Source organism: Papilio xuthus, unplaced genomic scaffold (assembly GCF_000836235.2).
Source record: "Papilio xuthus unplaced genomic scaffold, Pxut_1.1 DF827777.1, whole genome shotgun sequence".
Taxonomy (NCBI): domain Eukaryota; kingdom Metazoa; phylum Arthropoda; class Insecta; order Lepidoptera; family Papilionidae; genus Papilio; species Papilio xuthus.
In genome coordinates this window covers 6,161,009-6,392,138 of record NW_013530872.1, presented here as the reverse complement: position 1 = coordinate 6,392,138, position 231,130 = coordinate 6,161,009, and the positions used below count along the sequence as shown (strand labels likewise).

At 32.7% G+C, this 231,130-nt stretch overlaps 12 protein-coding genes across 22 annotated transcripts; 8 read left to right on the top strand and 4 right to left on the bottom strand.

The window, feature by feature from the left end:
- The first annotated feature begins 30,649 nt into the window (after positions 1-30,649).
- LOC106115643 (acyl-CoA Delta(11) desaturase) lies at positions 30,650-36,807 on the top strand. The gene is made up of 6 exons (XM_013309085.1): positions 30,650-30,875; positions 31,216-31,346; positions 33,634-33,839; positions 34,141-34,326; positions 35,740-35,896; positions 36,556-36,807. Exons 1-6 carry the CDS (start codon positions 30,650-30,652, stop codon positions 36,727-36,729), a joined length of 1,080 nt encoding a protein of 359 aa, XP_013164539.1. The 3' UTR covers positions 36,730-36,807.
- A 485-nt stretch (positions 36,808-37,292) lies between these two features.
- Blos1 (biogenesis of lysosome-related organelles complex 1 subunit 1) lies at positions 37,293-38,288 on the top strand. Its single transcript, XM_013309713.1, has 3 exons — positions 37,293-37,499; positions 37,575-37,647; positions 37,878-38,288. Exons 1-3 carry the CDS (start codon positions 37,439-37,441, stop codon positions 38,119-38,121), a joined length of 378 nt encoding a protein of 125 aa, XP_013165167.1. The 5' UTR covers positions 37,293-37,438; the 3' UTR covers positions 38,122-38,288.
- A 263-nt stretch (positions 38,289-38,551) lies between these two features.
- Pdxk (pyridoxal kinase) lies at positions 38,552-43,969 on the top strand. The gene is made up of 5 exons (XM_013309712.1): positions 38,552-38,977; positions 39,338-39,581; positions 41,980-42,246; positions 42,737-42,916; positions 43,472-43,969. The coding sequence occupies exons 1-5, from the start codon at positions 38,885-38,887 to the stop codon at positions 43,582-43,584; spliced, it is 897 nt and encodes a 298-aa protein (XP_013165166.1). The 5' UTR covers positions 38,552-38,884; the 3' UTR covers positions 43,585-43,969.
- A 1,208-nt stretch (positions 43,970-45,177) lies between these two features.
- LOC106115647 (lysophospholipid acyltransferase 7) lies at positions 45,178-48,528 on the bottom strand. Of its 2 annotated transcripts, none has more exons than XM_013309093.1 (7): positions 48,242-48,528; positions 47,754-48,013; positions 47,174-47,325; positions 46,731-46,945; positions 46,145-46,330; positions 45,781-45,913; positions 45,178-45,422 (listed from the first exon to the last, which is right to left on the bottom strand). In XM_013309093.1, the coding sequence occupies exons 1-7, from the start codon at positions 48,451-48,453 to the stop codon at positions 45,228-45,230; spliced, it is 1,353 nt and encodes a 450-aa protein (XP_013164547.1). In that variant the 5' UTR covers positions 48,454-48,528; the 3' UTR covers positions 45,178-45,227. The 2 variants fall into 2 exon arrangements, with proteins under 2 accessions (XP_013164547.1, XP_013164548.1); XM_013309094.1 differs by having other exon boundaries at positions 45,331-45,422; positions 46,150-46,330.
- Positions 48,529-52,991: 4,463 nt separating this feature from the next.
- On the bottom strand, positions 52,992-85,161 carry Gprk1 (G protein-coupled receptor kinase 1). Of its 2 annotated transcripts, none has more exons than XM_013309608.1 (16): positions 84,685-85,161; positions 79,116-79,192; positions 69,568-69,641; positions 69,279-69,380; positions 66,886-66,960; positions 66,529-66,590; positions 66,283-66,391; positions 65,922-66,056; positions 57,895-58,060; positions 56,250-56,391; positions 55,700-55,874; positions 54,995-55,113; positions 54,542-54,704; positions 54,074-54,242; positions 53,589-53,833; positions 52,992-53,360 (listed from the first exon to the last, which is right to left on the bottom strand). In XM_013309608.1, the coding sequence occupies exons 1-16, from the start codon at positions 84,795-84,797 to the stop codon at positions 53,202-53,204; spliced, it is 2,085 nt and encodes a 694-aa protein (XP_013165062.1). In that variant the 5' UTR covers positions 84,798-85,161; the 3' UTR covers positions 52,992-53,201. The 2 variants fall into 2 exon arrangements, with proteins under 2 accessions (XP_013165062.1, XP_013165064.1); XM_013309610.1 differs by having other exon boundaries at positions 54,995-55,095.
- Positions 85,162-85,646: 485 nt separating this feature from the next.
- Hmt-1 (ABC transporter ATP-binding protein/permease Hmt-1) lies at positions 85,647-97,596 on the top strand. The gene is made up of 17 exons (XM_013309685.1): positions 85,647-85,821; positions 85,990-86,148; positions 86,644-86,788; positions 86,919-87,118; positions 87,368-87,518; positions 88,368-88,539; positions 89,722-89,885; positions 92,265-92,502; positions 92,774-92,949; positions 93,139-93,208; positions 93,512-93,647; positions 94,601-94,808; positions 95,558-95,736; positions 96,002-96,116; positions 96,250-96,390; positions 96,816-96,937; positions 97,188-97,596. Exons 2-17 carry the CDS (start codon positions 86,003-86,005, stop codon positions 97,351-97,353), a joined length of 2,529 nt encoding a protein of 842 aa, XP_013165139.1. The 5' UTR covers positions 85,647-85,821; positions 85,990-86,002; the 3' UTR covers positions 97,354-97,596.
- A 1,316-nt stretch (positions 97,597-98,912) lies between these two features.
- LOC106115882 (uncharacterized) lies at positions 98,913-105,076 on the bottom strand. Of its 3 annotated transcripts, XM_013309507.1 has the most exons (17): positions 104,488-105,076; positions 104,061-104,287; positions 103,680-103,748; positions 103,316-103,530; positions 102,937-103,216; positions 102,661-102,770; positions 102,170-102,430; positions 101,927-102,063; positions 101,669-101,717; positions 101,473-101,565; positions 100,896-100,934; positions 100,658-100,699; positions 100,533-100,571; positions 100,302-100,457; positions 99,745-99,951; positions 99,223-99,547; positions 98,913-99,013 (listed from the first exon to the last, which is right to left on the bottom strand). In XM_013309507.1, exons 1-17 carry the CDS (start codon positions 104,753-104,755, stop codon positions 99,002-99,004), a joined length of 2,529 nt encoding a protein of 842 aa, XP_013164961.1. In that variant the 5' UTR covers positions 104,756-105,076; the 3' UTR covers positions 98,913-99,001. The 3 variants fall into 3 exon arrangements, with proteins under 3 accessions (XP_013164961.1, XP_013164960.1, XP_013164962.1); XM_013309506.1 differs by lacking the exon at positions 98,913-99,013 and having other exon boundaries at positions 99,040-99,547; XM_013309508.1 differs by lacking the exons at positions 98,913-99,013; positions 100,302-100,457 and having other exon boundaries at positions 99,040-99,547.
- Positions 105,077-105,240: 164 nt separating this feature from the next.
- LOC106115881 (HEAT repeat-containing protein 6) lies at positions 105,241-114,554 on the top strand. The gene is made up of 16 exons (XM_013309505.1): positions 105,241-105,582; positions 105,732-105,980; positions 106,066-106,323; positions 106,602-106,805; positions 107,116-107,385; positions 107,603-107,814; positions 108,270-108,499; positions 109,020-109,336; positions 109,814-110,021; positions 110,547-110,710; positions 111,073-111,195; positions 111,618-111,742; positions 112,122-112,209; positions 112,502-112,726; positions 112,811-113,026; positions 113,330-114,554. Exons 1-16 carry the CDS (start codon positions 105,424-105,426, stop codon positions 113,585-113,587), a joined length of 3,306 nt encoding a protein of 1,101 aa, XP_013164959.1. The 5' UTR covers positions 105,241-105,423; the 3' UTR covers positions 113,588-114,554.
- Positions 114,555-123,648: 9,094 nt separating this feature from the next.
- On the top strand, positions 123,649-133,559 carry LOC106115893 (uncharacterized). Of its 2 annotated transcripts, XM_013309529.1 has the most exons (8): positions 123,649-123,843; positions 126,328-126,495; positions 127,698-127,787; positions 129,464-129,664; positions 131,370-131,639; positions 131,733-132,075; positions 132,163-132,419; positions 132,659-133,559. In XM_013309529.1, exons 2-8 carry the CDS (start codon positions 126,349-126,351, stop codon positions 132,989-132,991), a joined length of 1,641 nt encoding a protein of 546 aa, XP_013164983.1. In that variant the 5' UTR covers positions 123,649-123,843; positions 126,328-126,348; the 3' UTR covers positions 132,992-133,559. The 2 variants fall into 2 exon arrangements, with proteins under 2 accessions (XP_013164983.1, XP_013164984.1); XM_013309530.1 differs by lacking the exons at positions 123,649-123,843; positions 126,328-126,495; positions 127,698-127,787 and adding an exon at positions 128,983-129,127.
- A 1,097-nt stretch (positions 133,560-134,656) lies between these two features.
- mew (multiple edematous wings) lies at positions 134,657-196,551 on the top strand. Of its 2 annotated transcripts, XM_013309531.1 has the most exons (17): positions 134,657-135,066; positions 187,614-187,738; positions 188,249-188,272; positions 189,927-190,044; positions 190,454-190,567; positions 190,692-190,903; positions 191,178-191,403; positions 191,832-192,228; positions 192,338-192,718; positions 192,975-193,170; positions 193,361-193,512; positions 193,659-193,909; positions 194,105-194,207; positions 194,504-194,639; positions 194,730-195,028; positions 195,246-195,470; positions 195,723-196,551. In XM_013309531.1, exons 1-17 carry the CDS (start codon positions 134,891-134,893, stop codon positions 195,957-195,959), a joined length of 3,372 nt encoding a protein of 1,123 aa, XP_013164985.1. In that variant the 5' UTR covers positions 134,657-134,890; the 3' UTR covers positions 195,960-196,551. The 2 variants fall into 2 exon arrangements, with proteins under 2 accessions (XP_013164985.1, XP_013164986.1); XM_013309532.1 differs by lacking the exon at positions 188,249-188,272.
- A 2,092-nt stretch (positions 196,552-198,643) lies between these two features.
- On the bottom strand, positions 198,644-202,054 carry LOC106115872 (basic helix-loop-helix transcription factor scleraxis). 4 transcript variants are annotated; one of them, XM_013309489.1, is made up of 5 exons: positions 202,013-202,054; positions 200,001-200,123; positions 199,611-199,744; positions 199,211-199,302; positions 198,644-198,829 (listed from the first exon to the last, which is right to left on the bottom strand). In XM_013309489.1, exons 3-5 carry the CDS (start codon positions 199,732-199,734, stop codon positions 198,791-198,793), a joined length of 255 nt encoding a protein of 84 aa, XP_013164943.1. In that variant the 5' UTR covers positions 199,735-199,744; positions 200,001-200,123; positions 202,013-202,054; the 3' UTR covers positions 198,644-198,790. The 4 variants fall into 4 exon arrangements, with proteins under 4 accessions (XP_013164943.1, XP_013164942.1, XP_013164939.1 ...); XM_013309488.1 differs by lacking the exon at positions 202,013-202,054 and adding an exon at positions 200,210-200,281; XM_013309485.1 differs by lacking the exon at positions 202,013-202,054 and having other exon boundaries at positions 200,001-200,223.
- Positions 202,055-202,393: 339 nt separating this feature from the next.
- Positions 202,394-229,137, top strand: Duox (dual oxidase). 2 transcript variants are annotated; one of them, XM_013309481.1, is made up of 29 exons: positions 202,394-202,582; positions 208,891-208,988; positions 214,761-214,832; positions 218,642-218,803; positions 218,952-219,139; positions 220,016-220,099; positions 220,568-220,682; positions 221,355-221,521; positions 221,971-222,207; positions 222,580-222,776; positions 222,880-223,013; positions 223,206-223,320; positions 223,393-223,594; positions 223,881-224,034; positions 224,195-224,364; positions 224,656-224,811; positions 224,934-225,080; positions 225,152-225,283; positions 225,416-225,619; positions 225,722-225,909; positions 226,069-226,336; positions 226,406-226,634; positions 226,788-227,005; positions 227,145-227,259; positions 227,381-227,564; positions 227,694-227,853; positions 228,187-228,342; positions 228,493-228,621; positions 228,801-229,137. In XM_013309481.1, exons 2-29 carry the CDS (start codon positions 208,907-208,909, stop codon positions 228,927-228,929), a joined length of 4,494 nt encoding a protein of 1,497 aa, XP_013164935.1. In that variant the 5' UTR covers positions 202,394-202,582; positions 208,891-208,906; the 3' UTR covers positions 228,930-229,137. The 2 variants fall into 2 exon arrangements, with proteins under 2 accessions (XP_013164935.1, XP_013164936.1); XM_013309482.1 differs by lacking the exons at positions 202,394-202,582; positions 208,891-208,988; positions 214,761-214,832; positions 218,642-218,803 and having other exon boundaries at positions 219,050-219,139; positions 220,016-220,089; positions 228,801-229,135.
- The last annotated feature ends 1,993 nt before the right edge of the window (positions 229,138-231,130 follow it).

Here is a 231,130-nt window from a genome sequence, read left to right as displayed (position 1 = left end):
TTCATTTGTTTCTTTGTTGTGTAAATTTTTCAACAACGAGATCTTAGCTTGAAGTTACACAATAGCGAAGACCTTGTGTGTAGTAACTAGGTCAGGGCTGCACGTAGCGGGCCCCTACTGTACTCGCATTCTTTTCTCGTTTACATTACCTTAACTAAAAGTACCTACAATGTATGAAAATTTCTATAAAGATACGAGATGCTTATTTCAAGTTTGCAAAGTATAAATACATCGTTAATGTTCGTATATTTTGCGAGAATGTTAAAAGTTCAGCCTTTAGAAAAACTTAATATGAAACCGGGCATGAGTTTTAAAACAACTTTGCCGTCAGGGAAAAATGATTGTGCATTTCTTAGCTAATTAGGTTTATTCATCTAACTTCATATTTTACTACATAGTTGCAGAATATACTACACTGTATAAATTGGTAATCTGCAACAGTGTGTTTAAATATTTTAAAGACATAAGGCCTGGCTTACAATGTCCTAGTAAAGAGCTAGATAATTAGTTAACAAATAAACTAACTGACACATAGTTTGCGTTTCTTTGAAGATTGTAAAACTGCCATCAACAACTCTATTAGACGAATAAATTCCAAGTAGCTTATTCAGGGCGATCAGACAAAGTGCATTCGCTGATAAGCGATTCGCTATTAAGCGATATATGGAACCGACGCGCGATACTCACGTGAATTTAAAGAGTGGTAGAACCCGCTTTAACATCTTCGCACGAATTGGCCAGGTTCACTCGGTGAAATACCACCACCACACAGAAAACAGGCGTGAAGTGGAAGCAATTCCGCGTTTCGTCTGATGAGTGTGCGTCCCGGAGGCCTAATTTAGTCCTCATTCCCACCCTTTTCTTATAAGGAAAGAATGGGAAGTGGAAGTGGACTTTCCGGATGAGAGGATACATGGAAAGGGAAAACATTTTTCCTTTCTGTGCATCCTCTCCTCCGTCGATTAAAAGTAGGAAACGCATATGCAATTGCGTATGTCTATGGGCAACGGTCACTTAGCGATTTTAGGTGGCCGCTCGTTCGTTTGCCACCTTATGATATAAAAAAAACTGCTAAAAGACACGTACAAAAATATTGTTGTCTCAATTTTCTAATGAGAACCAAAACTACGGCAATATGTTTTTCGTAATATAAATCTACGTTTACCGTATTTCACTTGTAGGACAAATTGGTACAACTTCCTACATACATACATATATTATATTATCTAGTTTACTAACATATAAACTGTTTTCATTAGGAAAGCAACGAAGATATATAGCTTAAATACACGTAACTCTTGCCTTTACAAATAAAACGATGTAGTTCAACTTTCACAAACTAATATACGACGACTGAATAACTTGCGTCACCATTTAGACGTAATAGGCACCAGGATGTTAATCGTTTAGTTTTATTATTATTAAATAGTAATAATAACGAACCGTATATATTTTCGAACACAAAAAATATGACAGATAGATACCTTAGTATCTACCAAAGTGAAACCTTATTTAGTTATAATATTAATATTATTCGTAAAAGAAAAGCCTAAAAAGAGGAAAACAACCTTATTGGGTTAAACGAGAAAAACATTGGGACATCTAATAAGTTCTGTGTTCTGACTAATTTAGTTCTAAAAGGTTGACGTTTTATAGCTCTCTCTATTCTTCAGTTGAGATTTACGAGGTTGTCAGAACAATAAGATTATAGCTAAGGACAACATAGTTGACTCATTAATATATTTGCATATGCAAGTATGTATGTAAACATATTTGCGTCCCCATTGAGGTGTGACGTTGTGATTATCTATTGACATTGTTAACGATGTCTGTTAGAGTTTAACCAACCGAGGGATCGATGTGTATTTACTTTACGTAACTAAATCTATTATACATTGTGATAATATTAGTAAAACATTGTTACGAAATTACTAGAACTATTGATGAATCATTGTTTTGTTTGATTTTATCATTGTTATCATTGTTATCATAATTCTCATCTAACAAATCCTTTTTCCTTTGCCGTCCTTTCCTTATAACATCATCATCATCATCATCAACCTGCCCTTATCCCTATCGAGGGTTGGCACAATTTCTGCTACTCCACCATACATCTCTATCAGCCGTCATATCCGAGTCTACCCCCTTCCTACGCATATCCTCTTTCATACAGTCATTCCATACTTTTTTTGGTCTTCCTCTACCTTTGTAGCCATCCACATTCAATCTCATATCATCAATGCTTATATCATCATCATCCCTCCGCATAACATGTCCAAACTACGCTAATCTTTTACTCCTCAATTTCTCGATCACTGGCGCTACTTTCAAACTTCCTCTAATATACACATTTTTCCTTTCCTTATAACATAATAGTAGGTAAGCAAAGGAACTAAAATTAGGCCTAACGATCGGAGAATTGCTTCTACTTCACGTCTGCCTTCAAGAGTAAGGTGAATGGGCACTTACTAAACTAGCGCAAAATACATATTATTTGGCCACATAACTTAATATCTATGGGCAAGTCTCAATTTATACAAAAAAAAAGTTAGCCCTGAAGTCAATTTTTTAACACAAGTTCTGCTGCAACATAAATCTAATTTAAGAAGCTTCAATTTAAGAAAAGTAAAGTAGTACATTACTTTGTTTTAGTGTAAAATCATTTGAAACCTATAAAGTGTACAAAACGTTATCTTCGTACAGGTAATTGGGTCTCTGGTTCTCATCTGTAGAGCACAATAGCGCTTTGCAACCATTCTGCGCGAACGTGGCCCATTCACAGCCGAGACAAGCCATTTGTACTCCTGTAGCCGTTTTTTACTCCGTAACGTGGAAACTCTTTTAAATTTTCGAAAGTTAATCTTATACTTATGACCTTTTATTTCAGTTTTATTTTATGTTTATTAAAGTCAATTATTTTTCTGCGCTCGCTTTCGCTTAGCTCTTTCACATATAATGCTAAGGTTATTTTTTATGTTAATAGTCATGTTTAATTTTTGTTTTGGTTCATTTCAAAGACGATCTTATATTTATATATTAAACTGTGATTTTATTTTTATCTTTTACCAAATGATTAGTTTCTAACTTAAAAAAGCGTCTTATTATCGGGACCCATTTCATCTTTAATAACAGATGGACGGACAACAAAGTGATCCGCTAAGGGTTCCGTTTTTTTCCTAAGAGGTACGGAACCCTAAAAATCATATTAATTATAAAAACATTAATGTAGTTATGTATGAAACCTTATGTCAGAAATATCAATTCGAATGCATACATTTTTAAAGACGAAAAGAAAATAACGGAATTGTATTTCAACCTTTCTATTATTCCTTTTCATTTGCACACTTTTCGCAATTGAGTATTACATCGTACATTACCGAATTCATTTAAATAACCGTTTAAGCCGGAATATAATAAAGTTGATGTTATTATTGCCGGGGGCCTGGCTTTAAGCGTTCTCATCTCGAGTGGCTTGTAGTTAGGGTGCGTAGTGTTATGATTCCCCGTTACCGAGTACTTTCAAACGTTCAACTTTTTAATTAAACTGTTATACTACTGACGAGCAACTGGATTTTCATGTAGTACAAAGAAGATTAATTCCGACTTTTCGATGACGTAAACAAGTAAGAGAATAAAAGATACATACTTCTACAATCTCTTATCCATTTTTATGAATTATTCAAGTTTTTTCATCAAGATTTTATTATGCGCAAAATAAATTACCAGTTAATGACTGTCATTTTTTTAAGGTGTTCTGAAATCTCGTAGAGATCGACACTATACATTCTCTACACTCATAAAAATTGCTTTCATCTCATAAACTTGAAAAAAAACTGAGATTCCAATATTTTATGGATTGGTATTTAATAAAAAAAATTGAAGGTTGTTCAATGATTAAAATGAACTTTTAATAAGATCGTTGTAATATTCTTATCCACAAATTATTGTCCAACTTAGATGGTATTACGTATTAATTTATGAAACAGTACCTATAGAAATGTTTCTCGTTAACAACATAGAACAAGTAAGTTAAGCCATTGATACTTTGTCGACACGTTCGGGATAATTCTCTTCATCTGCGTCCAATTTATCATGTACTTAGTTTGCACTAACTTTATACAGTTCCACAACTTCATTGCCTTCGTAACTTATTAGTTTAATGTGAAATATATGGTTTGTAAACCTAATAAACAATCTGAAGATTATTTGAATTACTTTGTATTAGATCAGTGGTTCCCAAACTTATTTTGTCTACTGCCCACTATGAGAATAAATATTTTTTTAGCGCCCCCATATTAGAGTTTAAGCATTTTTTTAATTCATGTTAGTTGATGTTCACAAGTTGTTGTTGGGAGTCGAGAGCTCATGCAGTCGTTGTCTAAGAGGCCTGCTAGCTAAATAAAATTACAAATCACCCCTCAGGCCTCTACACAACGCCTCCATTTTCTTTCTGGGTCTCTTACCCCTTGAGACCTGCAGCGCCCAGAAGGGGGCGTTATTACCCACTTTGGGAAAGACTGTACTAGAGAGAGTATCCATGTATCCTTGTAGGATTGATCGCAATCTAAATGATTGGTATTGGAATCGAATAGCTTTAAAAATACGTGTTAAAATATTATAGATAAGAAAATGATACGAGCACAATTCAGCCGATAGTAACCGTTTAGAAATTTTAATGTATTTCACCAATCTATTTAGAAGTTAAAAATGTTATTAAAAATCGACTTAAATTGATTTCACTCAGAATTAAAAGATGAACTGTCTTGTTAATAATTTACACATTGTCTCGTTCATTCATAAAAACTTTAGCTAAAAACGCCGACGGAATATCAGTAAGTCCATGATTATTTTATAATATGCACAAAACTTTTAAGTCAACTTTGCCATAGATATAAAAGTTTTAATACTCACGACAAGTTAGAAAGTTGCTTAACTTATAGTACTTTTAGCTTAAAATACGCTTATATATCACGTGTTCCAAAATGATACAAACAACTTAGTAAGTTGACTTACGTAACTTACTGAAAAGGCACAAAGGAAAAATTGTGTTTAAAAAATATTGACCTTAACTAAACTAATATTTTGTACTTCGTTATTTACAACATATTGTACGAAAAATATTTTTCAAAAATTATTTTTCTTTTTAATCTCCTTACAAATTGACTTCAATGAATCAAGATAAAAGGAAAACGATTTTCAATTTTCATCTCGCCTCGACTACCGTTTATTTTCGATGAAAAATCCACAGTAATATTATAATTAAAAATGTCCCTGCCATTATTCCTGCGAGATTCAAGTGAAAAGATAAGATGAAATTATAACGCTTTTATACATTTACGTTGATTTTTTCCAGAAATCTTTCGCTGGCATTGAAATTTACATAACAACTATATTCCATATTCAAAAAAACCTTTTATCTTCAGCCAATTTTTGAAAAAAAAATAGTTGGGATAATTTGCGCAGATAATAAAATGAACATTACGAAACCCGAATTAATATTGACATTAGACAATTCATTAAAAGCAAAACGATTATTCTTATACCAACATAGTAAATTAGAAACGTTTGAGTGCTCTCAAACTCTGTAATGGTTCACAGTGTTTGTTAGAGTAGGTAGTCGATGTAATTTCTACAGTACTTTGACGGGGAGCGGGAATATTTTGCTTTTAATATGCTATCCCTCCCCTGAATTTAATTAAACCTTCTTAACGTTTCACGTTGGATGAAGCTCAAAGTTATTTTAAAACTTGTAATTTTTTATTTAGAACATCGGTGGCTCAGGAATTTAAGCACTTGACTTGTGATTAGCATCTCTTGGGTTCGAATCCCGCCATGTAGCAAAGCGTTTTTCGATTTACATATGTACATTTATCCGACGTTCTGACGGCGAAGGAAAACATCGTGATGCCACCTGCACATATCTGAGAAGAAATTCAAAGATATGTGTGAAGTCAACCAACTCGCACAGGGCCAGCGTGGTTGACTATGGCCTAGTCACCCCTAATTTAAGGTAGGCTCCGAGCCCCTAAGTGGGGATATATAGTGAGCTGCTGATGAATGATTTTTTTAAGCCAAAATAGAAAGGAAAGATATTTTTACGTACTATAATATCGGTTTTCACCAATTATAATAATCAGTTGCTCATTTGGTAATGTTATGCTCATTAAGTTCCTCATTATGTGATAATTACTGAAATATCAAATAACTGCATGTATTCTTTGGTAATGTAAATTAATTACAGAATATTGTTAAATTATGTTACTAATATTATAAATACGAAAGTTTGGATGGATGGATGTTTTTTTGAAGCCCCGGAACGGCTGAACGGATATTGATGAAAATTGGCAGACATATTAAACATAGTCTGGAAGAATACATAGGCTTATTATTATATTATATTATGTTTTATTTTTTCAATTACATATTTTACACCAAAAGGATTTAACACTTTTACATGTAATTCCCACATTCTTTTGTTTTTTTTGTTTAATAAAAGATGTAGAATAAAAAATTTGACTATCCAATAAGGCAATGTACATACACAATAAAAACACATTAAAAAGCACTATACAGTTTTACTATTCGAGTAAAAGTTTTTCATGTTATTATTGTTTACATTTGGCATGTTTACTTGCAGTGAACATAGCGCTCATATTTTTCCCGTTGTGTCAATATTGACATGGGTGCGACTGGAATTCATTAAATAAATAACTGCTGATGCCATCATGGCTTGCATACAATGTACTAACATAAAGTTCAATACACTAATAACGAATATTCAATATTGATTTTATGTTAAATATTTAATAGAATCGAAGTTTTGATGAAAATAATTATTGGTCATCCTGTACATTAAACTAAATGGTAATATATAACTATAAAATAGTTTTAAGACGTATAATTTTAATTAGCATTTTTAGTGTTGTAAAATAATCTTGAACGATAGATTAATTTATTAATTTATTTTAAAAATGATAACAGCTTTAGCTACATAGTTAAACAAGGTTAACATATATAGTATGTATCAAAATTCTAAAACTTAATTCAAAAGACGACGCTTATTAAAAGAGTAACGCCCTGTTGCACTCATCAAGACGGAACACACCGGTTAGCTCGTTACAGAGTACTTATACCCTTCAACTTTACACTTTTATGGCTTGTCTTCTTACAAGTAATTATTTTATTTTTATTAATTAAAATATTCTTAAATATCACTCAGAGTCGTAAAACGCTCACTCAGTAAGTTTGTGCAGATTCAGTGTAAGAAACTTATATTAAAATACTGCTGAACTGACTATTATTTTATCATTAATTTGTTTACGAAAGACATATATGCAAAAAAAAATTAACCACCATTTCTAGAATAAATTTGAGTAATAAAAGCTTTTCTACAAGCCCTTAGCTTTACTAAATATAAAAGCCATCATAACATAATCTATAAAAAGCAATTTGAGAAAAAAAATAATCAACGGAAAAAACTCAGTAATTAAATGTAAAAGCGGCAAGTCCGCATCGCGTATTTCACGACGAACAATCTGCGCGGAATGGAAACAGCATTTAACTTTACAAGCACTGTCTCAGTAATTAAAAATGGATATTGTTTTAAACCTGGCTTCCACTTGCATTTAACAAATAAACGAAGCAGACGCGATGGGAGATCTATTTGTAAATCACGTTTAAAATATAATTGAAACAAACTATCGAAGACTGTATTTGTCGGATACTTAATAGAAATCGGTAAGAACTGTTTTAATACCCAGAATATCTGTATCGTTTATTCGAAATAGATTTTTCACCAAGATTTTTTGACGTCTTCACATCAAATGATCGAGTTAAGCAAAATCTGCAAATAAATGAAGAGAGGTCTACTGCATTGGGATTTTACAAGATGAATTAATTACCTCAATCTATTTTTGGGAGCAGTAAGTAAGTCATCAATCCTTTATCGAGCATTCCTATATTTGTGACACTGTTAATTTTATTTAAAATAAATAAATAAAAATAACTTTAAATAAAGTACGTTCTTATTTTCAAAATATGATGGCAATGATAAAGGCTCTCTTTTTTAATATAGAGCATTTAAGGTAGCGAAGGAAAAAATACAGTTGGTAAAAAGGTTATAAAATTAACAATATATTTTCGTTATAAAACCGGTATTATAATCTCTATGTTTTTAAAACAAATTTTAATAACACCGGCTTTAGACCCCGCGTCCTAATTCCAGGCGTTTCTTCCATGTTATTTTAATTTTGCTTCTATCTTTAGACTTTAAAATAACGTACGAGTTTAATACTAAATAAATATAATACGGCTTATTTGTAGATGAACAAAGATTTGTAGGCATTTTCCTTAGATTTACATTTTATTAATCTTTAAATTAAGAGCGAAGAAAGCATTTTTGTCTATAAGACTAACAAAACGCCTTAGAAAGTACTTTTTTTATAAAAGTTGCCTGAATTGAAAAACTTTTCCCTGGACATTTTCTTATTAAGTTTTAATAAGCAAACTTCTCTTTCAATGATGTTAAGAATTCCTAGTTTTAATTTGTAAAAACTAACTTAAATACTGGATCTTATTATATTCAAATACAATAAGATGTATATTACATTATATTATTACTTAAGACAACTTAATGACTAAAATTAAAATAAATTCTACGTAAAATCCAATCTCTTATTACTATTAAAATATCCCGCTTCAATGAATTTCAATAAACAATGTCTGACAAACAAAAGAAGATAGACATGGCAATTAAAAAGTTTCTTCCGAAGTAAAAGAACCGAGTTAGAACAAAAGTTTAAAGGATGTTTGTATTAAAGGTTCCAAACGAACTCCTTTGAGATATCGATTGTGTACACAAAAGAATTCGTACTGTATTTAAATACTGTTGTCATCTATTATTCTAGGTACAATTTGAATGTAAAAGATATGTTTCCACACATTACTATCTCAGTTTTTACAAGAAGCATGAGAGGTACAACAGCGTGTATCGGCAGTGGAAACCTGGGGGTAAACATTTTTTTTAACTGTCAAAACATAGTTCTCTCCTAAGCCTTAAATCTCAAATGGAGAATTTTCTCATTTCGAGAATTATTAAGCTTTATCTGTTTTGAAAATACAAAGGTGAAAAGCAATTAAATTGTGCAAAACTGTCGAATTGTGCAATAAACCTTTAGGATTAATTGAAGTCTGAGTTTACCCTAACTCTGACTTGCAAATCATGCAGGAGGATATCAGAAAATGTAGCATCGGAGTCAAAGCGTTGGATCAACGGCATCGCTCTTTGTTGCAAGGCCTTGTTCCTCTCCAAATTAATCTTGTTATCATATGTTTTGGAAACTTTCTAAAGTTGTGAGTTTCCAACAAGCTACCGGTGACAAATTTAATTGTATTAAAGCATAGCTCGGTACCATTGTTAAATATACGAACTAAAGTTAATTTCCTCAACTCGAGCACAGTTCGAATTCAATTTGCATGAAATGGAACAAAGGTGAATAGATATATTGAAGAAGTTTTGAAAAGGGTTATTCTATAGCAGCCGTATTCACTTCGTAGTTCCACCTATAAATTTCAATGCTTTAAAATTTTCCAAGGCGTGATACATGTCCTACAAATTAGAAATGCTAAAGTTTTGCATAACTTTAAATGTACATTTTTTTTCGAAAATTTTATATAACATCGCCATTGCCCGCGTCTCTGTCCGTGCGTTATTAAAAATAGATAGTAGCCGATTATCAAACCTACTGAATATGCATATAAAGTCCCATCAAAATCGGTCAAGCCATTTCGGAGGAGTATAGTAACTAACATTGTGACACGAGAAATTTTTATAAAAGATTTGAATTACGAACAATGAAATTATATAATTTAAATTTAGAATCAGTAGAAGTTTTGAACGAGTACAATTTTAATTAAATCTGGCCAGTGCCTGTGGGCAGTTAACGGAAATTTCATTCTAAAACCCTTATTACGTAACATGTGTTGTTCAGATATTCTAGTTAGTAAAGGTCCATATTACGTGTATAGTATGAATTCCGAGGTTAGAGCTGACCTAATTCAGTCAACACCAGGATTTTAGTAACACCCACTAAATAATAGTAGAACCGTCTCTAACATTATTCATATTAAGCAAAAGCATATATTTTATTTTTACTTCATATATCATTTAAACATGCCTTATCTGAAAAAAAACTACATTTTACACGCTACTACATAATATATTTTATTTTTTTACGGATTCGGAATTTTAAACTTTTTAGTAAAAGTATGCAATATTTTAATGAAAGAAAAAGAAAATTTTGCCTAACGCTAAAGCTCTTCAGAAGTCAAGGAAATTGTGTATCTTGGTAACCATAATTTTGGTTCATAAAAAGGTAAAATTTAAGTAAATTTCTATAAAAACCAAACACGCTTCAAAGAGCAAACACCCTTCCATTATACTCTTCCCTGTAATGAAAGGCGATTAAACATTCCCTAACAATGGACAGTATTCTGGTAAAATCTATATTACATTAAGGCTTTTGTTTACATTTTTACGTTAAAATTTCATACATAACTTGCGTTTACGTAAAAATTATGTTCAAATGTTACTCCAGGTATATTATCGGTTTAATATGTTCTTTTTTTATTATTAATAATAATTATTTAATAAGAAAAATGGGTAAAAATTAACAAATTAACCTCTAAATATCTATTACTAATTGTAGCCCGCAACTCCGTCCGCGCGGAATTAAAATTATTAGTAGCCCATGGCTTCTTCTTCCAGATACACGGTGCCTTTTTAGAGATACCGTATAACAATCATCCATCAATACAACCAAACATTCGCATTAATAAGATATGTTAGGTTGCCATTTACATTTGACGTCTTATTATCTTCATATTCTTTTTCATTTTTCTTTACTCAAATTTCCATTAATCAAACGGCCATTATAGCTTTCCCGTAACCGTTAACCTAAATTCAGTTGTCTGTCTTGTTTTCTTGTTCAATTACAATGTGACAAGGATATGATTTATGAATTGTTACCCCGCTGTGCAATATTTAATGGACGACATTTTAAGTGGTAATTTTTTAAAATTAATCGTCCTATTTATTACTCCGACATTATTCACTCTGGGAAAAAGGGTATTTTTTATAGTTACATTTTTCCATTACAATAATATATTTTGTGATACTTCGTTTATCACCAAATTGATGACATATAATATAAAGTTACTGTACTGGATTGATTGTTGGCGTATAAGTTTATGAGTTTACTAAAGGAAAATATTGATTTTTCATATACTTAAGACGTTTAGTTAATAATCATATCACTGAAAATCAGCGCTGAAGTATCCAAGGCAAATACTGATAATTGTTTTCCAAACTGTTTAACATTTCTTTCTTCATAAAAGACAAATAAATTGAAATAATTTTTAACCAATCTGTGCACTCTCGAAAACACAAGGCTCTTAATAGATTTATTATATTGAATTTTGTAGAGCTCCAGAGTTCCGAGCCGCATTCACGCCGCTATGGGTGCTCGTGAAAAACAAAAAGCTTATAAAACAAAAGCGTTATGCAGATAATTATAACCGTGAATTTTCATTGCTGAAGTACATATAAATAAATATAAATAAATAAAGGTATGTATTCACGCATGTTTTTGGACGGTGAAAAGTTACAGTAAAACAGGCTTGCTTTCTCATTGTAATACAAAAATTACAAATTCAAACAAGTCAAAATAATATTAGTGAAACCTAAAAATTTGATATAATCTTCATGAATATAAATATAGTATTCGTTGTGAAATACACAATCGGTATCAAAGCCTCTTTCGTGCTCCAGTTTTAAGGCCTCGCATTATAATAGCTACGCATTTAACTAAAGCAAACAAAAGTCTATTTCATGTTACTAAATGTTTTGTTCAAACTTGCTTTGATGTAAGAATAATAGCTTATGAACGTGATTGTTGTTTGAATGTTGAATGTTAAAGGTCAAGATATCATTAGAGTTAAATTCCACTGACTGTGTAGCTGTTGCTAGGGACTCCGTCCACGCGGAATTGAAAAAAAAAATCATTATAGTAGCCTACGTGTTCTTCCAAACTATATTCTATACGTACGTCGAAATTTCATCGAGATCCGTTCAGTGGTTCTGTAGATACCTTCAAACAAACATCCATCCATCTAAACATTCACATTTATAATGCTATTAAGATGTATCTCAACGATGGGAAATCAGAGTAAAACCATTGTCATAAACTAATATATAACCTAAACACTCACGTATAACCGTCCGGGGTCGGCACCGACTAGTTTCAAGCCCATCGGGGGCTTTTCATCATAACTTACTGAGCGACGAGCCGCGTCCGCAAAATATACCAGTCCCACTCACCCTCAAAACTAGTCGGTGCCGACACTAAACGACAATATGTGAGTGTTTAGCCGTTTATATATCAGATTTTGATAATGTCCCACGTAGTTTAAATAATTTAATAAAACCATTATATTGAACTGGTATAATTAATTTATCACTAGAGTTATTCTTTGGTTTGTTATCAAAATAATTGCATATATTTCACACAAACATTAGCAAGCTAAATGGAATTATGTTATTATGTATCACTTTAATGGCGTTAATTAATAATTATTGCCGGTAATAGAAGGTATTTAATACCATCGCGTAATACCCCAGAGTCTTAATACATTAAATTAATTATATGATTATAATCAGAATGCAGTGAATCAAGTTTAATAATAGAAATATCTTATTTAAGACACATAATAAGAAATACCTACAGATTTATTACATACTAGCGGTTGCTTGCGACCTAGTTCGTAGCCTATGTGTTCTTCCAGACTATGTTCTATCGGTATGCTAAATTTCATCGACATCCGTTCACCCGTTCAACATGCATACATCCATCTAAACATTCGCTTTTATAACATTAGTAAGATATAAAATACTCGATTCAAGGTGTTAGTAGCCACAGAACTCCGAAACGGCTTGACCGATTTTTAGGAAATTTATTCAGTAGATCTGAGAATCGGCTATTATCTATTTTTTAATCCCACACGAAAGGTGTCGCAGGCGACAGTTACTTATTTAAAATATAATTAAATGTAAAATATATTCTTTATTAATTTCAAGCCTTATTCATAAAATTAAAGTACATTTGTAAAACTTCATACTCTTTACAAAATATGCAGGAAAGTTAAAGTTGAAATGCTAATTAATGGCACGAGGAATAACTTATCAGAAACATTAGTAACTCAAGAACTTGCCATCTTTAACTTCAGACCAACTTTAAGTCGAGTACAGACTTTACAAGTGTTTAGCAAGATTTCAAACTATGTATAAAATAATTTATATAAAATTTATAATATCAAAAAGCTACACATATGTATATCCAGTATACATCAATCGTTATTTATGAATATTTTTAATTCCTTTTGTAACAATTTGTTGTTACCGTAAATTTCATTGCTTAACTTTAACAAAATATTAAAGCAGCCGCCAGCGACGCCTTTTCTAGGAATTGAAAAAACTCATTTAGTAGCCTATGTGTTCTTCCTGACTATGTTCTAAATATATGCCAAATTTTAACAATATCCATGTTGCCGTTCTGGTACCTTTGAACAAACATCAATCTATCCATTCATACATCCAAACATTCGCATTTTTCATATTTTTGAGATATGGCTTAATGTTAATGCAAGAGTCAGAGAATGTTTTATCTTTACCCTGTCCCGTTTAATTTCTCAACTTATCAATTTAAGTAACGACGACACTTCACTTTATTTGACACTTAGACCCTCGTCATTGTTATGAAGGACGATAATTTCGGATGTCGTGTACATACTTAAGTTATATTATTTTAATAATTATGGATACCAGAGGATATGTTTCACATGAGAAAATGTCTTTTCCCTACAAATAATGCTAGCTTCTCACGAGGGCAGTGTAGAAGAACTGTGTAGTACTATTTATTGTTTAAATGCACTCTGGACAGAACGGTATAGCAGAAACATTTTTGAAAGACATCGAAAGTTCAAATAATAGCAATACTGTATTATTCTAGTAAACTATCTTACTGCACTCGTGTGAAACTAAAAGAATATATACTCACATAATGATTGCCGAGTTCACTTGTTCGACAGAGTTGAAACAATAACAACAAACAACTTTCAACAGAATTGAAAACCGAGGGAAGTTTGTATACTCATTTGCTTTGTTTTCAATATACAGTTTTTGTTTCATGTAACTTAGTTGCAAATGTTTCGTTTCTTGTTATTTAATGACAGAGGAAACAAAATACAAACGGGTTAAGTCTACTGTTGTAAAGAAATATATGCTTTTTGAACAAGTGTAGACAGTGGAAACTACAGTTGCCTGAGTGACTACTACTATTTACAGTAAAAGTTGCTAGCTATAAAATACGTAACTGCGCTATAACGATGCATTTTGACGCATCGTAATGTGTGGTATTCGATTAATTTGCAATGAAAAACTACATAACAGTGTCACACTGCCCTTATGGCATTATCCTTAGATTTAATCGTATTTTGTTATTTCTATGGACTATAGCTACGTAAAGAGCATAAAAATATGAGGCAATAATTAATCTTTTGTGAAATGTCTTTACTTTGATTGAAATTGACCTTTTAAAGTATCGTTGGTTATAACACTGAGGCCCGGGCACCCTAACTATGAAGTCCTTCACAAGAGCCAACGCTTATAGGCTAGCCGGCGGCATTTTCGGAATAAGTTAAAGTAAAATTAACCTTATTTTAGTAACACTACAGTTTATATTGTAATACATTTGATAAATATATTTACTCAGTATTTGGGATAAAATTAAATTGTCGATAGCCAATAAACACCTTTGTTAATTAACGGTTACTTGAGCCCTTGATTTTGTAACAGCAACGTAGTTATACGAATATTTTGTTACAATCTACGAACAAAGAAAGACATACTTTTACTTTTATCCTATTACAAGGAAATATATTCATATTTTCATTAAAAAAAAGCCTTTTTATATTTTTTTGTGTACTAATTTAATTCTTTATCACATCAAACCTTACTTATTTACTTAGTACTTGCTACGTGTCATTTAAGAATTTTTAAATAAGAAACTATAATATATTTATATGATTAAATATCTTATATGTTACATACATACTTTACTAAAATTATTTCAATAACTAAACTACCTGCTACGGAAAGTCGTAGACCTAGTCTACGGCGTAGCACTTCACCATAAAGCTACAGAAATATCAAAATAAATAAGGTTAGTCATAAATCTTTCACAAAAAGCAAAGCAAAGGCTTAAGATTAAATACCTCTGAATTATTATTTCAAATCACGTTCGCAATCGGAACGTTTTCTATATTGATTTCGAGCGTTGAATGATGAATCGTGTATTTTACAACGAGATCAAATCAGTTTTTTTGAATATATCTCCATCTATTATAATCTTTCTAGACTGTAATTATTCAATTAACTATAAATATGTATGTATTTATATTGGCATAAGATAAACACTTCCTATGAAAACTATACATATTAAAGTAAAAAATCTTATTGGACTGTTCTGATAAATAGAATAAGTAATAATACCGTCATAATTCAGATTTAAGATTTGATTGCCAATAAATTAATACAATCATTTAAATGTCTTTAATTATTATAATAACGTACACACATATCTTATAATATTAAATGCGAATGTATAGAGGGATGGATGGATAGATATAGTTTGGAAGAACACATACACTACTAATTATGATTTTTGTAATTCCGCGCAGACACAGTCGCGAGCGACTGCTAGTTATTTGTAATAGAAGATTTAGATGGAGATTATTTCTTTACATTTGAAAATGAAATCAAAACCCCTGTCTTTAGTTTAACAGTTTCTTGTGGATTGGATGAAATAAATATCACATAGAAAATTAAGTAATAAAAGTAAAATAACGACAGACTAGTTATTTCATGTGCATCGTCATCGTAAACGACACCCTGTTGGTAAGGAGTCGTAAAATAACTTGTTGCCTTGTTGCTGCAGTGCTTGTTGCTAGTGAAATTCTTTTTTGAAAAAGCTAACACTTTTTTTGTGTGATTTAATTTTAATATAATCCAAAAGGATGCATCAATAGTAATGATGCGTATCTTCCAAGTTGTTGTATAAGATTATTCAATGGATTCTAATAGCCATATTTTACAATTTTACTTCAAACAGAATGGTCTAAATTATACCTTGAACATTAAGCTTATTAAAGAAATTAAAAAAACTATTAAATAGCTCATGTGTTCTTTTGTTAAATAACTCGTGTAACGGTATTCTACATCTATACCAAATTTCATTTAGTTCTATGCAGTCTTTTTGAAAATACCTGGTAACAAACATCCATCCATCTAAACATTCTCATTTATAATATTGAAATAAGAATATGTTATAAAATAAATATATATCGAACTACATTAAGATATATACCACGTTATATGTGTCAGGCATGGAAAGAGGCACTTTATCATTTGTCCTTCAAAGCAATACCACGCTGACGCGTTTCGATTCCGTACGTGATTTGGAATAGTGATTGCACTTTCAATCCTAAACCTCATGTGTCACGATTCTATTTATACGTCAAATACAATTTAAAAAAGAGTATGCTTATATATTTGCGAATTGTTTTTTTGGATTATAATTTAGTAGCTGTCGACTGCGACTTCGTCCGCGTGCAATAAAAACGTATAACCCTAAGTGTTCTTCCAGACTATGTTCTACATCTATGCTAAAATTCATCGATATTCATTGAACCGTTCCGGAAAACTGATAATATTAGTAAAACATCCTCAGAGATTTAATTATAATAAATATATATTAAAAGGAAATTGTTGAAATAAGTAAACAACATTTATTTTAATCATTCTAATGAAGCTTAAAACTTGTAGCAGGATGTGGTCAGGTCAATAGGCTATTGACCATTGATGAGTCCTGTACTATTTAAAATATATTTACAATTTCACGTTAAAAGCTCATTTACAGCAAAAACATTAAGGATGGTGATTTAGAAGAGACTTATTAGCCACTTCATCTAAATGATCGCTCGAACAACTGATTGAAATTCCCTGCCCGGGATCGAGACTTTCCCTTCCACTTGATTTTATTAAAACGTTTCATTTGGAAATACTCATTAAATTTGATTTATTGATATTAATTTAGAATTTGAATCAGAATAACTGAACCTGATGAACAATTATTTTAAGACACAAAATTAAAAAAAAATACTCTTTACTGTCACATACGCCAAAACGATTAGATAACACTGGCTTATATTAAGTACTAGCTGTCACCCGCGACTCCGTCCGCGTGGATATATAAAAAAAACTTAATTAGTGTAGCCCACCCATCCATCCATCCACATCACATCCATCTAAACATTAGCATTTATATTATAATATAATATTAGTAAGTTAAATAAAAAGCAGCTCAGCAGGCATAAATTCAAAAAAAATAATAAATAGTATCCTATGTCCGTCTCCTGGCTCTAAGCTATCTCCTCACCAATTTTCAGCCATATCGGTTAAGCAGTTCTTGAGTTATAAATAGTGTAACTAACACGACTTTCTTTTACATGTATAGATTATATGACAAAGACCACATATACACAATAACATATATGATGTTATTCTGAAATAGGAACACCATGTATTAGTAACACTAGTAACACGATGTATAAGATTAACCCACTTCATAGTCATATCCTTTTTCTCATTTTCCTTGGCTCTTAACCTCAGATTATCATTTAATAATTCTATGACAATAGTTATAAAAGGCGAGGACATTAAGAGGGTATAGAATTATGAAATTCCATAAGCCTCAGTGTCAGGCACAAAAGCTTTATGCAATTTCGCTAATTCTTTGACGAGGGCTGGAGGGCATTTAACAATAAAGGATCTCTCGCCATCCAGAATCTAATTAAAACTTTTAAATATTTCACACTGCGGATGACTTGCCGCTTTATGTTTTATAAATTCTTTATTATTTTAAGTAATAACCTTTCATTTAAAAAATACTTTCTTAATGTAAGATAATAGCATATTTAAAAGATATCAATTTCTTTTAACCATGGAGCTTAGCTTAGGATAATTAAGGATAATTTTAACGGCAACAATGCAATGGTGGATTCGAACTTATAACTACTACCAGATTTACATGTACGTACTCTTAACAAAGGTAATTGGCGCTAGGTCTTACATTTGATTAAGACAATGTCTTAACACTTTCCATGTTCTTTTAATCCTCGATTATCTTCGACGTATTCGGTAAGGAAGTAGAGATTAGAAAAGATATAAACATTTAAAAAAAAATTTAAAGTTGATTATAAAATTTTGAATGTTAGTGTAGGTAGCAGAGTTCATGAACTTTACAACACCGCCCACCGGTGTGATTCACTTGCATATTCAATTAGTATTCCAACAACATAGCACAGGTACAGAGCATATATATAATTTAATTAAAACTTTCAAACTAATATAACTTTATAAACGATTTTGCCACGTTTTGCTTCGACAATTGAAATTCGACCAGTATTTACTGAAACTAATAAGGTAACTGTAACTATGATTATTTCATATACGACTGCACTGTTATGTAATAATTAAATATTTAAATTTATTAAATATAATATATGCAAGTTATAGAATATTTTTATGAGCGTCAGTGACTCAGGGGTCAAGCACTTGACTTGCAATCTGCAGGTCCTGGGTTTCGAATCCCGCCATGTACCAATGTGTTTTTCGATTTCCGATTTACATATGTACATTTATCCGACGTTCTTACGATGAAGGGAAACATCATGATGCAACCTGCACATGTCTGAGAAGAAATTCAATGATATGTGTGAAGTCAACCAACCCAAACTTGACCAGCGTGGTTGACTAAGGCCTAATCACCCTTAACATAGGGTAGGCTCCGAGCCCCTCGGTGGTGACGTATAGCGAGCTGATGATGAATATTTATAAACTGTATTTTCCTCGTACTCTCAAAAGAACGCAATTTCCACAGAAACAAGTTATTTTTAAATTACATTCCACGTTTCAGTAATGAAAAATACCATACTTAAAACATGTTAATATATGAAAATATTTATCTGCTTGAAATTTTTAAATCACAATTTTAAGATCCGTCGTGGAACATTTTACAATCATAAGTGTTTCGTTACAAAGAACTATGAGAACAATATTACTGCGGTTTCTGTTCAAATCTCTATTGCAAAATACAAGAATATGAATCAAAGTGAATACAAAGCTGCATTTATTCGAATATTGCAGTCTTTTCATAGTTCACATCAAAGTATAGAATAAGTAAACAAATTTTAAAATCGTTTTCCAAACAGCAATAAAATGAATATTGAAAGAAAATTTTTATAGCGAGAATTATTGAAGATCTTACAACCGTACGCAGATTGATGTAACGGTACCTAAGAATATCATTTATTAAACTTTATATAGAAATTTTCACTAACTGACTCCCAATTGACTAAAACATACATTTTAACAGTGGTAAAGCCCGCTTTAACATCTTCGCACGAATTGGCCCGGCACGCCCGGCGAAATACCACGACCACACAGAAGACATGCGTGAAGTGGAAGCAATTCCGCGTTTCGTCTGATGAGTGTGTGTCCTGGAGGCCTAATTTAGTCCTCTTTTCCTTCCCACCCTTTTTCTTATAAGGAAAGGATGGGAAGTGGAAGTGGATGAGAGGATACATGGAAAAAGAAAATATTTTCTTTCTGTGCATCCTCTCCTCCGTCGATTAAAGGTAGGCAACGCATATACAATTGCGTATGTTCATGGGCAACGGTCACTTCGCTATTTCAGCGATTTCAGGTGCCCGCTTGCTCGTTTACCACCTTATAATATAAAAAAAAGAAATAGATTTAAGTTAGTATAATAAATTATGTCCATCATTTCAGCGCGCAAATTCTAGTATTAACAGACTTTAATATCATTTTTGTTTTTGCAGTATCAAATATCTACAAAGGCTTGTATCATTATTACGAGCCTTAAAATATAGCAACTTATCTTCAGAATATGATTAAAATTGGGTTTCTTCTAAAAAGGTGTAGCTAAAACATTATCCTAAAATAACTAAAATATTAAATACGCATTCAAAATGGACCTTTTATTTATTATAATCTCTTTCTAACCCTCATCAAGGATTTAACGAAGTTACGTGACGTTTTTTTTTCCTCTTCTTACTTAAGCTTTTGTATGTATGTTATTTACCTACTACATATTTAATTTAACATTCACTATCAGACCTAATTTTCTGATCTTTATTTCAAAGAATATAATAGAACGAGACTCGGTGGCGCAGTTGAGCGCTTGACCGGTGGGCACCGAAATCTATACGTCCAGGTTTGATCCCCACCATGTACCAATGTATTTTTCGATTTTCGAATTTCATATGTACATTTATCAGACGTTATTACGGTGAAGGAAAATATCGTGATGCAACCAGTACATATCTGAGAAGAGATTTGAATAATGTTTGAAGTCAACTAACGCACTATGACTTAGTCACCCTTAATTTGGGTAAACTCCAAGGCCCCGTAGGGTAGGTAGCCTACAAATATAAGCTAACGATGACAAATAGAATAAATTATTATCCTATTCTTTTGTATCTTAGAAATGGTAACAAATATTAAACCCTTGCTATATTTTTCAATGCGTACATAAAAATGAACATTCAATTTAATTATGTAAAAATGTTTGTTAATGTAATATTGAATGTATAAAGAAAATTCTGGAACACAGCATGAACGTTCCGTGAACAAACTGTATAGGTTAACTCAATAGAGGTGGAAGCGAGGCAGACCGCGCTTTGTGCAACATGTTTTGTTTGACCGTCTTTTGTCATATAAAGAATTCAACGAAACTTCGTTATTCATATACTTTTGATTTATTTTGTGTAACGCTTTCTTTTGTTTTATTAAAATTCCATAAAGGTCTAAAGGAGAAAATTCGAATGGATATTATACAATACTAGCTGTCGCCCGCGGTTCCATACGGGCGGAATTAAGTAGTAAGTAAGTAATTAAGTAGCCTATGTGTTTTTCCATCTATGTTCTATATCTATGCCAAATTTCAGCGAGATTCGTTAAACTGTCCTGAGACACTTTCACACAAACATCCATTCATCTAAGTAAGATTTAACGTAGGTAAAGAAATTCGTACACACCAATAAAACAATACTTTCCATTGGTAGTAGTTAAAATTTCTGACCAGACTAATAATAATTGTTAATGAAAATTGATGTAGCAGCTACGCTTATACAAAAGATTGATGAGGCTGTTGTTAACTTTAAATATTCTGTGAGCAATGATCATCGAATACTTTATTAAGTAACAAATAATAGTACATTTTCGGAATACTATGAAAATAAAAATTTTACTACTTGTTTTAAGAAAAGTTATTTTGGTGTAACTAAAAATATTTTCATCGTATCACATTTGGTGCATAAATTAAACGTAAAAAAGGTATAATCACTATTGATTTTACGTTTCAATATTAATATTAACTACATTAATTTATATTAATTTTGTCCGACCGCAGACTACACTGAACAATACATTCCACTATACGTTCAAAGCACTTTAATTAATTGCTCATTTAACCACTATTCGTTTAAACATGACGAAAGATTGTTGTAAAATTAAAACCACAAATTCATAAAATTTTAACAACATTCGACCCTAGATAAGCTAGAACTGGATAAGCAAGAATCATTGTCCGGTCCAGACAGACAGACATGCGACCTTCATTACCATGTACGTCTCCTCTTTCCTATTGAAGGTCAAGTACGTAATATGCATTTTCTTACTCTGTTATCGAATTTCTCCTGGCTCTAAGATGACAATACATTAATACAACTTTTCAAGTGCAACAGACAAGCAAACAGAGGTACTTTGGGATTAATAATATTAGTAAGTTTTTGTGCAATTTCCTATATATTCAATGACGCGGCGCATAGCAGTGACGTGATATAATGTGAAAAGCCATGACGTAAAATTATGCAAAACTATTCAAACGAACCATCTCGATAATGCATCTCTTCTATCTCACGTTCTCAAGATTTATAAGGAAATTTGATTTAAATGCCGTTGTATTTATCAAACAACAATAACTCGATTTCTTTTTTTTTACAAAAAACTATTAAATATGTATAATTTTAGTCATATCCATCCATCGAGTTCATACATCTCCTTAATCTATCCAACCATAAAGTTCTCATAAAGTTTAATATTTATACCATACTCTTAACATTTTAAACTCAATTAATCACGCCAAGCTGTTTTTTTTTTTATCGAAAGTATCGGATAACAAAATCGATAGCGGCCATGATGGAGCTCGGGCAAAATTAAATTTAATAAAGTAATCAATTAAGTGGCCGTACGAGAGGACACATTGACTTACCAACATCGCTCATTCGTTTTAACAAGAGTGGATATGTGTTTTTAAAATTAGATTGATTACGATATTATTTATAAAATATCCCGTTAATTTAGATTAGGTCCCTTTTCCTACTCATAATGGTACTTACATATCGTCATCCCATTACTTTTGACAAAACAGAGCTAACAATATGTTTTTAATTAGGATTTTGATCTCAGAAACCCACTGTATATCATTTTCATACAAAATACCAGTAATGTTTATGGTATAGAGTCAACAAATTGGGTATTGAGTACCGTGCCTTATCATATTTTGAGAAGTTTTACTTAATTTAAGTAACATATAAGACAAACAAGGACCACAAGTAAGCGTTGATGATTCAGGGGTTGCAATCACTTGACAATTAATTTGCAATCTGAAAGTTCTGGGTTCGAATCCCGCCAGGTACCAATGTGATTTTTGATTTACAAATTTACATTTATACGACGTTCTTAGAGTGAAGGAAAACATCGTGATGCAACCTTCACATATCAGCAAAGAAATTCAAAGATATGTGTGAAGTGAACCAATCCACACTAGGCCATCTTGGTTGACTGCCTAGCCTTGTTACCCCTAACTTAGGGTAGGCTCGGAGCTCTTTGAGACTGAGAAGACAAACGTTTTCACTAAACTAAGCTTAAACTTATTTACAACTTACTTACGCAAATTTTACACATTAAAAAGACAACTGAATTACAGATTAAGAAGGAAATTATTTACGGATGAAATTCATACTGTCTGATATAACAAGAATAAGCAGTAGGTCCTAAAATCCAATTAACAGTAGCCTCATCAATCCTGTGGCTTCGCTGGATAATAAATCAGCGTTAACTTCCGTTTGATTGAACACAGCGATTATTTAGCAGAGTAATAACACGCTGAGAAGAAATGGAACCCTTACTTGAAATAAAACAAATTACTGCAAATCACAGTTATATGAAAAAGTACCAGAATAAGTAGTTATTTAATAAAACGAAGCAACGTGACTGATTTCCATATGACATTCCGGAGAATGATACGAATCTAATGAATCCTTCTTCATCAAAATCTTTGTAGTAGCTTATATTACAGGTCACAATTATATGGACACTTTGTTGCGAAGAACTGATTTGATGGATTGATGAATAAAAACATTCATATGATCTTAACTCCAGCCCCAGCTTCATCCTCAGCACCACACCATGGAGATTTGACTCTTTACTACTACTAGGAATTTTTCATAGATGCATCTCGAACAATAACCTAGTAACAAAATGAATGAACACTTTATGGATGTAACTGGCCGGAAATAAAAGTAATATTTTTTTTTATTTGTATTTTTATTTTAATAGAGGTCGTACTAAACACGTTATGATTCAGTGCATTGCCGATAGAACCAAATGTAATAAAATATCAGAAAGGCTATAAATTGTACGTCAAAGCAATTTGTACGGAATCGTTTTATTGAAATAGTTCCGGAAGTAAAGGAAAGTTTGCTAATTATTATTGCTAAGTACTAAATAGAACAAGCCACTTACTCTGTGATATATTACCATTTTCCTATTTTTTTATTTTATAGTTTCCGACAACGTCATTTTATTTTTATTAACAATATGACACCCAAATATTTTAATCGTGAAAACTTTTGACAAAAAAAAATAGAGACCAATTGAGAACCACCTCCTTTTTGAAGTCGGTTAAAAAAATTAGATTAAAAAACTAATAAAAACAAAATTAATACTCTTATCGTAGTATATTACTGTAACAAATTAAAAAAAATTAAAACTACATATTATAAAAAAAATGAAATATGTGCCATAAAATTAAAATCCTAAGGTACTTATATAAAACAAAAATAACATAGTACATAAGTAAGTAAATACAGTAAAATATTATTTAATACAGTAACAGTTCAATGAACGGAAAAGTTCATTTAATTTAAATGAAAAACTTGTACCGTCTGTCGGTACGAGCCACGAGTTCGAGATACAAGCGAAGCAAAGTTATGAATTCCCCTCACAAAAACCTTCACTGTAATATTCATTTTCATGTGTAAAATTCGTTTATAGTACATATTTTTATTTAATTATGGATTATTTCAACAAAACTATTGCGTGGCAATACTTTTTAGGACTTCGAATAACGCACTGGCGATTTTCATTTAATTTTTTTCAATCCAAAAAAAAAATTAAAAGTTGAATATCTTGTCAAAAAAGGTTCTAAACTGAGAAAAATATTATAATGTCCTACAAAACAACTGTACTGTGTATTTAAATCAAAATACCTATGATTATAAGTAGAATTATAAAATAACACAAGTATTCGACATTCCATAAAATGGCCGGACATAAACTAAATTTTGAATTAACTAAAGGTGAACAGATATTAAACAAGTTTTCAACATGTTTGTCATAAGAGATATATACGCTTTGAATATAATTTTTGTTACAATTTAAAACTGAAATTAGTTCTAGAATAGAATCTGGAAGGTATAAAATCGTGCACCGCACAAACTTATAAATAATTAATTAATTGCTGTCAAAGAGGTTTCACGTATCGGCAAAAGCATTTCGCTCCGAGCAAACAAACTTCGTGCTTAGTCAAAGATTGCGATGCACAGCGTCTTCGAGACTCTACAAACTCTGAGTTAATTTGTTGTTATATCGCCAACACACAAACACTCAAGTCTCTTTCACAACCAATGCACAGGACTTCCTTTTAAAAACTTTAGCATTGCAAAATATACCATAATCATATAAGTATAAAGATCAAAATCCTTTTCCTATATTTATCCAACAAGCTACATTTTTATTTACTCTATATAAGTGCATATTAAAATGTTTATTTTATATTTAGCTTTTATAATGATTTAAAGAATGTTAAACGTTCGTCTATTGCTTGTAAAAAGTAGAGAAAAAAATATTTGATGCACTAGTCAATAGTACACCACGCCGCGTTTTACTTTGTATACTATTAAATAATATTGAAATATAATATTAAACTTGGTTTCCATATTTAAGAACTATGTCAGTGTAATGTTTTTCTAACAAATTTTGATCGCATTTCGTAATGGACGAACGGACTAATTCATCGATTACGAATTCAAATCCTCGACAGAGCTTGACCTATTTTAAATTAATCTGTTCAAATGCGTCGGACTTGACTCATTCCCTATTTACTTGGAATTCTTAATTTGCTCTTCGTGCAAATGACCGTTTTAATACTTAATTAGAAACTGAATTGACAATCACTAGGGTTCTGTTAGGGTATAAAGTAGTTTGAAAAATAAATGAAATCATTTAACTTTATGCTACAAGGTTGAAGATGTCTAGATGACCTATTGTTTTACGTTAATTTACAATATGACTACGTATGTTACAAGCTGGTATAAATTGTAAATGTATTTATTAATTTAAAAACTAAAGATGTATTCTTCCTGAATAATTTCAAAGAATTTGTTTTGTTAGTCATCGGTTTGTTTTATTTTCCATTCTTTAAGGGATGTGTTTTTGCGTTAATAAATTATGTTTAACATAAACAAATTATGTTTTTTTTGTTTATCAAAACTAAATAATAATAAAATCTGATTTGATTGATCACACATTTACAACCACCACAGTGTACGCGTCTGAGTTATACAATAAGGTTTTATACCTTAGGGCTTAAGCGGTAAGCGTGTTCTCTATAACTTTTCTCCCTACTTAATACCAATGATCGTTATTGACACGTTTTTTCAAATACCAATTGCTTTAGGCAATAATATTTAAGCCAAAATTTTTATATTACAAAATTTATTTTTATTAATCTGAATATTTTATGCCTATAGTCCATTAATACCTAATTGGTTACGTCTATTCTTTTTTTTTTGTTTCAAAGTCAAATTTTCAAGTAATAAGAAAGTGAGTAATAAATTCAGTTTAAAATAATATTATACAGTAGACATGATAAATTTCAGGTCTGGTTTATCTTTGTTTTATTTTATTCATTGTAATTTTTTATTTACTATTATATGTTATGTAAACTGTTTTAATAAACGTGTAGTGATCAAATTATATCGATTCTGTAACAATGCTATATTATGTTAATAAATATATATTTTTACATTGTATGAATATCTTCGAGCAATTTAATTTGCAGATAATTCTACGAGTTAAATAGTTTATAATAAAGTTTGAAATAGCAAGAACCGCCCGGTATTTGTTACAGTCTCCGAGCATAGTTGTGGTTTAACCTGAATCTGTTCAGGTATCGATCTAGTCGTGGTATGTGAGGTAAGTGCGCATACCTATCTTGAAATTAGGTCGACAGATTTCACAAGTTAATTATGTGTAATTAATAATTGATTACTTATAGTAATTAAGTACCTAATAGCCACTAAACATGCGTAAAACATCTTATCAAACCTAATCAGGACTAATTTGAATTGTGAGCTGTTTTTAAAAGTTATCACAATCTCTTGATTAACTTGTAGCGTTAAGTATTCTTATACTTAACGTTACACTAACTTAAATCACAGCTTTACTTTTAGTAACTTTAGATGAAACAGAGAATAGATAAAATAAAAACAAACAACTGGAAAGGATTCAAGTTGTGGCGACGACACTGTAATCCTAATCCCACGCCGCGTTGACGTTAGCTCGCTCCACTTTGATACTTTTACTTAACAATACAAATGTACAACTTTACAGTGGAACTAAGCATTGCTTTGTAACGTGCCATAAAATATTTTCTCTATCGAGTTTTTTTAAATAACCTTTATTGATAAAATAGCATCATCCACTACTAAATTCTTGTCATCATAAACTCTCATCAGCAATACACCAATGACGGTCAGTGAGCCTTTACACCTTTCCAATATACCTTCCTAAAGCTCAATCTCAATAGCTTTGATATAGCAAAATAAGAAAACTACTCAATGAAGTGCTACTTTGTCCTTTGAAACCAGGTACTTCTCTATACGCGAGGAATGTTAATGGTTCACAAACAAAAAAGATATTCCCAAAATCATACAGTGGAACAAGAGAGCTCAGGTATTACGGGAGTTATTAAAAAAATGATTGATTCTCTACATTTACACATATAGCGTGTAGCAAAATTCAACGATAATCCGGTACTGTTGTGTAGCCAGTTCGATAACTACATGGGGAAAGGTACAAAAAATCGAACTCATTTTGTTTAAAAGTTACATTAACTTTTGTTACTTTTCTTATTATTTGCTACCCTACACCATATGATTAGACACTGGCTTATCGTTGAATTTTGTAACACGCTGTATACGTTGTACGAAATTTATGTTTATCGTCAAATAATGTGACGCCGTGCTCCGGGGATCGGTCGCCACTCGGGAGCTTTGCCGAAATGGAATGTAAACAAATTTCCGGTCTGTGCCCCAGTTACTCAACGAATTTGCTTTTCCAATCCTAACGCTTTGTTTAGGTATTTGTCTTCGCTAGATGTTGTGTACGACGCCTACAGGGGCCTATTCATTGGAAAATATTATCAAGTACATTACGTAAATAGGAAAGTATGAAGCTATCATGCGAAGTTTGAAAATGAATAACATCACTATGCTTGTTACTTGACCGTCAAACCCTCTCCAAAAATCTGCTTACTGCAATGATATACATACAAGTTTCTTGTTGTAACTTTTTATGTCAAAATTAATTTATGTTTTGTTTTTATGTTCTATTTCGCTCAGTTTATATTCTAGAAACTAATTTCGTTCACGTTATTTATTATTGACAAACAAGTCCCATTAAAACTTTTCCCAAATCCCTTATGCATTAAGACGTCACGAAAATAACTAAACTTCTCATTGTGTCAACGCTCTTGAAACTTTCATAATACCCAAGTCCTCTTAGCTCGTAAGTTTTTTATCAATAGGTAACTGCTCCATAAAGGTAATTTATAGCAACTTGAAAATACTAATTTAATAATAGTTAAAACTATTAAATTTTAGCTAATCTACAAACATGAATTTTGAGGAAATTTGAGGTTCGTGGTCTCTGCTTACCTCGGGTTTAGGGCATGAGTCATGTTGTTATTGAATTTTGAGAAATAGAAATAATCTAAAATAGATTAGAAATAAATACTAGATATACTTTATTCCCGCCGGTAAAACAGGTCACGTTTTTTCATATTATTTTTATCAATTAATTTTGTACCCCAAAAATTAAATCAAAATTAAATAAAAAACAAGCTAAAAAAGGTGCACGTACGTAATAGCTGTCCTATATACGATACAAGAATGAAGGATTAAAGCAAATCCGACAGAACTGGAACACGAAGCGAACTTTTATCTATTTCATTGTAGGAATGATTCAGAACGACGACCACAGAAGGCACTGATTCTAAAAACATGTACTACGCTTCGAAAAATCAAATTAAGACGAATGTTTATTTAAAGGATACACAAATTATTTACAATTAGCTATCGCTCGCGGCTTCGTCCGCGTGGAATTAAAAAAAACTTAATTAGTTCCCGGCAACTATTTGATTTTTTTCACCTTTTAAACTTTCCCTACCCTTCACGAACATTTCAAGACCAAGATAAGACAAATCTGTTCAGCCGTTTTCGAGTTTTAGCGAGACTAACGAACGGCAATTGATTTTTATTTATATAGATTACATTTATTCACTGAATTATCAAGATGTATGTATTCATTTTTAAACTACATTGTATAATAGTAATAATTTAAGTATTTTTTACAAGGATTCTAATTTCATGAAGAACAATATTACTACTATAAAAATTCTCTCATATCGTGGAGATTGTAAAAAAAGATAGAGTAGCTAATAAAGAAAGACTTAGGTCTATTTTTCAGTGCCTGCAGCGACGCAGGCTCGACGTTGGAGCTTAATTGTGGTCGTTACGGAGACGTATCGTCGCTATAAATACAGCTTGTAATTTAACTTTGAAATTAGCTTGTTAATCGATAGCATTTCATTTTCTTTTCTATTAAATAGTATTTAAGTAACTTGTTATTTAAGACTTAACTAGTAAACATAATATGTTTTATATTATCCTAAGTATATGTACTTGGTTACTAATTAGTTTGTCTTTTTTAAAACGAAAAGAAAAACATGATTCCTATGATACACTATTAATCAGAGTTGAATTAATGAAGTTATACATACGAGTACTTCTCGTCCTTACTCTATCGCGATTAGAAATGTTTCAAAGGATTTTCTAATGCATTTTCGCTTCTCTAATACTGTCCTAAGAAACTGTTCCTTACTATCAACCCCTAAACATAAGCTTGCTATATAAACAAGTATAGGTATTATGTACAAACGTCTTTGGGTTTCTGCAACGGATATTACGAGACCCGAGCGTACGGGATTCCGGTTAGTAACTGACTCCGCGGTTACCACTACATATTCTTATGTAATTGTATATATATATACCACCATAATAAACTATCATATCCTCAACCATATTAACTAAAACGTGACATTATAACGTGGGTGTTAACCTTGATTAAAATAAACTTAAAATTGTTCATCTTCCTGGCCTTATCCCACGTATAGGGTTAGCCCACAAGGTTTTTATAAACCTTAAAGTTTTAATTTATTTTTTTTATGGCCGTCAGCCTGCCTGACGCCAACCCTACTTGCAAGGAATATCAAATGTATTATAAAATAACTTCTAAAAATACACCAACACACACGAATAATTAAACACTATAAATAGCATAAAATTTTAAGGTCTTGTCTCTACGTAGAGATCATTATTTATAATACTTCAGTGGTACTGTATTCCCTTATAACCTCTATATTCTTGATAATCATATACATAAACACAAAATTGATTATACGTATCATTATAAAGTTTTAGAGTTAATGTAATTAATTTATTATTCTAGTAAACTCATGAACTCATTTCGACATCTGGGTCACCCATATTAAAACAATTGAATGCTCTTACACAAGGATTCGATTGTTTAACGTATGTATAAATAGGAATGTTCAATCTGGAACAAATTAGTCTGTCTTTCTCATTTAGGTAAGTAACAATTTATCTTTTTATAAAACTATTTAAATTATTCAACGAATTATAGATATTAAAAAGTAATGCCCTTATTAAATTATATTTCTTTTAAAATAACTATATTTTATTGCCTTAAATTATTGTCCTGTATTTCTAAGAAGGATATTATAACAATATCTTTTGCCTAAACAGAAATATGCCGCCAAACGTGGATCCAATACCGAGCGGAGTTGTGTTCGAAACGGACACCCAGACTGCTGACCTCGGCCTTGATAAAGATGTCTCCCTATTAAAGAAGGCCACTCCTAAGAAGCATGAATACGTCTGGTTCAATATATTTTGGTTCCTCTTCCTACATATTAGCTCAGTATATGGATTGTATTTAGCTTTCACTTCTGCTAAATGGCAAACAAATGTTTTCGGTAAGTTGAAAAAGTTTAAATTTGCGACCAAACAAACCTATATTAAAAAAAATATTTTCAATTTCATATTCTAAATTATAAATAATTGTTTTTTTCGTCACTAAATGTAAAATCGATTTAATGACAACTGGAAGAGATTGGCACCTGAAACACAGCGCTTTGCTCTACTTCAGGAACCAAGGCTGGCGCATAGTTGTGTATATGAGTTTTAAAATAAAGTATTTATCAATCACATCAAATATGCGAAAATGATATTAACCTCTCTTGACTGAGAAAGCTTAAAGTCGTATTAGAGGAGCACAGTATTAACTGAATCATTACATCTTGTATTACATTTCAGCGTTTGCTATACATCAAATGTGTGCAATTGGCATCGGTGCCGGATCTCATCGTCTATGGACGCACAGATGCTTCAAAGCAAAAACTCCTTTGAGGACCGTCTTAATGATATGGCAAACAATGGGATTCCAGGTTAGTGCGTTTAATAATTTAAAATACATCAAAACATTTATTAACAAGATTTAAAATGCATTACAAAAATAATTCCAGACATTGCTAGACACAAAGAGAGTAGTACTGGTATTATTTAGAGGATGCGGCCCGTCGCTCTTTTTTTTTTAAATAATCGTAACCTCGAAAGCATTTCACTTCTTTGACACGCACAAATTTCGGTATAACGAGTACGGTACGAGGTATAACATAAAAAGAGTAGTTAGAAATGTAAAAAGTAATCAAAGACAATTGCAATTCTGTTTTATTTAATTAAATATTAAATGATAATAAATGTACATTTCGTTGGATTTTCATTCATCTGCTATTCACATTTTTTTCGAACCGCCATACTTCAGTTTAATGACGAATCTCGTATTTAGGTCACATCTTGGTCAATGTCAATTTCATGAAAAATTCGGAAACGCGCTGAGCGTAGTTTTAAAATCTCGCTGCATTTAAAACGGCAAATTAATTAAATGTGCCAAGCCCAAAAAGAATTCCGCACATTTTCACCGGTTTGGTGTAAATTCGCTTAGGATATTTAAATGTTACATAACTATTTTATTATTAAAACCAAAAGATTTCGTTTTAACTGAAAATTTAGTAGATGACAAATAATTTGTCCTATTTTATTTGTAAACAAAATATTATAACCACACTGTCAACTCAAATTTTTGTCACGGATTTTTTAATGGATATTATTGTATAATAAGTAAAGCAAACTCATAATATAAGAAAAACTTTTGATCATTTGCAAATCATATTAGGTGCAATATAGCTGTTGAGTCTTCTATTTTTTGAACACCCTGTAACTTTAGTTTACCTTTATTAAGTCACTTTAGTTAAAAAAATGTTTAACTGCAATCTCATGACACAAATAAAAAAAATCAAATTATAATAAATTTGTTTCATCAAAATTAGTTCATAAAAATTTACCTTGAAAAAGAAAGAAAGAAAACAAACATTTCAGTTTCTAACAACAATACACATGACTCATACTTTTAATTATTTGTATTACAATCGTAGGCAAGTAGCAGTACGTGGAACCGAGTCATTTTCTCAATTTAATGGAATTGACTTTACGACCGGGAGGAAAGCAATTACTGCCGCTATAAACCAAAAAGCCTGCCGAATAAATCCTTGCTAAAGTTTAATATACTTTTATTGACTTTTATAATTCAGAAAATTGTTTACCGTATCCAGTATGTCAATTCAAACGTATTATTAATTTTTTTGTTATATCATAAGGTGGCAAACGAGCGAGCGGCCACCTGTAATCATCGCGTACATTAAATAGCGAAGTGACCGTTGCCCATAGACATACGCAATTGCATATGTATTACCTACCTTTAATCGACGGAGGAGAGGATGCACAGAAAGAAAAAATATTTTCCCTTTCCATGCATCCTCTCATCCGGAAATATTCACTAATTTAAGAATATGAAATGTGTAAACAATGTTGGATAAAGAAACGCCCTAACTATACAAATGTGAGAAGTAAATATAATCCTATGTAAATCAGTAACCTTCTATCGGTAAGACTTTTATGCTTTTTATAGACTCTTTCCTAAAACACATTTACTATAAATACTTAAAATGAATCTGAAATTTTTGTCCGATAAACTTATAGACCGATATCTCGATCCAGATGACATCATACATAAAGTATAATAACTAATAACACGTAATTTACAGTACAGTTCAGCCCAAAATACGTTAAAAAACAAACATCAAACTAAGCATTGCAAGGAATGGCGTAATATTGTAAATATGTGAAATGACACTTACCAACTCGATGCCCCGTTTACCGCCTGCATGTACCTGGTCACTCTGTTGGTGTCAACCATGTCAAATAAGTCTAGTCTAGTAGGCACTAGCAATGCTGCCCTCCTTATGCACCCAATGCACCGCCGCGCGTTATAGACATGTCGTCGTCGTACGAACAAGGAATCGTAAACTTAAGCTACCATGTACGCTAGAAATCGATACGTCCGAGGTGTGACTATTTTCTTCCAACTTCCGTCAACTCCCGATACTGACTCTTAATTGTGCCAACTCACTGCCTTCCCCGCACAAGCCCCCGCAGGCCCCGCGTCCGATTGTGGCGGCGATGAACTTAAACTACCCACTTGTCCCGTGTGAAAAAAATGAGACGGCCTATCTTCACAAATCAGAGTATGTAGAACCGCGAAATTCAAAAAATATGTAATTAAATATTTTTTTAAATGTTCATCTATACCAAACGTTGGATTTTTTTTTACACCAGGACAGCATTTTCGAATGGGCACGCGACCACCGCACGCATCATAAATACGCGGACACAGACGGCGATCCTCACAACGCCGAGCGTGGTCTGTTCTTCTCGCATATGGGCTGGCTCTGCTGCAAGAAGAGTCCAGAAGTCATCGAGGGCGGCAAGCGTATTGACCTTAGCGATCTCTATGAAGACCCGGTAGTCATGTTCCAGAAAAAGTAAGTTCTTAGAAACAGTTTCAATAAAAAAATAGCTAACAACATATTGCTTTACCTCTTTGATAAATTTGGGGACGAACATGAGTCGAGTGATACCTCATTCGCTAATATTGATTCAGATTTAAGATACAGGAGGTTACAATGGAACAGACATACATAGCAAACCTCTGTGGAATTCTGTTTTCGAAATACTTGTATAATATAAGAACATAATGCTATCCTAATCTTTCTCTTTGTAAATACAGAAATAACATCACTTATTACACTTGAACAAAGTAACACTAATATAATATGTCCACAGACATTATTTGAAGATGATGCCAATCCTGTGCTTCGTGTTGCCGACTGTACTCCCCGTGTACCTGTGGGGCGAGACGTGGATCAACGCTTTCTTCATACCAACAATTCTCCGCTACACTTTCGGCATCAATGTAGTCTGGAGCGTTAATAGCTTCGCCCATAAATTCGGATACAGACCCTATGACAAGTAAGTATTTTTACGGATTGTTCTTGAGTTAATGAATAAATAAGTGCTTGACCAGAATGCCACTTATTAAGAGGTGACGTGGTTAAAAGATAATACATGCCAATTTGGCAAAAGCCTATTAACTCTTTTCTTGGAGGTGCCCACATCATATTTGGATGGATCCTGTGACTTATAACAATGCTAGTAACAAGTCTTTAAATATTGAGAATAAAATGTTTTCAGTGCTACAAAAATTAGTATTTTGCAAAATTTGACAAAAGAAATAAAAGGATTATTATTATTTTCATCCAACTATACTTAACCGAAATGGAAATAAAAAGCACATCTGCTTCTTTTCAGAGTAACGAATGAGAGCAAACCTTATGAATTATCACTGCTAGTACAATAAATTCACAAATGTGCCAGTAATTTAGTTTCAAATATTTTTTGGTATTAAATGAAATGCATTTCTATTTAACCTTCAGATAAAATATGTTCAGCTCGTGGTAGTGGTCAAGGGAGGGAAGGGAGCAGCCGTCCCCCTGCCCCCTTAGATTCGAAAATGTAAAAAAGATCTACAAACTACTTCGAAATAATGGGTTGCCCACAATCCCTATAGACTTACATATATACATAGACAACTCAAAATGACGTTTCAGTTTTTCCTTTAATAATTGTTTGGCTGTCAGTTTCAAATAAAAAAAACTGGATTTTATTACTATCTAATTGTACATCAGCTAGATAAACCCATCACTCCCTTTATCTTTGACTAGTCTCCCCCTTAATCATAGGCTGGCGTGCACTTGGTTCAGCTGTATATCATCGTAAAACATAAAAGGCACTAAATATTCATCAGATACGAGCAAACATATATATTTCTTTACGACGTACAAAAAATACATTTACCTCATCGTGATGGCATATTTCATACATCGCGTAATAAAATCCTTTATCCTCCGTCGTCTATTCTAACGACTTCTCGACAATTTTCATGTTGGCAGCGATCCAAAAAGGTTAGAGTACAAAGATAGTAATATTCAAATCATTTTATAAATCCCACACAATCATATATTAAAAAGAAATAGGTTACACAATAGTTGCAATTGTAAAATCTTTAATCGTTGGTTTCTGAGTCTCAAAAACCCTGCACAAGACATATCGTCTTCCCTGTCAATATCTTTGACAAATCACACATAACACAAAAGGAGATTTTGTAATCAGAAACCCATGGTAAGTGAACTATCATAGTTACTATCATCAGTAGTAACATTACCGATAAAAAATAGTCTAAACTCCTAGATAAAGTTTAGATAAAAAGGCTATAAAAATACAATTAAATTTCAACGTTTGAATTTTGAATAACAAAACAAATACGAATGTTATTAATGTAAGATTTTTTTTTATCAAAAGCGTATTGATTTTTTTTATCAAAAGGTCATTGAACCCTCGGGAGAACATTGCAGTGTGGATGTTCTGCGTGGAAGGTTTCCACAACTACCACCACACGTTCCCCTGGGACTACCGCGCGAGCGAGCACCCCCTCATCAACATGTTGACACCAACTATTGTGTTTATTGAGGCGATGGCTAAGGTAACCTACTACAGTTATTTTATGCACCAATTTGCTAAAAAAAATAATACTAAAACCTTGACCAAGTTTATGAATATCTTATTTGATACAGTAAAATGAAATTTGTCCGGCGTACTTAATATCTCATATTAATATGTATTAATATGGATGTAAGTTTTTTAATTCCGCCTGGAGTCGCGGGCGACAGCTAGTATTAGAATAAAACTAAACTATTCAAGTTGTTGGCGGCGTCTCGAAAATTGCAGAATGTAGAAAAATACGATAGTAATATGCATTTTAGATTTAGTTGTTTACAAGCGGGTTTATTAATGAACGATTGTTAGGTCCACGTTGAATCCATACAGCAAAGCTGTCAAAACGGTATAAATGGGACTGCTGTAGACTTCTGCGCATTTACATTGACGTACTGCTTTAGTCTTCCATTTTCAGGTCAACAAGCAATTTATGACTTCGGAATATTCCGGTTATGTTGACAAAGATTTGATCAATACATTAAAAAGCTATTTGAAAATTACAATAATATTGCTTAATAATGTCAGTTTCCTAAGGAACTGATACTAATATAATAATTTTATAAGAAATGTAATCGAACAGTAACCGTTTGCCAGATGAATCTAGTATAAAAAAGTAAAAATGGCTATTTCTTAAATATATTTCAGATCGGACAAGCATACGACTTGAAGGCTGTCTCTCCTGAAATTATCAAACAACGTACATTACGTACTGGTGACGGCACTCATCAATTGTGGGGATGGGACGACCCCGAATTTACTGAACGACTCAAAGCCAAGTATGGAGCTATACATTGTACGGAAGAAAAAAAAGATATGTAAATCAAGAAATATAAAGAGAAATTTATAAACTAAGACTATGTATTACTATGTTTAACTATGGGCATTAAACAAATGAATAATAAAATGTGTGAATTTATCAAACTGTTTTATTTTATCTGACTGTATTAAAATATAATTATTTTTTATATGTTTATCTCCTTGCATCATTTTTATTCCAGTCCATGTCAATGGTTTTGATTGGCAGAAGATATTATTATCGTATAAATAAGGATTTGGAGATAGTGCCTCATTCTCATTTCAAAGCCTATCAGACTATCACCATTATAGTATAGCATAAGTAGACTTATGTTAAATATGACGAAAATGTACAAAAGTGACAAAATCACGGCGGCCCTGAAACAATTAATCTTGCTTTTTTACAGTTGCATTGACCTCTATTGTATAGTTTTATAGTTATAAAGTTTATTATAGTGAGTCATGGACTTCATCAAAAAAAGGCGATGAGTAGGTCAGATGATTTGAAGTCAACACTTGCAAGAACCTTGCAACACATAGTGACGCCCAAATAATGTCAAAAATGATGCCTTGTTACTGTTAAACTGTTAATGTCAAATGTGACGTAAACTGTCACATGAAACAGGGAGGAAAGGAGTGACAAAACAAAATAAAATAAACAACAAATTGAAGATAAGATTGTCAACAATTCTGGATTAACAACAGAACACTCGTTTCGTGTACTTTATAGAAAATGTTATCATCACTCATAAAAGAACATCAATCTAAGCAAGCTGCAAAAAGAGTTGTACAAGGTAATTGAATACATAAGAATTATCATTGTTTATTTATTTTCACCCATTAATTATGTATATCAAATAATATTTCAGAACAAAAACGTAAAGAATGTATAGCTGCAGCAAATGAACTTACTCAAGCACTCGTAGACCACCTTAATGTTGGGTAAGGAACCATTGCTTTAGATTGATTTTTTTCCTTTTTTTTTCATCTAACAAAACGAGATTCCAGACAGATATACATGATTTATTATAACTTTTAAAGATAGTCATTTTGAATCGAATAAAGGAATTAAAAGCTTTCCAACTTACTCTTCTAAAGGCTTGATCTATTTTACAAAACATAAATCTTCATTTGTAAACTTAAATAATGCCAGTTTCTTTTTTCTATTTCAGTGTTGCACAAGCATATCTAAATCAAAAGAAACTGGATGCAGAAGCCAAATTGCTACATCAAGGCGCAATGAACTTTGCAAAGCAAACACAGCAGTGGCTTGCGTTAGTAGAAAATTTCAGTAGTGCTCTCAAAGAAATAGGTGATGTAGAAAATTGGGCACGCAGCATTGAAAATGATATGAAAATAATCACAGATACATTGGAAAGAGCTTATGTAACTACACAACAATCGGGGAGTCAGTAATGTAATTTTATTTATTTGTAAAGAGATATTAATATAAATTAATTAAACATAATACGAATACATTTATTCTATGTCCCAAACTAAAACAAGTTTAAATAAACATCTTTAAGATATCTGGCATGGTACAATAAAACATCTAACAGATTATAGCTTTAAATTATATAATATCACCCTATGAAAGCTTACATTAAATAGAATAAAGACCCTATTCGTGTGTTTTTGTAACCCAGTAATATTGAATTATTAACGCTATTATTTTAGAGTTACAGTGTAAAATTATACTTCAGTGCTAACTTTTCCATTAAAAAAGCGCCAGTTTTTAATATAAAAGGTAACATTAAAGTTCGTCTAGTTCACAATGACACTTAGGATAAGCTGGCAACATCAGCAGCTGTTAAAAATGTCTTTGAGGTAGTCAGTCAAAAGTCAAAACAGTTGTCAATATTGTTCGTACTGTGGAAGACGTGATCTCAGTGATTTGTTGTCTTAATTCTTTAGATTAATTATATTTTACTAAAGTTTAAGTTATTTTATTGTAAATAACTCTAGACATTCGTATAGTATGTTATAGCACTCAATGTAAAGCACTTGCATTGACCGCGATACTAAATATCATTTTCCTTGATATTTGAATACTGATTAGTAATTAAATTGTACAAAGAACTACTTTTATGAACCTCTTACTATCGGTGTTGTTAGGTTAACTGTAGCTAATTAAATTGATTCCTTGTTTTTGTTTAAATTAATCGTAATAAAACTCGCAATGCTTACCGACTCCACCCCAAGGGTGCTCTCAATCCAGAGCCATGTTGTACATGGTTATGTTGGAAACAAAAGTGCAGTGTTTCCATTGCAAGTAAGTACGATTAAATACAGTAGTAACATTTAAAAAAATCTGATTTCTTTACATGTTTATCAAAGAGAATTTAGCAAAACAGATGACAATTTATCTATGTTGAAGTAGCTTAATTCAGTAAACATTTTACTTTGAACATAATTAATACAGTCGAACCTGAATCAGCAACAAACTTTTGTCTTTTGGCCTCTTGCTTTACCAGGTTCAAATTCTTCTATTAAGAATTAAACAATCTACAAAACAACTTGTAATCAAAACTCAAAGCAATAAAAGGTTTAAACGTTTTATGTTTTGTTTTCTAAACACCAATTTGTTCAATTTATGCTTACTATTAATAACTAACAATAAGAATTGTTCTAGGTTTTGGGGTTTGAAGTTGACTCAATAAATACAGTTCAATTTTCAACCCATACTGCTTATAAACATATTAAAGGGAATGTGTTGAAGAATGAAGAGATGGAAGAACTAGTACAAGGATTAATGTTAAATGAAGTTGACTACTACACTCATTTCTTAACTGGATACTCAAGATCTCCGGACTCTTTAAAACAAATTGCTGGAATTATTAAAAAATTGAGAGAGAAAAATCCTGACCTAATTTATGGTAAGTTAATCTGTTCCGAAGTATTAATGTGTACTACAAACCTTCATCATTAGTTTTTTGATTGAAGTAGAATTTGAGACAAATTATACATTGTTAATCATAATTTATCTTAGTATCTGAAGGATAAGAAATATGCATAAATGTGGTGTGAACATGCTTAAGACTCCTAGTATAAAAAAATGAGTCTGTTTGCAAAACCTGAATAATATTGCTTACGCACAGTCAATTAGCTGTCACAAAGGTACTTTAGTGTATAATTAGTTTAAATAATCTTATTTTATATCTGAATTGCTAAAGAAGTAATAATATTTAATAAACATAATGTAACATTAAACAATAGAATGTTGGATGTGACATTGAAGCTTATCTGATACTGTTACTATTTACTAGCCAGTGTTGTTTAGGTTTATGAGTTTCTTAACAAACACTCTATTTATCAATGTATTACTTTTTTAATTGTGCTTCATATTAACTACATTGTAATGGAACTGATCTCATTATCAACTTATATTGGTTTGATTTCTTTTTCTGTCTGCTACTGACAAGGTGACATAATAGCATGTAAGCAAATGGTGTTGGCAGAAATTTTGGACTATTGTTCATAGTTTTGTTTGCATTCTTAGCAGATCTTCCTTATCTCTTCCGCATACTTACTTGTAGGTTTTGGTTGCTCTTAAAAAAAGTTCTTAGTTCCTTAAAGTTATGGTAATATTGCCTTATAATATTTCTAATTATAGGATTGATATAGAAAGATCCAATCGATCTTGAAATTTAAAAAACAAATGTACTATATGTTTTCAAGATATTTGTATATGTAAAACTTATTCTAACAAACAATAGATCCTAATTAATACTAGCTTTCGCCTGCTACTCTGTTCGCGCGGAATTAAAAAAACAATTGATTAGTAGACTATGTGTTCTTCCAGACTATGCTCTTTATCTGTGCCTAATTTTATCAATATCCGTTGAACCATTCCGGAGATAACTTCTAACGAACACATTTATAATATTAATAATATAATTGGCAAAGTGATTCACTGTTTGATAGTTATTGATAAGTAGATAATGTGAAGGGACTTTTTTTTATGCTTTATTCATTATTTTCTATTCATTGATGGAAAACAATATGTTATAAAAGCCATAGTTCTGAAGGCAAAGATAATATTGTCTTTTGTCTAACTGCCCTCGGCATATCTCTTTATCATTAGGTGTATCATTAAAATTAGTTGATGATGAAATATAATTATCTGAATAATCGGAACTACCGCGAGGTCATAGTTTTTTTGCCACAAAAGTAAAAAAATATGCAAATCTTAAACTTAAAAATAAATACAATTGGAACCAATGATTTTATTATTTACAGAATTTATTTATCTTGCCGTCTTTTTTGCCACAGATTGAGACAGAATCGTAAATAACTAAGTGACGCTTTGTTATTTTATGTAGATAGCTGTTATTAAGTTTGTAGTCAAGTCATGGTAATTAAATGTAATCTTATCATGTCTGTATTTGCATGTAATATATAAGTAAATGAAGCATTAGATAAATATATTCTGTAAATAAACCTCCTTCTTATATACTCTTACTCAAACACCCTTGAATATTATTAATATTATAAATGCGAATATTTAGATGGATGGATGAATGAATGTGTGAAGGTATCTCTAGAACGGCTCAATGATTCTCGATGAAATTTGTCATAAATGTAGAACATAGTCTGGAAGAACACATAGGCTACTTATTAAGTTTTTTTAAATACGCGCGGACGAAGTTGAAGGCGACAGCTAGTATAGAGATAAATATTTCGTTCTATGACCGACCAATACATATAGTGTGATGTTATGGTATCTTTGTCATTAGACTAAGTCAAAGTCTGCGAGACTGTTCTGAATGGAATTTTTTTTTCTATTTGTCCTATGATTATTTAGTTTGTGATATGCAACATGTCTTTAGTTGCTCAAGTCAATTGTAACTCGTTGTTTAAATAGTAACCTAATTAAAGCTATTAGTTTTAATATTAAGGGGCAATGAACATATAGTAAAATAAGGTCAATTGTGACTTAAGGAGTTAACTATAAACAAACGTCTTATGTAATAAAAGCGCGTATTAATATAATGTTTTATTATGTAACTTATCTGTCACTATTTATTACTGGTTAATTGCGAATATATGCACGTTTGACGCAATTTAATTTGTTGATGTTAGTTAATTTTAAGTGTGACTTCGGAATAAGGTCACATCGATGCGTAGCAATCAAAATGATAAATAATATAAATTAAATTATGGTCATATTTAGTTTCTAGATGTAAAAATGTTTTTTTCACGTTGTGAATGCAATAAAGTACAATCAACTTGATATAAAAAAAAAAACTTAACAAAAAACTCTTTTAATTCCAGTATGTGATCCAGTGATGGGTGATAATGGTAAGATGTACGTACCAGAAGACATTCTTCCAGTGTACAGAGACGTTGTTGTACCACTGGCTGATATCATAACGCCTAATCAATACGAGGCTGAACTGATAACTGGCATGAAGGTCAATGACCTGAATGACGCATTAAAAGTGATACGTGCCCTTCACGACAAGGGTATTAAGACGGTCGTGTTATCCAGTACGGAATTAGGTGATGAGAAGAATATGATCGGTATCGCTAGCACTCAAGGTAAACATCATGCTTGTATTTTGACGCAGATATTAAAATTTTAAAATAAGAGATATGATAATGTTTCAAGCAGCGTAATTTTTTTAAATTTATAACCTTATCGTTTTAATAGCGAACTAACTTGAATGGCTACAAAATGCCAACATTAAATTAACAAAAATAGTATAAATATTGGGTATTTCCTATTGGCTACCGACTAATCGGCTTAACGAAAATTACTTCACGTGAATATAAGTCTAAAATTTCGTGGTTTTTACAAAAATAACATTAGTAAGAAACGGCCAGTTGACTATTTTCTCATCAGCCTTAACTTAGGGTAGGCTCCGAGCCCTTCGGTGGGGACGTATAGTGAGCTGATGATGATGAAGAAACGGGATTCTTACCACGATTGAGCTGTTTGAGACTACCACGATTGACTTCATGTGAAGCCGATTGATCGTTAGTACATTGTCAGTGGAAACACAGTTAAATTATAATTGTGTGTACATAGGTTCGTGCTATAAGATTGAGATACCCCGCGTAGACGCTACATACACGGGCACGGGCGATCTGTTCGCGGCGCTCTTCCTAGCCTGGGCGCATCGGACACAAAATGACATCAAACTGACGCTGGAAAAGACCATCGCAACGCTGCAGACCATCGTAAAAGACACATACGATAAGGCGAGAGGTAAGTAAACATACATAAACTTTATGCCACTCTTCCCTAGGTCAAGTTATATTGGTCAAAGAAGGAAGCTAGTAAAGGTCACGATCACCTTGTAATACGACGGTAGGGATACTTTACGAATGTACTGAAAATTACTGATTTTTTCGTATTGCCAATAGAGAAGCAACCTAATATTGCGCTCTCTGGTTCCAAAAAATATGGTTAATCCTTATGGCTTTGTATTCGCTTAATTGAAGCTCAAAAGTAAAGAATAAAATTGAAACTCAAAGTTTATAAATATCTTACTAATATTATAAACACGAATGTTTGGATGCGTAGATGGATGTTTGTTAGAAGGTATTTTACTTCCAAAACGATTGAATGGATCTCGTTGAAATTTAACATATATGTAGAACATAGTCTGGAAGAACACATAGGCTATTAATTAAGTTTGTTTTTTCAATTCCGCGCGAACATAGTCACGTGCGATAGCAAGTTCAAGTTATAAAGATCTGGGAAAGTCAGTAGCTACGCATGTTCTGGTAAGATTTGACGTATAGTTCCTCGTTTTTGCAGAGAAACAACCGACAGGAAAAATTCCTCCAGCACTGATTGAATTGCGACTTATTCAAAACAAGGCCGTTATAGAAGACCCTGTTATTACTATGAAGGCTGTTAAGATTGCTTAAATATTTTTATTGTTGTAGTTATATTAAAATACAGTCAAACCAGGATAAGGGAGGGTCATAGTCGTGTTCTGGCGGACGACCTCCATAAGCGAGACGAATAATGCGGTTCCTTGGACTCTCCCTTATCAAGGTTTGACTGTAATTATTGATGGCAAATAATTTTGTTTTACTCTAGATTTTGACTGCAGTGACAGGTAATTGTCCAAGTTTTGTCAGATTAAAACAAATGTTACCGCAATGGAATACTACATTTACGTTGAACATAAGCATAATATGTTTTATTTAGTTTTGACGAATAATTTTAGGCAAGTTAAACGCTTTAAAATTTATTGAAATTGATTTATTTAAATTATTTTGACATGTGACTACTATTGGAATATAGTTATATTTTTATTTAATAGTTTTGTGTATTTTGAGTGGCCGTTGATGGCTTAACCCTTAAATGGACAATGTTGTTTTTAAACAACATACTAAACATCACAGATAAAATTATCTTTATTTTATTTTTTTGTTAATTTTGACAACTAGTTCTTATTTCTGAACGAATTTTGTACTTTTTTAATGTTGGCACTATCCAATATTTTTATGCATTAAAAATAAATGATTACACAAATATATTTTTTTAAAACGTAAAAAAAAATCGTCCATTTAAGGGTTAAATAGTATCTACATATCGAATAAAAATATATATAGATAAAAATTAATTAGTTGCATATGTCGTAGGTACATATAAATTTATATTCAAATATTATTACGTGTGATAATTTGTTTGTTTTTTTTTTTAATTTTTATTTAAACTTTAGTTCCAATTTTAATGCAATGTTGTTTTGTGACTAATTATTAATTTTATATAGTAGTAATAGATAAATTATATAAAAATACTTATAAAACTTATATTAGGTTTTTGAAATCAAAATCTCTGCAAACATATCATCATCCCTGTCATTGTCTTTGACAAAACAGAGATTGTTTTGAACTGGGATTTTGGTCTCAGAAACCTACTGTTATATACATTCTAGGCGCGAGTTTTTTTGGTGCTTCTATAAGACATATAAAAGACAATAACATAATAAATAGAGTTTTATCAGCGTTAGATATGTTGTATTATGTGGCTTGAAAATGTGTAAGAAATAATAAATTTAGGTGTTGTTAGTTATTGTTTGAAAATAGATATAATCGAAGAATTTATGTTTTTAAAAATTGAATCACGAATCATTATAATTGCTTGATAAATAGCGTTTAATATGCGCCATAGATATTTGTATGTGAATGTGAAGTTAGTAACAAATCGTTGCGCAATCGCAGACTGCGGGATTGCGGTATAGTCTATCTCTTTCACACATTTTGTAATTCACAGCTTTTCTGTCATGCTGTCTCACTTTCACATTAGTGCGCATATCATTGACTTGACCAATAAACAGTCTTCCATTTGGTGTTTAATTTATAATCTGTGATAAAACGAAAGAACGTTGTTTTGTTGTAGCATAAAATTTTTAACCAAATATTGTAAGTGTTATTTACATCAATACCAATGATTTTGTGTACAATTTAATGTGTTACATATTTATATTTAAAATAAATATTGCTACGATATGGTGTTTTATTCACTTTATTGACAACGTGCACTAAAACATTTTAACAATCTAATTTTCACCACGACTCTTGAATATAATAACAGCAATAAACATTAGGACGAATAAAATAATATGAAACATCCAATATATCGAGTTATAATATCTCAAAACAACTTTGGTATCGTCTACAACGAAACACGGGGTCAGGTACAGCAGGCAAAACATGCGCATTATCGAAAAACCAATATCCCAAGGCAATTTCATCTGTAAATGCATAAAATCTCATGTAGGTAGCGGTACAGACAACAATAACATCTTAAGTTAAAATCTACTTTAGTCATTCCATAATTGATTTTATTACAAAAAAAGTATTGTCATTTCAAATATCTTGGCGGCCAAGGTTAACGGCGCATTGCGCTGTGTCTTCCCCCCGTATCTCGCCTCACCTGACATAGAGTTTTGTCAGCGACTCGCGCGAAGTTAAGAGCCGCCAAAACATCTGAAACGACTTATACTAAGATGTATAGTGATAGTCAATACTATAAAAAAGTATAGCAATATATAAAGACAAATTCTACGCAACTTACGTTACGTTGATAATAAATTTAGTATGATTTTTTACCGATCCCTCTGTGTCATACAATTCGCTGTACTCAGACTCCAAATGTATGATGACCCAAAGCGTGGTCGATATTATGATCTGAGGTATTGACGGCCCACACCACAGCGTCCATAGCATAAACGAGAACGCACTCCTGATATGTTAAAAACATAAAAAATGCGATAAACTTAAGAATAATTTTACAAATATTATGTTTCTTTTTTCAAAACCAAACTTTTGCTATTCAATTTCAGCAGTTTATGTCTAATTTTCTCAGTTCATTAAAGTCAGAATTTGTAATTTACCTTCAGCCTGAATTTAAAGTTCATTCAAGATTTTTATAATAATAATATTCATTTCCTAAAAGAGAACCATATGAACTTGCCTTACTTGCTTATTGGCCTTTATAAACTTCCTATAAGCGTACGCCCAATACCAGTATCGTATTGACATATCCCAGCCTCGCATCGTGTCCTTCATCTTGGGCCCAAGAATCAACTTCTCAATTTCAAATGAGTTCAACATTTGCACGTTGTACTCTTGTTCTGACGCAGCATCCGGTGTTTTTGTACTAAAACGTGTGGCTAAATGAGTACTTTTCAAAACGAACTTACTCAATATTCATGCATGCGTATTTCAACTAACATAATTTAATTTATGTAGTTTCTACAATTATTCAAACTTTCGTGAGACATTATAATAAATATATATTTAAAAAAAACGGCTAAACACTCACGTATATTCGTCCGGTGGCGGCACCGACTAGTTTCGAGCCCATCGTGGGCCCTTCATCAGGGAAAATGGGACTGGTATTATTTGAGTGAGCGACGGGCCGCGTCCCCGAAATAATACCAGTCCCACTCATCCTGTTGAAAGGCCCCCGATGGGCTCGAAACTAGTCGGTGCCGACACCGGACGAATATACGTCAGAGTTTAGCCGTTCTTTATATCAGTTAGTTACTATAACTTACATTAAATTGATAACACTATAATGTGTGGACGGTCCACTGCCGGGGAGAGGCGCGCACTTGACAGGGTACAGGCCAAAGCCGGATTCCGTGCAGACTGCTGTACCGAGCAGTGCTATCATCTCCGTGTTCAAGTAAAACATCAGCAACAACGGGATGTTGAAAAGATAACGATAATCCGTGCCGAAGTGTGTATAGAAACGATTCTCTTCGTATATCTAAACATATTTAATTGAATAAAAAGCTAATAAATTTTCACACTCACTCATAAGCTAAGTGCGCTGTAAGAAGGCTTTCCCTTATCATTTAAGGCAAATATCGATATGTAAGATAAGTAATAAATTACTAACAAAATCTATAAATTGATCTCATTTTGGATGATCGCATTTCTCAAAGGGTTAAGAATAAATAGGCCAGAAGGTGGCGATAACGATAGGTCTAATTACGTGAGTATTAAATCTGGAGCGAAGCATCATGTATCCGACCGCGCACAGGATCGCTTTCTTAATTTTCTCCTCGGTGACTATTCTGCAATCACCAACTGAACTAAAAGGCGCATTTAGGTGATCTTGAAATATTCTCCATCTGTAATAAGTACCTAAAAACAGATAATAGAAAAATAGTAGTGACGCTGACAATACACAAGAAGCCGAATTTCACGCGACTATGACGTTGTTGTGCACGCGTAGTAAATGACCTAATGTTTTACGGTGAGTGTAATGTAATTTTCAAGAATAATAAGAGTTTGTTACTAGTGTGATACGCAGACCATATGAATGATTTAAAGCAATTTTTTTATAACAGAAGGGGGCAAACGGGCAGCGGGAACACAGAGGTGTTCAACGACGCCCATGGACATCAGCAATACCAGAGGAACCGCAGATGCGTTGCCGGCCTTTGATAAGCTTGCTTCTTTAAGGACCCTAAGTCGTAGCGGTTTGGAAATACCGCCGATTTAACAACTTTGTTTTTCGTGCATTGAAATTAGAAAAACTTATTATTGTAATACTTGTGTCATTTACGTACCTTTATGTATTCCAATGAAGTAATAAGCATAAGCTAGCATATCGACTGCCTCAGGTACAGGCATTACTTCAGCCTCGTTGGGAGTCGTTTCGCGGTAGTTTAGTCTTGGCTTCTCAGCTATACTCAACTCACACGCGAGCCCTACAAGTCTTAGCGCGATAATTTGAAATATTCCAATCATGTATGAATGAGACGGTACATTGTGATGTACGTACAAAAGATATGTCCATGAATACGCCAAACTTATTTGATGGACGTATCTGGAAAAAATAATATAAGTTTATTTTTTTAGTTCCCTATTATTTGTAAGTTTTATAAAAAACCTTCACAAATCTTAGTGTAACTACATATTACTCACCTCTTTGTAAATGCAAAAGTAATTTAAGAATTAGCAATTCATGTAAGTGAGTTTTGTATCAATAAAAGGACTATGAAATGCATAATATCAAACTCTATTATTGTAAAATAATATACGAATATACACTTACCGACGATCACAGGACTTTAGTATCAATACATTACCACAAACCATTATAAAAGTATGTAGTATGTAGTGACCACAAATTAGAAATGCAACAAGCAGTCCAAGACCTGCCCCGTAGTTCCGTTTCATGTCTGTTTTGGCGATTTCTTTGTAATGAGATCCTAGAGAGAGGCATATTAAGAGAGATGAAAAATAAATTACGTCGTTAACATTCATGATTCTTTGATTTACAAAATAAAATATCCAAAAGTTAGTTTTATTGGTTTCGATGTTTTGAAGTTGTCATTTTAATGTCAAGTTTATTTTTTATTCTGAATATATATATTCAATCACAGACAATAAATATTTGAATAATAAAATAAGACCACAGACCTTATTACTGCAGATTTCCTAACCTCACTTTTTTGACATTTAAATATTTTTTTGTATACATTTATCAATATAGATACGATTCTAAAAAATAGTACGACCGTAAACAGTCCTCGTTTAATGTATTTCAGCGGTTTAAACGTGATTTAGCGGATTAAAAATAAAACAACCAAATGATTAAATAAACAATTTACTACACATAATGTAGGTTGACAATAAAATATTACTAACAGAGGTATTAACATAATTTGACATCTGATGCAGATTCAGTTCAGTTTACTTAACATAAACAGTAGCGAAAAAAGAAACTTAAAGTTATTTATTTTATTTGCAGTGCGAGATATTTTGTGTGAATAGAAAATATTATATTAAATAAAATATCTTAAATGCATTACATTTACACGTCCAAACTATAAATAGCTAATTTGGTACATCGGAATGTTAAGAACAACTACAATGACAGTTTAAGCTCTCAGCAATAAACGGACCCTTTATAATATTTTAACACAATAACTACTGAAGCAAAGACGTTAGTAAATCGTAGGAACTAAAATTGATAACGTTTAATCAAATTATATTTAAAATATGTAGGAATATTTGCTTTTTTTATTTGTAACAATTTAAAATAAGGTTCTGATAAATTGCACAGTTATAATTCTATTTATAAAACTTCGCTTCAGTGCTTAATAGCGTCTTAATGTGTGTTTAAACAAGTCCGTTATTACTATGACTCGTTCCTGATAGAAAATTATAACATCAAGCGAAAGCAACTAAGCGACATTTATAAGAAAACTAAATAAGCCTCGAACTTGTTACTACGAAGTGATTATCACAATACATAATAAGATTCAAACTTTATGGAAGCTCGTTTTTGGCTATGAGCACATATATCTGCTCCCACGAATATCCTTCATTTCGATAGAAAGCCTTAATTCAATGAGACACGTCACGTCAAACTTCATATATGGCGACCATATTGATATTTGATTGTTTTAGTTATTTTGTAAATAATCTTAGATGAAAGTGAAGAGGTATGGTAAAATAAGATGACTAATATCATGTAGTTATGTGGGAAAAACTGTTTACCACAATTATTTCGAAATTAACGAGTTTTACTTTAAATTGTATCTTATCTATTGTTTTATATTGCTGTGTACCCTTTTATATTCATCTCGCCAACAGCTGAAATTGTGCATTGATATTCCGAGCCACCATAAAGTTTGGATCGCACTGTACAATGATCTCATTAAACTAACCTATAATACTGCTCAAACTGTTAATTTAAAAGCTATATAATATGTTACATTTATTTTTTTCACTTAAATTCAACGAATCATTGTCCAGTGTTGTAAATTCAATTGACTAGCATCTAAATCAATATCCTAATAGATAAATATTATCAATCACACAATATCAAATATCTAGCAAATGATAGGATACATTACATCTAACATAGTTGATCGATTAATTTTCAACATTATCGATTTAACTATCAACTACTTATCATTTTATTTAAATCTTATATCGATTCCGGTTCAAAATTTGGCAGTATACAAACTAGCATCTTGTGGGATTCATTTTACATTAATAGTTAACTACAGTTTTACATTAATATCGATTAAATAGTACATAAAATAATAAACTACAAATTTTGTTAATGCTGCCGTTGACAGTTAATAAATACATATTTACAATGAATAAAAATTAACATTCAAATATTATTTATTGTGTCAACGAAAAACACAGAGAAAGATTTAAGGCAATTGCTTAAGATTTATGGTTGTTAATGATTTTTAACATTGAACATTTTAATAAAAATCCGGTAAAAATGACAACTGTTTTAAATCGCGAAAAAAACTTGTATAAAGGAATGTTTAACAACACTTGAGGACTTAATAAATAAATCAGATAAAATATATGTTAAAATATACTAACTTCTATTTATCTAATATGTGTATATAGTATAATTCTTTTCAAATATATTGTAGGCTCAAGGTCATGTGCGCGCTGCAGTACCCTACTACCGCAACCCTCTATTATTGTGTTTTGTATAGCGACTCGCGCGAAGTTAAGAGCCGTCAACATATTTGAAAACTACAGTAGTTATTGCGATTTGTTTCATTACAAATATATTCATTTCTTTGTATATTTATGCGTTCACGTGTGCTTAGGTAAAGCTTTTAGTTTTGTTAACATCACATACAAGCGTAGTATTCAGTTATAATAACGAATGTATACTCTGTTCCAATGCCTGGATTTGGCAGAGGAAAGGACACATAAAGGATAAATATCCTTTTTCTGTCCCCTCCTCTGTCAATTAAAAGTAAGTAGTGCATCTGCAAATGCAAATGTCTGTAGCAACGGTCTCTTCACTATTTAAGCGAATTGAAGTGACCAAATGCTTATGTGCCTCGTTTTGGAAAAAATCCAACATTTAAAGTTTGTAAAAAATGCCACATTTTAATCTTTTAAATTCATAAAATCATTTCATATCTTGACAAATAACTTTTGATAAAAAATATAATGTAACGACCGTGTACTGACATTTATTTTTATTATAAATTTAAATCTTTTCTTATCCAGATTACACATAAAATACCATAACATTATTTTTATGGCGATATCTTAAAAGTATAATAAAAAAAACTAAATCTGCATCAGATATAAAGACATTCATAAATAAAATTGCATTGTTACAAAAAAAAAACATTCAAAAAGTTCAGACATAGAGATAGTATATTTCCTATGGAATATTTATTAAATTATAAAACCACGAGTAAAATTAATTTACATTACATTAGAATATTAAAAAGTTTATCTAAATATTGCATTTTGTTACTATTGTTATCGGTCGTCATATCTAAATGTTAGAAAATGTATTGCCTCTATTTACGAAAAGGAGATTTTATTCATTAGATCTACTTATTTTGTATCTAATAAAATAAATAACAAACTTAAACGAACAGTTGATATGAAACTCAACAAGTTATATGAAACAATTTAAGTACATTTTAATAAATATTTCCATCGAACGAACGAGTTACTAAGAAATACAACTAAATAGTCGCGGAGAGAGCCCAATGTTACGTACCAATTATTTCGTGTGCAATAGTCGGGGTAGAGATGTTCGATGCTTATCGATGTTGAGCCAAACATCGATATATCGATACTTTGCAACATCGAACATCCCTATTGGGAGGTACGACCGAAGTGCTATAACTTCTAATTACGTTACAAATCGATTAAGTCGAAGCATCTATAATTACGTGTTAATATTAATCCAATTCGCATTAAAATTCAAAAATCCAAAGATTTTTTTTTCTAATAATTTAAATTAAGTTACAATTTTTTTAACGCTTTTAGTACTTTACGCGTGACCTATTGCACAAAACACATACGCTAGAATTATCTACTCGATTTGTATATAATATTTAATTGTTTACATTACCTACCACATAGTTAAATACAACATCCAGAACAATATGTTAATAATTACAAAATCCAACCATGCAAATAAACTAAGAGAAAATTATTTTACATTACATTATAGATTTGATCGGTCCTATCACAATACATAGGATAAAATGCCATCTTCATTCTTGCTTTGATATCGATTCCTTCACTCATATTATTCCTATTTATAGGATAATCAACACATATTTCTTACTTTCAATCTATTAAATGATAAAAAAATGCATCGAAAAATAAAACCACATTCAAAATAAATCAATAAAAATAAATTTGATCGTTAGTTAACATGACAAGAGATCGAATTACTTTACTTTCTTATTTGTTCCTCTAACGTTCTTAATTAGATTTAATCAGATTATTATTTTTTTTAATATTAATTCCATGAGCATAACTAAAGTTACAATTGATGTTGCTAACATTACACTACAGTTACAAATGTGGCACTGTCATAAATATTTAAAAAAAAAAGTTTGATCTTAGATCGTTAACCTTTGAAATGTAGCAAACTTATCTAACGATTGTTTTTTTTCTCATTTACTCAGATTGCAAAGAAAACTTCACTTCACCATAGTTTATTAATTGTCCAAACCACTATTAACCACATTAGCACAACTCTACTTGTATAGAACGACCACTATAACTTGGTCTTCACCACCAACAGTAGAGCGCCGCGTAGCACTTATTTAAAGAGCCTAATTAAAATCCAGGGTTCACATGGCTTTACTTGACCTACGCACTCTACCACTAACTCCTAGCTCTACATGACTCGATTATCGTCGTTCGAATTCAAATCTCGATTGGATAATGGTACTTCGAAGTACAATCGATTCCTCTCTATATAGAAAGGCGTATATACAAATCGATAAATCATATCCCGAGAATATCAATGCTAGTATTTTCATACAAACACGACGCGGAATTACCGACACTACGTAGTAAACTACCATTACCCATGTAAATTATTCCAACCCGAGGTCTACGGCTACGCGGCGTAGCGGTACTGCTACGTGGCGGTAGGGCGGGGCGAGTTAGGGGTGGGGCGTGGTGACGCTCTACTTGATGAGCTGCGCGGCGCTCTTGGAGCGTCGGAACATCTTGGCCCGCGGGGGCGCGGGCGGCTCGTGCTAGTTGCCACCGTTGTGCGCACGCGCAAGTCCTGCCGCCTCCTTGGAGTCGGTGCCGTAGATCTTGCCCGCCTTACGCGCCATCGAGGCCAGCAGCTCCTGCGAGCACTTGTGCGCAGACCGCAGCGATAGCGCCCACTCTTTCAGACCGATCTCATCCTGTAAATTATAACATTCATATCAGCACTAATGTTCCTGTTGTATGAAAATTGTTATAAAATATACTGTTTCTATTTCTCATATATTGAAAAACACTAGTTCTTCGTTAAAAAAAACTTGCTAACCCCGTGGGGAAGAATACGAATCAAATGACACCTTACTTGTCAATTTTTTTTTCATAAGGTAAATTCATTCATAAACACACTAGGAGAGAATAAGGTTACTTACAGTGTTAGTAAGTACTATTTTGGTGTCGTTACGTGTTCGCAGCACAATGCACTGCTCGCCCTTGACAGACACGAGGTCTGCAGAGACATCCTCCACGGTGTCGAGCAAGATCATCTCTGGCTTGGCGCTGTTCTCCAGATGCAGCTCCAGCCGGTTGGGATACAGCTTCGCGTACCGCGTCTGCCACGCGCTCGCGAAGGGACCTCCCAATTTCTTTATGTAGCCGTGCAGAATGCAATCAGATTCTGCAAATTAACAAAAAAAAAATGTTTTATTAAGTATTCATTTCATATTTGCCGTTCATAAATCTTGAATGTCTTAAATAAATAAAATAAAAAATGTGTCCTTTATTATGCTTTTCGAGTTACCAGAGACAAAACGACGAATCGGAGTCAGAAATATGAATAGTTTGATAAATATGTTCCATGCTACTATATTTTTTTTCGCATGAAATAGACTTCGCCAGGCGTAATGTCAAATTGAACCTTTTTCATCAGCATCGAACTTCTGCTTCTGCTTGGCCTTCTTCTTGTGCTCGTTCTTGTCTGCCTCTTGGTTGATGGTCTCGAACACAGTCTCCGCCACCTCCGCCTGCCAGCGCTCGGAGATCACCAGCGGGAAGTCCTTGTACTGCATCTGATCAGTTTCCGTCAACTGCAACACAAAATACATCATTGAGTTTTTAATAATTGCGTAAATCGAAGTAATTTTTTGTACACATATTTTTTACAAACTTATTTTTTTATTCTCATTATTGATGATAATTAAAAACAATTTAAACAAAGCGCACATATTTTACACTTTATTCGAAATGAATAAAATGGGCAATGAGTAAACGGCCGCCTGAATTCGCCAAAAAGCCGAACCAACACTTCCAAAAAGTTAATGTATTTATATTACAAGCTTGATTTTGACGTGAATTTGTTCGCATTAAATCACAACTAGTACCTCACCTTGATACCCTTGGTGTCCTCCTCATCAAAGCTGCCGATGTCAAAGGCGTCTGCAGCATTGACCTCGCCGCGCGGCGGGATCAGCGGCGGCGTATACTTCTGGTGGTACACCTGTTGCCAGTCTATGCCCGCGAAGAACACGTGCTCCTTCAGCTCGTCCGCGCTACAACAACACATAAGTAACACGTGCACGCACACACGCACGCACGCACACACACGCAAGCACGCATGCATGAGCATATGCAATTTTACAGCCATGTGGATTATGTTAGATGTGGATAATGTACGTCTAAATTATTTTCTGCAAACCACCCATAATTTTTTCAAATTGTATTTCCGTCTTTTAGTAGAAATTAATTGTGTTTTATTGGCAACTTGAAATTAGACTTTAGTTGTATTTGTTATGTAAATTAGATGTTAGTTGGCTATATGAGATAGAGTTATTGTCCTCACCCCCTGCCCTTGCAGCCGAGGCGCTTGGCGACGTCGCGCTGCAGCAGGCCCTCCAGCAGACTGCGCAGGCTGGGGCTGAACGACTCCGGCAGCTCCACGTTCTGAAACATATTGTAATTCTATTGCAGAAATTATTCAATCCTCACAAATCACATTCTATTTTATACTAATTATATGAATCATGATTACGAATTGTCGGTAAATTGGACGCTTAATGCCTTTACATATTACTAATATTATAAATGCAAATGTTTGGACATATGGATGGATGTTTGTTAGATGTCATTTCCAGAAAGGCTGCATTAATCTCGCTGAAATCTGGCATAGATGTAGAACATAGTCTGAAAGGCCACATACTTGCTAAGTTTTTTTTTTAATTCCGTGCGAACGGTGTCTTGGGCAAAAGCTAGTGTAAAATAAAAACAAGACAAGTACTAATAAGCTTATGTTAAGTAGTATTATTAAAGCAATTAAATAATAGTAAAATCTACATTTATGCAAATTTTAACCTTAAGTTTTCTAGCAATAAGGTTACAATTTCTCAGTTCCTTAAGAATATTGTTACTTAATAGGCTTTATAATAGATGACTACAAGGTTCAAGTAGTCCTATACTGTATTAGTTGTATTATGAATGTTTAATTTGACAAAAGTGTTGTGCAAACGTTAGTGTTAAATGTATAAAAAGCAAGAATCTAGATATTTACCATTGTTAGGGTCATCCTGTCGATCTCGTGTTTGTCTTTAGTCTTGTGCTGGCGGAATGGAGAGTGGCCTTTGAGTAGCTTGTACAGCATGCAGCCGAAACTGAACCAGTCCGCTGAAGAGTCGTAACCCGTGCCCTTTGACAGGACCTCCGGTGCCATGTAACCGTGCGTGCCTCTGAAATTGATATAGTACGACTTAGGGTCCGTTCACATAGACCGGGATAGAGCACAGCAGATTTAATCGTAAATAAAATTGAATTTTATACAATTGAAGTTTAATTTTACTTTACAGGTCTTTTTACGCTTGCTCGTGATAAGGAAAATTTACAAAGATATACAAAACATATCCAAATATATAAAGATATACAAATAAAAATTTGCATTTCAAATCTTATTTATTTCATTAAAATATTTTTTAAATTTTATTAAAATATTTATTTTATTTTTTACTGGCAACACTTATTTCCAATTTCTATGACGTCACAATATAACGCAGGTTCGTACACGTTCATAGGAAAGTTAACGTATTTTTAGGCAAAAGTCAACTTACACACTAGCGTGTGGCTTCTTCTTGGAGAAGTCGCAGGCGAGGCCCAGGTCGGATATTCTCACGTGGCCGTGTTCATCCAACAGTATGTTAGCCGGTTTCAAATCCCTGTATACTATGTGTCGTTTGTGCATGTGTTCTAAGCCTGCGAAGATAAAAAAAAAACAAATCATTTGTATTATTAATTTAATCCTCAACCTTTTTACACAATTATTTCTTTTTCATACCAGTAATTGTGTGCAAGTTACATTTAAATTAAATACATTTTTTATTTACTTTTCTTTTACAAAAATGCATTAACATTTACTGCAAATCTATAAAAGCAAATGTAACGACAAGAAATATTTATAGGCGGACAGAGTTACGACTATCCATTATTTTTCGATACTGTTCCAGATCGTAATAACATGCCGATGTGAAATTGCAAATTGGAAATGGATATTGAATCTATTATAGTAAAGCAATAGCTTGACAAAGCTTTGTGCTTCAATTTGTAAACTAATCAAGTTGCTGTGACGTCATTATTTTATTGAATAAACTACTCCTTAGTTTTCTTTATTCGAGGAAACGCAAATTAAACCTTTTTAAATTCTCCTAATTCTGACCTAATTAAGATTATCTTAAACAAAACTATTATTTACATTAGTATATCATCTAAAGACAAAAGGAAATTAGATTATTTATTAAATAATAGCTGTAGGAATAATAAACAATGGAGAATACGTTTGGTAATAATTGAAGTGATAAAACAATGTTGCATTACTAATGCTCATAACAATTATGAGGAGCGTCGGTGGCACAGTGATCAAGCACTTGACTTGCAATCTGCAGGTCCTGGGTTCGAATATCGCCATGTACCAATGTATTTTTCGATTTTCGATTTACATATGTACATTTATCCGACGTTCTTACGGTGAAGGAAAACATCGTGATGCAACCTGCACATGTCTGAGAAGTAATTCAAAAGATATGTGTGAAGTCAACCAACCCGCATTGGCCAGCGTGGTTGACTATGGCCTAATCACCCTTGACTTAGGGTAGGCTCCGAGCCCCTCGGTGGGGACGTATAGTGAGCTGATGATGATGATAACAATTATCTATGAAAACACAACTAAACCCAAATCAAAACATTCCGATCGTCTCACTAGACGTATGTATATTGCATTTAGATGCACAATTACATTTAGGAAAACCATTTATAAATCAGATAAAAAATAAAAGAGTTCAGTTTAAATGTCATTGATCGTTTTGCTAATAAAAAAAAAGGTTTTTTTTTCGATGAATCACATCAAAAATAGACACAGAAGTAAGTCAGATATATACGTCACAGCAATACACGTGTTTAATCGTCTAATATCAAAGCAAAACGAACAGATTTTACGAACCTCGAAGCGATAAAAGGTGTGGCAATAGTCAAAAATAGCCTAACTTTTGGAGTTTTCACTTTTTGTATCGTTTAGGTTTTTATCTTACTTTATGCAATGTAATGTTTTGAATTTTGTATCTTTTCCTTGTTTAAATCAAAGAACCACTCCAATGACAATCTTTTCTTGTACGAATCTAAGAAGGTCTAAAAACCCAATGTTCCTTCTTTTATAAATAAATGTGCTTTTCGTTCGGCACCCAATACAAGGTAAAAAATGCTTACCTAAAATAACTTCAGCGGCGTAAAACTTCATCTCAGCTTCATTGAAGACGCCATGTTGGGAGAGGTGATAATGTAGATCGCCCCCGTTCATCAGGTCAAGGATGAAGCACAGCTTGTCTGGTGTATGGAAAGCGTACGTCATGCACACGATGAATGGGCAGTCCACCTGAACAATATTAAAAAAGCTATCGTTATTATAGTATACTAGTTGGCGCCCGCGACTCCGTCATCGCGCGCATATGTGTTCTTCCAGACTACCTTCTACATCTCTGCCAAATTTCAGCAAGATCACTGTAGAAGTTCTGGAGTTTTAGACATTATTAGTTAGAATCATTTAGAGGGAATGGCGCGCTGCTTGCTTAATTGCAGCAATTGCTGATACGTATGCATACCTGTAATAGTTTATTCATTATGGCTAGTGACGTCAATACTTAGGAATAAAAAGTACTATTATACCGATTAATGACTTTAATTGATAACGATCTATTGATGAGTAATATGAATTGTTAATTATTTTACTCGGAACAAAAGAAGCCATGACAAGTTCGATATGAATCTTTTAAGTACATTTCCTTTGTGTGAATATTTCTATTATTTTTTAATTAAACTAATTTGATTAATTGTATATGAAAACGTCATTGATTTCTCTAAAAGAATTTGCAGAGTCACTTAATAGCTTATTTATAAGGCATGGTAAGATTGTATGATATAGTGTTAGTAAGATTATGCAACACTTTGCCGGTGTACTGGCGCAATACTAGCCTTATTAAAATGTCAACATTTATGTCCTCTCACTACTCATTCTGACACTTGACTTTGTAACGAAAGGAAGTCATTCGCGTCAAATGATTTTAACTAATAATATCTGAAAATAGGTATGTAAGTAATCATATAAGTTGCCAACGTCACTGACACCTATATAATAGGAATATTTTACAATACGCAAAATATATTCAACTTGTACTTTGGAAAATCCACAGTCACTTCCGACCAACCTGGGCCTTTACGACGTAAAGAACCACGTATGGTACATACGACATACAATACTTGAGTTTCGATAAAACGTTTTTAATTATCACTCTTAATGTTTATTGGGCGTCGTATTTTACACATGTTTGGATGAACTTATTACACGCCAATTGTCGCGTTCAAATATTGTTTTGTCCACTATTGGTTTTCAAAATATAGCTTAAAATGGCCGCTTTACGACCATCGCTCTTGTGTACATACATAAAGTAAACAAAACACGAGCGAGCCCAACTTCCCCCCGCATCGCATCGCGTGCCACGTTAATTTGGAAATCAATCCAGCAAAGTGACGCAAATTGAAATGAAACGGGAATGCAAAGCTACGAATATAGTCCCGAGCGAACGTCCGTCCAGTAACGAATTGCAAAATAGCATTTAAAGCAATAAACCCGCGGTTATGGGCGGCACGGCACCGCCACCGGAAATATTAACCGTGCGTATGATGAACTAATCCTTTGTTTACAACCCCTTATACTGTGACAGTCCTACTACCTGTATATTATAGGGATCCGGGACACAGCATCAGACGACGAATTCATTATACAAAAAATCCTAAACGTTACAGCAGTCACATTTGTCAATCGGAAAGAATAAGACACAATGCCACATTTGGCGAATTAACACGAAAAACCAATACAAAAACTCCGCTGATCGGAAAGGAAGGATACAATATTATCAATATTTTAAATCATTCCGAAAAAAAAATTAAATAATTCCATCCATTTTTTACGATGCTAAAATTTAACGCTAGCATGTTATTTTCAAAGAATAATCTGTTAAAAATGAACTCAGTTATCAAAGTATAATCGATCTATGAGAAGGGAAGTGATTCACAGGGGAAAGGAAGGGACAATCGCCGTGTCGTACGGGAAGCGCGACGTCACGTGAGAGTGCGTCTGCATCTTTTATCAAGCAGGTTTTACACGGCTTGCGTTACAATTAAGTTAGTCACACTGTGACAGGCCGTCTGGATATCATATTGATATATTACAAATAGTATTAGATTATAAATAAATAATATAATATTGAATTAAAGAGATAAATAAAAAAGGAGTTTAAATATTTCAAATAAACTTTACATTATTTAATTACTAGATCAAATTAGTCCGTTAGACGCAATCCTGGATAGCTTACCATTGTCACTCTCTTAATTCAATATTGTATATAGTCAATACATACTTAGCTATACGCTATTAACTTAAAATGTTACTAATCTAATATTATAAACTTATTATTATAAATGCGAAAGTTTGGATTAACGAATTGATGGTTCGTTATCGGTAATTCTATAACGGTTGAACGTATCAAGAGGAAAATTAGAACAGAAATAGATTACAACATGGAACAGCACAAAGGCCAGGAATTTTATTTTTGATTCAACCCCAAACGGAGTCGGTTGAGAATGCTAGTAGTGATATAAATATAGATCCTGTGTAATATTTATAATACGAGTAAGAATACAGCATTGTTAAACATAGTATCGAAAAGGACGCAACTGTATCATCTCCCGAATAAACGGCGCTGCGTCAGTTATGAATCACGAATAAAAGTTATGACTCATAAAATTTCTCTCTAATGACATTACATTGTCTATACGACGCATCTGTCGTCATCCAGGAAAATAAAACTTTCACGATAGTAAACCTAAAGGGATAGTCAGAGGGTACGAAACATAAAACTGTTCAAATATAACTATATTGTAGTGTGGTCAAATTTATGCCTGCATTTACATTCGTATTAAAACGTAATTTTAATAAATGCAAATAATTTTAGCATAATATTCTGCTTTTACATGATGTTTTAAGTGGGATTATATTGCATAAAGACATTATACATTAAAATTTATGTTTGCAGTATATAAATATTGGCCATGTATTAAAAATGTTTTTGTGCATATGTTACCTCTTTCATAAACTGCGTTCACACTGCTTATATTAGCTCAATAAACATGACAAAGTTATAACATTCGCTAGTAAAGTTAAAAAATATCACTAGAACCTTTTTGCAATGCTATAAAATGAAAAAAGAAATAAATAAATACAAAATATCTATAAATTAATACACTATTAAAAGAAAATCAAGAAAAAATCTCCCTTAGAAAGTTAGAAGTCGAAATAATCTTCACATGTTACTAAGCCGTTCTACTTAACTTATCAAGTAAATAAGTACCAGTAAGTTAGTAGATAAAATAGTGAACAAATGAAACATGTGTGCTCCAAGCTGGGCTGAGCTCTGAGCGATATTGCGGTGTCTTGGTGCCCCGTCAGACTTGTCGGCGCCGAGCGGCCGCTCGTAAAACTGTGTCGTCCCACCAAACAGACAAATCTGTCTTATTTTTATGTAAGTAATCTCCGACCTAATAAATATTCGTCTTATATGCGAATTTATTTATCATTTGTGGATAACTGAATTGGGGTAAAGGTGTTAGATAACGCAGGATTTATGTTTCAACGAAGCGAATTTCGCAAATTTCCACTTTTCTTTTTAATACTAATATCTACAAAAACATAGATTTGTGTTGTGGGAAATAAAAGCGGTAACATCTTCGCTACATAATTAAAAAAGAATTTGCTATGAAATTGATTACTAAATTCGAGTCATCTCACAAGAAATTAGGAATACCTTAATCATAAGATTACCTATTGAAGTCATTAACGTAAAGCGTCATTGGGGTCAATGTATCTTATTCATGTCAGGCTTAACATCCACATTCAAAGGTAAGTATTAAAAGTAATAAAAGATATAAAAACGACATGAATAACGTGTGAAACCCTATTAGTCATTCTTGATCTCCAATCCGCTTATATGATTATTGGTTTTCCCTTAGATTTAGGTAATGGCGGACATTGCCGTGGTACGAAAGCTATTGGTACATGTGTAAAAGTAATCGATGGCTCCTACGCGCTCTCATTCCGTTTAAAAATAGTTAACACGTTTATTAAATCGACAGGACGCCGCGCTATTCAATCGAAATGAGGTTTTAAATCAAACACCGCATATACTACGAAAAAATAACTTTAAGAGTTACAAAAAGCGAATATTTTAAAATTTGCACCAATCGAAAATAGCATGAATGATGATGAATGAGGAAAAGAATCTACGAGTAGGTACAGCTTTTTTCTTAGTATCTGGAATAAATAGTTTTGAAATATTCTAATTGTTACGAATGATTGTTAAAGATGTTGGATTTATTCCAAGTTTCATTAAAGTAAAATAAGGTTCAACCCAAATATTAGGGTAGGTATCATTTGGCTGACAAGTTACGGTGTCGATACAAATGGCATAAAGTATTGAAACGATCGAGTTCCTAGCAACTAAACTTACGATGCAAAAATAAGGTCACGACAAAGAAAAATATTAATGTGAAAAGTCCACAATACATATTAAAGTGTGAGTGAGACTAGAGACAGTTTCGCGCAGTTAGAACTTCGGGGTGGCGGCCTTGCCAAACTTTAGGGAGACGTTTTATATCATCCAGAAATCGGGTTGTCAAATGTTATTCTCGCGATAAATTCCCACGTCGCTTCGTGAAATATTCCATATGTAAAAAGTTGTTTTTGTGCATTAAATTCGTGGATCGTGTTTACGGGGTAGATTGGACTAAATCGATGGATAAACATCTAAAGTTGGCTAGTTATTTTTTTTTGTATAACCGTTTGTCTTTTGTATTTTTGGAAAAATATTTCTATTAAATGTTTGTGCAAAGAAGTATTGTGCTGTGCACTAGATAAATAAAAGAAAGGCTTTGTTAGAATATTACAGATGGATTAAACGAAAAATGCACGAAAGGAATGAAATCAAAAAGATGGTAATTGATAGACATGGAATAGGGAAATAAAGAGAAGTAGGTGTCAATTCGGAAAACAATTAACAGGCTTTTAAGGACAATACAAATATGAAAAATGATTGAGGCAATCGTTCGATGGAAACAAAGTGCAGCGGAAGCGAGCTGAGCTGCGACGACAAATTGAGGGCGAACCAATTCGTTTCACTCCAATTGGCCGGCTATCATTTATGTGCTGATGCTGTATCGAGATGTATATGTAACTATATGTCGGTGCCGCGATACATTGTACCGAGAACCAATTAAAATTGTGTTTTTTTGCTACTGGCATTTACGTTTTACTATTGGCATTTCCACCATTACTCATTTTGAAAGCGTACATTTAATTGTAATTAAGTTGTTCTTTTAACTGGATTTTCCTACATTTAACGATTCTTTTTGTCGTATTTTTACCTCACTGTCTATCAGGAATAAACTAAATTTAAAATCATAAGGTTAAATAGTTTTTATTGAACGTACAATTAATGGAAACTCGCATCGAGAGTAAATTTAACAATACAGAATGTCTGCAAGAAACATATATTTGTAGCGTCAATTGAATAGTAAAGGAACGAAATCCAATAAAGGGTGATTACGAAAAGGGCCGCACAGTACAGATGCGTGATTCACTCTCAACCGTCGACTGGAGGGCAACAATAAACTGGCCATTGATTGAGAACAAAGCTTATTTAATTGAAATAACATATATCGGATAACTACACACTTGGATGAATAAATGCTTTCTTAATATAATGCAGAAAACACAATAGATGTTTTACATGTGAGGACAAACTTAAAGAATAAAATAATTAAGGAAATAACCTTGATGTTTAGTTGATTGAAACTGAAATGTCGATAATAACAAATATATAGGACTACAAGGACAGATGAATCGTAAAAATCGACAGATGAAATTTCTTTTACGTCCTTCATTTTGCAGATTTACCATTAACGAACGTAATGAAAATGTTATAGCAAATTTTTATACAATAAAATATATGATTTTCATTACATTAACACTCTTTTCTATGTCTGACATTATTTTGATATAGAAAATAACATGTACATAAATCCTATTGCTTTCTACAAAATGCTATTAATACAAAACAAAAAATTAAGATATATACGCTTTTCTATGTCTCTATACATTAAATTTATGTTATATATCTTTATTCAGCCCGACACATTTTAAATAACAAAAACGTGTGAATAAACATCAAAGCATGTAACGGTGTTTCATTCAAAATTTTCACGGGAACCGACGTCGTCGGGAGCACGGTTCACCCCTGTATAAATTCCTTTACGTGCCGAGCACAAATAATGTTACGCTACACAAAAGCGTGCCGAATATAAAGGAAAATACATTCAAGTAACTTATCAACGGCTATGGCCACCAATGACGTAACAAATACAAAACAGGGCAGTCAATTTCTCAGACTGTGTTTTGTTCATTAGAACAAATTATTAGATTTTCAAAAGCACATATATATTTTTATACTTTACTGGCGAGATTTCGATTTGTACCATATTGTTTTATAAACAAAAATTGTAATGCACATATCATTTTACTTATTTGCTTAACTTAAGAAAAATAATCTTTGGTATCTAAATATAAATCTTCTAATCATTCAATTATCACAGAAATCAGTCATAATTTAAGTGTGTGCCGATTTACCTTATTATGTGAAATTGTTAAATGTTAGTGGCAACCCTAAAAATATTTGAAAATATTTGCAAAGAGACTTCGCGCTGAGGACATCTGCGTAAGAGGCGACTTCTCTTCATTTCGTAGAGAAATAAAAGAGCAACTCAACTCATCGAGAGCACAATTTCATTTTGTATCGGCATATCATAAACAAATAGTACTCATGAGCAAGTAGGTTGTATACGGTGAAAACCTTCACTGTTGTTACGTACTGTTTCATTTTGTGGAAGAAATATTGTTCCTCCCAACCTTTTCTTAAAAGAAAAGGAGGGGAAAGAGGACTAAAATTAGGCCTCCGGCATGCGTTAAACGAAATGTCGAATGACCTTTACTTCAAGCATGTCTTTTATGTTATCTTAGTCTTTTATTGTTCGAGCTGGCTCATTTCTGCCATAGATATTGTTATTTCAAGTTTCACTCTATTTTTAAGTCGAACGTTGGCACTTAATTTACTGGTATAAATGTTTAAAGCATTGCGATAATACCTATTAATAAAACAATCAGATATCAACGAACGATAATCACAAGGAGCAATCAGAACAAATAAATAACCGCTATCAGGCGCCCAGCGCGGCCGCTGATTACTGAACTTGTTAGTAAAGTTAGCGAAAACAAAAACTAAACAGACAGCGCTCAATCCAATATATTCCTTAGCTGTAATAAGAACTAAAACATCTGAAGGAAAGCAAACTATTTTAGAGTACCAATTGGTTTATTGTGTTTTAACGGTATTAACCCACCAATTGGGAATTAGGTAAGTCACTCAAAAATATAGCTGATGATCTCGAGCGAATATAGGTGGATAACGAAATACCTCACAAGTCTTTCAAAAAGGTATATATCCAGCAATGCAGTGTGCATCTATACTTAAAACAGGCTTATTTTCAGGGTTCCGTACCTCGAAAGGAAAAAAACGGAACTCTTGTAGGATCACTTTTTCCGTCCGTCTGTCTGTCATGACCCTTTTCTTAATAGAATACATATTTAAGGTACAATTTAATCCCAAGAAATCAGAAATATAGCAAATTAACATAAAACTGGCACCAATTTTGGATAATGTTAGATGATGTCTGTGGATATAGGGATTCATTGTATACCCTTGATATGCAATTGTGTAAGTCGATAATGGCTCAGCTGGTGGGTGGATGATCCGCATGACGAGGCCATAGTCCCATTGCCGGACATTGCAATACGATAAATCATCGTTTAGTTTAATTTTAATGATAATACAGGCTTATAATTTGACGTCCATCAAATAAAAAGTCATAAAAGAATAGAAGAATGTTTACATATCTTTCACGCATTATTTTTAACCATTCAAACTTAAGTTCGTGATACGAGATATTTTGAACAGTAGCCGATTCAAATACGCATTAGTCACTATTCTGGCTACACACAATCTGGCCTCCTAAGAGCCAGATCTCTCAGTTCTAATAAAAACAAGTGTGTAGTTATCATCAATCTCACTCACCCCAGTACTGACTAGCGAGAGCATGATCCTCTCGTTGAGCGCAAGCGTCTCGCCCTGCTTCATTTTGATGCGTTTCTTGTCGAGGCACTTCATCGCGTACATTTTCCCCGTGTCCGCTTTCCGGCAACCGTACACCTGTTACACGGTAACGAGAAATAATGACTCACCGGTCACTGTTCTTTTACAATCTGTGTCAAGTGTGAATTGAGCCTTAGTTTTTTTGAAGAGGACAACCCGGTATTTGATTCAGCACCTCGGTAAAAAAATTACTCTTTGGCCCGACGTGCCTTAAAAGAGGTCCTTTGATAATATACATATAAATAAGGATCGTTTCACACAAAAATTTGACTTGTATACTGACCTCCCCGAAACCTCCTCGTCCGATGATCCTGTGTACACTGAAGTCGTTCATCGTGAGCTGAATATTCAACTCCAAGTTCTTCCATTGACAAAATCTCGTGTACTTATCGCTGCAACAATATTATTCATTCATGACAACTTCGTATTGTATAGACATCTTATGATAATCTCAACAGATAACAAAACGTGATTATCAAATAAAACTTTAGTGTGGGATGTAAGAGAACCAAATATAAAACAAAATTACCTTTCCAAAAAGTTTTTAAACGGCTCTCCTCTTAAATGTTGAAAAATTTCTTCGATATATGGCTGTAAAAGAATATGACCTTAGTCTTCTAGAAAAAATAACACAAACAAATTAAAAATCAAAAGCTCCTGGCAATACTCCAATTGTTTACTTTTTTCTTTTTAATGATCATAAGATCTGTAATTCTTCATCGAACGAATCGAAATAGTTATTTCAAAATTAGTTACATTACTTTATACATCAAAGGGATAGTATTCCAGATATTATCGCTTATTTTAAACTTTTATCACTTTAACAAAACTTAACAAAGATTGCCTTGTTCATCGGTCACTAACAAATATAAGTAAAATTTCATACCTCAAATAAATTAGGTGGCACTTCGTGTTTCATTAAATATTTTTGTACATGCGCAACACACTCTTTGGAATAATCCTAAAACAAACAAGACAATTAGTATCAAATCGATAATATAACTGGCTACTTGATGAACATAGCAATTATAAAAATAATGAATTTATTACTAAACTATTATTACTAATCTATCACTTATTGACAAACGTCAATAGCTAATGCTTCTCCAAATTTATAACCATTTAATTATTTCAGATAAATGGCATTTAAATACCATTATCGCTAACAAAAAAAGAAAACGTCGTGTTTTAAATTATTTTATTTAGTACTAGCGGACCCGACAGACGTTGTCCTGTCTACACGTCTTAAATTTGAAAATTTGACACTGCGATGGTAGCGCCGTCTGTCGGGTCCAATGTAAAACATTCCAAAATCAACAACTACTAATAAATTAAAAATTAATTAAAAAAACATTGTCCAGCGGACAAAATTGTGAATCTAAACCATTCCCAGATCCCCTTGAACACACACAAAAAATTTCATCAAAATCGGTCCAGTCGTTTGAGAGAAGTTCAGTGACATACACACTCACAGAAGAATTATATATATAAAAAGATATTCATACTAGATGTCATAATTTAAAAATCCATGGTTATTTAAAAGTTTTTTTCTACAATAAATTTATTTAGTTTACTGTATAATAAATACAACGTTATTTTCATCGTTTGTAAAAAAACAATTGCATTTTGTGGTTTTATATTGTGTTTCTTTGTAGCTTTAAATTTTTTATTTAGAGACATTATATGTCACATGAAATACAAATTTTTGCGCCACGATATAAAATTAATAGTTCGTTTATAAAACACAAAGAGAATGCATGTTAAATTATTATTAATAGGCCACAGTACGGCGCTCATGTAGGTTATCTAACTAAAAACTTCTAGTTTAATATTTTATAACGAATACGTTGTTTGCACAAGCTATGAGGGGAATTTGGTTACATAAATATCCAAAGTAAATTGAATTTCTTTTAAAAGCTGATGCCTGAAGCCGACAATAGAATATTAATAAAAATATACGTCATCTAAATTTAGAATGTAACCTTGAATAGAAAAAGGTAAACAGTAATTAATAAAAATATCTTTATTCAATCTAAATCCAACAAATTAGTTCTAAGACTCTGAAACGCGCACTGCAAATAACAATAACTTAAAAACCTATATTTACTTTTAAAATGATAATTCAAATTATCTTTAAACTAACTGGAGTAGACAGATAAAAAACGCAATCAAGTTACAACCAATTACTTAAATCTAAGTGTGTCATATCATCATTGTCATGTATCAGACAAAGATTCAATGGGTATACTAGCATTTAGTAAAATAAGTGACCTTAGTCGTACGAATCATAGTATCACATCATGTGTTAAGACGTTACTGTAATACGTATAGAAGATTAGATTGGAACAGACCAGATTCCTCAATGAATAAATGATACAAATAAAATAAAAATGGGTAAATAAGTTTCACATTTAAACGTTTTATTAATAGGTTAGTAACTGCTAAAAGACTGATGCATATGCCATTAAGATTCGATTGTGAACAGTACGTCGAAGTCCGGTACGGCGGGCAGCTTGCCAACACCGTCTCATTACAGACGAATTTCATAAGAAACTCTCATGAGAGACTGGAATGACATTTGTTTGATGACAGATCCACAGTTTAATTGCAACTTGAGTGCAGAAATATATCTGTTATCTGTTAATGCATCTGCGAAAGCTATTCATTCAGGGTTCATTGACCGAAAAGTAAGATTAATGTGCATAGGTTGACTGGCATTCGTTGCTATTTACAAATCAAATGTGCATACAAATTTTAAGTTTTCACTCTTAATATGTTTGGTATAAAAACTGCATAGAGGATAATAACCTTTATATTTCTTCTTTACAATACGCTGTAATTGTCTCTATTAGTTTACCACAAATACAAAACATATGTTAATCGGTGATTTAACACTTATCAGAATACAACTGATGGTGCAATAAGGTAACACACCATATTCACTCAATTTAAAATTCGCGTGTCGCAATGTTAGCATACTCCTCCGAAACGGCTTGACCGATTTTTATAAAATTATGAATATATGCATAGTAGATCTGAGAATCGGCTATCTATTTTTTCCGCACGAACGGAGTCGCGAGCGACAGCTAGTTTACTCTATAAATTTAAAAATTCTACGGATATGAAGTCATCAAATTGCTAGAAGAAAAGATCAAGGAATAATCCACGAGAGTTAACGCATAATCATGAATCAGATTCCGAAGGTAAAGGAAATACGATGTCGCCATCAAAAGCATTCATTCGCGAAAGTTTATAGAAGCAAAATCTATTGTTACTCACGTGAGAATGCGCCAATAATTCCTTCATAATAAAATTGTCGTAAATGTCCCTCGCAATCCGCCGCCTCTCCTCCACGCATTCTTGTTTCTCGTACAACTTTATCTGTTAATAAAAACACAATTTATAATATAAAATTATAGATGTATTAGGATATTTTCGGAAACAGATTATTCAAAATCAACCTACGTCTTGGAATTCGATTTATAAGCAAATTACAATAAATAATGCATGTGAATATGACGATGAGCAATTTTATAAGGACGTAGACTTGTAATAGATTTATAGTTACCTCTTCATAAAATTTTAATTGTGGCACCGGCTCCTCTGACGTTTGTTCGCAGAACTCCTTAAATAATAAATAACCTGAAACAATAAATGCTTCATTTGTTACGGATACCTGTAATTATATAGCTTAATTGTTATTTAAATCTAAAATTAATACAAAACATAATTTATTTAAATATTCGGGTTCATTACTAAAATTTTGATCTAATTGTAATCATATACAATCAACTGACAAGTGTAATTTGGATGCTCGCCTTAAAACGGACTTGACAGTCTTGACTACGTTTGAGGTTAAAAGCCTCAAATATCCTTAAGTTTTTAGATAAATTAAAGGCTCCATCTAGTCAGACGCCTAATTAAATCAAACAATTCTGTCTTGTTGTATAATCTGTTTATCATATTACATTTTTGCCAGATGTCAACTTCACACGATTTTAATTAAAAGCGTGTAAAAATGCGTGCGCACGCAGATCCCTTATTAACGCCTTTTTTTGCATCATTAAGTCGTAATTGGCCGGCGTAAATACAATAAGTGTGTATAAAATGACGATAAAAATGTAACAATTACACAGCACGTATGAGCTAATTGCTGGCTTGAAATAGTGTCAACAAATTTGTCACGCTTGTTCCAGTCGTTTTCATATCGATCAATTAATTACACGCAATAAAACATTTTTGATAACGCCTACATTAAGTCTTTAAATATATGAATGGATTGTTGAAATGGAATTACGAAATTTCTACATAATTCACTTGTAGAGAATTGTAAACCAATAATATGTAGATAACTAATATTATAAATGCGAATGGATGTGTATTGGAAGGTATCTCGAGAACGACTACATGGATCTCACTGAAATTTGGCATAAAGAACATAACCTGGAAGAGAACAGATGCTACTAATTAAGTTTTTTTTTAATTTCCGGGTGGACGGAGTCGCGTAGGACAGCCAGTGTAGATATATTTTCTGCACAATTATTGCAACTGCGTATATTACAATCATTAATTATTTTTTTTATAATTCAACTTCTCTTTATCCTATTCAGTAGTGTAAAAGCACTAATTGTATTTAAATCATTTTTTTTTATTTATTTAACAATACAATTTAAATTCATTCTTAAGAAAAATACCGCACACTAATTTAAATATTTATTAATACTCGAAAATCATATGTAAAAATATAATTTCAAAAGACTTTTTCCACGTAAAATAACAACGCACACATTCGCGGAGATACCAAGACATTTTATAACAAACGTTACCGAGTATTCTTAATCAGCCAAAAAACGAACGCATGATTACAATAAAATAACTGTAATTAAATGTGTTATGGAGATACAGAATCGTATGTAAAGTATTAATAAAAATATAAATAAAGCTTACAAGCTTACAAGACAATTTTCACAGCTACATTCCGTGACTAAACAGTACTTAAGTACTTTTAAATATTTCTATTTAAAAGGTAAACTAGGTAATCTTGATTACTTATCTTATTACTGTAAAAATGGCAGATTTTTTTCTATTAAAACAGACTAAATTCATTGTTTACACAAAGATAATGAATACCTAAAATGAAGCTGCAAAAAGTATTGTGATTATTAACTTTTACGATAGAGCTGGTACAAAGTTGTTGCTACAAACGGATCGTAAAAAATAATTAAAATAAGTTTTAATTAAGACTACAGATTGCAGTTTTAAAGCTCGCAGTACTATCAGCTTGCGGCCGTATAAAGAGATTTAGTCAGAACATCGCAGTCGCTACAACTTCCTACGGATTAATATGTAGCTATATAAAATTTACTATCTAAAGAAAAAAAAAATAATTCTTTTATGAATTAAGTAACGCTTTACCACGATAGCACATGGCACATTGCAACAGAAAGATGATACAAGTTAAGGATCAGACTGGTGGAAGAGACTAGGGGAGGCCTATGTCAAGGGACAACCTGACACGCAACGGGATGCTGGGAAATCGATTAAACATACATCTAACATAGGTTAATTACTAGAAAATAAGTTTGTCAATATTGTATAATAATTTTAAGTTTAATAATTGTCAGCGAATAAAGGCTTTATCTATCTATCTATCTATCTAAGGATCAGACTATCCGTCAATTTAGGCTCAAATCTTTAGTAAAGAGTTGTTCAAAAGATTATTGTGTTAACTATCTATAAGAAATAAGTATCTATTTATAGTTAAGGGTATTTAATGTTGCCAGCGTGAGCTCTTGATATCATTAGTGTTGCCAAGGGCAGCGAACAGGAACTTCGTAGAGTATTCACGGCTGTTTAGTGACGAGGCATAAAACTGTTTTCTTAGCAACACAATCGACACTGTTTGTGTCTCATACGCGACCTTGGATGTTTGCGATCAAAGAGGAAAGAAAGTTGACTGTTTGATGTATACATACAGTTAGTATTATATACAGTTAGTATAAACGTAATTTTATGTTCACATACATCCTCAAACAATACTTCGTGTTATTTTGGTAATAGACGAAACCCTACAATATTGTTTTGTCAAAAAGATATACCAATATCACACAAAAATAAACCTCTGGGTTGTCAGAGATTACATTCCTGATTTCTGTGGTCCTAGTACACTTCGCTTACCTCTTCCACATTCACACATGCATTCTTGTCGGTTTCAGGTACTCATAATTTTTTAGTACGTCACCTATTTGGTCGGTAAAAGTCTTTTCTAGAAATAGCAATTATTTTCGAGACAAAAAATTAGATAAAAAAGACACTAAATTCATTGCACTTCTTTAAAGAATTTTCATATTAAATAGAGACATTTTAAATAAGTCATTTCGCCGCAGTTAACAGAGTAGGTATTTCTCCGCGACGTTAAGAGGTAAAGCGAGGGGAATTATTCAGTGAGAGGGTACTCCGCCCCACCTACGTACAACGCACAGCTTTTAGTCGTTGCCCGTCTAAAATTTTCAGGAAAAAACACGTCTCTCAAGAACAGCGTGTTTAAATTTTGTCCCTCCATTTATTTTACTTAAAGTAAGGAATGTTGTTGCGTATAACAAAAGGAGCAAGATCATTAAATTTGTAACTGTATCAAGCATGTGTGAGACAAATTATTTTTTTAAGTAAATGGCTTTTCTTTTTTCATCATTCTTTGACTTCTTTTGTACTCTACTCTACAACTCTTACTTTGCTAAACATATGCTACGAATTCCTAAGGACAACAGGAATTACTGGCCACTATTTGAATAAAATATACGCTATCCACATTATAACTTTACTTAATTTACTTTATCGTATATTTGTATTAAATTTTCAAATACATTTGTCTGCTAATAGCATTTTGATAGTGTACTATAAAAGGCGTAATAACATAAATTCACTGATAATCGATATTATTGCGCACATTGCATTAGCAATAAAATATTGATGTTATTAAATCTGACTTTATTATTGTTTAATCCTATAATCGTTTTACTGACAAGTGATATGTTATAAATATTACAACCAAACTGCATATTTACGCACATTTGATACATACTACATTTACGTCTACCTAGGTAGTCAAAGTTCACTCTTCACTTACGTCTCAAGGAAATCAAATTTTAAGTATTATATATACTAGATATGAAAATTAAGTAATATATATTAAATATAATCTAAATAACGTAAGTAAATAGTAGACCCCTTATATATCAAAAGCCATATTCTTCATCAGTTACAAACAATATTGAATACATGCTATACGATTAGTTTGTATAAGCCATTGGACAATAAGTATGTTTCCTTTCAAAGCAACTGAATACCTGATTAATATTTCTATTACAAGAAGACTATACAATGTTCTATTTATTACGTTATTAATGAAATACGAATGCGACAAACTTATAACATTTGAGGTTATAGACCATTAATCAAATTCAGAAATAATGCCATCAAGTTATTAAAAAAATATATAGGAAAATTGCTTTGAAACTTGGATCTTATAATAGTATGTTTGTGAAAGTAATAGTCCGATGACCCAGGGAAATAGGGTTGTAAACTTTATTATATTTTAATACTAAAGTTACTATAAACAAAGGCACGTCAAATCTCATACATACATGGTGGTTATTCTGTTATTATCCTTTTTTAGTTATTTAGCTTGATATAGCAAAAGTTAGTTATTGTTTAATTGGGTGATCAAATGTCTTTCATAGGTAATCTTAAGGACTTAATGAGTTATGACGACAAATAGAGACCACCAGAAATACTACAAATGCGTTGGTGGTTTTTAGTTTTTCTATATCTTTGTAGAATGCTTCAATAAATCAAGATAACTATGAGTACAGGTAGAAACAAGTTTAGTCGTACAAAATACATTGTATCAGCCCTCGTAGTGAGTTACAAACGCAATTTACGACGGTCCCACTTCAACTTGCAGTAAATAGCTTTACGCCGGGAGTATTGGAAAACAAGCGTAACACGTACAACAAGATACTGGATGTTTTCTATTATCTTTAAAGATTGAGTGTGTATTTTAAAAAATATATATGAAAATAATCAAAGATTGCATGTAGCCTTTAATGGTGGTAAACTTCGGACATTTTACTTCCTAAAAATTATGTTATTACTAGATATTATTATACTACAAAACAAGGTTATTCTGAAAGGATATTTTGATTGTTTACAAAACACAATTATCTATGGATGGTGTTAACAGTAACAATGTTACTAATATTATGAATGCGAATGTTTGGATGGAAGGATATTTATTAGAAGGTATGTCCAGAATGGCTGCATGGATCTCGATTAAACGTGGAAAAACACATAGGCTACTAATTAAGAATTTTTATAAGCCGCGCGGACGGAGTCGCGGGCGAAAGCTAAGGGAATAAAAAGATGCAAAATGAAATGCAAATTTGCGTATTAATTATGAAGCTGTGGCTTGGATAAAGGCGTGGGAATATTTGCACGCTTACAAGTAGCTTTACACCGTACGAAAGCTCTTGACTTTTTATTTTCTCCTGCATAACAAAACGAAAATTGCTAATGTAAAATTGAATAAAACTTAATTACCTACAACGAGACTTGTATATTTAAACACACGTACTTTTTTCTTGTAGAGAATCTGGTGTTATGAAATTTAGTCCAGTTTGGTCTATATGACTTCCACCAAAGCACTCTGTTCACAACTTTGACGATGCAAACATTGTGTCGGAGTTTGAATATAACCACTACGGTAACTTTACTTGATTGCAAACCTATACACTATAACTTTATCGATGCCGCTAGCGAACTTGCTACACATGATATCAACCGCAATATTCAAGTTAAATGACCGTAAAGCGTTCATGCAAACAATTACTACATTTAAACATTACTAGTTAGAATCATTAGGGGCGAATGCTTTCGTTACCAAGACAAGTGGTAGATCGATTGGTGAGGGGACATAAGCATTGATAATAAGGCTAATGTTGCGCTGATACATCGGCACAGTGTTGGATTTTCTTCCTAACTCTACTAAGATGTACTAGAATTTGGTTGTTTCTTTGATTAACATCTACATCAACTGTCTCACAGTCATCAAAGAGTTAATTTAGCAATCCCTTAGTGCAGGTATTTCATTAAAATAAAATAAGCTTTTGCTTCAAATGAACTGTTTCATGTTTCATATTACATTATCGCGTATAGTAAGGCAGATGAGAAAATAAACGAGGAAAGGAAATTATTGTTGCGCCAACATGATTAAAACAAATTGTCTACGGGACGGTAATAATCTGTGTCTTGCGTGAACAATACGATGCGCTTCCATTGAGCTGAGATACCGCGCACTGATTAACTCTATGTACTAGACTAGATAATCAATTAACTGATATTATTCCAACAGTAAAGCAAACATACAATTTAAAAACCATAAAAAATATATTTTTAAAACGATTTTATTACGCAAGAGGTATATAACAATTACATATATTTCTTTTAAAGTTCGCTACCTATACATACTAAAGAAACTATAATTAGGTATACAAATGTAATACCAAAAAATAATAAGTCACCAAAATCTACATAAACGTGTTACCACCTTATTACCAATGTAAATCCTTTTAATATTTTGGTTTTTAATTTTCAAGAATCATCCTGTAATTGAGAAAGATTAAGTTACCGTCAACGTATAAGATAATTCATCTTTTAGAAATTTCTAAGTCAAAGACCTTTTCGAGTTTTCGCCTTGTGAAATAAAAAAGGCGACAGCTTATACTAAAGATACTAGACATTAGACAATGTAATTACGTATAACGTGCATCGCATAGGAATCTTGTCACGTTGAAATAATCTATGAAATAAAAAAAAGAACTATTTTTTTATGCAAGTCCTTTGCTCCTTTTATATACACCAACAGAAACTTAAATAGTTTAGTTAAGAATTTAAAAAAAGAAGCTACATTTTTTCATATTATTTTGACAGGACTATGATACGTAAAATTACATGTATTTGGAAACAAAGGAAAATGACTGTATGAATGATGCTTATGGGATAAATTATTCATACTTGTTTTCAACTAAAATCCGTGTCGGTTAGTGTGACATCGTGTTTAGTATAATCTTGTTTGTGACACAAATTTCGACAAGGAAGTGACCCTCCTCCGAGACTCAGGCTTGTAATTATCTTAAGCCTGTAATCCAGACGCTTGCAACACAAGCTGCATCGCTTCCAATACATTTAAATTACATTAGTGTACTCTTTGATAAAATAGATGGAATCATTAAGAGAATAGTTAGTAATTATTACAACAATTTTTTTATCTTTGTATCTTGATTTTTTTTAATTTGCATTTTTAGCCTAATATTTTAGATGGATGGCTGTTTGATAGAAGGTATCGCAAGAACAGCTCAAAGAAATTCGATGAATCTTACTTCTTACTAATATCTTACAATCTTAAATTAGTAATATTATAAAAGCGAATGTTTAGATGGATGGATGTTTGTTTGAAGGTATCTCCGGAACGGCTAAACGAATTTCGATGAAATTAAGATTATATGTAGAACATAGTCTGGAAGAACACGTAGCCTACTATTTAAATAATTTATTTAATTCTGCGCGAATGAAGTCGCGGGTTACAGCTAATATTTCGTAAATTATTTAATTCAAACACAAACCAATAATGAATGTTTATCATTCATATACTTCCTCTTTACATAAATTTTGAACATTCCATTCATTTAGGTGGTTTCATTCATTCGTCGCGTTCATTGAAGAGAAATACGGAAATAGAATATGAGAATCTAATAACATTTTCATAACGTGGAAAACAAACATTTTGATACGTGTTTATAAAATTATTCAATAGTAGTTTGCTTTGATGGACGCGTTTCCCCATTTTTCAAATGTTTAATGAAATAAATTTACTTCTTCAGCAAGAACTATTCTTAACCCGTCTAAATATATCATTGAAATTAAAAAAAAATCTTTGATAGTTTTTATATTTCAATGTTACAGATACATAGACATCTGAATGTAAAAAAGAACTATTCTCTTTTAAATTAATGCCATCTGTCTGCACAGACGAATTCATTAATCTCACAACTTGCAAAAGCTGTGTCGTTGCCTCTTCTGTTACTTCGTTCATTTTATTTCTGGACAAATTCAATGGACTTTACTAATGATAAGATCGCCAAATAATTTCGCCATATTTGAAATTTTTCTATCTTAGACAATGCTAATTGGTAACAGAGAAAAGGCAATAAATATAAAACTTTGGCGTGAATATAATTTCTAAACCAAAAACAAAGTAACAATTTAAAATTTATATTTTAAATTAAAAATTCAACTTGTCTTTTGCTTGTCGATATTAGTTTTTTTTTCTTTTTTGGTTGAAAAAATTACGATGATCCTAATTTATTTCTAAACATTTTGAAAATCAGAGCAATCTGAGATAAATGTAAAGTTCTTTTTAGGATTCCGTACCTCGGATAGAATAAAACGGCACCCTTATAGTTACTCGACTTTTTTAGTCAATGTAGTAGGTGTTTGTGCGTTTGAAGAAAAAGTTTTTAAGTAATAACTGTTAATCCATTTAAAACGTCTAAGGCTAATTTAACTACAAAGCTGCTTTGTTCTATATAAACATTTTAGCCCATTCATATAATAAGGGCATCAAATAACCGCCCACACGACATTTGAAAGTCACTAGCGACTCGGTCGAAATATTCCCCTTCTCTAAACAATGTACTTTGAGTGGGACGCCTTGCACAATCCTTTACTCTTAAAATGGGAGATTAGGATTAATTGTTTGACTAGTTGGCTTACAGTATTAAAACAGTTTTCATGGCTTCGGGAAACGTTTTGTAGCACGATATTGTTTAACATTTAACTTATTCATATTTTCTAAATATAACTAAATATATTAGTTGTTTCAGGATCCATTGAAAATAAAAAGTGTAATCTTTAACGCTATTTGACAAGTCACAACAACTTAACACGATTACCGTGATTTTCTGACACCAAAATCTTTATATAAAACATATCGACATCCCTGTCATTCCCTTTGACAAAACAGAGACGATAATATGTTTTAAACGGAGATTTTGGACTAAAAAACCTCCGTTAGTTAAGTTAGGATACGCAATATATTATAAAGATTTGATACAAAGAAAATAATATGTAATTTAACCTTTGTTATTAATGACGTCATTCTAAAATACTAGTAAGATGAATAGTAGAGGCACTTGTGAAATGTTATAAATACATTAATATAGCATACCAGACATAAATGTTATCGTGTAACACTATCTACCAAACACGTGACGTTAGAGCAACGATTAATAAAAACATATGACAGATAGTACTTTACTAGGAAGTAATGTTATGGATCCATTAGTGTTTATGTGCTCTTATATATCAACTGTACAATTTCCATTAAAACCAGGTTTTGTTAAATCGATTTTAACTTTTTGGATACGTAATAAAGTTGTATTTATTACATCATAGTTACGGTTAGGGATGTCCATAGACAATAAACCGCGACCCTTCAAACCAGTGACATCTCAAGTACTTCTCGGCCATCAACTTTTTGACGGACGATGAAAAAAAAACGAGAATCAATGACTTATTTCACATCATCTATTTTGACATTTATGTTAAACCCGTAACCGAAATAAGCGTTGGTTTCTGAGATCAAAATTTCTGTTTAAAACATATCGTCATCCCTGTCATTATCTTTGACAAAACAGATATAGCTTTAAAATTTTAAACTGGGATTATGGGAAACCCACCATAATCGTTATAACGATGCCACCCTAGTTACATTGTTATATTAAACATCGCTTAAGTACATATTTGTAAGGAAGCAACGTGATGTTGATCGTCGATTTGGGCACCAATGAAAACATTTAAGTCACGTTACGATTAACATACGTTAGGCGGGAAAATTACTTAAGAAAATATTTCTATTAAAATAACATAAATGTGTTAAAACTAACATAATTTTCAAATAATATCGTATTGCTTATTTAAGAAAAATACACGTCAAATATTATCCAAAATAAAGATAAATAATGATTCTTTAAATGGAATGAATTGTTAAAAATCACTTACCTAGGACTTGATTAAATATTTTGTCGAAATTTACTTCATTCTTTTTCTCCATGTATTTGTGCATGACACTCCTTACACTGTAACAAAAATTATCATGTTAACAATTTTATAAAAATAAAAAAGAAACTAAAATCTTTTACTATGCCAGAATAAATTCACAATCAATTCCATGCTTAGTACGCAATGTCAAATTCGTTGAATCCAAGTAAATAAAAAAGGCAAGTTAAAATGTTTTATCGTTTTGTTTACTATGTGACAAACATCGAGACTTTTTATATCGAATATTCTGCGACATTTTTTTTACGATGCCTAAAAATTGAAAGCTAGTATGATACTTGTTTGTGAATTTTTACATAACTATTGTGATATTCGTGACAAATGATAGCCAGTTTTTATGAGAAAAGACCAACTAAAATGAAAGAGAAATAGCAAAAAATATATATTTAATTTTGTTATATCAGATCTTACTGGTATTCTCAGTTGGCTCATAGTGTAGATCTTACAAATATTATAATATAAATGCGAATATTTAGATGAATGGATGGATGGATGTTTGTTAGAAGGTATGTCCAGAACAGCAACACGGATCTCGCTGAAATTTTTCATCGAAGTAGACTATAGCCTGGAAGAACACATAGGCTACTAATTATGTTTTTTTAATTCCGCGTAGACAGAGTCTCGGGCGACAGCTAGTTCATCATAAAATTCATAATAAATCTAGACAAAGACACCCTTAGTGGGCAAATAACTAGTACTAGTTGGTGAAAGAACAAAGAACAATATTTCTACATGATGTAAAACTGTAGCACTTTTCTATACAGGATAATTTTAAAGGTATTCAATTACTACCGTTGAAAAAAGGACTAAAGCGTAACTTTTAGTTAAGACGCCTCATTACTTGGAATGTAAGCTTCCTTTAGGAATAGTATCTGGAAGTATTTAATGGATGCTTGTCTGACACTATTACCATTTACGACAGACAATGCTTTGAAATACACTTTGGTTAATGAAGAATTTTTAATTTTTTTGTTTGTTTCACTGTTTCAAAAGTGTCTTTTAGAAAACTTCAATCTTTTTTTGCATATAAATTCGGGACTGACAATTTGATCAGCGCAAATTTTATTTACAATAGTCTGTTTATTTTTTTAATTTAGAATTTAAAAACAAACGAGATATCCTTACGCCACCGTGAGGACCAATATATCTTTAGTTTTTTATGTCCTAATTTTCTATAGTCACTTATAAAAACATTATAGGTTTGTTTTAAAGTAAACACACCGTTATTTATAATAAAAGGAAAGCAAAGAGTTAATTAATACTTAAGAAAAATTTCCTTTGGGGAAAAATCTTTAGAAATTCCCGTATTAATTAAAACGTTCATAAACCTTGCTATTTAAATATTGACGTACCGTCAATAAAAGCTTTTTTCATAATCTAAGAAACCTTATTTATGTTATATTTTCGTCGTAATTTTTCATCGATTGATTTATAAAAGGTGTTCAGATTCATTTTTTGCATATACTTCTAAAAATCGAGTTAACTCACATAGGTAAAATTTAAACAGAGTAACGGGTGATTTAAAATATATGAATTTCTTGACTAGGCAAATAAAAGTTTATTTTCATAAATGAGAACCAATTTTAAAAGCTTTAAAAACATATTTTGAAAATAAAGCCAATTATTTTTACGTAAGCATTGGACTATTCTGAAATAGCAAAAAAGCCAAGCCAGGCAAATAACATAAGCCACGCGGCCGCGGTAGCGACGCGACGAGGTAAAAGCGCCCAACAGAAACAAAGGCTTTAATTTGAATACAATGTCTATGAAACTCGGAAGCCAATTTAAATTCCATACATTGTTTTATCTTATTTTTATTCACTTCCTGCAGCAAAGTTTTATAAGGGTTATTTTCCCTAACGTTATGCTCGGCTTTACAAACAACTATGATTAACAACATTCACGCCCGTAACCAGAGGGGTAAGCAGAGACTACAGACTTACGCGGTCGCGGTTTGACCATGATCAAGTTAAATAATTATATAACATTTGGTATTTATCACAATTAACACTTAACATGGGTTAGTTTATATTTTAAATTAAAACTGTTCAAATATTTTTAATGTCCTTTAAAAGCAAATGGTTTTAGTAAACATCTGTGCGGGCTGAGTTTTGTGATGTCGCTAAATAAAATATTACACGAGTGTCACACTAACCACATGTTATATTCATAGCTTTTTGTATAATCAAGCAAAGTACAACAATGTAGGGCGCAACATTGTCGTATATACATTTCATTTTTTAAGTTGATGCCCTACAATGTTATTAAGTTTTACATTGTATTTTCATGTTTAAAATGTTTTAATATCCCCTAGTCATTCTTGAACATTAATGGTCAATCGCCTGGATCTCTTCTCTTTAACAAACAAAATTCTAACGTAAAAATATCGTCGCGCCAAAGCTACTAATAAATTACAGACTATTGGTCAAAATATGAAACTTTTTAGCACTTCGCAGTGCAAGTTTTCGAAGGACACGATACTTTACAAGTTCGTCTATAAAGTCTAAGCAAAAGTCGATGTTTGCGACAAAATAAGTTTAAAATGGCGCACATCCACAAGAGTATTTGGTTCGGATTGAATATTCTTCGCATCGGGGACTTGAAATTCAAGAGACGTACAACTTCTACGGAATGTTATTTTATAAAGTCAGCTCCACACTGAATGTAAATGACATATTGATACCCGCCTTTGAGAAAGCATCTCGATATTCGATGAGTTTTCCAGTCGCACAAGTTCCTAGTGCACGTCGCAAAACTTAATGGAAACAAAAATAGAATATATAAAAGTTATCACAAGTAAAGATATTCAATAGTCTGGATCTAGATCTTGGTATTTTGTCCAGTTTAATAGCATAGTACTTTATTGGTTTATGTCTAGATTTTTTTCCTTAGATACAATATGACGATGTAACATTTCTAACTACCGTATTTATCTCTTTTTCCTTTAATCTCTACAAATCGTGGGTGAAAAATTGTTGGTATAAAACATGAAGCATAATTTATCTGTGTGTAAATATTAAAAGAAATACGAAAGTCATACGGCGGTGGCGCCACGCCGACTGTATTATATCCTTCAACGAGTCGTGCATCAAATACATTTTCGTTGCTATTACTAAAATCCTACATACGCCCATGACATCAACCTCAATGGAATTTACATGTACACTAACGATGATTAATATTAAATTAATAAATATCTTTACCCGTATTATTTTAATACACGTGGGTAAAACTGCAAATTTTAAATAGCGTATTATATACGGGTGGTTAAGTAAATTAAATGACACCTCTTTCATAATCTCTCCAGTATTTAGGCTATAATTGAGCGAATATTATTTACGTACTCTGAAAAAAATCACCCTTGTCAAGCCAGCACATTTTCGTATCAGTGTTAATGTGAGTGTAAGCATGTGGTTAGTTCATAGAAGAGATTAATCCCTAACAGCGGGGAACCTTGAGGAATCTATCCCCCGCTGCGATCCCGATACGATAGCGACCGTCGGAACAGGATACTAAACATATAGTAAGTGTCACGTCTATTATATCTGCGCTATTCAACGCACCGATACCACTAGACAATTAGGTCGATTGTGTTGCGAATGTTTGTTTTTAATAACTGTAAGGGCTCTGGCAGCAAGTGAAAAATAAGTAATTAGATTTACGAATGTATCATTACAAAGCTACGATTTTTTTTTAAGAATTCAATCATTTTCATATACATATATGTATATCAAATGTTACCTGAAGTAAATAAATAAATATTATTATTATATAACAAACTGACAAATTTGTATTTTAATAAATTTCCATTGGACAGAATGTATCCATATGAGGCCTGAGATACAATACATAAAGGCCGCTGGACTGGTCGACCAACCAATTAAACAGCATGATGGGAATATTTTTTTGATTTAATGGAATGAAGCAACGAAATGTTAAACACCCATCAAAACTACTTAATTTTGAATTTTATTGTATAAGATGGTGATGTATTGTAAAAGATTTGCATAAATAGATAAATGTAATAATAAACAATGGATAGATTAGCTTATTTTTATGTGTAAAAAATGCTAAATCTTTAATTCATCATCTACTTCCTCTCATTTTGCCTATAAGTACTACTTTTCTATAAATCTCTATCAACATTCAAATCTGACTTCAATCTTTTTTATATATCATCATATATCCTCTATTATACAATGAACCCATTCATTTTTTGTTCTTCCACTTTTGTTGTAGCCATTGCCATTATCATTAATTATTTAGTAGTTTCCCTCATTAAATATCTTTCCTTATTAATTCATATTCATATTTAATTATTATAAATACCAGAAAACAAATACATAATAGCTTTTATCCTTATGTTTATAATTATTGAATAATTACCAAGCTATAATCTTTTCGGTAAAATTCCTATTAGATTTTAAGGAACAAACATAAGAAACTAGAAGTGATATGAGGGCTATTTGACACATTTAATGAAAAGAGTGTCTTATAAGTTCTCTCAAACTATTTTTGTCCAATAGGTAAATTTGTAGAGGCTTGCAGTGGCACAGGTCAATGTTTGTTCATTTTAAAATATGGCATTAAATAATACACCAAATGGAATACATCTTGACTACAATTGTTTTAAACAATCTCATTTCCTTGTTTATGCATTGTTCAGCAAAGCATCTTATAATTTTAGACAAAGTTTCTTAATGGAGTAATAACCATAAAAAATAATAGGTTTAGTAGGATTAGACAATGTATTAAAATAGTGAAAGCTGCCAATTGTTTCTTAGCAAATAAAACAATTAATTTTTTTACCCACCATGTAATTAAATCTGTGTCCACAAGATGTGGGCAACCGCCCATTGGTCAATATTCTACCATAATAAAGATTTTTTTATTTTAAATAAATATCATCATTATTAGCTCACTATATGTCCCCACCGAGGGGCTCGGAGCCTATCCTTATTTAGGGGTAATAAATAAATATAGGTTTACATATTTCTTCTTCGCATTAACTTTGTGTCAAATTTCATGTGCATCATTTTGCACAATTTTTTTAAAGTTTTCGCTTAAAATATTAAACTAATAAACAATTGCTTTGGTTATTGAATTCAATAATTTGTTAAAATATATTACTGTTTTTTTTTGTGTCTATGATAAAGGAAAAATTGTAGTAAAAGTACATTAAAGTTTTTATTTTTATTTTAAGTGCAGAATCTATAATTGTTTGTATTTTTATTAAAGAATACATTAATACAATTTAAAAAAAGGTATATTTTCCTATGATCTCATTTTTTGCTCACTATCTTTATTATCAGACATGTCAGTTTATTTTTCTTAGAAATTGCTGCATTCATAATTACTTCATAAGTTTTCGTCACTTTATACATAATAAGGGAAACGTTATAGAAGAAACAAACATCTAATAAGATGATGACTTTTGTAAACAAGTCGAGGTAGTGTTGAAGTGTAAACATTGACATTTAACAAGGGGTCGCATACAGAGGGGCGGTATTACCTTGGATCTGGTAATATGATCTTTTTGCTTGCTCTGGCAGCAGGGGTGCATTTTGACTTCTCCATTGCCATCAAGTAGCTGACGTCGGCCAGTACTGCTTCGAGGTCCGCCATTTTGATACTAATTTATCTTCTTTACCAGAGAAATACGCGCCACTCGTTCACAACAAAAACACGTTTTTAACACTGACTAAACTTCCAAATTAAAGTCATAACCTTCTTCACATGACGACTGCTCACAGCTTTATTACACCATTTGTTGATGAGGATTGGGTTAAATCCATTCTCATAATAATGTAAATTGTACATAAGGGCGCACGGAGTAACTCTTAAGGAAAATCATTTGAATTAATTACGAGATATAACTATTTCGCCTTATTCACGAATATAAACATATTAGAAAAACACGATAACTAAAACGACCGACTAAATCCGCCATCACCCGTCTACGATCCGTCACTTCACTTCATTGACTTTCATCACACAGAAAAACTCTTTTGGCTTTTGGGTAATAATATTTTAAACACACAACACTGAACTGGTACAGAATAAATCATACGAAGGTAATTTAGGAAAAGTAAATTCTTTTTAATTTTATTGTGAGGTTTAACGAAAAGATAGTTCAAAATGCAGCAAAACAAAATTTCTCACTGTCTTTTCTACAAATTCCTAAACGGAATAATTAAATTCTTTATCTATATCCACTTTTATGCATTCAACGTTGGTCGATCTTATATTTTTGATTATGTAAATTGTAATATTTCATGCCTTTACTCTGAACTTATCGAATTTATTATAAGAGGTATTATTTTTTTTTAGTTTTAGTAAAATCAGAAAGTAAATCTTTCACCAATGATAACAATAAATACATATCTACATATACAATCTGTAGACAAAATACAAGTGAGACAGTGACAGTTGACAGAAATAATGTCATTCTGCTTATCTGTCATCTGTCAGAGATTCTTGTTGATGTTAAAAAGCTGTCATATGTCAGATATTAATTAAACCGTGATTATGATATTTTGATAACATTATATCATTTTTACTTATCAAACGTGTCGGTTGTGGTGCTACATGTTATAATAATACGTATAGTTTAATATATACTTGATTGGCGCACGGCAACTCACTGCGTGTATGTATAAACGTTACAAGCGTTTTCGGTTCCTTCCGTATGCAAAACGTTTTTAAAATCGCGACAAATTGCAATTCAAATTACTCTCGTAGTAAAACAAAAATTTTTGTATTGGAATGGAGACAATGCAAATTGAGTAAGAATTGTGTAGTATTGTGAAACTTCCAGGTTTGTCGGCGCAATGGAGTACTGTCCACCAAACGTGACCTTGACTGAAATTTGGGTGGATCATGGAATATCGCAATGCTTTATGGAAACGGCTTCTGCCGTTTTCATTGGAGGATTTCTACTCGCGTTTGGCACGTTCCAAATAGTTATGTATAAACGGTTAGTCTTGAAAATTGTGTTTTTAAATTATACGATTTACAGAACCTTATACTGAACCATATAACGTTAAATTGTATTGCTAAAATACAGATACATAAGCATAGTCAATACTTTCATTCTCTTTATGTTATGATATATTATAACCCTTGATGGTATGTAATGATTTCAACTATATGTGTGTTAGAAATGAATCATTACACCAAAAGTAATATGAGACTGACATGACCAATTTTTTTTTACATAATACAAAATAAAGTGGGTATTATCTCTTCTTTATTATTCTCCAAGATAAGGGTATTTATAGATTTTCTTGACCCCCATAAAATAATCAATGGCCAATTGCTTAATGATTGATTATCGTTATGTTTTTTCTTAAAAGAGATACCAACATAGATAAACGCAATTAAATAAAATCACAGTAAATTTATTAGGCTTATATGCAAATTTAGTTTATCCTCTAATTTGACAATTTATAAAAGTATATTTTTCTTTCAGATATGCTATGGAAGTGGTTGATATCAGACCATCAAAGTGGTTTGCTGTACAGTTGTTTTTCACTTTATTTATACCTGTTTTAGCTGTGATAAGATTCCTTTTACAAGCATTTGTTTTTAAAGGAGGGCATATTTATGGTTATATGGTAAGCTGTAATAATGTTACTACTTTTTTTTAGTATGTCTTCTTACTATCTCTTAACTTTCCTTATATCTTTATCTCTCTCTCTCTCTTGCTGTTGTGAGTGAGATTTAAAACTTTTTTGTTGGTTTCAGATTTTAGCTTTAGTGGTTACCTTAGTTGTGTTTCCGTTATCAGCTTATTTAGCGGTATTAGAAAGAAGTTACCTGTTACCATCTCTACCTCCCAGAGCCCATGGATTTGTGCTACTTATTTTTTGGGCTATGATATTTGTGTCAGAAAACTTATCATTCTTGAATCTTAATAAGAAAGGATGGTGGTGGCATCTCAGAGAGTAAGAATCTGTTTGTATATATAATTATTGTAATTTATTCAAATTTAAATACATTTTTAAGTGAAGTAAAAGAAGATAAATTATTAATATTTTTGAAGGTAAATCTTGACTCTAAACAATTATTACTATTAAATTGCTAAACACATGACTCTTATTTCATTCTGTAGTCAGCAATGGCATTAGCGTTGTTTTACACGTAATTCCCCAAAAAAACAGTGCGGCAAAATTAGTCTTATGTATTTTTTTCAGTTTACAAGATCGTTTGGAGATGTCTCTATTTGTTGGAAGATATGTTTCATGTATGATCATGTTTATTCTTGGAATGAAAGCTCCAGGCATTCAGCATCCATTTGAATATCTAGATAATGATAATGGTATTCAGCGCAATATTCCGCCCAGGGTATGTACTATCTTTTAAATAAATTTTTTTAGAATAGTATTATACTTTGTATATAAAGGGACAAATTTTATTAATAGTGTTATAAAAACATATTGTAATATTTTGTTTACAAATTTCATTTACATCCATTTTTATTATAAACAAAAAAAATATCGCTTTCTCCCTCTTTTCTCGTCTTTTACGCATATCTTGTAATGTTCCTACAATCACGCATTCTATCTTAATTATGTAATTCATATGTTAAATACTACAGAAGCCTTATTAAGAACAGGCTATCAGTTGTGACTGTTAAATAAATAAATTATAAAATGTTTGTACGCCATAATCAAGATTGTATTCTCTACAATTGATACATTATAATCCCCAAGAAAAACGGGTAAACTTTTGAAAGATTACCATTTTTGTTTAAGCTAATTTACGGTTTTTAAAGTGTATTTTATTTTCGTCGGTATTTCACGTTTCCGGTGTCAATTCCTCTGCATATTTCATTAAATTTATTAATTATATAATGATAAAAAAAATAGGATTAATATAAAATTGGAAAAAATATTTGCCTTTATTTATTTAACATGAATAAAGTAAATTATAATTATTTTAATTGAATTTCGTCATCATTATAATATGCAATTTTATAACTGTAACATATTGAAACTCTTTGCTCAATAAAGACGAATCTTTAGAAGAAAAAAGAAACACAGATTATGTATCACAACTTATAGGTTAAGATGTCATGTCCTTATCAAAATTATATAATTGTAGTATCGAGTGAGAAAGATATTAAGAAGGTATTACTATGCTATCGAGATGTAGTGGATCGTACGATAAATGATTTACTATCCATACTCGCAGGACGACAACAGATCGACGTTCCGCAATGTATTCGGCAAGCTGCGTACGCTTCTGCCGTTTCTGTGGCCGCGCAAATCTCTGCAGCTGCAGTTCTACGTGATGATATGTATACTGGCCTTGGTCGCTGGACGAGCTATCAACCTTTATGTACCCATTTATAATAAGAAAATAGGTATGTACCGCTTTTTTAGCTATAATTATTTTTGCTTATTCCCATTAGGTCTCCTGTATTTAAAATTTGGTCAGATATTTACAGTTTTATAATTTAATTATGTACGTTCACGCTGTCATATTTCTTTCTTGCACTATAGTAAGATAGTAATATGAAATGAAATAATCCAGGGACCACAAACTTCCGAACTCTGTAATTTATGAGTCGCTAAGTTTCTTAGTGTAGGTTCAATCTGAGAAGCCTTAAGGCTAAGGCTCTTTGTACAAGGCAACGTAAATCTTTGAAAGTAAAGTATGGTTGTTTTGCGAGAATCGCGTAGCACGCGATTATAGATTTGCTTCGCCATCTTTAAAAAATTACAGTGAATTTTCTCACGATGATCTTGATAAATAGGTTGCGAGGGACTGGTTTTGTCGATGAGAGATGTCAATGATTTGCGCGAAGATTGCATTGCTTTGTATATGAAGGACCTAAGTACTAGTATAATAATAGACCAGCATAACGTTAGTCATGTTTCTATAGACTTGATTGTTAATGATCAATGCAAAGCATTCATTACTTATATCTTGAACTTAATTATTTAGACTGTTGCGATAAAACACGGAACTTCTCATGAAAATATTTAATACAAATAACGAATTCTTTGTTATTACTTCTGATAATATTATCTGTTGCAATAAAATGGATAAGAAATTTAAAAAATTACACACACACACTACACTAGATAGTTATGCGAATACAAATTAAGAAATACATTGATGAATTCAAGCCTATTCCCAGTTTCATTGTAATCTCTGGGAAATGGATAGAAGAGTATTGTTTTAAAACCGTAAACTAGACATATGTATTTAAAAAAGGGTCTTGATAGACGGACGGACAACAAAGTGATCCTATAAGGGTTCCGTGTTTTTCCTTTCGAGGTACGGAACCCTGGAAATGAGACATTGTTAATTTACCCAGCGTGGTATGTAAAGGAAAGATAGAGGAAGACCGAAGAAAGTATGGATTAATTGTGTGAAGTGTACATAAGGGCAGTAACTTTAGATTACTGCTGTTGGAGAAGTATGGAAGTGTATTTACAATGCCGAACCTCATGATGGAATAGAACAGGAAGATGATGATTGTTAACATGTCAGGAAGTCGATTTAAGGTCGATGTTAAGGTATACATTTTGTATTCCAGTGGATAGTTTGGCAGTGCCCCAGTCGTATCGATGGGATCTGGTCGTGATATATGTGTTCTTCAAGTTTCTGCAAGGCGGCGGCACTGGGGGTATGGGATTCTTGAATAATCTCCGATCATTTCTATGGATTAAAGTGCAACAGTACACCACAAGAGAGCTGCAGGTAAGACTGAAATTTACTCATAGGATAAGTAGCATGAACAGCTAAGTTAAACTGCCTGGCTAGAGTCGGATAGAGAATAGTAGTAGAATAAAATAGATATCAAAGAATCTCACGTGGGCAGCGAATTTAATTCTTTAACTGCATGATACGAGAAATAGGAAAGTGAATCCCGTATAGCAAACTATCATTGTACGATATAATGTAGCATCAATGGATATTGCGATATTTGCAATACATAGCACTCGCCCTCAACTGCGTCAGCTCTGAATTATAAAAATGTGCCAAATTACTCTTACACATATAAGCTATTTTCCAGTGAAAGTCCCACTGTTTCGGAGATTACCCGGAACAAACAGATTTTTTTAAAATATGATTTCCGTTAAAAGCCATGCAATTATGTTTACGATATATATAATTTTTTTTCGACATTACATGCGGTTACTCCAATTTCATTAGTTGTGTAAATTATGTCACGTATTTTTGTTAATCTTATCAGATTTTTTTACATCTTTTAAATCATGCATGGTTTGCTAATTGTGGCTTATCTTAATAGTACTACTGATTGACATCGACCTCGCTGTTACAAATATTAGATGCATTGGCAAAGAGTGGTGGTACAAGTACTATGTTTTTTGGAGACGTTTTAGTAAGGCGCGTTGCGCCAGTACACCGGCACAGTGTCGGATTTTCTTCCTAACAGTTTAAATGTTTAAAATATGAGCAAAATATGTGTTATCTTTGGAGGTACTCAATACAAGCGAGTTTCGAGATAAAAAAAATCTTTAGGTATTCAAATTTCTAGACAAAATTAGTAATAACATACCATATTATTTATCTTTTTTTCCGGACTTTAAACCGCCATTCCACTAACCTTTAACCTTATCACGTTGTTTTTAATCTGCATTAAAATGCGTGATTGCAGTTATGTTTTGATAATTACGGACTGGACCGAATTAATATAAAGATCGATTTAAATAACCAGCGTGTTACTGTGTTTTGATATATTTCATTTTAGGTCATAGAAATTTTAAAGATTTTAAATATACGATAATGATATTATGCATATAGCTGTCGCCTTCGATTCTGTCTGTGCGAAGTTAAAAAAAAACATAATTAGTAGCCAACGTGTTCTTCCAGACTATGTTCTACATCTATGTCGAATTAAGTAAGTAAGATATGATATATATATTAGTTTAAAAATGCAAAACCACGATAGTTCAACTTTGGCGGGTGCGCGATTACCTCGCATCCTTGATCTGTCTGTGTTGATATGTCGTCTTAAGGTTTATTTACTGGGTCACCTGATATCTCATGTATTTCCTTAAAACCACGAGCATGTAATAAGAGATAATTTACATATTTAAGTGTAGCTGTAACAAAATAACTTGTTAATTAAGGTTACATAATATTGAGTTCATTGATTAAAATGATACGGTGAATTATTTCGTAAACATTTAAGATAGAAAGTTGTTACAACACCCACGGATATCACTGAACGTGTGTAAATAAATGTTATCACAGTATAAACAATTTGTATATAGTCTTATCGTTCCTGACATCGTCACGTATGTCTCCTAAATATGGCAAAATTCCTTTGACATGTACGCGGTGATTGAAAATGTATTGAAGTCACGCATTTATGATATAACACTTTTCAAATATATTGGCGGCTCTAGGCCTTTGGCTATACCTAAAGTCGTGTTGCGTGAAGTTAAGAGCCGCCATGATAAATGAATTATAGTTATCTAGCTGTCGTCCGCGACTCCGTCCTTGTAACATGGAAAACACTAAATAAGTAGCCTTCCAGACTATGTTCAATATGTATGTGTCAAATTTCAGCTTTATTCATACAGCCGTTCTGGAGATACCTACAAACAAACATCCATCCATCCAAATATTCGCATTTATAATTGTAAGATAAATAATTGACATCGAGGATGACGTATTGTTATTGATATTCATTTATTACTACTTTAACGTATCCTGAACATATGCGATAAGATGAGTCTAAACAATAACCTCGTCATTCATTGTCTGTTAATTATTCAGCCATGTGTAATGCGATTTGTGTTAAATGCAGCTCATGATGATATGCCAGATAATTAACAGAACAATTGTATTAAATTAAAAAAGTTTCTTAATGATATCCTTTTTTTTTACAATTTGTAACAATTACTACAAAAATTATCTGTTTCATCGTCAGCACACTATAAATCCCTACTGAGGGACTCGTAGACTACGCTAGTTTAGGTGTGATAAGGCCATAATCAAACAAGTCAAGTGCTTATCCCTCGAGAATCCAACGCCTTTAGGGTTTATGTGATAGAAATTTAAATTTACCTACTTTATTAAATCTTAATGAAAATAATTTTATTTCAGCTAGAGCTTTTCAGGCATCTTCACGATTTGCCTCTGAAATGGCACTTATCTCGCAAGACCGGCGAAGTGCTGCGAGTGATGGACCGAGGCACGGATTCCATAGACAATCTCCTCTCATACATTTTGTTCTCTATAACACCAACTCTTGTTGATATTGTGGTCGCTGTTGTGTACTTCATCACACAATTCAATGTTTGGTTCGGACTTATTGTATTCTCCACTATGGTACTTTATATTGGTAGGTATTTTTTTTTCAAATTAATATATTGCTCATTCATTATTATGCGGCAATTTTTATAGCACAGAACAGGCAAAAGCTAATCATGATGATGCTTCAATTTCATTAAATTATTTAATCATATCGATTTTGATTGATACTAGAATTATTAGGTACAAATTTAAATTAAATCACTTAACGTCGGTTTCTGAGATCAAACAGAGATAACAATATGTTTTAAAAGGTGTTTTTAGTCTCAGAAATTCACAATATATTGCTATTTTTTTTTTAGTTGTGACAATAATGGTGACGGAATGGCGTACGAAGTTCCAGCGGCGAATGAACTTGGCCGATAACGAACAGAAAGCGCGCTCTGTTGATTCCCTCTTGAATTACGAAACTGTGAAATACTACGGCGCGGAAGGGTACGAGGTTGTGTCCTATAGAGAAGCGATTGTTAATTATCAAGTAAGTCATTTAATGGCTTTAAATGTAATATTCGGAATAGTTTTGATCCCGTATTCTTCGATCGATTAAAGTACCAAGATCTCGTAGAAAACAAAAGCTAACATAGAGATGAATGGAATATAGAAAAAAAATAGAGTTCTTGAATAATTTAGAATATCGTGTTTATAATAATTATGTTTTTTTTTTTAGAGAGAAGAATTCAAATCCCTAATAACTTTAAACATGTTAAATACGTTGCAAAATATTATAATTTGTGGAGGTTAGTGATAAATATTTTTTATTTCACTTAATTTAGATACTTTGACTGCACTTTTTTTTGTTCCTAACTAGCTGTCGCCCGCGACTCTGTCCGAGAGAAATCTTCTTCCAGACTATGTTCTACATCTGTGCCAAATTTCATCAAGACACGTTGGGCTGTTCTGAAGATACCTTCAAACAAACATCCATCCATTCATACATACATCCATCCATCTAAACATTCGTATTTATAATATTAGTAAGATTAAAAAAAAAATCTGTTGGTTTCAACTTAGTTCTAAGATAACGAAGATATATTTTCCAGGTCTATTGGCTGGGTCGCTTTTGGCTGTTTACATGGTGGTCAAAACTTATGAGTTGACAGTCGGTGATTACGTACTGTTCGCTTCTTATATCGTACAATTGTACGTACCGCTTAACTGGTTCGGCACTTATTATAGGTGAGTGGAAAAACTTCGTTCCCATATCGATATTTCTTATAGAATTAAAAAAAAAGTAGCCTATAACATACCTGCATGCGTCAGCTACCTCCCCGTCAAAAACCCGTCAAAATCGGTCCAACCGCTTCGGAGATTACCCGGAACAAACGCGAGACAGACAAAAAATTTGTTTCGTTATAAGCATCACACATATACCACGTGTATAAAATAAGTTTTTTTTCTCGATAATACACACAGACTACCTAATTTATTAATATGTATAGATATTGGCTAGTAAATCTCCAATAATCTTAAAAGTACCAAACTTAGATATATCTGTCTCTTTTCTTTTGAAGAATTTTCTTAAATAAAAAAGAGTAAGAAATACATATTATTGCACCGAAAATAGAAGAATATATATACTCTACAAAATTGTATATCACAAACGACTTGTGCTTTATCTCTGCCTCATTGTAAGGCATGACTCTTATTTTATTCAATTATACTAACATCTTGACACTATAATTACTTTACTTATGAACTAATTTGTACTACAACTGTAATTAATTTTTATCTTATTGTGTTATATATTTTTATTCACCTTTTTTAATTAATCAGGGAACTTGACATATTAAACTGGTTTTATGATTCACAATTACAGACTTTTAATCGGTTAATGAACGAATCGATAGTGTCTTGACCTCACAGTTGTAAAGATGTTAGTATTTCGTCGTAATATCGGGAGCTATGAGCGATAGCTAAACTCTATTATGCTTTTCGAGTTTCAGTACTCTTTTTATTCTTTTTTGAGTATGCTAGTAGTTATTACAATAGACAATCGGAACAGTTTTCACTAAAACTCTTTTAAAAACTCCCTTATTTTATACCCTTGTGACTTTTCTCTGTTTAAAATCTTACGTTGGATCAAAACGAATCATACTCATCGTGATCGGTTGACTGATGTTGGTCCGTAGAGCTATCCAAAAGAACTTCGTGGACATGGAGAACATGTTCGAGCTGATGCGCGTAGACTCGGACGTGTGTGACGCGCCGGGTGCGCCCGAGCTGGCGGTGCGGCGCGGCGGTGTCGAGTTCAAGCACGTCAGCTTCGGCTACGGACCCGAGCGGCTCGTCCTCAGCAACGTCAGCTTCCGCGTCGCACCAGGATCTACTGTCGCATTGGTCTATTTTTTTTACTAGTGTTGCCATTGTAAATAATTGTAAATTTGCTTCTAATGCTTTCTGGTCGACCTGCTTATAACATATTCGAGAATATTCTCTCGTTTTAATTCATTTTAGCCATCGTAGTCAGATTGTTTTTGTTTACTTTCTTTTGTTTTTTCATTCACAAGCTCTTGAGTTGCAATTATATATTTTTTAATATGCCATTATAGGACTCGCTTCGCTCGTTTGCTCATTTCTGGTTTTCTGACTAGATCTCATGTCGTTTCCATCGTATGCTCATCGTTGTTATTTGCTTGTTACGTATTACATCTATATAAACACTAATGACATTACTTATTGCACCAATTATGTATTATTGCATTGATCATTTATTATTTTATTTTTGTCTTAATTGCACTTCTACATCGTCAGCAAGATATCTCCTTGCCATAGTTTCTTAGTCTCAGCTCCCATCGGAAGTAAAGTGACCTTGACATTTCATTGCTGCTGTATTAAATCACTAGCTGTCGACCGCGACTCCAACCGCAAATAAAAAAGAACGAAATTAGTAGTCTATGTGTTCTTCCAGACTACGTTCTACGTCTATGCCAAATATCAGAGAGATACATGCGCCGGTTCCGGACATGCCTTCTAACAAACATCCATCCATCTAAATATTCATATTTATAATATTAGTAAGATTATATATCTGTCTTTTAAAGAGAATTAATCATATAAAGCCACAATAAGAGCGTATATGTCTTCAGGTAGGACCAAGTGGTGCAGGTAAATCGACAGTAATGCGACTGCTGTTCCGCTTCTACGATGTGAACGAGGGCGCGGTGCTGGTGGACGGACAGGACGTGCGCAGCGTCACGCAGGCCTCGCTGCGCAGGAACATCGGTGTCGTGCCCCAGGATACTGTGCTCTTTAATAACACTGTCAGGTATGATTTTTTTATTATAAGGAAGCAAACGAGCAAGTTTCTCGCAATATAATTTCGCCGAAATAGCGAATCGACTGCTGCCAATGGAAATCCGCAAATGCAGATGCCTTGCCTACCTTTAATCAATTTCTAAGATGGAGTAGCACTTTTTGTAGTTTAATAATAAATACATAATATAACAAATAAAGTAGAAATATTTGTTATGGATTCTATATTTTATTTTCAGTATATATTATGAGTTATTTAATAGTAAATATTGTTTTAGATACAACATCCAATATGGACGACTAAACGCGCCGACCTCTGACGTCATAGCTGCCGCCAAGAATGCTGACATTCACGACAGGATCCTAACATTCCCAGACGCTTACGATACTCAGGTAACCTCCGAAAAATAATTTTTTATGTTTTCGACGAGTCTAGTGTCATTGGATTCGTACTCTTGCTTTGCTTGTTTTTTTGGATGGTCTGATATTATTGTTATCTTCTTCATTGTTGTGTAACAATGAACAGGTGGGAGAGAGAGGGCTGCGCCTGAGCGGCGGCGAGAAGCAGAGGATAGCGATAGCGCGTACGCTGCTGAAGGACCCCGCCATAGTGCTGCTGGACGAGGCCACCTCTGCGCTCGACACCAACACGGAGAGGAACATACAGGTCTCTGAATATATAACTATTATTATTTCTCATTTAACAATTTTTATGTAACATCGGGGAATCTGGCGGTATTCCACTTTAAATTAAAGCGGGAGTCCTTTAAATGTTTCATTGGGATGACGACGTGAAAACGACAAACAATAAAGCGCCGCATGTCAATGTCATCGTTTGCGCAACTCACTGGTACCTAATGAGTTTCCAATTGGTTAATCTGTAAAAAATAGCGGAGTTTATTTTGTTGTAAGGAAGAAGCTTTTTTTCTGTAAGTGGAACACCGCGAAAGTCCCTGACTGTACGCGAATGTCCATTGCGGTCGCCTAAAGTCTTAACGGCAGAGTCGATTTTAACGAGTTAGGTAAAATTCGATTCTTTGCCTGAATAGGATAACGGAACTAGTAATTAAATATTTCTTTATCACGTCACAGGCTGCACTGGCCCGCGTTTGCGCAAACCGGACGACACTGATCATAGCACATCGGCTGTCCACTATCATACACGCTGATGAGATCCTCGTTCTCAAGGAGGGAGAGATCATTGAGAGGGGCAAGTGAGTACTGACCTTTATATACGATATTACATACGATATTTAGATTAGTGGAAATGTCTCTTAAGTTGATGTCGATCCTTGGATGTGTCAGCAATTTTTTTGCATTACGATAATTTTTTAAACTCCTCATAACCTTATATGTCATATGAGATGGACATATAAATTTGAACTATATTTAAGTTATAAATAAGACTCAATATTGCTAGGTAACCTGGAGATTTTACAATGGAATATATGAAATTGTTTTCAGTCACGAAGCGTTATTAGCACAAAGCGGTTTCTACGCGACGATGTGGCAACAACAGTTGGAGAATCGCAACTCTGAGGCCAACAATAATAACAACAACAACACAGAAGCCCCGCCCCCACAGAATGCTTTGCCCATGTTCGGTCACGGACACGGCCACGGACACTAGATAGGCAATAGGCAATATTTAGGGTCGCAACCCACTTGCACTTACTTACCATTTTTAATAAGATATTAAGATTCGATGAATCGTTAAATTAGTTTTATAAAACTTTATATACTTCTTGTAAATTATAAATTTAAGTCACAACTTTGCATCTGTGATCAAAAAGAATCGACATTATACATTTTATAGACGTTTAGCTTTGGATTTTTTTTGATACATGTAAATTAAAATTTGCATAAAATAATATAATATAGTTACGATTTTTTTAATATTTAAACGCAACAAAAACAATAGTTTCTGTAATAAAAAAATCTTTAGACATTTTAACAGCGAAATGAAATGACGTACATTTAATAAATAAAATAAAAAATAATTCACTTATGTCAAACTATTTGTATATTTAAAGTTATTTATATTTTAGTGTAAACTTCTTTCAATATATTTTTATTATTATTTGTATTTAAACAATCACAAATATCAACAAATATAATTCTCAGACGAAATGTTTAAATGCCAATATTGAACATTTTGTACATTTTTTGCAAGTGGGTTACAACTCTAATAGTTTAAGGTGCAATTTGTTAAGTAAATATTTCATAAAAGTAAATAAAAAAAAACGTAGGAAATGTAACCGTTTCGAATATGTTTTTGACAAAAGGAGCTCTTAGTATGTAAAAGGACATGACTGATTGGTTTTAAGCTGATATTTAAACACATAGATCGGTCGATATGAACAAATATTGTGCCATACTTATCATGCGATACAATAATGTATTTTATATCTATGATAAAACAATGACGTAACTCATAACTAGTTGTGTTAAAATGATCCAGCGCAGATACAAACCGAGCACAATAACATGATACTTATACGCGGCTTACATATCCTAGTTTCTGATCCCTTTCTACGGCGAAGATTTATTAACATGAGTCGTAGAATCTCGATTTTATCAGAAAGAGACAACAATATGAAATATAAAAACATATTGTCGGACCCTCTTATTTTTTTATGGCTTAACCAAAGAAACTACAATTTACGTTATAATTCGTAAATTTCTAAATTATTGAAATGGTTGCTATGACTACAATCCACAGAGTAATTTATACTTTGTATATAAAATAAAGTGATTCTTGTATGTTCAGTGATACTGTCTCTCTTGATCACGCTGAAATCAGTGAGTAAAAGGAATTTTTCTCCTAATTCTCGTGCCTCTGTTGACTTAATTCAATAATAAGGTTTGTGTTGACTATATCTATGTATTTAAATATTGTATAAAGCGTTTTGGGCACATTTGGTATATAACATGTAAATACACGGCGAAGCTCTAACAACCTATACATAAGTTGACATTGTGGTGATGTAACTATATTGTACCTATAGTAGTATTAATAATGTTGTGACGGCAAATTATATGTGCGATTCAGTGTTATTAAATAACGTTTATATTTATTTGCTGGTATTTTAATTATCACCCAAGTCTTTTTTTTTTAAATTTTATGTTACACGACTTTATGTAAGCAACATTTTAGGGCTCCTAAGGTTAAGAACAATAAAACAAAAGTAAAATTTCATGATATTTAATAAAAAGACAATTACAAACGTACAATTTTCAAAAATTAAAAGTTTTCGATTTCTCGTTGAAAGTTGTTTTTAGGAATCTTCCTGAAGTTAGAAAGAAATAATTTACATAAAATTTAACGCGGCCAGTAACTTTATTTACATATTACAGTTGATGTTTTTTTCGACTGGCAAGACATGTCTCATGCGAAGCTAACAAATATAAATCCGAGACGGATTCATGGATGTGCGTTTACTTATCTATGTCGCATTAAAACTTTCTTAATGAAAAAATGTCAAAAAATTATACCAACCTTAATTTCCTTCAAACTTTGTCGCATCAATTGATTTTTCTTCTGATACTGCGCCACAGATAAAGAAGGTCTCTTTTTAGCAAACTCGATGCTTCGAATGGAATTCTCCACAGTCTGTTCAATTTGGCCCAAAGTCTTCACATAATCTGAGGAGACTTTTCGCACCATTTTCTTACCGTGCTGTATATTCATTACTCGGTCGAAAGATGCCGTTTCGATTTTATATGTTGGGTGAATGTATCTTCCCCTTTCGTCTTCGTCCTTGTCATCGAAATTGTTCGATAACGTCAATAATATGTTCCCTTGTTTCGTTTCGGCCATCGGTCTTAAATAAAACACACAGAAATTATTGATATTATTAAATTCTTCAAAACTTAGTATCAGCAAGTGGAACTTCACTTTTAAAGCATTCACACCACACATAATGTCATCCCAGTCATTCTCTTGGACAATCTGATATAAAATTATGTTTTTGAAATTGCATTCTGCGTAACGACAATATGTGTATGACAATGCCTATACCTATAATCTTTAAGAGTAGGTCCGATCTGATCCATAGTGGTGACGTCATTCATGAGTCGCGTGAGCACGGAGCGGCGTCGCACTTCGGAGTCGGAGTCCGCGGTTTGCGCAGTGGTGACTGGCTGCTGGCGACTCGTCGATTTTACAGAGGACACCACCGTCGGAGCTATACGTACCTTTCTGAAGTCCAACGGTTGACCTGTTAAGCTGTTAGAGACAATGTGCGTTAATGTCCAGCAGGGTACAGAGTGGACTTTAACTAGTTTGGATATGAACCACATTGCTCTTTGATCATGTTTGAAACAGTATCAATTCCGAGTCAAATGTTTAATATGAAATCAAACTTGTAAGCTCACGAACGTTGGCTAGGACACCGTGCTTAAATCTGTTCTAATTGTAGTCTGATAAATGACCAGATTATGAATAGTTCACATCTTTTTAAAAATCGTCTTTTTAGGGTTCCGTACCTCATAAAAAAAAACGGAACGGATAGGATCACTTTGTTTAGTATTAAGCTGTGTATGTTATACATTAGCAAAGGCAATTATGACAAGCACCTAGACACAACTGACTCCTCCTCCTCCTCTGGTATTATTACACTATCTTTGCTTAAAATTGTTTTATCGATGAGCTCCCCTCTGGGGTAGCCTGTAGGACGCCTTTTAATCTTCATTTGAGCGTGAGGTAAGTCAGGCACAATTATAGACACTTTTCTAAAAAAAAACACAAAAAATTAAAAAAAAAAAACGAATAAAAAGATTTGTTTTCGAATAAAAGAAATCAAATACTTTTCCTGATTTTCCGATGGTCGATGATCCATTGCTGCTCTGAGAAAGAAAGAAAATATATTTTACCAAAAAGTTTTTATGAATTTTAATGTATAATAATTATGAAATTTCATTAATTGACTTACTTTGCTCGACCTTCTTTCAACCGACGTTCTATCGAACTTTCTCTGAAGAAAAATTGATAATTAAAAAAAAATTGTACTTAAATTGTTAAAAAATGTATTTTTTTAAAGCGAAATGTTTTTAACGTTAAAATCATGCCATATTTTAGGATCCTTTATGAATAATATGTATTTCAAACTAAATAATAATAGATATATTATATTATATATGTAAAGACAATCTCTGTATTGGGCTATTTACCTGAATCTTCTAACATTGTCCTCAGCGACAATTTCAGATCTATAAAGTTGAAAAAAAATATTGCAACATTTCATATTCAAATCATGATCATTAAAACAAAGTTTTTTTTTTATATCATAAGGTGGCAAACGAGCGAGCGGCTACCTGAAATCGCTGAAGTAGCGAAGTGACCGTTGCCCAAAGACATACGCAATTGCATATACCTTGCCTACCTTTAATCGACGGAGGAGAGGATGCACAGAAAGAAAATATTTTCCCTTTCCATGCATCCTCTCATCCGGAAAGTCCACTTCCACTTCCCATCCTCATCCTCATAAGAAAAGGGTGGGACGGGAAAGAGGACTAAATTAGGTCTCCGGGACGCACACTCATCAGACGAAACGCGGAATTGCTTCCACTTCACGCCTGTTTTCTGTGTGGTGGTGGTATTTCACCGGGCGAACCTGACCAATTCGTGCGAAGATGTTAAAGCGGGTTCTACCACTCTTGAAAGTAAGTAAGAAAGTATAAATAATCTATGGCTATTGGTACTACAATACCCCTAATTATTACACTATGATTAAAAAATAGTATTTACTTTCTGGCTCCTTCGAATAGGTTTAATTTCCCGCCACCTCTTGCGATAGCCCTAACAACATCGCCGGCGAAACTCACGCGGTCAACATTTAATCTAAATAATAATAATAATTACTACTTGAAATATATTTCATCTGTTGTAATAAAGACATTTTCAAATACAATTTGTCAAAAACATGAAAAATAATTTATTTTACTTGATATATCTACGGATTTCCTTTTCATCGTCGGACTCCAGCGAGCTCACTATAAATAAATATGTTATCATCACTTAATTGGGTATTTTTGGATTTATAGTTCCCGGCATTTGATTTGGAAGTTCGGAGCAAGACTAATGCAAGGTTAATGTTGAGAAGTGCTATTTAAAAAAAACTGATTATGAATTGTGGAATTTCGATCAATGGGTGAGCATTAGTATATAAGTAAATACGAAAACAAATTTTTAAACATTATACTTGACATGTCTTCCGATTCACTAGTCGGGACGAATTGAAAAATTTCTGAAGCATACGACACAACATGCTGCTTAGCCGCCTTCTTTGGCGTTTCTTTTAAAAGGTCCGATTCAAGACAATAATGGCCTTTAATAAACCTAGAATTATACATTATATTAAACGTACCCCCTGTACGTTCGCACTTATAAACGTAAAAAAGGAAACCAATTAACGAAGGAAAACAAAAAATTATTACAAACTAACTTCTTTAAATCGTGTGTAGAACTAATTTCTTCAGGATAAGGTACATCTGCTAAAGGAAAGTAAAATAGTTGCTTTGGCCTTTCAAACGATGAGCTTGGCTTTCCTGATTCCTCCTCCCCCACCTCCGTATTGTAGGGATTTGTCGATTCGTAGCCCTCTACAAAGAAATCCTCTAATTCATCGCTAACTGATTCAGTGTCATCTTTAGCTGATTGTCCTTTCTTTAGCTGTTTCTCTATGTCTTCTTTCTTACGTATAAATCTGAAATAAATATTTATTTACGGCCTTTGATTTGAATATTATTGTTACTAGCCGTTGCACGCGTCTCTGCCGCGCGGTATTAAAAAACTTAATAAGTAGCCATGTGTTATTCCAGACTATCTTCATCTATGCCGAATTTCAGCGGAATTCCGCCGTTCTGGAGGTACCTTCAAGCAAATTTCCATCCATCCAAACATTCGCATTTATAATATTAGTAAGATCGATGTAACCTTTTCGTTTCTCGAACATTCGTACGATCCTCAGTTTCTCCTTCCTGTTCTTCCATTTGTCGAGCGAGAGCTATGTCATCAAGTTCAACATACAGCGTGTTTATTATAAACTGTAATAAAACATTAATATTTGAATAACTTGAGTAAACGAGGAAAATTTCCATCGAACTTCCTTTTAATTATCTTTAGAATTCTAGAGGTGAAACTTGAACTTATTTCATTATGACACGTTATGGGTCTGTCATCGTTGTCCTTTAGTAAACTTGAGTAACTTACTTCGCGTAGATAATCAGCGATTTCATAATTATCTTCAATATGGTTTTGGATATATTCATAAATCCCTTTACAAACAACCAACTCTTGACAATGCAGGTTAAGGAGGCCGGCATGGGAAATAGTAATCTTTATGGTCGGACTCTCATACCAAGTGGGCACATTTTCAATCCTTTGTAATGTCTTTTCACCGTCAACAAGTTGTCCGAACGCGACATATCTCTGATCCATCCAAGGTGCAGGTTGTAATAAAACGAAGAATTGAGTTGAACACTCTTTATGCCTATAACATTTATTAGAACCCTAAATACTGTTTTATTGAGAATCTTTTACTTAGCTATATTCTGTTTGCTGTGGTGTTTTTTCGAAGTTTATTATTTACCTGCCATCATTAGCCATACATAGCACACCGCGTCTATCATGAGGTATTATAAAATTTTCGCAGTCTAAGTGGGTAGATTTCAAATTGAATCCACCACACTGTATCCAACCGTCCTTTATTATCCGATGAACAGGTGTACCGGCATAACCTCCTTTCTTTGTTTTACACAGGCGCATGAAATTCTCGCACGTTTTTGGTACAATATCTGAATACAACTGTAATAAAATATATCTAAGCCAAATTGAACTGACTTAAGAATAAAGTTATAAAAAATTGATTTTATTAATTCGTCTAAACAACAAAACAACATGTCACGCCTAAGGTTTTTGCAACTGCTTAGGTCAAAGTTATAAAAATTAAGTACCATAAAAATCATAGTGCCAGAGATGTCGTCATCGCCCTCGATGTAAAAATGCATGTAAACGAAAGGCCTCTGGAATTATTACACTTAAACAATAACAGATAGATATTAATGAACATAAGTAATATTATGAAGATGAAGGGAGGCACCTAGACATCCAGGCTACAAAGAGCTAAGTAAATAAAGGAATATTTTGTATATTCTCGATTTGTCTATAAGTCTTCCCTTTCCTCAACTATAACTCTCGTATGGTCAACGGTAGTCAACTAATGTCACGTGAGGCGTTACATTAGTTGTTTGAATTTCAATAATCATCTCGAATTTATTCTTATTATTGAAACTTATGTTTGTAAAAGGTTCTTAATTAATATTCAAAACGCATACTCCAGTATTGTCAACATATTTAGTAAATTCTCCGATTGCTTCTTTGTAGTAATCAGGGCATATATGATAGCTGTATTTTGATTCGATCAATTCTTTTAACTCTTTTTCGCCCCCAAGGAATGTTTTGTTTACAATAACTGCAACATCGCTCGTTATGCAATAAGCCAGGCCACCGTATTGTAGTTTTAAATCATTCCAAACTTGAGGCCATTCCACACTACTTACACCTGAAAATAAATAAATTTGCATACAAAAAAATTAATAAATATGATCAGAATAACTAATTGACCGACGAATTTTTGTCATTAAGTTAAATCGAGATTGATTTTTTCACATTTCCTTTTGCTTTTTGGATACTACAGTACGCCCTGAGCGCGCATTATAAATGTCTCTGAAATTCATTTCTTCAGTATACCAATTTCAATACCTCGTATTACAGGAGCTTCGAAATCATTTCTTCTGTACTTGTAAAGTCCACTTACTAATTTTACACAGTAAATAAACTCTTTCGCAATCCTGTTTCCGATTATTGTAAACTTTGTTGGTGCAGCATCTCGCTTCACTTTCATTTTATTGTGTGGATTGTATACTGAGTTATGTCCATATTTGATGAAAGAAACAAACTGATCTTTGATTGTTGTTTGCCAAGGATGCTTTATAAAACCATTATTAGTCTTCTGACTATCAAAGGGCATCCTTAAATATTCTTTATTTGTCTCCCAGTTACTATTTATCTGCTTTCAATTTAACACAACCGATTAAAATTTATCGTAACTATGGAAACCAAAAAATATTTAATAAATAACTAAAAAACATTAAACACATTTAATAAAATTGTCATTGGCATATTTAGATTCGTTGATAAAATAATTTGCTTTTTGATGATCTGAATTAAACCAGTCATCGGTTTATCATACGAATATGTTCAAGGAACCAATTTATTGATAAGAGCAAAGAGTATAGTAAATATACTATAGATAAGAGGGATTCAGATTTGCACCGTTTTCTGGATATCCTAATCCTAATAGATTTTAGCTATGAGGTTTAATATTGTTTGTATTTACTTTTTTTTTGTAATCAAACCGATTCGCACTTTTTTTGACCTATTCTTTTGCATTTGTCAATGTCAATTGTCACTTATGAGCTAAAGGTCTATGTTACCAGGTCATGAAATTAAAAAAAAAAAATTGTCACTGTCATTGTAGTTTTATACTTATCCACCCAAGATTACTAAGTTAATAGTGTAATCAATATTCTACACGGTATTTTCGAGATAGAGTAAATAATAGTGGTAAAAATTAGAATTCCATGATTTATTGTTATCTTGTGATATCACTTAAGATTGAGCAGTTTGGCTTCAATCATGGTGAATCCGCCTCGGGCAATTAACGAGATTGTTCAACAGCTGCATAAAGCCCTTTCTTCAGAAAAGAGAAATGTTGAAGAAGTTCAGACACTTATAGATGAATTCATCAACATAACATTTACAAGAAATGAAAATGAATATTTTGAAATACATCGGGTGAGTCATTGGACTACAGTTTTATTTGCATTTTATAGCAGATCCTAAATAAAAATATTGATGAAGAAAATCACATATGGACTTACTCTGCATGAAAATCATCTTTATGTTCGAAAACTATACAATCTTATCAATTTTATTTATTTCAGAATATTGAACAATTGACTAGACATATTTGTGACGGAATCATACCATGTAATGAAATCCTTACATCAAAAGCTTCAAGCTTACTACACAAGTTATTCACTAAGACAAATCATGAGTTTTCTGAAGAACTCTGGGAAATCTTAACAGTGTGGCGTATTGTAAGCATTCAATTCTGTTCAGGAAATGTCCTAACAGATGTTCTCTTTCATACACATGACAGTTTACCAAAAAGGACATATCTTTTAGCAAAGGTATTATTAAAAGATTGATAAGTGTCTAATCTAATGAATATTTTCATCAAAGAGATGCTATAATCATTTGGTTTTGTTTTTGTAGCATGCTGAATCATTACTAGGCTCTGAGGGTTTGTTTATAAAAATTCTTAAAGACCTTATAAGTAACCAAGAGAACTGGAATATTGATGTTGTGAAAACACCTGTACTACTAGTAAGAATAATATCACATCTAACAGTATATTTACATCAAAATCCTAAGCAATATACAGCAAATATAAATAAACAACTCATTGTTGAAACACTTATGGAATTTCTTATGAATGGTGTGCCAAAGGAATGTGATTTTTTCTATAATATGGTAAGTTAATAATTAATACTATAAATAATTGTTGGGAGTGTTTGTCAAGGTTTTTAATCATCTTATCTTGATGGCTAAATAAGTGCTAATTAAATGAAAGGAAGATCAACAAAGTTATATTATAAAAGAGCTTTAATCTGATAATTTATGTTGATTTTCAATGTGTATAACAAATAATTAATGTTTAGTTCATAATTTGGCGGTGTGTAAATTATAAACAGATTTTAAAATGACAATATCTACAGTTGGCCTTTCAACCTTGTATGATTTAATTTCAGGCACTGGAACCGGCTCTACGGACTTTATGTCATCTATTGTATCACAATCCAGATTTGCATTTTCCATTATCAGATGCCATTAGCATAGCCCGCCACTTTATTCTTTATGGCTTGAGTATTAGATACACTAAACCTGACAAATTGACACCAATAGAACATGCTAATGTTATAGAACCAGTGAAAATTACCCCAAATGCAGGAAAGGTAAATGGACTTTATTTACTAGTTTATAAATTATATATGTGTGTATAAGGAGAAAAACTAATGAAGAAAAGTTATACATCCTGCATTTTTTGTGCCTAATTATTGTTAACTAGCTGCTGTCCGCGACTCCGTCCGCGCAGAATAAAAAAAACATAATTAGCAGCCTATGTGTACTTACAGACTATGTTCTATATGTATGGCAAATTTCATCGTGATTCGTTCAGCCTTCCTTGAGATACCTTTAAACAAACATCTGTCCATCCATCTAAGCATTCGCATTTATAATAGTAAGATTTAAATCACTTTCTAGAAACAAAAACTACGAAAGCCAAGAAATAATGCTATTGAAAACTTAAAAAAAGAAGCATCGGACCCCAGTGTCATGAAGGATGTAGACCAGTTCAACACTGACTCTGCTTATGAGCCGATAAATAAAAAATTCTTAGACCCACCGCAATTTGTTGAATGTGCTGAAACCTGTACCAACTTTAGTTTCGATTTGAAATACAGACCTGAAGTGATTGATTTCAAGACTGTAATAAGACAATATGCTGCAAAATTATTTTTGGTTATTATCAAGGTGAGCAATAATCAATATTAATTATTTTATGAGGAAAAAAAACATTCCATTTGGTAACATGCTCCTGATGGAAAATGTTTTTTTTTTTATTTAGTGAATTAAACTAGACATTGTATGACACACTCACATAATAATCGCTTAACATATAAACATGGTTCTCACTTTAATTTTTTTTCAACAATATAAGGATTTTGTAAATTTTTTTTGCTTTAATCAGATTAAAGGTAAAAGAGAAATCTTTCCATATTGGTGGAAGTTTATGCCCAATAATTGTGAACCTGAATATTGGTTCAACACTGAAAATGGAAAGAAGTCACTCATCTTCTGCGCTATATCTGATCCATCACCTAAAGGTCGAACCGGTGCTTTAGGAGTTGTACTGACATTACTATCCGGCTCAAGGCCATACTTAGCACAAGCCGAAACAAGGTAACTATTTATATATGCTTGCTATTTAGTTTGTGCACATTTGTAGCCACCGACTGTCATTGCAAGTGCACTCAAGTAAACATAATAAATTAGGAAAATAACAATACATCATAATCTGCTCACTATACGTCCCTAATCAGGGCCTTGGAGCCTACCCAAGTGGAGTGACTAGGCTATAGTCAATCATGCTTACCCAGTGTGGGTGGGCTAACTTTACACATATTTTTGAATTTCTTCGCAGATATGTTCATGTGTCATCATGATGTTTTCCTTCACCGTGATACATGGTACGCATGAAATAGAGATTTATTTTAAATTTTTCATAACTCATACTTCATAAACTAATAAACTTACCCTGCCTGCTTTGTCTAGATCTAGATAGATGAACAAATAAGATAAAAGGCCGCTTGCACTTCAGAAAATTATAATTTTTAAATTAAAAATATTTCTTTCAGTACCAGAGTTAATGAATCAGTTGTACCATTCCCAGTCACCTTGGGATATATGTTAACCTGCATACACATTGGGCTTATTAATGTTCTGACAATAGAGAAATGCGAGAGTGTGACTATAATGGCCTTGAAATGCACCGCCGCATTGGCTCAGGCCACACCTTACCATAAACTACAGCCGGGACTGATTGAAGCTTTGATTAAATGCACAAAGACATTTCTTAAGCGAAAAGGTATGGTTTAAAATTACATACATGCTATACATCTGAGGAATCAGACTAATGTGGTAGACACCAGCAACAACATTTTGAAATAATACCACATAGAAGAAAAGCGTCAATTGGAAGCAATTGCACGTTGACAATATACTAGTTGTCGCTCGCGACATCGTCCGCACGGAATTAAAAAAAAACGTTGATAAGAAGCCAGGTTCTGTGAAATTGATTAAGATGTTCTGGAGATACCTTCAAACAAACATCCATCTATCCATCTAAACATTCGCATTTATAATATTAGTAATATTACTTTAGTATGAATACCAAATATGACAAATGACAAAACTATTTCATTGTGAATATTTGTTAGTGCAAGCAGAAGTCAATATGTTTCAAGATTTGTTTAAAAATTTTGATGTTTGTCTCCAATTTGTGAATGCATTTTTGTTATTTGAATGTTTAGGACTTGAATGTTATTATGCAAAATAGAAGTATGCATCTATCGGACACAATCTATTATATTTTAATTTCTTTTCAGATATAAATATTCAACTTGGTTCATTAGTGGCGATTGGATCCATGATATCAGTGGATCCTAAAGTCGATGAGATACTAAGAGTTTTGAGGGATGAAGAACCAGGTGGTAATCCGGAGGATGCAAAAGCTGTAGTGCCAAATGGACATAACTGCGCTGACTTTGAAGAATCCTATCCAGATGAGGATGTAGTGGTGACCATAGAGAGACAACCACATTTGCTTAAAGAGAAGTATGAAGAATCTTTGCGGGTCACTAGTTGGGTTATTGGTGTGTGTTTCAAAAATTTCGGCATCGTGTTTCATAAAGGTCAAATTATGGTGAGTTTAAGTTACTTTTAAATTATTCAATGTATAAAATGTTTTATCCTTTATTTTATGTAATAATTGTGAAACTCTGTCTGTCTGTCGCATTTTGACACCAAAACTACTTAACCGATTTAAATGAAATTAGATATACAGATAGTCTAGAACCTGAGAAAGGAAAAAGGAGATTAATTAATGCTAAAAAAGCGTTGAAAGGGGGAAGGGAAAGTTTTATGGAACTATTATCACTTTTACCTTAGCTTACCGAAGCCTGAATCCTATTTTTAGGCTGTTTATTTGATATTAGTAAATATGACATTCAAAGTTTCTAAAACTTTAGAATGAAAGTTTGGATGAGAATGTTTAAGGTTTAGTTAGGTTTTATTATATTGAATGGTTCGTTGTAATGTTATATAAATTGCTACCAAAAGACAACATTTCACGCGGACGAAGCCGCGGGCATAACCAGTTACATATTATAAATATTTTCAGAATTGCTCGCTGCCTCCAGTACCAGTAATACTGGAAACATTACAAGTACTGTCAGCTATCGCTTTCCATTATTTAGGAGAGTTATTGAGACCGCATTTAGTTATGATGACTGAATTGTTGAGTGATTTATTGCGGATCAACCACCCTGACTTGACTCTACAGTGTGCAAAAACTATCAGTGTTATTGCTGACGGCATGCAGAAGTTGGGTTAGTATGAATATATAAGTAAGAAATTAAGTAGGAACGACTTAACACACTGTTCGTCTGCTGACGGCACCGACTAGTTTAGGACCACCGATTGGTCCGAAAATAGTCGGTGCCGTCATACTATACGTAAGTTAAATCGTTCCTAATTTAATTTATTATAATGTCTCACAGATTCAATAATTTTATTATAAGCAAGAAGTTATGATATTTTTTATGATAATGTCAATTTACTGCCTTTTTTAAAATTTAATATTGTATATTAATATTTGATAAGTAAAATTTCGTAATTCAAGTTTCTTAGAGCGTTATCTCTTTCGCACAAAGCGCTTAAAGGAGTGAGTGAGAAGGATAGTATGAGCAGTTTGTCGCTTGTCTAAAAGTCGATGTAAATTACTGCCACTAATTATAAGTAAATGCGTTTTTAATAACAAATAATCGGTGTTCTATATACATTTTCACCGACTTCAATAAGAAGGAGGTTATCAATTAGTCCATATTTTTTTTAATATGTAATGTTTGTGATAGAGCGCACAGAGCTCGCTCTATCGATACAGGAGAATCTGTGCGTGTGGGAGAAACTACTCAATCCATTATGCCGCGTGCTTCAGTCGCAAGAGAACCCAAATGCGAAAGCTGTTGTCTGCGATTGCATCGCCAACATCGGAGAGAAATGTTTCAAAGAAATGATGGTAATTATTTATTGTGTATGTTATTAAAAAACTAAGCATAAATCCATTAAATAAATCTACAATATGAAAACTTTAGGGAGTTCTTAGTAAGCGAGGTATACGTCTTTTCAAATATCTCGGCGACTCATGCAATTCCAAAAAGCTAAGATATTTGAATACCTCTATAACAAAGGTGGAAACTATGAAAAGAGTATGTATCTCATCGGAAGAAATATTAGTAGCTATGTTAATCGATTGTTTTATATATTATTTAGTAAACTGAGAAATAAACGTACACAAAGAGTGTTTCTGTTCTTTTCTTCGTCAAGCTCTGTGGCATTTTTTTTGTTTGGATTCTATTACAATCTGTATGATTGTTACAGCGGCCGCAGCAGATGTTGTGCTGCGCGCTGCTGATGGGCTCGTGCTGCGACAGTCACCCCGCAGTGCGCGCCGCCGCAGTACGCGCGCTGGCCATGGCCGTCATGTACCGCACGCTTAGAGAGGTGACACATACGCTCTAACGATATCTTATTTCTTACTAATTCTTACTTATATTAAGAAAGCAAAAGTTTGGATGGATGTTAGGAGGTAGATTCCAGAATGGCTCAACGGATCTCGATGTAATTTGGAAGAACACATAGATTACTGATTAGGTTTCTTTTAATTTCATGCGGAAGGAGTCGGGGACGACAGTATACACATTCAGTTTTAACTGCACAGTCGGATTGTACAGTTCAAATTTATATATGTAGGTGATATTTTAACTGTAAGTAATATTGCACAGTTATAACTAAAAACTGTGCAGTTAAAACTACAGGTGTGCAGCGGGCTTTATGCATTTGAGTTTGTAAATTGCGGTTTTAATAATTAGAAGAAGTGTACAGAAAAATCAATGAGAGCGGTTACTTACAGCTTTTGTTTACAGGACATCTGTTTCGTGAGCGATTGCGCGGAGAACATCCTGCGTGCGCTGGAGGAGCCCACGCTGCAAGTCCGCACCAAGGCCGCCTGGGCACTCGCCAACCTCAGCGACGCGCTCGTCCTCAATATGTAAGTAAGAGAGAGAAGAGAGGGAGAAAGAGAAAGAACTAGAGTGAGAAAGAGATAGCAACATGATTTTGTATACCGCTTTCATTGTATTAACTTTTTAGTTTATATTTGAATAGTGTTATTTTAAGAAAGAAACTGGAATAATCTGGTATAAATTATAAACAGCCGATATGTAGTCTGATTACAACGTATTAATTGCCGTCCATGGAAAGAACCGCGTAGTAAATTTTACAAATAAATATTGTGCAATGCAATATAAGATAGTAAACATACATTGATAAAAACATCGACAATATTTTACGCAACTTATTCAACGTCCATGTGATGTTATTAGATGTTAAGTTATTGTGCACGGGTAGTGTATTAGGTTGTGTTACAGGGAGGTGCCGGAGCTGGACCGCATCAGCGATGACCTGCTGGTGCGTCTGATGGAGGCCAGTGTCTTCAGCGCTATAGACAATGACAAAGTAAATCCAAATTTCGCAATAATTCATAAGAACGTCTACAAACATATAAGTAAACTTCGTTCATTTATATTACATTTTTTAAATTATTTTGTGAAAATTTTAAAATGTATCCTTCTCTATCACTTCAGTGATGTTGTTAAATAAAGGTAGAAATATTTTGTAAAATACTAATTTTAGCGTCAAATGTAGTTTATCTATGGTTCAGAGGTCAGATTAGAATGAAGTTGCGATGGCCAGTAGTCAACCTAATAGCATTGTCTCAAATAAAATAACTGTCCTCGTATTATTTTAGGTGAAAATGAATGCGATGCGTGCTATAGGCAATTTATTGCGTATACTAACTCGTGAAAACTTGGAGCAAAACCTGACTCTGAAGCCGTTGTTCGAGACCGCCATCACCCGGCTGATGGGATGCGCGACTCATGTCGCCAGCATGAAGGTCCGCTGGAACGCATGCTATGCCCTCGGAAATGTTTTGAAGAATGAATACCTTTATACATGCTTTCAAGGATGGCAGGTGAGTAGTTTTGCTATGGCCATCTGATTTTGCTAAAATTACAAAGTAAAGCTGACCATAATACAAGCAATATTTATGACTTAGGCGGAAGTGCTCCAGACGCTGTGCAAGTTGGCGCAGATTTCAAAGAACATAAAGGTGCGTATAACGGCCGCGGTGGCGCTGCGGTCGTGTGCGCGGCGCTGGCAGGTGGGGGAGCAGCTCCCCGCTCTGTGGCGAGGACTTGCTGAGGCACTCGACAGTGCAGCGCATCTTGATGACTTCTCTGAGTACAAGCACAAGGACAATCTTGCTGAACAGGTATACCCACTAAGCAGAACAATATAGACAACTCCTAAGACGTTTATTAAATTTCTCATCCAGACCAAGACCTTGTACAAAAAAAGTCATATCTAGGCCTTTTCATGTACTAAAATTTATTGACTAATAGTTCGTTCTAAAATATTGCATCTGGCCTATTTACGTTTAGCAGTTCTCTGGGCACTGTCGGTTACAGTTGTTACAACTGCAAATCATGAAATTGCCTTCTGAAATTAAACGATTAATTTTGTGGTCCTTCGAGCCGGATTTACTTTTTAATTAACCATTTCCTTGTCGTTTCAGTTATGTGTGACTATATCTCATATATGCTGCCTCCTGCAACCATCAGATCTCGCCGACATACTAGACCCGCTCACGTATCACGGCGAGACAGCAAAGAGGATGTTTGCGGAAGTCTACCACAAACTACTGCCTGAAGATATATCCTGTTTTAAAATACTACAAGCCTCTAAATACGTGAACATGGATCTAGTTCCGCAAAACGAATTACAAGCGCGAGCTTTGAATTTGCTGAAAAATATGTTTTTATTAGAATTGTAAATGGCTACACTTGAAAAAAGTAGTTGCATGACTATATTGTTCGGAAGAAAATCCGGAAATGAGCCTGTGTATTGACTCAACACTAGCCTTACTAAAATGTCGACGTTTGTGTCCCCTCACATTCATTCTGACACTAGACTTTGTAACGAAAGCACGTCATTCGCGCCAAAGGATTGTAATTAATAATGTCTAAAAATATTAAATCCCTTAGTATTCAACATTTCAACAACTTTCATCATTTCAAGAACTTAGAATTTAATTATATAGGCTAATTCTATACGTCACACTTGCAGTTGTACATGTGACATATTGTTATCTCTGTTTTGTCAAAGGGAATGAAAGGGATGGTATTATGTAAAATGTCACTGTAGTGATGTTTTACAGTAAATATGAACTTTGTGTAGTTATTAGATTTGTATCTTTAAATGTTTAACCTTCAAATGTTCCGTCTTTATTAGATAATATAAAGATAAATATTTATTTTACATTTTTTCGTTCTGGTAATTTATTTATTTTTTTCCATATAAAAATAAATTATTAATAATAATGTCATCGTATTGTTTTAGCAGTGTATTATTTGTAAATAAATAAATTTGTAAGCATTGATGTACAAGAAGATTTAATGCACAACAATAATGAATACTTTCAGAAAAATAGAGCAAATCATTGAATTGTGTCTTATACCAAAACTTAACAAGAACTATGATGAATGCATAAATCATTCAGCATTTGGTATTCGCAATAAAAACTTGGATAAAAACTTTTACCTACTCCTAAAACAACTGGAGGCTATTAATTTCAGGAACTGTAATAATCCCGAATCAGTTATATAACAACTATTGATATTGTTTTTTGAGCTATCAAGTAAAAACACGTGGGACGAAGCAAACTGTTTGAGATACATGCAGGTTGCAGCCCAATGGATCTTAATCTCATAACTTATAACATTTTACTGTAATTATTTGTTATAGAATAATAAAATAAATAAAAAATGCTTGTTGTTTTAATTAAAAAAAATTCCGAATGCTGAACTTTGCCCCCGTTGTTACTAAGTGTTGATAACAACTGACAACATTTTTTATTAACAAAATAACACTTGTATTTGGAGCACAGCAAAAATTTCCTTTTAAGAGATAAATAGATCCGTCTGCCATAATGGTAGATCAACAAAATTTGGAGATGACCTTTTTAACCGCCTTATTTAAACGAGTAGATGAAACCGTTTCTAAGTGGCCTTATGTCGGTCGAATGTATGCTTTTAAACTGTCGCCCGTGACTCCGTCAATCAGAGACAAAAAAGCTTAGTGCTTATACTATGTTCTACATTTATGCCAAATTTCTTCTAGACCCGTTAGGCCGTTCTGCAGATACCTTGTAAGAAGCATCCATACATTTAAAAATTCGCATTTACATTATTAGATTTTTTTTGTTTTTAATTCCTTGAATTATTTTTCTACGTTCTATTTTATTTTATCGCAGGGAAAAGTTCAACAGAAGCCACTTATCAAAATGATTGAATTGAAAGGAACTGGTAATAACCGGTTTAGCTCAGTGTGGAACGTGATGATGTTGTGGTTTCGCTCATCGTATCTCACATTAAACTTAAACACGTATTACTTATTAATATAATAATAACATAATGTACAACTAACAGTGTTTAGCACAAGCCAAACATACGGCTCAATTGCCAAGATCTCGCCTGAATTGCTTCAAACGTAATTTATTTATTTACTTACATGGTAGACTTACAGCTAGAAAGTGAACATAATAGACACAAGATAGTTAACATATAGCTATTTACAAGTCTACACTTATAGCAATGGCTTAAATAATTTGTCAGTCAGGTAAGGCAATGTTAATTGATAAAATAATCATCAATCACCGTGTACAAAACATATTGTCTTCTCTTTCATTTGTATTGATAAAACAGAGATGTCATAACTACGTAAGCTTAAAGTTAACCACAATTTAGCAAAGAAGCATGATTACCAACTATCGTTGTCGCTTCAAGTACAAATTGTATGTATTTTGGTTTTTTTAATACCATAAGGTGGCAAACGAGCGAGCGGCCACCTGAAGTCGCTGAAACAGCGAAGCGACTGTTGCCCATAGACATACGCAATTGCATATGCGTCGCCCCACCTTCAATCGACGGAGGAGAGGATGCACACAAAGAAAATATTTTCCCTTTCCATGCATCCTCTCATCCGGAAAGTCCACTTTCACTTCCCATCCTTTCCTTACAATAACTCCGCACACTCATTAGACGAAACGCGGAATTGCTTCCACTTCACGCCTGTCTTCTGTGTGGTCGTGGTATTTCACGGGGCGAGCCGGGCCAATTCGTGCGAAGATGTTAAAGCGGGCTCTACCACTGTTATTATAGATCCTGATTAGTTTAGGTATTTATCATTATAGTCATAGTAAATTAATTAATTTTATCAAATCATTGAAGCGTGTCCAGATAGCGTCCAATTACTAGTGCTATAAAGGCTATTGACGTAAAGCCATAAAAGTTGACATGTAATAAGGTCTCCGTGATTGCTGAGAATGTTATGACTATCTATACATTCACTTTTCTTGAACTTTGCAATCCTCAACTTCTTTTGGGTAGATATGCAGATAAAAAATAGCCTAGCTTCCTTATGTAAGATCCAATAGACAAAGAATGTTTAAAGCGTTTCAGTAATTTTGAGCTTATCAGGTAACACCTATAACGATTTCTTATTTTAAATTTGGTTTCAGCTATAGTTAATTGTTACTAGATAATATTAAAACATTTTTTATAACAAACCTTTACCGCTTTATTAGATTCAATATTGATAACATGTTTCTAGACCTCGCGATTTATAAAGTAGGTCTGTTTTTCCAGATTGTGAGTAATATTTTAAGGTTTTGGCGGAAATTAGAATAATCTCGAGAACTATCCCATATATATAAAACATGAACTTTTTTGCACTATAACTTTGGATCGTAGATTTATTATATATGGAACGTGAGAATATAGCTAGAGTATTCTACAGACATAATTATTAATTAACAATACGACGAATAAGGACAAACAATGAATCATCTGTTGACTTAAATGCATATAAGTACTGTACCTATAATTACATTTTTTGAGAAACCTCGATGGGAGAGACCGTGACATTTTTGTTTTACATCCCAAGCTGTAAACAAAGCTGTGACTAATTGTTTATGCGGTTTTGTTCTAGAAAATACCATGGTTGGTGCAGCATTCTCAAGACGACCAACTATTATGCATATTATTTAATAATTTAGAAACGTAATGGTAAATACATTCGACCTTGGACTGTATTTAATGGTAAAAGTGGTAGTAATAATCTAACAAATATCACTAACAATGGTTTAACGACTTATAAATTGTTCTTTGAACAAGTAATTAATGTTTTTATTTTGCCAGTTAACTGATGTTTTTATTCGATAATATTTATCCGATTTAATTTATTGTACAACTTAATTAGATAATTTTTAAGCTAATGAGTACACAGGCCTATTATTTGCGTAAGTTTGAAAGACTAAGTTCTTTTATTACAAAACTGCGAAGATCAGCTTTTTGCATTTACTTTTGATATGTCATTTAAGAAACGTTATACTAAATGAATCACTAGTACTACCATCGTATAATATTACTATTAACTTATATTATACTAGCTGTCGCCCGCGTCTCCGTCCGCGCGGGATTATAAATAGATGTTGGCCGATTCTCAGACCTACTCAATATGCTCACAAAATTTCGTGAGAATCGGTCAAACCGTTTCGGAGGAGTATGGGAACGAAAATTGTGACACGAGAATTTTATATATAAGATTATTACTAAGTTCTTTTTGCATTATTTTAAATTTAACTGTAACTTGTATATAATAATATTGTTCATAGTTGTAAGTAAATACTAGCGAATATTTGTTTAACATTAAAGAAGATTCTATTATAAAGCTGTACAAAAACTGTTGATAATTATAATAACGTTTGTAATAAGAACGTCAGCAAAACAACTCATTTGTTTACAGTATATTTATAGTTAAATAATGTTGAAAAATAAATTTCTTATTAACAATTTTGCTATCGTGAACTTTGATACTTATTTTTAACTTTACGCAGTAAACTAAATAACGGCAATTGCACTAAAATTATAAAGTATAAACATCTGATTAGGTATAAATGAATTATGTATACAAGTAAGGCTTTTTGTACTATATTTTTATTACTTTAACTTTTTACCTGTGACTTGTCGCGCTATAAATTATTTTTGTAGGTACTTATTTTATCTCTTTTTATTGTATTTTCCTACATCGCTTTGACTTAAGATATCTCTGACTGATAACAAATTATTTAATTGATGATTTCCCCATTGTTGTACGAGAAAAAATTCTAAAGCTTTGAATATTATTCATCAATGTTTTTATTGAATTTAATGTTATAAAACCTATATCATTTGTCTACATCTGAAACGTTTTAATATGTATGTTTTTACTTAGTTATTTAAGTTATTTCATGTTTAGATTATGCAAGTTAATAGTTGGTAGCAACTCTTATCTGTTTGATTATGGCGAACTGTAATTACAATGAGTCAACATAAGTCATGTGGAACTGCACGCGCCGACTGTACCATTGCTATTGAACTGAAAAATAAACATAGAACTTAACAGGATATGTTTTATATTCCAAGAGAAGTATTATCAAACATAATTGCAAACTTCTTTATGAATTGTGCCAGTTATTTAGTCTAGGAATAAGTATTGAGTAGTTTTAACAAAGAAAATTTTATAAACACATATGATTTAAATATGTTATCAAAGACGTTTTCCTGTAAGTGCTAATATTATTATATTTCTCATCGATATTACTATCTTTTTATACCACTATTTCTTCCAGACGAATTGGATTCTTGAGGTGCTACAGATTACTTATAACTTCCTTTCCATATTTAGTAAGTAAGCAACAAAGTTGTTGCTAATACATTAATTACAGATCATAAGATTGCTACAGTCGATACTGTCTTGTAATAACGAAAGGTCTACGAAAGTAATTACAAAAAAATATCGGATAAATTCTTAATACTTACAAATTTTAATAACGATATACAACTTGAGCGACGGGGGCTCATCGGTCAAGCAATTGACTTGCAATCTGCAGGTCCAGTGTTCGAATCCCGCCATGTACCAATGTGTTTTTCGATTTCTGATTTACATATGTACATTTATCCGAGGTTCTTACTGTGAAGGACAATATCGTGATGCAACCTGCACATATCTGAGAAGAAATTCTATGATATGTGTGAAGTCAACCAACCTGCACTGGGCCAGCGTAGTTGACTATGGCCTAGTCGCTCGTGACTTAGGGTAGGCTCCGAGCCCCTAAGTGGTGACTCATATTGAGCTGATTTCTCTGTTTGCCAGCTGATATACAAAAGGGACATGCGATGTGTAACCGTTTAGTTGACATTCTTAATGTGGCGACTATAGACATCATTTCCTGTGCAAACAATAGCTTTACTCACTTATTATTGAAAAACGATTCAACATAAAGTTTTGACAGACTATGCTTTGTTATAAATTATAAAACATATTATAAGTAACATACGGTATGTGCGTGATTGGAAACACAAAAAAAATATATCAAGAATACCTCTATTGTAAATTAAACGTGACTATAAGAGAATCGATGTGATTTTACGTCGACTCGTGTTAATTAAATTACAGTGATATACCAACAGAATATTTATAAAAGGAATAAACAAAATATTCATGAGAAACATCTCGCAATCTTAGCTAATTCTTAGTGTAGATTTCTACACACCAAGCATCCATACAAATTCAGTCAGTCAGAAATAGCAATTTATTTTTATACTATATCTAGCGGTCCCCCGCGGCTTCGTCAACTTAAAATAAGATAAAAAATGATAGTAAGCTTTTACTACGCAAGCAATATATCAGCTACCTTCTAGTCAAAGTTCCGTCAAAGTCAATTCTGCCCGTTCCGTAGAATCCGGAAGAAACCCGGACTTGCGGACAGTAAGCCAGAATTTTTTTTTTAAATTGGACTTTCTACTGTTGTGTTAATTTATACTGTTTTTTTTTTAGAATAATTTAAACGAAATATCTCTAATATTATATCTGTAAGTGGTTTAATTCAATGCAATAGTGGTTCACTTTCGTGTTATGTGGCTTTAATTTGTAAAACAAACATTTCTATATAAGTGCAAATGGAAAAATGTGATCGAGGTGATTGATCTCTTTTTCCTTACATACGAATGTAAACAGGAATCTATGTATTCGCCTTGAACTAATACAATAGTTAAAGTGTGTTTTTTTATAAGAGAAGTTGGATCAACGACACCCATGGATATCTGCAACACCAGAGGAACTGCAGATGCTTTGCCGGCCTTTAAGGAAATGGTATGCTCGCTTCTTAAAGGTCTCTATGCCATATGATTTACTAACCTTTGATCAAGACTCCGTCTGCGCTGAGTTAAAAAATCTCATCAAGTAGCCTATGTGTTCTTCAGGCTATGTACATCTATGCCCAATTTCATTGCGATCCATTGTGCTGTTCTGGAGATACCTTCTAACAAACATCCATGCATCCATCCATGTTTTCACATCTATAATATTAGTAAGAAACAAAATTTACTGTATGTTGTAGTTTAGAATTTAGTTTTTAAGAACAATACGATAATAACTAACTACTACAAAACAAATGAATTAATTAATAATATATTAAATAAACTATATACTAAAACCAAACCAAACTAAAGATAAAACTAAATAATATAAAATTGTATACGATATTGTTATCATTTATTGAAACAGTAAATTCTCAGACGTAGTCTGGTTTTTGTAGTTATGTTGATTTAAAGACTTCCAAGAAACAACGGCTGTTGGTTCTATAAACTTGACATGCGATATCAAAGCAATTGCTAATCGTACCTATGCACACATGTGTGAACCAAAATATGCTGTATCAAATTATTTCTTACTAGCTGTCGCCCGCGACTCCGTCCTTGCGGATATACAAAAAAAATTAATTAGTGTTGCCTATGTGTTCTTTCAGTCGTTCTAGATATATCTTCAAACACCCATCCATCCATCCACATCTAATTCATCTGAACATTCGCATTTATAATAATAGTAAGTTAAATAAAAAGCAACTCTTCAAGGCATAAATTCGAAAAAAAATTAAAAAATGAATAAGTAGTATCCTATGTCCGTCTCCAGGCTCTAAGCTTCCTCCTCACCAATTTTCAGTCATATCGGTAAAACCGGTCTTGAGTTATAAATAGTGTAACTAACACGACTTTCTATTATATATATAGATAAACACAATCGGCTATTGTTTAGTAACGATTTCCTTGCAAAAATTATTTTACACCAGGATTTTAACAAATAATTAAACTTATTAAATAAATGACAGGTTCCTGAAGCGAATGTTTTAGGCTTAAATATATTATAATAAGGCTTGTGTTGTTGACTATGGCCTAATCACCCTTAACTTAGGGTAGGCTTCGAGCCCCTCGGTGGGGACGTATAGTGAGATGATGATGAAGGCTTGTGGGTGTAATCTTGTCTACATAGAACCTGGCCTACCAGTCTTCAGACGAGGCCAAAAGTTTTTTAAATTCGCTAATGTTTGCAGAAATAATTTGGATAATTAGTTATTAATAATGCGACAAAGATCATTTAATAAATTAAAATAAATAATCGACATAAACCTTTTGTTTATTAATTTTAAAAAATCAATTATAACGGCTTATTCAAACTACGTTAAAAGTTAAAAATAATGTTTTTAATTTGATTTTTTTTTATCATAATGTACTATTTATAATGATTGCAAAAACATACATACTTTATCAACACGTGCTACGAAAAGACAATGTTGAGATAAATTCGTTTAAATCTTTTGTACACTCATATTATCTTATCTACAATAGTTAGAAATCGGCACGCGCCGACTTCGAATTGTTATCTAAGATATTACTAAGAATACTCAAATATAATGAATAATTAATCCTTAATCACATAGTTTATGTGTAATTAGGTTAATAAAGGTTATAAATAGTCATCATTTCCTGGAATTCAAAATTATATGACGTCATATGTCCCTACAACATCACTCATGTCCGTAAACCAGTGGGGTATGAAAAGGCCACAGATCTTCACACTCTCTTCTGCGGTCCTTCAAAATACTTATAAGATGGGTTGGAATTAAATGATAATTTATGATGTAATTTTAATTATAAAAAATGGCATAGCCACTGCATTACTTGAGAATCCTGATTTTTTCATAAACAAGACAGTGGTAATCATATTTATGCTTTAAGTAAAATATTTACATATTTTTTTCACATATATGCGATGTGTTAAACAGAAATACAGGACTTGTTTCATATTATTGCGCTTGACGAAGTATTTTGGCAGTCTCTTAATTGTCTCTTAAAATTTAAAATTCTCTCATTAAAGCTACACTAAGGGTCACCTCATCACCGTCAAGCGACTTGAGTTGTATAGCTGTCGCCCTCGATTTCGACCGCGTGGAAGTAAAGAAACTTAATAAGTAGCTTATATGTTCTTCCAGACTATGTTCTAGATCTGTGCCAAATTTCAGTAAGATCCGTTAAGCCGTTCCGGAGATACCTTCAAATAAATCCATCCATCTATTCATTCGCATTTATAATATTAGTAAGAAGTAAGATTTATAATTTAGAATTTTTTAATTATAAATTATAGTTTGGAAACTTGATATTTAATTGCTTAAGGTGCATTGCCTTGTATATTTAACCGTGCATCAAACGATCGGTATTCGGTATGTTGGTTGCGGAAAATCTTATTTTATCCCGCGACACAGAGGCGCACATCGGAGGCGCTTGCATCACCGGTTTATTAATTTATTCCCGTTTCCAGAACTTTACTCTCGACTGTCTTGCAGCTTTCATTTTTCTTGCAAGATAAAACATACAGGTTTTAAAAAAGTACTTTAAACTTCTCGTATTAAATGATATAAAATTGAAAAGAAACATCTTTTGATAATATTTGCAGGCCTGTTTGTATCACGAATACTTAAAAATTATTTTGTAGTTGCTATATTGGTAAGTACTACAGTCAATAATGAACTGGTATCCGTTTTCAACTGTTATCAGCGTAAAAAGGAACAACTGATAAAAGTTACCAAACACTGAAACTAACGTTGACCTTATTCCGACGTAGGTTAGCGGAATTTTACGCAATGTCCTCGCAAAGGCGCAAGTTAAGTTACCTGACTAGACGATGGCCGGTGGACACCCTCTGAACTTCGGTCTGAAACGAGGCCAGTGACGTCGGCCTCGAGCCCCGACGTAGCCAACGTCTCGACGCATGCGTAACGCTGTGTCTATGTGTGGGTGCAGCACGCGGTCGCTGCATGCCACTACTGATACCATAAAGAAGTTGAAATATACAGGATTTTGGTTTCAGTTGAAATTGAAAGTTTGATGAAGAGTATACATGGCTCTGACATGATGGTTTGATGAGAACCATGCATGATATAGTCATTTAAGTCGGAATAAAAACATTATGCGCCTTTGGGTGAAGTTTGATACACGTCCTAGCATAAATTGCAAAACTACATACTCTACACTTATGTTGTTCAAATAAAAAATTCTGTCGTAGAAATTCGTGCTTTCTTTTTTATCTGGTACAAACATTAACATAGTGCGATGCAAAAACTAAATAGAATAAAATTTTGGGAACTGTTTACTCAGCGGCGTGATCTTTGCTAGGACAATTTCCGGAATCTTTTTATTTATTGTAAATTCATTCATTGTGTCAAAATTGTTTTTTTTTATATATCTGCTTCAGTTTATAAATAAAATTCCAAAATTAAAAAGTTGTTGAGACACGTCACTTTGTGCTCAATTTGATAGGTTATATTTTGATTAAATGGACCAGTCTCGTAAAAAAAGAAAATATGGTGACTGTGTGCGCCCTACAACTATCTCGCTCAGTTTCCATATCGTCATCCCCTTCGTATGGCAGCCAGCAGACGGGGAGAGCCGATTACTCAAGTTTAAAATACATTCAAAGTTGTGTGATCGTTCAGTTGTGTTCGAGTCGCCCTGCCGCACGTTACGTCTACGTTTTACTTCTACGAAGCCGTCGCCGCATTTGTGACAACTTTTTGTATTGCAGAAATACTACCGACCATCACAACAATACCCGCTGCCCAGTATCAAGCGAAAAATCTTTTTTAATCTCACCAAGGTAAGCATATAACTGGTAAAAAAAACGTTTTCCTCAAAATGCATGGTCAATCGATACTATAGGAATAAGGATTTGATAACATTTTAAATAAAATTGTTAACAATAAACTGGTTTCTATTGCAAAAGAATGTTCTGGTAAGTTAGATCGGGCGCAGCAAATGGCCGACCGACATAAGTAGAACTGCAACCACGAGCGCTTTCTCTCTCGCCGTCGCATAGTGCTCCAAGTGAGGAACACTTTCAACTAATTTGTCCTAACGAAAAATTATACGGGTTTATTGACGTTAAAAAATTGTCTGGATTTTGTATATTACGATAAAATGAACATAATTTTCCTGCAAGTATTTTTATTAATTTTCCTTATGTTCTTTTTATGGAAACATCGAATGCACAATTTATACGTTCATTTGAACTTACTAATATTATAAATGCGATGTTTAGATGTATGGATGGATTTTTGTTATTAGTTATATTAAACAGTTAAACAGATCTCGCTTAAATTTGGTATGGTTGTAGAACATATTCTGAAAGTTAACTTTGGCTACTAAGTAATATTTTTTTTTTTAATTCCGCTGGCCGAGTCGATGGCGATAGCTATAATTTAAAAGTTTTCTTAAACATCTGGGTTACACAAATATAACGTAACAGCTATTGATTCTTTCTTCAACGAATCAACTACCTGTTATAGGGTGATCTTTTTTTGTTTGGCTCTTCTCTGGAATTATACCTGTTTTATTCAATACCGTAGGGTGACACGTTGAAGACCCATATTCTGAATGTGGGATTGTCAAAGATTTTTTTTAAATTTATGTTAATCTTAAAATTTTTTGTACAATATCCTTAATTATGTTTTAACTACATCTGTCAAAAATCTAACAATGCGTTTAATGAAAACCAGCTGTATAAACTTTAGGTTTGCTATGACGTGGCAATGTAAATGAATTTACGAATAAACGCTTGCGGAATTTCTATTTCTGCCGTTATTTCAAGCGTTTGCAGTTCATTGAACAGTATAAAAGAATACAAATTTAATTTACATTTGCTATTTTCTTACCGTTTTAATTAAAATTAGACTAATTGAAACTTTTTAATACTTAATAAATTTTATTTAAGTAAATATATTTAGTGAATAATTTTATTTATAAGCCAAATAAAAATGTTTAAAAAGTTTGTTTTTTTACCAATCTGAGAATTCGCATAACAAAATTGAGGTCACCCTGTTTCTTTTATTTTTATTACATTGCACAAAAATTATTTTCCATGAAATAATGTTTATGAAATTAATTGTACAGATTAAACAGTTTTCTTGTTAATTTACTAATTAATTAAATGAATCATGGATTGTTTTTTAACGTAACTCGTCTCAGGTGAATTGTATTTTGTATTTATCAATGTGCCGCCTCATAGAGTTTGAATAGTTTCCGTGCGTTTTATTACAAATTGTTATACAATGAATGCATTTTGAAATTTATACAAATGTAATTTTGTGATAAGAAATTAAATAAATACAATACCAATATTTATTTGAAAAATAAAAAGTTTCCGATGCAATATTTAATTCAATTTAAAACTTATTGAAATTGCACAATAACATGAAAACGGAATCCTATGACGTCATATAAGGGATCTTTTATGGATTGCACAGTTAAGTCGTAACATAATAATCTAAAGAGAGTTAATAAGCCTTGTTTTTTCGCAAACAATGACGCATGCAGGGTAGTAAAAAGCGAGGTGACGGAAGCCTATGTTGCACGCGGGTCTGATGTTATTGTGCACGTGTAGTAATTGAATTAAACAAACGAATATACATTCACAAATGACGTTTTTCTTTTTATGTTAGCTAATAAGACTTTTTTTTTGGAAAAACCTTAATTATAACTACTAATCGTTGGTTTCTGAGATCAAAAACTCTGTGTATAAAAGATACCGTCATCCCTCACATTATCTTTGAAATACTAATATGTTTTAAACGGGGTTGTCAGCAAAGCTCTTTTAATAGCGTGCAACCTTGGACATTTTTTGTTTCTCGTCAGAATAAAAGCAAAATATTTTCTTTTTGTACAATATTTAAGCTAATAATAAAATAGAAAAGTAACTACTACTTATGCTCGTGACTAAAACGTTTAGATAGATTACAGACTGCCATTTATGAGGTCATGGCACACTTATCTCATCTCTTTAACATCAAAACATGACGGTTAAGCGTGTTCTTCGCCTTATCGCACGAAGTGTACCCAAGGGCCCAGTCTATTTACCGTCCACACATTACAAATATATCTTTCATCGTGTATTAAAATGACGCGTAGGATATCTTTTTAGCTTTCATAAAATAAGATAAATAAAAAATTTAATTAATCATCAGCCGGGTTATTCCACTACCGTAACTCTGTCAATAAGAAATTAAAAAATTCTTATGGCAACATGAAAGATTTTCCTTATTGTATATAAAGATCATGTGAATTTATATAAATATTTTGTTAACAGGAAACTTATATACATAATAAAATGCTCGCAAACTCCGCAATGGAAATGCAAGTAGAGGAGACACCTTTAGCTCTACGTCGCCTGTGGAATCTGACCCGCGCTCGCTTAGCCGGCACCACTACTACGATTGATGAACCAGAGTTAGTGGACAACCTACCTTATGCCCAGGTAAGTCCTATGCATAAATTATACAGTATATGTATGATAGCTTTATGTCTACACATTTATAAAAAAAAATTGAGTTAAAGAACATTCTATCAATACCGAAAAACTTTTCACTTAAGATATGGATGAGAATTTCTGTGTGTATCTTAAAAGTAGTTAATTTAAATGTTAAAGTTTTAACCCGTAGGTAGCCAAATTCTAAACCATTTTTAAGTTTTTGCCATAAATTTTATAGGTTAATAGTATTTTCAAAATTATAAATTGCTTAAACTTAATTGAGCACTTCCCTGTTTATATTAAACTAGCTGTCGCCCGCGACTCTGTCCGCGCGGGATGAAAAATAGATGTTGGCCGTTTATCAGACCTACTCAATATGCTCACAAATTTTCATGAGAATCGGTCAAGCCGTTTCGGAGGAGTATGGGAACGAAAATTGTAACACGAGAATTTTATATATAAGATAAAATTATTTCAATTTAAAACTGTGTCTACTTTTACTTTTGCATTCCGACGACATTTTTAAAAATGTTATTTACTCGTTCAGATTAATTTATGACGTAATGTAAAAGAATTTGTAAAATATAAGCAAGGCCATAATGGCCTCAGCTTCAGTGAATTTTGCCCTTGGAATATTTTCGGAACAAATACATGGCAATAAAAACATTTATTGCAAACAAAATATTTAAAGTTTTTTTTAACTTATCTGTGGTATTTACTTATTGTCCCATTACAATCGAGTCAAGGCTCAATCTTATTAAAAGATACAATAATAAATCTTTGGCCTCGATTCCCAGATGTCTTATAAATTTTTGTTATAAACAACCGTCTATTCGTAATAATTTAGTGATAAGAAAATTGTAAACTACGTTCCAACGATCGGGTTGTCACGAATTAATATTTAAAATAACAATAAAAATGTATAAAACATTATTTTCAAAATGATTAAATACATTTTGTCTTACTATGGATTTCCACTGCCGAAACATTGTAATAAAAATAAATCTACAGTGGTATTTCACACAAAATAGACTAGAAAATAGAGATTTGAAAGAGATAACCATGACATATAACGCACGAGAAAAATTGTCTTACGAACTAGAAAAAAGTGATCTATAAGGGTTCCGTTTTTTTTTCTTATGAGGTACGGAACCCTAAAAACGAATGGTGTTTTAGAATAACTAGTTTCAAATCACTATTTTACACAGGAGCCTGAAGAGAGACCAAAGGCTTTGACGTCAGCACCCAGTGACTACGAGAGTGACGGTGAAGAGGCTTTCTCGGAGTTAGATGTACCGGTAAGTGATAAGTATAATAACAATAATATTCAATGTTAGTCAACTATACAAAAAAAAATAACATAATTAAATTCAGATTTAAATTTGCTTTTAAATAAACCTAAAAACTTCTCTATATATCGTCGATTAAGAATAATCTAAAGTAAGATATAACCACGTACTATTACGACCAGTTGAGAATCAAGTTTAATTAATGAAATTGAATTGGTTATTTTTATTTCATTAATTTGTGACGTGGTGTGTCACACCCCTATTTGAACTCATCAAGTTAATGATAAACTTACGTCAGCTCGGCCCCCTGCGACCACAATAACATTATACGTACCGATAAAACATATCCCAGACGTTCTTATCAAACAACGTTTCATTGATTTCTATTTGTTGTACAGCTTCAATGCTAGTAATTGTTCAATGGCCAACAACATCGTGTGGCTTCAGACTAATGACATGAAAATGCGATTGGAAAATATTTTGCTCAATAGTATTCTTAATAACGGTATTCCTTAGTGAAGATATCTGAAAGTAAATCTACACTAAAATACTTTTCTTAATGTCCATTAAAAGATATTGACGCAGCGTCATATACTTTCCAAGGATAGACCACGCCTATTTCTATAAATCTTAATATTTACGACTGAATTTCAATAAGGAATCCTTGACAAATTTAGAAATTCATGTTACCAATGTAGCTGTGTGTGTGTGTGTGGGTGTGTATTTCTGTTCATTGGGTCCGTTTAACCGCGTTGTACGTAGCTAAAAATAGTCGACGATCGATCTCCTGAATGGACTTTGTACTTTCAGCGTCGCAGTCAAATCAATTTGCTTTGATTGTGAATGTACGTCATACTCGTTTCACTGATTTACTCTGATTGAAGTGATACAATTTATATCTGCGCTTCTTTTGATTGAATATCACATTTTATTGTTCCATAGTATGTAAAAATAATTCTTCGTCTTATTAAATGATAGATAGCGATAGCAACACTAAGTACTATCGGGTATTAACTAATAACAAGGAAATTGAAAGCAAATATAGTACAGGTGAAAAGATGGCAAGAAATTAAACAAAAAAGTATAATTACATTTTGTGTCGTCTTTGTCTTAAATTAGATATTAAAGAGATATAGATTAGAATAACATGAAGACGATAATACATCTCTCTTGGCATGAACTCTTAAAATGACACATGTCGCAATGCCAAGGCGAGCCACTGTATTCCACCCCGCAGCAGCCGCGAGTCCAGTTCATTTGTCTATTGTTTGATTTATTTTAAATTTATAAAAATGCTCGCGGCTGTCTTTTATGAAGAAATTGAATTACTTCCCTGTGATACTATAGAAGTAAGTTTAAGTTTTAAGAAACAAAATAAATGAGTTTTAGTAAAAATCAAGCTTGAGAATCAATCCAATTTGGAATAGATATTTTCTTTGTTCTCTTTGATGTCTTGATTTTGTCCGCGTATTTTTATCACCTACTGTAACTTATTTACTATAAATGTAAAATTGTTTTTTGTTTTCAAGTCAACACACAATAGTAAATAAAATAAAATTGGAAAATCCAAAACATTTTGATAATTGGTACGATTACTTATGTTGCATGAATTCATATTTCCAACGAGTGATGTGAACGAACTGTCTTTAGATTATTTTAAACAATAAAGTATTACTATATTGTAGGAGGTTCCGGAGGTTCAATGCAAAGGTTATTGGACATCTAGCGTGTATGATAAGGAGGTTATATTGGACGCAAGCACCCTCGGCGATGTACCCGCCGTGTATCGCGTGCCTCAACCCGCCCCCCACCAAATGCCCGTCATCGGAGTTTACATTGACCCTAGGGTCAGAACCGGATTCAGATATAAAATTAGACCAATGCAGGTGAGAAGAATATATATTTATAATTAAAATAAAAATTACACTGATCATTACGCATTACAATTTGAAGAATTGTCGCATTTTACAGTAGAAGTGTTGATGATTGCAAGTTGATATTTAACTTAGTATACGCAATCTTCCACATTTCGTTGACTTTGTTTTGAAATTCTTGAGTATTTGTTGGTTATATGACTGACAGCGACAATTCTTCAGGAATGTTAATTGTGGCTTTGTTCATCGATCAGTTGATATGCGATAAGTTGAAGCTTTTGTACCATGTTTGTTACTCGTTCCGAGAAATGAAAGAAAAACTACGAAGATCCATATCGATCGGGGGCAAAATTTACCAAACGGACTGCGAAAGAAACGACTACGCTCTCAATGAAATCAATTGATTTTGGACTTTAAGAATGTCGGCAATCTTTTAGCATACAATCGTGTCTCATTTTAATATATTTGAAACGATAAATTTTATTTTCATAGTAACGGTGGTATGTAATTTTTTGGTATAGAACATTTTTGTTTGATCCTTCTTTTCAGCTACCAAGAGGATGGTGAGTTTGTTTCCAAAATGATCATACAAAAATGTTCAAAATATTTATATTTCTATAGTTTTCATTTCATTAATAATAATATTAGTAGTACTTTTGCGGTAATCTTTTTTTACCACTGTTACAACTTTCCTATTTGGTTTACCTTTTTTTCAAAATTTTTATCAGTATTTGATATTTCAAGTAAGGTTGTCATGGTAAATATAATATAATTTATTGAATCGTGACTATTGTAAAATTACCTTATAATTTTACTGTTTTGTTTATAGACGCCATAATATGTACAAACGCTGTCGATAAGCTTTTGCAAATTCATATTGTAAATTGAAATTTGATATTGCAATTAAAAAAAAATGTAATGGCAACCTTACCAATAAGTGCTAAAAGATGCTGCTATATCTTTCCTTTGAATATTTTTATATTTCACTAAATTTTTTATGGTCCAAATTCAGTTTAGCTAGTTGGCTAGTCGATTTCAGCATGTCCAGTGCAATTCGGTCATTGTTAGGGAGTTAGTAAGTAGCAGTGTCCGTTGCTGACGTTTACAGAATGGAAAATATCATCAACGACCAACACTGTTGACTTGCGGCTCTTTCGCCACTGGTTGTTTGCACTTGCCGTTGTAGGCGATGGTATGTGGATCGTCCAGTTTTTCAGAACCACGCCCAGTGCGGCGTTCACATACACAATGATTGTCCTTCGAGAAACCTCGCGGAGGCCCGACAGGTCGAATGTGACATACTGGCCGCCAGCATGTTATGTCTATAATAGGTAAACCATAAGTATCATTCATAAGGGCACCATGCCATTTTTACATGTCAATTTTATCCATGTTAAAAAAAAAACTTCTTTGAGTCCTTGTGTGGTTATTTTTTCATACATTTACCATTTGTAATAAAGTTCCACTGACAAAAGCACAATTGTAAGCAACACACTGGTGTCATAACTCCCTAGAACATTTGCATGTGGAAAATGGAAAAATAACTAAAGTTTTTGACCTTTACTTAGTAATTGTTACAGTAAAATCTTTCTAAAATGGTGACCGAAAAATGAATTTTCTTTTTTATAAAGTCAATTTTAAATTTTAATTTGTATGAGATGAGTATTTTTGTCTTTTCTTCTGAATGGAATATGAATATTGTTGTGTAATATTTCAGGCTTTGGACGCACCACCTCTATCAGTGAAGCCGAGGTACTTGTTTGACGGCAAGGCTCTGACGCTGCAATCGATTGGTCGCGGCTTTGCACGCCGGCTGACATTTGAGCCGATTGATTCCACTCTTAATGAAAACAACAACTACTTCTGGTCGGACTCCAGACCCGAGGGATTCCTGTTTGAGATCGAAGCCGTTTCCGTCGGTGACAAGTTTACTATTTATGACGCTAACCATGAACCCCAAGGCATTCTCGAAGTTGTTCAACAGCAGGTAATGTAGGACCAAATAATTAGTGAATTACATACAAAATAACTTAATTTTATTAAATAAAGTGTAACTAATATACTGTTGTATAAATTACAGAAGAATCAAATAGAAATTAACCAGCTGATAGGTGCAGATGGTACGATTGAGAAGAAAGTGAAAATCAACACACTTTGCAAAGTGGAATGGTACGAAAACGATGGTGCTACTAAATTAGTACCTGTCACTGGAGTTGCTCTGCTCAAGAAAGGCCGCGGTAACGCCAGTGTTGTTAGAGTCATCAATGTCGCCATTGGCATCAAACAATTGAAGAAAGGTTACGAACTGAAGCCCGGCGTTCAATCTTCATCCAGAAGAGTTAAAGTCAATGGAGCTGACATCAAAGATATTCCCTGTCAATACAGTATGGTGGGATTGGAAAGATATGAACTTCCAGTTATTGGTACGTTGTTTAGAAATTAGATACTGTTCTATTTACTTAGCAGTCCATTTATAGGCTGCAATATCTAAATTTTTACATTTATTTTAGGTACATATGTTGATCCACGCATTATTCCTGGATTCTCGTACCGCGTGCGTCCCGCCAACAGCCGTCGCCATCTCTTTGAAGGCCGAAGCTTAATGTTGCAGTCCGTTGGCATGGGATATGGCAAGCGTATCACCTTCAAACCCGATACTCTTAACGCACCTGAGAATTACTTCTGGTCCGACTCTCATCCCGAGGGTATCGGCATGGAGCCTCGTGCAGTCCATCCTGACATGAAGTTCTCCATCACAGGAAACGGGGTAAGCGTGTATAATTTACATAATTTTCAACAAACAAAATTATCTTCACCATTACATAAAGTTGGAAGACTGCCAATTCTATAATAGATCTTTTAGCAGACTGGTGCATAGTCTAAATCTTTAGTTGTTTACTAACGATCGATGCTACATCGTCGTATAAATAATGAATTTGGTACGCGGCCAAATAAAAGTAAACGAATCGCAGTTTCATTAGCTATACTTTTTAAATTTTCTTCCAGGGTCTTCTTGGCGAAGCGATTGTATTCCGGGCTGATCTGCCACAAATTGAAAAGATGACTGAATATGTGGACGTGCCGGGTAAGCGCGGGAAGGCGGTTGAAAAATATATTCAAGTGGACGTGACATGCCACGTGAAACTGGCCACCACTGGAGGAGGATCGGTGGACTCCGAGGTGCATCTAATGAAGGTGTCGGGAACGGCTCTCGTACGTAAAGACCCGGGACAGCAGACAGCCAAGTTGATCAAGGTGTTCAACGTTGGTTTGGATTCCCAACTGAACTTGCTGTTCGCACACTCACAGACAGAGCTCACTTTCCACCCCATCCCTTAAGCAGCCAACAGAACCGAATGGTATTGCAATACATGAGAAAGTGCAACTTGCGCTACTCTAACTGTATTGTTATATCAACACAACCCACCTGGCGCGACTTAGGTTTCGTCAATTCAAACTGGTTTGGTCACGAGTTTGCAACCGAAAAGAGGGCATTCATTGCCTTTTGCTGTTGGCAATTCGGTTGTAGATTCGTTGTCGCAGCGAAAGCGAAGCTAAATGAGCTAAATATCAAGACGCTCTTGTCATGTTCGGTATTAGGCTTTCGCTGGCAATGATTGCCGTTTAACATCTCTGGTTACTACAAATTAATTCATTCTTTATATCTTTTGTTAACAATATTTTAACATGTGTCTCAACATACTTAAAAAGGATGGGATAAATTATTTTCATTTATTATTTTTAATTACAATTTTGTTATTACGGAGAGAGTAGAAAAGACTAGTGACTATAAGCAATAGACACGTCAACATTCAATCAATTTCACACTTCATGTATACTTGCATATAACACTGGTTATATTTACTATCAAATATGTTTTCTTTTCAATAAAATGGATTTAAATATATATGCATTTACTTTTATTTATGTGTTATAAATCCTTATATTGAAATGGGTAAAATCACAATAGACATTATGTCTACCAATTTTTCTAGAAACTAAATTTGAAAAAAAGTTTTCTAGTAGTATGTAGCGATGTTTCTTAGTGCTCTGTTTACGCAAAGAAACGTAAACTGTCTTATTACTAATAACAACGAGACATAACAATGTTATCATATTCAAAACAAACACCATGAGCATATACCTTAAGTTGGTGGTGATTAAGTCTTTACCAGACTCTATTCTTATATACTAAGAATTATAGAAAATTTAGAAACCAATTTATTATAATTTACATAGCTGTAAAATACATTATATGAATGTTCAAACTTGTTCAAAATCAATGATATTGTTTACCAGCATCAATACATAAAAACCTACAAAATGACAGAATGAGGGTTAATATAGTCAATGCATATATCGCTGAAACACAAAAGTTTGCTAGTCTAGATTTCTATGTATTAGAAAAATCTAGAAAAATGTATTTGCGCAAGATTATATTTAGGATATTAATAGCAATTATTTGAAAGGAAGCCAAAAATATTGAAATTCGAGAGCAGGCGTATTATAGACAAGTGCATGGGGAAATAATTATCATCTTGCAATTTTTACTGTAGGAGTTTTAAAATTGTAGTTAAGATATCTTGTAGTGCAATTATGTAGGCAATTGTTCGTTGGAAAAAATGTTATTTGGTCTAGAAAAGCCTTGTGTTTGAACATATTAACGAATATCAAATTGAATCCATCTATCGGGCTTTATTCAAAGTCTACAAACGTTTTCTTTCGATTGGATGACGAAGTATATTGTAATTATTGTAGAGGGTGCTCTATGCGTTCGAAATATTACCGTATCTATCTAATCGGAAATCATTGTGAAACGCAATTTTGGCTCTATGATGTAATATACGATTTACATGTTTTCATTCATTTTTAAATTCATAAAATAATTACACAAATCTTCAGTGTCAATAAAAAAAAATACTTGGGAGTAACGCTTTTCGTCACTAGATGGCGTTGATTTTCCTAGTATCGCATGTTTTATGAGTTCACTCGCCTCTACCGAGAGCGCGCGCTCGGATGTGCGTAGAGCAAACACGTATCTGAATGTAGAGTCAACAGAAACGCGACGAAACTTTAGCGCCAATACTCAGCCGGCGAGCGGCAACCGCGCTGGGGGTCTCATCACTTTGCGTTCCACATTATTTTATACTTTACGAAAATCGCGATGTACAAAAATATAACTGGTGGACAGTGATTTAATTTAACCACGCGATTTATAACACGATAACGAACATTACGATGGCTTCGAAGGAATGTTGGTGTGTTTTATATTTGTGTATTTTACATAGTGCCTTCAGTTTCAACCTGGAGCCGAGGATTCCAGTGATAAAGTACGGCGAGAAAGGTTCTTATTTTGGATTTTCCGTCGCCGAACATCTTACAATCAACAGTACGAGTGGAGATAAAACAAGCTGGTAAGTTATAAGTTTGTCTACAAATATTCATTCTTAAAAACATAAGTTGCCTGACATCATTCGTGTGAAGGTCACCGGTACTGCCATGTGTTTGATATCGTGCGCTGATACGTTTCTTTGAATTTATAATGAAAATACTTTTATCAATAATTAAGTAGACTATTACTATCGAAAGATACGAAGCTATCTGTTAAGTATTTTTTATTACATAAATAACTAAAGGACAAATTGAAATACAGTATTAGTGACAATACATTGTAACTTATTGTTAACCGGCGTGTACTGATGAGTGTCGGTATTGTTCACATTAACACATGACCTCTTGCGAGTGTTTACGCTGCGCCTGCGCCGGCAACCGCGCTTCTATTAGCTTAGTTTGAATGTAACTGTTTAGCTTGTGTTGAGGTTAGCAACATTTCGAGTTTCTTATCTGTCAAGAACTGGTGCGATTAATATAAGCCGTCTACCGGCCAGTTAGAGTTTAGCGTCTCAAACAGGATGTAGACAACAATCTTATCAGAGTTAGGTACAAAGTAATCACTCCTTAAATTTATGATTTTTATATACAAAAATGTAATATCTATACTCAGATACTAATGGAGTATTTAGTGTAAAAGTAGACGTAAGTATATTGATTTTTATTTGGAAATCAGGTCGGTTTATGAAACCTTTTGAAATGTGCCAAGTGCATTTAGTTTATTTGGGTTGTGCATTGCTGACTGCGGCTGTGCTGTTACAACGTTTGACCTATATCGAATATCTTGAGCAAGCAAAGATAAACTTCTTATTATTTTTTATTAGAGGTAGAATTACCATAAAATTAACTTATAAAATGTAAAGTTTCATCTATAAATACCTGCCTATATTAAAAAGTTTCGGAATTACAATTTAAGCCATCTAAAGATAAGTCCGACAGTAAATACAAGGGAGCCTAACAAAGTTACCCTTAAAGAGGTTCAAGTTAAGCGCACTTGACTTCCAGCTACCTTAAAAGTGGATACTTCAGTGATGCAAACAATTGCCGACTGCTACAAAAAAACAAAGACGCTCTACCTCTTTTGTTTACAATAGCTTTTACAATTTTTAAGTATTACTACTAATTATTTTAGTTGCATTCAAAAAAATCCAAACAGGAACCTGAAAGGCAGTGTCTAGGATAAAGGTTACAAACCGATGTTTGTCATCTACAAAATTATGGTAAAAGACTGATTAAAGTAGAATAAAAATTACATTTATTTAAAGAATGCGTTATTATTTACAATCACTGTTATATTTTTATTGCAACTTGAAACGTTATCAAACAGTTCTGAGCAATATTTCCTAGAGATTTACAATGAGTCATACGTGACATTTACAATCGTAATTTTGCAAAGGAAAATACTAGTATTAAACTTGGACTATGTCCAACGTAAAGTATTATATTCCATACTCTATAATGTGTAAAAATAGACATCTTAATAGAGACGAAATATATCACGAAATGATTTTTTTAATAGTAATTACCATGTTCTTATGTATTTCGTGAAACAATAATTGCCTTATTTATTGTCTCCAACAACCATTTTAAACTCATAAATATGTATAGTTATTTGGATTGTTACTTAAATAGAGTCAAATAGAAAATAGCTCGTACGATGAAACTGTCAGACTTTCAGACAAATAATTCACGAGTAGATAACAGCAAAGAGAGGATCTAAGAAAATTCTGAAAGGTAGAAGTCGAAATGTTGAGAAAATTCTAGATTTTTTGAATATTTACATTCTATATTTACATGACTTTGATGTCCAAGTATACTGTTGTAAATGTTTGAGTAAATAATCTCATATGAAGTGTCAGATAAGCAGGGCGTGGTATATCGTGATATGAAATTGATAACATTGATAAATGAAATCGAATATTGATTTTTGCTAACAGTTATTCAGCAGATTCTATCTGGTATACGAATACAATTATTTATTAGTGGATAACAAAAAAAAGGATTGAACTTGTCGATAGATCTAACTTTCCTTCTAAAGGTTCAATATAGAGTCAATTTTTCTTAGTTCCAAGTTCATACGAGTATTTCATTTGTATAGTCAGTTTTAAGGTCAAAAAAGTTATTATTAGAATTTTTGTATGTAAGAGGTGTATAGTGCCAACGAAATGGTCATCATCTTTTGTGTCAAAATTAAACGCCATTTTAAAATTCATGTTATTGCATAATCTGTGCGTCTATATATGAACGTGTGTTGACTTTTCTATTTCACACAATGTTTACCAACACGTACGAATGCCACGTGGGCGTAGCGTTGTGGACATTTGCCCACAAATAAAGACATTTCTCATACACTGACACGCACTCGTAAAAAATCTGTTTATACGTAACATTTTTATACCGTTTTAGATGTTATAAAAAGTTATAGCTGTAAAAAATAGCACCCATATACTAGATACACTTGCGACCATTGACAGCGTGTGATAAATTTAAAACACAAACTATGACACCTTATTGTGTTATTCGATTTTTTTTTTAATTTATACGAAATATTTGAACTTTCAAATGTATTACATTCATTAAATTAAATTTCCTTCACACTCGTGGTGCATTTATTTGTATATGAATCACTTGGAAGTTGTTGAAATTAAAATTCTGTTAGCTTTAAGAAAAATCGCTTGAAACATCCTTTTATAAGCTTTAAAGCTGCTTTTACATTTACTTAATATCATGGTATTTTATAATAATAATTTCGTAAGTTTTACATTAACATACCATATATTGTATTCAATAGATAACTTAAGTAATTAAGTAACAAAACTTAATAGCTTAATTGCACAAAAGTAACATTCAAAGCGAATTCGTTACCGCAAAAAATTGAGACGCGTCTCGTCTCTGTTATTATTTCTGGTTTAATTGAACGCGTGCCATTAGCTCATACGAAGCGTAGTTATTTCCAATAATCCTATTTCGGTTTACCGTAGGGTTGTTCCCCTAGCGACCGATTCTCTCCAATTAATATGTTCACACGTCACGCGCCGCGGGACTCTGGTGACTGGGGACTCTTCTAGGCAATGACTCTAACACATCATTATGAAGAATAAGATTCATTGAACGTAAACAAGTCGGAGTAAACTATTGTGTTCAATAAATATAATACTATCGACGCTACAATACGGAATTGATTTTTAAATGATATAATAAGGTATTTTATAAAAATAAAACAGGGAATAATAGATATTTTCTATATATATATTATGCATTATTTAAATCTACAATTGAATAAAGATTTGACGTCATTTTTAACTAAGACCGTAATTAAAAAAAACAAACTATAAGTAGTCTTCTGGATTATGTTCTATCTCTATGATAAAATTAATCGAGATTTAATTTTATTTTCTAATTTTTTCTTTCATAAGAACGTTCTCCCTACAATTACAAACATAACAAAAAAAGAATTAGTGAAATCGGTCCACCCGGTCACCTTTGATGCCAATTGTAACTAAGGATATTAGAATTCATAATTATATATGTAATATATTGATAAAGTATAATAAAATGTGTATGTGTACAAGTTTGTCTGTTTATGAGATAGTAATTAAATTAAATGTATATATATAAAATGACGTCATGTTTTCTGTTGCTCTCTTTAGTTGTTTACCATGAAGTTAAATTTTTTTACGTAAATAATTAATTTAGTTTTTTATTAATTACTTCATTCAGTTGCATAACATCGTCCACGAGTAGTATTTAACGAATTAATTCTATTTATGTACATTGTACATAATATAATTTATACATTATGAATCAACACACATGATTGCATATTAATTTATCGAACAAGCAATAAAGTTCTTGAAATAATTGCTTATAATTTGCATTTATCAGTAACTTAACCCTTAATTCGACGGAATTATTTGTAGCAAAAAACTGTTTTTTTTTTAGTAAAGTCATACGTAATTTTCTCTTAACTACTTCAGTACATTATTTTTTTTTAATTAGTTCTTCGTCGCACTGGACACCATCGAATAAAGGGTTAAAATGGTTTATCCACCTACGTTCTCTTAGGTGCTATGAACCCTGCATGCTACTTAGTAACCAGTGCTAAAGTACAATACAGATCAACTGGTAATTCAACACCAGAGCTATTTATTCAAATTAAACGAGGACAGTAGCAGGTCGCAATCACAGCCAATGATTACAAGCTAAACGAGCAAAGTTAACTTAGAGATTGTTTATCTTACTTAAGAATTTCTAATGCTAACTAATATTGTTGTATAATATCAAATAGTTAATCCAATTATTGTACTGAAATCGAAACACTATGAAATATAGTTACAAAATTGTTTATGTGGTTCCTGGTTGAAATATTTTCGTTTCTAAATTCAAGTATAATATTCAAAGTTCACTTACATAGTTTAATCATGTCATAATAATATCTAGCTACAGTTGTATATTTTTTTTATTTTTTATATGAAATGTACTATATTAAGAATAATAAATAAATGAATACCGAATATCTAGCTACTAGAAAATTATGTTTTAATCAAGCTGATTAGTTCCGAAAGGCATATTCATAAGCTCAACTATTATCAATACGATTATAATACGATACGATAGTATAATGCGATTCTACGTATTAACTTTTAAGTTATGGTTAAATTGAACTGAACGAAGAAGACAATGTCTGTTCGCCTAAGCCGCTTACCTACGCTTTTCAGCGGCGATCAATGACAATTGCTATTATTAAGTACAGATAAAATACCGTTGTTTTTTCCGAATACAATGAAACATAGTTCGTGGAGTGTGGAATTCTGTGATCGTTAAAGTTAATAATGTATGATGAGGCAGCACGGAGAGGCCTCGCGCTTCACTGTTTTGTACAATTAAATATAATTGGCATAATCAAACTCGCACGTTTCGGAAATTCCCTCGTGGAGATAGGAAATACGCTTACGTGGTTAATTATGAACCAAGTAAGCAAATAAAAGTCTACTTAAGAGGTAAAAACTATCGGAATTTTCTACATGCATTAATGTAATAGAACATTGAAATAGTCGCGCTGTTTATTTTATATATTTTTCTCTATTATTTATTATATAGGAGTAATATATATTTCTAATTGGAATATATGTATATGTCTGAATAAAATTATCATATCTATGTAACCCAATTCGCACCACATCTGCTCCGTTTACACAACGATAGTGAATTGCCAGAGTTTAATCTCCTATATAATATTTTGTTACGATATGATTATTTTATTGAAGTGGGGCTTGGTTGGACGTACATAAAACGACATGCGTTCGATAAAGTCTAAATATTGCAAAATTTAACTTTTGAAACGTTTTGGAAATGCTTTTTTAGTTTCATAGAGATCATTTTGGCGCTGTGCTAATACATCTATTTTATAATATTTGTACTTATTGATACTTATAAAATCAAACTAGTATACGTTTATTTAGAGATCGCTTTTTTGTGACATCAATTCTGTAATCGATACAACTTCGTTTACGAGATTGAGTTGTCATATTACCAAGATATGTTAGTCTATAATTTTTAAAATATAAATATATTCAATCCAATAAAAAGGATTCGATAAATCCAATTCCGGCATTCATGGAACTATTTAAGTAAACATATTCCCACAGGGTTCGACAAAGTTTGTAAATTAAAATTAAAACGTGAAATAAAAAAATAAACGGTTCGTCGCACTCGCGTTCCGAACATCATTCCTTCTTTATTTTTTTGTGTGGTCTTTATGCTTTGGAGCGTTTCTTTTTGTTGTGGCCACGCCTTTTATGGAGCGCAGCCTTCGTTAGCGAGCACAAGGTCATCGTGGTTTTACTGACGACCAGTATTTTTATAGACGAGTCTGACAAAAAGATCACATACTTGAAGAAATGACAACAGAAATCTTTTTTATCTGTTGTCAGTTGCCAGTTTTATTAACGGAGAACAATTAACGAACCTGTTATAAGATACTGTTATTTTTTTTGCATTAAAAGCCCAATGACGTGTTCGATTTCACATAGTAAACATATCTTATTTCTACGATTGCGATAGTATTTTATGTTAATACGTGCTATAAAAGATCATTTAACATAATGTAAGTTATCTTTGTACAATTATTGTTTTTGTTACCTAGGTTAAAAATGGTATAAAATGCTTAAATTATTTATAGACTAGCACTTGCCCGTGACTCTGTCAACGTGGAATTAAAAAAAAAACCTTATAAATAGCCTATGTGTTCTTCCAGACTACATTTGTGCAAAAATTCATCAAGATCCATTGAGCCTTATCAAAGATCCCTTCTAACAAACAGCCATCTAAACTTTCGCATTTATAATATTTTATTATTAAGAAGATTACATGAGCGTATTGCAAGAATAATTTTAAAATGTATTATATAATTTCATTTATTAAGCGAAGGTAAAGCGTAGCAGTCTCGGCGCCCACGTTTAATACGGTCCGTTATCATGTCCAGATAAATAGTGATAATCCCGGTGATATCACATTTGACGCTCGTCCTCTGTTTGCGCTGAGCTCGAGTGTGTCATGACGCACTTGCCTATCTCCGGTGACACTTTAAATGTGGGAGCACAAGTTATTCTACATTCACAGTGATTGTTGGACCTAATATTGTACAAATAATACCTCAAAAGTTCTTTCCCATTCAACATAAAATTATACGCACAATAACGGACTTTTTTTTTTCTGGACAGAGAAATAAATTGCTATATTTTTGGGTATCCTAATACGAAAGTTGGCTGTTTTTGTCTATCGAAAATATTAGTTTACTCGCTGTCGCTCGCGTCTCCGTCCGCGTGGAATTAAAAAAAAACATAATTATTAGCCTATGTGTTCTTCCACACTATGTTCTACAGATATGCCAAATTTCATCAAAATTCGTTGAGTTGTTCTGGAGGTACCTAACAAACATCAATCTATCTAAACTTTCGCATTTGCAATATTAGTAAGATTTGTTCACAATACAGGCTTAGAAATCTATCACCAAACAATTTAAGTAGGTAAGTAGTATCGTAGAGGTGTAAACATTTTAAGTACATGAAAGGTTTAAGATCCAAGCTTTCGCTCTGTGTATTCGTGTAGACAACGTAAATAACAGGGTCTACTTTATCATTTGATGGCAGAGAATCCAGACATTTAGATAGTCAGAGATTGTATGATTGTAGCCATTTATGTAGGAGGATGCATTGTTACCGCTCGCTCACTTGTATCATGAAATGTCTGTAAAGTTCCATTTAAAAGCGATTTAGCGAGCCGAGTCGGACGCGTTGTGATGTTTTCTCTTCAAATGAGTCGAGTTCCCAAGGCATTGTGGTTGCCGCCTTTTATGGCGGACCTTGATGTACAGGCGGATCGCAAACATGATCGTTTATTTAATCACCAAATGTCCTAAGTATGCAGTGATACTTACGGCCGAATTTATTAGGGTTGCACCCAAATTTATTCTTGGATTTTGAATTGAATTTGCATTTTATATTTGACTTTAAATTTGGATATCTCTTAACGATTGCAACGTTTATAAGGTTTGGAATAAAAATACACGAAAATATACAAAATAAAAAAAAATGTAATGTGTGTTGATATCGATAGCGCTAACTATAAATTAAAAGTGGATTTTAAGGTAACTAACTATCTTTTTATTTTCCACCACAATCCTTAAATGCGACTACAATCTATTGACTACAATGCTGTCACGTCGTTAAAGCGATAATAAATGATAAATAAATCGCATTTATGGTTATAAAATGCAACTACCTGTGAAGATTGTCGTTCCCCGGGGCGCGCATTCCCTCTAATTGGATGTCTGCGCGCTCACCACATATGGCAGTGAACCACTGTCCACTCACCACTTTCGCTTCTCGATACGTTGCGAAAAAATATCAGAATGTATTTTGATTCATTACATTTATTTTCCCATAAAAGGCAATCCGTACTTTCCATACGCTTTGTAATTAACGGCGATCTGTTCATTAATTAGGTATATGTTTTTATTGGATAATTTAATAATTTACGTAATGGTGATTATTTATCGGAATTGCTTATTTGTTGGTTGTCTCAGTTTTATTGGTGAGGGGTGGACACGGATTAACATTTTATAGTGCACATATAAATAATTTTATAGAATCGTAATAATGAAAAGAAATTGGTCAAGAGTCTACTTTTTTAATTTTAGTAAAAATTTAATATCATGCCAGTGGTCGTCCGCGACTTCGCCTACGCGAATAAAAACCCTTGTTAGTGGCCTTTATGTTCTCCTAGATTATATTTTATATCTATGCCACATTCCATCGTAATTCATTAAACTTTTTTGGAGATGTCTTAACAAACATACATCTCAACTTTCGCATTTATAATAATAGTAATATTTACTATAAAGGCATTTCGAGTAATAAATGCCAATGTAAAATGGTCGTCAATAAAATAATATGTAACAAAAGAGAGGGGAACGTATATTATTAGGTTATTTGGAATACATACATATTTTATGACGTACTTGTGAAAGGATATTAGCCAAGAAATGCTCTATATGTGGTCGCATTCGTGTACATAGATGCATAAAACTGGCTTTTGTAGTGAACAATAACTCCGTTACTATTTTAAAGTGTTCGGTCACGTAGGTGCTCGTATTGATTGACCATTGTTCGAGAATCAAGCGAACGGTGGATTTGAAAAACTATGGGAAAGTCTTTTTATTGTGTTACTTGTTTGTGCGGCTTTACAAATTGACACATTGTGTTGCAACCTTAACTTCTTACTTTCTATTGTTGTCTTTTTGGATGGATCTGGTATTTATTAATATGATCGTAGTATTAGGAGAGAAGCAGAGTCACGTAAAACGAAACGACGATTATCAGCATTAATAATCAAAGATTGACTATGTATTTTTATTTCTCTACTAAAATGAAGGCATAGGTCTCGTGAAGAACTTACTATAGAAATGATCCTATGAAGTAAGGTCTCCTCTAAGGCATAGGTCATCCAGGATTTGAATTTAGATGAACTGATCTTTATCTTCAATATTTCTATCATAGTAATATTATAAATGCGAATGGTTAGATGGATGGATGGATGTTTTTTTGAAGGTATCTCCAGAACGACTGAACGAAGCTCGATGAAATTTGGCATACATATAGAACATAGTTAGGAAGAACACATAGGCTACTATTTTTTTTAACTCCGCGCGTATGGAATCGCAGGTCACCACTAGTCTAGACATAAATGTTATCATAACTGAAACAATTATATTTAATAGAAAAAGGATTACTATTCATATTATTGCGAACAATACATTTAATTTGGATCTCCTTCTACTATCTGTATTGGAAATGAGGATACAATGGCGTCGCACTATCTGGAGAAGATCTGTTTAGTAAAGTGTAAAGAGGGTATCGTATGTATCAGGTAGTTAGAGCAGGTTATGTGCGTGCTATCGGCCCTCTATTGTGTTACCTCCCTTGTTATGGTAAATACTTGCCTTCAGGCAAACTGCTTAGCTTTAGTACAAGTGCTTAGCCGTGTCAAGTCTCGCTACTTAGTACATTGTTATTTTATAGAAATGTTACTTAGACAAGTCGATTGTTATTTTTTTAAAATCACGGTGTAGCAAGTTAAAAGTTTAAGACTTACTATTATTATGAATGTGAATGTTTAGATGGCTGCATGGCTGTTTGTTTGAAGGTATGTCCATAATGGCTGAACGGATCTAGATGAAATTTGGCATGAGTATAGAACATAGTCTGGAAGAACATATAACCTACTAATCATTTTTTTTAATTCCGCGCGGACGGAGTCGCGGACGACAGCTAGTTAAGTAATAATAGTAAAACCTAAATAAAAGGGAATTAAGGTTTTACTGTCTTAATATAACGATATTGTTCGGAAATTATTTTTTTAACTGTCGCTTTATTGGAAATGTGTCATTACTGGTTTGTTCTGTTCGATACTGTGGTCTTTTCAGAATAGAGGCATGAAAATGACAAAAGACCAGGATAAAACGCTTCGGTAGATATGTTTTCGACAATAACCGTGTCGAATGTTATTATATGGTAGTTTAAAGGAAGGTGTTTCTCGGAAATGGTAAGAGCAACAAAATGTCCGGAGGCACGTCATCAATACTTACACTCGAGCAGGTAACCGCTAACCTTCTGATATTTAAATTTAGATTTTTTTAATTTTATTTTATTTAATGAAATATTTGCTCCCACAGTGGTATTTTCCAGAATGTATTTTTCAAATCCTACAAATCATTTTGTATTAATTTCTAAAAAGAAGTAGATGAATATTACATTTCTGCGCAAATATATTTTTGCATATATTTACAGTTGATTAATTAAATTAATTAATAGAAATTCCGTTACTTTGCTTTCGTGTGATGTTGCCATGCACACTTGCATTGCACTTGAAACACCTATCAAAAATCACCTTTCTATTTGTTATGAATTATTTCAAAACAATCGAAGCGATAAAGCTTTTGACAAAGCTTTCAGAGGGCGAAAAGGTCAGCGATAAACGTCCGTACAATCTTGACGTTGACATCACAGCCCTAAGGTCACTTACGGTCCATCAAACTGGCGCGTCCAATTACAACTAATGACCTGTTGACGCTGATGATGGTGGACTAACGCAAAGTCATCCACTTCTATCAGTTAAGCTACGAAAAGAATTTAAGTTGTAAGCCTACACAGCTGGCTTAAATAAATATGTATTAGTTTTTATTGTATTCTAGGTCGAGTTTGACGGATCGGTTAAGATAACACTCATATTTTTGAATAAGATATTATGTAGTTTTTAATATTATTCTTTTATTCAACATAGGAGGTAAAGAAGTGTCATTGCATGTTACGAATAGATTGTTAGTCTATTTTAAAGAAAAGATAAGCTAAAAGAGGTTGAATGTGACTCCTTCAGAATTATTACAGCTTGTTGTCTAAGCTATCAATGACTGTTAGTCATTTAACACTATGTATTCGTAGAAATATGATTCACCTAAAATCCTATTAGATGTAAATATTTTCCTTGGAATACGAAGTTGTATAAACGGAGTTTATTTAATGGTTTTGATTGAATCATCAACATCAACGAGTTATTTATATTTTGTATGTTATTAAGCTGTGGTTAAAATGTATCAATTTATATACGAGTACAAAGTTTTACTAAGAGTAACATTTTAAAACGAAATTAATTCTACTTAATAAATATTTATTAATTTACTAATTAATAAATACAACATAACTGTAATTAAATATAAATACAGGCTCCGAGCCCCTCAGTGGGGATGTATAGTGAGCTGATGATGATGATGAAATACAACCATTCTTTCTTGATTTTACTTGCTTCTTGTGTGCTATACTGGGTCCAATCTAATGGTCTACTCTTTTGTCTTGCTTGCCATGTCACGCCCACTGCTGGACATAGGCCTCTATCAATGATAACCACGATGATAAGTCCTTTGCTACCCTCATCCAAAATACTCCACTTTTATCTTATCTAATAAAAATATATGTTGGGGGTTGCAATTGTTTCGTAATTAATTAGTTGTTTACGTCATACTTAGTTGTCAATTCGAATAATTTCCTTTTACTCTACTTTATTCAGTCGAAGTAATGATGAATATTTAACATTTTAGTACCATTCTCTTCACGTACGGTAAATGGGACCTTAAACGCACGTCAGTCCTCACCGCTTGTCCTGTCTCTTCATTGAACATTCTTGATACTTGAAGTAAATGGCATTAGAGTTGTAAATTTATGTACAGTATTGGAAGGGCTTGATTCTCTGTCGTTTGTATGTAATGGTTTTCTATTTAAAACTTTCCGTACACGTAATATTATTGAGGACAGCCTTTAATAACAAATGTGAGACGTCGGTTCCAGATTTTACAATTCATATGATTTTTTTACATATTTTTTTATTTTCAGATAAAGAACGAATAAAATTTTATACTAAATTCAAAGTAGTTTGTTCACCCTATACCTACGTTCTGTGATCATACTTGCAGATTGAAACGTCTCTATTATCGGTAACATTTGATACTATTTGAGCACACAGAGGGCACACAGGTCCCGCTGACTCTTTGAGTGCTTTCATTGATGTTTGCTTACATTTAGACCGGGGATTACATTTCCGTAATCCGAGTCAACTTTCTAAAACGATACTGAGGTAATTTGAACGAACCGTTACTGTTTTAACTTGAATTTAAAATTTGTTTTTAAATGTTACTTTGTTAACGTCCAATATAAAATCGAAACTAGAAATAACTTGTAGTATTATAGGGGATGAAATTAGACGGTGAGATGGAAAAATATCGCATAAACATAACCTACATTGAAAATGTTCCGTAAATTTTAAAAGTAGACTCTTTTTATAAATGTTTTGAGTCTGCTGAAAATGAACTCATGAATTGGTAACATTACACCAAATACAATTCGTGGTTAACTATATAGAAGTAGCAAGAAATGTCAAAACAGATTGATCTTGATAGACATTGAGGTTCCTTATTACGTACACGTGTATCTCGATAAGGAAAGTGGAAGGGCTCGATGTCTAATATAGCTCGACTGCTTTAAATTATTGGTCGTATTAAGGAGAAGCCAATGCCACTAGTGCACCACTGTGCACTAGTGGCATTGTAACTTGAGCGCATTATGTACAGTTAGATGGCGCTAACGGTTGTCAATACGGATCGCATGCGCTGCGGAATCATCTGTTTATGGTAGGATTAGTTGCAGCTTATTAATGAGGAAATGTTATTGGAGAGATGTCCTACAAATGTACGATAAAAAAACCGCAATGAAAATATTTATATTACCAATCCAATTGCTAAAACTTTTACGATTTATATTTTGGAACAGCATGTTTCAAAGAGGTTCACTAACTATAGCGGGTGATATAAATCATGTAAATTGTAATCGAAAAGATTTTGGTTTCATTCTGCTTAAATTAAAAATATATTTCCCTATTTTTTAATGACTAACGTAAATATTAATACTCATAATTCGAAAGTTAATATAAAACTGCAAAGATAAGCATGAAAAGCCGTTCATCGATCGTCAATATTTATTAATTTTTCACCGCAACATCTTAACTAGACTCGATGCTTGTACAAGTTTTTCCGAGCCGTTGACTAGGTCTTACGGTCCGTTACTCGGTCACAACATAGTCGAGCTTCCAATAGTTTTTTTTCTTTGAAGAACGTTATACGTTTTACGTAACTGTGCTTCTAATGGCCGTCAGTTTTTCCGACGTCTGTATGTAGCACAGCTTCATAATTGATTGTAGTTAGCGGATAACACAAATACAGGTTGATGTCGCGTCGATAAATTGCACTTTTATAGGTTAACTGCAAGCATTAAAATCTTGTCTGTATTTATGTACATACTGTGTGGTTTTAAGTTAATTTATATTCGAGAACGTGCTTCTAGAGGTAAATAACTATAAAATATGGTTTCTATACGAAATAAAATATCGTATTTATTTATATGATCCGTGCAATTGGGTGTTCAGAAATACTTAATTATAAGAGTAACAAATTAACAAGAGATTGCTTCACTGTGCGACCCGGATCTTAGGAGTTTCTACTACGTTACTTAGTTTTAATAAATTAATGCACACTACTAAGCTTTTCTATTGATATACAAACATTCTGACGTCATAAACCGCAGTCATCATGTTATTTTACACTGGTAGTATAATCTCCTTAAATCTCTTTGATAAGGAGTTCATAGTTTCTGAAACTACCGAATGCAGTACTTAAGTTATTAGTTAGTAGTTATTAACGATATTTCAATTTCACCGTACTTAAAACATTGCATCGAGCAAGTTGGGATCAAATACCGACTGGATTACCGGATCAAATACCGATTGGATTTGTTTCAAGGTCGTTAGAATATCGTGTTCGACCACCCAACAAGTTGAATACTGAATCAGTTAAAGTATTTTATACTACTTAGGTAATTTAATGAAAACAATAAAATAAGTAAATTTGAATATTATCTGTGCAGATTAAGGTTGCATTTAAATAGTTTTACAAGGTTGTTTCAAATATATTGTACCGCGGGTTGCGAAACAAAATGATACAGCGATTCATTAAATGAAATAGGCAAAGTGCAGTTTGACACGAAACTCGTGTCTATCTGATCATTACTGAGAAATAGGAAATCTTTGATTGCACTTAAATGGACCATTATTTACGTTTTTAAGTACCATTTTACTTTTATAACTTATTAAGTACATTTTGAGAAAAGGTTTGGTATCGTAATTTTAAAAATATTATTATAATATAGTGTAAAATATAAGTTCCTAGTAGATTTCTGTTGTTCCTAGTAGACGGTGAATGAAAACATCGTGATGCAACCTGCACATATCTGAGAAGAAATTCAAAGATATGTGTGAAGTCAACCAACCCGCACTTGGCCAGCGTGGTTGACTATGGCCTTATCACCCTTAATTTAGGGCAGGCTCCGAGCCCCTCGGTGGGGACGTATAGTGAGCTGATGATGAGTAGATTTCTAGAGCGAACAAAGTAGTTTAAATATGGTTAAAAAAAACTCCTAAAATTATTATTACTAGGTACAATATGTCTTTGAAAATCAACTCTAAAACTTAATTTACCACCTTGTTACCAAATTACGCATATTGTTTGTTTGGCGTAACAACAACGGTCGCAATCAAATTAATAACTTAGCCTGGAAGATTGTAATTTCCTGTTTGTAGTATTTATTATTAGAAGTGATCTCACGCGAAACAAGTGGTTTGGTCTTAATCCGCTGAATCATACAGAGTTCAAAAATCTCATACAAATCGTTATTAAGCGGAATGTACCGCCAAAGGGTGACTGTTAGGGAACGAAGTGCATTTTATTTTCAAAAGAGCTTCTAATTAATAGAGGTTTAATGTGAATTTATTCGCATAGCTTACGGTTCTGATAAGTTTTAAGTTTTTTTATTAATTACTTTTAATTATAAAAGAGGACATTTTCAATAACATTAATACTGAAAATAAATTAAGATTTGTTTAATTTAAAGTCTGAATTAATAATTTAGTGCTAAACTAACTATAAAAAGAGTCTTAACAGGCAGACACACGGACGGCTAACAAAGTGATCCTATAAGCGTTCCGTTTATTTCAATATAGTTGCAGATCCCTAAAAATTTAGAAAAATGTTTAAATATTTTTTTCAAGGATCTAATAGTTTAATGTCATAACTGTATATGCTTATTTCTCATATGTTATTTGTAGAAATATTTTAATGTACAATTTATAGTGTGAATCATTATAAAGTTCGTCGAACCCTAATTCAATTACATTAAAACGTAACTTGTTTGTACCAAAGTCGTGCTTGTTTATATAAATGTGTAGTTTCGAACTAAATTATTGATCTTCCTTGTGCTTCTAATAATTTTATAACATACAAATATTAATGTTTGTCACTCAAATATAAATCATGCGGTTTAATGTTTTTAATTCTGTCATTTAGTTACTTCCTTATATATGATGACAATTTTTCTATCCATGTGTATATATTTTATAAATAAAATGAATCAGAGCTTTTATTTCTGTAAGGCTCGTGACTACGCATCAGTTGTTTTAAGCTTTATAAATGATGCGCCATTTTTTGCCGAAATACTTTATCAAGATGTCAGTTTCTTTATATTCTGAAGAAAAATTTTTCAATGTCGGTTCAGTGTTGTTTCATCAAAAATTGGATTATACATGATTTTTGAACTCAGTAAGTGATAAAAAATGGAGATGGAGAGAAACATTTAACATATATCCACTAAATCTTATCGAATTATAAAAACTTCTATTCCATTTATAATAGAATTTAATTGCAGTAATATTTGTTTACCATAATACGTTAAAACTACGTACTGAACGTTATTTTAAACTGGTTTCAATATAAAACTAACGTTGCCTTCTGAGTTTCCGTCTATATTTAATAATGTATGTAAGGATATTAGCATAGTCCAGGGTAGGACAGTGTCGTGCCGTGGATATTTAAATGCCGCCTTCCGCCAACTTGACAAGCAAGTTAATTGAAATGGAAGATGCAAATGGGCAAGTGTAGTATTTAATTTACATGTATGCATTTTTACTCTATCCTTAGACTATATAGAAAATTATTTGCGTGTGAAGCTAATTGCAACCTGCTGAAAGCCGAAGACAGGACGGTGTGGAGGCTGCTGATCGACACAGCCGTTAAAGCGTATCAAGGCAAGCACGACCTTCCGTAATGAAGAATACGAAGAAGAAAGCTAGTGGTGGACGCCAGTAACAATAACATATGTTGTACGAGTAGGCCGTCTCAACCGCTGAAATACCGTGAAAACACAGAAAACAGGCGTCTAATGGTGTGCGCTCCTGAGAGAACTTTAAACGGGTTAAGAAAAAATATCTTTTTTACCGACTTCAAAAAGTAACTTTTTTATTCTCTACGACTTTATTTGTGTTGACACATGCTTCAAGAATATATTTCTAGATAAATTAAACAGATTAGATAATGCCAGATTAACTATAGATGCATATTTAGTTGGAATGCTGGCGCCTTGCAGCGCCTTGCAGCCGCGCGGCGGCGTGCTGTCGGTGGCAGGAATTTGCGTGGGTTAGGGCCCGGTTGTCAACGTGGCCTTTTTGTCTCCGAACTCGTTAGTTACAGTGCGTTCCTTGCTTATCTACAAGATACATGGCTATTGCAATAAATGTACCACAGACTTTATGAATAATATTTTCATTTTATCTTATCTGTAAAAGATCTAATTTGTTAAATAAGTTACATAGATATAATATTTATAAAACATTACGTAATTGTATAATACTAGATTTTTACAATTTTACTGATAAAGCATTTACTAATGTTTGTATTAGATGGAATAAAATATTTTCTCTATTGTTTCTTAATGAATTTAATTCCAATCATATTGCAATTAATGTCATCATGTTTAACTAATCACAAAATGTTTACGCATCAGACATAACATCTATTGATCCTCTTCTGTAATTTAATAAAATTAACTGGAATGCTTTCTAATAAATTATAGTTTTTTTACTAAACTTCTGCAATTACCATTATATTTATAAATGTAGCTGTTACAACTATCTTTATAATTTACAAGCAACTCCGCATCTCTTGTATCGCGGTTAATATGCCCACGTATTGTTACATCTGAGTCTCACCGCAATATCTGAAATGGGAAACCCGTTTTAACTGTATAATTACGTACAATAAATCTACAATATCGATGCTGCTAATATGACACCGCTGTACATTACAGAAACATGAATAATTTCTCTTTGTATCCTGAGCGATGCGTGAAAACTAAGATTTGTTGTGGTCTTGTAAAGTTGCCAGCAATCTACTTGAGCAAATGACCTTGACTGCGCTGAAGCTGATTTCACGTGTCGTTTCAAAGTTTGTAGGAATAATTAAGTAATTTTAAAGGCTTATCGTAAAATCAAAGTTAAAACTTACTTATATTATAATTACGCATGTTTAGATGGATGGATAGATGTTTGTTGGAAGGTATCATCAGAACGGCTTAACGGATTTTGATGAAATATAACATATATGTAGAACATAGTCTAGAATACCACATAGGTTAAATTTTAAGGTTTTTTACTTCGGTGCAAACGGAGTCGCGGGCGACAGCTAGTGTTAGAAAAAGTGCAAATTTTCCCTTACGGCTACGTGCTTTATAAGTTTGCCGCTATTGTAAATCTGCCCACCCCAGATGATTTATCATGATATCTTAATTACTTGATTTAACTTTGATATTATCATCTTATATCGGATGATTAATCAAACTTATACAGCGTTAATGAATGTTATCTGCAAGTCATAACAAGCAAGTACGATATTGATGTAAAAGTTTAAATTACTGATTGGAAAGTTGTTTTTACCATAACAATATGATTGAGCGCAAGTGAAAGTAAACAGTGGACATATATAGACGGTCATCTTCTTACTTTTATCGGTATGAGGAGATCCATCATGTTATGCGCACATAGATACAGGCATATAGTTGGTTTCTGAGACCATAATTCCCAATTTAAAACACACTATTAGATTTTGGTTTCAGAAACGTTTGGTGATGTGTGAACGGCAATTCGGCACACAACAGTAGTAAAATATAAAAACAGTTAATACTACGTATGTAAAATATCGTATATTTAACTATATACATCAGAATCTTTCGACAGTACTTTGGTAGGAATGTTTTCGCTATAAAACAAACGTTCATACGTCGTCATTCGACGTAACTTTATTGTCGAGTTTACGATCTTTTCCTGAGATGATGCAAGCGTGGCCGTTAAATCTGCGCGCACCTTGCGTTTAATAATATTAATCTATTTTTCCTTATGAATGAGTACAACGCAAATAAAAATTAGAATTATTACCAGTAGTTTCATCAAAAGATCTTTATTTATTTTTAAAAATATTGTAATCGTATGGTTATATAAATGAAATAGAACGATTAAATGTGTGAATATAAGTACTTTGTAAGTAAAACCACGTTATTCAATTATGTATTATACTGTATTATGTACTGTGTAAAATATCTGAGTCTTACGACGAACTACAGCTTGTATAATCATTTTGATTAAGATAACGTCTAATGATACGGTTAAATTAAAATACATACCCGGTCGGAGATTTCACATCACAACGAAAGAAACCTCAATCCTTTTATGGGAAACATAACGAGATGAATTCCCTCCCTGCAGAGAGATCGTGGTATTGTTTTTTTATCCAACAATCCGTGTTATTTTTGATGTGCAGCTAACACGACTCAGTTATTCATTCTATACGTGAACACCTCCCTAAATTACAACGGTCGACAAGGACCGGACTATTTCTGGTTTACAATGAACGTTCCGTTCATAAATACGTGCTTGTCTGAGATCTTTAATTAGTCTAAAAGCTTCGATAAAGCTATCTAAAGGTTCGTATAATGAAGTTGTGTTTAAATGTGGTTTAGATTGGACTTTAAGCTTGTAACGTGAGTGAATGTAGGATTGTTTTCATTGTAGTTTTTATCATCGTTTTAATAAATTATTTTACTTAAACATCTGTGTCATCATTATTACCAGATCTTTATTATATTATAATGAAAATAATAGCACTTTATGAGCAAAACTTTAACTTGACTGTAAGTTAAGTAATATCTTAAAAACTTTGTACGAACTGCAACAATAAAAACACTATTATGTTTAAGCGTAAAAGTTTCTACCCTCGTACGCTTTATTTCCAGTATACCCAATTTCAAAGTAGAAACTGCTGAACAAAGAGCTCATTAAGCCAGAATCTCCCCAATGTTTCCCCCGGTCGTGTTTGACTGGCGTGAAGTGGAACACAATGGTATACAGTGGTCACCTAAAGTAAATTGTCAGGATAAGAACTGACTCAATACTTTTAATTACTTTCATTTCGGCTCCTCAGCGCCCTCTGTGCAATAAATAAACCAGAGTAGACTGTCATTATTTGAATAGTTTTCGAATTGGTTTGAGTATCACGTTTACTGATTTTATTGTGTTTGTTTCAGTTAAAATGGACATGACAATAGAATCAAGTCGTAAACAGAAACGTGAAGTAAATTTTCCAAAACAATTGCTAGGATAAGATATGAGTGTACTATGATATGAAGTTACAGTCAATGTGATCTTTACCTTGAAATTTTTTAAGTGACGTGACTATTTCATTAGGAAGTTCTTTTATACTACACTTACGTTTCACGCCAAGAATATTTAATATTATTTTTTTTTATTTTGATTTTTTAAGTGTCAAATGTGTTTTTGGGCTTTAATAAACAAGAAATATATGAATGTTATTATGGTATTAGTGTTTTGGTACTGATGTATGAATGAGTGTTATAGTCGTACTTATATTGAGTCGAACAAACTGAGCTTTGTTCCGCTTTGTTCAGTTCGTAAAACAGCCCGCTTTGTTGAAGCCAACGCTCCACCTGGCTCCTTCAAATTAAAAGCATCAGTCGTTATTTGCGCGTTTATATTTAGATTTGTAAGATATACGTTATTATTTATAGCCGAATTTTACTTTGATTTATTAATTATAAATATTTTTTTAATTGTGATTTACCTCCAGTAACATAATTCCAATTTTGGCATCATGTAAATTGAGTAACGTATACTGTTCTATTTTTAAAATTACAACCTAATTTAAATGTTAGCAAATGTAGAACACATTATACTTTTTGAAGCATTTCTTGACTTCCAAAGCCATTGTGCTTTTTATGTTTTCAATTACAACGGCTGGCATTTTACCGAAAAAGGATTCTTAAGAATAGTGAAGAATGGGACTATAAATATCAACAATTGTGTTTTTATTACTTACATGTTTGAAACGCCTTTTGTATCGCGGAAGTATTCCCGTATGAAAATAGCTTCAATCAAGATAAAGGTTGCCTTTCGCCGACCTCCATAGCCGAATGTCCAGTGTGTTTGGACGAGATGAGACATTTTCGCCGGCCCTCCCGCTTGTATTACTCTCCTATCGGACCGGCGAATGTCATATTGCAAGGTTGTCCACGTGGGTACCCGGAATTTAAGGACACATAGAAAATATATGATGCAGTACTAACTGTACTTACAAATAGTAATCGTTTAAAATGATCTCACTTAACAGAACGGTTTAATATTTCGCGAGATTACGTTGTGGGTCAACGGGATTGAAATATTTTTGTCGTCAATTTGAACTCTTCGTCATTATCACAGAGGTACACCTCGTTAACTCTTTATAGTTTATATGAACTTCATGATATTCAGATATTAAGTATTAAGCGATGTCTATTCCTGAGTTGTCATGAAGCATGGTCACCGTAGTATTGCCCCAGTTTCTGCAACACTGAGCATGTATCGAGAGCACGCGGCGAGCACAGATTTATTTGGCCGCGTGCCGCGCGTCCAACGCCGGACATTGCGCTTAAATTGATACTCGAAAGCAAATCATTAATACCAGAGCAGGCACTGAAATAGATTCGATTGATTTGATTCTATATTGCTCACTAACAATTTGTATGTATACACTTATGGGAACGACGGAAACTATTTTTTTTTCTATTTCTTTAATTTTTATGTTTAATATGAATTTAGAAATATTGGCCATTAATAAAGGGCATGTTTTGAGCAATTGAAATAGAGTGTGCTGATTGGCTGTGAAATGAGAAACGAACTTTCAACTTTCGATCAAAAATTTGCAAGGACAGTTGCATTGGTGGCATCGATTGGATGCACATTAATTTAGTTTAAGATACAGGCTCCCCTAAGTTTATACACAACCAATACTGAAATGAAAATATACGTACACAAAACCAATAAATTAATGGTCACATTATAAAGTAAAGGATCTCGAAATACAATCTATTCTAATTTAAATAGGAAATGTTATTTTGAATGAGAATTAATTGGATGAAAACATAACCTTTTCCACTATATCGAATCCCAGACATAGAGATACGTTCTAAACCCACGTTTTTATTTTTGTTTAACACGATTTCCTACAGGTAGAGCTGCAGGTAACCAGTTTCGTTCCTTTTGTTTGCCTTTCCAAGTTCTCGGTAATCGATTAAGATTAAACCAATTTATCATGTTTAAAAGTGTTGAGTTCATTTTGTTAAGATTTAAGATACTACAATAAACTTGTAACTTGAAACAATTCGACGAGTTGTAAAAGAAAATTTAGTTTTCAACTACTTCTTAATAACTTACTAATATTATAAATGCGAATGTTTGGATGGATGGATGTTTGTTCAAAGGTAATTCGAGATGGATGCGTGGATCTCGCTGAAATTTGGTATAGACGTAAAACACAGTCTAGAAAAACACATAGGCTACTAAGTTTTTTAATCCTTCGTGGACGGAGTCGCGGGCAACACCTAGTACATGATACTCATATAATACTATTTTCTGTGTCTGTTTTTACGTATCTTTAGTTATTTTGTTTTTAAAAATATGTTATAATTTAACTTTAAAGTAGCATCATTTCGTAATCCTTACCCAGTGCCTCCGAATTCCAGTTTCACAATACACCTTTTAATCGCGTAGTACGTTTTATTCGTTCTCTTTATCCTCATTCATTGTATTTGTTTACGAAAATCGTGTCTACTACGTATATTAACTGCGCGGAGATATTGGCCTGCGCGGAGCAACTCGCCTCGGAATGTTTACATTTGAATAGCAATTTGTTTTGTTTCCACAGCGGAATATAAAGTGTGTAAAGTGTAAAAGCGATTTTTTTTTTACGAAATTCTTGAAAGATTATAAACATTTTGGATTTATTGTTACTTATCTAGCTGATGAACGGTTTAACTTTGTTGTTTTTAATGAGTTTTATGTTTTTTAGTTTGATTATGTAATTTGTAACCGTAATGCCGTCGAGGTTGTACATATAATATTATTTTCTTTAATAAGAAATGTCGTATATTTTCGTAAGCAAATATTAAAATTACTTCACGATTACTAAATAATAATACTCATAAATCATATCAAGGTAATTCTTATGAACTTAGCCTAACTTCTAAGCATTATAAAATTCTAGTTAAAAAGCGGTATTCGTCGTGTTTTTATCAAACGTAAAAGGTTAATAAAGAGGCAAGTGTTAATGACATTAGTCTGAAAGGTTAATCTATAAAATAATGTAAACATTATACGGTAGCAGGGTTCAATCAGCTTTGTGTGTTAAACCAGTTGTTGATAGATTCCGGTCACTTATCGTTGGTTTCTGAGACCAAAAACCCTGTATAAAACGTAACGCCATCTCATTATCTTTGACAAAACAGAGATAACAATATACAGTTTTATACAGGGTTTTTGGTGTCAGAAACCAACGATGATAATTATTTTGAAAGTGTCATTTAATAATATTTTATTAATTAAAATCTCTTTCGTTAAACACTAATTGAAGGCAATATAAGTTATATTTTGTACTAAATTCAATTTTATTCGTACAAATCAAATTAAACAAAGAGATTCATAGAAATTTGGATTCATAGACAATAGCCAATGTCTGACGCTTTTCACAATTGTTCGTAAAACTGTCATTCAAATATATTGTTCTTGTAGGAGAGGGTGGAGTGATTACCCTCTTTATTGTAAACGCGACAGTTGTGGAAAACAGGATTAATGAACATACAGAGACAGATCGCAATCTAATTTACAAAATTAACAGATTATATAGGCATTTTATTTATGTTACTTTTATGAGTTTTAAGTTAAAATGTTACATGTAACATAGCATTATTTTGAACTGTAATTAGAACACTTGAAAACAAAGTCTTATTGTTAGCTAATTTCTTTTCAGTTGTCAATATTTTTCTACATGAATATTTTGGCAGTGAAAATCTACCATTATAGTAGCGTAAACAAATCAACAAAGCGATAGGGCGTCACTGTCGATGGCTACCGGGCGGTGCGATTTCGCGGCGTCATTGCCTCGTGTTTAATTTCACTTAGCGATCGTTTCTTGTCATTCTGTCCCAGATACAAAAGAAAGCGGGCCCTTGTCCATTATCTATTCCGTTACATTGTTATTGTTAGCTTTGGCTATTATCATTCCGTCATGCATATTTGACAATTTATTGACCGTTTAAAAATATTATTTAATTCGTTGTATGAGGGTGTTAACGTGTGGTTTTTAATGCAAAATAATAAGTATTAAGTTTTAAAAGAACTAACTCTTATGATGAGTTTAAACCAAGATAATTCTATTGTAAATCAGTTTACTTGTCTAAGTTTAAGAGACCATGACCCTTGTGTTTTTGAGATCAAAATTTTGTATGAAACATATCGTCATCCCTGTCATTATCTTTGACAAAACAGGGATAACAACATGTTGTAGACGGAGATTTTGGTTTCCGAAATCCAAGGTAAATAACGTACGTTAACTTCTTAAAAGCAGAGAATACTGTGAAGAAGATAGTGTATTCTTAAATATTGATTCCTTCAGTTTTATCTTAGTCACCCCATGTCATATTTTGTGTTTGCTTCTATAACAATGTCAGAAAAAAATGACTTAAATTATATTGTCAAGTAGTTGCAGGTTCTAAATGCAATCACAAAGTATTTGTATATGCAAAGTGAACGTAAACATCACGTACTTGTGCCGATAGACTGTTGAATGAATGCTCGGTCACAGATGTGGCAGACGCAAGTAGGCTATCTCGTCAGTTCGCAGATACGGCGCGTCTCGCAAACTTTTGCTTGAGTGGGAATACAACAATGTTATACGTTAGTCATTTTTATGAAACAGATAAATTAAAGTGTAATTTAATAAGGATTGAATTTATTTTGAACTAAAGATACTATGATTTTATGAAACTACATTTCAGTGTCCTTGTAAAAAGTAAAATCCACGATAAGCAGCGAACGGGATGGCGGGCGTTAGCTAGTAATAATAAAATTTCGTGGAACAATACACGAAATGTTTTGCACAAAAAGATTTGGGATTTTTTAAATTCTGACAATACTATTTTTAAACGAGACAGTGATATGAATGATGAAATAGAATATTTAATCAATAATTCGATTAGACATAATATACTTACATATTTATATCTTCGTTGTAATGCAACGAGAGTGAGCAGTGTCGGCCGCGGAAATGTTTCGATGGCAGGGATTTTACGACTTTTATCGTAGGGTTGCTAGAAGAGATATTAAAAAATTACCTATTTTTGTAATCAGAAAGGCTTTTTGTCCCGCTTTATTATGTAATACATTGTTCGAACTTGTGATATTTATGAATTTAAAAGGCGATTGTAATTATGACAATAAACAATCGAATATGGTAAGACCTTTATTCGATTAAGGTTGCCTTGTTCATTTATTCGTCTTTAATTTTTTAGCAAGAAAATTATGGTACTTTTGGTAGCTTGCTATCCTTATTAACTTCAGGTTAAGGTTGAATGTATAAGATATTATTATACATTCAACCTTAACCTTATTCTTACATATAAACTTTTTTATACAAATTGAAATGTTTTGCCGACTTTTTTAATTTTTTCTATAAATATCTTTTAGCCAAGTTTCATTAAATTTATAGTTTTTGTCAACCCTATTCTGTAGCGGAGACCACTTCCCGGTCGATATTTAGGAGCGGCAGTAAACTAAACAACAATGCACCGTACCACTTAATGCTTGCTTCAGACCACCTCTAAAGATGCTATTACTTACACTAAAAATTCTGATAACGATTCAAATATCTCTTAATATTTTAATACAATTCGTTTACGTTATCTTTAGGTTCAAATCTATTTCTCGAAAAGCAAGATTCCAAAAGAATACCCATGTACCCATATATCATTGTTATTTTTAAAATGTTTTCGGCGGAATTCTAACCTAAAATTTATGTAGCATATAGAACGTTATTTTTTAGACATGACGGAATTTGTTTTACCTATTGTATACTTTACTTTGTATTCAAATTCAGGCAGCTCATTTCGGTGTCAATGGGTGACAATGATATAACCAAAACAGCTGAAAGTCATCAATATTCAGTAACGGCGGTGAACATCCGACGGTCGTTTGATTGACGCTCGCGATATTCCTCGCCAATATGAACGCTGACGTGACCGGATGGCTACCACTTGCCTACAACTAGTACCTGGTTTGTCCCTTCCCTGCCACTTCAATAGACAAGACATAGATTAACTTGCATTGTTTGATATGAGTCAAATGCTTTAATAGTAACGTACAGTTAATTATACTTAATAATAATTTTTAGATAGATCTACAATTTTCAGAAGCGACAAATGTCATGTCTCGACACAAGACACATCTAGTGTAATACAAAAAGATGACATAATATTTAAAAGAATTAAACTTGTCAGTATTGGATGGCATCATCATACTGTCCATGTTATTAACAGATGCGTTAATACTTCCTATTTCGTAGCATATGTTGATGTTGCCTAATCTATATGACTTTATAAGTCTTGACTCTTGACTGATTTATCGAATGACGCATCCACAATTTCCGGACTGAGTTGTACGCTTTAAATAGAACTGTGTTTTGGAATCTTGCTATCCCATCTGTGCAAATCTTTAGAGATTTTCCTGTATCACTATTGAGATTTTCGATAATATTCAGCGAAAATAAGACTTTCCATTTAATTACTTTATTGTACATGAAAAAAAGGTTTGTAAACTAACAAATGGGTAAACGATTACTCATTAACATTCGAAACTATCAAGAGAGCAGAATTGCACAAAGGTGCACACATTTTTCTTTGCAGCATGTAGAAAGGCAAAGACATAAAGACAATGTAGTGATACTAAAAATTCTTTTACCTGACATAAATATTTTATGCGATCCTGGTACTGTCTCAATCTATTCAACCCATTTTTATACAAGCTAAAACTCCAATTGCTTGTATCCTTGGCATGTGCCCTAGCGGCCTGTCCCACGCCATGTTCTATAGCGATATTAATTAAGAGCTTTATTGGGGTCAGCTGGTAATTATGGGCCGCGCTAATGTCAGATAAAGCGGATATTAAGTGTAGCAAAGAACAGGTTCCGTGGACTAGCTTACAAGAAGCTGTAATTTCTAGTCTAAGATTATTGAGTTAACCCACATTGGCATTTGCAGAATTTGATGTTTATGTCCACATTTTTTTTTTAATTTTCATATAATAAAACTAAATTGACATTGGCTACACCATAACAAATATTTTTTTAGTAATCATTGATGTCGTAACGAAATTTTAAATTTTTTAATTGATATTTTCTTTGTTTCAGGTGAGTTCTTTGGATACGTCGCGACTTAATGAAGTCATACTTTTGGTTTGTGACACATTTAACTCAAATAATATGTATTTCTTGTTATGAAGGTAACACATACATGATATATTATGTTTATTTAAATCTTAATAGAAACAGCCTTTGCTTATTTTATGACCTCATAACTTGCTGTCCATTTAAATAAGCCTCGTAAAGTTGACACATAAACTAAAATCTTTTATTTCTTATGGCGCTCACAAGTGTTTAAGTAAAAACGATGGCGTATTTTATTGCATCGGGGTTATAAAGTAAAAGATTTTTTTTTCATATTTCAAGCAAATCTATTAGGAAATCAACATACCCGCTACCTATAAATTAACAAAATTAAAATGCTTATTGTCTAATAAACTAGAATTGTATTAATATATAAATAATAATTATTTAAATTAACGCGTCATATACATTTGTTCATAAACATAAACTTTGCATAGTATTTAGGGCATTGGAAAAGGTATTAACGTGGTAAAAACGATTATATCCCCTTCGTATGAAATTAAACTTATATTAATTTTATATCTACAGTTTTAACATAACATAATGTAATGAAGTCTTAATGTAAGTGTTCATTATTGCGATGATTGTCCTTTTTAAAGGCACTTGGGTGTGACTGAAAGGCTTGGTTGTGGCAGAACACGCAACCTTCCGACTTGTATGCTTACGAACGAAAAAGGGCATGCATTCTGAAATGCATTTTCACATTATATTAATTGCCCCGTCACACCTAGATAATAAAAAGCAAAGGTTTTTTTACTAGGAACAATGAGTTGTGTTTTTCTTTTTTTAAGTTGAGAGTCTGATCGTGATTTAAACCGAATTAATGCTAGCTCGAGATTTGATTTTGAATCTTAAAATTAACTATCGAATAAAGTATATCAGATATGACATGTTCACGAAATATGTTTTTTTTTCGATATATTTGCATAAACTTATATAAAAACGGCTAAACACTCACGTTTATTCGTCCGGTGGCGGCACCGACTAGTTTCGAGCCCATTGGGGGCCCTTCATCACATCAGTAGTCAGTGCCGCCACCGGACGAATATACGTGAGTGTTTAGCCGTTTTTATATAAGTTTACTATAATGTCTCAAGAAAGTTTGAACAATTTAATACTTGCATATATACACTCCAATTTTATTAATTATATAGATTGCATATCGCCGTATCAAATACCTGCATCCGGTGAGGTAAAAATAAACGATAGAAACGTAGACGAATCAACGAAATAAACAATTTTGTTACGCAATTTGCATATAAATCTGCAATATATAAATACAGTTATTAACGGTTTAGTAATAGCGTCTAATAAGATTAAAAGCTATTGAGGTTGGTGTAGTAAAGTTTAAGAATTTACTTTTTCATTTATCAAGTAACACTTTTTTTATTTTAAGTGTGATAAAAAAGCGCACTTTGAGTCCAAATTACTTGGACTTTAAGATTCAAAACAATAAGATAAAGTGTTTGGTACATAATGCTTTATTCTTTTAACTTAAAAATAACCTAGGTAGAGGTCTAAAAATATTCTTAATATAATATAATATTTCTTGTTTATTTTTGTATTATCTTTGATATAAGTTGCAAATGTTCCTACAAGTAATTAGTGTAGTACAAGAACATAATTGATTTAGATTGATTTATCAACACAGGTGTTCAAACATCGTCTAGACAAGTCCCGCGGGTGTTTTGTTAATAACTCCATTGTCTTTCGCAGGACAATAGAGTAAATTAATTAAAATCGACTACCACACTTTGATAACGCTGTATAAGGCGTCTCTTATTAGATGTTTGTTTGTTTATCGTAAGTTCGAAATTTAAATTCGTATTTCATGATTACTTGTTTATTAGTTATGAGCATCAGGGGTTTTAAATATTGTTTATAATATATTTACTTTTCACTATAATATAGCTTTCGCCTGCAAATCCGTCTGTGCGGAATTAAACAAAAACTTTATAAGTAGCCTATGTGTGTATACCATATGTATGTCAAATTTCATCGAGATCCGTTAAGCTGTTCCAAAGATACCTTCAAACAAACATCCATCCAATTGTCCATCTGCACATTCGCATTTATAATATAAGTAAGAAGTAAGATATATTCTCTTTATTGTTTAAAATAAACTTTTAATTTTCTATGTGCTAACCAAGTATTGTGGTAACCTATGGACTATATAGCCACATGTGTTGATAAGCACACACTGTTGTTTCGGTTGACGACATTTACTTTTTATACACGATACATTGACGTCAATGATGTCACATGTCTTCAAAACTCTTCAGACTTAGACTAAATAATTGCTTTTTATTTGGCCTTCGGCTTTGGGACATAGTTGAATATTGTGTCTTTCATAGACTAGTTGGTACTCACTTTAATATCTGCTTATTTTACTACAAGGACATCTCTACCTAATATAACTGCGTCATCCTTATAAGTATAGATATGATTATTATTTTTAACAATGAACAAACCTACAGAAAGTATACTTTTTTATATACACGAGCTGACAATTATAAGCTAAATATCGTCACCACTGACTGCTACAATGAAGGTGTTCAAATTTGATAGGTCCCGAAGGCAAACAATAACTTATTGGGAGCATCGAACCGCGAAATGGGATTCGATTGCGTTGGCGCAGACACGCATTAAGGTACACTCAACTGCACTGATAACTTGACCATTACAATCTAAGCAAATTGAAACTACGTACAGAAGAATTGCTGGTGCGCTCTTTGTTTTTTAAAAGGGAAATAGGTCAGGGTTCATAGGCATAACCTTCTGGTTCTTTTCATTTTATTACCGTTACTGTTGGGTGTTTTCCGTTGAGACGTTAATCTCACCTAACGGTCCAATGGGAAACACCCTTATGTTGAGTTTATTTCTTAAAACCTTAAAATGCCCCAAAGACTTTTATTCAGATGTTTTGATCTATATTGTTCGTTAATATATCGCATAAAAAAAGATCACGACACAAACATAACAAGAACATGTAACAAATTTTAAGTAAACTACTATGGAAGTGAATGTACTTCACGCACGAGTGCCGATGGATTTTGGACCATAAAATGAACAAAAGAGCCGTTTTAATTTGGTTCAATACAAAAATATATCCATTATCCGCTCTATATACTTAATAATGCTATGCTAGTAGTTGGTATATAAAGCAAGGTCTTGGTAACCTTGCATTTCACATGTTACGGAAATTACGTTTACGAACGCAAATTCACATTTAATTTTTTGGTAACACACATACACATATGTATATTCCATCAAAAAGGTAACATATTTTCATATATTTTATGGTGTGTATTAATGGTGTTCTGAGACAAAATTCATATGTTACTTGTAATCTTACTAATATAATATTATAAATGCGAATGTTTAGATGGATGAAAGGATGTATGTTTGAAAGTTTCTCTAGAACTGCTGAACAGACCTGGATGAAATTTGGCATACATATTGAATATATTCTGGAAGAACTCATAGGCTACTAATTATGTTCTTTTTTATTTCCGTGCGGATAGAGTCGTGGGCGACAGCTAGTCTTATTATAAAAATCTTTTAAAAGAAAAGCACTTTACAATTTTATATTATTATAAAATAAATTTATTATGTTATACACAACATTGTTTGAAGCAACAATATAACTAATATTTTCTATACGCCAAAGACCGTTGGAAAGTACAAATCCAATAAATCAGATATCGATCTATGGAGCCCTGCTATTATATTCATTGAATATCAATGCCATATTTAGTATTCGTGCTGTGTTCTTATTACGCACACACATATGGGTAAATCATAGTTTACAGAAAAACAAATTTGTGATTTATTCGATTTAAAAAATATTGTAATTAATATAGCAAATATCTTTGACATGTAACCTATAATATGTGTTGGTTTCTAAAGGTCAAATTTTGTTTAAAGTCTTCCCTTAGACTTATAGTTTGTTATATAGATATCAAACTTTATATTTAAGATAATTTTCAACGGCAATATTCAACTTTGTCATAAAAAGTTTAACTTAACGAACTTTTAAAGCACTTTAGTCTCAGCTTATTTAAGAAAGATATCTCAGTACTTTCGGGTACGACAATGGAACCACAAGATAACGTAAAAATTGTTTAGATATTTCAAGCGAAATAAAACTCTATTGTAACTACCTTCAGTTCATTTTACATTATTATATAATTTGACTGTTGTTTGTTTTGACTGCGAATTTAACCGATCGTAAGTTTTACGAGCGTTTCGCGGAGGTTTTTGACCCCGTGACGTCATCGTCTGAAACTCCTAAGACGTTCGGCTTCAGATAAATTGTTTGAACTGAAGCAATTCATTTTGTAACATAAATATGCATGAAGTCGATTTGGGAAAATAGATTTTCGTGGAGCGAGAAACGAGATTTATTGTATGCTATTAGCTCTTTATAGGTCTTTATTTACTGGTATTGAATTTTATTCATACGATAGACAATCGATAGAAAAACTATTGCCCTTTAAATTAACTTATTATTTTAAATAGTACTTTCAAAACGATAAAAAAAAATAGGAAAAGATAGTAGTTCATGTAAAAACTAGAATACTTTACTAGATTTCACTACTCGTTACATTTATTTCTATCCATAATTTAATCTTAATAATTCTTATTAATGTTTGGATGGATGGATGGATGGAAAGGTATTTAATGAAGGTATCTCGAGAATGGCTGTATGGATCTCGTTGAAATTTGGCATAGGTGTAGAACATAGTCTGGAATACATACGCTACTAATTAAGTTTTTTTAATACCTCGCGCACGAAATGTACGACAGCTAGTAAAGTAATAAAATTTAACATTTCCCACACTCACTTCCATCAATCCATCTCCTAAATATTTATAATAAGAGTCTAAAATAAACAAATATTTATTTTCCTTAGTACCTTGGCCGATCATTTGTAACTCTACACTGGGTCCCTTATAAACAACGTCTTTCATCCAGCCCGCGTTATTACCGCCTGTATTATACCACCGTTGTTCTCATAAAAAATAAACTACCTCATAAGTAGAACCCGTATCTATCAGTTCCCCACGCAAATAAAAAAATATCCATCGAAACGGATATATAGGTAGCGGTAACTGAGTTACATTTATTGTAGATGCTACCGAAATTTGACACCGGTTATGCGTTTTGAATTTCCGTCATAATTTGAACCATCGTAAATGTTTAATGTTATTCTATCAATGGATGGGATGGCACAGTGGGGTGCGGGTAAGGATTCGAATCTCTAATTTGAATTGCACTTTTGACAAGCTATTTATTATTGAGCACAAGACTTTATTCCCTTTGTCATGTTTACGTAAAATTAGTATGTTCAAGAGGGGGAAGAGAATAGTCTTTTTCTTTGTGAAAACGAAAAGTTAAAGTACGTTTTTTTACAAGAAGTAACAGACATATGTATGATGTTAAATTGCTTCTGTATTAATATTGAACATTTATAGTGTCTAAAAGATAATGTAAATCAATCTTCCCAAGTCCCGGAGACATAATTTAGTCCTCTTTCTCTTTCCACCCTTTTTTTTATAAGGAAAAGATGGGAAGTGGAAGTGGACTTTCCGATGAGAAGATGCATGGGAAGAGAAAATATTTTCTTTCTGTGCATCTTCCCCTCCGTCGATTAAAGGTAGGCAACGCATATGCAATTGCGTATGTCTACGGGCAACGGTCACTTCGCTATTTCTGCGATTTCAGGTGGCTGCTCGCGCGTTTTCCCACCTTATGATATAAAAAAACTTAAAAGTAAAAAAAAACTCCGTACTTCATCAAGCAGTCAAAATAAGTTACTGTGTCGCTGTAAGCATAAAATATCAGTGTTTTTAAATTTTTCATGCAAAGTTATTCAATTCATCGCGAACGTAGATCATAAAAATGCATGTTTTAGATTGTAACCATTGTAAAACACGACGCCGCCCGGACATATCGGATACTCGGACAACAAAGACTGTTTAAAAACAATTTACGTTCAAAACACGGTGGTACAATGTTTACACGGGCCCCGCTGGCCGATACAATCTCACCATAACCCTACAATTATAATATTTAAATCAATTACTGTAATTACGTTTGTAGAACTATCGGCTCGTAGGCGTCTCATCTCGGCCTACTATAATTAATGTTGGTATGATAAGCGGTAAAACACTTTAGATTAAAGCATAAGGGCTTATTATTTTAACGGGTCAGTTATTTATTTTAAAGCGCTACTCAATCAACTGTCATAATGACGTTTAAGTTTCACTTTACGAATTTAAATCAATATCATTCGCTTTGTTAACTTGTGTAACAGTTGGATTTCACAATGGTACCTTTGACCCTAGTTTTAATTATTTCGTAATGATGTTAATTCTAATTGATATAAAACAGACTGCTTAGCACGAAAATTTGCGAGACAGTATTCGCAACGACAGTCCACTAAATCCTATGTATGTGGCGGTAAATACAATGACAAATCTCATCCAAATTTTGTCGATATCAATACGATACAATACGAATACTTTCTCGCAAATTTTTGTATTAGGTTTACTGAAGAAGCTAGAACAATTCCTTGTCTTATTGACCAAGTAAACTGGAACGGAAATCAATGATCGAATGCACTCAATTACAATGAGACAAAACTCTATTTTGAGAGATGTGTTCTACTTTTGTTTTAATTTATTACTCTTTACTATCGGAGCAGTAATAAACGTTATTTGTGTTCCATAATTAATGTAGGGAGAGTACAGGAGGCGGTTGATATCATAGTTCAAAAGAAAGATGAAGAGTAGAGTCCTGCTGTGTACGTCATGTTTCCGAGCGGTGTTTATCTCTTGAATGGACAGACGTACGTTTGCGTTCCGGGAAACATCGTGTGTACCATTGTTTATTATGTAATCTTAATCATTAATAATAACGATACATGTTGCTTGCATCGCTTAGAGATGTTTTGCTTGTCTAAGACATTTTTTAAATGTTTTATCTTCAATAGAGAAATGAAAAAAAAATCACAATCGTTGCAACACTCTTAACTTAATAAGTACTTTTTAATGTAACCGTTTCTATATTGTTTTCAATGTGTGATATAATTTCATATTTAAGCTGAAGGTACAAATATAGAATATTTACAATAATTTTAATTCACAAATAAGGTGGTCAGTTTAAACATTTTAGTCTTTAAGCCATGTTTGTTACTTTAAGCCGAACTATAGTAGTTTAATGGTCAGTCTTTTAAGGCAGGTATTTGTGCTTTCAAGTGGTAAGATCAAATAATTTTAAGGAACGTAGATTAAATCTATTTAAGGTGTTAGGGCTATCTCAAGTGGGTGTTTTAAAGTGGTACAACCTCTACCACATTTCAAGTGCTTCCGAACTCGTGCGGTAACTAATGCATATTTTGGCTACTTTTAGATACTTTGAAAAACGTTTATCTATCTTTTGAAACTTTATTACATTTTTATCGCTTGTAATAAATTGTATAAAGAAAAAATTGATTTTAATTATTCGTGTAGGTGTAGTAAGATTTATGGACCTTGATCTTTTCACAAAAGACGTTTTTGTGACTTTTGGGAAAAGAAAAAGTATATAAATAAAATAAAAAAAACAGAATTTGGATGTTTAATCATTCGGTCTTGCATATGGTAATTTTATCATGACCTTATAAGGGAACCACTTCTCTTTATTATTCTTTAAATAAAATATAGCAAAGAAATTAATCAAATTGCAAAATATTATTAACTACAAAGTTTTGTGAATGTTTTATTAAAAACCTATAAACTTTTCTTCTCAATAGTGTAAGTACATTCATGTTTTACACTCGGATTCGACTTCCCCAACAGACATGATAATTCGGCGATTATTGCTGCAAATCCCTCTTAGGGAGGGAATAAATCTGTGATTAAGGGGTCTACGCCTTCTTTTACATGTTGAATCTCTTCCACCCTTTTCCGGTACATTTTTAACGATGTAATAAAGAGTTTTGAAGTCGCGTTTGTCTCGAATGAATCACGTGTTTTATATCTAAGAGACATTTTAGCGTTTTTAGGTAAACTAGAGATGTCAAGGAATATATCGACTCGATAAGAGACAGAGTCATAAAGTGATGTTATAATTTTCAAAAATTGTGAAGAAGCATAGAATAAGACAGAGTATTTTAGTGGCACATTCAGTATTCACATGTTATAAAAGCAAGTCAATATTTCTTGTTTCACATTTTTTTTATTTGTTTCGGATAATCCAAGAGGCGATGGTTATCGGCCACCCACTTCGCTATCTATACTGTTTCCGCGTTCCTTTAATGAAATAAACAAATCCATTGTGTACTGTTGTGATTAGAGACGTCCGTTTGTTTTTCACGCCGTTTCCGTGCGTACTTTCATTTTATTTTTTAGTATAATAAGTAGTGAACTCACTCAGTAAATTGTACACTTATGTCTTACTATTAACTAACTAAATAAAGAATTACATCTGTGTGATGCCATTTCGAGTCCCCTTTGCCTACTGTAGTCTCCTTCTCAGCCTTTTGAAATGATAAGCTGGAGTTGACTCCGTAGGCACGAATTTAAATAAAAACCTTTATAAGAGGCCTATGTGTTCTTCCAGACTATGTTCTATACCAAATTTCATAAAGATCCGTTAAGCCGTTCCGATACGAAGATACCTTCAAACGAACATCCATCCATCCATCTAAACTTTCGCATTTATAATATTAGTTAGATTAGCAAGTTGGAAGATATCTAATTCAATTAACAAAGTGTATTGGTTTGTGTGTTCAGTTGCGATGTCTAAAATAACTATGCATTAACTAGAATTAATAATACAAAGGAACGCCGTAAATCAAAACGAGCACTGTAAAGAGGCATCACTCATTCCACGTTTGATGTGGTCACCATTAATGTGGTTGATGCTGGCGTCACAAAACTCCTTGAGAATACAAAACTGAGTCGTGTCACATACACGGTGACCACACGGCACTAATATTCTCGGATGTTTTTGATAAATTCTTCGACATAAGTAATTTTATGGTATACCAAAAATTAACTACACAAAGTCATATTATACTATGATTTTAACAGATATTAAAAGAAAGATGTATATACGCAGGACATTTAAAAAACAATGTGTTAATTGAACATTTAATTAACTAAAATATTTTTATCGCATGTAAGTACTAATTAGATATAGTAATAAGTGATTTCAGTTGGATTAACTGACAGTTTTTTAAAGGGATTTCCTACATATCGGATCTCTAACAATTAAGTTAGGCAAATAGTTATTTCCAACATTTTATTAAGTCATTAGTCAATTAGTATGAGAAATGTAAGCTCATAACTTATGGTGTCCTGGTATTTGTAACAAAATCCTGGCTCCCGTTTTCACACACCGCACGGACCCCATGTGACGCGCTTCCTTTTGTGTGACTCATGCGCTCCAGTAATGAGAGTAATTGCTTCTTTTCTCACATCGTGATTCAGTTATTGATGAAATAGTGCGACGACCACTCTACACTTTATGCTCTCCCAAATTGATTCAACAATGTGATTGTTTTTGTGCCGACACTTAAGCCAATGCTCGTTTAACATGCCGTTTAAAAGTTGAATGAATTTTATTTAAGGTTTTGAAAGAATAAATACGATGTTAATCTTACGACCATTATATCTTTCTAATATTATAAATGCGAATGTTTAGATGGATGTTTATTGGAAGTTATCTCCAGAACGGCTGGACAGGATCACGATGAAATTTGGCATACATATAAAATATAGTCTGGAAGAACACATAGGCTACTAATTATGTATTTTTTACATCCGCGCGGACGGAGTCGCGGGTGATCGTTAGTCCATTCATAAGTCGTCAATATGTACAAATGTTGAACGGAATAAGAAAACTGTTAGTTATTTTTTTTTTATTAGACATCAATGACATATTTATAGTTACTATTACGATGTGTTGATCGATCACTTTATTTCGCATTGTATCATAGCGCCATCAATTGATTGAGAGACACTCAACGCTCAAGGACGTTTACAACAAACACCACTACGCAATTACAAAAAGCATTGAGTGTTCGTTTTTTTTAATTTGATGTTTTTTTTTACATTTATTGAACTGTGATATAAAACGATTAGATGCAATAAATTTGTTTTATTATCAATATATAATTGTTACTTATAACGTATCAATGGATAAGAGCCTTAAGTTAAGGCCGCATATATCAAGTCGCTTTAAAGTCAAGGGGTGGAGATAAACATCTGTAAGCTACGTGTAGATAATAGTTGCGGCCGTAGGCAGGGACAGAGGTCGCAGGGCAAGCGGCTCGCGCTGCCGTTTGCCGCGACCTGCCTACTTGAAAACTAGTGATGTCCATTGTAAACAGGCATCATTTCAAATAAATCTGGTACGATAGTTATAGAATTAAATATTAAAAAAAGAAACGAAACCAAATAATGGTAATAAGAAATTTTAAACCATTTGTATATTTTTTCGTCTCCAATTTACCCGCCTTTGCTTCAATAAGCACCAAGTCATAAGTGCATTAACATTTATCTACTAAATATAAAATTTATATAAAACCTTAACTAAAAATTTGGTTTAAAAATAGATTAAAACCAGTCTTACAATACCAGTGGCACATTACTAGATACCAGTTTTATGATTAAAACGAAATTGATTCAACCGAGAGCCGAGTGAAGACGTGATTATGTCATTAGCCTCCAATTTTGATAAGGGATTCGGATAGCGTCTCCGATTGAAGTTAATCAACCGTCTAATTATAAAACATTATAATTCTAAAAAGTGGATACCATACAGTTGAAAGGAATTTTTTTTCTAGTCAATTAATTTAAGATGCTCTTTTCTATTACAACACCTATATAGTTATTGATTTCTTTGGAAGAGGGCTTAGAAGTTATAGAAAATATTTACGATTTTAAAAGACCTTTAAACTGTTCGAGCTTCTATTGTGTTCGTTTGTAGGCTTGTGACTATCGCATAATATAATATCAAAGATATGATACCAGAAAATACCAGGTGGACATTCTCTATAATTATAATGAGCATAGCATTCTTTATATAATGCTATATAATGCATATTACGTTATGTAAGTATTTGTTAATAATGTCAAAATATCTTCTCGGTACTAAAATAATAATATTTAGGTCACATAAAAGTGACTTTCGTAAATTAATGCTATTATAATGTTTATGATGAAAGTTATTAATAGTAACTGCCATCATAAATTATACGACAGTGAAGTTTAGTAAAAAATTAAAGTGTAATATGAAAAATAATGTGATTTAATACAACATACTACATGTAAACATTAATTTATACATAGGTTTTTAATAGTCACAGCCGTCGAACGGAAAATATTAATAATTAATTGTTAACAAAAAGCATGAAGGGAAAGAAAAAATGTTATACAAATATAAAATACTTATTAAATATTATAATACTGGTATTAAATTAAATTGTTATTAATTTTATAACTGAATTATTAACTTGGTGTTAAAATGGTGTCAAGTTTGTTTCCGCAAAAACTGGGTCACACTGACTAATGATCATTAGATTGTTTTTACTGGATTGACAAGATAACTGACACGCACATAATTCTTGAGCAATATGTTGTTCGAAACAAAAATAATTGACACAATTACTATCAAATTCATTCATTGACCTTTAAATCTATTTTATATTACGGTTCATTACAATCAGTACTTATGCTGTGCCGTGTACATCGGGGTAACACACAAGCACCCTTACAGTACGTGTTGCAAGTTGAAGCGTAATAGTATAATAGTTCAAGTGGCACTTACCAACTCGATGCCTCATTTACCGCCTGTAGGTGTCAATCAAGTCAAGATACTGTCAAATAGTCTACAGGCGCCAGCGATGCTGCCCAGATCAGGAGATCTACCCGATGCACCGCGTCTCGTGCGCGCTATAACGAATTGAACGCGGAACCGTAAACTTAAGCGATCCTTATGAAACTGGCACGTCCGATGTGTGACTTTTTCCGTTCAAATTCCGCTATGCTGACTCTCAACTTACTGCCGTCCCCGAACAACGCCCCGCAAGCCCCGCGCCCGACCGTGGCGGCGAGGTATTTTAAACTACCCACTTTTGCGGGGTGGATAAAAATGCGTATGTATAACCGCGAAATTCAAAAATATAGTTTAACATGACGTACGTACTTAAGATCGCAACTTTACCGAAGACGCGCAGTAATAGCCCTTATAAACTTTATCGATTCAAGCTTTTGGTATAATGTAGGAATACATTTTCATTAGATATGAATTGTGCTGATATAGGCAACTTATCAATGTCCAACTGATGTTCTCGAGAAATAAATAAAATAGATATATTGTTATAAAAGATAAACAGTATTTTTTAAACCTTACTAACAGTATTCGTCTAATTAATGTCTTAAAAGATGAATTCAACATTTATTATCCCATCCATCTTCTATGAAATTTGACTATTGATTATTTAAAATATAAGACTTTATCTAATCTAATAATACGAATACGAACTGCTGCAGATCATCGTACAAGGATATATCAAAGGAAAGCGAAGTGTAGGTCGAAAACGAACATTGTGGCTTAAGAACCATCGCCAGTGGTTTGGAAAGAGTAGTACTAGAGTTAATTTTTCAGAGCCGTGGTGTAAAGATTGCAAGTTGCCTTAATGATCGCCGACCTTCGAAACAAGATGGCACTATAAGAACAAGATGTATGTAATTAAATAGTTCACTTTCCTTTAATATAAGCGATTGAATCATCCAATGCTGTCATATACATTAATGAGTGTGGCACGTGCCATTTTTAGATAAATATTAGCCCCGCAAGGCGTCACGATTGTATGCAAATCATTGTACAATGTGTCGCGAAGTGTCGCATGCATGCAAATTTAGCTGTAACTATGATATGAATTAATAATTATTGTTTGTATTACGAGGAATTAGTTTTTTTATTAATGTTTGGCACTTCTAATTGACAGCGGTATTCTTTGATATATTTGTTTGTTACGTGCGTTTTAGTTATAAACTTTGCTCGTTGTTTTCTGCGCCAAAGACATAAAGCTTTTATTATAAGGTAGTGTTAACTAAAGAGGCTTAAGTCTTTTTATTCATATTTACTTATGGATTATCCATATCTATGAGTTGTATACTCGTAGCATCAAAGTACCATCTCTGCACCAACTGGCGATTACAAAACGCGTCCGCCCACATCCGAATATCGAATCGACTTCGCTATCGAAAAATAGAAAGTCACGATTGAAGAAGGGCCCGCTTTCCAGCCTTTATCTAGGTTAACGCAATCTTTCGTTGATACTTAGCTGTAAATATACATGTTCAAACATTCGTGAGTTTACGACCGAGATATGGTGAAAATGTCGGCACGCTGGGGAATATATTAATAGGAAAATTGTATGGCCAAGAACGATGTGCCGTGTGCCAATTGAAATTAGGGCGCAGCTAACGTTGGTGGCAATTTACGATTTCGAGTATGTGGTAACGCGACTATAAAGCTCTAAACGATCAAGTAATTTCATCAAATATTTTATACACTTGAAATGTATTACATTTACGGTTACACAAACCTATTCTTCTATATAGCATTGGTGTGTTATAATTAAAACAAAAAAAAATTGTATTGATTTTAATATTTCAAACAATTTTTAAAATATCAATAATTTTTATAAGCATAGAATATAAGAATCATATTAGTATCCTTTAAAAATGAAATTTTATGAAATAAATACGATTTAAGTGTCAGCTGAAACATTTAGTTGTACTGCAGACGTTGCAACATAACATCAAAGTGGTGTAATGTAGCCCACGCATTAGCTTTGTTTACATCCTTGCCCTGCCCTGTTCAGTCCACTCTCTTCCCGAACAATGCCCGGCTAATTTTATATACAAAACATGTTGTTTTTGCGACTACAATATATTCACGCTGTTGCAAGTTAAATAAAATTAACAGTTAAGTGATCCTTTGTTATATTTAAACATAACAAGAATAAAACAATTTGATTTTACGTGAATTAAATATAAGAATTTGTGAAAAACACTAATCATGGATTTCTGAGACAAAGAATCCCCATTTAAAATGTATATTTATCTCTTATCTTATGTTGTATAAGATAATTTGGTCTCATAAACCCACGGTAAGTATGTAAGGTTAGGTTTAGTTTCAATATTCTCAACTCTTTTCTCAAGTTTAATTTTATTCGTTCTTTTAAGCCATTCCTTGCATCACCTTAGCGTGTACCCTTACCTCCTACTTACCATAACAATGGCGGATACCTGTAGAAGACACGGCTGTAACCATCCTCTATAATTTATGGAAATGACCGTGAACAAAAACACATGACAAAGGTGTCTACTCGAAATTAAATAGATGGGTCGAATCTTGTTCTCCATTGTCTAGGAGTGAGCATACTAATCGTAAACACCATCCCTAGCCGGCATTGTTGTAACCACAATACATCTTTTATTGACTTGGTACTTAAATAGAACTATTAAAAAAGCAATTTATTTAGGGACATGTACTTCTTAACTTCTTTTCAATGTTTCAACTGTATATTTTAACGATTGGATTATTAATTCATTTTAACCATCTTTTAATATCGCAAACAAGAGAGTTAAAATAGAACAATCATCTTACTGTCTAGCAAATAAAAAATATGTGCATATTGCTATGTTATATTTGTGTATATGTTATATGTTATATTTGCATATAACCGTATGCTTTCACGGCCGAAACATACACACAAAACCGTATCATCTCTATCTCAGTTTTTTTACGTATAATGAAAAGGATGACCATATGGTTTACAAGTTCTTCGAGAGGGGAAACTCACGGTTACTTCTTACTTAACTTTTTCACCGATACATATCTGTAGAGCCGCACGCGCTCGTTAGGGCGCCGCCACGAGTTATGTTGCGAGCCCGGCTTTCTTTGTCGCCAGATAATGCGACCGCCGTCTGCTAATTGGATACAATTTATTGCTTGGCCTTCGGAAACCGCTAGTCTCTGTTTATTTGAATAATTTACGTTGTCCGACACAATGTTATGGATGCAACTGTAGCAGGAATTTAGAAAGCGACTCATACTAACAGTTATATCAAAGGCAACAACCATCTATAATAGCCAAATTTATTAGGAAGATTGTTCGTAAACATAATTTGTAGGTCTCACACTAAATACATGCGTCAAAGATGTTTTAAGTCTAGTTGTTATTTCATACAAATTGCCGGTGTTCAAAGTCGTTCAAACTTACAATGTTTGTCTGACAGTGAGTGGAATTCATCTTTGAGAGGTTTATTGTTTTACAGCATTGTTATCTGCGTCTACAGAATTTTAACAGTCCTTAATCGCAGCACTAGTATTACATTCTTTTGCTAATGATCATTCTTATATGGAAGTAATTAGTGGCGGAAAATACTTGAGGGTTAATATCCAGCCAGTTTTATTCGAAGCATGTATTGTTACGTCCAGTTTGCGTCCAATCAGTTTAAATTTCTCCGTACAAGGAGCTAGGGTCCGGTCTGGTATTATTAAGGATCATTACGTTAGCCGTCTAAGCTTGTATGTCATAAAATTTACATTTCTGATATCGTTTCTCGTTAAAATGTGAAGTAATATTTCTATTTTAATTTAATCTAAATGATTTATACCTTATTTATCAATTTAGAGTTTTATCTAATAACCAAGAGTCATCAATCATAGTAGTATAAATATTCTAGAGGCTCCATGCTAATGCGACGATACTTTTACTATAATGTTTGCATTTCTTCGGAATAAATTGCGAAACAAAGGTCGTCGTTGTGGTCCAGTGACCCAATTCTCACGTGATGGGGCCATTGAACGGTTGGCAACCGCTCTCCGTTCATTCACTCAATTGCCTCTTCCTGTTCACTGTTCATGGCCCGCGACAATGCGACTAGTCAAGGTCGGCTATATGTATTAATCACATTCCAACCCGTTGATTGACCGGCATTCCGTGACGTATAGTCTTTACCTCTTATTTAACACTAATAGCATGGAAGAAGACGACGCAACGTAAAACATGTTTTAGAAGGATGTTGATGATCTTTTCAAGTAATTATGTTTTAACAAGATTAAAGAAATACGATAATCAAAAAGAAAGGCGCCTTTTAAATACATTTAGTTTTGAATTTAAAAAGCATGAATTCAAATCAAGACCACTTAAAAGGTTTCTAGTTACATTCTACGCGCATATGGACTCAGAAGATTATGACAACCGATACAAGTTTTCTTTTTATTAACATGTGTGAATCGTACGTACTAAGAAATGATATCAAACATTATGCAGTACACGCTGACCTGAATCCCGTATTGCCGAGAGAGATTCCAAAATAGACTTCCGACGAGGGTCGTTGCTTTTGTGTATTTTTGTCACAACGTTCCGGCTGCCGCTGGGAATTATTTATCTTTATTTGTATTAATGTAAACACTTTCATCGCAACGGAACATTTATTTTTGTATGTTGATTTATTAATTTTAGAGTACACGGTTATTTATACGAATGCTGTGGAGTTAGTTAATTAAAACATGCGGATGCCTACGAAATTTATTATAGTTAAATCCACGGTGAAACTTACAATTAAAAATTATGTTCAACGAATTTGAATTTTATTTCTGTCTAAAATTGTACAGTTTTGATGCAACTATCTTCTTCTTCCGACAATTAAGCTTATACAATTGCGTTAAATAAAGCTGTTGCCACCGCATGCGAAACAATAACCACATGACCTTTGGAATTTGTACTTTGAGCTGTAAACTAGGCATAATTTAACTTATTAAGTTAAATTGCCACAATAAACACGGAGCGCTGTCGTATTGACACTTACTGATCGCTGCCGTCGGAGGCGGCGTGAGAAAGGCCCGACATACGTCAATATTGACCCTGGGGTACGCATATTTAGACTCACAATACGGGTTAAGCAACTTACTAGTACACGAGTTACTTACTTTAATTTTTGGAAGAAATAAAAGACACAAAGAAACGCGATAAAAACATTTACATAAAATGTATATTGCCATTTGAGACCGATCTAATTATATGATCTTACTTAGTAAAGAAAAATAGAGTGCCTAATTTAATTAAAACCATTAGAGTTATTATTGCCTCAAATTATATCTGTTATACTTTAGCATTTTTAGCATATATTCTACGCATCTCTCCACAATAACAATTTACAGTCTAGATCAACATTGCAATATAGAAGATATTATTGGTCCAGAGTTAGACTTGGTCGCCCACACGTTGAAGTTTGATATCTGACTAACGCATACCAGCCATTATTTACTCCCGACCAGAGAAACAGGTTTGCGTTAATCTGCAAGGAACTGGCCCCTCGCTGCGTGCACTTCACGGGGACCTTGTTTGATTTATATTTCTTAGTATCTCGTGAATCGTAGATTTATAAGGACCATTTGTTACATAGACTAGTTGCATTGTCCACAAACGCGTAGGCCAACTGTGCTATTTCCTGGTCTAGGATTATTTGAATTGCTAGTCCTTGTTACAATGATAGTAACTACGTAGAAGATTTTAAATGAATACTAAATTGTAAAACGGAAAGATTTGTTTAAATAAAATATCATTTTTAATTAACTACCGAAAATGCTAAACGCATAGAAATTAAGTGTAGCAACCACTAGGTCCCTATAATTTGCTGATAGTTTTAGGTTTTTCATTCAAATATTCTGTCAGTTCATACTTTTGAGAATAAGAAATTTCTGGACATAGACATATTTCAATATTGTAACAATGGAAAATAGAAGCTTTATTCAATGAAGAAAAACATTGAATCCATCCACACTCTTTTTGTTTCAACTCTTAATTAACGCAATAAGAAAAAATATAGTTGGTTTCGTGTGAAATCTTCGCTTAACGAAGCTGCGGCTGTGGACCGCAATGTGCGACTATTTTTTAACATGTCGAGATTTCTGAGAATACTTTAATTAACCTCGTCTTTAAAAAGAGAGAATCATCTCGTTTACTGTTTCTGTAGACGTTTTAACGTATCATTCTTCATTTGTTTATCATTTAATTTGGGATGTAGCTGAATGGTTTAGGTTAGCTATAGGCCGCGACTTCGTTCGGTACGAAAGAAAACTTAATTAGTAGCATACGTGTTTTTCTAGACTATGATCTACATCCATATCAAATTTTTATTAACAAACATCCATCCATCCATTCAAATATCTAAACTGTTTTATGTATAAAATTAGTAAGATGGTTGGAGATGAGGTTTTAATTTCTTACTTTTTGGTAAAGTTATCCCAATGATAAACTTTCGGGTATTAGCATAAAGTCATCGAAACAGTTATGCTTAAACGAAATCGCATGCAATAAAATCTACAAAGACATAATTGTGTAAAAAAAAACTAAAGATGAAAAAATTTAAATAAAATAAAAATTTAAACATTACAAAAATCAATAAACTTTCATTCAAGAATGCACTTGAATCTTCTCCTTTTAAGAAAAGTAGATTCGTGATCTTCGTGTAGTTAGCTATTAAGTGGTGAAGCTTGTTCAAACAATCGGCAAGACGAAAGCTATGACCCGCGGTGACCGGTGGAAAGTTGATTTATCATTTGAACACACGGCAGCAACATATTGCTAATATTTGTTAAGAAAGTTATGTTTCATTAAAATAACATTAACATGTTCTATTAACATTAATTACTCCGTTGTTTATAATAGTAATTGCAATGACAATATTGTTAAGAAAAAAACAAAAACTCTTAGTTGCTAAACATTTTTATTGTTATTTGGTATGTTAATACTAAATTACATTAGTTTAGTATAATTATTTTATACATGAGCTAGACATTTCAACTCAAGTTTTCAAAGTTTTTTTAGTGGAATAAATATATTTCCTCAACTTTAAAGTTCCTGAACTTAAAGTTTTATTACATCTTTACAAACTTATGAGTTTATTTTCGTTATTTCATATGTATGTGACGAAGCGACCGTTTGTAAAACATGATTGTAACAACCCTTTGTTACGGGCAGCGTTGTGAAGCACAAGCAAGTCACGAACTGACCACTATCTCGGCTTACTGCTAATGAGCGATCGCGTCGCCTGATACCTAGGGTTGCCACCTCTGTGGTAATCGCTAATTTAAAAGATATTATCTGCATTAAGTTCTTATTAGATGCTACGATACCTTCGTTGATGCAATCTACGATGTAATTATATTAATTAACCTGGAGCACATTATCTTCTTTTGGTTAACTTTCATAGATTAATTCTAATTCGATTGTTAGATATTCTACGGATAATCTAGTATGGCTATAGTTAGGTATGAGAAAACACAACATGTACTATAAGTTTTAAGGCTGCTGAAGGATTTAATTTTCTTGATTAGCTTTGTTATTCTTTCATTTTTTCATGAAAAGGTCATTTGCGACAACCCTAACAGCGTAGCTTCTAATGAACTTATTTCATGAAACAAGATATGTGTGCTTAGTAAAGTTAAGCTGGTACGTTAAACACTACATGCGAAATTGTAAAGTAAAAATGACGATTTTTGGACATCTGTTTCAAATAAGTATTATAAATTTTGTTAATTTTATAATTTTTATGAGTGTCAACCCTATTGTGACAGAGCAACATGCATCTGCGTGCTTTACTGTCTCCACGTGTGTTTACGGCAGATTTTATTTTTAAAAGCAATAATGCTGACAAGATGGTAATTTAAGATCCAAACGAGACGAAAAACAATGTAAAAAGATTTAACGTATATCGTCGTTAAACTGTCTTTTAAAATAAAATTATTTACTCATTTCTTCCCTATACTTATTTACTCAGTTATTTTGTGGATACTATTTATTTTAGTAAAATTATTAAATTAAAAAAAATATTATAATAAAATTTGTTGGATGAAAATTTATATATTGAAACTTTTACTTTTCTATACTTGAAAGAAAAACAAACTGGCTGGTACTAAGTAACTGGCAGGCTACATAATATTTAGCTTTAGCTATCGTAAACTAGGCATCAGTATAACAAGAACCTTTCATTTTAAATGCGGTGTTTCGTCATCTGTTGTGAGCCATGTTACTGCACCCACTCAATCACACCGGCACAGGTAATAAATTCTAAATGTCACAGAAGATGATGCGTTTTGAATCCATTACCTCAACGCATTCGCGATTCATTATTCAATTTTATATTCTAACAACAATACAATTACGGTATATTTTCAATTGTACATAATACAATGATTTCTATTATCACATTGTGTTAGAACAAAACCTCCAGTGACAAGATTACTCCCGAGAGGTCACGGTTTCATCATATGTGGTACGATTAATTAAATAGGTCTATGGGTGTTGTGTAATTTACATTAAAACTCAGAAAGAGAACAAGTAATATTTTTTTTGGTTTATATTGACAAATATTGTAGTAAATATCTTCGTGTGTGAAGACTACCTACAGATATTAAATTATACAAACTTTTGTGAGACATTATAATAAACATATGTAAAAACGGCTAAACACTCACGTATATTCGTCCGGTGGCAGCACTGACTAATTTCGAGCCCAACGGCCCTTTATCAGGGTGAGTGGGACTGTTATTATTTCGCGGACGCGACCCGTCGCGCACTGGACTCGAAACTAGTCGGTGCCGCTACCGGAGGAATATACGTAAGTGTTTAGCCGTTTTATATAAGTTTACCTACATATAGAATAGAATTTACATGTTATTTATTTACTTTCGCCAATGAATTTGACAAAAATAATAGAAATTGTATTGTATAAGTATAATTATTTATGAAAATCGACAGCCATATTTTCTTTAAACGTCAAATTTGCATGAAAGCTTATTTCCATACAATTTGCCCCACACACGTTGCGGTGTCGTCTTTCTGCGAAAAGCTCGTATGAAATTGCAATTTCATTACCAACATGCTCGTTTCTCTGTCGAAGAATTTCACAAACTGATTTAATACGTACTTTTAATATTATGTTAACGGGTTTTAATTAAATTTATTGCTTTAAAATTATATTTATATGTCGATGGCTCATTCCATCCCTTATTCGAATATCAAAAACGATATTTTAAATGTGTAGTGTGTTTAAAAATATGAGGTTATTTTATTAATTTAAATAACCTTGAAACAAGTCTATATGATTTTATATTATTAGTGTTTTGACTCTTTACGTTTCCTATAATTTTCTTCCTTATTTTTACGATTTTGTAAAAGAATTTAACTCGAACTTCGAGTTATACCAAGTTGTTATCAAAAAATCCAAAAACACGATATTATCCGTTTATGTTCGTGTTTGTCTCTTTCAAATTTTATAGGGATGTGTTTATGTACGTTTACAATAACGTGGGGACAATGGCCGGGGTTTGCGGTGGACCACCGGCAGAGACATCGCTTTCCTCCCTTTTAGATTTTTTTAACCGAAACATTTACGTTTACGGTAATGACATAAATTTAGGGGCGGTTTTATGGCTGTTAAAGGTTAACACCAAAAGCAAATCACTTGTAGATGTCAGCAGTTTGTAAAAAATGAACTTTGTATATTATTTTACATACTGAAATAGGAAATGTACCACGAAACTATACAAAATATTTTCTTTCTTAGAAATTCATCTTAGTATAAAAATACTAGCTGTCTCCCGCGACTCCGTCCGTGCAAAATTAAAAAAAATTAATAAGTATACTTCCAGACTATGCTCTACATCTATGCCAAATTTCAACGAGATCCGTTCAGCCGTTCCGGAGATACCTTCAAACAAACATCTAGCCATCCATCTAAACTTTCTCATTTATAATATTAGTAACAAGTAAGATTGCTCTAAAATTATTTTTAAGTATTAAAACTTTCTACCAGGAGAGAAATAATGACAAATATACCACAGAGTATTAAATGTCGCCCCACAAACCGCATCCCTCTGTAGCCACTTCTAGTGTTTCTTTTTATCGTGTCTTTTTGAGTTTTTGAGCTATTGAATTTTTTCATATAGAATTTCTATATGAAAATCTAGGAGGGTAAATGACAAATGTCAAAATACATCTTTGACTGTCTACCTATCTTTGCACAATTGTCATTAGAGTAGTGTAACTCTGTATTACATAAACTTAAGAAGTAATATTTGTGCAATGTACCGTACACTGTTTCCACTGTACAATGGCTTGTGGAAACACGTACATTTTGAACGTGTTGGAATCTCATTCACTGCTACCGCTCACGACCCGCACGCTCGGTGCCGCTTTGATCTTTATAATTCATTTAATGGAATCTTCAATACACTACTGATTGTTAATACCCATTTTACTATCGAATTGGATAATCTTTCTTTTACAAACGTAAGTAATAATAATTTAGTTATCTACCAAATAGAATTGACTGATATTTTTTTAAATGTATTTTGTTTTGTTCAATTGTTAAAGAATATACTGTTTTTGTATAATAAATAGATTAAGTTGGCAGTGTAGATACTATTTATGTCATTCGGAAGAACGGAACTTCCAATCACAAGCCTTTAAAGGATGCTTAAATGGAAGTCCCGGTACAAGTATCATTATGTACCATTTCTGTTGTAAAATTAAATCGTTTTCAACAAGCAATAAGAGAGATTTCTACATAGAACTTGATGAAAACTATTACAGTTATTTTTCTAGTTTACTACCTACCAAGTTTAGGAGAATTTAGACTAATTTTAAGATTCAAAATCCCTGTTACAATGCCAATTAGCTAATTTATATAAGGATTAGATTCTTCGCAAGGGCTTTTAACGATAAGCAGTTCGTAAAATAAATTACATTGCTACTAAACCTGCCGAATCTTTATGTGCCAATAAAACAAGTCGGGACAAAATGGACGGAATGCATTTTTATTGTTAACCTTATCTAAATGGTAGTGCAATGTTGTGCGATATCTTTGAAGTATGGAGAGTGATAAATTTGTGTGAATTTATTGGTTTAAGGCGCGGTCGACGATGCGGTGTGGGAGCGTCAGTCTATCGTCCGTTGGTTGTTTGGGTTTCGTCGCTTAATGGAAGGATCCGGTTACCTTTCGCAAAGACATTATGTTAAATTGTTGTTCGGAAATTTTTGTTTTTATTAGAATTATTTCATCATTTTCAATTATTTACACGAGCGAAATTATTATAAAAATGTCATTAAAAATGTTAGGTTACATTCTTATCCTTGACTATTAATTTTTTTTGACATAATTTTTTTTATGGTTTTTTGATGAATAATTTATTGGTGGGTTGGTTGCAATTTTGTAGACTGAATCAGCAATTATATATTTATTATAGTGGGCTAATCTTCTTATAATAAAATATAATAGAATTTCTTGTCAGAATTGACCCTCACTTGCGCCATTACACTACAAACTGTTTCTCAGGCAAGTTAAAATTATCGATGTATTAATAGCATAAATATACCTTTTGTGCTTTGTATACGCAGTATTATTTAGTAAGCGATCTATCAGGTAACAATAGTAATTTGTTTCAGTCAGGGCCTTCATACGCTGTCGTAAACAAGCGCGTAGGCGCACTCAGTACCCCAATGGGGGCAAGATCGATATATTGATGTGGGCGCGACACCGTTGCACTTTAACGAACCCTTTGTATCGTAAATTGCCCATGAGGGCCTGACCGATTGCCTTTTGCATTTATAAAAATTAAGCTCACTCCCACGCATCGCTTCATGAAGATTAAGAGATATCTATCGAGATTGCCTGATTAATGCTTGGGAATATTATGAGATATCAATTAAAGGTATCTGTTTATGACGGCATAGTTATTTAAACTAATGTAATTGACCTAAATGTAACGAAGTATTGAAAATTTGTTAAATTTAGTTATTGAAAAGCAATAAATATTATGAAATATTTATGAACTTTGTTGGTGATCTGGTTTAAATAGTTTATCTTACTGAACTATACAATAAGCATACTTTAAGCGCCTTCTACGAAAATCTCTTGCGCAACGCTTAGATAAAAAACTGTCGCAACATCAAGCAAAAACAATGAGCTCCTAATTATAACTGCGTTCGTGCTTTCTTTATTGTTATTGTTAAAGGTCACCGACCTTTATGTGTGGGCGCCTAATAAATAGTAGAATAGAATATACTTAACGGTGTAACTTTTGTAATTTAAAAAGTAACAGCCCTAATAATCGTATTACTCTAACAACAGAGACGAACGACTAGTTTTGTGATAATTTTATAGATATTGGTACAGATCCTACCAGTTTTATTTTTGAGCAAGTCCTAGCAGATCGAAAACCACAATATTTCCCACCTAGTTACAATTACCGCAAACATTACTATGATCCAGAAAAATCGATCATTTTTAACAGTATAATAATTTGTAAGGAACGATAACGTGCCTGCAGCGAGAAATCTACCCTAATTAGAATAGTCTTACTAATATTATAAGTGCGAATGCTTGGATGGATGTTTGTTGGAAGGTATCTCCAAAACGGCTACATGGATCCGGGGTTAAAATTTGGCATAGATGTAAAACATAGCCTGAAAGATCACATAGGGTATCAAAAGTATTTTTTTTAATTCTGAGCGGACGGTGTCGCAGGCGACAGCTAGTATAGAAATAAATCCATCCAATATTTATAAAATATTTTACTGTATGTTTTTATTGAAACGACTAATTGCCTTTTCAATTTAAGTCATTAAACGACCCCACATATAAATTAAATTGGCTGTATACTTGCTGGAAATACCCACATGGTAGCAAAGCCGCGGAATTCCGGGATACATTAACATAAAACGTGTTTTCATTTAATTAATTTCACTACCCTCATAAACATGATAATAATTAATTGATACAAATTAGGTAATGGTGTTCATTTTCGACTTCAAATGATGAATGTAAAAGTGTAAATGTTGGTTGTGGTGCTAAAGAATTTTGTGATGTGAATTACGTCAAAATTATTTACGTTGGCCGTCATCAACATCCCTGGCTTTATCCCAATCATATGGGGTCGGCACACAAGGTTTTATAAACATAAATATTAATTCTGGATTTTAGTTTTTTATCATTAAATAACTATTTAATTATTAAAATTAATGATTATTTAATTTATTGAATTCAAATAATTTTATTATACAATTATTTTATTTTATTTAATAATTTTAATTATTAATAATTATTTAATTAATTGAATTCAATTGGTAACAAATATTCTTTCATATCTCTATGTATGTAGGTACTAATAAAAATAAAGTATATATAAAGCATTACATTAAATACATATTCCGTATGATGATATACTTTAATATATGATAATAGGGTTCGCGTCCGTCATACAAATTTGGTGAATGAGGCTAGATTAGTTTGGTGGAGCCAACAGTATGATTAGAGGCCGACATTACGATGTAATGAAGCGACCGGCACAACGATATCCGCCTCATTACATCTCATTGTGGAACTTGTCTGTTTGTCATGCTTTATTATACTAGTAATTTCCTTCAAGTTCGTCTGCTTGACACATTATATTAACTCAAATAGAATTGTGTATGTAGTTAAAGTAATATTGCGGGAAAAAATAGAGCCCAATATAACGGAAATTCAAACGTTACATGATGTATTAGGTTCCGTACATACAGACCGCAGCGGAGAGCAGAGCTGATTTTTTATCCGGCCTGTGTAAACGGACCCTTATATGTTCAGTCAGAGGAATACTTTTTTTTAAAGTGAATGTAGCTGTAGTAATATAAACCTCTTGTTTTAGGTTACTAGTCGGGGCACCATTGGGTCAAAACCTTCAACCGAACACGACAAGGTCGGGGGCGCTATGGAGGTGTCGACTGACCCCTGCCTTAGGAGACTGCGAACAAATCATAACGGACGGAAAGAGTGAGTTACACTGTATTAGTATTAAGGTCACTAGACATAAAGGGTCGGTAAAATTATAAGTTACATGATCATATGTATATCATTAATCAAATGCTCATTAGGTTATGTGTCATCTCATTTGACCTCTACTGATAACCATATCAGAAGCATTGTTCTGCGTCTGTTTATAAATGTAAATATTTATTCTGTGCATATAATATTCTTAGAACTATTTCGAGATATATTTAAAGATTATCGTAGTTATCAAAATGTATCTATTTACATATGTAGTAAGTAGTTAAAGTAGAATGTAGTTCACTGAAATATTCTATAGATAGGCTGGAACACATTTTAGTTTCAAATGTGTGGACACACAAAATCACGTTGTTACTAAATATAGGCACATGAATAGAATTAGCGTTTACACTGTTAGGTGCAAGAAGCTGGAACATAATTTGATACTTCGTATATTATAAAGTAGTTTTAATATTTAATTAAAATGTTGTCTTTTGTCGGTGGTGCCCCAAACAGCGAAGTACGGCAAGATAGACAAGAGTAAGTGAGCTGTGGTCTCAATCCCTTTTGTATTTAATCATTATGCTCCCGACTAATAATAACTAATTGCTGTTTTTTTTATTTTTTAATATTTATTTTTTGATCTTACTAATAGCCCCCCATTATGCAAGTTCCAGCAGATCATCAAATTACAACGCATGCGTTAACTAACTTTGAAACGTAGAAATATCACATCGTAAGCATTAAAGATTTACTTCCATTGAAATAGAGTAGTGAATCATCTAAAAATAGCATGAATTAACATTTCAAGGATACTCTATTTGTAGCTGCTCTGTCGGAAATGAATCTTGAATGCAATTGTATGAATCAACACTAACAGCTTGCAAAAACACCCACTCACAGGCTTTAGCTGAGCACTTGAAGCAATAAATATTATTATAATATCTAAAATATAAGGAATTTGTTACGCGATTCTACAAGCAATCAAATTACATTGCTTGCAGCAAATACGTATACATAGATTTGTAGATAGCGCCGTTGTTTTCAAAGTTTTCCAAACAAATATTCGTAGATTTAGTAAATTAAATATAGACATTAAATAGAAATAGAAAACCGCGCAGAATTGCTTTTAAATTAATTTTTTTAATGTAGATAAAATTTAACACAAATAAAAAATCATTCGTGGTGACTGGCAACTTTAACGAATAACGATTTAACAAACACGACATAAAAATAAAAAACAAAAAACTAAAATTTGCACTTTTGATAAAAAGTATTTATGTCAATCGAAACAACCAAATTATATCTGGTTTCGATGAATAATCTCGTCTAACAAGTAGCCAATCAAAAGTTAACGTAACGCTGGGCCGAATAACATAATCAGTAACAGTTAGTCATACTTACAGTAAATTAAAATAGTGAAATTAATTTGGTGTTTACTTGGTGAATTAACGTATCGGCCATTGATTAATTTTTATCAGTATCAGCTCTAAATTAACAACTAGTAGTCTTCGATAACGTTATATTAACATGAGACCACACTTAAGTGATTGTACACTGTTCTTAATGTTCGTTTTCAGGATGCGGTAATCTGTCACCACCTTTTTGATTTAGTTTGTCACAGTAATATATAGGTTATTTTTTTAATCAAATATGTTTATGCATGTATCATTACTATGATAGTAGTTTTACATTCGCACGGTGTTTGCGTAATGTGAAAATGGATTTTTGATCACTTTGCAAGAATTTATTAATTACGCTATGCCGAAAATCATTTTTTTTTATCTTGCATCATCCACGCCTACTGCAGTGCTTTGCATTTGCCGAAGTACCACATCGGTATGATTGGGAATGAATTTATAAAAGCAACTAATTTATGGGTACAATCGGTATTCATATCATATTTTTAATTGCTTATTATTTTGAAAATTACGAATCTAATTCGACTTTATACATCGAAATTATTTGGGTTTATTTTTGTGATTAAAATTATTTATTTGTTAAAATTTATTTTGTGTCTAATTTCAAGCTTTGAAAGCTTTTTAATTTTGTTTTTTTATTAAATTATTGGAAAAAATTGTATTGATATGCAGCTCTTATATTGCGGAGTTAACCAAAATTTAAGTTGCTTGAATGTCTGGTGGTATATTTATTATGTTAAGAACATATTTTAATCGATGTGTACAATGTTTAGCGTTGGATTCTTATACTCTGACTGCGCCGTATGAAGATGAGATCAAGGATGGACAGTGGCTGGGAGTCTCCGTCAGGAGCCAGGGACCCGGCAGAAAGGCGGTTGTATGTGCACACAGGTAAACTCAAATTACAAAGAACGAAGTTCAGAATCGATTTCGATTCGAATCGAAAACGGTTTGTTTATTCATTTAAATGTAGTGAATGTAAACAGTATGACTCAACTACTGGCGCCAATATATACTAGAATGCTCTTGAAGTAACAGAATGTCCGCGTTCATATGGAAATTACCAATTCAAAATTACGCAAGGAAGAAATATTTAATATTATAAAAAATGACGATATTAAAAAAATAAGTTTCATGCAGTCCTAGTAGTTATGGGTTTCATTTGCAGCAAGAATTGTTAATTCTTCGTAATGTAATCGTTTACTAGAAATAAAACATCCTATTTTTTCTTATACTAAAAAGTTACACTAAACAATTTAACTACAGAAATGAAATGTTATATTTTTGTTTGCCTTTTTAGATACATCCGCAAGTCCGGGGAGTCGCAGTTTGGCCAAGGCCTATGCTACACTTTGAGCAACGATCTTCAACTCTTAGATTCTTGGGAGCCGTGCCGAGGTCGATCAGTGATTAAGTAAATATTTTTACCACAGCATAACATACGATCGAAAAAACATAAAAACTATATTGCTTGCAAATTGCCCAATTAAAAAATTGTTCATTTAACTTTAGTACCTTTATTGTTTTTTTTTATTTAGGGAGCATGAAGAATTCGGATTCTGCCAAGTAGGAACTAGCAGTTCTCTACTGGAAGACGATACTCTACTGATTGGTAGTCCAGGGCCCTACACGTGGAGAGGGACAATCTTCACGCACGATACAAATGACGACCTCCTGGAGAGAGACATGTCTTTCTATATGGCACCAGTTGAAGACGGCTTGAGTCCTGTAGAAAAGTATAGTTACCTTGGTAAGATAACGTTCAAAGAGAAAAAAAGATCAACTTTTTGAAATATATATTTATAATCATAAGTAAATTTTCTCTACATACTTATACCTAAGCACAAAAATCATTTTTTAATGGAATGATGTGCAAATTTCGGTCTTTGAATTTAAAGATTGAACATATCATTGTTAATACATTAAGTATAAATTAGAAAAAACAATAACAATTTAATCTAACACCTTTGTAATCACAAAAAGATACATTTTAAAAACTAAATATTATTACTATCTAATTCCAGGTATGTCAGTGACAGGCGCAGGTTTCTTCAACTCGGTGCCATCATACGCGGCAGGGGCGCCCCGAGCACGCGGTACAGGACAAGTGGTCATCTTTAGCAAACGAGTCATCAAAGACTGGGGTCGCACCGACATCGATATACTGGAGTATAACTTGACACTGAACGGAGAACAGTTCGGATCGAGTTTCGGTTACGAAGTCGCCTCTGCTGATGTCAATGGAGATGGGTAGGTTTTTACAACAGAAATATTAGGTTACATAACAAATAAAAGATGTAATTAAGTACAAGAATACTGGAGTCTTCAGAACATTGTCTCACTGAGGAAATTATTAATAAACATTCCGTTCAGTTGAAGTAAAATATGAGGCCGTAGTATTGTCAAATACTTGACCTGATTCTTTACATATTGCTCGTCTGCATTTTAGATAACTTTATGCAATATAAGCAATATTTAAGCGCTTTTTCAATTGACGCATTAAATGTATTATAAAACTAGCTGTCACCCGCGACTCCGTCCGCGCGGAGACTATGTTCTATATGTATGCCAAAATTCATTAAGATCCGTTCAGCTATTCTGGAAATACCTTCAAAAACATACATCCATCCATCCATCTAAACAATAGTATTATTAACACTGAAAAAAATATTTTCCAGGTTACCAGATCTTTTAGTTGGAGCACCGTTTTATTTTTCAAGAGACTCCGGTGGTGCAGTGTACCTGTATCTGAATAACAAGTACAGTCTACGTCAAGAGTATGACGTTAAGATAACTGGTAAACCAGAATCACAATTTGGTATTGCCATCGCTAATGCTGGAGATCTAAACAAGGATGGTTGCGAAGATATAGCTGTAGGCAGTCCATACGAAGGAAATGGAGTTGTATACATACATTTAGGTGATAGGAAGAAAGGCTTACATACGAAACCAGATCAAGTGATAGAAGCGGAATCACTCCCGAGGGTTATGAAGACATTCGGTTATTCACTTTCTGGTGGGGTCGATTTAGATGCTAACGGTTATCCCGATCTGCTAGTTGGCGCTTACGAAAATGTAAGACATTTTTGTTCCATATATTAATAGTGATAATTTTCCTCTAATTTAGGATGGGAAGGAACGATAAGAAAATCGAGTTTACAATTATTTATTTATTTATTTACAGAGCAGCGTCGCATTACTTCGAAGTAGACCGATTATCGATATTAAAACATCGATTAAACCATCGAATACGATTATAAATGTCGATCCATCGAAACAAGGATGTACTAAGGATCCAAGTTCCAACTACACATGCTTTCATTTCGAAGCTTGTTGTATTATAAAATCTCTAGTTAAATCCACGCAAGCAATAACACATGAGCTCAGTTACGTTATCGAAGCGGAAACCTTCTCCGGCGGGAGGAAATATTCCAGAGTATTATTGGATTCGGAGAAAACTAATATTGTAAATAAGACACTAAGATTGGGAAAGGACGTCGAAGTTTGTAGGCAACATATCGCGTACTTAAAGAATAACACAAGAGACATCCAGACTCCTATTAAGGTAAACAAATTGATTTTGTATCAGAATATCTCATTTTGCACCATGACGTTACCGTCAACACCATATTTAATAATGAACAAACAAAAATCCACGAGATTTATTTATTAGATAAATTTATCACGTTCACTTGATCTTATACTAGTCAGCATATTTACTATACTATAACTTATTCAAGTATGTTTAGTATTGCGAGTTAGTATATTACACCGAAATTAAAATAATAAAAGTAATGATAAATATCGTCTTATCTTTTCAGTTCCTAGTAACGTATAAGCTGGTTAACGTAGAACCAGTGTTCTCAACGGTAAAGGCGCTGCCGAATATCGATGACTTCCCCGTGTTGAACGCAACCGCAGTCACCGCCTTCAGTGCCAACTTCCTTAACGACTGCGGCACTGATGGTATTTGTGTTAGTGAGCTACGCGTCGATCCTGTACTGCTGCTGCCTAAATGTAAGTTTGTGTTTATTATCAAAAAGCGGTAGTGATGATGATATTTCATTTTAAAAGACTATTTACAAAATAAGAAGCTACAAGTTTCAGCTGAGCTTCTCTCTTCTTATATCTTATATATAGAATTTACTAACCAATTGGTAAACCTTCCTATGTTTGATTTTAATCGATAACTCTGTTTACATTTCAGCTGAAGATGGAAAGTCTTACGCACTAACTTTGGGCCAAGAGGAAGAAATCAAGTTGTCCATATCTATCGACAATTTGGGAGAATCTGCGTACGAGGGGCAACTGTTTGTGCAGCATCACCCGAGCTTGCATTATATCGCCGCTAACATATCCGTAAGTATTTCTAACATTTCATTTGTAAGGAAACAAATAATAACTTGAGTCAAAAACTCGAAGCTGGACCCTACTTTAAAAAGTAGAATTTTGTGAAAAGAATTTTATGGAGCGATATTATTTTACGATATTTAATATTTTTCTAGGACAAGCATATGATATGTTCGAGCGTAAACAAGACGATAGTATCGTGTATGCTGGAGAATCCATTCAAAAAGCAGCCGGAGGGTGCTGCGCCGGTCATCATGAGGTTCGACGCGAGGGCTCTGGAAGACAATGAGGCGACTATCTCGTTTACTGTGTGGGCTAACTCTACCTCCAAGGAGCGATACCCAGGAAAGAAACCCGCTAAAGTTGAAGCTTTGATTATAAAGAATGCAGAACTTTTGATCAAAGGGTAATAATTTTTCTGGTATTTATAGTTCGAATTTTAAAACGTTATAATTTGGAGACGTTTCGTCAAATGAAATATTATAGTATTAACAATTTTTTTTTAATTTTCAATTTGTCAGCGTGAACAAATGCTCAAAATCTGGGGACGTATAGTGAGCTGATGATGATGAGTAAGCAATGTATTGAATTATAATTGCAGTGTGGCGCGGCCGGAGCAGGTGTTCTACGGCGGCGAGGTGAAAGGAGAATCTGCCATGACTTACTTCGACGATATCGGCACCCGCGTAGTCCACACATATCAAGTAAATTCATTTTTATAATAACATGAACGATTGGGACTCATAATTCGTCGGTGTTATGTATACTTATAACCATCAGTAGATCAGATTTTTGTATAATTCTAGACACAAAAAGATTTTTTCAACATTCTTTTTCTGATCCCGTCAAAGTTGGTTTTACCATGCATTTCCACTGTCGAAACTCTTCTATTTTCAAACAAAACAAGAGAGATGTCAGTATGTTTTTGCATATCTGCTTCAGTAGTTTAAATCCATGGCTAGAATGATTTGTTCTAATGTGCTGAATGTTTTAAATGCAGATATTCAACGAAGGTCCACTGCGGGTGTCATCGCTGCAGGTGGTTATATCATGGCCTCACCAGGTGGCGGCGGAGGGGCCGCAAGGCAAGTGGTTGCTGTACCCTGAAGACTTGCCCACTGTAGATGGTGACGGTGGTAAGTTACCAATATTAATTTATAAAGTGCTGTAGTAAATTTTATAATGTTTCTTCGGCATCGTATAAAGTTATTTAAAATATTTTACAGATCAAAACAATGGAGAATGTTTCCTATCCGACGGTGAAATAAATCCGTTAAAACTTACAATGCGACCAGGCAGCACGGAACCATTGTTAGAAAATCTGGAAATGGACCCATTCTTTACCACGGGAAAACTAAGCGTCAGTTCCAATGAAAAGTTCAATAGAGAAAACAATAGAACTCGAAAAGTTATCGAATACTCATCAGCGTCAGAAAACAAAGTGAGGAGAAAAAGAGATAATGATGTAGTTAAAGCGGAAGCTTACACGGATAAAGATGGACACAGAAAACATGTGGTCAATATGGTAAGAGTAACTGAATTGTCTGTATTCTGCTTGAAGACTTTCTTCAGCTTATACTGAACGTTAATTTAACTGCAAGAAATTCGTAGACTACGAATTAAAAATCACTATAATAGTATTCGTGTGTAAATGACCTTGCAAATTGGAATTCACTAATTAGAAAATTGTAATTTATTTGATGTCAAATCCACAAAATTAATTTAATCATGTATCATTCCAGAACTGCCAAAAGAAGACAGCGAAATGCATTCAGTTTCATTGCATCATTTACGGGTTGCGACGCATGCAGGCGAGCACGATTACTGTGCGCGCACGGTTGTGGAACGCCACGTTAGTGGAGGACTACCCTCGCGTTAGTCATGTTAACATCGCCTCAAGCGCGGCGCTACGTATACCAGAGCACTACAACATACATCAGAGCAAGCATCACGACGACGTTGCAACGGTAATAAATACGATAATCTGAAATTTTTAGAACAAGATCAAAGTCTAAGGTGTAGTCGTAGTCAAAAACTCCGACTTCAGTGTTGGACTGTCCTAACAATGTCGAAGAGTTACATCATTCGAATTATATAAAACTTAACTTTTTATCTTAAAATCTATCTTTCCTAGAGGATAAAGGCACCCTTGTTGGTGATTTTCAGTCTTGTACTGTCGTATAAATACATAAGTTAATTAAAAACAATGTTTTTTCTAGGTTGAAACTGTTGCATATCCAGATTTGAAGATAAGCGAACCTTCAGAAGTGCCTTTATGGGTGATCATCGTGTCAGTGATAGTTGGACTAATTGTGTTAATTTTGTTGATAATAGCCTTGTGGAAATTAGGCTTCTTCAAGAGGAGTCGACCGGACCCGACTTTGTCCGGAAACTTGGAGAAGAACAACCACGAGTCCAGTCCATTTATCGGCAGAGACAGAAACAGCATTCGATAGCTGTGTTACGTGTGGAATTTGTACTGGAACTTTAAAGTTTATATGTGTAACTCATTCTGGAACTTTAAAGTTTATGTGTGGAACTTATAAGTACAATTGTTTTATATAAAACAGTGTACATATTGAATGTGTTCGTCGTTGACTTTATTTATATAATGACGTGTATGTAAAGTTATATAATTTATAAATATCATTTGACTGTGATGTCTTCGTAGAGGAAAATGCGTGTTTGTGATGTTAAAGACGCTGGTATTGTTTTGTTGATGTTTGCACGAACACTAAAATTATAATAAAATATATTGTTTTATGACCAAGATTTAAATACATAGTGAGTGACACGATGCGTGTTTCGCAAATCTTCTCTACTACAAGTCTGGAGAAGTGACCAAGAATATATTTTACTAAAAAACAGAACATCCAGTATTGTATGATCCATAAAATTAACATAGATTCTAAACTTTCTAAGACATTTTGCGTTAATGTCTACAACAACTATTTTAGCAGATATATTTTACATGAAGAGCCTTAAATCTATGATATTAAATAAAATTTTAAAAATGAATAATTACCTAAAATATATTATTGAAAGGAGTCCCTTTAGGCAAGGTTCCGAAGATACTGGCAGCGTTCCCCCTATAATAATATGAGAACTGTTATTTCTATGTATTTAAATCTTTGCGTTAATTTAATTGCATTTCTGTAGTGTTTAATGAGAAATATATTTGTTTATATATTCAATTGAATATATATTATTTTGTAAATACTTGCCTTAATTATTATTTATTAAGTAATATTACTATATGTTTAAAATCGACTAGATTTTTTTACTAGTCAAAATATTTGTTATACCTGTGTAAGTCTTAGGGAAAAAATCCTAGTGAAAAAATACGGTCACAAATTAATAATAGTTTTATTATTGTTTGAAATGTACTACTTAAATCATGATCGTATATTTTACGTACTTAAACCTGAAATATCTTCTCACACCGACTTTTAAATTTGATTTTACTTTATACATGTATGTATCTCTTCCTAGGTCCCGCCGTAGTGGGGCAGAGGGAGTCAAATTAAAAAAAATAAACTTATATATAAATATGACAAATTCAGTATTGTTGATCAGAATATTTTAATACTGTTAATGATTTAAAAATCATCATCAGCTCACTATACGTCTCCACCAAGGGGCTCGGAGCCTACCCTAAGTTAGGGTGATTAGGCCATAGTCAACCACGCTGGCCAAGTGCGGGTTGGTTGACTTCACACATATCTTTGCATTACTTCTCAGATATGTGCAGGTTGCATCACGATGTTTTCCTTCACCATAAGAACGTCGGACATATGTAAATCGGAAATCGAAATACACATTGGTACTTGGCGGGGTTCGAACCCATGACCTGCAAATTGCAAGTCGAGTGCTTGACCCCTGAGCCACCGGCGCTCTAAAAATAACTTTTCTTATATCCATCGAAACATAATTTTTCCAGAATCCCAATTAATTTACATTTTGTATGTAAACGAATATTTTAAGGTGTGTAAATATTAGTGATTTAAGATTTTGTACTAAAATTCGTCTTTGTTGGTGACTTAATATAATATGGCTTCCACATTTTTATACATAACATAAGTAATCATCGCCTATATTATGTACTTTGACATTACATGATATATTTTATAATGTAATTCGAACATCTATTTATAAAACTGGTTGTGACTAGTTCTGATTACATTCTATGTCTCTCTTTTTACAAATTGTACGTACAATCTGTGTATGAAAATAATAAACGGTGCCATTTACTTTCTCGTTTTATTTAGACGTTTTTGTATAGTGTTCATTTAGGTGATTTTCCAGGCTATAATCTACTATACTATGCTAAATTTCAGCGAGATTCCTGCAACCGTTCGTGTGACTTCGATCCATACATCCATTCACCCAAACATTCACATTTATAATATAAGCGTGGTTTGGACATGTTATGCGGAGGGATGATTATGTTATAAACAAAAAAGTAATGAGATTGAATGTGGATGGCTACAAAGGTAGAGGAAGACCAAAAAAAGTATAGAATGACTGTGTGAAAGAATATATGCGTAGGAAGGGAGTAGATTCGGATATGACGGCTGATAGAGATGTATGGAGGAGTAGTACATACTTTGCCGACTTTCAATGGGAATAAGAGCAGGTTGATGATGATGATTCACATTTATAATATTAGTAAGAAGAACTACGGTGTAGTGTCACGAAGTTTTATAATATTAAACGTTTCCGTGTACAAAGATAAGATCCGATACAGGTAACACGAGGACTTGGTAAACACGATCATGTAAAGCTTCCCGTTATGCTCTTTAAAGGACATTGAAATGTAAGTTCAATTACATTTAATAAATGTTCAAATATTTTTTAATTGTGTACGAATCCCATTTACTTTTTCTTAGTAAATCCTACTTGCTTATGTCATTTTATGTTCCCTGTAATGTACATTGCAAACATACATTTAAATTAAATCAAATAAAATGTCAAAGAAAGAGCAGGTTTTTGATTAAAACTAATTTATTAATTATCTTAATTATACAATTTTAATAACTGTAATTATTTATATATAAATGAATTAACTTCAACATAGTTTTATACTTTATCTTAATATATATCGATTTATATACAACCATGTAAATATGTTTGTATATTTTTAACTCGGTATGAGTCTTATTTGCAATAACATCATACAAATAAAGGATTATATGTTTTACATTTATTTTATCAAAAGTAATTAGTTAATACTATAATAATAAAGCTTTATTAAGACTAGGAGTAGATGACATTCTTCAGAATATCCCTAGTACGGTGTGTCAAAACTCAATGATTTATTTGACATCTGAAAACAAACATTAAAAATTAAATTTTAATTTATAACTATTTTTCTTAAAATAAAAGGCATTTAACAAGCAGTGGACAGTCACAAAACCAGAATAAGTGGGTTTCTGAGACTAAAATCTCTTTGTTTTAATAGATTATAACAAGTCAGTTTTAGTGAGCATCTGCTTTGTAAACAAAAGCAAAATAATTTGTCTTCTTCATTTGCTTTAATCTCACAGTGAAATATTTTTTTAGCCGCAAAATAGGATAGAAAAATGCTTTAAAAATCGTAATTTGTTAGCTATTTTAAAGTAAGTTCACGGTCACGTTAAAGATGTAAATCGTGTGATAGCACGTGTGGGCTAAAATGTGTGAATAATTTAAAAAAATCTTATCTTACATCCTTTTTCACTGTCGACCAACAAAATGTACAGAGCGGACTGTTTTTGCAATTGAATTCATTTCTCTGGAGACAAGGCTGTTCCATTACACCTGTGAATCAAAAAGTATATTTTTCATAATATTCGAAATAAACAAAAAATCTTCGAGATTAGACACGCATATTGTCCGAGACTAATCTAAAAATTAAGTACTTAAGTTACGAAATTGCTAGTTGGTAAATTAAAGAAATTCCTACGTAATAGACAGATAAACAAACTAATATCTTTTATTTGATAAAGCAATAGGGCAGAAGGACCATGGTAAGAAACCAACGCTCATAAACATGCGTGATATTAGAGGAACTCCAGATGCATTGCTAGTCTAAAAATCTATGTATTAAAAAGTTAAGATATCGTTACCGGTATACAGTTGGTTGTCAAGATGTGTGATATAGCTGCCAGCAAGGCGCAGTATCTCGATTTTGCTGAGTTTGCGGTCTGGCGGTTCCGTCGGTATCAGAAGACGCAGCGCATTGAACGCCATATTCACGCTGCTTGGAAATCAGAAATGATATTTTGGTAACTATTATAAGATATGTAAAGAATGCAATATTAAGTAGACGGCAAATGTGAAGCTGAAAGAGCGCTAAAAGTGACTTTGCTCAAGAGTTCATGCGTAGAACACGTCGCAATGTAGGCAACATGTGTCACATTTACTACTATTAAATTAATTAATTATTTATTTACGTTTACTACAATTAAATTAATTATTTAATAAGTTTATCAAAATAAAAAATAATGTGTACTAACTTTTGCGTCCTGTCCCTCTCTCTTGCATTCGCTTGGCACCTCTGCTTTGTATTTGGCACTGTTTCCACTGTATTATATGAAACCGAATGCGTTATATTTTTTTCCCAGTCGTTTTCAATGTACCTGCAGTTTAGAAAATTATCCATGTAATTTTTTTTTAATTAATATAATTTGGTGCGTGGTTGCCAGTATCAACGTAAGATGCGTACTAATGCTCGTGCGTGTTGTAGGTCTACTAATAAGTGTCCCGATGGATATCGCTCATGAAGGAGTCATTTAGGAAGAACAGCGCGCGCCATACCCCGGCTCTTAACCGATAATTGTAAAAACAGATGGCTCCCGCTCCCGCTTTAACAGGGACGCATTCGGTTACACTTAATTTTAAAATTTTAAATTTCAATTTTTTTGACAATTTAGTTTCTTAATAGATCTCTTATCAAATCATATCGTAAAATAAGTTATTTTACTTGATTTTAAAGCAATATCTTCTTCAGATCTGAAGAAGATTTAGTTTTTCTTAATATGGCAACGCATAAGTTCTTTTTATCCAGTAAAATGTACAGTTTCCGTGGAATGTTTTTTCACATAAATTAGATAAAAATATATAGTATAGTATTAATAAATAAAAATAATACTTAAAAAATCCGACCCTGTTATGGCAAATGACTGAGTTGTCATCAAGAATGTAAAACGCGGATTGCCCTCCTTGTCTCTGTTAGTTTAGACTAACTACAGCAATAAATATTTTTAATGTCCTCAATGATTTCTCAACGACGTGACTCAACAAATTCTCCTTTGAATAATATTTTTGTTCTCCATATTGTGCACAGATTATTTACGAAATTAATTCTTTTGTATCCGCAATTTAGACACCAAGTAAAAGTTTCAAGGCATAATAGGTGTAATAATCAACATATAAAAATAATTTGCTTGATGGATATGAGGTTGATAAAGCCAGAAGTAACTACAGTAGTAGTCACGTATAAATCGACATGACGTGGGTGGACCCTCCCACAACAATAACAGTGCTTAAAGTTTGCGGCAATTCTTACATGTCTGAATCGCATTTCGCGTGGTAACTATGAACTTGCGTATGGCTCTTTCAATATATCTTTACTTCAATAGACTTTATACACCTAAATAATTAAAATATAGCAAACTGCCAGCTCTGTCTTTCTTCATTAAAAAGGTAGACAAATAAAAAAAACCCTAGATTATATAATAAAATTGTTTTCTTTTTTTAAAAGTGTTTATAAAATCGGTTCAATATTTGAGTTTACAAATTTAAAGGCCCCTAAAATATTATATTGAACACATAGATAATGTTAATAATATTATAGTTCACGCTACATTGGTAAAATTAAAGTGCGTACACTACTTATAAAGTTAATTGCCCCTCGTTGCTCGAAGGATGTAAGTCGTGGGAACTTGCTTAATTGGTTGAATTATATCCGACACTTCCAACGCAAAGACATTTGTGTCCATTCAAAACGTTAATGATGTTTCGCGAGAAAAAATATAACGAGTAATTGAGATTTGTCTGCGTTTGTTTTAACATCGCTGCGTGATTTAAAACAGATGTAACATATTGTAAGTTGAGGAAGTTGTTTAACATCGGTAATTATTTTTGTTAATTATGTTGTGTTCATTTATTGAGGGCAGGTCTTATTTCTATATAAAGTCTTAAATAAAATGAATCTAAAAATTTTTGCAGGTACGGATGTTTTCTAGTAGGATATCTTAATTAGATGAAAGGCTTTATTTTTAAATTAAAAGAAATCTGTTGCAAATACTGTTGTTGTTGTTTTTATTATTCGCTCGATAGAGCAGGCAAAGGAGCTAAGCCATACAGCCTTGTTGCAAATACAACATGACAAAGATTAAAAATTTAAACGTTCTGAATTCAGAATACCTGGTAAGTATGTACCGACTTTACTGAGCACAAGTAGAAAATAAAATTAACTGGAATATATAAAACTGAATCAAGGAAAAAAGTATAGCTCTTATCGTACCTTCAATAATTTCATCAACTGCCATTTAAATTTAATTGATTTAGGATTGTTTGACTAAATATTTAACATATTTATTTTAGAAAATGTAGGTACACGTAGATTTTCTATCAATTGTTTTTAGAAAAATGTACTTAAGTATCTTAAAATATTAAGCATCGTTAGAATAAACATTGTAATGTTAAGTTAAATGGATAAGACCACACACAATAGCATAATGCTTGAAACCACATCGAATCTAAATAATATGCTCAAATTGCGAAGATGCTCAGACGTGAGTTGGTTTTGCATGCAACGTCACAGCCCCCCCTACCAATAGTAGCCAACCGGCGCGCCCGCACCACGGCCGAGACTTTCTCCTTCACGTTAGAGATACATCGTCGAGTCGCGGACCAAAACGCGCGCGAAGCGATCGCATTTAACGACATTCATCGTGATACTTCCGCGTACACTTTCGCTCCGTAAACACACGCGGACGTTTCGTGTTTCCAAAACGTTTCTGATTCAACATCCTGAGTTGGATTAGTTGTGCTTGTGTCATTGGGTGTGTGAACGATGCTCGAATAATTGGAGGTAAGTGAAACCTTTCTAGTGGCCGGTGCTAGACGATGACATTCGATGATAAGGTGGGCGAAGTGATCTGGTGAACGCAAGGACGACACGCTAGCCGCCACGGACGATCACATATAAACTAACCATATAATTCAAAACTTACCTTACTCAACTTTATACTTGCTTTGTTTGTTTAACTAGTTCTTATCAGACTTTCATTTATACGAATTTTCTTTCTACCTCAAAACTATATTATAATTTATGAACTGATAATTACGATAAGAAAGTATTCGACGCAACTTAACCTAACTTTAAATCAAATAGTATGTTTAAAATGAGTATTGGGTGTTAGGGTATATTTCAAACTAAGTTTCAACTTTTTTTTTATTTAAATTTGTACTTTCATTACTAAAATATTCACATAAAGGTAAATTATTATATTATTATTAATTGTTTAAAATGTGTGTAAGAATTTGCAAAATATATATAAGTTCGTTGTCAGCAGAATCATTTGACCTGTTTATTTACACTGACTGTAAATATTTAAAAATAATTCTGACATAATATTTAAATAAACAATGCCTTGCAAAATAACAAACTGCAGTTACTAAATAAGTTCTCGACTAAATATTTAAAAATCTTGCCTTAAAGATATAACAAAAAAAATCTTGATTCGAGGCAATTGTGAGTATATGTTTATTCATAGACTTTCCAAAGAATTTGATATTAAAATTGAATACATTTCTATTTAGTTAGGTAATACATAACACATAATATGCTAATAAAAGATAATCTTTCTTTCATGTTATGGTTTTACAATACCGTTAGTTATTTTATGACAACACTAAGCGAAATCGTAACTTACATAGACGCTGTTTCCTTTGTGTAAGTTTGAAAACTTTGCTTGCAGTTAATCGCATATGACTCAAATTTTTAGACTGAATTTAGTACATGAGTATGCCTAGATTGATACACTTTATCTTCTTTTTCTCTTTTTACTTTAAATGTCGGTAAACTAAAAGTTACTTCCAAGCACTTTGCTAAATAAAAACCCCTTTCCTGTCTACACCAAATGCATAACCAACTAATGTAGTATAAACAGCATCTGAGTGGTGGAATAGTAATACTGGGTAATCTATTCATCTCTTTTTATGTTGGAATAGGCCTTTTCTAGTTACAACGCGTTTTATTCAAGATTATCATCTTAATTACAAGCCTACATAAAGGTCTTTGCACATCCTATATGTCTAACAATTGAAAATGACATAATCGTATTAACCCATATCTTTCCCATATAATAATTAGGAAATTACATACGAGTAACGTTTTCGCAGTTGATGGGAAAACTCATGATTCATTGAGGATCTCCGTTGACATCCTGCCAATGACCTATTACAATGGCTTCTTGTCTCGAGGCGGTTTAGCCACATAACTCACCGTTATATCATACTGTATTTGAAGATTATTTTACTGCCGTGACATCATATAACATTTATAACCGTATCTCTCTAAAATGTGGAAGAATTTTTTATTCCTGTTTATTTTATTGCTACCAAAAACTTACGTCCATTAAATTAAACCATTATTATTATTGCTACATATCAAATGTCGTAGAATTATGTACATTGATGGTAAACAATAATAAATAAAAAAGTATTCGCTGTAGGAGAAATGCATAAATTAACTCATTTAATTAATTATTATCATTACGACCTCAATGTATATTCAGAGTAGTTATCGACAAAATAAAGATACAATCGACCGAAAAAGGTGTTGTAATAAATTCAAGTCTCAACGTTATTTTTAAAATGTTATTTCATAATAATTCGACGTTGTAATATTATTAAATGATTGCCTTAATCATAACAAGAAAAAGACGTATAATATTTATTTGTACTTATCAATGATTTCAAAACCCATACAACAAACATTCAATAACTACAAAAATACCTTTTGTTATAGTATAAGATAACAAACGAGCAAACGGCCATCGGAATTCGCCAAAATAACGAAGTGACCGCTGTTCAAAGATGTTGCCTACTTTTTATTAACAGAAAAGTGGTCACACTGAAAGAGGATATTTCCTCACCTACACGTTCCCTCCCTTGTATTGTATTGTCTCTCTTGTTTTTGGATATTTTTTTATTCAATCGTTTTGCATCGAATTTCATTGATCATTTTTAAAGGAAACGTTCTTTTGTCAATTTATATCGAAGAAACCAGTTTTGAACCATCCTAAAAATATTAATAATCCTATATACTTCCTGAATGACCTTTAAACCGAGTCATATAATTAGTTTCTGACCAGCGACTAACAACTATTTTTGTTTTAACAACAAAAAAAATATTTAAATTCATTGTAACTATTTCGAAGAGGATAAATTCTTGCATAAATTTAGATACGATATAAATTAATAAACTTAGTAACAACTTGCCCCCACTTGTAATTATCCGGTGTCGGTACATGGCCTATATTTTTGTTAATATACCGTAATATTGAAAAGCAACGTCGCCAGACTCAGTCAGTTTCAAATAACGTAATATCATTCAGTTATCAACTTCACACGCGCAAGCTTGTGCAAACAAAGGTAGGTGCGAATCACAGCGATTACACGCAACGAAGGCCACGCGGTGTACCATCAGATGCCTGACAGAAACTTATGTTTGACAGAAACTTAAGGTACTGACAAACGCGCCGTCTAATAGTTTTTTGAGTAGCATATTTTAGGTTTAGTACAAATAATGTACAAGAAGGGTCAGCTCATGAAATCCATTGAATCTAGCTGGTAGTAAAAGTTTAAAGTTAAAATTATGGCAGGTCTTTAGCTCTAAGCCTATTGCTTCATATTCTTCGAAAGGTAAATGATTGATAAAATAGTTATTGGACTTTTACTCTATATTTTTTATGATTCCAGGAAATAGAAAGAATCTTTAGTTAATTATGAATAAACAAAAAAAGTTTACATGTAAATATCCCTAAAGATTATCAACATTTAAAAAATAAATTTTGATCTTAAGATTAACAGATGTTCATAGGCCAGCGACCACACATTTTATTGTTATAACATATAATATTAGACGGTGCGCTACGAAGACACCAGTTTGGTAAGACGACCTCGCCTGATAGTTTTATGGGTCACAACCACGCACCGCTTGCCTAAGCGCAATTATATATGACCGGTTATTATTTTATCTTATGAATTCGAAACTTATCGGCAACATCTTGAGAAATACAATCTTATTGTTAGGGTCCTTCAAGAAGGGAGTCTTTCTTAAACTCCGGCAACGGGTCTACAGATCTTATGATGCAGATGCAGATTCGGAGCGGTAATCATTTTTTGTTAATAAAAATTACACCCTATCACATTAGTACATATTGAAAAGACGTTTACTTATTGGACATAAAAATAACGAAGTCATTTTGAGTAGATATTTCCTCTCAATAATTGGAATAACTTTATTAGTATACATATGTACTAAGTAGTGATCACCTCGAATTGTTTGAGTAAGATAATACCTACAACAAAGTAAATGGTCGTTTTTGCCACGCACTGTTTGCGATACGAGTCGTACAACTCAATGTCTTAATTTGCAACATTAACAATCACCCGCTGACTTATTTGGACCTTTTACAACCGTATGAGCAATGAAATATATTGTAATTAAATGTCACAATATAAAAACGCTGTGTTTTGCAAATACTTTAATTGGCATTACTTTCACCCTGCCCAAAATTTATTTGTCGTTAAAGAGGTAGTAAACACAGTTGGAGAGGTCAATTTGTGTTCTATATGTTTGTAGATGAAATTAGAGATACGTAAGCATTCAAAACTTTTAAGTATGTAAACTATTATCACTCATGATGTATTTGCGTAGGGGTTTTGATAAGTCATCTCGGCACGTACGAGGGCAGAGATTGCGTGCAGCGTTGGACTGGGTGCCGCGAGTAACGTCGAGTGCCGCATTGCACAACGTTGCATGTGGGCCAAACGCCAAGCGCGATCGAATATCTTTACCTAAAATTTGTGAATGTGATTGTAAAAACAATGAATTGTGTTTTTTGGCGATAACAAAAAATATTTTTTAGACCAGAATACAATTACGAACATTATCTAAATTGATAATAAGCAGAGAAGCGATACATAGTTCGTCTATACTAATACTATAAGGAGGAAAGATTTGTATGCATTGAATGGGCTCCGAATCTGCTGAACCTATTTGAAAAGTTCTTTCACTGTTGGGAAGCTACATTATCCCCGGGTGACATAGGCTATATTTATTACAAGATCTCTATTAATTCCGCGAGAACGAAGTCGCGGACAAGTGTTAGTCGTATAAAAATAATTATAAATAACATTTAAGTATTAATAAAATATTATATTAAAATATATATAACAGTTAATAAGCTATATCATAATGTTCATTGTGACCCACTTTTACAAGCGGTATACTTGTCTGCAAACACGTACGACTACAAACTACAATCGAAATTTATTGCACTGTTACTATTTATATGCCAAGATTAAAATCATTTTAAGTTCATATTTCACCACAGAGATTTATATATACATCAATATTGTCTGATATATTTGTAACTTAGTATTAGATTTAACTTAAATATTAAAGTTATTTACTTACACGCAAAGGGATACAGTTTCTTTTATTCAAGTGACAATTCTATTGCTTTATGTTTTATTCAAGTTTGCTTGTACATTTATTCTACACGTTTGATCAATATCACTTCTTGGTATTAAGGTTTTTAAATGAAACCGAAACAACGTAAGTTTACGATATAACATAAATTAGAATACTTCTTACTAATATTATAAATACGAAAGTTCGGATTGATGGATGTTTGTTATCACGTTACTTCGTGACGGCTTAACGTATCTGGATACAATTATGAATTGAGATAGATTGGAGACTGGATAAGCATAGGTTAATAATTGTTACGTTAACGATGTTAGGGGCACCTAGTTAAATTCTATAAACAAATCAATTTGTGTCAAATCTAAATAAAATAAAATTACAATAAGAACAACTGGAAGGAATATACCAAGAGTCATGGCCTAGCGAAACATTGTAACAATCTTTGAAGAGCTGATTGTAAAACAAACTCAAGTAACCTCAAACACTTGTAACTCTGAAGGTCTAAATATGGCATGATCTTGCACGTCGCTGCAACACGTTTATTTGATACAATGCCATCCAAACTTTAAATCGGCTCGAAATAGCGCAGACGACACTTCTTCGAAAACAATTTAATCAGCGCGTTTTGGTACATATATGTAGCTGGGGGCACATCCGTGTTTGGCCTTTCCTCCAACTACAATATCAGCCTGCAAAGACATGTGCGCGCAGCAAACAAGCAGGCATAAAGTTTGAATCTTATAATACTAAATTTATTGAAAGGTATTAAAGACTATATTGAGTGGTGTATCGCTTGCATTCAGTCAAACGGCAACGTGTATAGAATAAAATCGCTAATGCTGCAAAATACATAAACGGCAATTTGAAGGATAAAACGGAAAGTTTAAAAACTAATTATTATCGCAATTTTCGTCAACTTAATCGACACTAAATGGTAGTACCTTTACCACTTTAGCTGTACTAAATGTTATTGTTATATTTCCTTATTTAATAAGCAAATAATTCATGTTACTCTTGAGTATTCATAAGCGTTGTCTTTTATAAGCCGTTAACGCACCGATGCTTACATAACTGATGCAACAAGGAAATAAAAACTATGCAAACTTATGACATGCGTACAAGTTATTATATAAAAATAAAATTATTCACATGAGATTCGAAATACAAACTATATCGCTTACTAACCTCTAATAATAATTGATTAAAAAGCCAAATATGCATCGAAAAGAAAAAGTAAACATTCGCATTTATAATATTAGTGAGATGCAGTTATTAACCATTAACCAATATGTTATAAAAAGTAGATTTTGAGGATAAAATAGCTTGATACAAAACATAAAATTTTGTTGAAAAAAACATTCTCGTCATGCGATAAATCAGTTGAATGACCTTGTGAGGCTTATATTATATGATTGCTTGAATTATATTCACCATAAGTACAGTTATTGCACATTTCGCACAAAGTAAATCAAGTTCATTACTTTCTTACTTTTCAAAAATTACATTCACTGAAAAAAGATAATTTAAATTTGAACTTTGAAACCATAGTTAATCGATTTAGCAAGTACACCAATCCTTTTAACATAAAGGTTAAATAGCGGCTAAAATTGCAATAAAATAGCTTCATATTTTAATATTTATGTGTTTATTGCAACCTAATCTTTATTCTTTGATTTCAGATTTCCATAAATCAAGATGGCAGCCAATTGGCGCCCTTGGTCGACAATGCAGACTTTTATACTCCTCTTCGTCGTGACTCTCTGTTCTTGTGATCCTGGTAAGTTGATACAAACATAATAAATATATATTCCTGATTCTTATATCTTTGTACGTCCAAATAGTAGTAACGCTTCCTGCCTTAACACTGCGAGTGCGCTAGGAACGCAATGTACAAAAACCTTACTTACATTCGAGCGATGTGCATGTCTAAGGGTTAAATTTTGTATAACCTTTGTTTTATAATAAAATATTTATGTTACAGTTAAAATTTCAAAATCAAAAGGACAAGCATGGTCAAGTGATTTATTTTCTGCTAATTGCGTGAAAATTATTAAAAAAAATAATGCCACAAATTAATGGATTGAAATGTTTAAATTGAACGTTTGTTTAACCAAATTAAAACAGAAATCCCTACATTTGGTACAAAATAATTGTTCTATGTCCTACACATACAGAATTTATAAAGAAACCGATCTTTGAATAAGCTTGAACTTAACAAATGAGATCCGCTTGAGTCGTTTGCCTTTAATGTCAAAGTCCTTCAGTAACGAATGATATCTACAGCTCCGGATTCCTTTATTGGAACTGTACCATTCTTCTTGTACACGACACATTAATGTGGTATCATTTAGCTTCCAAGAACAATAATAAATTTAGCACAACAATATAAATACAAAGTAATGATAGCAAAGAATTGAGACCCGTAAACTTTAGAGAATGCAAGCGTACAAACGTGTTCGTATACCGCGAAATAATGATTGCAATCCTATTCATCTGTTACAACTTTAAACATGGCAAACCTCATGGATCTGTGTAAACAGTTTTTTAGACTTGAACTGGGCTTTACACGTTCTGTTCTAATTATTTCTAACCTGTCAGTTAAGGAAGGATGTTTATTATTTTTTATCCTTTTTATTAAACGCACAAACAACTAACAGAAAGTTGGATAGTGATTTGTAAGCTAGTAAAAAATCAAAACTATTTTCAACCAAAAACCACAGTATCAAATTGCATAAATCGTAAAGTAGATCATGTCGTTTCGTATATTAACACTTGAACTTGCTTCTGTGACGTCAGGATCTTGACATTTTATGCGTACGCGGCGTTATGGAGTCACGAAATTCTCTGCAGAATTTCTTTGTGACCTTCACGATAATATAACCTGTAGGTCAAGGTCTTAGTTGATATATTATCACTATTACGTTTATCTATAAGTTTTTTTTACTAATAAAAGCTTCTACAAGTGGGGAATTTATGCAAAATTCCATCTCAATACTTTATTCTTTTTTTCTTTAGACTTTTATTTCCATATTTAATTAATTATATCAGTAAGTTAGTACTAAGTAATCACTAATCACCATAACTATTATTATTTTACGCTTTTATGAGAGTACAACCTACGAATTTAATTGCTCAAAGTAGTTCGCAGCGTTATCGAACACGTTTGTATCAATGACCTTTAGTTTCACAAATACGCTAAAAGCTTTTATACAATTTTGCATGTCTGTACATTAGCAAGGAAGGCTATGAATGCATTACGATAGGTATGAAAAAAGAGCAGGTTAAAAAAATATAATCCCCTCAATATAATAAATAGTTACAATTTTCTTATTATGTTGTTGTCCAATTTATATAAAGCAGTTTATATAAGCTTTTTTAGCATACAAAAACAATTGAAATAATCAAAATACTTATTATTAACCTTAATATTTAAGTAACATTAGTAACTTTTAGGTAGTAAGTAAAGAACTGTGTAGTAACGGAAAATGTTAATTACTTCCTTTTTAAGATCTTACCGACTTAAGCCTTGGGCAAAATAGCATTACGATTTGCATGTAATGCAATAGGCATTAAATGATTTTCTGATGAGTTTTTTTCTATAAATTAACACCTATACGAACGCAAAAAATAATTACCAGCTTTACAACGCGATGATTTAGTATACAATAATATTCATAAACGTTTACGAATTTTTATACCATTTATCTTACATATAACTTTTTACATAAATGGTTTTACACACCATGGATATATTGTTTATAATATAATATTATGTACTTAATATATAGAAGATATGTATATTATATTTATCGATGTCTTGATGTATCCGGGACATTTTTTGACATTTAAATGTCAAGTCGGTAAACTTCCTGAGATAGCCTAGAATTAAACACTTCCTGGATTTTAGCATTAAAATCATGTTTCCTACTTGTATTTGACATTGCATTCGCACGACCTACTTGCTACTTGATATTTAATGACCTTGCATGTAGACCATTTAGAATTTAAACGACGGACATTATTATATAAATTAAAAAATATATAAAAACAATTGACGAAAGACTTTTTGAAATCACAATTCAATACATCATATATCCTATAGTATTCATATTACTATCCTTGTCGGACAATCCTGAACTATATTTTGATCAGAAACATTACATAATAATTTATATATACTTATAAGAATCACGCACACTTGTTACAATTACCATGTTTGTCAAAATATGGCAAAGCAATAATCTAATGTTCACAAAGTAAAGAAGTAACAAGTCTCCAAACATTTGGTGGTTAAAACAAATGTATAATAAAACATTTTATGTACATGCGTATAATCGCGTCGCACATGTCGCGAGAGAAAGCAGACGAAGGTCGCCTTTGTGTGGCCTCCAGTGACCACGTAGATATTTTGACGATGACTCTTATTAGGTTTGCCATTTGAATATCGTGTATTTTAGAAATTCATAGAGACAATAATATTGGTACAATATAAAAAAGACAATTAAGATTGTTAGTGTTTAGTACGCAACAATTTTATATTTAATTTACCGAACTTTAATGTAACTTGTAACTTAATTAGTTAATATGATGATTTCTGATCTTACAGAACAGATAATATTATCGTCAAATAAATGATAATTATGGTTTCCTATAGCAAGTTATATTAATGAAGTTGTTGCTACCAACAAATTAATAACTTCCTTGTCACATAAACATTAGCAGATGCGTTGCGATGAGATCTTCGTTAAACGCATATCTATACCTTTATCTATCATCATTATAACTTAGCGTAAGTTTCCACTTCTGAAAAACTTGTATTAAAACATATCGTTGTGTCTATTTCTTCAAAGGTAATTAGAGAGATGACGGTATATTTTTGTACATGTGCTCCGGTAGTGGAAACCCACGTTAATATTTGCTTAAATCGTTAGCAACCTGTGTGAGACCTGTTAATAGCTTTGTTAAAAAGTTAATATTATCTATGATTTATCATAATTTTTTATTCAATCTTATATTAGCAATAAAATATAGTGGGCAATATAACAAAATGGTAAATCCATCAAGGATATAACAATTGTAACTTTTATAATAATACATCTTCAAATTAAATTTATTTTGAAGCCATATACTAAAATTAGCTATCGATGTGACTTAAAAAAAGAACAAAATTAGTAGTCTATGTGTTCTTCCAAACTTTATTCTGTGTATGCCAAATTTCATCGTTATCTGTTCAGCCGTTCCGTAGATACCTTCAAACAAACATCCATCCATCTAAACATTCGCATTTATAATATTAGTAAGACAAATCAACGCAATTATTATTATGTGCAAAAAGAAGCTAAATCTATTAAGATCATGAGTCTTTTTTAAGATATGATCTCATTTGCTATGAGAAGATAACAAAAAAGATGCTTCTTTTTCTCAAGGAATCATTTGCCCTGCTGACTGTACCGGATTTAGTTTTTGTACGCGGATACGGTCAGAAAAAACTAACTTCTCATCAATCACTGACATAAAACACACGTCAATTTGAGTAGTTCTCATTCAGAAAACCCCTAATCATCTTTTTGTATTGTTAAGTGTTACAATTAGCACCACTTTGAAACTATTAAAGTAATTTGCATATCATGCGTCTTATTTTCTTATCCTTTAGCTTTACTAAGATCACGAATCTTTCAATCAACTTCATTATTCTTTTTATCTTACATGTAGTTTAAAATCTTACTTCTTACTAATATTATAAATGCGAATGTTTACATGGATAGATGGATGGATGTTGAAATATGGCGTAGATGAACATAGTCTGGAAGAACACATAGGGTACTTATTAAGTTTTGTGTTTAACTCTTAATTTGAATAGATTGGAATTAGTTCAAAAATATAACAGTACAATTCCCGTTAGAGTATGTACGTTAAAAAAATATATGCATAAATTACTCGTATCGTTAGACCTGTCGACTACTATTGATAGATATGTCGATAAACATTGAATAATATCGATTGATTTCGAAAGTAGATCGCGTCGGATGCACGTCTCTCGCTGTTGGCCGACGTCAAAGAAGTTCTAACAGCTGCGCTTATAACAACCTTTACCATTACAATTATATAAATCAATATCTTGATTGAATGTCGAATCGTTGACCTAGAAATTATTTTTTCTAACACATGTCAACTTACAATTTTATCTTTGTTTAATGAATTGTAAATCACAATTTATTTATAGTCAACTTTAAGTAAGCTTTAAATAAGTTTTTGTGCAATTATAACAATATCTTCATTAAAATGTTTTGGCTTAATTTTATGGTCTGCCGCCTGCCTGTCGCCATCCCTTATTGTTAGGAATATTTAACATCTCTTTTTTTTAATTATAATATTTATTTGATACCTTTGTCACTTTTAACTCATAAAGGTTAAATAAATAAGTACAGTGCACATAAATATTTATGTATGGGTAACAAATGTAGAACAAATAGTACTCAGTGTAATAATAATTTGGGTCAATAATAAACAGATTATAAAATGACATAAAATATTTTATTTACGCAGCAATAATCATTTAAGAAATATTGCAGTGAAAAAACAACTGCAATATAAAACAGATTTAACACACACGGTGCAATTGCTGCAGCTGCAGATATCATGCATGTTTCATGACCAATTACATTCGCCTTCACTTATATACTAAATGTCAACGTCAATATATGTACTAGTTACAGTTTTCTTACATTTAATCCATACTTAGTTTTCTGAAATAAAGAAAAATGTTTAGTCTGTGAGTAATTCGTCATTCTAAACATTGTTTACTTTTTATGCTAGTTATTTGAAAACGATAAACAGTTGATATAAAAGAAATAAATCGACTTAAAAGTTGTTTGTCAGTATGTCTGTAGGACCACACATACATATATAAAATTACATGAGTACGAATTGAATGAAATGTTACAGGGTGATATATTATAAATTTAGGAAGAATATACAATCGTTCTAATAAAAATATGCTGAGTAATTTTCGAACAGATTATGAATGCAAGGCATCTAGGTTCTAGATCAAGCTTAACCCAAACTAAAAGTAACTTGCAATGTTAAATGATAATTTGTTTTCATCTCACGTAAGAGGTTAATTGTATACGCTTTGGAATCTTGTTTCGGTTTGCCAGCATTTTACGATTGAAGTTATTGACTGGATCACATATTTGTAATATATGTTAAAAGATACGTCTTTATTTTATAAACTTATAAAAAATTAATTTCATATTGTCAAAAATAAAATAAACATTAATAAAAGATATTAAAGTTATACAAAATACTAGCTTTCACCTGCGATTTCGTCTACGCGGAATTAAAAAAAAAATATGTGTCCTTTCAGATTGTACTCTACATGCGTGTCAACTTTCATCAAAATCCGTTCAGTCATTTTAGAGATACGTAGTAACAATCATCCACCCAAAATTAGTAGCACAACATGTTAAAGTGAAATAACAAGGGACAGCATAAAATTCCTGAAAGTGTGATATGAAATATGAAATTATTTTATTTATTTTTGTTTCAGAAATATATTTTGAGAAACAACGCTACGATGGCTGGTACAACAACAGAGCCTACCCAGACTGGGGTTCCGTCGGTACGTATATAACTGCTATTTGATTATCTGGTACAAAAATTTCGTGTTTAATATTTTTAAATCTACATACCTATGTCGTTCATATATTTTATGAATTGTATATTATCTTAGATTTAATATAAACATTTTTATAATGGATGGTCTAACAAGTTTCTTTATCTCTATCTAAATAGACTAAACAAATTCTTACGATTGCAACATGTCAATAAATAATATTGCAACATTATTTTTTTAACTGTTACTATTGTTATACTGGTATTCAGGTTTAATCTCAATAAAGTATTTGGTTTATCTGTATGGCCTCGTTGTAATAGTTCTGTTGAGTCGCTACTAGCGCAGGTGTTAACTTAACGTTAAGATAAAATTAAAAAATTAATCGTTCTGATTAATAAATTATTTCAAAACAACTTGCATTTATTCCATAAAATTAATCATAAAACTTTATAAATACAGAAATAAATTAAAATTTGTATTTTTTTCTATTATTAATGTATATATAGTAATTTCTCGCGAGATCCAACTTGACGATTATGATTTATCTCCAAAAAAAATCGATTATTTTCTGGATACTTCGTCATGTAAATATTCAAATCGTATGTATAATATTACTTAGATAATAATATGCATAACGGTGTAATTGCATAATACATAGGCCGACCTCAGGAAACGTAAATGGAATCTTGCTATGAGACTCATCAACACATAAATAATGAATGAAATTAAATTACAAAGCCGTTTGATGACATTCAGATGGAATTAGTCATTTAAGACTTTAACCGTTGCTTTTAAGTAAATCAAGTAAACACGAAACTCCCATATAAAAGATTTCAACGCTTGTAAGTTTTTTCAATAAGCTTTCTGCAAAGTTAAATTAAATATTCAATTACTCGAGTAAGAATTTTATTTAATTATTCATGTCACTCATAGCCTCATGCTTTACTGGAAATGATTAGAATTTATTGATAAAATTGTTTTTTATATAACTTTAAAATTTCGTGGTTTTTACTATAACATTCGTAGCACACTTTTTGTTGCTTAATTGTAAAGAGTCCAGCCTAAGGATCGTTGAGTATTAACAATGGATACTGTTGCATATTATACGCATATTAAATAATATTATATGTCGTGTCCTACCGTCGTATGTTTGCCTATTTTTACCACAAATAGCGATTGCGTGACAAAGGTTAATTAAACAGTATTATAATAATCAAATACGAAAAATTCCTATTTCATCATGCAAAATGAATTAGACAAAAACCATGCATAAATTAGTCAACATCAATGAATTGCACTTGTTTCAGATCACGTCTCAATGTTAGAATACATTCCCAGGTGTTGCAATTCTTTTTTGTAATTATTTTATCAATGATCCAAAAATTCATTGGCTGTATATTCGGGCAAATATAACATATTTACTTACTTATTGTATTTGAATCAGCTAATTGAGTTTTTGCTTTTAATTTGCATTGAAAATGCTAAAACTGTCACAAATATTTTATCATGTCATCATCATCAGCTCACTACACATCCCCACTAAGAGACACATACCCTACCTTAAGTTAGGTATAACTAGGCTATAGTCAACTACGCTGACTCAGAAACCAGCTTCGAACACAGGACCTGTAGATTAAAAGTCAAATGCTTATCCTCTGAGTCACCGACGCTCTCCTGACCCACCGACGCTTTGTCAATAGGCATGTGTACTCATGGCTTACCACTACAAATCGTTACTGTTAAGGAATTGGAAAGCCGCGTTGATCAGATTACGTCACAGTTAATAGTGATACCAGAGTACTTGAATAAAGACTTATTTAATTTGTCATTCTTCTTGTGTAACTGATGGCTATCAAGGTAAATAAACGCATTGGCATGTTCTGTACGTAGGTTAATGTCTAGCAGCGGCGTGCGGACAAAAACTAATTAATGACTTCGTGTGAACCATTGATTTTGCTCGCATGTGTACAGGTCACGTTTATTGAATTTATTTTTGGTCGACTGCTATCATTACTGGAACTAAAGCTTAGACAAATTAACATTTGTATTGCTTACATCAATGGTTACCCAATGAATGGTTTTCTGTATAACCACTAAGTCCAATGATATACGATACGAAATTAATTATACATCAGTATTGTTCAAATAGTGATTAAACTTGTAAACAGACTTACCGTACGTTGTTGAGACCAAAATCACTGTTAAAACATATTGTTTTGTCAAAGATAATGACAGGAGATTCTCAGAAACCAACGGTTTACTATTCTATAAAGTAACGCATGCATTAGGGACTAGCAACAAATGAAACTTAGCTACAAATATATTGTTAATTGATTTCAACATTTATTTTAATAACAGCTCTCAGATCATTTCAATAGTTTCGTATCTTGTAGGTAAGTTACTTTCATATATGCATGAATATATTTTTTATTAAACCATTAATTTAAAAGTTACATATGTAAATCGACTTCATTAAAATTACAAATGTATTATTTGTTTAATCTTAAGACCATGAACATTTAAGTAACCAAAATAACAAAATGAAACTCGCGTTAAAATTGCGTAAGCAATCTTTGTATCGATATTCATATGTTTCAGTTCGTGACAGCTGTTTGTTATTTATATCATAAACAATATCACTCTGTATTATTAAGTCTTGAAACATGTACGTTGTGTCTATGGGTAATAATTATTAATAAATGATTGTCAAATATCTCAGCCCAATATTGCTCAAATACAACCAACCCGCACTGGGCCAGCGTGGTTGACTAAGCCCCTCGGTGGGGACGTATAGTGAGATGATAATGATGTTGACAAGCGAACAATGCTGATGTAAGAAGTATAAAATGTTTTAACAAACAAATTAAGCAATGTATGTACAATTATTAGTTTATGGTTTATATCATATTCCCCGATCGACACATTATAGTGCCTGTGTTCAATTTGACTTACAATATTTGACAATTAAGATTTTTCTTTAATTAAAATTATTGATACATCAATATTTCCAATCAACAAACCGATATTTTGCTTTTTTATGCTTCTAAGCATTCAAAAGATTTGAGTGTAACTTATATTAAAAATGATTAGAGTCAATGATCGTCTAGAGATCAAATAAATTTGTTTTTAAAACCTATAAAATTGCAATAAAACCATTTATATGTTTAATTATTGATGTATTTTTTAATGTTCAAAATGTTAGAATATTTATTTATCAGCACATTATAGTTCGTGAGTATTCGGTTATCTAACTGTGATAATTTATTAGGAATTAATTTTGAGATTAACACGTCATTTATAACTTTGACAAGTTACCACGACTCGAGCCTGCGGCGATGTAAATACGGACACAAACTAATTGATATTACAACATATTAAAGTGACTTCGTAATTTCTATGACATATTCAAATGGATGAATATTATGAATGTTTATTTCAAGCGATTTTTTCGTGTATTTTTTTTTAAATTTCGATTACAACAATTACAAAGATTTAAATTAAACAATTTTAACTCCATGTAAAGTTAAAAAAATGAGAATCTATTTTAATTGGCAAAACTAATTTCTGAGTGTTAGTCGTATTACTTCATTGTAATTTTAAAGACCCTTTCACGAGTTTACCATATTTGATTTCATGAGAATTATTTATATGGGTCAGTGTGTAGTAGGTTTAAATGAATCTTATCTGTTAACTATAATTGGAACGTTTTATTGGTATAGTGTATTTATGTACCTTTCCATCTCTGTTAATCCTTGATAAAATACTATTAAAACTAGTATTTACTTCGATGAAATGAAAATCAATATTGTTTGCAGACAGTAGACTAACAAGAAAGACTCCTGCTTCGTACGCGGATGGTGTATACATGATGGCAGGAGCAGACAGGCCGGGAGCTAGAGCACTGTCCAAGTTATTCATGCGCGGACAAGACGGACTACCTTCATTATCAAACAGGACGGCCTTACTGGCTTTCTTTGGTGAGTTATAAAACTAAAAAACTACCTTAATCTTATTCTCATTCGCAGCTCAATCGAAGTATTTCTACCTTCTTTTAACTGCCCAAAGTTCACAGTAACAGAGTACATTTTTACACGTATCCCTCTTTAACATGTTTCCCATCCACAGGACAGGTAGTGACTGGCGAAATAGTAATGGCGTCAGAATCTGGTTGTCCCATCGAGCACCACCGCATTCCGGTAGACAAGTGTGACCACATGTATGACCCGGAGTGTCAGGGCGCCAAACATATGCCCTTCCTTCGCGCTGCGTACGACAGACAGACCGGTCAGAGTCCTAACAGCCCTCGCGAACAAGTAAGATAATCATCGTACATTTCATTTAAATACTTCAACACTTATTCAGGAGGGTAATGTTTTTTCCTCGTGTCTATGTTTACTGTATTAAAAAAAATATATACTTTAAAATGCAGATCGATGTGCGCATCTTTATGTTTTGTACCAGATTTGTGTACGATAGAGTCGTATAACAGATTCGAACCCAAGATTTTATATTTCGTAGATTAGATCTTGGCAGGATCTTATTTCAATCAGTTAGTATGCAATGCATATGTGTGTAAAATGGCATGAATATTTAACAACAAACTTAATAGTTAAATACCTAAAAAAGGTAAAATACTTTACAGAATTAAACTAACACTGCGCTAGTTCTTTTGAAATACCTACCTCTAATGTTACTGGCTTAACGATTATTTACCAATTTAAGATAATTTATAGTATACATTGATGTTAGGTACGTCGATTGCCGTCTCTGTTCGGTGAAGGATAAATTCTATGCAATAAAGATTAATGTCGGAGTTTAACCCAGATCTCATCGTAGCTTATGCGCAAAAGTCCATTTCATTCAAATACAAACTATTTTTTTTTTTAATTTAACAAAAATTTCTTATCCTAAACAATTATTAAAACATGACCATGTAATTGAAATTAAATTAGATAAATAATTATATTTAATGTCTTCTAACTTTATATCGTTAGCTTAGCGATCTAAATAGCGCTTTTCAATGTTTACAACAAAGCTATATTTTTTTATAAATAAGTCATTCTAAAACTACTCGCGTTTCAAATAGATAATCTTTAGTGCCATTAAATATGTGTCTTTATTTTAATGTAGAAAAAAATATTTCTTAGAACTATAATCATGTAAGATGTCATACGTATGCGTTGTTGCAGATCAACCAGATAACATCATGGATCGACGGCAGTTTCGTGTACAGTACGAGCGAGGCATGGGTGAATGCAATGAGGTCATTTCAGGTGCCACCAGCAGCCACGCCTGCCTCTTTATGTACAATTCTATGCGTTTACATATCTTATTATCACATATCGAGATATGTCACATCTTTCTCTCTTACATCATCAATAGCAAACACGAACACTGTTCTGAACTGTACCTAATTCTCATAAATGTCAAAGACATTTAACACTATTTGTTATTATCTAAATACAATAAAAGATAATTTTACTACTTAATACTATGAAAAAAGCTAGATGTCATTTTTTAAATGAATTGTGCTTCGGCAACAATTTCATCCGATGTTAAGTCAACATTATTCAGCCTTCTCTTAAAAGTGTCAAAACAATTGAGCAAAAACGGATTCTGTCTGTATCAAAACATTGTTTACGCACAAAAAAACACAAGTTCATCGATCAAAACATTAAAATCGTTTACATCCTGTATAAAACGTATGTTCATTGTGTAACTGAATATAATTGTACTTATAGAACGGAAGTCTAGCGAGCGATGGAGGCATGCCGCTGCGCAACACGAAACGAGTTCCGCTCTTCAACAACCCTGTGCCCCATTACATGCGAATGCTCAGCCCTGAGAGACTGTTTTGTGAGTTATATCATACTAGCCACCCGCGCGAAATAAAAACATCTTAATTAGTAGTCTATGTGTTCTTCCAGACTATGTTCTACATCAATGCCAAATTTCAGCGAGTTTCATGCATCCGTTCTGGAGACAGGTTCTAACAAACATCCATCCATACATTCAAACATTCACATTTATAATATTATTAATATAGTAATGATCCATTTAGTAATGATCCAACCGAGATTTTATGACTATAATATAGACAGACACAAACTGAATTTTAAAAACTACTTATATAATATTGAGTTGTAATCAAATCTAGAAACGGTTCAATTTACAATTAAAATATTTACTGATTTAATTGATTTGCGATTTCTTCGTAATCTAGTTAGTATATTTGATTTATCTGTAATGATTTGCTGAGCATACTTAAACTTCTTTTAATTTATTTTGTATTTACTTACGACAAATATGTATACAAAGTGACTAAAAAATATTATTCAAACTCATATAAATGCAACCACACCCATAGGTTTCCAAGCTTGAAACTTGTACTTTTTGTATGAATCTTTCAATCACAATCATACGATAACTTTAAATAAATATATTTTCTTTTTTTTACGTATCAGCTAAGTTTCTATATCTTTTTGAACCGTAAAATCAGTACAGTAATATTCGTTTTTCCATGAACAGTATTAGGAGATCCACGGACTAATCAGAACCCGGCACTGGTGACGTTTGGCATACTGTTGTTACGCTGGCACAACGTAGTGGCCGCGCGCGTCCACAAACAACACCCAGATTGGGATGACGAACAACTGTTCCAGCGAGCACGTCGCATTGTCATAGCTAGCTTACAGGTAATGTTTCTAAATTAAATGGTAGATAATGTAGGTATTAAACGTGAGTCAAGAACTGACTTTTTAATTTGTAAGGTTATTAGACAAAAAGTCAAATAGTGATAGTAAAATTTATTATTAAAGTATCATAAAACTTTTAGCATCTACAGTAAAATGTTCTTTCGAAACTTCAATTCAGTATTTTCCTCCTTTCTAATTTGTAAACGTAAGGATGATTACAGAAATATTATTTGTATTGCATCATTAATTATTACAAACAAAATTACACATTCTGAATCTTCATGGTATGAAGCTGCTCTACGCATTTCTTGTTCATTCCTACAATCGCCAAGATCGATCCAAATTAAATACTATCTAATTACTTATACTTTCCCTTTTTTAAGTTATTTTTTCATTTACGAAAACGGAATGCTTATGAGTCGTGTTTATGAACATTGTTTCATCAACAGAACATAATTCTATACGAATACGTGCCAGCGTTCCTCGGTGTACCTCTTCCTCCATACGAGGGCTACCGGGCGGAAATAGCACCTGGAGTTACGCATGCGTTCGCTGTGGCTGCATTTCGGTTTGGCCACACTTTAGTACCTCCCGCTATATTACTGCGAGACAGAAACTGTAGATACAGAAGAGCGCCTGGAGGTCATGATGCTATTAGATTATGTCAAACTTGGTGGGATGGAAATGTAAGTATTCTTCATACATTGTCAGGTTGAATATAAAGTATTTACTTGATTTACTTGACTACTGTGTTCGTTTCTTGAATCGATAAAGTTCGAGCAAGCAGGTGATTAACACTGTGTTCTAGGCTGTTGGATAGGCTGCCGCCGTGAAATTCAATGAAGTGTTTACTTGAAGTGTGACTATTAAACAAAGACAAACAACCAAGTTTTCGTTTTTTGGGTTTTCATTAAAAATGTCGGTTAAACAAAAAAATTGTTATTATAATTCCGGTTCTTTGTCTAAACACAGCACATAGTAAAAAATTTAATTCCTTCACGAGTAATTTACTTACTCTATTATTACTGACCTACTTAGATAAAACTTAATTGTTTTAGGATGTGATGTCACAAGTACCTATAGAGGAAGTACTAATGGGTATGGCTACCCAGTTGTCTGAAAGAGAAGATGCGTTACTATGCTCTGATGTTAGAGACAATCTATTTGGTCCTATGGAATTTTCTAGACGCGACCTTGGAGCACTGAACATCATGAGAGGCAGAGATAATGGCTTACCTGATTTCAACACTGCAAGGTAATTAAACAAAAACTTTTTAATTTCATGTCACTTTAATATTTACCAAAATGTTTTTTACAAAATACCTTCATCTTTAAAAAGTACATGCGTAATTTTTCAGAACATACTTCGGACTACCAAAAATAAAGACGTTTAACGAAATTAATCCTGATTTATTCGACAACAATCCAGACTTACTGCAAAGATTAGTTCAAGCTTATGACGGGAAGCTTGATAATATTGATGTTTATATAGGTAAGTTAATTTGTAAAGAAAAAGAAGTCTGAAAAAAAAACAAATACTTAACAAAGTTCATAATGACTTTTTTCAAAATTAATAAATAGTAAATAATTCTACACAAGCTATGTATAAAACAAAATATACCTTATTCCTAATGTACAATTACAAACTGTTACAATTTAAACTTTATTTTAATCGTGATTACAGGAGGCATGCTTGAATCGACTGGTCATCCAGGTGACTTATTTAGAGCAATCATTATAGACCAATTCACTAGGATAAGAGACGGAGATAGATTTTGGTTCGAGAATGACAAAAATGGGTAAGAAATTAATGAAACATATACGCATTAGCATAAAGAAACTAAGATCTGATGTATTTCTTTTGTTTTAAGGATATTTACTCCTGATGAAATTGATGAACTTCGTCGTATTACGTTGTGGGATATAATTGTGAACAGTACAGCTGTTGGTCCCAACGACATCCAACGTGACGTATTCCATTGGAACAAGGGAGATCCCTGTCCACAACCTTACCAACTGAATGCTTCTAAACTACCTCCCTGTAAATATTTAAAAGGATACGATTATTTTGAGGTAAAACATTATAAATATTGTTATCAAAAAATAGTTGTAAGCTGTTACTATTTGATTTAAATAAAATCCTTAACAAACTAAACTTATTCTACTTACGAGGCTAGTAAATTTAACCAAGTTTGCAATGAGAAATTCTAATTTCGAACTCCTAATATGCCTGCATTATTAAAAATCACCTTATCGAGGTGTAAACCGATCTAACCAGCTTATAAATTGCTAATTTACTGACTTATAAAGGTATACCGCAAGTTGGCTATGACTCATTCTATATATTAAATTTGCACAGGGCAACGAGTTCGCATACATCTATACTTGTCTCGCATTGGTATTTGTGCCAATACTGTGCGCAGGCGCCGGCTACGGAGTCGTTAAGCTACAAAATAGTCGACGACGTCGGCTCAAGATACAACAAGAACATCTAAAGAATGCTCAGTACAAAGGTACGGGAATATACATATGTTGACGCACAAATACAGGTGTACTTTGACGTGACTTAACTCCGACATGAGTCCGTAGAAAAGGGATTTTATTAATCCATAAAAATATAATTCGTTGTATCTCAAAAATAAAAACATGGAAATGGCACAAATTATTTTTTAGGTTCGGTAGACAAAATGGTATGCCGCGAGTGGGTGCATGCGTCTTACAAGCGCCTGGTGAAGCTGAGGTTAGGTCCTGAACCGGCCATACACGTGACCGATCGCAAGGGAGACAAACTACGCACCGTACCGCTAGACAACGCCGATCAGCTCACCATACTCGAGAGTCAGGTAACTAGCTTATAGTGAGAATTAAATTAGATTGTAATAAAAGGACCTAAAAAATACAAAACAAGCCTTAATTTTCTTCTTTATTTTTTGTACTTGGAGGCTAGCAACAAAATTTTGGTAAAAGGGCTGTCTTTTGTGGCAATAAGCCCAGTCCACGCAAGAAGAAATAGTCCTGGCAACAAAATAATCAATCCAATTTGTGGTCAACTCAGTTAATTGTAACTAAAACATCCAAACTAAACTAAGCGACTCCCTTCATTAGTAGTAAAAGATTATTTCGTATGGTTACAGGAGGGTCACAGCAACAAGCGGCCGCTGGTGCTGATCCGCGCGCCACGCGAACACGACCTCGTGCTAGAGATGGACTCGTCTGCTTCACGCCGCAAGTTTCTCCTCAAGCTCGACACATTCCTTGCACAGCATAAAAAGGCCATGAATCTCACACAGGTGAATAAGCTGATACTTATTACCATAGAACAACAAGGGACCTTCGATAATCTGAGCTTTGTTAATTTGTAGTGATAATTATTTTAATCTTATTTGTAGTTAATTTATCTTTGATTTCATAGGGACACCGAGATCAAATACTAGCATCAGCTGAAACAAGAGAAAGAAGACAGCGCAAGTTGGAGCACTTCTTTAGAGAGGCCTATGCTATCACATTTGGTCTGGCCCCGGGAGAGAAGAGAAGACGTTCGGAAGATGCTGATCCAGAAGTAATTTATTAGTCTTAAATCAATGTAGTCTTTTTTTCCTTTTTTCTAATTTTTTTTGTGTGTATTTTCAGTCTATTGTGATGAGGACATCGCTATCTAAAAGTGAATTCGCAAGCGCTCTCGGTATGAAGGCTGATGCAGTTTTTGTGAAGAAAATGTTTAATATTGTTGACAAAGATGGTGACGGACGAATATCATTCCAGGTAATGTTTCTATATTACTTTAAACAACTTATATTCAACTCTGTTTGCTTTTCTAATACTCTGAAATTTAGCGTTTACTAGTTCTTGACGATGATAACATTTGAAAATAACAAAACTATTTTATATTGACAGGAATTCTTGGATACTGTAGTGCTATTCTCTCGTGGTGCGACGGAAGACAAGTTGCGTATAATATTTGATATGTGTGACAATGATCGCAATGGAGTCATCGACAAGGGCGAGCTGAGTGAAATGCTGCGCTCACTAGTCGAGATCGCGCGCACCACTTCTCTACGAGATGAACATGTGACTGAATTGATCGATGGAATGTTTTCTGTGAGTGTATATTGCCATCTCTTTTATACTCTTTGAAAAAACAAAGACAACAATATGTTTTAATACAAGCATAAAGCTAAAGCTAAGCTATTCTCATTTCAGGATGCCGGCCTTCAACACAAAGACCATCTCACATATTCCGATTTTAAAGTTATGATGAAAGAATATAAAGGTGAATTCGTTGCTATCGGACTGGACTGTAAGGGAGCGAAGCAAAACTTTTTAGATACATCAACTAATGTGGCCCGAATGACCAGCTTCCATATCGAACCATCTATGGAACAGTCTAGGTAAGGAAATTAAGCTTTAGTCAATTGATTAGCTTCCTTTAGACAAATAAATATTTATCTCGTCTAATAAACATATTAAATGAAATTAAAATTCATAATGCCTTTATAAAAAATTTGATAAAAAAGAAACCGACTTACTACCATTTTCTTTTGTTTCAGACATTGGTTGCTACTCAAATGGGACTATCTAACTACGTTCTTAGAAGAGAACAGGCAGAACATCTTTTATTTGTTTGTATTCTACGTGGTGACGATTGGTCTTTTCGTCGAGAGATTTGCGCATTACTCTTTCATGTCAGAGCATTTGGATCTGAGGCATATAATGGGCGTTGGAATCGCGATTACTAGAGGATCCGCGGCATCGCTTTCCTTCTGCTATAGTCTTCTCCTTCTCACTATGTCTAGAAATCTCTTGACTAAATTAAAGGTGAATATATGAATGAAAGTGAAATTTTATTGTTATAAGAACAAAGCTAATAATACTTTAATTTTCTAGGAATTCAGCATACAACAGTACATACCACTCGACTCCAGCATACAATTCCATAAGATCGTCGCCTGCACCGCTCTATTCTTCTCTCTCCTACACACAGCTGGTCACATGGTCAACTTCTACCATGTATCCACACAACCCATAGAGAACCTCAAATGTATGACCAAAGAAGTTCACTTCACCTCCGATTTCCGACCTGGTATTACTTATTGGGTATTCCAAACGATAACAGGTTAGTGTTAATTTCTAAAAGTAAAACTACAATGGTTAAAAGTAAATTGCGTCATTGTTAAAACATGACTCAAGTATCCTAAGAAAATTCTGCATAAAACTTTAATTGGCGAAAAACTTGAAAATCCGTCCTATTATTTACCTTTTATTCCAGGTACAACCGGTGTTCTCCTCTTCGTCATAATGTGTATAATATTCGTATTCGCGCACCCTGTGATCCGCAAGAGAGCGTACCCGTGGTTCTGGCGCGCGCATTCGCTCTACGTCGTGCTGTACGCACTATGTCTTGTACACGGTCTCGCGCGCCTTACTGGAGCACCACGCTTCTGGATATTCTTCCTTGGTCCCGCCATCATCTATACTTTGGACAAGGTATTAAGTTTATTGCTCAAAGCACAGCATTCGATAGAATAACTGATGTGCAGATAAAGTCATATGATGATGATTATGATTTAACTTTTGAAGTCTTGAGACCTAAAAGTATGACAAACATATATGTAATTTATTGCAGGTCGTTTCACTGCGGACAGAATATTTAGCGTTAGACGTCTTGGAAACTGAAATGTTACCGTCTGATGTCATCAAAATAAAATTCTACAGGCCGCCTAATCTTAAATATTTGTCAGGTAATTTTTCCTCCGTTCTTTTAGTTCTTCTGATTTAATTTCTGTTATTTATTAAAATGTTGAAAGGATTCAAATTAATTTTATTTCTGCTGCACATAAAATAACTATTATTTTTCTATAGGTCAGTGGGTACGGCTCTCTTGCACCGCATTTAAAAAAGAAGAGTACCACTCTTTCACCCTAACATCTGCGCCGCATGAGAACTTCTTGTCGTGTCATATCAAAGCTCAAGGACCATGGACGTGGAAACTGAGGAATTATTTCGACCCTTGTAACTACAACCCTGAAACGCAACCAAAAATAAGGTAAATATACTTGTATTCCAATGGTCTGGTGATCATGTCACTACTGGGCCTTGACTTGAGACAGTTTTACGCTGTTCTTCTTTTGACAGTTCGTGATATTTAAATCAATTAATGAAAACTTGATTTTAGAATCCAAGGACCATTCGGCGGCGGCAACCAGGATTGGTACAAATTCGAGGTGGCTGTGATGGTGGGCGGCGGTATCGGCGTCACTCCTTACGCATCCATCCTCAACGATCTGGTCTTCGGCACGTCTACTAACAGATACTCAGGAGTGGCTTGTAAAAAGGTATGGTGACTGTCAATTTTACTGCTTCGAAGTAAATTTAAAAAATCAAGATCCTTCCAATTTTCTTTGCGAGAGTTGGTCTCCCTCTTTATCTGCCAGAGCGATTACGTAAAAGTCAGCAATCACAAACTTTGAGATTCATCAAAACTTAACCAGACACTTTACCGAAGTCCTAAGATTAGTAATTCTGCAAAATTTTCTTAAGTTCTGTTTATTTTTTTTTTCACCTAACCTAACCCATGAATCCTCACGAACATTCACATTTCCCAGATTCCTATTCTTCTCCAGTTATCTTACTTTGTCTATGTGTAATATTATTCAATGTATCTTTAGGTCTACTTCCTGTGGATCTGTCCGTCGCACAAGCACTTCGAGTGGTTCATCGACGTGCTCCGTGACGTGGAACGTAAAGACGTTACCAACGTACTCGAGATACACATCTTTATCACGCAATTTTTCCACAAGTTTGATTTGAGGACAACCATGCTGGTATATTTAACATTATGCTATAATTATTTTTTTTAATAAACTGGAACTTTATTGATATACTTACGATACAAAAATAGAGTTTTGTCATGACTTTATTTAATGCAGAACAAAAACAGAACATATAAATACTTGAATATTTTATTTTTGCAGTACATCTGCGAGAATCACTTCCAGCGCCTCTCGCGGACGTCGATGTTCACAGGCCTAAAGGCGGTCAATCACTTCGGCAGGCCCGATATGTCCTCCTTCCTTAAGTTCGTACAAAAGAAACACAGTTATGTAAGTATTTTCCTAGTACAGCAAAAATTACCTCTATCATTTGAAATGTTAATCGACCAAATCAATCCCATTTTCACCACGTTAATCCCAAATGGTAGTCAATTTTGAAGAGCGAAGTAACATTCGAATTTTATTTTTTGCCAAAATAGCGGTAATATTTTGCTTGTGTTTTGTTCAAGGTGTCAAAAATCGGTGTATTTTCATGCGGTCCCCGGCCGCTTACGAAATCAATAATGTCGGCATGCGAGCAGGTTAATCGCACACGTCGTCTGCCATACTTCATACATCACTTCGAGAACTTCGGATAAAACATTCTTGATACTTGCTACGGCCACTGCCATTTAATGCATATAGGAAAGAAATACGAGATTTTGTAATTAAATACAGTCTAAAAAATAGAAATTTTAAAACTTTTGAGAGCTTCTTTAGAACTATATTATGTGTAATTTTTTTGTGAATAAATATTTTTGAAAAATAATATTCAGCATTATTTAATTAGAAGCGAAAAGTAAATTACAATTTTTGATTACAAATCTTGTATTCATGATAATTAAGCTAAATCAAACTGCCTTTAAATATCAAAAATCTTTTTATTTATTTTTTGTAACCGCTTTTAGTTGATATTAAGTTTTTTTTGTACAATAAATTAGATTATTTATTTATTGAAATTCTATGCTTTTGTTAGTGTAAAATATAATCTAGTACAAATTAAAAAAAATGCGTTATAATGTACAAAAACATTTTTTTTTATTTTCATACAAAATCATCAAAAACCAAGTAGAACTGTATTGAAATGTAAATAATGTAAATTTAAATATACTAGAAATCGGCTAATAGATAAATAAACGATTTTTTTACAATTATTTAATTTATAATGTAAATAGATATAATTTTAAATAAATTTATTTACTACAAAAAATATTTTATTATTTCATTTTTGACATTCATATTTCTTTGCTACTAAGTAAAATAGTTGAACACCTAACACTCTTTCGTGTACCATTTTACTAACTTCTTATTCCTTTTTAACCATTTAATGAAAAGACTCGTCGAGTTTACTATAAACAAAGTCATAAAAATAGACGTAATCACACTAATTAAGATAAATTTTAACAAACGCACAACATCGTAATTGATCCCTCCTCTACAATTACTTTTAAACCTTCGGATTCAAACTTGAATTATTTATGGTCGTTGATTTGAGACTACTTTAATTCAAGTAAGCGGCATAAGTTAGCCTTGCCTTAGCTTAACCACAGACTCGTAATTAAGTTTTACTAAATTTATCATACCTTGACTTTACTCGACTTGAATTTAATGAAAATTTTGCATATAACTTCGCATATTTTAATACTTAATCTAAAGTACATCCTTATATAATACCGATAACTAATCGGAAAATGAAATTTGTTTTTACTTATAAATGTTAAAATCTGGATGACCTGTTGAAGTTTGTAATCTGCTGACATGTGCACTGGCTGGTTTTAGTCTGGTTTTAGTTTATGAAAAAAAGTGTACATCTGTCATACGTCAAATATTTTTCATTGTCTTTCATAAATAAATTTTCCCAAGTAAACTTGTGTTATTCATCAGGTTATGGGCCCAGCCCAGTACAAAACCTAGTAAATATAAAACGTTTTTAATTTTATTGTTTAATTATGGCTCAGTCGGTGCGAATAGAGTTACTGGACAAAGATAATTATGAAACGTGGAAAATACAAGTAGAAGCATTGTTAACGAAAACGGAAGGTTGGCAATACGTTAGTGGAAGAAATGTAAGACCTTGTTCCACACCAGGAAATGAAAAATTGACAGATGAATGGTTAGCTGCAGACGAAATCATATTACCAAAAAAAAATACGTAGTATTGTGAAAGAAAAATATTCAACCTTAAGGCATCTGTCAACGGATTATATCCTGGAAACCGCGCGCATCGTGAGAAGGTTCCTGTCTCTGCAGCCCTGACCACTGGTTGTTTGAGTCATGGGATTCCGCAGCCGGTGGTGTTCTCTTTTTAATATAATATATTTTGTATATTTTTTTTTTTGGATATGAAATGTATTATATTAGAAATGTGATAAATAAATGTATATGAATTAATAATAATAATAATAATAATAATATCGGTAAATGGACTGATAGCGAAGAGCTTCGACCAACATCTGAAGAAGCTCTCGCTAAACAGTTGGATTAAGGGCCCGATACAAAAAGCAGTTATCCTAGAAACCGCGCGCATCGTGAGAAGGTTCCTGTCTCTGCAGCCCTGACCACTGGTTGTTTGAGAGAGAAGAGAAGAGAAGAGAAGAGAAGAGAAGAGAAGAGAAGAGAAGAGAAGAGAAGAGAAGAGAAGAGAAGAGAAGAGAAGAGAAGAGAAGAGAAGAGAAGAGAAGAGAGAGAAGAGAAGAGAAGAGAAGAGAAGAGAAGAGAAGAGAAGTAGTAGTAGTAGCAATCTAATCTAATCTAATCTAATCTAATCTAATCTAATCTAATCTAATCTAATCTAATCTAA

Coding starts and splice junctions, on each gene's coding strand:
- LOC106115643 (XM_013309085.1), top strand. CDS start 30,650: ATGCCGCCAAACGTGGATCCAATACCGAGCGGAGTTGTGTTCGAAACG. Junction 31,347..33,633: donor GGCAAACAATGGGATTCCAG/GTTAGTGCGTTT, acceptor TTTTTACACCAG/GACAGCATTTTCGAATGGGC. Junction 34,327..35,739: donor GGATACAGACCCTATGACAA/GTAAGTATTTTT, acceptor TTTTATCAAAAG/GTCATTGAACCCTCGGGAGA.
- Blos1 (XM_013309713.1), top strand. CDS start 37,439: ATGTTATCATCACTCATAAAAGAACATCAATCTAAGCAAGCTGCAAAA. Junction 37,500..37,574: donor TGCAAAAAGAGTTGTACAAG/GTAATTGAATAC, acceptor ATAATATTTCAG/AACAAAAACGTAAAGAATGT. Junction 37,648..37,877: donor GTAGACCACCTTAATGTTGG/GTAAGGAACCAT, acceptor TTTCTATTTCAG/TGTTGCACAAGCATATCTAA.
- Pdxk (XM_013309712.1), top strand. CDS start 38,885: ATGCTTACCGACTCCACCCCAAGGGTGCTCTCAATCCAGAGCCATGTT. Junction 42,247..42,736: donor CGGTATCGCTAGCACTCAAG/GTAAACATCATG, acceptor GTGTGTACATAG/GTTCGTGCTATAAGATTGAG. Junction 42,917..43,471: donor CACATACGATAAGGCGAGAG/GTAAGTAAACAT, acceptor TCGTTTTTGCAG/AGAAACAACCGACAGGAAAA.
- LOC106115647 (XM_013309093.1), bottom strand. CDS start 48,453: ATGAATGTTAACGACGTAATTTATTTTTCATCTCTCTTAATATGCCTC. Junction 45,914..46,144: donor AAGGCCAATAAGCAAGTAAG/GCAAGTTCATAT, acceptor TTAACATATCAG/GAGTGCGTTCTCGTTTATGC. Junction 45,423..45,780: donor TGTATGACACAGAGGGATCG/GTAAAAAATCAT, acceptor ATGCATTTACAG/ATGAAATTGCCTTGGGATAT.
- Gprk1 (XM_013309608.1), bottom strand. CDS start 84,797: ATGGCGGACCTCGAAGCAGTACTGGCCGACGTCAGCTACTTGATGGCA. Junction 66,057..66,282: donor GACGAGGAGGTTTCGGGGAG/GTCAGTATACAA, acceptor ACCGTGTAACAG/GTGTACGGTTGCCGGAAAGC. Junction 54,243..54,541: donor AGGACACCAAGGGTATCAAG/GTGAGGTACTAG, acceptor TTTGTGTTGCAG/TTGACGGAAACTGATCAGAT.
- Hmt-1 (XM_013309685.1), top strand. CDS start 86,003: ATGGAGTACTGTCCACCAAACGTGACCTTGACTGAAATTTGGGTGGAT. Junction 86,149..86,643: donor CAAATAGTTATGTATAAACG/GTTAGTCTTGAA, acceptor TTTTTCTTTCAG/ATATGCTATGGAAGTGGTTG. Junction 92,950..93,138: donor AAGCGATTGTTAATTATCAA/GTAAGTCATTTA, acceptor TTTTTTTTTTAG/AGAGAAGAATTCAAATCCCT.
- LOC106115882 (XM_013309506.1), bottom strand. CDS start 104,755: ATGCCCTTTGATAGTCAGAAGACTAATAATGGTTTTATAAAGCATCCT. Junction 101,566..101,668: donor GAAATCCGTAGATATATCAA/GTAAAATAAATT, acceptor ATTATTATTTAG/ATTAAATGTTGACCGCGTGA. Junction 100,935..101,472: donor CTATTCGAAGGAGCCAGAAA/GTAAATACTATT, acceptor TCAACTTTATAG/ATCTGAAATTGTCGCTGAGG.
- LOC106115881 (XM_013309505.1), top strand. CDS start 105,424: ATGGTGAATCCGCCTCGGGCAATTAACGAGATTGTTCAACAGCTGCAT. Junction 112,210..112,501: donor GCGCTATAGACAATGACAAA/GTAAATCCAAAT, acceptor GTATTATTTTAG/GTGAAAATGAATGCGATGCG. Junction 113,027..113,329: donor AGGACAATCTTGCTGAACAG/GTATACCCACTA, acceptor TTGTCGTTTCAG/TTATGTGTGACTATATCTCA.
- LOC106115893 (XM_013309529.1), top strand. CDS start 126,349: ATGCTCGCAAACTCCGCAATGGAAATGCAAGTAGAGGAGACACCTTTA. Junction 129,665..131,369: donor ATAAAATTAGACCAATGCAG/GTGAGAAGAATA, acceptor GTAATATTTCAG/GCTTTGGACGCACCACCTCT. Junction 132,076..132,162: donor ATATGAACTTCCAGTTATTG/GTACGTTGTTTA, acceptor CATTTATTTTAG/GTACATATGTTGATCCACGC.
- mew (XM_013309531.1), top strand. CDS start 134,891: ATGGCTTCGAAGGAATGTTGGTGTGTTTTATATTTGTGTATTTTACAT. Junction 190,045..190,453: donor GCGGTTGTATGTGCACACAG/GTAAACTCAAAT, acceptor TTGCCTTTTTAG/ATACATCCGCAAGTCCGGGG. Junction 192,719..192,974: donor ACATCCAGACTCCTATTAAG/GTAAACAAATTG, acceptor TTATCTTTTCAG/TTCCTAGTAACGTATAAGCT.
- LOC106115872 (XM_013309485.1), bottom strand. CDS start 200,146: ATGGATAATTTTCTAAACTGCAGGTACATTGAAAACGACTGGGAAAAA. Junction 199,745..200,000: donor GAGAGGGACAGGACGCAAAA/GTTAGTACACAT, acceptor CTGATTTCCAAG/CAGCGTGAATATGGCGTTCA. Junction 199,303..199,610: donor TGACAACCAACTGTATACCG/GTAACGATATCT, acceptor TTTGATTCACAG/GTGTAATGGAACAGCCTTGT.
- Duox (XM_013309481.1), top strand. CDS start 208,907: ATGGCAGCCAATTGGCGCCCTTGGTCGACAATGCAGACTTTTATACTC. Junction 221,522..221,970: donor TTGTCATAGCTAGCTTACAG/GTAATGTTTCTA, acceptor TTTCATCAACAG/AACATAATTCTATACGAATA. Junction 226,337..226,405: donor ATCTCTTGACTAAATTAAAG/GTGAATATATGA, acceptor TTAATTTTCTAG/GAATTCAGCATACAACAGTA.